The 269014-nt window shown below is 26.2% G+C and overlaps 2 protein-coding genes across 4 annotated transcripts; one reads left to right on the top strand and one right to left on the bottom strand.

Annotated features, from left to right (window-relative positions):
- Positions 1-31317: 31317 nt before the first annotated feature.
- Positions 31318-60535, top strand: LOC112593106. Its single transcript, XM_025337383.1, has 8 exons — positions 31318-31797; positions 43179-43209; positions 44153-44409; positions 45601-45737; positions 51984-52171; positions 54326-54416; positions 57020-57197; positions 58907-60535. Exons 1-8 carry the CDS (start codon positions 31744-31746, stop codon positions 59354-59356), a joined length of 1386 nt encoding a protein of 461 aa, XP_025193168.1. The 5' UTR covers positions 31318-31743; the 3' UTR covers positions 59357-60535.
- A 2340-nt stretch (positions 60536-62875) lies between these two features.
- On the bottom strand, positions 62876-216574 carry LOC112593144 (BAI1-associated protein 3). Of its 3 annotated transcripts, XM_025337460.1 has the most exons (27): positions 216372-216574; positions 191390-191439; positions 134765-135141; positions 114202-114370; positions 111268-111432; positions 108877-108943; positions 103210-103341; positions 88870-89092; positions 74287-74454; positions 74153-74197; positions 73762-73918; positions 73433-73651; positions 73130-73333; positions 72645-72769; positions 72266-72511; positions 72137-72188; positions 71990-72031; positions 71447-71595; positions 71112-71328; positions 70938-71012; positions 70745-70846; positions 69974-70186; positions 68040-68364; positions 67186-67395; positions 66357-66480; positions 65707-65909; positions 62876-63251 (listed from the first exon to the last, which is right to left on the bottom strand). In XM_025337460.1, exons 3-27 carry the CDS (start codon positions 135109-135111, stop codon positions 63157-63159), a joined length of 4074 nt encoding a protein of 1357 aa, XP_025193245.1. In that variant the 5' UTR covers positions 135112-135141; positions 191390-191439; positions 216372-216574; the 3' UTR covers positions 62876-63156. The 3 variants fall into 3 exon arrangements, with proteins under 3 accessions (XP_025193245.1, XP_025193246.1, XP_025193247.1); XM_025337461.1 differs by lacking the exon at positions 71990-72031; XM_025337462.1 differs by lacking the exon at positions 103210-103341.
- Between the last annotated feature and the right edge of the window lie 52440 nt (positions 216575-269014).

Here is a 269014-nt window from a genome sequence, read left to right as displayed (position 1 = left end):
TAGAACAGTTTAGTTTAAAACACTTGTAACTGGCTTAAAAACAGAGTTATCAGCGTTTCAAGTAGAAAAAGCATAAAAAACTTAAAAAATTAATGGTGATTCAGTTTTCTATATTTTTTCTCTTTCTTAAAATTTATTTTTTAGTCATTTTTATAATATGAATATATACTAATATAGTAATATGTAACTAAATTTGTTATCTATTATCAAAACGTCAAGCTATTTTCTTTGAATTTTCAAATTGAAACAAGTCTCTGTTGTTTGCTAACGGTGTCTTATATTATGCTGAGAAAAATTGTTCTACATCATTAGTAGAGCTGGCAGTGTATATTTAAAAAACTAATCAATTTAATTTTAAGTATTTCGGTTAGTTCAACGGTTAGGTAGACTCTCATTTCTATAGGTATTTTTAAAATTGTATTTAATTTTTTATACCCATTATCTTATTGCTAAAATATGGTATACTTTTTGTTGTACTAATCTTATTACTGAACCTAAAGCTTGCATAAATTTCAATTATCCCGAGTACGCATTTTTATTACCCTATTTCCATCAGATAAATGAATACTTCTTGCTTCAAGACAAGTCATCACATTTAGAAAAAATGTAAATTTTTATTTGACATACGTACGAGGTACGTCAAATTTAGAGCGAACATTTTCAAAATGTGTATCTATATACTATAAACAGTGTATTTTATAAACTAATATTGTCTAATGTCAAGTATAGAATATAGATACTTAAATAATGAATATGCATTTATATCCAATAATAACAAAATATGCTCAGGTGTATTGCAATTATTGTAAGCATAACTTCCTTGTATTGTGCAACACATTTAAGTACATCACTTACATTGTTCTGCGATCTTTCCAAAAAAAAAACATGAAAAAACTAGGAATCTTCAGCCCTAGCTTTAACAAGTCGTTATATTGTTTATATTTACGAAGGGACGCATGAAATAAGTTATCGAAACTCGAAAGCAACATTTACGTTATATATTGCTCACAATAATTTCCCTACTTTTACCGTGTTTTTTCTCTTGTCAATAAGCTCCGCGTCGAAGTCAGCTGAGACCATTTTTTTTTTGTGAAGAAAAAAACTAAAATCTCAGTATTGTATTATTGGTTAATTTTATATTATTGTCTTTGTCTGATTAATGATAATGAAGTAATAATATTTGGCTTCAAACATAATATATTTTTAATCTTGTCTTTCAGATAGTAATAATTATAATAGGTAGTAAAGTAGGTACTGAGTATGGAGTATGCAAATATTGACTTTACTCGAGAAAGTAGTAATAGTTAGTGAAGTCAATACTCAATCATTCAATCTTCAACAATCATTAGCGTGCTTATTCCTTAAAAGCTTTAGTGTAGTAAAGATTTAATTTGTTAATTTCTTATACTAGGTACTAGGTTTTTTTTACCATTATTTTTAAGCGAACATCATTAATCATACTACTATACCATGCATTTATGATGATTTGATAAAAAATATAATTAAATATTTTTATTGTTTTATTTTTAGTGATGATAAATCAATATGAGAACATTAAAAATAGAGCAAAAAGTTTGATCGTTGCTGCGCTAATAGGAAAAGCTTTTAAAAACAATAACATACCGTCGTCCGTCAACAGTTTTAAAAGATGATAGAGTAGATATCTGTGGCTGCTTTTAAAAATCTACTTGTAACCATAGTTAGGTAATTATTTCATGATAAAATAATACGCGAAATCTTCTGCTTGACAGAAACATCTGAAGCTATTAGTCTGGATGGTGAAAGAATAAAATAAATTAAATATTACAACTATCATCAGAGACCATTATTAATAATTGTAAGTGAATTTATTTTATAACTTTTTTTATTTTTCAATTTAAAAGTACCTTTTTATAGCACATTAATACACATTGGAGGGGGGGGCAATACCACTGGTACTATTCGTAATATAAACGAATTTATCTATAAACCTATTTATACTTATTCGTCTAAACGGTATTTTTAGGGGAATAACCAGTCTCCCAAATGGATCGCATTTCGGGTCAATCATAAAAAATTGCCTACGACCCTCGTTGAGTGGTTGAAAGTAAACAATTCTTAACGATTTTTAAAATAATTGTAAAAAAAAAACAAAATTGTGGTGAGTGGCTACAGCTTTACTGTAGGTACATTAAGCATTGGGTGTACCTCGTTATAGAGAAGTATATTTCTGCAATGCGTGTGTTAAATTTGAATTTAATGATAAATCATTTTATACGAAAAACAATTCTGCGAGAAGATATGGTCTGTCTGCAGCCTATATATTATAATCATTTCATTATTTTTTTTTTTTTTTTGTTTATGTGTATAAAATAAAAATACAAAATTTGTAATAATGAGAATAATTGTCTCGTGGTTTATATTGTAATATTATTATTATTATTTTAATGGTCTCGCGCGCGCAATGACCGACCGACCGGCGCAGTGCAACTGGTAACGGGTCGCCGCGGCCGAACGCGTTATTCAAACTCATCTTCGCGGTCTCGTTACATTTATTTCGTTGGTATACATAAATTATAATAACATTATTATAATAATTACAAAACGAGAATTCATAATTATTAAGGACTGAGGTTACGATATACATAGGCGTGTACGCGATGAGATAAATTGATATCATCGCATAGGTAGGTGTTTGATTTTTATTCAACAACTATATTTATCTATCGCCATATAGTATTTCTATTTGGATTCAAAAAATTCTCGAGTAGGTACAATAAAAGTCGGTGGGTTATCGATAGATTTCATGACAGAATAAGAAGGAAATAAATAGTATAGTATCTTGAAAAAGAGTTAATATCTTAGCTAGGTTATATGCGTGTTTTATTCCAGATACGCGTAGCATTTAAAACCGTTTTCAAAAGCGATAAACGCACAATCTCATTCAACAAATTAATAAAATCAATAGATGATGTGTTATTTCTAATTATTGTGCTTAATTTCAATTGAGAATTGAAATTTTATCATAAAGATAGGTATAAGATAGGCTACCTATTCGATAATACATTTTATCAAACGATTTAGGTACACTCATTGTTATTTGTATTATGCATTCAGCGACGTACCTTAATAATTAGGATTTGTTTGAAAAAATATAAAGGCATTAAATCATGTACACGAAAGTGGGAAGCTTCGCCCCCTATACCCCCCGTTGAGATTTCCAATATACGTTCCTACTGAATATTATATAGTATACACATCATTCTACATTGCATACCAACTATTAACTAACACAATTATTAATAATTATTTTTTCTTTTTTTTTGGGCGGCCGTTTCGTCTATAATTTCATCAATATTTGTATTTATTGTGCGATGTACTGATAATAAACCTAATCCATTGAAACGTTCCCAAGAACAATAAAAATAATTTTATTCGTGATAAAAAATGTATTAGGTTGTTATAAAACATTATAATATTGAATAGCTATCTAATTAAATGTTTTCACTACAGTGTTTCTAAGCCATTTTTTACTATTGGAAGCTTGAGGCAATTTGAGTTTCCACATTCGGAGTTTGGTCAAAAAGTTATGCTTATCAATAATGGGAGAAAATACATCAACTAACAGTTGAAATTCTATTCTATCTTTAACGGTGAACTCTGAATAAAATAAGCATTCAAAATCTAGGTAATTCAGCAAAATGTTAGCAAATAAAATATTGAAATGAAAATATAACTTTTAACTATTACAAGTCATAACTAATATTTTGGTTTTACTACACGCCTCTTAAAATATTTTTATGATCTGTAAAGTTTAAATTAAACTTAAAATTTAATTCATTGATGACGATATTTCCCTCCTCATCTACTTGATATTTCTATAAGTTTTTTTTTTTATGTTTTAGTACCACTTTTTACTGTAAATCAGTAGTACACATAATTAATATAAAAACAACTTTTTTTTTTTAACTTTCTTCGATTTAACTTGTGTAGCTGAAACACACACGTATATATCGTATGGCTATAAATTATAATGTGGTCGACGACGATCAGACTCGTTGATTAAATACACGTCAAGTTTCGCCGAGATATCATACCAAATTGCGAAAACTACTCCGCTCGTCTACGTACTTCAAAAACTATATTACACACACGTGAAAAGAAGAATACGAAGTTTGTTTGTGAAAATACTGTCACTGTGCCAACTATGCGTCCTAAACAAAGCACCCGTACGAGAGTGTGTAAATAACACGGTTTGTTATTAGGTAAGTGTCGTGTACTTATAATACGTATAATATTGCGCTGTGACTCGAGTGTAAGTTTCGAATAAAAGATATTCAAACGGTAATAAGTAATAACGAATAACAAATCGATTATCCAATGAATGGTAATGTGGTATAATGTAGGTACACTATAGGTAGTTCGCATAATCCGTGAACTGTTTACATATTATATTTTATTAACTATATTATAGACGTGCAAATTCTTAATAATTTAACGCTAAGTGATTTAATATTCAATTATAAATCACCGGCTAACTTTGTGTTACCTGGTATATATAGGTAATAAGGTCTGTGCGGTGTGCGAGTCTGGATGTTATTATTCTTCACACAACTTCTAAAGCCGAAGATTAAACATATTCTAGATCACATTTTTCGATTTATTAGCTTCGCCAAACCTCAAAAAATCATTAGACCAAATGACACGGAGAATAATTAGAATTCTGTTTCAAACTAAGTATAGATCCTTGCCGACTGTATTATACTTATGAAAAAATTATCCAATCGGAACATTAATGGATTAAATATGATACCTTCGATACCTATGCGAATATAAATATATATATATATACCGAGTTAAATTTTAATCAATTATTAGCTAATCGAAAAGAAAATTAAATATCTTTAGATTATAAAGGTACTAGGTAGGTACGTATAATTTTTATCTACTGCAACTAATCATAAAGTATTACAATCGTAATTTTGATTTAAACAGCTGTGTAATTACGCAGATATAGTATAATTTATTCATTTAAACAGTTACCCGCTGTAAACTATATAGAATTGGAAGGTACCTATATATTATCTGTTTGTCGTATATATTATTTTTAACAACGGTTTTGCGATTACATTTTAAAACACGCATATATACTATATACATTTATCACGTAAACCGTGACCAGGTGAAAATAGTGAAAAATACATCTAACATTTTTAACTAATAAAATAATTTATTTTATAGTATAGAATATAACTAAATGTGTATACAGATAGATGACGGTTAATTAATTGCTTGCTTCAGCGTATTAATGTAATATTATAATATATTATCAATTATTTTCATAGTATTAAAGTTATAGTAATTATTATTATCAGTTACAGATAAAAGATCATAAAGACAATTAATTTTTGATCGTAAATAAAAGCATTGTGTAATTATTGAAAATAAGTGTAATGTCTACCTGATGAAAAGTGACATAACTTAATCTACTAAAGCTATCTGGTATAATATTGATTGAGCAAATAATTTAATAATTAATAATGCTCGTATATTCGTTTAGGATTGTGATCGATTCGATTAACATTATTACCTATGCGCTTTTGTTTCTTTCCTATACGCTTATTATATAGTTGACTCAGTTTTTTGTATAAGTATAATAATGTAGTCGTAATTTCGTACAAGTTTATTATTATAATTTATTTATAGTTCAAATTTAACATTAATTCTCGGTTCTCGACTGCACAATACAAATTGCAATTTCGGAGTTCGGACGATACTATATCGTATTAAAATAGGTATTGTATAATATTATACAGTTGTGCTATGCAAGTAGAACGTGTGCTGAATAACAGTAGAGGCTATAGATGTCTGAAACGAGGTATAGTTCAATTATAATCGAAAATACTTTATAATAATTTTTGTCAAGACTTACTATTTAACCAAATTTCTGTTCAGGGAAAAAAAATGAACCGAATGGTTGAGTGGTTGAATGTGCGATAAGTCATCCGTAAACCCACAGACGCGACGTGCATTCAGATGAATAAATTCTTTCGGTTTCATATTATTATAAGATACAACGATTTGCTGATAATCACATCTCTCTATGCGTATGAATTTAATCCAGGTTAAGAATATTGAGACAACATATTTTAACATTATAATCGTATTTTAATGGGGTTATCACCGTAAACGTTTTTTTCTGTCTCTTTTGAAATCGATTCTATATGAATTTATTAAAATATTATAATGTATAATATGTATATTATATGGACGGCAGTACGAGTATCTAAATGGTATTATTTTTAAATTTAAAAGACTTGCTAACAAAGTAACAAATACCAGTTATCTATTTAAACCATGGGTTGTTTTAGAATTTTTAATATATTGGTAGACTGTAAATTTAAGATTTAAACAATTATATAATGACAATACTGAACAAAAACAATGGATCGCGACTAAACCTAAGTGACAGTTACGTATATATATATATTTATAAACTAATTATACGGAAATAAAATATAGAATATTAGTTATATTTTCTACATAACAAAGTGCATTGGTACAAGTGTATACTAAATAATGATATTTATCGTATCCGATTTATTTCAACTATTCATTTTTGTTTTTTATTTAAATATAAAAGTTCCAAGTACTCGAATAGTAATTACCTATTATTTTGTTTACATGATTTATTATTATCACTATTATTCATCTTGACCTTATGATTTTTAATGGGTAAATATTAGAGTTTAAATTTATTTTTGAAGCAGAATATTTTTTTGAAATTATAATCCACAAAATATTTCGATTATGCGAGCAGTTGACTATACTGGCATATTATACTTATATTTATATTATAAGTGTTTGTGTTTTAAGTTTGTCAAAGATAATTTGAGAGTAGTGAATATTTACAGTGCTTACACAAAAACGTTTATTGGAATGAATTTAGACAAATTTATTGATAACAAGGCCAAGGTTATATCCTAGGTGTAATTGATTATTGATATTAAAATCTAAAAATAAAATATCTCTATACCAAGTCAATAAATATTTTTTTTTACCATTTAAATTTAAAAATCATGAATTGCATTCATTGTTATTTAACTTTAAGTGTTCTACCAAATACCAATCACAGTTACTACTCGATAGCATTATACATCAATACAATTTGTTGGAATTCTTTCTAAAAATGTTTAATAATAAAAATATGTACATATATAACATTAATCATTAACAGTAACTGTTTTGTATTAGTATAGAGTTTTTAAATTATTATTACTTTATGAATATAAAGTACTATAATTACTATAAATATATTGTTACACATAACTAAGTTAATTTTAAAAACAACTAAACAATTTTATTTACTTGACTGCCTAAAGAATCTATTGCAATAATATAGCTATTTCCGTTAATTTAAAAATAATCCGTTAAAGTTAAAATCTCGTTTACATAAACAGTTAGTCTTAATTCTCTCTGTGTATTTAATGTTATTAAATACCTACTTAAAAATAAACAAATAAATATTCTTTGATTTAGTAATTTAGTTTGATACAAAGTATATACGAGAAATATAATCTACAATAAAAAATTATAGTACAGAACGCATTTTTAACAACAAATTTAATTATTATTAAATACAATTTAAAGTTGTATAACCACTATATATTATATTACTTAGGTGTTATTAAAAAAAAAAAAAAATTAGCCTATTCTTAATTGACTTGGTTAATATTTTTTTCTATATTAATTTTAAACATTTAGATGAGTCCATCTTATAGTTATTGTTTGTTATTTATTTTACAGCATTGCGTTGTCGCGACGAGTTTGTATTCACTCATACAATGGAGAATCCGTTAATGGCGTTAATACTTTACGCAATGACACTTACGACAGTATGGTAGGATATTGAATAGTAAATCGGATCGGATACCTATCCGATAGAAGAAGAGTGTAGGAAAATGGGAAAATGAACAAACCAACATTTCTTCGATATTAACCTTGTTTCCGGCGAAATCCATTGAGGCGTATCTAACTATACATCAAATGTAATAATTGATCGCAACTTACCCATACGTATATTATAATATTTATTAATGTATTATTTGTAGGTTTATTAATACCTTATTTCAATACATTATAATAACGTATATTTTGCAATCGATTGCTAAATATGACAGCGCGTATAAACGTTGTTCATTATATAGGTATAATAATATGTTTAATTTATATATATTATTAGTTTTGCTTGTATTACCATTGTATGTTCCCGTAGACGATTTCTCCAATTTTGCGGACATAAACGATGGCGACGTGATAACCGCGAGAATTTTTCGCAAACGTCATCGACAGACCTACATATAATGAGAAAAACATCAGATTTAACGCGTAGAACGTGCCGAAAGTATCGACGTCGAGCAAACATATCCTTGATATATATATTAAAATATATACGATTGCTTCTATCGGTTTTAAAAGGAATAATCAAACGAATGCAGCGTTATAAATAATGATAGATTTGCAGAATTGCAGTATAGTTTAGGTACCTACCTGTTATATTATAATATTATATGTTCGGATATTCTTATAATAATGTTTTAACACAATTTTATTAATCTACACAACAAGAAGAAAGTAAGAAATCTAAGCACAGTCAAATCGGCGATTAAACGACTATAACCGTTTGCAAAAAATATCTATACTTTCCTGAGTATACATTATAATGTTTTATACGGCGGAAGTATATCGTCTCGTCGTGCTTGTAATGTGCTAGAGAACTTAATACATCTACGAATATTGTTTGATTATTTTGTCGGTTGTATTGTAGCCCGTCGATTATACTATATGATTGTTATTGTTTGCCATTGAATCGCGATTGATGTGTTCTATATTGTATTGTATACCTATATTATATTAGGTAGTATACTCACCCACCAAATAGGTGACATTGCAGGCTATAGCAATATGTACTAACATTCAACAGACTGCACGTATGCGTGTATGCGTGTGTGTGAGTGTGTAATAAATTATATTGTTATTACCATTATCGGGTGCAATCGAAAAATAACAACGAAACTATTTGACGAGAGGACTAAGTAGGTTGTCGCGCATCGATTGACGATTGTGTACATATCTACCTTAAATAAACACAATAGAATTATTAATATCGTCCGTGCTACTAAAATACGATGCACATTCCCGACTATAAACACATATTATTTAGACGAGCGCCGGAACGCGTATGGTAAAATTTTACTAGCATTTTTGAATTGCACATTTGATACAACTACAGCACAGGTATACTTATTAGTTCGACTAGGCAATGAAATACAGTCAGGTTTGATGTTAAGAAGAGAAAAAACTTTAAAGCTATTAGTTATTGAAAGCGTTTTGGGCCAATAATTCAAATATTTTGAATTAATTATAATAATTTGAATACTTTATAAGATTGCCTTTGGCCTTTCGTATATCCTTATACTTTTGTTTATAGCAGCGTTTCTTAATTTTTTTTATCCACGGAACCTCTAATTTTTTTTTTTAGCTTTTTAGCTTTTTTAGGATTATTTTTAATGGAAATTATAATTATTTCATTTTATAACAATGTATTTGATTCATAAAATATGTTAAAATAAAAATAATAATAATAATTGTATGTAATAATATTTAAATTACTTTAATTAGACTACATTATAATTTTAATGAGATAAGTAAAATTACTTTTTTTTTATTATTACAAGTGTTCTTAATATTGAGTTTTATTGATGAAAGTTGTACAAATAATTTTTTTCTCCACTTGCCGCTACTTATTTTTAGTTAGTTATTTTAAAGCAATTTTTCTAAAAATTTTCAAGAAAATTACTTAAGCTCCGCGGAACACAGTTTAAGAAACGTTGGTATGTAGTATTTATTTAAAATGGAAAAAATGTTGATGTACTTCTTGTGATGACTGATTTAAACACGTTGTTCATCTAAAGTTCAGATGCTTTTTATTAATGCGAAAAAAAGTGACATAACATATCATGCAGTTTTCAGAAAAAATATAACAGTTTTTTTTTTGTATATAAACTAAACCGGAGAGAATATCCTACTATCACGTACTAATACATCAAACTGATAGAAATATTTATTTTTTTTTAATACAAAAAATATAGGTTAAATTTTAGTTAAATGGTTTGTCTTACCGGCCATTTCAAACTTCTAAAAAATTCAAAAAGTCACTCTTCACGATTGCAATACCTCAACAGATGGCACGCGAACGGTTTGACTCAACGCCGAAGACAGTTTTGCGTCATTAAATTTCGACGACGTTGATGCGGTGATGATAAATAATAATATACCCGCGATCGTAGTACCGTTAAATCCACGCTAAGATTGCTATTGTATAATTATCCCGTTCGAAGATCACAGCCCGCAGGTCGTCATCCGTTGCTGCTGAACCATAAACACGATAACCATTCGTAATGTGACGACACGTCTGTCGCAGGTGCAAAACAATAAAAACAACAATAATAATAATAATAATAATAATATAATTGTCGAGAGGAGCCTGCAAAAGCAGCAGCAGCAGCAGCAGCAGCATTGGCTACAAAACCATGCGCTTGCCGGAAAAAGGCGATTTCGCCGACACACCTCGCGGTCCGCCGACGGGTCGTAAAACGCACGCGTAACCATGTAAATCGTAGGTATACGTCTTTTATAAAGTTGCAATCTGACGCGATAATTTTCGAGGTAAAACCGTTTTGAGAAAATACACGTGCGCGCTCCGCGGATCGCGATACGCCTTACAGCAGGATGTCACGATAATCGCACATAATACTTAATATACCGCTGCTATTCTTTTACATAATATATACGTACAATATTTGATGTTTTCATTCAATGTACACACACATAAATGATATTATATTGTCGGTTGTTAATCGGGAATATTTTTGCAAAACGTTGTTATTCCGACGTAGAATCCATTCGTGACGAAGCAGGACACGGCTCGTTGTTCACTATACGCTCGTGAGTCACAGCTGCTGGCGCGCCAACGGACTGCTGGACGACCGCAATAATATTATTACAATACACGATAACATTTTTTTTTGAAGCATACTTATGGCGAGGACTCGACGACCGTAACTTAACGAAACCATACCGTGAGTGCGTAACTTGTCCTGCACAAGCTGATCACCGCATATACGATATACTATACGAGTATGTATGACTAGCAAGTCGTGCGTCTCATCACGATGCAGTCGTTGCTATCCCTAAAGTTAGATTCCATCGTTATGGAAATAAAAATCTTACACGTATTCTGAGGGTCTAGGCGTTGAAAAAAGTCCAAGTTATAGCCCAAAGAGTGTCGAACTTTTGGAAAAATAAGTTTTATGGTGCCGCCTTCACAAATGGAAAAAACCGTTCAAAACAATTTTCCAAACGAAATGTGTGTCTTATCTTATTGTTGTTTATTAATATCATGAACTAGACTTGCAGTTTGTTCCAACAAAATAACAAAAGCACATCACATTTTTAGTAAAGTATTTTGACAACGTTTCAAGTAAACATAGGTTCTTGTATGTTGTATGTGATTTGTTTATGTGTTTAATTTAAAATAATAATATAAAAGGCATTTTTCAAATTAAAACGAAATAAAACAAATTTTTAAAATTTTACTGATCTATGCAGGTAAGTACTATAACATATTATACTCAATTAAATTTTATGTACAGTATATTATTTATTATTTATAAACGAAAAATTAAATTTTAAAAGTTAAAACTAATTTATACACAACAACATACTATGTTACTATGTTAGTATCTATGTATATTATCGTAAAGTATAAATTGTGAGCACAAAAGGGACCGACACGGTGACAGATCATTTAATCACTATTTAACAGTAAATTGTAACAGTATATGATATTACAAATTATATTATAATATCTAATGCTGAGACCAACGTATATAATATAGTAACTGGTGACTAAATTCGATACGATTAATTGTTACATCCAAAAAACGGTTTGGAGTGGAGATTGAGTTATATATGTATTCTAGACTTAGTCAAGGTTTATTTCATAAATGACTATTTGGCTCTTAAACAAACACTTCGAACTTCAAAGTGTCAACATTATGCACGAAATGAACTATAAATTTAGAGAAATTACCCGTTTGGTTGGAGTTGAAAAATTATTTCTGCATTTTGTAGTAGTTGGATTGGTTATAGATTACCTCTATGCGTGTGCCATATCTACACATTTTTGATCTTTTCTCGGCTATTTCCAAAAGATAGAGATGTAAAGAACACACAAATAATAATGCTATAGAGTAACTACGTTCTTAATCAACTTTAGAGACGAAACCATTTCGATCTCGTATGAATATTGCAATTTATAGTGTACAAAATGTTCATTTTCAATTAATAATTATTAATAGGCAATTGTGAACTTGAAGAATAGTTTCTATGAAACTGGTAAACATTTACAAGCCATAATATAAATTTAACCTACGGGATATTTTTTTCCAACTCTTTACTCTTAGACAATAGCGTAGTACAATAATTGTATTACGCTATTATTATATTATGGATACCATAATATTAAAAATATAATATATTTCATAGTTTATTTTTACACTTGGTCGATTTTTATATAACATTGCTGCGATGAATATAATAAAACTAATAACGGATCAATTATTTTTTACACTTTATTAAAACGACTTGAAAACTGTACTATATATAGTTGTAGTATTTAATTATATCGGCATTTTGTTTTCATGTTTTTAAAGTCACACGTTTAGAATTTTTTTTTAATAAATAATTCGTGCGGTGTTTACCTATTATAACTACCTATTCTTGTTCGTAAAACAGTTTGTTATGTTTGAAAAGATAATTGTTTACGGAATTTTGGGTTTTTTTTTTATGCAAGTATAATTGACTATTTTTCAATAATGTCGTTTGAACCGTTATCGTTGGTTAATAAATACTTCTCGTAGACGTCTTATCTATCGTATATCTACTCTGTATTTATTAATATTATATAAGCGTAAAATGCAATAAATATTATTATATATAATACACATATTATAACCCATTATTATATCATTATACAGTCACGAAACGTATTTGTTCTTCAGTAATTATCAAAAATTTATCCGGGTACCGGATGTTGGAAAATACAATATTTCAGAATTAACCAAAAACGTATTATACAAAATATAACATTTAAGCTCTAATAAACTAGTATTATAGGTAACATTATTACCAAACATTTCTTATAACTGTGAAAACTTATGCAGTTAATTCACATGCAATATATGAAATATTTTACATTTTAACGGCATCATCAAGACGATGTATACGATAAATGCGAAGTAAAACTAATTTACAAAATATAAGGTTATTCAGTACAATGAGATTCAAATAGATTTCCTGTTTGTGATTCGAGTTTGGATGACATAAAAAAATGAGAAAAATTAAAAGGTTAGCGTGAAATTATTGTGGCAAGTATATAGAACAATAATAATAAAAATACGACTGTTTTATTTATTTATTAATATTATTATTTAATATAGCAATAACATTTGACATTGACATAAAATCCAAAAACAAAAAAAAAAAAAAAACAAAACAAAAAGAGCTGTTTAAATATCAAATCGGGGACAATTAGAGTACCTAGATAATTTAAGTAGGTAGTGTATTATGATTTTAGGTATAGATATTATTTGAGAGAATTTATAAAACCGAAATCGTTTTCGTTTGGTAAAAATAAAATTCATTAGAAATGCCGGTAACATTTTTAATTATGTTTTCGCAGACACGCTAAAAAAACAATTGTTATAGGTATACTAAGTATTTGAATTGGTGCAAGATTACACGTGACTGATTTCTGCATATTGTAGAATATTAGAATTAATTTTAAAAACCGACACACTTATAATTGTGTAGATTTTTATCGCTTTATATCATAATATAGGTACAACGTATGTATTACGTATTGAATGATTGAGTCATAAGTACCAATATTTTACCATATTTTGGTAACTGCAGTAATTGGGTCAAAAACTAACGAGGGCTCCTGTAGATGATCTAACGGTTAGACTAAACAGTAAACTTATATCCTGTAAAGTAAAGAGTACTAATAACTAAATTTTAAATTTTAGAAAAGAATACACATCTTACATTAACATAATATGTAGTTTACTATAATATAATATTGTACACTCTTTTATAAGCCTAAAAAATGAATGGTTATTAGTGTATTACTGATTTTCATCGAAGCCATCGTATTCATTCTTTTGTGTATTTTGAAAAACCGAAACTCAAACCTTAAATGCATCTATAAGTACTTATATACCAAAACCTAAATAAGTTATTATTTCCTAATATTGTTAATTTTATCGAATAATTTAGAGTAATTACTGATGAAAAATTAAATAAACAAAAAAAAAAAAAATAAAAATAAAATGATACATGAATTACGTTATATTATATGACGCGGTCACGGAGAACGGTGCGAAAAACTCTGTTCCATTATCGTCATCTAACAATTTATTCATAAGTAGATTTTGTTTAAATGACGTTTAAAAAAATAATATTTGCATATACGTGCATACATATAAAATTTGTACAAAAGTAATATTCTTTTCTGACATCCATGAAATAATATATTCTAGTTTTTACTTTATATATATAACACACACGAATTATTATTCGCTCTGTCATTGTCGATAAGAAGAATGGTAATTTTCACGAAGAAAGTACGCGTGCTGTTGTTGTTGTGTGTTACCAATAAAACGTATACCTTCTATGCATATTATTTTACACGGGAGATGTGCCTATAATAAAAATAAATTATGATAAAATGGGAAAAATTTTTTATGAACTAATAGATTTATTTTCTGTATATTAAACGCGTATTCACGAGCATAATATATAAGAAATATGTGATATTAATTTATTTACTATTGTCTATCAACATGCAAGTTGTTATATGCAATCTTTTACTTACACCGTATGTCTGAAATTCTTTGATAAGTACCTACACCTACTTATATAGTATAATAATATATAGACGATCATCAGACGACGAATGAATATTACCATAATATTATGTATAACTATTGACGTGTAAAATTAAAGAGTATCGCAAATTATATGATCATTGATCAGTAATCATAAATCAATTTGTATTAATAATAATTACTGATCAAATATTTAGTTACCTATACATATTAGCTGGTTATAAGTACCTAATATATAAGTACTCGTCGTTGCCGGGTTAAAGTATGTGCTCTACTTATTTAGGGGCTTAAGTGTACCTAGTAATTTATGTACCTCGATGTATATAATATAGAAAAGTCGTACCTGATTAGAAATCACTCTACAATTGGATTGAATACGGCATATTGATGCATGTCAAGTGTTTTTTTTGAATATATAAAAAAGTGTAAAGTCGGAAGCTGTACTTGAGAGTCTATATAGTTATCTTTATTTCCGGCCTATACATCGAACCTAATTGTTGATATGTGTTTTTGTATGTTTCAAAAATGTAAAAACGGCGACCGTGTTTAGTGCGTCTATAGTTATAAAATCCCATAGTTATTTGGTTTTTTATTTTTTATTTTGTGTATATTATTAAGTCGAGCGTATAGATATGTGCATATACTTATGGAATTTTCTCTCCATGTGCTTAGTTTATTATTTAATACGAGTATACCTAGAAGTAAGAATGGCGTACACATGTTTTTTCCGTTTGTATTTGGACGTTTTTGTACACTCAGTGCTTATTTCTCAGGAAATGCACGACAAAAAACCAACGATAACATTTAAAATATATCCATTAAATAAAAGCAGATGTATTCTGTATACAATAGTATCCGAATGTGTTTGCGTAGTTTTTATCAAGTCACATATGAATCTAACGTCGAAGCTAATGTCTTTGAAAAACAGTCGCATCTCGCATCACATCTGCAGACGAGCCAAGTTTTTTTTTTAGAAATCGATCTTTTTTAACACTAGGCTGCACAGATAACGCCCGGATGGATACGTTTGACAACGTCATATTATTAGACATCATTATTATGTGTACATCGGCAACGACACAAGACAGATTTCAATAAAATAACCCTTATCGCGTGTTGATAATATCAACGGTGTGTAGTAATTGACGACTGTGAAGGCGGTCTATTTATTCTACGCGATGCCGCGTGTCTATTATTATATGATGTTATGCACAGTCGCTTTCTTTTGAGGGACAAACTATACCTACACGAACCGAACAACCACACACACTTTGTACGACTGTTGTATGCCTACAACACGTAGGTACGATTATATTCGGAATTATCCTGCGTATACGTATATATATCCAGCCGTGAAATTATTCGCTCGCAAAAACGATTATCTTTACACACGCGCGAGAGTATATATTCGTAAGCGTACTTATCTACGTATACACTATACGAATTATGCGTGTGTGTGTGTGTGCTGTCGGTTTCGTTTCGTCCGCGGCGGCGGATTCGGAACGATTTCAGCGTAAACGCGATATTATAATGAACGCCGTTTGCAGGACATTTAAAAATGCACGCGAAAATAGTCGTGGCGATAAATTAGTCATGTTTTCACTGAAACCGTGTACCACGTACCTACATAATAATACACGCGACGGACGGATATAATAAACAAAAACGAAAATATCCTCTGTATTGAGAACGAAAAAAAATCAAGAGCATCGTAGTCGTCATCCGCAGCGATTTATCTCGTTCGTGAGCGCGGCGATGGCCAGGCGACGTTGACGGTTACGCCGGACGTTCAAGGTTACGTTAGTATAAACTGTTTATAATAACGATTCGTGTACCGTGTACACGTACATTTCGTCAGATTTTTTTCCACATCATTATTATTATTATTATTTTCAGAAGTATAGTAGCATTATTATCTATTACTATTATTGAGATCTTAGCGGACATCTGACGGACCGAAAAAACAACAGGTTGCAATTTTCCGCGCCCGAATGTAGAGTAAACGGCGAAAAATAAGAGTAGCCATACACACGCACACACGAAAATGTGTATAATATGACATTGTGTTGCACACGCATCGCCCGTTTATGATACGCGTGTGTGGTCGGACACGATTTCACTACTGTACAGCATGCGGATTAATTTCCACGTATATCGCCAGCACTCGAGGGCATGGAAAAATATAAGCGTTCTTAAATGTAAATTCTATAACGCTGAAAATAACTTGAGTGGTTTTTTTGTCGGTATCACGAGTAGCGGAAAAATAGCTCAGGAGAAAAGTCTAAGTGAAATGCACATGACAATAAAATGCTCATCAAAATAAATTCAATCTGTATTTTAAAATTTTTTTTTTTTAAGTTTTAGGCGTCAACAGCAATGGTTATTAGCCTTTAATTAGGTTTTTACTGTGGGGGAGATACTGTTTTTGGAACACGTGCAAGTATATGCGGCGAGGATTTGTCACTAAAAACCATGATGATCATCCGATCACCCATCCAAGAGCTAGCGACAACGGCCGATATGCTTGATCTCAGAACACGTTAGCGACTGAGGTCAACCACCGTACCACATCAGGCCACAATTAAATTTATGTAATATATTTAAAGAAAAAACTTACATTGCAGTTGTAATATTTAATTTTAGTTTGTTTAGTTAGTTAAGTTGTTAAAGTTCAAGATAATTTCATAGATTGCAATTTTTTTTTAAATCTATACCTTAAATGTAACTTATAGATAAATGTATAATTATTTATGAATAGGCAATCCAAAAATTTTATTAGGTGAACTTCTTTGTTCAAATGTGTCAATATATCAATATTCGGGTAAGTAATAAAACGCAATTTTTATTAAGCTTTACAAGTATATGTATATTCATATTCATTAAAATAAGTATTTCAGTAATTAAAAAAAAAAAAGAATAAAAACCATTCAATGTATAAAATATGAATATTATAATATTATTGAACAATTCTATGTGACTCGCATATTATGTCTTTTTATTTCCGTGCGCTTTTTTACTGACTCCCATGTATTATCACGCGTATTATACATCGCAGTGACTGTTTTAGACTCTCATTAGATTAGAACGAGATAATTGGGAATAAAATGGAAAGAAGGGCGATCCCTAACCCGTCGAAATACTTTTTTAATCAGCGTGATCACCATGACGGTATAGTTGAATACTCATTTTGTCTACTTTATTTGACACTCTGTGCTATATTAATATTACCTATTATTAATCGCCATACACTTCTATAGGTACATAATATACCGGACACTTAAAATTGTATGAATGTTGTGCTCGGACTTAAGTGATGAAAATTACTAAATAAGGTTGAGCACGTTATAGAATTTCGCGTGTTTGTCAAGTGATATGAAAATATATTTCACTCATTGCTGGAGATTGAAAATTATATGTTATTTTTATTTAAACTAGATCCATTACTGTTGACATCGACAATATCATTGTATGATTTTCACTGTTTTACGGTCATGACACGATTCTTACTGCAAGTACTGTTAAAGACTTGAGTTGCATTACTATGCAGTGAGACCTCTAAATACCGGATATTGTTGGTCACTGAAAACTTTGACCATTATTCGGAGGTGTTCGCTGTTTCAGAAGGCTCAGAGTTTGGTTTTTTCTCCAAAAACACCTACACTATTCTGAAGTGTCCGTTAAGGAAGGTTTTAGTGTACATCGTACAAGTGTACAGTTTTATTTATTTCACATTTTACAGGTATAGTTACTAATCACATAAATGGGATAACGTTCACTAGCTTTATAAGCAATAGCTACCTATAGTCTATATTGTATATCTACACTACTATATAATAATATATATATTGTTGTATTGCCGTAATAACGGTTATGTTCGTTCGACAGCTGTTAAAAAAAATTCAAACGCACTTTTCTTTTTGCCGCAAAAAAAAAAAAAAAATGGTCAAACGATTGGTTTGTACTTTTTTACATCGGTTAATCGTCCGAAACGCGCCGTCACCTGGTGTAAATATTGTAACGGCCAATCCAACGTCATCCAAGTGATTATTTTTAGTCTGACAAAAACTATGTCACTAGAGTTATAATAATGTTTATTTATTTATCGGACGATCGTCCGATAGCGTAAAAAAATGATAACAATAAAAAATAAACCATTAATCGGTTTTCCACGCGTATCCGCGGTATTTACGCGTTGTCGTGAATTACTATGCCGATAGGTACCTATAATAGAATATAATGTAATATTATTCTTAGTAAAAGTCTCACTTCATTTGATGTATTTTAGTCCTCCGTTATACTATATCCGTTTAACGATCGATCGAAATGAGTTTTTTTACAACCAACCCTATTCAATTGCGTAGCGCCACCGGAAATAAAAACTGTTTATTCGTATGCCACAGGCGCCATTATTGGTGTAAAAGTATATAATTATGTTTATAATACATAGACGTACACAAGTAAACAGCGGATAATTATATGCAGTATTACATGCATTTTTACAACTAGTCATTTAATTCAAAATCTTTAAGTTTGAATTATAATATTATTAATAAAGACATTTTTTATCTAATTGAAACTATCCTATTGAATTACGCCCTTTCTCAATTTTGTATTTATTTTTATTTTTTTAGTTATCCTTTGCAAATGTCCACATAATATGTAAATATTGTGAATATTAGGTGTGTATGTTCATAAATTTAAAACGATTTTATGAAAAAAAAAAGATTTAAAAATAATTGGATAGTATATTAAAATGAAATTTTAATGGTTTCACGTTTTTTCATACTCGTGTATATCTATATACTTATAAACGAGTTTTGTCACTCGTATGAGTTATTTGCCACAATTATGTATAAATCTCTGATTCCTGATTTTATTATACGTTCATAGTTGGTTAGTAAAAAATGTAACGGTTAGTAAACGTAAATAATGATAACAATAAATAATACATTATATAATATACTTTTATTACCTATAAAAATAATGTAATGCGCCGAAAAAGATTATAAGTAAGAGTTCAGTTGCAAAATCAATCACAAACTTGCAGAGAAATCTTCTTCGTGAACTAATTTTAATTCACTGTGGTAAATGTGATACTTAGAGAATCAAAAAAAAAAAATAAAAAATCGAGACATTATGTACGAACAAAGTATAAAATTAAATATTTTTGATCTTTTAAGACTTAAAATTGTGCAAATTTTTATGATCTAACCTTTATATTACTTTTATCAATGTATCCTTATTAGTATTTTCTTTATAATGCTACTATTATACTTAACAATAACTTATAAGCCTATAGTCTTTATAGTTGTAAGTTTATGACCTTAAAATTAGTAATATAAAAAAAAAGTTCAATCATGAAATTAATGTTCGAACTAGTACTATTACTACTATTAAACTAAAACGTTAAAACTGTACTCTATCGTATATTTACTACTATTTGTGTTGATATTAATTGTGGGATTTTATTTTCAGCTTTCTAGGAAACAGATTTTTTTCTATAATCAGTAAAAATTCAATAAAAATAAAAAATATCGCACAAGAGAATAAATACACCTACATAGAATAAGTGTACACGCGGTTACACGGAGGTCGAAAAATAACGTTTTCATATTTAATTTATCTGTTCTAAAAACAATACATATTTTTAAAACAAAACAAAATGGAGAACATTTTTTTTATAACTAACATAATGGTTTTTTTCTGTATAACACAAGTTTTATCACACGTTAACCGTAGTTTAGGTTGTATAATAGGTATGTCGGATTAGGTCTTGGAAATCCTATTCATTATTTTAGTCTGTACCCACGGCTATGCCTAATTGTCATTGAAATGTATCAGTATAATAACTAATAACACTAAAATAAAAATGAAAATTACAATATTATCTATCAGTCATTGAGGTTGTTATTAAAATATAATGGGATCGAAAAAATTGAACCACTGTCGTGCAATTGGAAATGCACATTTTTGCCTGTAGCCATTTCTAACATACACTTTCTAACATATACATTTAGAGTTCATATAATATATTAAATACACGATAGAAATAATATTAATATTATTTTAACAATAATACGTTTATAACTAACGCATTATCTACAATAATATTTGTATCACGATAGTATATATGTATACCTACATACAGCCATATAGGGCACACAGAATAGACAAAATATAATGCAGTAGACACGCATACAAATACAAATCTACACATAATGTATATTGCAGTTATTCACACAATATAATAATATAAGGACGTCGATTTACAAGTATAAATACAAAGTACATATAATAATAATTATAAAATTCGCAGTATTATACAGATGACGTTTGTCGTTTTTATTTTTTATATTAGGTTTATTCAAGAAATATATCGCTGTACAATATCATACACGCGTGATAATGATCATGATTTATCAAATTCTACACATGCTTTAATGAACGGTCGAGACATCGAGTGTTGACTCAACGCCGTACTAGAAATTAAAGTCTGTACCAATATAGTACCTAGCTGGTATGTACGTATACTACATAAATAATAATATCAACAATAATAGGGAGTACGTATTATAATATATATATTATATATATTTATGCGCTGTTATGGGAATGGAACTTAATTATTATCACTAGCTATATAGTCGTTATTTATTATTTGCGCGTCGTGAATACACTTTTATATAGTTACTGTCGCCAATATACACACATATTATTATGCGCCGGCTGAGGTCCCTTGATAGCCCATTAGATTCGAACGTTTGATACATCATGTGAAACGACATTGTAATATGATTCTTTCTAATACATATAAAATTATGTACAACCTATTTTCTATGCCAATAAAATATATATAATTACATTGTATCTATATAGGAATGGGTACGAGAAAATTTACGATAAAGAAACGCGTCATCGTTTATCAACATAGATACAAGGTACTTACGTATTGTTTACATAATCGGCTGAAAAAATTGTGATTTATCATATTTTTATATAGATTTAATGTTTGTATTATAGTGTTTGAATAAAGTAGTGCTACGAATGTATTGGATTTACAATGATGTATATGCTGTAGGAATTATTTTATTTTTATGTCTTTAACAATCCACGATCTTCAAGTTTGGATTTTGAGGATGATTATACTTGCTTGCAAATTGGATATGGTTTATGTGATATTTGTCAGATTCTCTGTAGTTGTACTTTTCATCAGCATTTAAGTCCACGTAATTGTATGTTTAATGTCATATAAACCATGTAAATAAGTTCTGATAAATAGTTCTATACGTTCATTACACGGTAGTGTATGAGTAATAAAAAATATTATTATTGTAATATATTGTACATTTGTATCTTATAATGTATTATTCATTATTATAAAATTATGTTATTTGATGAAACTTTGAACTCTGCGCGTTTAATTAATGATATATTCATAAATAAATATAAATATATAAGTATTTATTAGAGTTTGTATAATTTTCAAAATATTATTATTATCGCTTATTTTGATAATTTACAAACTTTTCAATTTTTCAGTTTTTTTTTAAGTCAAAATATAACTATTTTATATTATAATTTATAACATTAAAAATAATTCTTATTGCAAATCAAAAATATCAAAAATGTTGTTAGAAGATCTAATATTTAAAAAATTAAATATTTTAATGAAAAATAACAATTTTAATTATTATAAATAGTAATTTAAGAATTTTAAAACTTTATCATATAATATAATATATATGCAATATGCATTATGCATGTATAATATTTCTAAGAATATTAAGTAAAAATGTTTATAAACAACATATAGATCGTAATGGCGTATTATAGATTCATATATATTTTGAATAGAACATGGTTCACATGGATCGGTGGTATTGTTCTTGTTGTGAATTATAAATTTTATCATAAAATAAAAAATAATTATTTAACAACAAACTTTAAAGAATTGAATGATTTTTATTTTTTTAAATCACATTATATTATTTCTAGATAGTTCAAATTTATATGATATATATATATATGTATATATAAAGGTACACATAACATAGTTTACTTTGTATAAGTAATTTTCCGTTTGCCAAGTAATGCTGGATTGAAATCGCACATTAATTTGACATGTTGAAGCACCGTTGTATTGTTAAAAGCGCAAATGAATAATTACTAGAATCGAATAATTATCATTACGATGTGGATGTTCAAAATGCATTTTATAAAGCAATATCACGAGGAAATTAGAGACGAGAGCAAGAGAAATAACAATGGCGTAAGCCGTTAAAAGTTTGAAATGTTACTCCAAGTGATTTTCTTGGGTGCGATAATCGTGGTGTTAACACGAATCGAACACACGCGTATGGTTTTCCGTTACCCGATTTGCATAACAATAATACATTGTATAACGTGTACTTCATAAAGTATATAATCATATAATAACAATAATAACACGATAATCATATTAACATGCGAATATGAGTTATGGTAAATATAGGTGCATTCATACGTACGTGCAAATAGATAAACACGCGTGTCGTACCCGAGTATACAACAAAAGTATATAACAGGTCCACATGCATCAATATATACGCCACTGCAGCAGCGCAAAACGTTTTTTTATTTCCACAGTTCAATGCCACTACATGATTGGTCCTATTTAACGGATAACGCACGTCGAAACTAAAACCGTAAAGTTAAAGAATATAAACTATAAAAAAGCAATGACCTTTCAAGACATTTAAATTAAACCAAAAAATCTAAGTCGTCGGACGCTATTATTTTATAACGTATGTTTTCAAAACATGGACTACGATTGGGTAAGTATTCGTACCTGCATAAAACATAAAATACCTAAACTAAAATATTCAGAAAAAATAAAGCTTTTGAAGTCAAATGAATACATATTTGGCCAGTACTCTATGAAATCGTACATTGCGGTTATGATCAGTAGGTATATACTATATTGACGTACGCATTTCTCTGCGCGCTCATTCGGTTCGAGTAAAAATGTGACGTTTTTTTTTTCTGTAGAATTCGAACGCCGTGGTATACCTACGGTGTATCGTCTCTTGTCGAGACGTAATATCGATCGATCCCCAGAGCTTCGTGGCAACTCATTCACCTTCAGACCATGCACAGTTACATTGTATAATATATGTACCTATATTATACACCAACGCACGACGGATTCGCGAGAACGCGTTTTATGCGTCGTCGTGGTGTTCGATGTACCGAAAAATAACAATGGCGTATTAATCCTTTATACCTATATGTCATTACTATGGTGAGACGTTATTGTACAGATAGTATTGCAAGTGCGTTTTTGCGGGGGCGCCATACGAGACGCGCCGCAGGTGAAACTGTCGGTGAGCGGGTGTGGGTACACGAGAACTTTGACCCGATCGTGTCCGGTGTTCCGACGAGTGATTCGAGCGTTCAAGTCTCCGATATTTCAGATTTCCACGAGCACCGATACGGCCCGTATATATATATATAAACATGTATAAACAATATATTTTACCCCGTGTTAAGTATAATGTTATTGAAGTGGCGTACACGACACGTTAACAATAATATTATACTCGAAACAATACCCGTTTCGGGCCGATTAACCGTAGGCCCGCGAGAACGGATATCTGCACAATGTGAATCGTGTAAAACGCTGCTATATACGCTGTTATACGCTGCTAAACGCTATACATATATATATATTATTCATGAAGATTTTCCGACTAAGTTAAATATATATATATATATATATACTGTTTTAGAGTGTTTATCTGGGGGTTCTTTTCCGTTTTATCGATGGATATTTATACAGAAATATACGCCTATATATAAAAAATAAAATAGATTTATAGTCGAAAAGTACCGTAAGGCCGTAATTGAGCAGCGCGTTCTTCTCGTCGCAGTGAATTAAAAATATATCATCCGATTAAAAACTGATCGTCGCTGTTGCTACAGCCATATAATATTATTTGTATTTATATATACATAATCAGTTGATTAATGCGGAATCGTTAATCGTAGCCTTTTTTCCCCCACGATTATCGATCACTGCGCAGTCATGTTTTTTTTTCCGCTGCAACTGTTTTTGTTTTTAAGCAAATGGTCACGATGAATTTATTTAGGACACCAGAGGCGGTGAGAAAATTATTTTTTGCAGACACACATGAGTGTTTTCAGCATTGTACAAATAATATGTGGTTAAATCTGTAATATATACGTTATATTAAATCATGTTCTAGACCGAAGGACGATATTTTTCTGTCATCCTAGAATTTTCATACCGAGAAGAACTGATAAATCTGCAACTATGTATCTTGTATCAGACTTGTAGCAGATAAATACATATATATTAAGTATAATATATCATGTATATATTAAGTATAATACAGTAAGGTTACAGTGCTTTATATTATTAATACATGATTCATAATCATTTTACGTCTTTTTTCAGTAGAACATGATAATAATTCTCAAGGTGATTTTATTAATTCTTAGCTCAATTCAACTATTTATATTCTATTTTAGTACTACGTATTAAGGTTTTGATAACTTAAGCCCACAAAGTTTTAGATCAATAAATAGAATTTATAAAATTATACCTTCATATTATTATTTTATTATTATAGTTTATTGTCAGAGAACGTTTTGTCAGTGGTATTCAAATGTTATTAGCTGAAGATTGTTTTTTTTTTCAAATAGAATCATCACTTATATTTTTATTTAAAAAACAAAAGTTTTTACGTCTTAAGTAGTAGGTACAAATAAATATTAACAAATTTAAAATATAAATAAATAAATATTAATAAATATAAATATTATATATAATATATATTTATATTAATATATAAATATTAATAAATATAGTCTTTAAGTTGAAACATTCCTTGAATCAGAATTTAAATAAATAAATAATTTAATGTAAAAAATGGTTTGAACCAAAAATGGTTAATCACATTGAATATGGGGTACGGTACGCGTTAGTAGAGCAATAATGACTTTATTTAAAAGACGTACAACGGATGAAACTTGTTTTGAGCATACTATTTTATTTTTCCATCTTTATATTTATAATTTGCACATAGTTTGTGTGTTTTTAAGATATCGTTTTAATTGATAAATATATTACTTTATTTAATGAATTTATTTTTAGGTAGACCTGAGCTTGAATTTGTAAAATATGTAGTTTCGGTCACCTGATATATGATGTGGGGATTACATAATTGATAATTAAATTGCACGAAGAAGCTTTTCACGCCGTTTATTGTTTTCTGGGGGTCATTACGCTCACTTGCTAACATTTTTGACAATAAATCGGCGTTAAATAATATAATTATTTCAATTATAATCAATGAAGTCTGGGTCTAATATCTATACGAGAAATTGATATGAGTTTTGCAAATGTGTTATGCACATCGTTAGTAGGCATAGTGACATAGTAAGAAGAAACATATGAACTAAATTTCGATTTTCAGATAAAACTGGGTCCCTATTGTTAATTTTTTTTGAGCATTGGAGACTAGAGTTGTACAAAATTTCGGAAACCCGTTGTTTTTATTAAATGTGCGAAAAGTGGATGTAACCGTAAAAAAATCGTTAAGAATTAAAACGTTTGGTTGATGCAATACACGGGCGCGTTCTAAAGCACAAACATGATACTCAAAACGTATTTCAACGAAGACGTTGTAATATATGGGTAAAATTCGCGTTTGTTCTATTAGCACACGGCAAAATGACGAACGACATTTCGCGCGCAAACAAAAAGAATAAGACTCGGACACTATAGTGTTGTGTATACACTGCACAATACCAGTGACATTACATTTGTCGGGTAGCGGTATACATGTTATTTTGTATACACGCCGCGACGTTGCAGTATCACAATTGTTTCACACGTATTTTGCTACCACAGTTCATTTACATATTAAATAAACACCGCTAACACGTTATGGAACTAATCTATTTTAGCACCTCACTCGAGATTTTTTTCCTCCTCATACTCCTCCTTTTTTTTTTTTTTTTTGAAAAAATACAACGGTTTTCGTTGTATAGTGTACGTCATATTGTTTGGTCTCCACAAGTCTGAAAAAGAGTTAAAGAATGTTAAACGAACGGCAATATTATCGATATTAAACGCTGTACGACAAACCTAACTAGAGATATTATAGATATAATAATAAGGTATTAGTACTTTTATGTATACTATTATATTCTTCAATAGCATGAAATATTGTATTCATTTTTATCGAACGTAGTTTAAATGTGTATTAAATCATCCACTCTTTCCGTGAGCATCGGCAACAGCGTTAAATAATTTACTGTTTTAATATCACCAAAAATTAATTTGAGTTCAATAATAATTATCTATAGCATACAATATTACATTAAATACATTTTTTTACTAGTTTATGTTTACATTTTGATAAAAATGAAAATAATATGTAAAAGTGAATAGTGATGTATATAAGTATTTATAGTATGTACATTATAACATCATGATAATTATTTTTTTATAATCCGCGAAAACACATGTTACATTGCAGTAATTTAAATAATTGTACATGAATTTCGTTTATAATGAATGAATGAATAATTGAATAGAAAATAAATAGAAATAATTGCATGTTATCATAGTATTTAAATATTTAATGTTTTATCTACCTACTAAATTCATTTTTAGTTAACAAAAACATTTAAAAGTTTTTAAAGAATTAATTACGGATTAATATTTTAAAAACGTCTGTGAAAAATGAAGGTTTTTTAAGTTAATGATTTAAAAATATGATATGTATTATTTATTATTAATATAGTTTATGAACATATTCAGATGAAGTATTAAATTGTGTAAGATTTCCGTGTAATTTTGACAAATTTGCATATATTTTACAGTTTTACATGTTACTATTAACATTTTTTACTTATTATAAAGTTTGTTAAGCTATAATAGGGTTTGTATAAATTATTAAATATCCTTATAGTTAATGAAAATTAAAAAATCACATTGTTTTTCTTAAACATATTACAATTATTTATAGATATATCAGTTGCGGCTCGTACAAATAATCACACAGGCAAAGGCTTCACCTCATTTACAATAAAAAATGAAATAAAAAATAAATGACTTAAAGACGATTATTTATTAATAACTTTAATAAAATTAGAATGTGATATTATAGTAACCGTATAGTCGGTTTAACTCACTTTTGAGTATTGTCGAAAATAAGTATGAAAATGTTGACAAATGAATATATTATAAGTGTTGAATTAATATTTTTTAATTTTCTTGTAGATATTTCAAATAGGATAAGAATTAAGAACCAGCACACGCGATTTGGATATAATATATTGTATAGGTACCGATGGAAATTGACAATATTTCCCTGAAAAGTATACATTTTCTGCAAATAAATTGTACTAGTTATTTATAACAATTTAGCTAAATTAAAAATAATATTTCATTTATTTGAAGGTACATCGGAAATTATACTCGAATGATGCTCGTAAATACATTTAGTTGTGACACGAAAAACTGAAAACGTAGCAATTTTCCATAATGTATTATGCATTATATTTTAGGTCAATAGGTTTGTCGATTTTTCTAGGGTTAATTTTTACTTATTTTTTAAAATTCCATTGCAATAATATTTTGATATATCGTTTTTTAGTGACTTGTTTATTATATTTTATGGTACCTACTTATGTTGTCAGTTTGGTTGTCTGTTATAAATCATTTTAATAAATCAATTTTATGATAAAGACAATTTTTGAATGACTATGTTTACGGAATATTCAATTTAAAAACAAAAAAACTTAGGAATGTTAGTATAGGAAAACAGATAAGAAGATTCGGGAGATTAAATTCAAAAAAACATTAACTCGTATCCTGTATTCACGAAATTACGTTAAAGTTGAATAAATATATTATTCAATCTGTAAATAAACCATGTCATTAATATTTCCATACCAACAACTGTTAATTGTAAATAACATGACATTGACGTAAACTGAATTTTAGAATTAATTAAAATATGTATGATATTATTATAATAGATCAGATTACCTATTTCTGCAAACAAAATGACATAACCACCGATTATTTATAGAAAAATACATAGCTGTCTAGTTGAAAAAAATGAAGGTTTTGTTGTTTTGGAGGTAATCTAAATAAGTTGAAATTATTTTTACTATACACGATTTCGTTTGAAAATAGTATACATTTAATTAAAAAGTTTTTCCTCAAGATAAAAAAAAAGGACATATAGTATTATCGAGGGCTTATTTAATCGAATAAGATGTAAATTGTAGAGTATATTAAATCGAGTGCAATTTATAATGTGAAAATAGTTATACTTGAGAACAATTACTTGTCAATAATAGTCTAGAAAAAAAAATTCATTTATGACTTATATTAAATGTACACAGCATTTATTGGTGATTAATTGAATGCATTAATCTAATATCTTCATCACATTTAATTCTAATTTAAAATTTTTTTAAATTAATAACTAGGTAATCGTAATCCTATATTTTGTTTCGAACACCCAGTTGTAATGAAGTTTAAAATAACTCTAACAAAATTAAGTAAAATATTTAAAATTTTTATTTTATTCAAAATATTTATAAGTCCGAATGATACTAAATGACAATAGTAATATATTAGCCAGAGAAGTGTTGTTAGTGTTGTTACAAGCTCTGTGATACTGCATCTGACAAATACTCGCTGGTCTAAGTACTTGCTCTCCTAGCAGAGAGTGTTTATGCAGTTATGCCTACTATGACTTACATTAAACGATCATGTTTGGTTTGTAGAAATTTCATACTCTATTTCAAAATCATAGAAACTAACTGATACATGTGTTTCATGTGTCAGATGTCCATTCATGGTCATCCTGCGTGTTTTCAAGTTCTGACAAAAACACTCAGTTCCAACTCACATCAAATTATCAATGATATGTAAAACGATGTTAAAAATATAGTTATCAATTATTATCATTGTACTTATTCTTAAGCTACATATTACATTTATTTAAGCCCATGGTATTTTTAATGTTATTATACATTTATATATATATTTAATTTATGGTTGCTCTATACATATTATATACTTGCAATCATATATATATGTGTGTGTGTATATGCATGTTTAAGTTATCACAGCCTGATAAAATTTCAAATAGTAACTTCTATATTATATTTATTTCATATTTTCAGGCATATTATTTTATTTTGATACATTATGTAATGCAAATATTATAAATATTAATAACTTTTATTGAAATTGGTCAAGCAGTAGTTGGTATTATTGCGTTCAAATATACATCTATGTATAATAAATCTTCAACCTTATACCTACTATTATATCATAGTATATATAAGTAATAAGTATAGAGTATATTATTTAATACAAAAATTGTTTTTAGAAAAAAATAGTTCAACCTATCATAGCAATATATACATTAATAATAAAATATTACCGGAAGTATAGACTATAGGCCAACTGACTAAATTTTTTTAGAATTATTTTTTGTATGAAATAGTTTATCAATCTATCATTTAAATTTAATTTTGACCACTTCATTACATTAGCCTACTCAATAAAAGGTATACAAAAACACAAAATACCTACTTTACTGCAAAGTGACTTGATTTGTTTTTATAGTTATTTTCAATGTGATTTGACAGGTTTCTAAGCGTTGTTTATTTTTTTTATCAATTTCATTAATTTTTATACAATATGATAGTTTTATTATAATACAATTATTTACATTTTTTTTTTTTGCATTGTCAATCAATTTTTTTTTCAGAAAATTTCCGCAGCTGTTAAAAAATTTAAACCTAAATATTCAATCAATTAAATTCATAGTCACTTAGGCATGAACAGCAAATTTTCGAAGGGACACACAAAAAAATTGTCAGATAGAACTTTACAGTGAAATAAATTATATAGGTATAGGTATATACCTACAGCGGACTGTCGATACAATTTTTCCTTTATCATAAACGTGCAGTGATTACCACTACCACGTTTAACGATCACGGTAACTATATTATAGACTCTCAGCCAACATTTTACCGTACAAATTGGTCATAGGGATATCCTATGCGTGCATGCGTATTATTGTTATCCTACGGTTTAACGACAACAACGACCGCTACTGTCAGCGGCGCGCAAACAAGAAGACAGGCAACAGGAATAGTAATAGTAAACGTTATAGTTATAGTAATAACGAACAAGGAACGCTCGTTGATTCGCTGGCCCGTGACAGCGGAGATAGTGCGACGGCTGCGACCACTCCACACCACGCGCGCATTTCCGAGTCGCGGCGAAACTATCGCACAAGGCACCGTTGGTCGGGTCTTCCGCACGCCACAACGTCCGTCGCGCCCAAACCGCAAACACCGTCGTTGTCGGTTATTCGTCGCCGTCGTGTCGTCTCTCCGCGGATTTCGCGTTCGATCGTGTGATAAACACTAAGGCAGAAATATTGAAAACCGATAAACATTTTCTCGAATCGCGTCCGTTTTCAAACAGAACGAATATCTCACACGATCGGCCGGCACGATCGTCACCGTAACATAAATACCTAACAGTGCCTAATAAGTATTTTATTATTACGTCGTCGAGTGTAGACACGTCGTCGTTTCCACTCGCACATAGTAAATCCTTCGCGGGATTCTTTTCGTTCTCTCGTCGTCCCCGAAACCACTGGCGCTCGAGTATTTTTCAGCTACTACCGCCGCTCACCCGAAAATGGATGGCACCGCTTTTCGCGCCGTCGTCCTGTTGATGGTAGCGGTATTCAAGGTGAGTGGACAATTAAAAATTTTTGTTTTCCTCGATTTTTAATGTTTTTGCGTGCACCGATCGACCGCGAATATGCGTTGGTCTTACGCCAATAAATAACGCCTCGTGGGTTGTTCGTTGACGTCGTAATAGATGTAAAGATTTAATATGCCGAATGATCCTGCGGCCCGGTTACGATCGGTTACCGTCGATCGAGCAAATTCGCACTTATTACTACTGTACAGGTACATCGACCAAAATATATAATCATATAATATACGCGCCACTGTTGTAATCGTTGTTGTTTTTGTGAGTGATGGATGCAGCAAAGATTAATCAGTAACGATCGATTACCGGTGAACGAGCGAAATCATTTCATTCGTGGGTAAAGTCAAAAAAAAATTTTCGTCTATTCGTTTTAAGCCAATTATTGATCTCTCAAAACGCATGTCCAATTAATTGAAAATATTATAACTGTGCCTATTTCGATGTTCTTAATGATAATGATATATATATATATATATATATATATATATATATTGTATATATTTCGATTGATCTAGAAACCAGTTATTGATGGTTTTTATTTTTATTTAGGTAGCGAATAAGAATTACTAGAGTATCCATTAATTCAAACACCAAAAGTAATATTACGTCAATGATTATTAAATTTAAAGATTCATATATTCTCAACACAATATAATTTTTTTTTAAATTGTGATTAGAGCGTCATTCTGTTATTATCGTTTGGGCGATTCAATTATCGGGGTTCCCACGTTTGATTTTTAAATTTTCATTGTAATATAACACTAAAATACGATATATATAACACGAATCTGAAAATTAAGTACAATTTTATCTATGGAATTCGAGAAATTAGTTCAAATTATATTTTAATGAGTTTTGTTCGTCTTAAATAATTTCGTGAAATTATTTAAACTAATTCCTATAGTTTTTATTTTTATTTATAAAAACATTTTAAACGTGATTATATAAAATAATATTCAATTTAATCACTTGGCTAAGAAATTAAGAAAAATAACTTGGCTGTATGTGTGTTCTAAGTTTATAGGAATACTACTATAACATTTATATTTTTATAGTGGTTTATCATCATTGCGTCTAACCAATCAATATTCAATAATGATTTATATATATATATATATTTATTTTACAAGATTAAAAGTTCAATAAAATCGTAATATTTGAAGCGTACAAATCAAAATTGCTGTTCTGGTTGAAAAACTAGGTTAAACTACTAGTGATTATTCTTTAGGTATATTTGTTTTTCTGAGAAGTTATAGTATGATATTTCGACCAAAATATGAACGATTACGTTATAAATTTGTAATTCATCTAAGAAAATACTAAAAATATATAGTCGTAAGCATCTTATTGGTAACGATTCAGTATTGTTATATCCACGTTACCGATGTGTGTACGATAATATATTACATGAACTATACACGCATGCATGTTATGTACGTTTTCATGGTTCGTTAAAGTCTCTTCGATCGGTATAAGTGCGCTAAACGGTTTGCAAGACCCACATTGCTCGTCTTGGTATATATTGTTGTTATCATTATCATATTATACATTTGGTATTTTATGTAATCCAATACGATTCATATTACAATAAAAATATTCGTTGTGATACCGATCTATTAAAACGATTGAACTAACTTTAAAACAATGGTGGATTTCTTGAGCCATACAATTAATTGAATTGAACATTTAAATGTATTATTGTATAAAATATTATCATTATATAAACATCGGTATAATTCATGTCGACTACTACAATATATGTATGTATACATATAAAATTGTCTTATATTATACAATGATATAAATAACATAATATATAATGCGTCTAATGTCCGAAAACAACGTTAAATGTATATCGTAGTCTATTTCCAATAAGGCTGGTTGCAGTGATCCAATTTCAAATAGTACGGTTAAAGAACAATTGTTATTAAGATTTTGAAAAATGATTAAGTTAATGTAACACAGACAACGTCGTCTCCGTGATTTCCGGTTGGTTTTTAGGTTCCGTTTCCATATATTACTTTAAAATTATATTAGATTATTCAGTCTTATCTCTTATTATAATAAATTAGATATATTTTTAAATCTTTTTAAAAAGTAGGTCTAAAATTGTCTAGCAGTTGCAAAAATCATTAGTGGTGGAATCTCCGAATAGTTATGAGAACGAGAATAGTTTCTAACTATTTTTAGTTTATGATTACCACGAAAAATTTCACAAAGTATTTGTAATTAACTAAAATCTAATAATTTAGATGACATATTTTACTTATTAAAACAAATGATGGGTTAAATATATATTTCTTTTTTGTACCAATATAAATAATATCTCTATAACAAGTTCAAGATAAATACATTCTACACAAAACCTATAAAATTAACATATGTATAAAGGTAGAGCACCTATAAAATATAATTTATACAATAACAACTAATTTCTTATAATTTTAACGACGAAAACCAAATATGGATAATATGTACAATCAAATATTTATTCCACATATATATTATAAAAGTAATCACACACTCATATTATATATTCTAGGAAAATGGTGTATTGGATTTTTTGTTTTGAAACGTTGCACTTGTATATATAATATTATAATATTATATAAATGTATCACAGATAAAAAAATACGGTTATTATCGATATAATACAGGTCGTATTATGTTGTTAACTGGAGTTTTGAATACCTAAACCAAAGTATTGAATATATATTCTAATATAATGACCGTCAAAATCAATAATGCTTTGAATCAACGTTTTTTTTTCTTTACCAGAATTACTATATTATATTACTATTACATAGCTATAGACGTCCTTAACACTTATATATACAGTTTATGACGTATAAGTATATAACATTATTATGTACAGTAAGTTAAATATTGTTAAACCGAGTCATCGGAAAAACATCCGATCATAGCTACAGGACTGTATATTTTGTAATTTTCGGCCGTGATATAAACGAGTGTACATGATATCATATATTATTATATATTTTATATAAATCACGTGTTATAATATCAGTCGATTGACGCAAGTGATTCGGGTGCGAGAAGAGCACATGAGACTTATAAAAGTATGGATCATATACTATATATATACAGTTACCTAACCTAATTAGAGCGTAATATAAATTTGCGCAAGGCGGTGCTGAAGCATAATAATATATAATGTGCCTATATCTGGTATTATTATCATTATTGCATTATTACTACCTATATGTTAATGTTTTACGAGCGGCAAGTCTCGTATGTTATACAAACACATCATAATATCTAAAATGTAATAAACTTATGAGAGCCACGCGTTTGGTGGCAAATGGGCCGGATCCACGACTGGATTAATTACCGTAGGTACGGATAATTTCAAAAACTCCGGTCCCGTAATAAATTATATATGCAGTGCAATGGAACATTTATTAATAAATCATAAAACTGCAAAGTCTGTAGTAATAGTATTATAATTTTTAAGTAACGAACACGATGCAGCGGCCGTATACGAATAAAATTGGTCACGGGAGACCGGATCCGTTGGAAAAGGATTAATTGTAGCTGCTGTGTGTCGTTTAAGAAAAAAAGCAGTAATGTATGCGCGCGAAGGTTGCACCGAGACTTGTACATTATATTATTATTCGTTTTAAGCTCTGTTATTATACGAGCGCCCGCTTACACACAGCGTTTTTGACTAATTTCGAATTCATCAAAATAATAGTGGTTTACGTTTGATAATTATAACTATAGTAATACAACTCGATTGAGGCGTTTTACTCACGTACGTTACTACACGTAACGTATTATTTAGTGTATGCATTTTCCTTTATCGAAATCCTATTTTCGTAAGTCTAGACATCGTCAAATATTATTTTTATGTGATAAACAAATAACGATTTCGGTAGTATTATGGTAGATAAACTGTAGAAATACAGACACGAGCGTGACAATCATCAGGTCGATAGTGGATATCTACCCTACAAGTGGATTTCTATTGTGTTTTTGTACTTTTTCAACTTTTTATATTTTATAGGTGCCTACATTAGATTCATGTCGTGTTATATTAAATTAGTATATGATTTAATCAACACGATTTCATTAGTATTACGCGAAAAATATTTTAAGGTCGCGGTATGTATTGGGCTATAGCGCATACCTATTGCCATTTTTTGGAGAACAGTTTAATAAACACGAGTGTACTATATACAATAGATAATGATATTATTGTATTGACATGGTTGCACGGCAATTTTCTCGTCAGACGTTTTCCGGTCAGATTAGCGCTGCCACGGGTGCGATGGAATAGTGTACAAACATTTCGATCAACTGAATTCGTGGGAACAACACCACGTCATAATAATATTTCATTACAATAAATATACGATATTGTAATATTATATATTATAATATATTGTAATGTGTATATAATATAATATGCAGCATATTAACCGTATTATAATATCAAAAATCATGGCTATATGTACTATTATCTGCAGACCGTAATGTTTTCGTGATTACCGATGACTCGTACAAGATTTTACATTCTTACTTAATGATATTAATTATTTAGGCTGTATACGAATTTCGTGTTGAAATTAAAATTCGAGTCGAATTGTGTGCGAGATAATTTTGCTGCGGGTGTAACCGAATTATTGAGGCAAATTAATTGTACTTCCGGTTTTCAAAGATGAACTAAATTATATGCATGATTTTTACATTATCAAATACAATCGTAAAATTGAATTTCCTTCTTTTTTAGAATCAGGAATCAGGATTGATTAGCTGACTAAGTTTAAGTAGTGTAATTAAATATCGTACACATAACTATTATACTCGTATTATGTATAATAAATTAATACTATACAAAATTTTAATAATTAGTATGTAAAAATATTATTTTAGGATTATAATAATAATAGGATTTTTAAAAATCAAACTTTATAAATTTTATTTTAGGTAAAATTTTTTATCTATTTACCTATCTATTTGTCAACGAATTCAAGCCATTGTAGTCATGTTTTGTTATTTTTCATATTTATCCGTTACATAGTCTATTATGTCGTTTTCTTAGTATATCGCTTCTATTCATTTTTTTAAAATATATGTTTGATATTTATAGTCAATAATTTCATTTTAAAAGATACACGATAAAGTAAATAAGACAAAAACCCATAATATTATGTTTTATTAGTTGATCATTAAAGTCATACGCTCGAATGAACTAAGTATAAATCTTAGATCCGATTCGGTTGTTTTTATTTTAATTTTTTACTGCGAACACATTTCGAATGCAACGAATTTTTACTATCAAAAGTCAATACTACAGATTATTATGAAATGTATCCGGTATACGAGTCATCGATCGATGTTCGATGAAAATATGTATTATCAACACGATTTTATGATAGTTTACTATGCATATATAATTTTGAATTGCATTTTTGATAAATCATGAAAATAAGTTAATTGTCACTGATTAATTTTTATATTACGTATTTAGATATACCTGCGTAATACATTTTTGGTATTTTTTTTCCTGATTTATTATGTTTGTATAGTGTGAATAATATTTTTTTAATTACAATAAAATAACTAGAATTGTAAGTTATTATTTAAGTAAATATATATATATGTATATGTATAAAAACATTCGAATAATAAATTCTAAATAAACACAAAACAGAAAATCTTAAGATGAAAAAAATCGTGCATACTTATGTAGTTTGGATATTTATAAGTTGACTTAAGAATAATTTATCGGGAATGTTTTATTATATTTTCAAGAATTAACTATTAAAATTGAAAATGTTATAAATTGTTAACTATAAAATAATTTAAAAATGATTATAATTCTAAAACGGTTTATCTATATTATATACGCTAGGTAGAAGTATTTTATTAGAGTTTTTTATATTTAATATTCAGTAGTATATATGTAATAGTTGATGTGTTATTTATAATATGTTAAGTCGTCATCAATGTCTACACGCGATCCTGTATAATTCCTATCGTCACAATTTAATTTACGATATGTCGATATACTGTTGAAAACAACAAATACGAAGAAAATCATAATAATATGTTGATAATATAATGAACGGTGTGTGACGGTGATCATAAATAACAATCAAAATTATTGTATATTGGATTTCGGCGACCACGCATCGCGGTCAGATGGACCAAGAATTGAGTATGATAACATGTATCGCGAAAGTGAAGCGAACGAGGGGCTTGGGGCTTTTGGATTTTGCCTGTCCGCGGAACCTATTGCCGATTGTCGTACTTAGTAAGTACTATTTCATAATAGATTGGTCAGTTTGGTTTGTCCTCGACCAGCACGATATAATATTGTGTGTATAGCAGTTATAGATGTAGACACGTTGACGTACAAATACTTAAATGGTTAGATATATTATTATTTACGAAGTACCTAATACATTTAATCAGATACGCTGAATGCTCATTATCCAAGTCAATTTATAAGAAAAACTTAACCAATAATTTTTCATCGCAACAAGTAAGATATTTTTATGATAATTTTTACTATAATTACTATAATATTATTAACATTTAAGTTTGGTTGAAATGACTGATAAGTGCAGTGATAAGCTTTACGCTATCAATTTCTTTAATCTAATCTTAAACTGTTTGTTAATCAACCCTATTATTTCAATATTAAAACGTATTCAGTATTATGGCAACGACAATTAAATTCACATACAGTTTATTATATACTATTAATAATAATATTACACTGCCATATCGAAAGTCCGATATCGAGAGTAGATTTGTTCTGCGGAGACGCTCGTCACGAATGATAATCGAAATTTGTCCCAAATTCAACGGTTTCATTAGTTTTAAACATCTAATGAAACAAAACATATAATACTTTATTAATTACTTGAAAATAAATTATTTACATCTAGTTGGTATTAATGTTTACGTGTCATCGTTCCGAATTAGTAATTTATTGTTTCCGACGAGCGCTATAAATTGGGAAATAGTATATTATATTATATATATCGATTCCGTTAAAATTAATGAAAATGTTGTACTCCGCTGAATTTCCAGTGACTATATAAACCACTCATATGGAATAAAAACGTCAGATTTTGATTTTCAAACTATCGACATCACGTACGACGTTGGTACGTATATATCAGAGTCGCATACTTCTCATTTTGTATTTGTAAAAATTGCAATCACGGTAATTAAACTGTAAGCAAAACGTGAAGTTTACTTTTACGAAAAAAGAAAGTAAAGTAGTATTGAGTTTTTATTTATTTTTTTTTTTTTGTTTATAAAGACGATCGGTGTAAATAGAAGAAAAAAATCGTTCATGGGAACGTCGAGTTCCTGGGACTACGTACATAGGAGTATAGTAATGTAATTGATAATGGTAAAATATAATAATAATATTATATTGTTTAGAATATACTATAAATTACACGCGACACAGTGATTGAAAAATAAAAACGTTTCACGTTGAAATGTTGATTATATTCATGTGCGATCGAATCGACAGTTAAATGTTTTTTTTTCACTTTAGTACGTGCTTGCAGCACTTCGAAGTACAACAATCAATGATGAACAACAATAAAACGTCGACGTGATGGTTTCATTATTTTTCATCTTCTTGAGAAAAACTCAGTCAAATTAAAAATAAACATTAGAATGTTATTATGTTGCTGGTTTAAGAATACAAAATTGTATTCACGCGGTACAACTAAATAATATAATATAATGTGCACGATGTACGTTATTATTATTGTTTTCTAAGCGAAATGGTCGATTATTGCTTTATTATTTATGTACGTATTACTATAATATAACAAGCTAAACATTGTTAAGATAATATACGTATTAAACGTGTCATCGTCGATGTATCAATAAAATAAATGGATTCGGACTGCGGACGTGACAGTGATAGTTTATAACTCTCGGTTCTATATGTATATATAATGAAAAAAAAATGTTTATAGCGTAAACCAAGCAAATCAGTACGAACATCTAAAATAACCTACCAACAAAAAATGTTTTTCCTTTCCAGAAATAAAGTACAAAGTGCTTCATTTGAGTATGAAATAAAATAATAATATTACTTATCTGTTGTATACATGTATGACAGGGATCGCAAACGTTTTGATATTATCACTGATATAACTTTTATTATTATGTCATTTCTTAGGCGATGGACTTAATATTTAGAGTTGGTTTTTTAGTTTTTATTTTATAGAGGGAGAGGGCAGATTTTACTTTCTGAAAATGATTTCCGTTTTCCGGACTGATTTGTCTGGTTTACGTTATATATTTTTTCAATTATAGGCTACAGCTGTGTGTAAGAGAGTTATTAACCAAGTTATCGCACCATCATGTCCGCTCGCTAATCACGTACCTACCTGTATATACTTATACTTTGTCATATATATTTTTTTCATTTTTACGAAACGATCCTCACGAAAAATAAACGCGACAAAAAAAACGAAAAACAATTGCCGCTCACACATTTAGTACCGTCCTGAAGTAATATTGTATAGTCGCAGGACGACTGACGAGGCATACGACTATTAAGTACTATATTGTTGTACACCGAGGCACCATCCATCGGACATGTCGAATGGTGTACCATATACGCGGTATGTTATTATGGTTGTCTGCGTCGCGCCCTGAATACGTCTCGTAAGAACCGTATTTTTGATCCAGCGGACCAAAGAATTTAGTCGAACGAATACGCCGTCGCCGCCCGCCCACCCAACCGGTCGGAAATTATCCGTCTTGTACGCGTCTCGTCGGGTGTAACGTGCGTATAATATACTACACGCGCAGACGTTACTCGACAGTTTACGAAAAACGTAAAAAAAAAAAGAAAAAAAAGCCATAACGAGAACGTCGTCCTCCACGTTCCGCGACCTATCAAGGCACAAAAATCGAAAAAAAAAAAAAAACGACAAAGATATCGAACGTAAACAAACGGGAAAAGACGTGGCTCGTATAGTATAGAAATAATAATATATAGTTCTGGGTATCATTTATGTGTTGCTCAATGTACTCTCACGAAACGCGCGTATTGCCCGCGGAAGTATACATTTGTATACACACACACACACATTTATATATTTATATAATGTTATAACGTTATAACGATGATCGCGACGATTTTACATTTCGTTATAACATTATCATATCATATTGTTTAGGGATGATCGAGCCGTTTTTCGTAGCAACAGTTATGCGTGTACCGGCGTGTGTAATATAAACATCGTCCATAATATAATAATAATATTATAATATAGAACGCCGAGAAAAACAGAAAAACACAAAAATATCACTAATCACGATTCGGACGGACAATCGATGCGGTCACACATACCTACGTATAACATAACTGTCATAATTTTATCTCCACAACGTTAAATTATATATATATATATTAAATGTGCCTAAGCTTGGACCCATTACCGTGTTATAACGATTTCCTATGTAAACCGGTCGGCTGTAGCAATGTGTAATGTCGCTATCGTTATCACACGTCCATGTTTACACGAGTAGGTACCTTTAGTGCGCAATACATAATATTATTATTACGTATATGCGCGCTGTGCCCGGAAAAACCGTTTGCTCCTCCGGAACTCTGACGACGGATTCTGTTCGTCGTGCAGCTGAACCTCGTACGCACGCGGGCGAACGGGTTATTTTTTTCCGCCGTAAAGCATATTATACGATATTATCATTATCGTTAAACATTATGCACCGCACGGTGATTCGCCCGTCGGATGTCGCGTCCCGTTACGTTATATTTACGCCGTCGAGTATAAATCGTCATCAATGGTTATAATACCCATTTCCGTTTACGAGTGCGCGTTTCGCGTGGGCTGCAGCTCGCGAGCAGACACAGAAACACGCACACGCGGACCATAATGTACGCGCGAGTGTGAGTTCAGTGCGATACGTATCGCGCCGCCCGACGACGTTTTCCGACCGATCGACAGAGAGATACGCGTGTATAATATAGTATAGTGTTGTTACTGTCGTCATTGTTACTCGGTAAGTATACCGCCGACCGGGGCATAAAGGCGGAAGAGTTTCCTTTTGATTTCGTCGGTACGCCGCCGCCTCCGCCGTTCGCAAACAGGACACGATTTTATTATTTTAATTTTTGTCGTTTTTTTTTTTTTTTCCCCCTCCCGTAATAACAACGATTTTTATTAGTCCGCACTCGGAGACCGACGTTCTCTATGGGAAATGTCTTGTGACATTTCCAGCTATCATCGTCCGCTCCGCGGCACGAACGTGTTCCAAATCGTAGATTTTCGTAAACCGTCGGCGCGATGCTTCTGTATGTATCACAATTCACAGTGACCCGTAATCGAAAGCGTTTTCTTCTGCGTCAAACGAAATTTAATAGTATAAAACAATAACTATCAATGCGCGAGATAAATACACAGAATTCCGTGACATTATTTTGTGTCCGATGAATCCCGGTCAAATGTTGTACAATAAATATATAATATTGTACAGACCGAATAAGGTACGCGTACGTTTAAATTTTAAATTATTGTCGAGCGTGCGTGGTTTTGATTGTTCTGTGGTAGGTATTATGATCAATAACGTTTATTCAATTAAAACTACAATTGCGATTTTCTTGCCCCCGAAGAGTACACATAATAATACTTTCTTCGTTTATGAAATGTAATGAACCACATCGTAAAAACCTAAATCGATTTAATATTATTTAGTTATATTATTTTTTCCATTTAATGGACGGTTTATTTATCAAAGAGTACACATCGTTTAAATCTCTAGCTTAAAAAATAAATAAATCTTTCGTCTTTCACGCCATCGACACCAAACCGACTATAATAGATATAATTTGCATGCCGTCATCGGAGTATTGTTGTAATGCACATAAGTATATATAGGTACTCTCGATTTTTCTGTTTTTCGGGATTTCATTAACTCGTATTTAGACGGTATAGAAATATAATTAAAGAGCGAATTTGGTCGGAGAAATTTTCACGTTAATCAATCAGGTGTGATGCCTGAAGACTACGACATTACGGTCAAGTTTAACGGTGTGATATGGTTATTACATACGTACTATTGTATATTATGTATATACGTATTTCTGTGCTCGCAGTAAAAGTGGATCAATCATCTACTATGAATGATTTGTGTTAAGATTCGCGCTTAATACACAACAATATAATATTGTTTTATAACATGAAGGTATAAAATGGCTTACGAGGTTTCCAATAAACATGATATTCGTCGATTTTCTATATTAATACATTATACATTATTATTGGTAATTCGATTAATATTACAGTATTTAATTATTTTTTTTTTAATTGATTTTTCAGACACACGAAGTTTCTACTCAAGATTACGATGGTAAGTGAATATAATTTATATAATTGATAACAATCACGTTTCGTTCGTTTAATTGTGTTAATGGCATGTATAGAATATTATTATTTATTTCGTTTTCTGTTAAATCGTCATTAGAATTTTACCAAATTACCTACAAAATATCTATAGCGCACTTGTGCTCAATACCATCCGCTAAATTACAAAATCAAAATTATGTTGTGGAACTGAAAATAGTTTCGCGTAGTAGTTTGATCCAACGTCCTAATTTCTTTTTCATTTAATAAAGTATAATATGTATATAATATATATATATATATATATATGTATTATATTATTGTATGACATATATTTATTTTTTACGACGTGTTCAACGTATTATCATCGTCGGCCCAGCGAAAACGTTTCACACTAAATACACTTTTAATCTGGACATTTGAATCAGACGAGTGTGGAAAACGCTGAGGCGTCGACGTCGATCTAGATTTAACGGCACCCAATTATTGGCGGTAGAAGTGTTAAAGCATTTAATTTGTCTCGTTAAAGATCTTTCTCTATGACAATACTGTGCATATTGTGTATTGTTTGCGCGTATATGTTTCAATAAGCCAACACGCAAAATAATAATATTTTTTTTATCGCATGACGGAATGAAATAAAGTAATTATTTGACGTCGGTCGAGTGATGTGATAAATCGTTTAATACTCGTATTATATTGAGTATTTATTAAATGTTAGGTACGTAAATACACGTTCAGCACGTTAGAGATAAACGTAAACCAATGTCGATTTGTTTACCAGATGACGAATACACCTGAAACGTATAATTAATAATCTCATAGAGATATTTCTCAAATCAAAGTAGTTTTTTCGAGATATTTTCGAACTTTCTGGAAGAATACCAGCTGTAGATCTCGTTATTAATAAAATATAATATTAAATTGTTTTGATTTTGTCGTTTATTCAGTGTCTGAGATACAGTGTTCGTTTTCGACGGACTCGCTGAGGGTGGGCAAAGCACTTTTGGGAGTCAAAGACGTGATATCCGCCCGGCTAAAGAAACCCGAAGGGTTCAAGGGGCACCCGCTGTTTGCCGATGATCGGTCTGTCGATCCATTGATCGATCCAGTTTGTCAGATACGACCCGATTTATCGGACGTGTCACTGCTGACCTACAACCTGTTAGTCACTGATTTCACGCGGTGTGGCGTGCTCAGGCGAAATGTAAGTTACAAATTTTTGTTTATTTTTAAATTATTATATAAACATTAAATATAATTATAAATAATATTATTTTACCTCCGTCCACCGTCATCAATAGCGTACAAGCTTTATCGTCACGTTTTCCTGTTTTTCTATAAGGTTTAAACAACAGAAGCTCATATCGTGTATATTATGATTTTTCGTCTGTGATAAATGAAGTTTTTGGGGATTCCTTATAATTATTTTAATATTATATTATGATCTCTACTGGATGTGTGAATCTAATTTGTCAGATGGAAATAATATTATCATTAAGGCGCCTAGCTGAAGAATTTTAGTGTTAAAAACTACAAAAAATAAACACACTTACTCGAAAAATTATTATCAATTATTTATAAATTATTGAACAATTAAAGTTAGGATAAAAATATGGAAAATTTGTTCAATTATATAAAATATAAGGTTGTACATTTTGATGGTATAAGAAATTTAACATAATAAATAAAATTAAGAAATGTAATGTATACTCTTGTAAAAGAAAATTGGGTGATTCTTTTGTCAAATCACTAAATATTTCAAAAGTTGTTTAAATTTATTAATTTTACATAATTAACATAAATATACTTAAATATTATTTATAAATTACATTTTTTAGAGTACTTTAGTTTTTAATGCATAAAATTCAAGTTATAATTTGTAAGTACGTTATGTTTTGATGAGTGGAATAGAATTTCACAAGGATAATTCAAAATATCTTGGTTTACAAAATACTTATCAGCTAATCTAAATTTTAACTAATTATAGCTAATTAACTACTTGTTCGAGTTGTAATTTATTGATTTAAAAATCCAAATAATATTTTAATAAAAAATTAAAAAGAATAAAACAATTGTAAAACTATAAATTTATTTTAAAACAGTTAATTTGTAACGATTTAAAATTATTTAAGAATAATATTTCCAAAATAGTTTATAGTTTTTGAAATAATGAATGTCTTACGACGGATAAATTATCAGGTAGTATATAATAATATACTATGTATTTATAAAATATATCTAAGTAGTTATTTTATTTTCATCACATTTGTGAAATATTCAGCCCTTTTAGAATAATAAATGCACTAATTAATATTATCTGGAACTCGAACTCGATTGTATTTTTTTCGCAAATGACGTCTTTTTAATATTTTGATTATCATACGCATGTTTTTAGGGTTTCGTGCACGTTCGAGTGTGGTTTCCGCAGTTCCCCGGCGTCGTTATGATGTCTGACCAAGAGCTGATCATTATGTGCAAACCACCAGAACCGACTGTGATCGAAAACAAAGCTGCAGGTTTCGCCGGAAGTTTGTAAGTCTACACAATGCTATATATAATATTAAATTATTATAATTTATACGTAAGTCTTGTTCGCGCGTGCGGCAAGAGACCGTTTCGCTGCGATGCGATTAATCGCAGAAAATGACAGCATCCTCATAATAGTGATATGTGGTTTCGCAAATTTTTTTCTAATAAATATCTCACACGCGTCAATCCATCACATTTTATGAAATTATAATATATTATTATTTTCACGAGGTGTGTTTGACGACTTTATCTAATTGTTTGGATGTAAAAAAAAAAGTAAACGAATTTCGTTACAATATACGGTCTAAATAGGCGTGTAAAACGCGTTTGCGTATATTATAATATGGGAGAAAAAACGATAATCGAAAACTTAATTTTGAAACAGACTGTCGTAGAATATTGGACGAGCGTACCAAAAATAAATTAAACAGATTCGGTTGTACAGGTATGCCATTAGTGCTTTTACGCCGCTACTGGTCTATATATATATTATATATGTATATGTATACCAATACGATCATATTCGATCTAAATTGTAATATTATAAAATCTTTTATAACGCCGTGTGTGCACGTACACGTCAATATAATGAAGATGCTTGCACTAGGCGTGGAATTTCAGTATTTTAATTATTGATGCCAAAGTGTTAAAAGGTAATTTTAAAATCATTATACTGGAACACAGTATAATTAACTTAAAAGTTATAACCATCTAGTTTTAGTCGATATATAGTTATTATTTATAGTACATGTTATAATATATCTGTACTCTGTAGAGTCTGTAGAGTATAGAATAGAAATACAATTTGTAACTAAGAATACTTTTATTTTTATTTTTTATACATATTTATGAAAACACAAATTGTTTTCATCACATTTTTATCACTGTGATTTAATGGTCACGAACTTTATTTCGTGATCTTTAGTTATATTATTACAACAAATTAAAATTTATATTGTCCTCTATACATTTATAATATAACACCTGTATTATCCAACGTTACCTGGGGATAGATAAAACTGAGATGGTCAATCCATCTGCGGTGGGTAGTAGTAAATAATAGATAGTAGATTATAGATAATAGATAGTAATAAGTAAAGGTTTGGACTTTTAGAAGTTAGTATATTTTTCAATAATCATTTAAAACATGTCTAAATATTATAGAAATGTGTTTCATAGTACTAGAAGACAGAAGTTTAAAGCAATCATTTTTATTTTGATTATTTTGCATGTTCAGCTTTTTTTTCCTGTAAGTACATATTGTTTTATATTTGAATTTTAAATACAAACTTCACAAATTTTATTAAAAAAAAAAAAAACTTAAAACAATATGTAACATAAATAATTATAACTTTATATACTACCTACACGATGATTTGTTTTTTATACCTATAGGTGATAACTTTTATTCATGGATTTTGTTCTAATAATTTTTTGACTGGTTTATGATCGGTGGTATCCCAATTAATTTGCTTATATAATTTGAGGACGATTAGCTAGCAACTGTGGGGTATGTGCATCAATTTGATTTAAGTATTTGACTACTAATATTTGTGATAGTCAATTATATATTATATTTTTATCATTTTCGTTTAGCTTCAAATTCAATTTTCGTGAGTAAAAAAAAATTCATATGTGAACCATCAAATATAACCTGAAAAACGGAGTTATAGGCCATTTTTGAATATTAAAGAAAATGGTCTAGTAGTTTATAGTGAACAGAGTAAAAAACATTAATTTTTTTATGTACATATAAACTGACTTCTATTATCAATTTTTTCTTGGTAATGAGTTAATGGTTGGATTCACAAGAGAAAAAAAATATTTGAAAAGTAAAAAAAACAAATACATACTGTAAAGTTCGAAGTAATTATTTAAAATTAGATTTAAATCACATATTGGAAGCCTCAATTTTATTTTTGGTGTTTAAAGAAGGGTTTTTATAAAAAAAAAAAAAGTAAATATGTTGAAATACATTTAACACATCTTCTCAAATAATACGTTATTGTGCATGCTGCAGATATTAATCTTTTCATAAAATATATTACTGATCGCGACCATACCAAAAAATTAAGTTTTGGTTTTGTTTTATCGAATTAAGGAAATCTGCAGTACTTAGTATAGTTATTTGTAACATAATTAGAAAATCTGATGTTTTCATAGATTTTAGCTTAAAATAGATACTTGCGTATAATAACATACAAGGTGATTCACCAACTCACCCCAATTTTTTTCCTTTAATTCTAAATTTATTTTAATTCATTTTTTTTTTTTTTTTAATTTTCAAGTATATTTGACCATATTTTTAGTAATTTATTTATTTATTTATTTTTATACAATTTGAGAAGTGTTATGTAGCGATACAAAGTTCTTTTTCTTGATAGATCAATAATGCTAGTTTTTAATTATTACTACTTTCTAATCACTGAAGACCCCATATATTTCAAACCTATTACTATAGACGTATCATTTTAAAGTTGAAGTTCGATTTATGTACATGAAAGTTTTCAAAAAAAAAAAAAAAACATCTGCATAAAAATTCATAGGAAAAAAGAGAATTCGGTATCATCACAGGACATTTCTTAAATGATAAATAAAATCTAAATAATTGAAAATGCGGTTATTATTAGTAATGAATGAACTTGTAGATTTCATAAATCAATAATCGAATATAAATTTATTACCAAAAAAAAAAAAAAAAAAAACAAGGGGGGGCCGGGGAATCAACGACGTTTAAGAATCTCCCCGTGGCCTATAGATACAGATATTTTCACCTATGACAACATAATGTCATATCACTTTAATAGAGATGTAACATAAAAGAGGAGCGACGGAAATAGGTAGTCGTTCGAAACGAAAAATATGGAAAAAAAAAGTGTAGTTACGGCTTTCCGTAACGGTATTGTCGAACGGTCGGTCTCGTTGCAGTGTGTAAAACGGGCGCTGTGTCTATATTGTTATACACGATGCGATACGTGTATTATACTTATGAGTTTTCCGTATAGGAATATATGTATCTGTGCGCTGACCGATATCAATAGTTCGGTTATTGTGTCTCGGTTGTTACGTTTTTCTTTTGTTATTATTATTGTTATTATTTAATAATAATAATAATAATAATAATAATATTAGTACTGTTACCCGTGCCGTATGTAGAGTAAGTCTGTCGGTATGTTCTATACTTTATGGTCGGTACACACCGTCACGGTGATAGTATGTGTATATTTGTTTGTAAATATATAAATATAAATTTATATATATGTGTGTGTGTGTGTGTGTGTGTACAACAACTACCTATAACGATATACCTACTCACGACGATGACGGCAATGATAATAATAATAATAACGATATACTTACAATGATGACGACAATGATAATAATAATAACGACGACAAGATTGTGCCGATGACTGTAAGTATATTAAATGTCTATATAACAACATGTATACGACGACCGTCGCTATAACCATTAATCAAATTAAATTTCGATGCTCGGTGACCATAGCTGCTATTTCGAGTTGTGGATCAAGATTGATGTGTCGGTAGCGTAGATTTATTATTTTACAGACCAGATTATCTCGACTATATGATGATAATGTGATATTGTACAAAATAAGTTTAGACGCGACAACGGTGATGACTTAAGCCGTTATAATTTGTCGGCCGATTTGATGTTTACGTACCATCGAAATGGTATGGCATATAATTATAATTTTTTTGATGTTGGACATTAGGTAAAATGGTATTTTAATCGATGACGTGTGATAAATGAACGCACAGTCTTCGAAGCCAATCGAGATATTCGATCGTATTCGCGATAACCGTTCATTCGTAATCGATATTTAGATATCGTGCAGTGTTCGTAGTTTTTTTTCATGTGGTTTAAACTATAATTATTCTATTCTATTTATTTGAAATTCATGCATTCAATACGAATGTACTATTTTAAAATGTTTTGAAAAAATTCTCAATGCATTAAAAAAGTAAACTATTGGATATTGCAACATTAATTATAATCGCTATTCAGTTTAAGTATTCAATACGACTCTTTTATCTGTAATCTATGATACTTGCGATAATAGTCACGTAAGTTTGACATAAAATAAAAATTGAGTTTACGTTAAAATCCATTAATCTTGTTTAGCTTTTATTGTTTTAACACTTGCATAACATCTAAGAGCTGAACTTCCAAAGACGCAACTATAAAATCTGTAGTTAAAAAGAATTTCTTATCCTTCAATATACTCTATGTCCCGCAAAAATAATCGCTTTTTTCTTTAAAAAACTATCATACATGATAGATGTAAATGTAATAAATTCATTCTTGTGTAAATGAAAAAAAAAATGATTCCATACCCATATTGAAGGAAATGCACAGTCATACGTGTAATCTCAAAAACTTACGCGTTTGCATTAAAAGTTCACCACCCAATATTTTTTTCAGAAACCTTCACAAAAAATGCGATGTTTAGTAAAATGTTTGTTTTCGTACAATGGGGCATAATTATGAAAATTGCACATTGCGTGAAATATAAACCTGTATAATATAATATACACTCAAATAATATCATGTTTTTTTTTTTTTTTTTAATTGAACTTAAGTCCGACAACTAGGCCCATTAGCTGTTTGTAGGGGTTATGAACTATGGTAAGGGGTAAGGTTGGTACGGTAGGTTGTATTTTATGATTGTTACGGTTGATAGCAAACGCGTGTATGTGTGGCAAGGTTTTTAACCACTATGATCCCGAGTGGTCACCCATCCGGGAGCTAGTAGCTGTGGTCGTTACTTACTCTCAGTCGCATTCCGCGACTGGTAGCAGCCAACGCACTACGCCAAGCCACAATATTATGTTTTATTCGAAAAGAAGAATAAATGTCGATTCATAAATAGTAGAATACTCGTTGCGCAAACCACAATTATTATTGACGTTTTCCTAGCATTATTATTAGAGTCGACTTTATAGAATCGGTGACATTTTTTTTTAATTGTATTTATCCACGTAATGCAGTGTATTTTATAGTACGTCTATTATATTTATAATGTATATATATATACATTGAATACAACAATAAATTATATTATTAAATTCAATTAATTTATATGTGGGTGCATACAACCCCACCTATTGATATTACAATACAGACCGAGAATTGTTTTATGTTTTTCTGCGATAGATCTACATAGACATAGAACAAGACGTGGAAAGTAAACGATCATTATTTGTATTATTATCATTATTATTCACATGTCCTATATAATATGCGATACACGTGTGTTGTACACGCGTGTGCGTATTTAAAGAAGAAGATATTTAAATAAACAATATAGCCGAGACGAACGTGATCGCGAAAAAAAACCTAAATTCACATTTTCACGGTACTGCGTTCACTTCCTCCTCCGTGGACATCTCTTTTGCGCCCGCTCGTTTCGCCTACTGACCCAATTGCCACACACCTATGAAAGATGACATACTAAACGCGACGATACGAAATATTATGTACACTACGATGTGTGTGTGTGTGTGAAGTTTTTTCTATTATTTGATTGCCGATTGGCTTCACTGGTGTTATAAACGTTTTGACGTACACAACATCCCATGCGGTACCATCAAATACCTACGTGACAACGTCAATTTGATATGATTTATCAAAGATATAATATTATATCGTTGAGAGCTATAACAAACCTAAATAGATAATAACGAATATTTTAGAGTGCACGAATCATTGTGTTAGCAGAAATAAAACAAATCACTTTAATAATTATGATAGGTATAAGGTATGTAAATTTCATTAGCGTTGTAGGTTAAAAATGGTGTTAAGTAGGTATTTGTTGAAATTTAATCATTTTAGTAATTATTCACATATTATATATTGTTTACCGTATTTCAATAATCGAAAAAAAATTATATGCAAACCATTTTTTTAAAGCAATTTTAGTTGAATACATAATATTATAATGGGCATTAAACAAATTAAAAAAAAAAAAAAAAAAACAATAGGTTCTCAAATAGTGTAGAGGAAGAAGATTAACTTAAAAATATTTCAAAGCATTAAACTCGTATAATAGTATTGGTGGTGAAAAATAGTATCAAGTGTATGTGGCTATGATGGTTATAATAGTAAATTGTCAGTCATTAACGTGAACAAATAAAACGCGGCCAATTATTTCCAACTGAACCAACCATGTATATAAAATAAATGTTAAAATTGCAAGATTTAACGGCTCGTTTGGTTTTCCTACAGCCCACATGGTGCACGAGTGTCTGGAGTTGTTGAAGAGACGCCTGGAAGACTCGAATACGAAGTGGCGTTATACAAGGAAGCGCCAGCACGATTGACGAACTTGAGCCACAACAGCGAACTTCCAGTCGACCAGGCCGTGCCCATTGGTACCAAACTTCAACTCCGGGCCAGAATCAACCCGCATTCAGGTATATATAATATATATATGTATGTGTGTATGTGTGTGTGTATAATATCAATATGTATACATTGTATAGAGTGATTGACAATAAATGCTCGGAAAATTTAAAGCGGATATAATTCTAATATTCTGCGATAATTTAAATAATATTAGACGATATAGTTTTGTGTAAATTTGATTATTGTCAATGAACGTATAGGTATAAAGTGATTTTTAAATTTAATTTTTTCTCTCGATGTTTATACTTTCAGCTTTAATTAAAAATACATACATGACCTAGTAATATGCGACCACAGTGTTAAATCTTTCGGTTTATGCCGGAAAAGTCTTAATCTCACAAGACGATATGCCTGTGCCTTTAAGACGTGTACAACGCGTGTTCAGTTTATAGATGACTTAGTATGATATTGTTTTATGAGTTATTAAGTAATTAGTTAAGAAAAAAAATGATTCCCATGCGTATTGTCGATAACTGAGATCTTCTAGAAGGTTAAAGACCAAATTATTATTATTATTATTTTATAATTCGATAGAGCTACCTCAGCTACCTAATATGATCATTAATTACATATAATTTATAAAAATCATTAAGTGTGAAATCGATCGCTTTACGTCTTATGTACCTATAATGCATCTATATAGTGACTTAGTTTACATGCCATATGAGATTTTAGAAGTATTTCAGTATTTCAGACAAGTATCTGAAATACACTGTAGAATTTGTTTTCTGATATAGCAATCAACTAAATCCGTATTAGTGGCTAAATTGTCTGTCGTGTTGATCAAAAATTGAGATTGGCTCAACTATGGAAATCTACTGGTAGGTTAGTAAATTAAATCATGATTATAACAGTCACTCAGAGTGCATAGTATAGACACGTGAAACAGCAAACGGTGTAGCTGTGTATTAGATTTTTGTGCATCTTACTTACTGTTGCTACCATAATAATATAATATACGTACATAATGCATACATATACATCTATTAAAAGTATTATAATTTAAACCTTATGTTCATCACGTTAATTCTGTCTATTATTTCCTCACCGCGTAATATTAATAATGCTATTCGTCGTGTTGAAAAATCGTTAATATAACAGCCGTGATGTATTACTTACCAAGCACACCTAAATTTCGTGAATTAACCTGAAAAACAATAGTCGTTACCAATTTATCTACCATCAACAATTTTTGTACGACGTTTTGACGATGAAATCGTATCAAATGACGACCTAACAGCTAGTTCAAAGATTTAAATTAATATGTTACCATCACGGTCGTGAATGCTTCAAGAAATTACACATAAAAAAAAATAAAAGAAAAAGAAAACGTTGAACGATTATCCGTCAAATTAGCATATTAATATTATTAATTAGATGATACGGCGGATATAAACGCCGATCGAGAGTAACTTTTCCCGGTCAAATTCATTATATTATTGTGTAGAAAGTAAACGCGTTGTGTACTTAATTTGGTTAAAAACTACTTCCAATGAGTAAAATAATAATAGTAACAATACAATTACTTTAATTTTTTATCTCTTGACAACTTATTAGAAAAAATAGCATGTAGGTATTTACCTACACGACTTAAGAAGGAGATCACTCTCATTCTTATATGCTCTTTTATACATCATAGTTCCTAATATTATACAACACATATATACATACTGAATACTTAATTATTTTAATGATAAAAAATGTTTTATTTCTTAAAAGTTTTAATTTTTATTTTCATTATTCAAAATAACATTATTGTCCATACATTTTTCATCAAATATCTTCTCAAATATTTTTTATCGGAAAAATGTGTTGGACTAAACTACAATAAATTGTAATTAAAATTACTTATTTATAGTATTTTACATTTTTCTACTAAAATGTTTAGAAAAGAACTTCTTTTTAAAATTCATTAATGAGTATTGAAGCAAAAACAATGAGACTGGTATAAATATTTTATAAAATTGTATTTTATTATCAAACATTTCATAAAAATAAAAATAAATATTCATTATAAGTCAACGCATTTAGATATAATAATAATTGTTTATAAAAAAAATTTAATCTGTTTCATAATACATGAAAGGTCACCTGCAGTTATTATTGCACTGCAATTCAATTCTTTATTGTGTTATTTTAATAATAATTTGTTTGCCATTTAGCTTGGAAATTCGTCAAGTTGATGGAAGTGTCCGTGTCTCCTGATCCGGACAACGCACACGTATCTGGTAGTGTTGCTTTGGTAAAAGATGGGTAAGTGCAAATTACAAGATTTTATATCTAATCTATACGTATATGTAAAAAACACATAATATATCATACAAAAAAAATTTCATGTATCCACAAACAGTCAATTGACTGATAAGTGTTTACTAAAATGTCGGTGATTATTAATTAGTGAACACTGAAAATAAGATAATTTTATGAATCGATGAATTTATAAAATATGTACAATAAAATAATATTAATTATTATTATTACATATATAAGTGACAAAAAAAAAAAAAACTAAAAATAATTGCAGATGAATGGTTGATTAGATGAAAAACACAGTATTGTAGAACAAACTAAAAAATAAATGAAAACAAATAATGTGAAATACTTGATGAATGATAGCCGAGTAATAATAATTAATAAATAATATGATATTTTTACACGATAAAAAATGAAAATGAAATAACTGTATATGAGCGTGAAGGACTATAAACTAATTTTAATTATTATTCCAGAAAATTTTAATACATAAAAATGTATAAAAATATATGAAGCTTCGTATAATGAATACACATTGAAAAATCAATTGCTAGCTTATTTTGATGTATTTTTTTGGTAATTCATAGAAATATGAAAATATTATTTTATCTGTTAATCAAACATAATAATACATAATGATATTAATTATAAAATTCAATTTTATTTTATAAATTAAAAATAAATAATCCCTTGCTAACCTTAACTTTCAATACATTAGATACTGTCATTTATTTCATTTTTAATTAACATTGTTTTTTTTTTTTTTTTTTTTTATAATTTTTATTTTATATTTTCATATAAATTATATTTACTGAAATGTAAAAAAATTAATATTTTTCATGTATAATAGAGAGATATAACATAAAAAAATCAAATTGATAAAAAAAAGTATACATTTTCACGTCAATTCAACATCGATGTGGGTTTATTGTTAGGTATTTTTGAATTCGCATATTTATCATTTTTGTAATATAAAACCATAACATATTATTTATAATACATTAATTTTTTTTGTATATTTACATATTACATATTGTGTGGAACATGTGAAATGCCTCGTTCTTTTTTAATTTATTGAATACATTTAACAGTAGAATTACGATTTTTACAGTAAATTTAAATTCAAAATTACTGTTTATTTAAGTATCTACGTATTTTACACATATTATCAAAGTCAAATAAATATTTTATTATAAATATATTTTTTAATTTAAAGAATATTTTATTGATTCTATAACTAATAAGTATACGTTTATTTGAATAGAATGCACATTTATTATTTATTATACTTAGTTATGCCTTTAATTTTCCGTATCACGTCGGCATCAATGCAACTTTAAGCCTCTTCTTCATCACTGATCACAATCTTCATCGAAAGTATATTATTTGATTTTAATTCATAATAATGTCATAGTATAATACGTTTCACGCATACCAGCAGCGGTATACATTTTAAACTCGTGAAATAACAATGAAGGTAATTTACGAGATTTTTACTAAAATTTTAATAACTAGAACACGCTGTGTATTGCATATAATAATATTAATATTGAGATTATATTCTATGGGTTAAACTGTCTACCGAACACAGATTATTAATTCGGTGCGGTGGACAATCGTTGTCAGTGGTTTTTAACATCAATGAAAAAAAAAAAAAATGAATTAAGGTGAAATAATTATAACAAAACATATAAATACATTTCGGAGGAAGTTTTATAAATTACGACTTACAATTCTAGACCGATGGCGCCACTTTTTCATCGGGGTTAAGGCTCGCCGTAATACAATTAATATACAATAACAGAGTTGCCGCTATCTATGATGGGAGGGTGCGTAGAGAGGAGGCAAGATAAACGAATAGAAAGATAAATTACTATACACAGTTATATATTATAAAATATATTATAAACGAAATACATGGTATTTTCTATAAAATAAAAGGCGTTTCTTGTATAGTGATAGAAACTTATTTTTTTTTTGTTTTAATAAGATTTATCATTTTTTAAAGTTCATATTAAAGCAAATAATTTGTGTATTTATTTAATTTTCAATATTTTAAAATTTACCTATAAAAAATTAATTAATTTCCATAAAAAAAAATATATATATATATATATATATACAATCTAAACTACTTCTCAAAATCTAAATATTATAAAGTATTTAAGTATTTAAAATTATAGTCCATAGGAAAACTTAAAAAATCAGAGCTTGAATAAAATGCATTATTAAATAAAAAAAAAAAAAAAAAAGAAGCGAGGTGATTGAGACTACTTAAAGTGAGAGGTTCATAGTATACAATTATTGATTTTCAAACGAAGTTTCCAATGTTACGTCGATAAACCACTCACAATGAATCGGGACGAAATATTATAATACTTTTATGACGTGTACACATTATTAGACGCACTTATAACAACATAAAATTGTCCGTGACCCAGTGATAGATGCATCAGTGCGGAACCTATGTACCTATAAACCTACCTATACCTATAAGACCGATGGCAAATATGGTGTACGATGTTGATGTGATGACATTATTGTTTATTATAACCGTGAATAATTCTGGTGTTTATGTTTTATTATTTTTCCTACGTTTATAGATGCCGGAATCGAGATTTCGCGACAATCATCCCACACCAACCAGCTAAGTATCGGGAAAGGCACAACGAAGTTTTTTTGGACTTTGAAGCGTTCCTGTTGAGCACCATGAAAGAGCGATCGACATTATGGATACACTCGCAAATTAAAGCGTGTATGGATGCTAACGACTGTCAGCCGGTGAGACATCTAACCCGATCCGACTTGTCCCAAACTATCCTCGATTGACTATAGGGTTTAAATTTTTAGATTTAAATTGGTCCCCAATACCCGAAAATGTACATCATAATATTGCAGATTTCCGATATTTTATGTGACAGGGTTGAAATTTGTTTCTTATATTTTATGTTTAAAAATATTCAAATAGAGTCACACTAACCCAGTTATATGATATTTTTAGCTGTTTATGGTCTGAAAACACGAGTGAAAATCGCCAAGATTAGATTTTATATCAAAAAAAAAAAAAATAATATTTTTTCAAAATTTCTATTAATTTTATAATGGTTTTATATTTTCTTGATTTTTAATTAAATAACATTATACCTACATATAATATATGTAATTAATAATTTTTTTGTTTACACGTGAAAAATACAAATAATTATAATAATTATTATTTTGCGTTAGCTCTGCTAATAATATAATATTATCGTATTTCGAGTGTAATGCTTGTACATAATATTATTTAATGTTATACCATAAAACGAATTTAAACAGTATGTTGAATATAATTTACAGTCTTATTGGTTATTTATATAATGCAAGATTTAAAAGAAGCAAATTGCAAGACGATATACGTCGGGTAATAATTTATATTTTAAATGTATCGGTTAAAAGACATCAAAACACGATTCGCGATTCTATTGTTGATGTTAACAGGAATATTTTTTCACGTTACAGAAATACAATTATTATCAATTCATCGGAGTTATATGAGTTCTGCTATAATTCTCAAAGTTCGTTTGTATTTATATTAAACGCAGTGGTTCGTTATTGAATGTTTTTGTTAAAATTTTACTTTTTATGTTTTAAATTATTGTTGAATTACAATATTGTTTGGATGAAAATCTTAAATTTGAGTAAAACGAATCCATATCAATAATATTATGCTATATGGTTCGTTATGATAATAATTGCTATTGAGTGTTACCTTAAATATTTTTCCTTGTAGTTATATTTTTTGTGGATTTTATTCTATTGATTTTTATTTATATTTCCATGTTTTTTTATTTATTAATTATAATGTTTCTATAGAATAATGCAGAATAATATAAAATCAAAAAAGATTACTTCGTCTAAACCAGATTATAAACTGTTGTCATTAGCATGCATAAAAATAGTTAATTATTCAAATGAATTTTTTTAAATATTGATTAATTTTAATATTTTACACAGTATTGTTGATGAAACTATTTTCAACATCATATTTAAACGATTTGAGTTTTATTTAGTAAGTACGGTTTTCTATTTTTGTGTAAATTATCCACAGCATATATTTATACAATGTGATATAAATATGTAATATGATAATATTAACGTATTTTTTAACGACAGTTCTTTAAATAAGTTATACTAACATCACAGAGTATTATAGTGTCATATACTATCAAAGCCCCACAACTTTAAATGCTAATAAGATTTTATTTTTTCATGGATTTTAGAGGCTCAATTTTTTTTATGCAAAAAGCATAGGGCGTCTGAAAAAAGGTATACTCACAGCAACTATATAATAATTATATTATACCGTATATAATATTAAAGAATACGCATTATTATGTATTTTTTTTTCTGTTAGTCTAGCTGGATTTAAAATCTTTTGTGTTTCCGGGACTATGGTCACCACGAGATATAACACATTTATACCTATTAACTATAGTTGTGGTTTTCAGGAATATTGTCTGGACTTGTTCGAGCCTTCTGGACACGGACGCAGGCGCAGGAGGCACGTGCCGGGCGCTGGAAATGGGACTGCATTGCAGCAGCAGCAGACGTCAGCTGCCGATGACCGGAACATGACCAACTTCGCTAAGTTCAAGGAAAACATCGAGTATACAGTAATCATGCCCGAAGACATATACCATGGTGCAGCAACCGCGTCTGAAAACAGTTGTGGGACGTTCCTTGCCCTGTCCGGGGTCTTGGGTTGTCTCCTGTTTGTAGCCGCTATGATACTGTGTTACCTAACGTCCCGACTGCAGGCAGCCATCGGATCCAAGTATAGGACAGCACAACAGGACGCGTTCGGTAGTGGTCGGCTCCATACCGGAACCGGTCAACCATCAAAATTTCCAGTGTCCTACGCATCTGGCTCGTCGGTGTACTCAGGTCGGCTGCACTGATTTTTGCCGTCCGATCAGATTCGTTTATTATTTTAAATTTTTGTATATAATTTGTTTTTCCTCTCTATTACAACAGAACTTCTTATACATATTATAGACGCTTGATTCATAATTCAATTCATACACGATCGTTTTTAAATTTTAAATTTTAGATTTTTTTTTTAACTTCTACGTACAAAACATTTTTTATACTGGTAATTAAGTGATAACACGATATTACTGCAGAACGATTTTAACAGTGAATATTCGCATATTGTGCCAGTAAATACTTTTCTGAAAATAACGAATTAAAATTTTTTTATGACAGTGGTTTTTCATTCTTTTTTTTCTTATTTAAAATGTATAATTTAAAGTTTTTTTATGAAAATATCGAAAAATAGTTATATTTTACTAACAAAAGTTTAGAGGAGAGATGAGTGATGGACAGTGAGTTCGAATTTTATTTTCAAACATTGATTGAGGTAATGAGTGTTTGTTGTTGAAATTATTACTTTGTTTATAAATTATGTTTAATTTGCATATGTTTAAGCCATGGTTGAAACTCCATAAAATCATCGGTTGAGGGGTGCAGAAATGTACAGATACACGATCGGCTTTGCCAAAGGTTTTTTGACTGTTTGATATTCTAAATAAACCGTCTTTTCACCACTATGCTTTTGCAAAAATTCAAATACTATAATGAAATCAAATCGATAGAAGATATGAAAAAATGTTCTATATTATTATGTCGGTCCTTATAGGTTTGACAACATTTTTTTCAACTTTATTTCTCGACACCTTGGCATTATGTCAACCGTTGGTTTTATACTCTATACCTTCGTTAGATGTGTCATAACTGTACCTAACCTCATAAAAGTAACCACGACGAGTTGAATTGAATCATGATTTAAACGATACTATTGCGTTCATTTTGGTCAATTGACGCATAGTATGATAATATTATTATAATATGATATAGTACAGTGATGTTATTGCGGTCACTGTTTGGCATAATGTTAAGTTCTGGTCAACTAAGCTCGATATTATATAAAATATAATATAATTTAATTATTAAAAGAATTTTATTGTCCGATGATATATTATTAAATTATTTATGTTATCGTCTGGACGCATATCACCGCTCTTTTACTTATTATTTCATTTAAGTGCATTTTAACAATTATTTTTAAGGTATCTTATACAGACTAGTAAAATGTAATATTATTATTGATACGTGTTCATTTTAAAAATATGTATTTTTTTTCTAATATTATATACTTGGACGCGCAATATCAATAAATATTGTGTTATAAACTCTGTAGGCAATTTCATGAGCATTATTTTTCATATTATTAAGATGATAATATTATTATAATTCGATATATAAGTAGTATTATATAGCGTATATTTAAAACATTAATTTTGTATACATGTGTATTTAAAATATCACTATTAGAATAAATGAATATATTTAATTTTGATTTTCTGTGTTTTTGGAACGATTTGTACTGCACAAAACTATAAAATAATTTTTTAATTAAGTATTATTGTTTATGTGTGACGTACGTTACGCAGTTTGTATTCATACATTCACGTTTCATGATTTTACAGGCTTTTTCAGGGATTATTTTTTTGTCTTTATTTATTTCACGGTCTGATTCATTAATAATTTATTTCGTCCAACCATTGGTATACTGAATCCGACATCGCCAATTCATTGTGTTTAATATTAATATTTTATAATAAGAGCCCGACAACCGAATAGTCATGCGATTACGCGATCATCATATTAATATAGAACCGTTTGTTTGTAGATCGGTACACAGAAAAATTGACAAAACGATGTCCCAAACAAATAGTATATTATTATTTGAAATTTTGAGTCTTTTAAAATTGTTTCTTATAACTATGGCGTAAAAAATAATAAAAATAATTAAAAATATCGATTATAATTAAATATGTATTAAATTAGAGTAGGTGGGTATTAACTAATTACATTTGTCAGTTATTTTTGTTAAAATTCGTATATATTATCACGATGGGTTCATATTATAGTTATTTTTCTAAATTTATTTACGTAAAAATATTTTTACGTTCGGCCGATCTGGACGTTTAATATATTTTTTACCTACAAGTGAATGAAAATATGATTTAATGGCTCATGGTTGGTTTATTAAATTAATCAAAGTTTTGTGCAACCCAGCTTTAGTAGTAGTATGAAATATAAAAAACGTTTTCAATACTCTTTTTTGTTTAAAAATTTAAAAGTCCATTTAGATTATTTCAAAAATAAAATAATATCTGAACTGCTTTGAAGATAAATTCGAAATAATTTATCAATTTCTTGATGAAAAAGAAAGGATAGTAAAATATGACGTGTATAAAAACTAATAAATAAAACCGTGTAGATCTAATATCGTAATTTATTGTTAAATCATATATTATAATCATGTAATATAAACATATATAATATTAGGCGTGTGTTAAAAAATCAATATACAGCTCTTAACCAAAAACTTTATATTATTTTACTTGATTTTGTAGATTTTTTGAAAAGAATTTTACATTGGAATAAATGTATTAATAAAAATAAATAATAATTAGAACGTTTGGGTAAGTATTTTTTGGTAGTTAAATTATTATATTATATCGTATTTATGTATATATTAATAAAATAAAACAAATAACATAACATTTTTATATTATAGCTCCGCAATTATAATATTAAAATTGGTCGTCATACATTTTAGATTGATAAAAATTTACAGCATGTTTTATAATTATCAAAATACAACTTACAGTAGTATTGTATTTTTGTATATAATATTATTATTATTATTGTTAAATATATCGATAATATCATATTATTATGAAAATCAAAATATATGCGTATTATAATTTGTAATATAATAATAATAATAATAACATAATGAGAGAAAACAAATTTAACATTAATATTTTTGCAAGTATAGCCGATAGATAGTTATTTATTATATTATAAGATTATGATAAATAGTATATTAAAAATAATATTATGATGGTCTTGAAATCATCGTGTACAAGGCATGATAAAAAACCATTATAGATTGTCTTTTAATGCTAGTTAAAAAGTTAAATGTGTATAAACTAAAATATAATAATATTGTTACTATTCATTTATAATATTATGTATGTGGATTATTCGGATCGTGTAAAAACGTTTGAATTAGTCAATAGGTATAATTGTATGATTATTATAGTACACGTGTTAATTACAGTACCATCTCCATTAACTTGATTTGAATAATTGTCCCGAATAATTGTTGTTTCCAAAATTTATCGAAATCCCGAGTTTTGGAGGTTCTAAACTGTGGGTGTATATCATAATAGTAACATAGTTTAGTAGGTAAATAAATAAATGTTCGAAGATCAGCGATTGCAAGAGACGGCTTCGCGATCAACGTCGAAACTCGTGTGTAAATTGTAATATTATCAAGTAGTTTTATCCGCACAATATTATTTCTGTACAACAATAAAATCGTAATGTAAAATAATATGATATTATTATGACGAGGGTCGTGAACGAAATTTACAATAAATTCGTGAAATTTTTCGATTTTTTTTTTTTTTTTACCGTCGCGTTCGTTATAGGTACTAGCCGTAAATTATATTATTTTATAATATTTTAAAAATAATGTTATGTTTTCGTCGGACTTCGACAACAGCGCAACAGAAGACGTGGTACGTGTCGATGTTGACGTTGGCGTTCAAGACTCGGACGATCCGCCGAGGCTCGAAACGCAACACCCTGCAAGCGCCGTCACAGTTATACACTGTGGGCTTCATGAGTTAGTGGTGCGGACTCTTTGCTTTTTTACAAAGTCCTGTGCCACTTTATCTTCGTGCCTGGCTTCCAGGGTATGAAGAATTGGATGACCTAAATTATGGGAAAAAAGTTAATCAGTAAATTCTACTGAGCAGTATTATTAATTGTTATGGTTTCATGTGTTGTTTGGTCTTTGGTATACATAATCTTTGGTGTACAAAATAATATTAGATTATCGTTTAAATTGAATGCAGGATTATATTATACAAAGTGATTTACCAAACATGATACCTCTTTTTTTTTTGCTTATGCAGTTATTAAAAATATTTATTTTTTTTTAGAATTTTGAAAAATACCTAGTATAATTTATAAATACTTTGTATTTGAATAGGTACTGTGGTTATTGTTAAAATTTAAGGAACTGTAATGTTATATAACTTTGGTTTTAAATGATAAAGACAATTTTTATTAAACATAATTCAGAAGATTTATATATATTTTAATTTTGTTGTATCGAATTCAGTTTTCTAAAAATAGGTCTAAAGTATATTTAAAAATGTTAACAATACATTTTAAATAACTACATTATTAAAGAAGAAAGGAGTCAGGATGCTTCTGGTTGGGGTGTATTACTCTTTGTTCATCATTTATATTTGTAGATATTAGAAAAATAACTTCATTTAGCATTATATTTAAAGCTATTAAGTTACGAACTAGTTTTTATTTTTATTTTTTGTACATAAAATATATTAGGTATTTAAATAATTTTTAAATAGATATAATATTTAAACTAAGTTCTTTTTATCATTTTTATTATGTACAATATATATTTATATACATTTTAATATGTAGTATTAAAACATTAAAGTGTTTAAGTTAAAAAAAAAAATTATAAAAAACTGTTTAGCTGACAACTTACATGAACCACTGATCAAAGCAGTGTAGTATATAATTTCTTTTTTAGTTCAAAACAATTATATCTCTGATGATGAGGGCATTCAATGGGAATTAAACATTTTAGTTTTTATTTTATTTTTTACAAGTTAGTGTTCTGGTGTTTTAGTGCTTAAACAAATTAAATTAAATAAAAATAATCAAAGGTGGAAAATCCACTGGGCTTAAATATTTCATAGCATCGTGGACAGTAGTGCGTGACTTACACGATTTCATATCACAGGAGTGAACAGAATCTGTACTCGATAGGTCGATCTAAGCTTTTCGTTCATATTTCAAACAGTAAAATGTGAAAATTAATAGAATCTGGGATTAACGAGTTATCTCCAGTCATTATTAGTGTGGCCAGATAACTGATATTAGGAAATGGGGGAGAGGTAGATTATCTTGATTTTAAAATGTGTAGTTCTCTTTTTAAATAAATTCACATTTTTATTTTGTTTTGGATTTACAAACATTCTAAATAAACTTATTACTTTTTTTAAAATTAAAATTTGATTTTTAATCATCTTTGGTCCGTGATTTTTTGTAAAACTACACATAAATAAGAGATTTACATCATTCAATAACGAATAAATTATAATTATATTGTAAATACAAATTAATATATATATTGTATTATATTTATAAAAATATATGTTCAATTGTTAACTTACCATAATAAAGATAATATATAAATATGTCATAAAAGTAAAATTAATAGGTGTATCATTAAGAGAACGCACACCTTAATGTGTTCTATCCGTCTTGCAAATGTACAAAATATCAAATTTTTGTTCAGTAAAACCAATTTTGAGTGTTTAGTTTAAATATTATTAGAAAAAAATGACCTATAGCCAAACTTTAAGGTATGAACATTATCTGAGCTCTATCGTCAATTTTTATAATTTAATTTTTAATTGAATCATAATCATTTTTTAAAATTAATATTTTTAATACTCATAAGTTAGGTTAGGTTATAATTCACTTAAATCGAACAAACCGACGGAAATATACAGTTAACGTTCTTATTTTTTAACTTGATATGTTATTTTACTCTATTATTTAAACACACAAAATTGGTTTTACTGAATGAAAATTTTATATGTTGTACATTTTTAAGACTTAGACAATATCATCGTGTGTGGCGTCCTCTTAAGTTGTTCGGGATTTTTGTTATTTAATAAGTATCTATCGATTATTCTCAAACATTTTTCAAAGTACCTCCATTAATATTGAATGTTAGAAATATGCTCATAACAGGCCTTTTATTGACTATGACGGCGAGTTATAATAATTATAGTAGAAGCCTCTTATTAGGACCTTTTTTTTTTTGGACCAAGATGATGAAATGTGTCAATTAACTAATATTTTATAATAATCGATTGGTTTTATTTATTATGAAAAAAAAAATGTATGGGTAATTAAAGAAAAAAAATATCTGCTATAAAAAAAATAAATTATTTATACATTATGTAAAATATGTATCTATTGATTTCTGTTTTTTTTCTCGAGTAATTTAATGACTATGCTTTCATAAAAATAATATTGCTCAAAGTTTTTTTCATTTGCTCTATCTATAACTTTTCTTTTCCAGCATATCGTTACAGTTACTTTATTTTTATTTTTTTACCTTTGTTTTGTTGGTGCATGAGTATCAGATCGACTTTGTCAATGGCGTTGATGTCGTGCGGTAACGGAGCAAGGACACCTGGTATGGAGTTGAGCGACATAAATGCCTCTCCAGCGAAATCGTTGGACGTTATCACGTCGTGATCCATGACTGTGAATAAGATCATGGCGGACTCGTAACGGCATTGATCCATCGATACGGCACTGCAACACCGCGAAAATTATCATTGTTCATAGTTATGCCAAGATAGCCATAAGTTTTTGACGATATAATATTACTGTCGTGCAGATGTTACAATATATTACTATAGTATCGAAACCACTGATATTGGAACAATTATGTAGTTTTCAGTTTCATATCAATTTCTCTTCTACTTTTTGAGAATAAGAGAAAAGAAAGATGTCTTTCAAAAATTCAAGTATTGAATTTTAAAATTTACAAAATTCGTAAGTGACTACTTATATTTAAAATTTATTTAGAGCAATACGACATTTGAATAAAAAATTCTTTTAAATATTTAAAATTATACTCATTTCTCGAGTTGTGGGAATCGATAATAAAAATTAAATAACCGTATTCTCTTTGCGGTTTGTTTTTTGTCCTATAACAGGCTATATTATTATGTACGCGACGACACGCGGTGTACTCACAATTCAAAACATTCGTCAAATAATGGATTCAGCGTTTTTTTCTTCACGTCGGTGTACTGTTCCGCACTATTTGGAAACATGGATTTGGGTAAAAGCTCGACGATGACGAACGGGTCGCTGAAACCTGTCAAAAATACATTGACGAGGAGGGGATTAGTTCCGTATAAAAATATATATGTATGAACCGTTATACTATGTAGAATAGTATTTGAGTACTTCAATGAATAAAAATCAAACTTTGAATGAGCGGCTTATAACTTAAACGTATTTAAAGTTTAGATAGGGTACCCGCAAAAATCCTGAGCAACCACTCTGTTCGTTTGAATAACTTTTAATAAACTACTTGTCAGAAATTTGATTTTTATACATAAAAATACTTGGAATTAGAAACAAAAAATGTATGTTTTTATTCAAAAGAGTGAGAACTTGAAAAATTATGCTGATAAGAAATACAAAAACTATTAAAAATAAAAATAATAATGTTTTCTAAATAATGTGAGACTTATGTACATTAAATAGATCACACCGTACTTTGAGATTATATTTTACTGCAACATGAAAATAGTTGATCTCCTACAGGTGATTAAATTTTGATGTAGATAATTAACCATTAAAAATAATTCACAGAAAAATTTATTTGTAAAGCAACTTTTAAATAACGTTAAAAATGTAAATGTTTGAAAATACTCCGCTTGAGTTGAAAAAAAAAAATAAAAAATTTGAATTAACGTTCAATTTTAACATAAATTAAAGACTAGACTACTGTAAGTGGTATGCTAAAATAAAAAATAAAATGTCTTAAACTCAAATTGGCGACCAAGATTATTACCGTTCGGGTCTAATGGTATGACATCACGGGCTTTCAACACCTCTACACATAGAGAATCGTGATGGTAGTACGCTCGCACTGACAGCACGCCGTAGTTTGCTTCCTTCACTCGCTGTTGTTCTTTTAAACGGTCTTCGTAGTACAGTTCGATTAACGTGTCGGTGTCGGTTTTGTGTAGTTTTAGCCTCTGTTTCACCGCCCTGTAAACGCCTGTTAAAAATGTTCAGTGTGCTCTAAGTTATTTATTTGGTTACCATAAAATTTAATCGTCAGACGATTTTTGCGTATCTCCGTCTATTAAGCTACTTCGTTATTTGTTATCTATTTTACATTTTTATAGTATATTAAAATATTAGTATTGTTTATTGTGTTAATGATTAGAATATTTTAAACATATGCATTTACACTAACCTATTGATAATGTTTAAAAAAAAATCAACATGCTCTAAATAATTTATAATAAGTAGGTAATACGTAAAACACGTTATATTATAAACTAAATAATCAGCGATATTTCATAACTTTAAACTGTAAATAAATATTGAATAATAGAATAAATGCAATCCAAGACGTGTAATACACTATTATAATACCATAGTGTCATGTTGATTAGGTTATCTATAAATCTTGTAAAGACAAGACTGTCATAATAAGATATTTGACTAAATCTATAATACGTGATCACATAAGTAATAATAATAAATTACTATTACTGCATAGAATTATCTTACTAAGTTATTATTTACAGGAATATGTGGTCGATGATAAAGTTTTAATCTCGAATGAGGGTATTATATTAAAATGATTTTCTAGTGATAAAGATATGACTTGTTTTAACTGCGGCCATCACTTACTTCCAGTCAAAATTTCCGGCGGAAGCCCATTGCCTTCGGCGTGAAAGAACTCAACGAGCAATTCCAGGGCCTCGTACAGTCGTTCATAGAATCCGGACATTTTCGTGTCACCACTGCCGCCATCCATCTGGTGGCCTAGCTCATAGACAGTCACTTCCCACACACCATTCAACACCTTGTGGAAGTTTTTCGGTATGAGGTTCATGTTGAGCGAGATAAGATGGCTATCCAGATACTCCTGGAGTGGGATGATGGCATCGGTCGTTGGCAGGGTGTCAGGTGACCACGCCAAGTGGAAAATACACTTCTTTAGAGGTGCTTGCATCTATAGGATGTGATAAATGTTATCAGTATTGATTCGGCCGTACAACACATAAGAAAATCGAAAAGTTGTATTATGCAATATTCATGTCTAGAACAGATATCCGTTTCCGACCCTTTTCAAACGCCTATGAATTGGGTTCTCAATTATCGAATTAGTTTTCGTGTAGTCATTTTGATAGGAGTTTCTCGAGTGCGTTCCGAAATGACCTTTTTTAATGTTTCGAGTGCGTTCCAAGAAAAAATGTTATATTTTTAACATAATCCTAGTGTGTCTCAGTTCATTTAAAGTTACTCGGAGTGTAGGTACCAAAAGAAGGTAAACTGAATTACACTTCAAAAATATTTTTTGTTTTTTATTTATGATGATATATTTTATTTTAGCTTATACTCTTGAATTTGGGTGAGTACTATTTTAAATGGGTTTTTTTATTTAAGAAAAATTTTATTAATTTTTTTTTTTTAGTTTATTTATATAGATTGGTGTTTAAATGCCATTATTTTGACAAAATCTATTCTTGATATTTTAATATTTTTTAATCGATTTATTTTGATTTCGATGTATGGAATGTTCTTGCATGTGGACTAAGAACGCACTCAGGCTATTCAATATAATTTCAAATTTGTTAATAAGATCGCGGACGCACTCAGGCTTTGAAAAAGGTAAAAATTAAAAACCGTACGCACTTGAGATATTCTCATTTTGGTAACACAACTATTATTAAATTAACGTATTTAAATATAGTTAAAAGATAATTGTATACTCAACCGAAAACAGTTTTTTTAATATTTTATACGTACTTAGGAGTATTTTAGAATGTGTTTAGAGTACTTTAATAATGTTAAGATTTTTATGTAACCAATAAGTAAGTATAAACAATAAGCATGATACGAATTAATATTAATAATAATAATAATAAAATATATTTATTATAAGATTGATTACTATTGTTAATAAAGATCTTCTATTTTTAATTTAATTTTAATGTTTCATGTTTAATGTTATGCATGTTATCTATTATCATTTTAAAATATATATTATGTAAATACTAAATATAATATATGAAGAGGAAATATTTCTCTTTGTTTTTTTTTTTTATTATTTTCCCTTATATATTGTTAAAATAAAAACACATTTACAACATACAGATTTTATAAATTGTAAACTTGAAATTTCGCAGTCAAAAGAGTTTTATTTTTGTTTGTTAACCAACTAACTTTTATGTGTCAGCTATTTTTATTTACTATCTAAGTGTGCTTCTTTGTTTAAACTTTCAAATAGGTTTTATTTGAACCTTTTATTGATTTGATGAAAAGTACAGAATACAATTCTGAATTAAGTTTTTCATCAATCGATCCACAACCATGCGTGGCTTGTTCTGAAGTAAATGGAAATTCGGATTACGTTTGTAGTGGAAAACAGTCATCAGATTTTAATAATATTACATATTTTTATGTGTGGGAATTAATTCATATAGTTGTAAGGTAAGTAATTGCTTATCGAAAACCAATTAGTATTTTTTTTGTGTTTACGATTTCGTATTTATCCATGTAACGCATGTGGTTGAAAACAAATTAAATGAATATATATATATAATTCTAGCTTCACTTACTCTGACCGCGATCCGGCCGACTATCATCATTGAGTACGTATCGTACTGGCTGAACACTGGATCGAGAAGTGAAGTGACGTCAGCCCTACACTGATCTGCAGTGGCTTCGCCTGTTGCCTCCACCGCGGATACGACGGTTTCTAAGTGCAGATCGTTTGGCATCGAAGCGACGGTCCGCCACACGTATTCCAAATCATTTAGCGCGGCGCACACCTACGTGCAAACGTTTATAAAATGCGATGAGAATTACAACTAATGAAAATAATATGTAAATATGTCAAGTTGACTAGGTTTTTATTATCTAACAATTTGATTAAGTTATTATAGACTAGTGTAAGTTAGGTTTGAAGTTCAAAGTTACTGTAATTTTAAAAGTAACAATAATATAATAATATTTAATATTTCTGATTATTTATTTTTAATTAAACCTTTTTTTTTTTTTTATAAAACACGTATATTGAAATCTCTATAAAGTTTTATTAAAAAAAAAAAAAAAAAATGAACTCGACGTGACAATAATACTAATTAACTCAAAAAGGTAGATTAGTTCAGATATGCGAATATGTAAATATTTACTAATTATAAATTATAGTTGAAAACAATTTAGTTCGGTACCTATACGTTAAAAGTAACTTTTAAATGTAACTCGTTATGTAAATTAGTTAATAATAATTTCAAATACATTTTTTTTTTTAACTCGTTAATGCCCAGCATTTAATTAACATTTATAATAATATAATAAAATGTGCGTTTGGTATGTGATTTACATACTTCGTCGGACGTTTTGAACGCAGAAACGTCATCGTAAAAGCCGGAATCTTTTAGCCTTTGGTGAACCAATTGGGCATAAAACAAGACCGCTTCGCACATGGCCTGAAAAAAAAGAAATATTATTATTTTTATTTTTTAAATTTGCAATGTCTTGCGCAGATTATATTATAATTAAAAGAATAAGCAAAATTACGTCTAGTAATTTCAATACGAAATTATACGATTGGATCAGGTCTGGCCAGGCGAGGTGTTTCCAGAATTCCTTCATCTGTGTAAACACGATATAAGATAAATTAAACGTCAAAAATGTCTAGCACACGATGTTACAAGGAGACACTATTGTATTGTGTTGTTCTATTTTACTCACGTGGCAAAGCGCTGTAACCACGTCGTTACTGGACGTCGAGTGTTTTACGATCATTTCTCCTTGACAGATCGTACTTAACTCTAGTGCTTTTTTCGAACGTTGGACGATTTTCAATTTGGCCAGGTCCAGCCATTTTTCTAAAGCTGGTTCGAACCAATGGTAATAGCATTGTGATGACAGGCCTTGGTAATCGGACGCATTGAGATGCTCGCGGTACCTAATTATGATATTGATTACAAATCATATATTTTACATTACAATAACTATTGAGTATACACCATGTATTAATTTGATTTTAATTCGATATTCGGTAGGTAATTTAATTTTGTAATCACCTGATAAACTCTTGAACGGCTAGATACAGCTCGAACAGTGATTCTCCAGTTTCGGAGTTTGTCGGAGATAGTGGAGTGTCCATACCAAAATCGGCTCCTTTCACTTTTTTGCAAATTGGAGCTATTTCTTGGCTTAGATCGTTGGACAACTGTAATTATAGAATCATATAGTTAAAAAAAAAAATAATGCTAAAATAATACTAAGAATGAAAAAAAAACATTTATAACATTCTCAACTAAACATCACTCTATACATACATATAAATTCACAAACATCTATATGCATCATATATTCATATGATATCAAAACTAAAATCTATGAACAATTTTTAAAAAAATCTCTCTATAATTATATCGATTGGCACAACAATATGTTCATATCGGATAAAGCGTTAAAACACTTCTAACAAACATTTAATAATATTTTTGGCCCCTAATAGCAAAACACATAATAATGATTTTATTGGCAACGGAATTGCAGCATGGAGAATACTACTGCGAGGATACTAATATTCATTTACGGGATCTTGTTATATTTTGTACCTCTATGATTATGTCCAAATGATTTGAAAATCCCTTTGCCAACTGAGAAAATACAATACCATTTGTTACTACTAACTGAATCATCGATCGGCTTATTAGAAATTATTAGAACTTCAATAATAACGTTTACTGTCCGTAAGTACTTACTAATTTTTCGTGTTGCTTGTAGATCGCCGCGTAATAAAACACACCGTTTATACTGTGAAAAAAATAAAATAAATTGTTAACAAACCAAAAATATTTTTAGATTAAAACACTAATGAAAAATTGTGTTACTTTTCAAATAAAACGTTGTAGTGTTCTACGCCTTTTTGTAGGTCAATCAACACGGAAGTGACCAGTCTCACAAATCCTTTGAGCTGGGTTTCCGGATCGTGCTGTCCGGTTGCCATGAATTTTCTATTTTCTTCATACCACTCATTCGTACCAATTCTGAGTGCGTTGCCAATTTCACCACGGATATCCTTATTAAAAGGACAACATTTACCATAAGCTTTTGACAGTGACAATCGACTCAAACATCTACAATATAAAACACCACCAGAAATTCATGTTAGTTTATAACAAGTAATTGATTTTCAAAATATCAGCCGAATCTGAATAGTTAATATTTATTGAAAACAAATTTATAAATATTTTTTCAATAATTGTTAACCTGAGAATGTACTCCAAGCGATTCATCGACGTGTGATGGTACGGCGGAAAAAGCTTGCGATATTTTCGGATAAGTTGCATGGAATAGTCTAAGAAAACGTTGAAAGAGTCAGCTAACCAATCCTCCTAGAAAAAATTACTCTGTTGGTACAAAATTCTTCTTATGTCATTATATTTTGAATTATGAAAAAAAAAATTATTAAGTTTTTATACACAACTTAACTAACAATATTGGATTTACTAACCACGTATTCATACCCACGATATCGAGTTATGTATTTTACAACGAGTGGCATTAATTTAAATCAAAATAAACAAAGAAATATAATATCAGACTTTTTTTACGAATTAAAAATAATTAAAAAATGTATTGAATTTAAATATAAAGACATGGACACGTGAATTTAATAAAAATGTATGCATTATAAAGGCAAATTTTTGTGCTAAGATGTGTTTACACAACATTTTGTATCAACAACCACTGACCTCTTCGACGGTTAATGTCTGTTCTCCCCAAGCAGCTTCTAATTGAGATAATTGCTTCAAAAGAAACTGTGGGTCTATAGATGGTATATGGCTGAAAGCTAACCATCTTATCACGGCCAGTTGAAGTTCGGAGACTCCGCTCTGTACGGCGTGCTGATGAAGTATGCTTGTCGCCTCGTGACAGAGTTCACCGTTCCACAAGCTCTAAAATAATAATAATTATAATAATAGCAATGTAAATTCAGTAGAATAAAATTACAACGCCAAAATTGACGAATTTCTATGGCTTTAAATTGCACTTACGGATTTTGTCAGTGACATTTCGTAATCGGCAAATATGGTCAACAGTCTTTCATTACGTCGCACGTCGGTCCAGTTGTCGAAATGATTTTGCGTGCTAGCTTGGCCGTGATCTTCACGAGTGGACAACCAAAGTTTCAGCCGTATATTACCTTGGATATTAGATCGCTGCGACCGGGCTTCTAGCTGATACCATTTATCTAGGCCCGTCGAAGGTACGTCCTGTTCAGTAAAATTTTGGTGACAATATTTTGTTAGATAAATGTACATACGTTGACGTAGTTCATGGTTTTAAACCTAAATATATATATATATAAATGTATGTGTGTTACTTGAATTGGTATATTAATGCATCCCAAAAAATCGTCTTGGCTACCAGATCTAGCACTCTGAGCGATCTGTTTGAAAAACCTCCCCAAGCCCTTGACGCCTCTCACTTCGTTCAATTTGCTAACAGCATCTAACACCGAAGACTCATCGTCGTGGTCCCTGCATACCACATGTTAATGAATAAAATATTTTACACGTTCGGTTATTTAATAATTTTTTAATATTTTTATAATATGTATTATAAAATATATTACAATAGTATGATGTTTATAATACATATATACATATATAAACTTATATATAAATGGAAATATACAAATTACATGAAATTTTTTTGGAAATTCTATTCGTATTGTAATTTATATGAAAAAAAAAAATCATCGTTAATCATACCATATGTCCAAGTGTAAGATATCACTGGTCACGTCATCGATGTCACTAAAAAAAATAAATAAATTTAAAGTATAAATTATTGATATCCAATATTAAAATAAATATATTATGGACAGGATTTTTGTGATACTTACAACATAAAATTTTCACCCCATTTTGGATTAAGCGTCTCTCTGCGTACGCTGGTTGCTTGGATGAACCGTGCGGGAACAGCCGATATGCTGTCCCGATGTTCTCGACAACCATAAACACTACCTCCGGAACAACCACCCCTTTCTTTTCTTTTGAAACTCAATCTAAAACTGAAACACACACACAAAAAAAAAAAAAAATAATAAACAAACGCACGTCGGCCTAAAAGATAATTTTCTTAACGCTTTGGTTGATATAAAAAAAACGACGTTAACGATAAAGCCCATAAAATATACCAGGCCTTATTCGATACTTATTTAAACTATCTGTATATTACGTAAAACATGTATTATGATAATAATATGTTATTATCGAGTTGAATTTATTACCATTATTACAATTTATAAGTTATTAACGTATCATTATGTACTTGATGGATCTATATCATAATATATGTACATTTTTAAAAACTTAATATGCATTTGGTGAACCAAGTTTATTTTTTAGTGCATTAATCTAAATATCGTTTTTCAAATACGAAATTTCGTGACACTTTACCTTTGCAGTATTTGAATTTCCATGTTCAAAATTATTCTTTACTAACTTATCCACTTATTCAAAAGACATAATAATTAAATAATAATTTTAATTCTATAATGATGTTAATTTAAAAATAAGATAATTTTATTATTCTTACGCTTTGAAATTTGTATTTAATTTTACATTGATGTTTAAAAATAAGTTTAGTAATTTCAAAGTACGTTAAACACAAGAAAATTTGCACTTTACGGTATATAAGTTAATATGACATTATAAATTAGTTAGACGAAAATAAAAAATGAAAGGTTATTTTTGTGTTTATATTTTTAAAATATAATATTATAATTATTATTATATTAAGCAAACATATTTCGTTAGCCTTAAAATGTTTTCTTAAAATCCCGTAAGCACGCAATACTCAAAAACTAACAAACAAAAAACTATAATTCATTTACGTGCTGAGATTTTTTGTTTTTGTTATAGTTATTTTTTGTTTGTTGCTATTATGTAGGTGGAATAGGTACTGTGTAGTTTATCATTGAACAAATCGCAGAGTTTTAAAACATTTTTCACGAAAATCATGTAAAATAAAATCGCGTGTTTCTTACCGCACACGACACGCGGTGTTTTTCAACGGCGATAAAAACACGCAATTAGCACGGTGACATAATAAAGTCAGTTTTTTTCCCATTATCAAGTTCTTAACGATGCAACTGAGTTTCGTGAAAATTCGGTTTAATCACGTTAATGTATTTTTTGAGTTTGGTTGATACTTATCCGAAAATATAATATTATTATAGCATATTTTATTAGATTTTGGTTAATAAACACCCAACCCATTATTCTGTAATGTGACACCAAACGAGCGGATGATAGTTTGACGTTTACCGCATTTACTTTTAACATAATATTATATTGTGGTGGGTATTGGGGTTAGTATTCGTGGACGGTTTAAACTTTGTGCCACTATGTAAACTATAAATCGGAACATTTTTCTATTCAGATTGTGCTAAAAGCCCTTTTCTTTGGAAAATTGAACAATCATTATTATCAACAGGTACAGATAAGATAATCTATACTTTGATTTCGTCGATCGGGATGATTATGTAAGGTATATATATAATATATATATATATATTGGAAGACTTGCAGTAATTTTAAAACGCAATAAATTTCAAGCATACGTAGAAGTTATAGCACTGAAAAAAGTATTTATATTTTATACATGCTACAATTAACAGTAACTGTTTTAAATTAAAAATATAAAAGAAAAAAAAATACAATTAAATTCAATGGTATAATTATTTGTAAATGAAAACTTAAATAAAATTATTTGTGTTCCTGTTTGTTGAAGCAGTAAAGAATCACAGTAATAATTAAAATTCTAATCAATGACTTTTAAAAAACCACTTGAAAGTTTATATCATATACTTGAATTATATGCTATTATTATTATTATTATTATTATTATTATTATTCGATCTTGTTTAAACTCGATCGTCAAAATTGCCACGCGTGTTTGACCTCATAAAACTTTTTTCTCACTTAAAATATCTTTGAGCAGTTGTTGATCTACACTACAGACAGCATGCTCACGGAATGAAGAGGACATTTACTTCTACTTCCATTAGCTTGTTTTCGTTTATCGATTTTTAATCAATACAAAAAAAAAAACAACTGTCTAGTTTACTTTTGAAATTTCAATTGATCATGTTTTCAATATGTATTAATATTTTATAAAGTTTAAATTATTAATAGTTTTTTTTTTTTTTTCATTGAAACAGAGTCGTTTTTGAATAATACAAAGTCATGATATTTTTTCTTTCAAAAATACTGTTACATAGATGCAAATGTACATACTTTATTATGACATAATTTGTGAAAAATTCGTAAGAATGCGTACATACTACTTACAAGAACAAACGGTCAACCTGTAAATTTATAGATAATAAAAAAATTGCATTTAGGTGGTAAATGGCGATCAATCGAGACGAATTATTAATCACACTACTATAATATTACATGATTATCGTGGAACGTGATCATGCTGTGATAACTGACTTTTGCTTCTTGAAATATATTAGGTGACAAAGATATTTACTCCTTTTCGTTCCTTAATTATATCGATATGTATCTAGATTATACATTATGATATATTTTAGGTAATTAAGTCACCGAAATTATTTGGTATGGCTTTTCGGACAAGTGCTGGGACGTCGAGTACACGATCTTTTAATATGCAGGCACATTTACGGGATTAACTATTACGATATCATTTTCGGTCACGTAAGAATAAATCGAATGCTATAACTAAATACGTGTTAGCGTAGTGTACCAATAAGGCAATAAAGCGTTTTATCTTTTTTTTTCTCTCTGAACCACGAGTTTAAAATATGACTATACGTATTCGTGTATGTTACACACTCTGTGATATATTATAAGATTACATTTTATTATTCACGGTGTATAATGTATTTTACGCGTGTATTACGGAGCCCATCAACTGGCCGAATAAAATGACTTGTACTTACAATATATTAGGTATATATATATATAAAAAAACTTACAATAATAATATCATAACGCGTCTAATGAAATATGACACTCTGAAGATAGTGTCGTCTTTTAATCAGAAAATCGTGTGGTGATGATATAGAATATTTTCGTCGTTATAATACATAAATATATATATACATATATTTCATATTAAATTTATTTTGTAATAATATTTCTAAGTATTGCATGGGGTGAAAAAAGTTGTTTTTTTATGTAAATATACTATATTTTATACAAAGTTGTAACGTGTCTCGATTACGTTAAAAATCAACATCAGTAATTATTATTAGATATATGATAATATAACAAGTACCAATGTGCATGACAATAATAATTTTATAAAGATATATTATTAAGTTTTTCACGTAAATCATATGTCAACGGTTTAACGTGTATACTCCAATAATAATAATAATAATAATAATAATGATATGCTCTATATAGATATTATATTACATATTATATTATGTACTCTGTATTATTTGACGGTGCATATTTGCTGACTATATTTTCATCAGAATATTTTATGTCGTATAATTGTATAATTTCTTACGAAAAGCATAACTTGATATAACGTTTTTTTTTTTTTTTTTTTACAAAAAGAATTCTTTAAATTTTCTAAAAAAAAAAGTAATTGATTTTTTTACGTACAAATAATGAATATATTATAACGTGCATAAAATATGAAACATCAGTACACACATTAATATTTTAAAGTTTAAAGTCACTTTGCAGTATTACTCTTTATAATTTTAAAATAGTGTTCTGATTTTGTTCTAAAACCAATTATACATATCAATGAATAGTTAAATATTAATAACGTACTTAAGTCTGAAATTCTTATTGATGAAATTAGTTTATTCTGAATTTTATAATCGTATAAAATTAATTAAAATATTATAAATTAAAAAATTAAATTTTAATTATTATTTACTATAGTTAAATTATTTATAATCTTAATAAATGCAAATCTGATAGATCTATCAAAATTAAATTGTATTGAAAGACAACATGATATTATTTTGAAACAAAGTAAAGAATGATAACTTATGATGTTTACTTCGCATCAATTGAAATGGTTGTTTACCATGGATTTTTAATAATTAATAAAACAAAGTACATATTTTTAGTTATTATTAAATTTATGTTTACGGAATTTTGTATTTTATTTATTTTTAAATAAAGTGTAAAAGAAATTATTGTTTGATACTTACATATTTAGTTACTTAATTTATTTTGTTATTAAATGAATCAACAATTTCGTGATTGTTATAGTTTATACTGTTTCTTTAAGTTAATAATATATAACTATATCATTAAAGAAAAGGTGTAACACGGCGTAAAGTATAGGCTATAGTACTAGCTGTGGTGCATATTAGAAATATGATTTTATTTATGATATACATTTTAAAATAAAAAAAAAAAAAAATTATCAGTCAATACAATTTTAAATTTCGTTTAATACTGTTATAGTGATCTAAAAGTTTATTGTTTTAAAAAGCCTTATCAATAAACTTTAGAAATCGTTAAGCATAACATTTTATTATTTATTGTGTGTGATAATAATATTATATAAGATACAATTATTTACAAAAAAAAAAAAAAGAATTTATAATTTGTAAAGAAAAAAATGTACTTTAATAAAGTAATTTTTAAGGATTCTGTTTCGAAAAAAATAAAAATATAATCAGAGATTATTCATGGCTTTAAAAATAATATATTAAATTATGAAACAAAAATAGCAACTAGCTCACAGAAGTCGTTTAGTCGTACATACATTTTTCAGCAAAGCAGTTTAGTTAATAGTGTTACAGGTGACTTTGGTAGGTACTTTAACTTATTGTTCCTATAAACTTGGCAGACCATTCTGTATTTTATTTTTACACGCTAGGAAATAAAGAACATGAAATACTCGTATTATTTATGGAACAATACGTGTAAAAGGAAGGTACGTGTGTATTGTAAACAATTATTTCTCACAAACGTCAAAAAATAAAAATAAATGGATAAATAAATAAAAAAAAAATAAACAAAAAAATATTTAATTATTTAAAATTTAGAATTAAAAAAAAAAAAAAATTCTAAACTCATGGGTTTAAAAAATTAACTCGCTTAGTAGAAAAATATCATTAATTATGTTAATGCTATTCAATTTTAATAGTTAAAACGTTTATAAACAAGGTCTATAAAACATTATGACTTAATAATACCATTACGACTTAAAATTTAACGTTTAAATTCTATGGAAAATATTATGTTTGTATAGGTTTACAAGTTAATGGATTCGGTTAAATAATGCGTAATTAGAAATTACTGTCAAGTAATTACATTAAATAAAAACTTTTAATTTTAAACATAAAATATATTAGGTTTTACTCAACCTATCCCTTTAAATTAGTTATTACTGCGGTGGGTGCTAATACGGTAGTTATACCTATCATTATAACGTAGTATTGACAAACATTTTAAATTTATTGTTACAAACTTAAAACATAATACCTATCTATTTATTGAACTTGATCATTTATGTTTCAATATTTTGCTGAAATTTTACAACATAATAAGTACAAATATTATCATAATATTATAATGTCAATGCGGTTTAAAGTTCGCGATCGTTAAAGAATATTGATGAGTTCGTGTTGTCTATGATATAACTGTACGTATCATTATAAGTTATAACCATTCATGTATACATGAAAATATGTGATTTCAAGATTTGTGTTATCAAAAAATAGGTTTAATTTTGTATAAAAAGCATAATTGTTTAATAAGTACCTAGTCAATTTAAATCTTTTAAATTCAAATAAAATGATTATTTTATATTTGGAGTGGATAATAATAAAATATTATTTCTAAACAATATATATATATATATATCATAATATATTATAAATTATAGTACTAGTTCTACATGTATTTATTTAATACTAGAAGTAATCAAAACTAACATAAATATCAATTGTAATGATAATAATAACGTTGTTGTGTAATATGTCTACTCTATTATGATTGATAGTGTATTGTAATTGATAACAACAGAATAGTATTGATTTATAACTAGAGTCTTATTTATGTTGTTTTCAGATGGTTGATAGTGTCGTATATATTATTTACAACAAAGCCTACACTTCTATAATATCTTCTATAGATAGTTCATGTGTTCAATACGATGATTACAAATCGTAAAAACATCAAATAAATTTCTGAGTAAGTATTAAACATAGCGGTGTATTATTGAAATAAGTTAAAGAAAAATTAAATTAAATTAGTTATAGTCTAGTGTAACCAGTGAAGTTTGTAATAAAGTTATTAATACTTGAAGTGTGAAAATTATGATTTAATATAATAATAATAATAATAATGATATATAATATAATAATATTGAATCAGGTTTTTGTGCCAGAATAAAATATCTGGCTTTCGGGTTTCTGATGTTGTATGCATTTAGGTTATTCAATAAAATAATTAAATAAATGTTTGAACTCTTATAATCGTTATTACTCAGGTGTGAGTCAATACGAGCATTAATAAGGAAAAACGTAAAAACTGCGTAATTATATTTTTAGGTTAGGTACAATGTATTAGTTATTAATTATTATATTTATTATTATTATCATTATTTTCATAAAATATTGCTTGTATATTATAATACTAGTAGAATAGATTGATATGAAGCTAAGCTTAATACATAAATATCAAACAATTAATATTATGTTGATCACGATAAATATTTAATAATTTTATTAATACCAACTGATAGCAAAATTATTCTTGTTAATAATTTTTACTAAACAAAATACCCAACTATTCATAAAAATAAATAAGAATTTATTTATTATTTCATTACATTTGTAAAATAAAAATATTCGGATTATAATGTTATAAAATATAATAATTTGGGCTGTATGAGTTTTGGGTGTTGGATTTTTGAAGAGCTTTCAGGAGTGTTGCTGATTCTAGTTAATTTTGATGCAAGGCCCTACTATAAATTATAACAACATAATAAAAGTGGAAAATAAATTGCAAAATGTGCAGCATTATACTAACGTGTATTAAAAATTTCAGGACAAGTAGTTAAATGTATACATAAACAGTGTATTATTGAGAGTTACCCACCCGGCCACCCAACACTTGCTCAGTCCTTAAATTGTTACTGCGTATAAGTATTCTAATCGTTACAATATCGTGTGCTAAACAAATGAAGTGTTAAAGTATTCAAAAAATGTTGTTGGTATATTATTACAGTTAAATCTTATACTTGCTAAATTTATTAATGATGAGTCGATATGAACAATACGGAAATAATAATACGTGTGAAAAACATCTTATTTTTAGTTATTTGTTTTTGCTTATTTGTATTTTCCCGAACGTTAGCGAGTGTATTAGATAAAAAAAAATAATAGCTGACGAAAATAATATTCATATGACATACAACATAGCAGTTTGCATACAATATAACATAAGATAAGCATTTATTGTTTAATTATAATTTATTGCGTAAAGAATAAAGATTCACTTGAAAATATCATTCCAAAAAGAAAAAAAAAGAAAACAATGTAACTCACCTCTTTACCTTCTTCATCCAATCATTAAGTTTAAACTTCCTCTCAAAAACAAAATTTCCATCTAAAAAAATCTATCATTGTTCCTACTTGGGGTTATACAGCATTTACATCTAAGTTTAAGCAAAACCGTCTAATACTCATTTCAGACAATTAGTTTGTAATTAGTTTATTGGTTGCCCATAGTGTTTCCAACCTACATTTACACAATAGCACATATTATCTTCAAATTCAAAAATCTAGCCCACCAGTGTTATAATAGATTTTGCAACATACTGACCATTCATAAAAATTATATTACTTTCCAAATATCTTTTTTTCAACTACTCCAGAAAATACCGCTAGAAAGCTAAAAGGAAAATGGCTAAGAGAGGCCTTAACAATAAAAATAATACAATTACAAGTACTTTAAAAAAAAAAAAAAATTAATATATCCGAGAGGTAATACTAATGGGTTTTCCCTTTTAATTATCTTATGTTAATATATTTTTTTCTTCAGTGCCATTTAATTTACTTGTTGTGTTATTAATAGTATAGATATTAGATTGTTAATATTATTTTAAAATAAAATAAAAACGGTGCTGAACTCTGAACACTGAACAAAATTCTTTTAAACGTGATATAGGTGTATCTCTGACATGGACGTGGTATACTTTACTGTAGATGATAATATATCAGCCAAACATTACAAATGTGTATCAGACGTGACTGTGAGTTGGGTGATAAATTTTTCGGTTTTTGGTAAGTATTTGAAGAGGAAAACGTACAAATAGTATAAAACTTCTTTCTGTTTTAACTGGAAATTTTTGCTATATCTCAACGACGAATAATATTTTTATTATTCAGCTTGAATAAATTTTTTTCTATCAATGTGGTGGATTGGGAAAAACACATTAGTACAGTTATATGTTTTATTTATTTTTAATAAATGAATAGGGGTTGAGTGAGTTTTAATAAGAAAAATGCAACTACACAGAAAAAAAAAATATTTACGATTTGTAAAAGAAAAATATATTTTAATTTAGTAAAAAAACAAGTATTGACATTATTGCGTTGAGGGAAAAGGCTAATGTAAAAAATGTTTACATGGAATACGATCATAAAATTTGCAATGTAAATATAAAAAAAAAAAAAAAACAAGCACAGTAAGTTAAAAATGAATGACTGATGAGTTTAAATGTAATATTCTTCAGTGTCTATAAAATTATTACTGTAAATAAACTATTTCATACATTTCCAGAAGATATCTTTAAGGGTTGAAAAAAGTAAAAAATTAAAACAAGCAGATACGAATTTGACTGAAAAACGTAGTGTCTATTTAAAGTTTGATTATAAATTACGTGAACATCGGTTATCTAAACGCATACTGCAGGTATGTATTTTACCTTACTATATTATAATAAAAAGAACAATTATGAAACAAATACCTATAAAAAAAATAAAATATAAAAGGGTCTGACTTTTATACGATAAAATATGATTTGTCGATAAAACGATTCGAAATATTATACGTTTTGAGTTCAGGACGTTATAATATATTATATTGGACGGCGTCTTTTTGTATTATAAATGAGATCTTTATACGAACGATACATTACTTCAACGACGGCATTGGCAGACGGCTGTAGCATGAGTGTGTGTGTATGAGCCTCATGCGGGTGCAATTTTTTGTGGGTACAATGAGGGTAGCAGCGGCGGTATAGTTGTTGGGTAAGCCGCTAAGGGTACGGCAGTGGTGGAATTTTGGGAGGGGTGTCGGGAGCGGGAAGTGCATTATTTCTTTTCGATTTCTAACGTTTAGGCTACACACTGTCTGTTATTATTATTTACTTGGATTTTCCCGTTCGCGAAAACTGCTGGTGTTTGATTCTGTTTTTTGTTGTAAGGTTGTTTGCACGGTCTAGCGATCTTTGGACTGTGTAGTGCGTCGTAAACGATTCTCGGCAATCATTGCAAAACCAATAGTCGACCGTATATGTGTAATATGTGATGGCGTTTTGGGAGAATCGTAGGGGGTTGTGTACATTAACTAACGTGCATTATTATTCACGTGCTATAATCTTAGTACACGTATCTTATACTTACGGGTTCTGAGTTTTCAAACAACATATTTCCTGAGAACTTTTGTATATTCTATGATACAGTTATTTTTATTTTTATATAAATATATAAATTTAAATCACCTATGTACGAAGTTATCAAGAATCAAGTTTAAGTACTGTATACCTCCATGCAATCCCAAACAATTTCACGATAAAAAACTTTGATTATCTTGTATACATAAATACATATAATATTTTAGTAATAATCTACTTATTTATAATACCAGCTGAATATTTTTCACATATTTTATTAGTGAAAATACGTGAGGTTATATACCGAATAAAACGAAACTAAATGTCAGTAAATATCGGATACTTTGTATATATATATTTTATATATTAATCATGCGTGCTAAACAGTAAATCTACGAATTGTGGTTATTGAATTTCTGAAATTAATTATGTTTAATACGAAATGGTTGATATTGGTTTCACACGGGCAACGGAAAATTTTCGAACGTCGGTGAAAAACATGAGTACTCCTACAAGTCCAATTTAAATGGGATAATACAGGTACCTAGTCAATCTCCACGAACCTTTTTTTAGAGAGTCCATTATAATAGAGGCATTAACGTCAATACATATGTAGAAATCGTTTTCGAAACGGATCCGGTTAGAATGGAAAATTGGCTATTATTTAATGGAGAACATTTGTAGGCTTTTTTTACTCGTATGCATGCATTTTTTAGTACAGCTCAATTTTTGGAAACTGTTATAGTGAATTTATGATTATAAAACGGCAGGCCATTTTAAATCCCCTATATCCTATATAGTATTACACGACTTACAACGATAATTTACGGTGGTGTTATTATAATGTGCATAGATTTTATTGATTATTTGTTGTGTTTTAGTAACAGTTTACACAGTGGTTATACAGATGAGCGTAATTCGTTTTAAACAGCTCATTTGTTAATTTTTAATCAATACGTATATTATTAATTGTTATACGGTTTCAGTATAACAATAATTTATTATTAGTTGACGTAATCAGAATTCAAAAAAATATGTACATAATATAAGTCTAGTTTTATAGACCAGATTCAACTGTAAAATATTTAGTTACGTAAGAATATACTGCTGCGATTTACCCACAGTTTACCAATATATTTACTTATACCGTTAGAAACACTTGATGATTACTAAAATGTATAATTTGTGAAGGTGTACAATGATTACATATGAATTTTACACTAGCTTTATTGTTAATTATTTTATCGGTCTATAAAACAATTGATTTATGTCAACGCTAGACAGATGGTGTATTTTTAAGACTTGTCTTGGCTCATCCCTAATGATATATCGACATAATGGTTTAAAGATTTATCTCAATGATAAACGTTAATGAACAATGGTGTTGATGACTATAATTATGTTTCAATAATATTTTATAAGTATAATAAAATTATATAGAGATAATAATAGTCTATACAATAATGTTTTGTATAATAAACAATATCATAATAAATCAAATGATAATTTAAACTATCTGCACAAATTACATTCCATCGTAAGACACTGTACCATTTTTCACACAAATGGAAAACATATTATATTATAGCGAATTAAATTGAATTTAATTTAAGAATAAACCCTAATAAACAATAGACAATTGGTATAATTATTGCGTATATATATATATGTTGTGGATAACAGATTAAATACAAAAAGAAAATAAACCTTGATGAATTTATAGTTTAATGAAAAATATACCTTGTATTATTACACGCGAACCGATGGGAGAGAGAGATTGGGGATATAGCCGCAATCACCGCAGAGAACAACCACGTTGAGATTAAGAGAATAAAATGAAAAAATAAAAAAAGGGAAAGCTCATTACAAAACCTTGGATGTATGATGTTCGCGTGTAACGGTAAAGAAAAGATTGTTAAGAAAAACACGATGAGGTCACTTTATTATCGATTATATTCAAGCTGAAATTGATATAGGTTAGATATTACACAGTTCAGATAAATGGAGAGCTCGTAAACCTAAATAAATCTTTGAGGCTACGAGTAATAACTCGTAGCCTCAAAGATTTCGTATGTGCTTGATAATTCTTATATATTTTGGTTAATCATCGAAAAAACTTGGATAGATCGGTACCACAGTGGAAATATTAAAATTATCCAAACAGTAGGTATGTGCAATTGCTAAAAATAAATAAAATCGCACGAAACTAATAATTAATATGAAATTTGGTTATTTTTATCACGACAATGTATGAATATAAACGAAGGTGATAAATTTCTATATTGAAAATTACTATATAATAATATTATTATGAAACAATTTATCATGAATTTTTAAATTGTTATGGAATGTGATACAATTTCTATAAAATAACCACAACTGTAAATCATGTATATACGCTTTAGGACTGCAGTTTCGACGTTATTATACTTATCTTGAAACGTTGGTTCATCATTGTACATAATAACTTAGGCATAAAATGCATAGACTATAATAAAATTTCAATCTAGGTGTGGTTTTGGGTGTACGCTTAAAAATAATTGACGAACAAAAGAAACAAACCCAGTATAATAATGCGGTTATGACGGAAAATCCAATTAAAATTTAGTCAACCGATGAGATGAAAGGGGTGCTGTTAAAACTTGAGTTCCCTCTGTGTATCCTATAATGTATATTACCAAAACATATAAAATAATAGTAGTAATATTAACAATAATGACGTCCTACAAATCAATTAATAATTAAATATTTGAGATAATTTAAGATAAAAAAAAATATTCATATATTTCACATTTTAATCAAACAAAATTAAAATTTTATTTTATTCAATTTCTTATAAAATACACTGTTTGCACATTCTAGTAAATAAGTTACCAAAATCTTGAAGTCTTAAAGCCATAATGTGTTGGATATAATTCAGTTAATTATTAATTACACGTAGTAATAAACAACCAACTTTGAAACGAAAATAAAGAAGCTGAAAATTTATACCGCATATATCTTGTAAACAAAAAATGTTCTACATTTTAATAGTATAAATATTATTATTAAACTAATTTCAATGTTACTTAATAATATGATAAAACAATTTGAATCCATAGACATAGCACGTTACAAACAAGGTGGATCTATATCTGTATTATATTTAGATAGATACATTTTGATTATCAATTTTAAAATGTTGTCTTTGTAATATTATGTTAATAATAATTAATAACTTATTGCGTTATTTTCGTTGAAAAATTAATCGTCATTCATTTATATTATAATATAATGGATCAGGATATCGTTAATTGGAGTACCAAAATTGCCTATACATCACATCAGTCAACGGGTGTAAGTCATTTTACGCCTGATATAAAAATGAAAAAGGCAACGACCAATTATATGTTCAGAACTCTATCTGCTTTATAGTCGTAAGATCAAATGGTAAGAAGTCATTGATGATATAAAGGTTATTTTAATGAGTTTAATTCATTGATAAATAATATTGTCATGTAAAAACGGTTCTAAGCGTTAGAAGCAAATGAATCAGCTTTTTATTTACAAGGATTTAGGATAGTTGTTTAATATTAATTTTCATGTTATTATTATTAATACTGTCTTAATATAGAAAGTTGAATTAATCTTTGCAAAAAATATGACATTTAACTTAAAAGTCAATATCAATTGACGTACTCTTTAATAGGGTGAATAATGAATATGTCTGTGATATATATCTCTTAAAACTGCTTAAATAGTTTGTTAATATTATTGCTTATTGAAGATGACAGTATGTCAGTATACCTACGAAACAGAAAAAATGTTTTAAGTTTCTACGGCATAATTTTTGAATTACACTAATAGCTGAACTCTCCATCCTTACCATCCCTGGAGACCCCAGCAAGCGCCTTAAAAGAACGTGGTGCCGAGACCTATTGGCTGATTATTATCAAATCTCATCTCGAATTCCCAACACTGGTTGGCTTCTTTGATAACGACAACTATCTCGTTAAATACTTATTTGTAAATATTGTAAAAAATATTTCACAAATTGAACAAAAAAAAAAAAAAAAATAAATCGAAAAAATAAATTTTTTAATAAATTTTTTTATTAAAATTCTGACGAAATTTTATATATATATATATAATTAACTTAAAGAAGAATTTTTTAAAATTTAAAAAAATATAAAAAAAAAAAAAAAATTTATTAAAAAATTTATTTTTTCGATTTAATTTTATTTTTTTTTTATTTTTTTAATTTTTTTTAAAAAATTTTTCTTTAAGTTAATTATATATATATATATAAAATTTCGTCAGAATTTTAATTTAATATTGTGTACCTATACACAAATAAATTATGCACAATATATTATATTACTTCTTGTGCCATTTTAAAATCAATGCATTTATAGCTCTACTCAGAATTTATAAATTAAATATATATATTTATTTGCGGAGTGAAGTTTGAGCGCTTTGTGTTAAGAGTTTGGTATATTAAATAAAATTAATTTGTAGAGCGCGTGGCACCAAAAGGTCGCACATCGGTCAAAATGTTAACAGTGTTGAAAAATATTATTATTTCTTTATTTAACTCTGCACAGCGCCATCGTTTCATATCAAGACAGACATCGCTGTAGACGCTAATGCTGATTGTGTTTCATCAAAACATTTATGAAGACTAAAAAAGTACATAACTCTACTATTAGACAATTTTAGCGACTCTCTCCCAATCTATAGATATTATCCACAAATCTAATATTACCGGTATTTGATATTTTTGCTTGTTTCTAACCGACTACGAAATTCCGACACACGATCTGAAAAAGGTTCACTACCCATGTCGTATAAGCACACGTGCACGAAATACCTGTGGTGTTTGCGGAGCTTGTCGTGATGATCGTGCCGGCCGTCTGGCAACTCGATCCCGCCCTCGGACAGCGTGCGGGCGGTGGCGTGAGCAGGACGCGGCGATAGCGGCGGCTGGTACGGCGATGGGCTGTTGTTGGCCGGCGACGGCGGCAGGCCCGATCCGGGTTGCGGGGACACCATGCCCGGCTGGATACCGAGCATGCAGTACGGGTCGCTGAATCCTGTTGACGTGACACGGAAACAATTAACGACGGTTCGTTGTAATAAAAATCACGTAATAATAATAATAATATTATGCACTTATATTGTAGGTATATACCTGTTTAAAAATACCTATACCGCGAACGCCACGCCAGATAGGCATTACAATAGGCACGGCGCGCGTGTTATTGTGATTTATGTTACACAAGAGATAGAATCTCGTAGGAGTAGGTACCTACGCGTAATTAGCGAATTTGTTAAACTGTCATTTTTCCATAAACTCACTGTATTTATTTTTTTTATTTTTTTTTTTTTTTTGTAGCTAATCTGATGAAGAGATTTCTACGTTAATGTTGTACGGTACCTACCGCAAACTTTCACCAAAATTGTATACAGGTACTCCGGTACTCGTGGTGCAAAAGATCTTACCGAAAATGGACATTAACCGCGACGTGCACAGAAATCGAACAATATCAGACCTGATATACCGACATTGGTAAGACTACGTGTAATTATTATATATTTTTTTTAAAGAGATATTTTATAAATATTAAATATTTTCTAGGAGCGGCCAGTGTAAATAATAATAATTGTGCTCCGAACTTTTTTCAACTCGGGATAAACGCAAACGGTGTGTACATGATTATACTTTAGTGGTTCTAGATAATTCAGCGGAATTGACGAACACTTCCAAAGTGCCCGTGGTTAGGCTTCCGGATATTATACAGCGTTGCACACTCTGTATGATACAAACTCATTAATGTAATGTACGGATGTATTGGCGGTGATGAGATTTTACAATAATTGCGAGCTGCGGGTTGTTCCGAGTGGATAAATAATAGGTTTCAAAAAGCGCATATTATTATAATATTATTAAAAGCCATCGACCTAAAGTCCCATCAATGAGATGGGCTCTTCAACAAGTCTCTCCATCATACTTCACTTACTTTTATTGTAAACTTAATACAGATTGTGTAATTTAATAAAAAATGTAAAAGAATAAAAATAAAAGTCGACGTGCATCGCTTTAAGTGAAAGTTCTGGTAATTTGCGTGAGTACGATGACGACTATGTGTGTGCGTGTGCGCGCGCGCTCTCGTGAGTGTGTGTATTTTATAGCATAAGTGAAGTTTTAAAGTATTTCAGGAATGTATAGGTATAATATATACGTTTAGAGGAAACCGAAAATTCAACGATCGCGTGTATTCTTTGATGATCATATACTCGTAAACTGTCTTGGCTGATGTGTTGTGAACTTGAATTGAGAGAGTTGTAAAATTATTTAAAGTGTATAACAATCATACATAAATTATTTTTAAAATTATAAAAAAAAAAACGATTTCATGAAAAATATAACTTGTATGCTTAATGCATTAATTAATTAATTTTTTTACAAAATATTATAATAAATGTATATTATGTTTTGTTGTACCTAGTTAATTAAAAAAAAAAAAAAAAATTCAAAATATAAAATAAATAAACGATATACTGCTACAGGATGCCTCCAGATTTTAAGAAAATAATTTAGGATATCGTGAATTAAAAAAAGTTTGGGAACTTCTAGTTTAAAACTGTAATGCACATGGATTATTGTCCGAACACGAACGTATATAGTATAGCGTATTATAAATAATCCTACTTATTGCTTTAATGTTTCAGTGTCCGGCACTAATGGTCAAATAAACTATTTACCATATTAGATACCATATTGTGCGTCGTGCACGAATCGTACATTTTTGGTATATTTTGTGCGAGCTCTGCGGGATTAATGACTTAATAATTAATATTTTAACGGCCACCACGTATTACTGACGAGCTTAATCGGCGCTAATTATTCGTGACTGTAGAAAAAACAAGAAAGCAAACAATGCTACAGTGTCAATAATTTGTATTGGTTTCTTGTAAACATTCGATTTTTTTTTCCTGGTAAATATTGAATACATGATTTAATAGTTATAAATGAATACTACGAAAATATTTCAAGTTGCATTAAATTATTCGGAAGCTAAATAAACGACTTGTTCATACATACACTATAAATTATATTATGATGTTTTAATTATAATATTATTATAAGCATTTTACGTTAGATGTAATTTTATTACTGTTATTTTTAAAACGTTTATGAATTTACTAATCAGTATAATATTAAAATCCTAAGGTTTTCTAGGAAACGAAGCTTTTTTCAAGGGATTTTCTTGGATTTTAATTAATGTATGCTTTTAATAATAATAAAAAAAAAAACTTCAAACAATATAATTTCATTCTTTTACTATTAAATATTTAATAAATAAAAAAAACTTCTGATTTATATTAGTATATACTTTGTTGCAACGAATAAAGTATGGCATAATAAATTAGACTGTAAATCTTTAAAACGTTTAGTAATAAAATATTTTTATTAAAAATTTACCTAGTTTTTGGATTCATTAAAATCTATTTTATTTGTTTTGTTATTAGCTACAAAGTTTTTATGCGCACAGCCGTAATTTATCACTACCATTCGTTAAAACTATGTTATTCTATGTTAAAAATACGAACTAAAGTGGCTGTAGATTATTTAAAATTGTTTATATAAGCAAATGTCTGACATATTAAAATTAACTTGGAGTAGTTTCATCAAGAATTAATGAATAATATATTTGGATGATATTTGAAACGAAAAAGAAAAAAAAAATTGTACGGAATTAATTAAAAGACAGTCTTGTGGTTATTACTTTAAGATTTAAGTCTTTGGGACATGCAGACGTATTACTATAGAAGTCCGTGTAAATATATTGAAATAAACAACTTATCTATTACGGTTAGGGAGTATCTCCTAATGCTGGAAAAATGCATTTATCTCGGATCTATCCGTCGTGTTGATGAACTTGTTTTTTGAAATAATGTATTGTGTATACTTCAATGCTAGTATTAGTTCCAGTTGGTGAGTTCAGCTTGAGTAAATGTGTATGTGAGAGTGCGTGTTTATTATTCGTTTAACAGTGCGAAATATCTTGTTTCATGCTCAAATAATCTGCTCGATACCCACAATAGCTGTATATGATAAACATGGTAATTCACCCTCGTTTTAGCTTTTATGAAGAATTTATTGAATTTTTGAGTATGATTCTATTCAATTTAAGTGAATATGGTCTAAGGACTAGAGCATAAATATTTAAAAAAAAAAAGTCGTCTTCTTAATACTTTTAAATAAAAAATGTGGTTCCTGTTTAAAAAAATAGTATTAGTATATAGGAACTTAATAAATCATATGAAAAATGTAAGTATTTTAAAATTTGGTCTTTTAATTAAAGAATAGAATATAAGACCTTATATATTTTATATGCAAAATAAGAACCTTGAAAGTGGTTAAAAAACAAAAACATATTATTATTGCACTGCAACGCGTTTTATTAATTATACACTAACCGCTATTAAGGAGATTAGTACTTATACTTTTGTACAACTGGAAAAAAATTACAGATAAATATTTAAACAAACGATAATTCGTCTATACTCGTATATTATGTATAGTTATTTTACTGTGGTGTAAAATATTTTCGGCTAATGGCACCTGAATTTCTATGATATGTATAAATATTTTAAATATTAGCTATCTAATCGCGGAGTTGCTTCCGTCAAAGTTCACTAATGTTTACACGATAATAATTTTATTACGGTATAATATTATTATTATTATGGGACTCTTAGTACAATATATTATAATACGTGTACGAATTAAATCATTTGAACGTGATTTTTAAACTACGCTCGTTTCACCGTTTTAAAACTTAAGTTATTGATATCAAGCTGATCCACGGAGTATGCTGAATCTTTCGCTTATTCATTACATAGCGGGTATTTTTTATACAGAATAAATGTCCCTTTATTGTTTATTTATGTTATTTTTAGAATACCCAACCTCGTAAACGAATAACAAATAAATTGTGTTCGATTTTACGCGTAAAATATTAGAAAAATATTCATATTCGGTATTCGGGTAATGTATGGGCAATTAGATCGGTGACAAAGGCGGCGTTGGTGGCGGACGCATGGGTCGGTGCGGAGAGGTAGCAACAACGAACTCGGTATATTATAGCGATACAATATTGCGTACAAAAGCATCGATCAAGCTCTGAAAAAATTCTCATTTCAGTTTGTAATTCGTCCCCGAATGGAGAAGGTAAACATTTATCAACAATCGTCATCAATACTGTTTCGCTGTTTTCGTAATCACATGACATGTAATTATATAGTGTTGTAATGTGAAGTTCCCCGGGGTCTACAGAAACGATAACAACAATGCGCTGTAGTTGAATGGTTATATTTACTACGGCTATGTTAATATAAACGAACACGACGAGGAGTGATGTATGATGACAAATTATTAGTCGTTTGATTTATTTCTTTACAAGCGATATCAATCGACAGTGCATATTAAAATGTAATGACTAATGAATAAAAATTCAATTTAATGCTCATTTGAATGTGAACATTTTATGAGTAATGTTTTTTTTTTTCAAATGTTTATGTCGTAATAAAACATCAGCTGCTATATTAATTGGCAGATTAAATGGTCATGAAGACGTTTTAAACGTTTTTTGGCGCCATATTTTCGAAACGTTATTGTTTGTAAATACATATTATTATGTTTAATAATTTATTGCCAATATAATGTAAGTTAATTTTACTTCTTCTTAGTAAATTACTAACATTTCTACTACTATCTTTTTTTATGTATTTAGTTATTTTGATATAGGTACTTAAAGTGTACAATGTTAATAATTATGATTGAAATTTATAGCAGTTTTAGCATATTTAAAGTTTATTAAATATAAAATATTTATTGATAAGTAATACATTTCATAGAAACTATAAAATTGATCGAATGAGTAAAATATTCGTTAAAAAAAAAAAAAAAAAATTGGTCAATAATAGTATTGTAGCATTAAATAGATCAAATACTTCAATTACAAATATTGAAATGATTATTATATATATATACGACGGTAATGATTATGTATACAAAACATAAATGTAATACATTTTATTTTAAACTATCATACTTTATTTATTGTTAGCAGTTAATATTAGATAACTCGATTTGATAGTATAACTTAGGATTGTATAAATGTATTGAAAAAAATATGATATTTTTACTGGTTCCATTTTACAGGGTATATATTACTGTGTAGATTACAAGTTGGACACATAATGTTACACAATATGTATTTTATTTGTCTAGTACATACAAAAAACACATGTCTCCTTAAAAATATGATTTTTAGGATGTTAAATTTTAAATTAGAAAATTAAATTGAATTATGGAATAGCGTAAATATAATTTATGTTTTTACAATGAATAGAATATCATGTTATACTACGTAAGAAAGTTTCAATAGCATATCATTACTATATTTTGTTTTGAGGCTTTAATTACGTAGTTGGTTGCTAGTGCATTATAATCGTTTGTATTCGAAGTTTGTTGATAGTTTAATAATCTTAACCATTATTTGAACGCATGGTATGTTTACACATACGCGCGCGTGCGCGCACACACACACACACACACACATACACACACATTGAAAAGTATGTGTATTGTACAACGATGGGAGTGGTGAAACTTTTTTAAAACGTCGAGAGTCGTTGCGACTTTTCAAAACAATAACCCACCAACGTTACCGAGATACGAATTGTTCGGTGCAGCATTATTCGCATTAAGAAATTCGCGAAACTCTGACGTAAATTTATCAGGGCCTGTTTATCGCGTATATCATATTCTATAAAACACTCGATTATTATTAAAATTTTTATTCTTTTCCGTTTAAAACGTAATCCGACGAGAGCCGGAACGCAACATCCCGATCACTTTTCCGACAGCAGCTGTTCTCGAGTTGCATTTTCACCGAGTCATGGCAAACCGAAAAAAAGGCATTGGAAACCGACCGCGAATGATGTCCGCCGCCTTTCTGTTAAATCAAATCCGAGCACTCAAAAGATTAACACGCGCTTTGTCCGCGACATAACGATCGACAATAAACTGTATTATATAATAATATATACATGTTTCTTTTTTTTCATCAATTTTTTTTTTATCATTGTGTCAACGTTTTTACGAATTTTTTTCTAAAATGTGACAGGTTGTGATCAAATGTCGCATTTTAGCACATTTTAATAATTTCATATCACGTCTACCATTTTTACGAATTTTTTTTCTAAAATGTGACAATGTGACAGATTGTCGATCAAATGTCGTATTTTTGCACATTTTAATAATTTCATTTGAAATTTGAAAGATGGTTTGTGAACAAAAAAAATATAAACGTAATATTTTAAACAATATAAAAAAAAATAATTAATATATTATTATTTTTTTTTTTTTTACTATAGCAAAAAATGAATTATTTATTTAATAACAAAACAGATAACGCAAAAGTCTGAAAAAAATTATTAAAAAAAAACTGTTGTTAATTAGTTTGTTTACAAGATTTATAGGATTTATAATATATACTTTGTTAGGTATAAATATAGCAATAATAAATAAAACTAAATTGTGGTTAGGTTGAAATTAACATAATAATTATATTTTGTACACAAACCTCTATACAATTTTAGATAAAAATGTGCCCAAATTGTTGATGATTATTTTTTTTCTTTTATTAGCGAAATATTATGCGAGACAGTAATGGAAACAAAATAATTATAACTTATAATATAGCTGCAGCATAATTATATACCAAAAACTGATAAAACTGTACCGGAAAATATGAAAACGTTTTACGTGAATTGTTTGAATTATGAAAAATTTTCACAATCTACGTACCTACCTACTATTATTAAATTCGCAATACTCGTACACGTCAAAAAAAAAAAAAAAAAAAAAAAATGCAAGCAATTATTGGGTGTGGTCTGTGCAATGTAAAATATATGTGAACAATAATATATTAACCCCTATTGAGTCTGGTATCTGTGGTACAAAAATCCCAAACATCTGATTGGAATTTATTGTTGGTTAACATCGTTCATAAATTAATATTTTGGCATAATCGCGTAATCAACAATGGCCGAAAAAGTATTTATTAGTTGTATAGAGTATATGGTTCTTATTATTTTTATTATATTTGAAATTGTCAAATGAAAATCCCGCAGCTCAGCCAAGAATGTAACATTTTTCGTTCTATCCCGTCTCATTACGGAAATATTTTATTGATGTGTATCATTACGAATGAAGACGGAAGTGATGGTCAATGGTAGAACCGATTAAAAGAAATAACAAACTTAAGAAATATAGAAATTATGGTTAGATTAGTCGGCGAAAATAAGTTACTATATTGCGTTTTCATATTAAAACACCAATGAATTAGTTATTTGACTAGGGGCGTGACGTCAGCCGTTGAGGTTTGTGATACGGTTTTCTGATGTAATTTTTAATTCTTTGGCCATGTCCGGTTACAATTAGAGTTAATCGCATTACTTTCTAATATTGGTTTTATTTGTTTACTAATTATAGACAAACAGTGATGGACAGTCGGTATTAACAATTTAGTAATTCATTTTTAATGTAATAAACTGGTCTACAGTTTGTAATTTAACTGGGCTATGGAAAATGGTACAATTTAAATAGTGAACACATTCCCAAATATCATTGTTGATATAAATATTTACAAAACAAAATAAATAATACTTTTTTATGTCATGCTTGGATACATAATATATTAAAATATCATGTATCAAATTACCAATATTTAATATTTTAAAACATTCAAAAACTTAAAAATATATAAACGCTAACTAATTATAAATCAATATAAAAAATAAAAAAATAAAGATAAGTACGCTGAAAAATACATAATAAGTTGAAGGTTACAGAAGTTTTTGTGTCTAAAGAAATAGAAAAATTTTTTTTTGACAATATGTCTGAAAAAGTGCTAAAAGTAAATCGAATATTTTATTTGGTTGGATACTGTTTATTGAATACAAGTGTAGGTGCTCTAAAGTCTATCAGAAATCTGTCATATTATTTAAGGCTAACCAGGCTTATCGTATATTTACCACTAAAACCCTTATCCGTCCTCCCACATATAATATGGACATTTTGTCATCAACGATTGCAACCTCTTGTAAATATTATATTTTCTATGTCATGTAAAGCCATAAAATTGATGATATTTTCATAGATATATTACTTAAATAGAAATAATAATGATAATAATAATACAGTGAAGGCAACTGGGTGCCAGAAATAATGATTTAAAAAATAAATAATAAAATGAATAAGAAATATGATTGTTTCTATAATGATGAGAGGATATGAAAAATAGAAATAGCGGAAGAAGACAATATTGTGTTATTCAACAATGTTCATCTAAAGCTAATAATTAGTGGGAGTATGTAGCACAATGGTTATTTTATAAATAATTATTCATCACTTTTAAAAGTATTAATTTTTTTTCGAAACTCGTTCTGTCTAGAAAATGTAAGATATATAAATGTTAATATTATTTTATATTTCCCTTATTTTACCTTTATGATTGTTAATTTATTTTAACTTATGCATTTAAAGAACATACGTATAGATTAGTACACTACAATATATTTCACAGAGTATTTTTTTTAATTTCATTCTTCCTTAAATGTTAAATGCTCATTAATTAAGAACTACACGCTTAATACTCGATATTTTCAGAAATTTTTGTGGACACTATATACTACTATTATAGCAATAGAATATAAATTTTGTGAAAAATTCACGTAGCTGTTAAAGCAGTATTATTTGTAATGGTTTTATATGAAAAAAGATAATTTAATGTTCTCTCACAACACTTAAAAACATGTAGCATATTTAATTTTTTTATATATTTTAGTGTGTTTTAAAGCATTTAGGTATTTACAAGTATTTTGTATCCTCTGTAAGACATCGAGCTATTAAGAATGTCAAATATTCTACTACAAATTCTTAGATTTAAAATTAACTAGGATATACATGAGGATGATAAAATAGGGAAACATAAAATATTAGATAAAAGAAGTCAATATTTAGTTAAATAACGAGTTTAATTTACTATTAAAAAAAAAAATCATCTTACATACTATAATAGACATTTTTAAAGAAAACTATATTATGAAAGATTCGAAATTAATATCCAACAAAATCATATACGATAAGTATTATTATGACGATTTTACTAACTAATAAAAATAATGTAAACAAAATTTATATTATAGTAATTTTAAATTATGTGTTTATGATTTTTATATTGCGTTATTATTATTAACTAATAATAAAAGAAAAAATATAGCTTAAAAAATATATTACAAATTGATAAAAGTTGTAAATAAAAATAATATGATTATTTATTAAACTATCATCAGAAATCAAATTTTGAATATCCCTTACAATATTTTTGTTTAAAAAAAAAAAAAATAAATAAATAAATAAAAATAAATCAATTTACGAATAAAAACACAATTTTTATTTTTAGAATATTATAAACAAATATTATTTAAAAAGAAATTAATATCCAAGCAGATTGCATTGAATTTGTACTAATTAGGATACTGACTTTAAGTAAATTTCTCCTATACTATCTGTGATGTCATGTACTTTCAATTTTTTTGAAATTAATCACCATCAAAAAATAAAAATAAAACTCATTTATCATCAAAAAAACCAAGTTAATAACCAGTCAGGTTTTTGAGCGCTTGACGTTTAAATTGATGACGGCAGGGAGTATTTAGTGGAAAAAATTACGGTAAAAATCCCTGTCCACACGCACGTCAAAACAAAGTATTAAACTCCTGTTCATCTATATACATATATATATATAAATTTTAAGGTATTTTTTTAAGAGCCAGTGCTATAAAGCGAGGTTTTTATATGTTAATGATCATAATAGAAATATAGAAAGAGACGCAAAAATATAATAATACATATATAGCATATACGTATAGCCTCTACGCATGATACAAAAAGAAGAATAAAATATATAAACAAATGTTCGTCAAGTAAAATCAATAAGAGGTAGAAACGTAGCAATAAAATAAAATAGAATAGTATAGAAAAAATCACAAAAATAAGTGTAAAGAAGTAAATCTGAAGAAAAAAGTTTTGACTTTAATTATTGTTGAATAGGTATACATATACAGTAGAAAGTGCTATAAAAGTAGTGAAACAAATAACAACAACAATGACGATTAAGAAGAAATGATACAATGACAAATAACAATATGTGTAAAAAAAAAGAGAAAGAAAGAAATAGAAAATATAAAATTATAGGTAGAGAAGTTGCAACAGTCCACAACATTACACCACGGGATGCATTTTTTATTTTGCTTACCTCCGTCCGAAACCGCTCTTCTTCCTTACAAAAAACTATATTGTTACAGGTGGTAATGATATAATAAAATATACTTTATTTGCATACAATGAACGCCTTGTAGGCTAGTCGTTGTAATGCATTACATTTTATGAAATTTCAATATTGTTTATAACAATGTTATGCATATCGTGTTAAAAAAAAAAAAAATAAAAAATAATAAAAAATTTACTAGGACGCTTGGTTACGATATCGCAATGATAGCAATCGGGAAAAATTTCCGAATAATATTTCAATCTTTATTGACGAATGACAATGATAACCAATAATTTGTTAGCCCACACGCGACGGAGACTCTTTCGGGCAATTTAATTCGACTATAACATCGGACGTATTTCGGTATTGCATTATATTATGTGGGCCAAAGAAGGTTGATGTTGTTTTGCAGTATATTTTTTTTTTCAGTCCTTACTCTTGTCCACGTTAAATTGTGGGTCTTGTGAATCAATACTTTGGGAGAACCAATGTGTCCGTGAACATGTTATAAGCTCGGCCGTATACACACGAATACGACAATCCTGTGAAAACTCTACGGTGGCGAGAAAATAACACGGACGTTTGATAGTTTTCCGAACAATGTCTGGACATTTCCGGAAAGTTTACATTCAATTTGGTTTGCACAACAGACGTGAATCCTATAAGTGAACGAAAGGAGTCGAAGAAGACCGTCAATGCGCAATGTACATACACGAAGAAATCATCGTAATACATTCACTAGCGAGTGTATGTTCTACGAAAGTTTTCTAACTTCTGATTCTGTATGTAAACAATTTTTTTTTTTTTTCACAACAAATGATCGTAAAGTACGATAAGTATACAACTCACAACTCGTGGCCTGGATCGAAACCAAGAATAATATAATGGTGTACAAGAGCATATGCGTAACTCGCGAGTCGTGACTACGCTCAATATTGTCTTCGTTTGTAAAAAATAATATATTATTGTAATCTACTGTGTAGGCGAAGCATTTTTTTTTGACAACAAGAAAACAAAATAAAATATTTACCATAATATTATACGAAAAGAAAAAAAAATCATACCTAACAGTGGACATGTCTGAATTGCGAAAAGCTAGGAGGAGCGGTTAAGACGATTTAATATATAATATCTTTATATAGAACCCCCCCCCCCCCAAGATTTGCATTAAATAATAATTCACTTTTTGAGTTATTTTTTAATAAAAATATTAGTTTTTCGTTTTACTGGATTATAATTTGATACCTAATAGATTTTAATATTATTTATAGAATTCTATTAAATTATAAAAACTAACACTCAACATCAAAATGTATGGGAAATAAATCATCCAAAAACATTGGAAATATTTAATATGAAAAATATGGCTAAAAATCGAATAAACAAACAAAACTCAACTATACCGGATTTGCGATTATAAAATAATATAAATAATAATATTATTTAACAGCAATGAGTGAAAGCATATGTATGTGTTTTAATAAATTAGTTGCATTATTATGACTCTAAAACAAAATCATAAATTATTTAACATAATATACATACTATTATAATAAAGTATTAATGTGCAATATGCATATCGGGAATCGGTTATAATACTCGGTTTGTGTATGGGTTGTGTTAAATAATAATAAAAAAAAAAAAAAAAAAAAAATACTGTTTTGTTTCATTTTTGTAATCAATTAATTGTATTATTATTATTACTATTATTATTTTTATTTTTATTATTTTTGCTTGCTTGGCGATAAATAACCGAAATTTGACAGTTACGACAATAATATTATTCAACTATCATCCGTTCAACCCCGTGTAGATGTATGGAACATTTATATTCTACGATTGTTTTTATTATTACTATTTTTTTTTCCCCTGTCCGCCGTAAATTTAATCAGTCGAAATTCGTTTCGAAGCCAGCGGTGTCGGAGTGCTCGTTAACGACACAATTCTATTGAAAACCCATTAACACCGATGTATAATCTACAACCGCCCGAAATCGTTCATTAAGCACCGATGGCAGTGCCTCCGCTGATTTGTGGCGAATCGTAAATAATTGCTCGGTCTATCTCTTCCGGTCTCTAGGCTCTCATCTCAATCCCCCATTTTCTCAACGCTGTAAAAATTAAATTTAAAGATTTGTTGGTTCTACTCCTGTATAATATTATTGTCTCATTATTTTATCACTGTCTTACTACAAATTATTCACTTCAATACTAGAACAAAAGTATCATACTTTTATATTATTTTATAATTTGAACTTTCCAATTTCTTACTGATCCGTGAATAAATCTCGAAACCCCTAACCGAATGAGTTTTATTTTATTGTTATTTATTAGTGTTGTTTTAATATATTTTTGTATATGAGATTTATATAGAACACCGCATTGCTGTATTGCTGCAGGAATCGTTTGAAAGTTTAATAGAAATGTACCTTCAATATTGTATTTACATTATATTTTATTCCCATTCAATAAAAATTTGAATTTATATCGATTTATATTAGTGTTATAAGACTGAGTGAATTAAAATATAATCAATTTAATAATAACGAATAAAGGTATATTTGAAATGCTTTATTGAAGTTTATATTGTATTTATAATATAATGATTTTAATTGAAATATGTTAGATTTGTTTAATAATTTAAACTGTGGAGTTATATGGATATACAATAATTTAATATTAATTTTCACATAATTGTATGATAATCAAATTTTTTAGTTGTCTAAACTTGTGGTTACATGATAACTTTGAAATACTGATATTCGAGATAACATCATTCACTCTGAAACTAGTTAATAATTAAAATCCCCCGAGAATAAAATCTAATCGATATATGATGTCAACTGAAATTATACGTCCAAAAAAAAAAAAAAAAACCAAACTAAATTATAATTATTAATACAAGTCAATAGAAAAATAAAAAAATAAACACATTTTCAACTTTATTTTTTGGTTAACATTTTTTTCAAGAAAGTTTAATTAAGTTAATGTTTCTATATTAGATATACTCTTATTTATCACTATTTGTTGAGCATTATTCTTATTTAGAAAAATCTAAAATATATTTTATTAAAAGGTTTTTGTATATTTCTGTAAATTAATAAAATCGATTGGCGGGGGGTCCATGCATAAATAGATCCCTTGGGATGATCCACCTGTTCAGAACTTAAAAAAATATTACTCGTTTTATGTAGCTACATTTGGTTTTGTACTCCCAATGCGCACACAAACGTTTTTATCCATAATTGAACTGTTCTTTCGTTTATTTTAAAGTTCATTATTCCCATTTTGACGTATAATTTGTATACCTACTACAAGCAATACTGGAGTCTTTAAACATAGACATCAGGATACTCAAGAAAATGTTTACAAATTTAAATTGTCAATAAATTCTCACAATATTCCAGACCTAAACCAACAAGTACGCATTTTCCTATAAATCGTTTAAAAACATTATTCGAGTGTACGGTTTATTTTTTACGTACAAATAAAACCGAAAAAACCAAGTAACAAAAATAATGTGACAGCGACGGATGCTCAAAACTATCAAACAAAGCGCCAATGTATGAAAAACGACGCTAAACCCATGTTCAGTGCACATTGGTTCATTCTTGTAAATTGTGGCGGGAGAGGGTTGATGGACGATGGTTATGTATTGAACTTAAAATTACACAGGTGGGATGGGCAGGTGACGATAAGTAAAAGACCTAAACTAAAGGGTCATTTTCGAGATTTTGAGTTATACGACATAAGAACGGTGGCGGACGGTGGTGCGCGAAACGTTGAATAATCGTACGTCACCGATAATGCCAGCCATGAGAGCGACCGGCGATAGTACGGTGGAACATTCTTCAGCCGACCCCTCGGCCAGCCGGGTGGCGTTTTCGTCTGTTCTCCTCACCAGTCCCAGTAGACAATACGGATCGCTATAACCTGACGACAACAACCAACGGGTCAACCAAACTATCCCAAATCATATTATAATATTATCGTACAAAATACAGGTAGCACAATATGTAATTTGGTCGTGTACGCATATTATATTACAGGTGATATTATTATAAGAGGCGTTATCTCTCACCGCCCATAAGGAGTTAAATATACAGAATTCCACAACAATAATAGTGTAATACATACAATGCATGGACAATAAAACACATATTAATGGTATATTTCTGATGTGCATAACTGCATTTAAAATGTGATGATTTATATAACAACATACTCGTAAGAAATATATTTTTTTATCTTCTTTCTCACTTTTTATTCTTTTACCTCTCTCTGCTTGTATTTATTTATCTCTTTTTTTCTTCTATTACCGACCGACGACCGAATAATGGAAAATCAAATAATTTTTTTTGCATTGGACCGGAACGGATGTCTCATGGAATGTTTAAAATATACAATCCAAATGCGACTAAAATATATGTATTATATATCTTTATATATATAATGTGCAATATCGATCGAATAACCGACCAACCAACCAATAACAGAATTTTTGGTTAAAAAAATGGTCTCGTTTGATTTGTTCGAATGTTGGTATGTCAAGTATTTACTCAACAAATATCTGTATTCAACCATTTCAGAAATAATATAACATAAAAAAATATTTGTAAATTTATGATTTATTTTTTTTTTAGTTTAATTACTTCATTATTATTACATTATTTTTCTAAAGATAATAATTGAAGTTTGTTATAATAAATTAACATTAAGAGTTCACACTGTAACATGAATTAATATAATAAAAATTACCATATTAAAGCGTAACAATTAACTGTATCAATTCACATTTCATAATGTATTAAAGTGGTTTAAGAAGAAAGACAAATATTTTAATAAAGGAAATATGATTAAATATAAAGGAATGAGAAATATATAAATAATATAATTCATATTTTTAAGTTCTCGACATAGCAAGATTTTTTTTTTAATAAATGTTAGATAATAATATGTATTGTATATAATATATAATATTGTATCTTATTGATTTTATATTTTAATATGTATTATATACCTTAATATAGCTATGTTTCTCACTTATTTACTGTTTTATAAATATGTATTTTTATCAATGTTTCTAAATTAAAAATAAGTTTAAAGGAATTTATTTCTTGCTTATGTACAGCGTGTAATTTTCAACGATATAAGAAGTATTTCATTAAACCTAAAGATTATTTAAAATATTTTATTAACAATGTATATATATTCTTATCACAGGAATAAATATAGTTTAAAACTATTAAATACTAGGTAGCCATCCAGATTCGTGAAAGATATGGATAAAAATGATAAAATATCTATAAACAATAAAGTGAAATGACGCTGAACAATATTTCAATAAATAATTGGATTTTTGACAGTTATCGTTTTGTCGATAAATTCATTGGACTTTACAAATTGAGGTATATAATATCAATTGTTTATATTTGTGTTTTTTATATATTTTTTTTTTTTTCGTAAAATACGTTATGATCGGTGAATTTTATTTATTTACATGCTGTCATTTCGGAAAACAAACATTTTATTTTTATTTTATTTATTAGATGAACAAATTCAGCTGAGTCCTAATGACGAGATATGTATTAATAAAATAATTTTTAAAATAGGTAACTTATTTTAAACAAGTAATATGCGAATTTATTAAAATATTTATATTCACAAGAAAATATCTGTTTAAAATAAGTGTTTATTAAGAACCAAGTGATTGCATAAGCATTATAGTTAAATGATTTTAAACCGTTGATAAAAAATTTAATGATTTGTTTGTTCAATGAAATATAATATATCAATTGTTGAAGGATCTGTTGAGAAGAAGTAATCAATTATAATAGTATAATATGATTGAAATTATAATAACATGTTATTTTAATGAAACAGGAATTTCCAGATCGGTGTATACATTCTTGAAATAGTTATTGAACATAGTTCAAATAATGCCAATAATAATTGATTATGAGCAGTTTTCACCGTCATCGTAAACCGTAAACGTCAACACAAACTTGACGGCGAAACGCGTTTAGCGTGTTCTATCAACCTATGCGTAAGTCCTTCCACGCCACTGCTGTGACAGTGGGGTCAATCAATCACGCTTGAGTGGAACAGTTAAGTACGCTACATCGTAAATATTAAAGTAGCTGAAAACTGTATAAATGAAATTCCTGGCAAATGAGATCATCAGTCTATTGGAGAGGTGAGCGGGGAATGATGATATCTTTTGACGTGTTTTACACAAGATTGTAAAAGAACACGCGGTGAAAAAAATAACAGTTTATTGGAATATCAATCAATTTTTAATTCAGGAACACCTTTACCTGTGTTTACATGTATATTATAAAATACACGTCACACAATAAAATAGTATTTTTGTAGGTGAATTTATATCAATCAATATGATATTTTCTAGTTTTATTGTTGGCTTATAACTTTTTTTGTTGAACAATTTTATTTTTAACAATGTTTGCTTCATTAAAAGCTTTTAAGATTTATATTTCTCGAATTAAAAATAGTTTTGAGTAGAATTCATTATGTGATCGATAATATAATTAATGATGATTTTAAGTATCAAAGTAATTAAGATTTTCATGGATAAAACTTAAACAGCTAAAATAATTGTCTGTGCAACGAACTTACAAAGATATTTTTTTGTAGAATTGTAATACACAAAAGACTACCCGTATAGATTTAACCCATTAATATTTAAGACAAAACATTATTGTAATTGGATAAATTTAATCAGGTAAGAACTCGATCTGGAATTGTGTAACTATTGAGATTATATTGGAAATAGGATAGTGTCCATTAATCACACGCCTCGAAAAATACAGGAAATTACATTTTTTTTCTCCTTTTTACAATGTAATATACTTGTACACGACATTAAATTGCATGACTTTTATTTAAATATCTTTTATAAATGTTAGTTTTTGATCGAACTCTTTTATCACTATTTGTAACTACTCTTTTTTACTGTGTTAATTTTTCTAATTATATATTTTTTTTATTCTTTTACTTTTTTAACACATTTACTTCAGAGAAACTTTTTGTAACTTTCATTTGTACCAAGTGTAGACCGTGAAATTTTAATCAAAAAATCGAAAACATTGATTTCCGAGTTGTTTTTTTTTTTTTTTTTGATGACCTGTCGTTTTAAAAGTGAATATTTCATAATATAATTTATAAGAAAAATATGTAAAATAATAACTTTTAAAATGTTGTGATTTCTTCAAAGCAAAAATAAAATGATAAAAATATAAGATCAGTATTAGAGACACAAAATAATAACCTTATTCATAAATTCTATAGTTAAGTTTATTATAAATAAAATATATACGGATACAAGTTCAAAAATAATAACAAGATTCTGAGCAAAGATTAAATGTTAGTCTCTATTTTTAAGGATATTTTATAATTTATATATATTATTTACTATAAAAAATTTAGTATTTATTATTATTTTTTTAGTAATGCGATATTTTGAATTAGTATTTGTCAAAAATAATTCGTGGTTTATTATTATTAATGCCTATACTGTAAAATCAATATCAAAGTTCAGTGTGTAACTGTGAAATTTGGTTCATGGTAGAATTTGTTTAAAATAAAAATAATTAATTGTAAAATAGTAGTATGACTATAACGTGTATACAATGATAATATAAATAATAGAAACAGTTTCTAAGTTCTCGTGGCTAATATTTTTTTTTAATAACAAGAAATTAAATTAAATTAATTTTGGAAATAACAAGAAGGGGTCATTCATGAATATGCAACTTTAAATTTCTATTGAAATGAGGATGCTTGCGTTATATTTTCAATCTTTTTAACCAAAATGAATAAATAAATTAATACAATTTACAAATTGTAATATATTATGAGGTTTTTATCTTTGATTTTGTATAAATTGTCCATTCTTTTGTAATTTTTTTTTTATTTTTCCGATCGTGTTTAAAAGCACTTAGAATTTTTTACTTGCTAATAATTTAATTTAATTTTTTAAATTTTAATACTAAAAACTACTCTATAAGTTAAAAATTAAAGCGTTTTTGCTACTCAAAAACGTGATGACAGAAAAAAAAACACTATTCAGATTATTATAAAACTAATATATACATCGCTCTGCTCAGAATCTAAAAACTTGACAGAATATAGATAACTGATAGGTATTGATTACTACTTCTCTTTGCTCACCTCTGCATAGGATATTATGTAGTAATAGTTACTATACGTTTGAAAAAACATTGATTAAGTATAGTAATCAATAAAACAATTATTAAAATCGATGTAATTCCTTTTGAAATAGTTTTTAGAATTAATATTTTTCGTAAAATAATTAATCATTAACACTAAACAAAACACTACAAATATTATTATATCATGATGCGAAAAAATGTGATTAAAATATATAAGAATTAACTTCTTTTGTAATACTTTTATTTTGAATGAAAATTTAACTTAACTAAGCTAAATTATAGTATCCTAGAAAACTTTTCCTTGGAAAGTTTGATAACAAGTTAAGTCCATAATGAGATTAGATTGAAAACATTAAAATATGTAGTATCGTTAAAAACATGACTTAATTTTAATCTTTATTTTCGTGTTTTATAGAGTGTATTTAATTTTTAAACACAAACGAGAATGATTTATTTAATTTATTCTTTTATATATTTCATAATATTTTTATAAATAATATAATGTAAAAGACAAATTTGGAGTTAAGATATGCAAACATATATTATAATAACAGCAACAAATTCTGTATAAACTTGTATAATATAAGCTTAAGAGGAATTTTAAAGTGGATTAAACATTATTTAAGAAAAATTCCGATATGAATTTTTAATATCTAAGCTAGTAGATGTGTTTCTACATTATTTTTTATAAAAAAAAAAAAAAAAATAGAAAATATTTTTATTTCAGGTGAAAAATTGATACATAAATTAATTTAATATTGAGTAGATATTTTATCTTTGAGAGTAGATGATCAAAAACAAGCATATTCAAAATGGTATATCTATTTTTATTGTTTAACTTTTTTAATAAAAACTTTTATTATTGAACATTTATCATTGTAAAATTATGTTTAAAAACCATTAAAATTTACATTCGATTTGATTGAGAGAATAGTATTTTCTACTATATTTGAGAAAAAAACATTATGATGTACCGATTTTGTCTAACCAAGCGTCGTTTTTAAATATGATAATATTATGAAAAAAAAAAAAAAAAAAAAAAAAAAAGTTGAAAATTAATTTGAAAAAAATAGTTAAAATGTATTTTTAATATTATCTATCTATTTATTGTTGTTTGTAATTGCGTTCTACAATACTGACATATTTTAATTATCATAAAATTCATCAAACGCATATGCATTATAGGTGTATACTTATGTCACAAACACGCTTCCGGAATTTGGTCGTGAAAGGTGAATACTGTCTTACGATAAAAGGTTTTAATTTCCTAACTTACCATTAGCATCTTTTGCCTCCAGGCCTTCAGCTTCAACCACCGTCACATGAAGCACAACTATGGGAGGCTAAAAAACAAACAAAAATAATAATAATAATATTATTAAAGGAAAAAAAACGAATGTTGTCATTACAATATACAATATTTTTTGTACATTTTCTACGTAATAATGACAAAAAAAGTGTTTATGATGGCTTGGTAGTAACAAATAATAAGTCGATAACGAGATGTGTTGGGTTTTATTATACTACACATAACATATTATTGTATAATAGGGAATCCTGGGACAATTGAAGATTCGTGTCTAAGAGTTCAGATTCCCTCATTAAACTTGTACAAAATATACTGGGCTTTTACAATAAAATGCTAGAGACTACGTACCGACAGTTTTATGTTTGGATAATGCGAAAAACCGTAAAATACATCTAAACTAAATCAAAGTAATATAATATCGACATATATTATAAGCATAATATTTTCGATAAAAAAAATACAAGAATACAAAATTATAACATTTTATTTTCCTTTTTTTTTTTTGATTCAATAATATAATTTATAAGTATTATATAATTACGTTAAATAATAAATTAAAATTGTATTAAAATAAAATATATACAACATGCCTATTAAATTATATGTATTAAAAGAATAAAAAAATTATTACCATGTTATATAATATTTTATCTTAGACAGAAATATTTATGTATTATTTTATTTTTAGCTTTGAGATGCTTAAATTCAAAAATATAATTTTCGGGGTATTGAGGCATAAATTTAAACATAAAACGTGAGGGTCAACTTAGGTGATATTATATTCTGACATTTTTATTATTCCCTGAATGGTCTAACTAGTTTGTTAAATAATCTTATACGAGAACAGTCGTCTAATAGAAAACAACTTGCTATAAATTTGATCATATTATGATAAAAATACAAGCATGAAATAATAATAATCTTCAAAATTATTTATTTACTTTAAGCTAATGTTTGATGAATAAAAATAAACTACAATATTTGAAATAAAGATATGTTTTTAGATAATTTGTAATATTCTATTGACAGAAACTAATATAACTAAACTAACAAATTTTTACACAACGTCAAAAACATTATAAATTCATAATGTAAAACATGTTGGTAGTAAATTATTTTACACATAATTTTCATTTTAGTATTTTTGGTTTATACAACATAATATATAGATTATGTGTTACCCGGTGCATAAGGTAACGTGTATTTAAAGTAAGTGCATTAAAAAAAAAACCTTTGGTATGAGTTGAAAATATTAAGTTTAACAGATGTAAGTGATCTATAGCCATTATGATACGTCCACTGATCATTATATTGTCCTTCCTTTATGCATTGATGATACAGTGTATGATTAAGCCTTTAGATAGTTGAAGTACATCAAAATTATTTATGATGTTTTAAAAGATGCATAGTAATTGAATAACAATTAATGTCTAGATGTTAGAACTCAAATTCGTTATATTCTAGAATTGGATTTCTCATATAATCCTTTAGAAAATCGGTTTGGAGTAAAAACGTGAGCAAATCCTACAAAAATTTAGCACAATATGGTAGTAAGTACATATATAATATATAGAGATGGCTGGAAAATGATCAAATAATATTTCAGGTAGTTTCAGTTTAAAAGCAATTTAGTCCAGTGGGGTACAAGAATAAAGAATTTTCATAATTACAAATTCGTAAAACGTGTTCTATTAGACGGTTTGTGTCATGGTCCTTTAGTTAAACATAAAACCTAGAATATGTTATGGATTTTTACACTTATTAAAGCAAAAACAAAAAGTTTAGAATACTGTATTTAAAAAATGTAATTTACGTGATAATGTCAAATTTTGTATTGATTTTAAAGTGGAATAATATAAATTTTATACTACAGTTTTAGCGTTGTGAAAAAAATAACGTATTAATTATTTAATTTTTAATTAATGTGAAGTTGTTATGAAATTAATCAAAATAATTGTTTAATTTGAGAATAAAATCAATTATTTTACATAAAAATATAGATAATAATGAATTTGTAAATGCAATAAAAAAACTAACGTTATATATTACTTATAAACGTCTCAAACTTTATCATAAAATAAAATAAAAGCCTTTAAGTATTTTAAGCTTAGTTTGGAAAATTTAGAATCCATTCAAAGCACGTACATTTAGGAATTTAGTACCTATTTTACACTCCAATTAAAAATGACTCGTTTTCAGAGGGCTTTTTTGTCGAAGATTTTGTCAATGATAATAAGGTTTAGGGTGCAGAGTAATTTCTTCAAATGGAAATTAATGTTTTCAACGCGAAAATGATCGTAAAATTTCACTATTCAAATATAATATTAAAATAATGTAAAAAAAAAAAACAAAAATTACTTTTTCCTCGTGCACGATGGCCATGTAACGTCTGTGCTGCTCGGGTGTGACATCGAATGCTTTTTGTGCGTAAACGTATAGTTGATCTCGATGTGCACTCAGTTCTGTATCAGCGCCAACTTTGTACTTTATCGTGTATAGAACATCCATGTATAAGTTTTCCATCTAGAATTTAATACCATATAAAAGTTAGTTAGTTTAATTGCAATCGTATTTATGTATTATATTTTGGCAATCAAAAGTAGTATATCATAGTATAATATAATATTGTATGTTTACACAATGATGGTAGAAATTTATTTTTTTATACATTACATTACAATGATTATAAAAATAATTTTTATGTAATTTAACAAATAAATTTTAACCTGTACTAAAATTAAGAGTTTTTTTTTTTTTTTTTTAATAAATAGTTGGTATAATTTTACTTTGAATCGTACATTTTACCAAGAAAAAAATATTTTTAAATATAGTATAAACATAATAAAATAGTACAATGTCATGATGGTTACTTAATTTCTAATTTAGATATTAACCATTAGATAATTAAAATTATATGATAGTTTTTTTTTTTTTTTTTAGTCATTTTATTCACATTTAAATTGATCTTAGTTGATTAGGGTTCTGTTTATTTTTTAATAAGTTATAATCTTAAATTAGGTATTATTTTGAGGTATTAATAAATATAAACTATTTTCAATCATACCATTAAACTAACTAATTTTACATAAAATGTAAATTTTACATTATTTTGAAGCTACAGAACAAAATAAAAACCAACTCAAATATTATATTGAACTAAAACTTTTGATTATTTATTTTCTGTTAAATGTCAGTCTTTGGGTTCATCTAAACGTGTAACTTTTATCGTTTTTAATTATTATTTATTGTGGCATCTTAAAGTTTAAAAAGTTTAACGTTTATTGTTTTGTATATTTTGTTTTTCAATCAGTTAAATTTTAGATCTAAAAAAATAAAATTAATCTTAGTTTTTTACATAAAGATTGTACGAGTTTAAAACATTAATATATATTTTCAGATGAATAAGTTTTGAATCGTATGAAGTAAGTACTATTCAATATTTCGAAATAATAAATAAGTCAAAAACATAATTAAAACAATTCTACGTCTGACATATATTTATTAAAACTCAACACAAAATAGCTGAATTTTATTAGAAGATTCGTAATTTATCAAGTGTTTAATATATCATAAAAAAAATAATCTAGGCTTAGATAAGTTAAAATATTATATTTTCTATAGATGTTTAGTTGAATTGTAATAGCCAATAGGCTATAAATTGTGCTTTATATGTATTTGTCGGGGTTGTTATCATTTTTAGTTGATCGTATTAAGTGTGTAATGCTACATACTGTGTATAGTATATACAAAAAAATATTATGTTATAAAAATAGCTTATATCCACAGCCTTGAACTAAATATTACAGACTATTTAAAATAATTTAATATTTTATAAATGTTTTACAGTTGATAATTATTTAAATTTTATTCTAATATTTAAGTACTAAACTGTAATCATAAAAAGTAATTCTTTAATCTTGTTAAGATCTTATTAAGATGAAAAAGTGATTTTTCTAATTTACAGCACATCGTTTTTTTTTTTAATTCGCTTCTATATACCTACCTTTCGACACGTCAAACTAGAACCTACTTAAGTGCTTTTCCTTGTGAAATCTAGATGAAACACTTCTGATTTGTCTAGAAATACAATTGTTTAACTACTCTAGTAGATCTTTTAAAATACTTATCTATCAAATTATTTAAAGGAAAAAATATTTTTATACTAATAAACAAAAACATAAAATTAACTTTTCAGACTGTATTTATTTATCCAAAACAAGATACTTTGATAGAATATTATATAAACTTAATTATTTTTAATATGATGAAATATCTACTCATTGTTATTGACTAAATAGTAGGTATTATATAATATTCTCGATAAAAATAAATTAGATCTGTATGAATTATAAGGTTATTACGTTTGTGTATAGCATAAGTATAAAATTATAATATTTAATTAATTACTTAATTTTATATTAAAATGTAGACATTTTTTTTTCATTTTCAATTAACAAAAAATATTATATGCGTTTAAAATTACTTAAAAATATTATATAATACCTATATTAATATGAGTATAGTAATTACAGAAGTTCTTTGAAATTAATAATATAAAATAAATATTTTAAAGATTATTAAAACAATTAATGCATGAATACTCGAGTAAAATTAAAATAATAGCACTTTTTATACAAACGTTTATTATTGTGGTTATTTTTATTAATATTTGTACTTAGTAGACATTAACATTATTTTAATTTGGTCGCGTAAGACTAAAATTTATTTTAAAATGTACACTATCATTTTACTTTTAGCGGCTTGAAACAGTAATTTGCTAATAAATTATTTGGAAAAACAATTAAAACAAAAATTAATGTCTATTGAATTAGTTATACCACAAGACATACAATTTTAACGTTTTACACTATAAGTCAACTCACGTTTTGTATAGAGAATTTCATCACGTTTTTAACCACATTTTTTTTTTTTTTGCAGCGCCACTACAAGCTTTGAATGCGTTCAAGACGTGCTATCTATATTGGTATCGAATATCAATGTACATTGCAATTTTCAGCCAATTTTAAATCAGCTCTCTCAAAAACACGTCATAGCTGTGTTATTTGGAAAAATATTGACCCACGTGCACCGTTATTATTATAACGTATTTTTATGAATAACATTATGTCGAGTTTTTTACTGTCATTTTTTCTTACTGGGATATTTATTATACATCCCTATGAAGGGTTCACAAACATGACGCTTATACTCCTGACTATAATAACTCTAATATTTCAATTGTAGGCATTTAATTCAAATGAAAGTATAATAATTATCAAGTAATCAAATTACCTCTTTAGGTTGTATGCTGGATACGGGTGGTGGTATCACTCCAACGCTGTGTTCAGGTGGAGGGCATTCATCTTGCCGATTGTCTTTGATCATTTGTAATCGTCTCTGATCCAATTTCCATTGTAAGCTACTATATTTTTCAAAAAACGAACCATCCGTGTCATGTACACTGTTGAAAAATACATAGATTGTTTAATAAATGGTAAACAAAGTAGACTATTATTTTAAAATATAAACATTTAATTTTTTTGATAGAGAATTTTGTTTACAATAATTATATTAAAGTAAAATAAATATGATTTATTGGAGTACTATTACATTATGCATATAGTAAATAAATATAAATAAATATTTGGTTGTAACATATAGTTATCTTATTGTTTGTATTTCAATATAAACACATATAATATGACAGGGGTGTTATTAATATTGTCATAGACGGCTGGGCAGACATAGTGTTAACTTTTGTTAGCTCGATTTCAAATAGGTATTATACACATAATATGACGAGTTTGTTTTTGAAAATGATAACTATTTTTGTAAATTTGAGACATATTTTACAGTTTATTTTTACATGAAAACAAATCAATGTTAATATCTGAAATAATTCTAGATCATTATTTTGCAAGTTGAAAAATGAATACTTACAAGACATTGTATACTTATTCTTCATCAAATTCTACATTATTGCATACAATATAAATATTGTGATTTTGTTTTATTTCAAAAAAGATTTTGTGTAAGTCCATTTACATTTAATAATATCGGCGATCGGCCTGAGATACATATAACTTCTCTATAATAATTACCTATTTACTTGTTTTATTTACTCAACTAAATTCCTCTCGCGATAAATGTTTGACAAAAATAACTTCTACTCCACGTTCTTATTTTTATTTTTGGTGTTTTCACTTGAATACATTACGAATGGATTGCATTGCAGGCAGAATGTTATCCAAAGTACTGCCACGTGCCAAGCCGGTTATACGTAAATGTATAGGTGGCGTATTAAATATACATAATATATCGATTTTCGTTAAAAAAAAATTGCGTTGGTATTCAGGAGAATTAAAATGCATAGACGTTGTCGTGGGGAGGATTTTGAGGCGTTTGGAAATATTTGGCCAGAGTATTAATATTTTGTCTTTATCCATCAGCTTTGTGGGCAAATTACATCATCACCTTGCTCCGGTAGCTTTGTAGTACACACGCGTCTGCGGTTTGTGGGCGAGGCGTTTGCACTACACATACATACACACTTTGTCAAGATATAATGTATATACTATGTACGTACGTGTGAGTTATATATCCTTGTTCTACGCTTGTATCATTTCATGGTATATATTATATATATATTATGTATTTCATTGTTAGCGACGCTGTTGCAAACACGTGTGCCAAACAATTATTATTTCTGTAAAGCCGGTTTAGGTAATTACAAATTCAGTTTGTCTACCGTAGTTAAGTTTATCATAACTGTCAACTGCTGAATAGGCAATACAAACGAATTTTCTACTGAACCAAATCTCTGACAAAGAAGTATATGAAATGACGCAGACATTAGATAGGTAAGTACTACATATTGCTTAGGATCACCAATAGGCAAAGGTGTGCAAGTCCATTAAAGTAATCATTTTTAGTTAAGTCAAGTTAAGGGAGTAGTTGATAAATAATAAATTTAACTTGCTAAGTTTAAAGTTGGAGAAAATACTAATTTATTCAGTTTTAAATAAAAGTTTATTTTTTTTTTTTAACTAGTACTTAGATCATGTAAGGAATATTTTTGCACCTATCTATATATTATAATATTATATTATTGAGAAATATGAAATAAATAAGTATTATTAATTATTACTTCATTATTAAAGTATTAAATTATTTTCAATTTAACACTGTGTATGAGTATATAGTAACTAAACACTTCAAAAAAATAATTTAATTTTAACTTTATGAGTTATCGTTAAATAAACTGAAAAAAACCTAAATTATTTGATCAATCAATTCAACTAGTTAATTTTTAAATTAATCATAAACTTAATCAACTAATTATATTTAAATGTTAAAACAAAATTAATTTTAAATGTTTAATTAGTTTATGGCCACCTTTACCTATAAGTATTTACTCACTGTTTGTGGATAAATAGGTGCACTATTTTTCATGTTTTTTTAACCATGCTATTATTTTTCGTATCAAAACACAATTTCTTGTCAGTAAGAAATAATGTCGTACTAGAAATATTTATTTATTTTGCGTACTCATATCGTTATATTACTGAGATCATACTATATTATTGCAATCGACATATTATTATAAGAGAGAGAGATAAAGATTTATTTATTGGCCAAAACAAATAGGTAAATACATAATTAATTACATTTCAAATTGTTCAATATCAAGTAAATTCATGCAAAAAGTGATATATAGTTATATATTGTTTGGTTGGCCCAATTCACCACTGAGGTAGTACCTTGTATTGGTGATATTGGAGTTTCATAATCATTTATATATACATAAAATTTAAATTTAAATAATGTTAGCTTAGTGGTTAGAGTATAGTTTAAAACATTTACAATTTTAGAATAAACAAATTTTATAAACAATTATATATTTAAAAGATCAACAAGTTATGTATAATAGTATTTATTATTTTATTTTTAATTTATTTTTTTATTGTGCTTTAGTTGTTATTAAAATATTGTGGTTAGATTTAACAATATGGTCCTATCTTTTAATTTAATTATTATGATAGAAAAATAATTTCATTAATAGAGTTTTTGATTTTACCACTATGTATGATATTTGTTCTAAGATATCTGATAATTAATAGAAATATAATACATATATTATTAATAACAATACATAATTCTCAAAAAGTATGTTCACAAAATCGCAACTATGACATATACATACAAAATACATCTAACAAATTGGTAACTTGTTAGACATCATTCGATAACTTTTAGTATTTAATGGACTTTGTTTTCACCGGAAAAGTTTTTATAATTTTTGTGCTGTTTACTATACTTCTTATACAACTCTATGTTAACATCATTTTACACGAATAAAAAATGCAGACCTCAACCATTGGATATAGTTAAACCACTTCGAGATTATATTGAACTTTATTTTGGTTTTTTTTAAATTTGTATTGCCAACAGCTCAATCTTATGTAAGTAAAATTTTACTCAGATAAAAAAAAGTTAAACAAAATCTCAGAGTGGTTTAACAACGTTCAACAAATTGAGGTCAACATTTTATATTCGCATAAAATTTTACTTATATCTATAGGATAATATAAGTTCTATATTTATCCAGTTGAGATTAATCAATGAATATTTTATTAATTCACTTCACTTAGTGTTTATTTAATTTTTATACTTTCATAAATTATAGTTATCTTACTATGACATTTTAAGTTACTTCTATACTATAGGCTATACATAGTATACATAAACTATAAATAAATAATAAAATTTAAAAAAATATGACTGTTATGAAACTGTTGTTATAAAAAATATTAAAAGGTTAGAAACATTAGTTTTAAATTTTATTTTATATGTAGACTTAATAATAAGTAAAAAAGTGAAATTTTAATTGCATATAAAATAATCAATTAACGACAATAATTATTAGTGTTGTTGTAAATGTTATCTGCATTGAGTGATGATTTTGATTACGATTGAAAAAAGTGAATAATAAGAATAGCTAAACGATGCAATCATTTAATGGTATATATAATATACGTACATATACTAGTTGTCCTGTATACTCGTTGTCCGTACAAAATACATCCATGTTGCTTATTTCAGAGAAATACAACATCTTACCAATGATCCAATGATGCCGTTCAAAATGGTAGCTCAAGAACATAGTCTATGATTATTTTTATGATACTTTTCGTAGCATAGTTTAGGCGCATTTAAGTTCAGAAGTAAAATGCTATTGGTTTTTTTAATCGCAAATTATGTGGTGGCATTCCCGGTAAATCTAATTAATTCAAAAATTTAACAGAATAGTTGACTGCTTTGTCAGGATCGACTACGGTGTTGATCAATTTTAACGAAGTGTCATTATCGTGCAACGGCTGCTATATTTTGGAATGAATAGCGTCAACATCGAACATCTCGTTAACGTAGCCACGCTTTCAACAATCAAAGTATTCTTTGTGGCTAACATACTACAAAAAGTGTCTGGAAATTTGATGTATTGTTTACTTCCACGAAACAGAATTTTTACATTGCCAATGTTAAGCAATTTTTCGGAGAACGACTATGCTAATGAATTATTCTGCAGTTTAACACGCATAATTATTATTTTAAGGCATAATGAATTGATATTTCGCTAAAGGATTGTTTCAATACCTAACGCATTAATTTTTCCCACATATATTTCACATTGAATGATTAAAATGTCTAAAACTACTAGATAAAATCAATAGAATGCCACTAAGAAGTCTGGTATTATTGTTGTGAGGTTTGGCGGTGGTTCTATCAAACATTTTGAGTGAATGATTGTGGGTTCACGGTGAATTTATCCCAAATAATAATTCTGCGTAAATAATTGCAATACCGGAATGCAAATATGTTGCATATTGCGACTGAGTTTGTATGAATGTTCAATTCAACTTGAGTGCTGAATGTGCAGTTAATTGATGGCTGATGTCCATCAGCCATCAAGCAAAAATGTCGGTCGCGTAATTCGAAAAATTTAACTTGTGGCTATTTGGACTTTAAATGATCGTCGTAGGATAGTGTCTTTTGTAAAATAAACACACTGTCCATTTTCATGATTTACGCTTAAATGTATAACAGCAGGGCTTTTTTCATGTAATGGTTAACTCGAAATCTGCCAAACTGCTTCATTACTGCTAATGTAACGACCCATTTATTGTTATTTATTGTGTTATTTCTTCGTTATCATTAATACATTTTGAACCGAAAAAATGTATCAACGACCATATCGCAACTATTATGAACGTATTTTAAATGTATTTTATAGTCTTTACTGAACCAGACAACTCTACGTTTATGTGTGCTTGATAGGTTATACAAAGCAATGCGAGTTCAGAACCAGCAATTGCCAATGTCAACCTTTAACACGCGTTATTGATATGACTGTAGCCATCATTTTTTATCTTTTTCCGACCATACAATGGATAACTGTTGATATTAGCGATACTATTATTTATACACTTTTTTTGGAACACGTTTCGTACATACATAACGGCGCCATCATGTTTAGTGCACCGCGTGGGTTAGCGATAATACAATATCGAGCAATTCTTGTTCGACATTCCTACCTGAAATTTCTGCTGAAATAATTTCATAATTTTTTTTCTGGCCGTACTTTATTGATCAACGAAATCAAAATATATTTATGCGGCGTTTTTTCATTCAACAGTGTACAGCAAAAAACGTGTTTCGCCGAATGCAGAGTAATATGTACGTAATAAAATTCATCATCGATCTTAATTTTTGTTCGAAGACACGTACACTGATGACCTGGCATTAACGAAATTTTAATTTCATCTCAGTTTGGATTGCACCCAATGTACAAAATTGGTCTGCCGTATGCGCTCGCGAATTTCATGGTATCTTGAATGTATTCTTGCATATGACTCAAACTACCAATATTTGATAATGGAAGAATATATGCGATGGTGCCATTGATATTAGTCGTTCCGTTTAACGTTACCGACAATAGCATCGCGAAATGAATATAATTCTTGGAACGTAGCTTTACTTGATTAAACTTGATATCGTACCGTAGTCGTATGTTTTCAATTTTCCCATATATATATCGACAATATTTTCGTTCGATATTCCATTAACGAAACAGCATGCGGTATCGGAAAAGTTAATCGAGCTCGCTTTCTTGTTGGTTTCTCTATACCTACAAAGTAAAAATATAAAAAAGACAAAAAGAAATCAATCATACAGAAAAAGAAAAAAGTAAATAATGTATAGATTGTACTTGTCGCTAGATTTCTTTATTAGATGTAAAAATGATATCCATCTTCTTCTTTCCAAAATATCGATGTATATTGCAAAACGTTGCGAGAACGATGACTGGTTTTCAATTGTCTGCATCGTGTTATTTCTGCGTTGCATCCGTATATCTCTACGTTTATCTCTATGTACATCAGTGTATCATCCATTAAAATAATTGTAATTTCAATAACGGTTGGTGTATTGTATCTGTCCGCGTGCTCTCTAGACGGTACTTTGTCTCCTTTAATGATAATCTTGTAATTGTTGTTTTGCAGTCTGTTTGAAACGATATTGAACAACTAAAACAATTGGTTGTGCTTTCGTCAAAATGGTTCCTAAGTCGCTTAGATTTTTCGATCGAATTACAACGTTTGTTTATTTGTTGCTATCATTGTCTATAAAGTATATTTGCAAGTATTTCGGATTGACACAGACATTGCAATTAATAAATCAATTTTATGATACACTTGAAACCGAAACTTAAGTATTGATTCAAAGTTGTGACCATTCTCATTCTGAACGATTTTTGTTTCTCTGAATGACGTAACTTGGAAGCAAGAATTGAACTTAAAGATTTTAAATTGTATGCAAAAACTATTTTGATTAAGGTGTGTAGCTTCAGTCAATAGTGGTTTTAATGGTTTTGACAGAAAATTTAGTATTGGTAGTATAATTTTTCCAGACACGCAGCAAAAACCGGTCGATTCACCTATATTTGAATGCATGTCAGTATTGGCATTCTTCGTCCATAACGTCAATGACAATTTGTAAATGTGACGAATAGTCCATGTTCAACTCATATTCAAACTTAATGTGAAGAAGTAATGTACATGTCAATGTGCAACGAACTTGCAGGAAATTACGTTCGAATATTCCATGTGCGTCGGTGGTTTGTTGATGCGCCTGTTTTTGTTTCAATGCATAAGCTCGAAGGTGTTCGTCGTGTTGCTTTCGACATCCAATAGCATGTGTGTTTGTTAACTAGTCTTTTAAGTTTTAGTTGACCATCGATTGATTTTTTAATGTTTTTTTTTTTTTTTTAAGTAACGGGTGAACTATTTGTAAAACCCGTGTACGGCGACCAATATTTTTTCTTTGTCCACAAATGCGTGTCATTGTTCTTTTACATTTTAACACTATGTAATTATCGTTGTAACAAAAAACTATGGTTATTATTATTTTCTACCATAAGGTATAATTTTCTAGAACACACGACTTCAACGCCACCTACCGGGTTCAATTGTGAGAACCTAAACCATTCAACGACCTACTCAAACATACACAAAACATTTCATCAACAATAGTCTAGCCGTTTAGGAGGAGTTGAGTGACACACACTAAATAAGTGTATATAACTGCATGTCGGTGCATATACACGTCTTGTAAACATCGTTATTTCAACACGTTGGCGTAAATGGTTTCCGCAACAGTGAGAGCACTATAATAATATTGCATTATTTGCATTATATATTATACGTGTCCCCGCGAGAGATGTGGTAAGATAGGTGGAGATGTGCGAATTCCTTTCCACAAACTACGGAACCACCTCGTCCTAATCCCCGAGAAAACTTTATAGTCCCGAACGAAGTATCGTTTCTATCGCACGTGTTTATGGATACGATGTATTGTTATAGTTCCAAGATGGCTACAATAATAACGATAATAATAATATGTTTATTGCGATCGCGGACGTCTAAAACTTTGCTCCGCGTAATAAAGCAACATGCGTATATTTTATAGTATCGTGTGGTTCCACTGGTGGCTGGTCAGATGCCAAGACTTGAACCCCCGTTGTACTATATACATGGAAATGTATCGCAGTGTTTGATGGAAAAACGATTTATTATGACACGAAATATGACGGTACATTAATTTTTATAAACGTCTCACAGAACGGCAGTATAACAAACCGTATGGCGGTACCTAGGTTACGGTATACTCCGTCGTAATCATACACACATTTCGATCGTGTAAAACTTTTGTTAATCGTGCTGTAGTATTTATATACATAAAATTTATTTTATAACGCGTTTTAACGTTGAAAAGCTGTTGAGTTTTTTTTTTTTACGATATCCATAAAAATATAATTGTAATTGTACATAATTTAAATTACCTTTTATTACTATGTTGGTTTTATGAATAGTTTATAGTTTATGAAGAGTAAAAAAATTATTTTATTGCATTGAATATTGTATGGTTTTTTTTTTTATTTATTTATTTATTTTTTTTTTTTTTGTTACTATTAGTAGGTGCTATCGATTTTTTTCACTATAACTTAATGACGTGATAACTTTAGAAAAAAAAAAAACTATTAACGTTAACGATAATGATAAATGTAATAACTGTTATTATTAATATTTTATAATAGTTTATAGAAATTATAAAAAGTGCATAGTCGTTCGTATAATTAAAAAGATAATATACCTCGAGTATTATTGATTCTAAATAATAGACACGTGTATAAACACTTAAAACGTAAATCAGAATATTAATAATAATAAGACCAGTTCCTGTGTCAAACTGCAGAATTAGATATTATTTAATATGAAAATATTTTTGATTGTAAATTGACTTTTTTTTGTTTGGTATTTAGTCTATTTTCTGTTTATCACTATTTTTTTTATTTGATTAGTTTTCAAACAGTTTCAATAGTGTTGACTACGGTATTTACGTCCTATGGATTCTTTTTAATTTTAATTGCCATTAATTTTAATGAAACATCAAACAATTTTTATGTAACAAAATTTAATAAAAAGTAAAATATAAAGATCGAATTTACTTAACATAAAAATTTCTAGTTAAGGTACATTGGTCTTAAAATATAATTTATGATATTGTAATAATGTCGACTTAAATTTAGTTGGTTACTTGAAATTATCAACAAATAGAATATTATAATATAGTGTTTGCGGTGTTCATAATTCAATGTTATTTTTTTTTTTTTGCCTAGTACAATATTATTTTTATTTATTATAATATAGTTATGTGTAGTACCATGCATATAATATACGCCAGATGTAAGTTTACACAATTAATAATATTAATGTTCTGATTTCACTAATTAATATACGTATGTACACGTTAGTATAAATAGCTGGTATCTATATAATTTATTGTATTCTGTTTATATATATATAAAGTAACGTAGAGGCTGTTGTGGTAACTGAGATTTTTATTTTTTTAAAGTATAATCTAAGAAGTGTCTCATAGTAAAACTTTTTTTAAATATAATATAATACGATATATTTTTTTTATTAAGAACTTGCACCCTCTTTTCACGCTTAATTTATAGTATTATAAATGTATTAAATCATATTTTCTTATTATAAAACCATTAAAAACCGACAGACACCACAAAACGTTACTATTTCATTGTCTTTATATATATATATATATATATATATATATATATTTAATATTTATATAATATACATTTCTGAAAAACTTTGGCATGTAATCTTAGATAAACTGGTAAAAAATTTTGTTAAATTTGAAATGAAGGTCAGAGGTATTGTTACATCAGAATATTTAGTTGCTATCTTCTATACTTTGATTAATACGCATAAATACGATTTAAAAAACGCGAAATGTGAAAATCGTTTAATCAAGAATCAAGAAAAATTGCGAATCGTATTTTCTTGACCAACGACCAAAAGTATAGTGAATACCTTTTAACGATTAAGTTGATATACAATTTATACTATTGATACAGTGGAAAACATTTAATTACAGTTGATCCGTCCATCATTCACTTGTCTCTGTTAAACACTCTAGAACTATCAACCGCAACATCTACCGTTAGTTTGTCAATAAAAAGTAGTTGATGATCGTTTCTCTGCGTTAAATTCAACTACGCTATGCAATTCTCGATCAAACATTTTTTTTATCTTTGTTTTCGAGGAAATAATGTAACGTACAGTACAATAATATTCCATTAAAACGAGTCTTGTTTACCTCTATTTACAGGCCTCGTTATATTTTCAACGAGAAGCATATCAACAGTTTTCGGAGAATTTCTAGTTAAAAATGCCGCATAATTACTAATTAATAGTTATGTATGTTAAATATCATTCAAAAGTTATTTGTATTATGATACCTCTACTAAAATTATTTAGAACTTATTGCTGTCGAACAATTCAAGTAAAACCGTGATAAAATCGTCACGCAATATTTAAAAGTACTCAAATTCCACGAAAAAAGTTATTTCTGAGCTTTAAATATAAAGTATACTTAATATTTAAAAATTCAATACTTAAATAACTGTATACCTTAAACATAAAAATAGTTTTAATATACTTAAAAAAATCACCCTGTATATGTTCAATACATGAAGATCAGATAAGTATTTGATGAAGGTACGGAATATATTTATTCGAAAGAGTTTATACAATTGTAAATATTGAGTTCCTTTTTTGAATGTATGTAATATTTTTATTTTATTTACAAACGCAACTTACGATCATGTATATGTATATAATAATTTGAAAATGTGAGTGAAATGAAGGCGGTAGATTGGTTTTTACAATGATGTGCACTTGTTATTATTATTATTTTTATTTATTTTTTTTTTGCCGAGAAAAGTTTTGAACATTATTATTAATAATGATAATAGTAATAATAATAACAATAATATGCTATGATTTTACATTGAACTTTATACTCTATGGAGTGGAAATTGCACGTTTCAGAAACACTATTCGTGTTAAAATATTGAATTTTAGTTAAGAATGAAACACAATTTATTAAGTAAAATTAAAAATAAATTGTGATATGATACAATTTGAGCGGAAAAATTAAAAATTTTATTTGCATCTATATGTTTCAGAATAATAAAGAATAATGTACCTAACACAATATTTTTAAGTTAAAATGCGTGAAATATTGTTTTGCCTGCAACTTATCGATTTTAAATTTTAATATATTTCAAATTTGTGTTAAATAATTTAATGTACTATATTGTAAGATAAAATAAAATTGTATGTTAAACAGAGTAATGATAATATAATAAGTAGTAATATAGTTTTTTTGAAAACAAATATTATGAAATACATTTCATATTTTAAACAATAAAATAAATATAATTGGCCATTTTCATTAAAAATATTTCTTAAACAATAATGTAGAAAGTTATTACTTTAAAAATAGAGTAAAATTAAATGTATTTCTTTAAAGGAACCCTAAACCATGGTAAAATTATTCGCCTGATAATGATTTTGTTTTATATTTTAAATATTACCTGTTATAAACAAAGTAATTTAACGTAAATCTATATATGTATGTTTTTGAGATAATCGTATTATTTTAGCAGCAAGAACAAGTATATAATTATTTATATTTAAAATAAAAATCGAAGTTTAGTATTAATTTTTATAGAATGGTACAACAATTTAATTTAATTTATAAATAGTTTAAAACCTATGCAGATAATAAATATATACGTTATGCCATAAATTCCCAATCTCTTTAATTATCTATACTTACATATTATCAAAATTAATATTAATTACTTTTATATTTATAAAATAATAATTCTATTTCATCTTTAAACTATTAATAATAATGATAATTTATTTCATTGATGTTATTGACTTTAAATTGGTTGATTATTTATTTATTTTACGTCTGATAAGTACTGAAAATACATTTTTAGTAAACGTATTTTGGCCTAAAAATCTAAATTGAAGAAAAATTTCTTTAAGTATTACGCTATATATATATAGTGAATCGCATTTTGTTATTAGATCAATTCTGACAGAACATTAAATATGTAATACTTCAGATCGATAATACTAAAAAGTGATGTAGATTTTATTGCTCCAGAATAACGAAAATCGCAATGATATTTAGTGTAACTGAGGGAGCGAATGATGTCTTAAATTCAAAAGAACTCGAAACTTTTAATAGTTTGTTTTAAGAGATTAAGGAAGGAATTATTGCACAATGGGTAAAAGTTGTTTGAGCTAGTGATTTTCGTCAAACTTTACCGGTAACTTGAAGAGGAACACCAAAATCACCCTGCAGAAACAATCATATATATTAAAAGATGTCAAATAAATATTATTAAAAAAAATATATACAGAAATACATTTATCAAGGGTTTTTTTATGAAAAAAAAAAAAATCAGAACAATTCTTTATAAAATAAATTTTATTTTACAAAATGTTTACTTGTAAGAGCATAATTTAAACTTACTAGTTGGTAAATAAAAGAACTACCTATCATACTAAAAATATCATTGTAAAAATTTGAAATAATTTGATACTCCGAGCACTTAAAATAATATTGTTTATTAAAAAAAAAAAATAAAAAAGAGCATTAGAAACAATGTCAACAAAAATGGTAATAGACAAAAAAAAAAACAGAATTATTATGAATGCAATAAAAACAATATATAGGTATATATATATATATATATAAATGCTATTATAAAACTCTGAAATAATAAATTTGAAATAATTAAAATATGATTTATTGAGAATATCGTGTTACAGTTTTGAGACGTAGATAATCACTTAATAAACTAAAAATGTATTATAAACATAAGAATATTTTAATGAATAATAATAATAATAGTAAAGTTTTATTTAAAGATCATATCATAAAATTAATGTTTCATTAAATAAAGAACATTTTTAAATACTAAAATTTAATAATCTAATATCAAGTTCAAAAAAAAAAAAAAAAAATGAATATACTTTTATTAAATACATTTTCTGTATTGATGTTATTTAATTTTTTTTTTTAAATTAATTTAAGAGAAAATAACTATTCGTTGAGTCATATATAGAACTAATACATTTCAATTGAATATAAACATATTTTAAATATCTATATGATTGCATGATAAAAGAACAGTTTGGTGTTAAGATTATGTAATAATGTAGATAACAGAAATGTGCAAGTGCAAATATTGCTGAAGTGCCATTTCGAATATTTTGAAGTTCATTTGTTCTCTAGACATTCACATCACAAAAAATTCTGAATGAATCAGTTTTAAAATGTTTAAGTACTAAGTGCTCGAAGAAATTAAGCCACAGGAAGTAATACTAGAATTACAACACTGAACTATGAATTACTATCGTTATTATCGATTTCGTAATTTTATGTGGATATTAAAACTAATGATTACACTATTTTCAATATTTTTTTTTCAACCATACAAAATTATATTTTTAGAAAACAACTATTTAAATTTAAATTAAATTTGAGCAAAGGTCTATTGTAATCCAGATATCAAAAGTTCTTTAGCTGAACCTCTGGTTATTATTATTATTATTATTACTTTTTTTTTATGTTTAAAATGTATGCTTTTTCTAAGGTATAAAAGATTTTGCTAATTTTTTTTCATTATTTCACCTTTTTTTTTACCATAGTCAAAGTCCTTCATAAAATCCTAACCTTTTTATTAATATATATATATATATATAAATATGTTCAATAAAGTAAATAAAATTATAAATCCATCCGAGTTGACTTGTTAAGTTACACAAAACTAATTTCATCTTAAAACAATATATCATGTTTTTAAAAATATCATCAAAAAATTATTACTTTTTTTTTTTTATTCCTAATGTATAATTTTTATAACAAACAATTGAAAATATTGTTTTATATTTTTAAAATAGATTTAATAATAATCATAAATAGTTATTCATATGTTTACTGTCTAAGATTAATTATTCCCTTCAAGTGTAGGTATAATATTGATTTTAAACATTACTTTTTCACTTTTCAATCGTATTGAAATAAAAATGTGAATACCATTGGATTAAAGTATATGAAATTGGCGATTATAAATCATGCAGTGTGATTCATTAAGTATGTTCACACTTTTTTATCCTTTAGTCATGTAGATATTCAAATTCAAATTTTTAAAATATTTAAATTCTACGAGTTTTTAAAAATAAATCTCAACTGTTTTATTTATAATATTATGAATAAATTGAATATGCGCACAGATTCAAAATTCAAAAGAATTTAATCGTTTTTTTTTTTTTAAATAGATTACAAACAACAAGAACATAAACTATTCATAGGCAATTTTAATTACAATACATGGATGATAATGACAAATTTAAATTCAGCTTACATTATTTATCATATGTATAAATTATATATATATATATATATATATATATATATATATATTATTGAGTAGAATACGCAAATAAATAAACACAAATGTTGAAAACAATAATAGAAATAAGTTATATGCATTTTTTTTTTAATTTTAATTGTATTTGTTTAATTTTTTTAATATATTTTATATAATGATTGATGATATTAATTATTCCTTAAAGGCATTAACAATATAACTTTTGATTTAAACTTCACACTTAGGTACCTTAACTTTAAATGTTTACAAAAATAATTTGCTTATTTTCAGCTAGTAGCATTAGTGTATATTACTTTAAAATATATAGACTAGAATTTTAGATAACTAAAAGATGGTTTATTTGTACATTCGTTTATTTTTGATATAAACGTTATACTCATGAAAGTTAATACTGGTCAGGTGGAAATTCATAAGAATGAAAAATACGTGAACCTCCCTTTGATAAATTATTCATGATCCTATTTTAGAAATGTTTTGGCTTCTCCGATCTCAACAGTGTAAATCCCTAGGATTTTTCTTGATAAATATAAGGTCAAATGCCTTGTCTATTTCACATAAAATATTTTTACTCTTATAATCTATAGTTATTACCTACCGGCTAAAATAGTTACTATACTTAAGAGTAGGTAACTGTTTTAATATTTGATTGAACGTGCTTAGATTTTTTAATGGAATTAAGAACACGATTCAAGATGAGTATCTCTCATTAATATGACAAAAAAAAAAAAAAAATAGGCAAATCTGGTTTGATACATAGTTAGCTTAAAATGTACCTCATAATTGAATAGAGAATTATAGTGGATCTGTTAAATTTGAATTTAATAATAAACTCTTTCCTTAGAAAAATAACTTTCATCTTCTATTTCTAGGATATTGATATTACTAATTGATTGTTTTATAAATAGCATATTCTGTTGAATCAAGCATTGCCAAAAATAATCACATATATTATGTACAACTAATTATTGTTATTTATATGATATTATGATACATTATTGTTATTATTTATAGTACTTACACCATAATATCATAAGATGTACATAGTACGGTGTAAATTAGTTCATAGCACAAATATAATTTATTAAGTCCGTTATTCTTAAAATCATGTAGTGCATAAAAACAAAAAGAAATAATGTATATAAATTAAAGTATTACGAATAATATTTTTTTAAATATAGTATAAAAATTAAAATATTTAGAGAAAATTGTTAAGCATTTTCGTTTGAATAATTAATTTTATTTAAATTAGAACTTCAAATGTCTGTAAATACAATTTTAGATACATTTTGATAATAAAATTGTAGAATTTGCAAGAAGAAATGTTATGAAAAAATGTGTTATAGTGTTTTTAGTTTTTTAACTCAAAAATAAATATTTTATAACACATCAATCAAATAAAACCTTTAAAAAGTTAAACATTTTAAATGTCATGTTATAGTACAAAAAAAAAACTAAAATATTTTGAAAAATATATTGTGTGTAGAAAATAATGAAATAAAATATAATTAGTTGAAATTTTAAGCCTGTATTAAATTATTTTTAAATCATAAAACAGAAAAAAACGATTTTGTCAAAGACTGTATTTACGTTAACTTGGAATTAATTACTATTTAATTATCCAAATCACTAACTAGAAATAATTGTCTACAAGAACCCAACCTCAAAATTGAAGATTCACTGTCCTAAAAGGTAAAATCATGTAAACAATAAATTACATTAAAGTTTAAAATTGTAATAATTTTTGTTTTATTTTCTATTACAGGTAATTAGTTTATACCAAAAAAGTAATAAGTCACTACCCAAAATATAGTTTTATTAGATATTAAATAGAACGAGAACTTTTTCAGGGGTTTTTACACCAATTTCAAAATTTTTAACTCTGATACATGTCATTTATATAATTTTTATCACATTCAAATCGAGTTATCAAAAATATGATATAATAAGTATACAGTAGAACCTCGATTATCCGGGGTAATGATGGGGAGAGGGTCACGCGGATAAATGAAAATCACGGTTAATCGAGACTTCTTATAATAATGAAATTTTTTGTTTAATTATAATTAGAAATACATAGGTACAATTTTATAATAATGAAATTTTAAACATTTTGATTCAATTGTAATTAGAAATATACATAAGAAGACGTATACATACAATAATGTTATACATACATCCAGTATTATGTTTAAAAATTTTTGGAAGAGTGGGCACGGTTAATCGCAAATACGGATAATCGAGGTTCTACTGTATATATATTTCCATTTATATAATATGATTTCACAAAATGATGTTTAAAGTTATAGCATCATATTAAAACGTCATGTCGACAAGCTATTCAAATTCTCTATATTCAAATAAATTATTGTTTATTTTTTTTAAATTTTCAGACTATAAACATTTATCAAAATCATTATTGTAATAAATTTGAAATCACCTCGTAGATGTTCCAGGGCGTTATAATGAAGATTAAGTATTGTCAAACTAGAATGAAGAAAATTTGAGTCATGTTGATTATTATAGTCTCAGGTATGATGTTTATGATGATATTTTGAACCGTATATCATTTTTCATTTTGTTATTACTATAAAATATTCTAGTAGCATTCTACTAAATGACAGTAATCAATATCATAAATTAAACACGAATTATGTGCATAATATATTTATTTATAAGTTCGTATACCCCGTATTTTTGCTTAATTGAATTGAATTGTTCAACATTTTAATTTTTTCATTAAATTTTAGTTTAGTTTAGTATATAATATATCAGTAGTTACACACTGAATTATACTAACTGTTTGACTGGAATTTTAAATTCACATAAGGTTAAGTCAAAAATGGGAAAAACAATAATTTTCATACATTTTTATCAAAGAATTATGATAGTTTCTATCATTTATTTAGTATAATAATCTGCTTATTTATCTAAATTGATGGAACTACAAATCCGTCGCTGTCTAAAAGCTCTAAACAATTATCAAATCATTGAATTAAATTATTATCAAATATCTAAGATTAATATGTTTTCTATTTTCAATATCAAACTATACTATTAAAAAGGCTTGTTTTAAAAAACACTGGTATAAATATTATAAATCAATTGAAGTAGTTAAATTAATTTCAGTAAGCATTTGAGTTAATTAAATTTTATACTGTGCGATTTTTACAAATATAAATGTGTATAATTTATTTTAATATATAATTAGGCAGGTAGTTAAATAAATAAATATAAATTTTTGAATAAAAAAAAATAAGTTACATAAACATTATAACTAAATAGTCGTTTCACAATATACATATAAGAAAAAAACAAGAGAAACGAATAGTAATATTTACCAAAGTTAATAATATAATAAAATACCCTCGACTTTTCTACAATGTAAGGATACATTCTTTAGATTAGTGTTGGCTTATTACATTCGGAAAATTTCTTAGACAGTAATGCATTCTAAGAATGTTGACAAAGCTTATAAATCTAGGCTTTTGATGAAATCTCTTAAAGAGATATTCCCCTAAAAGTATTTGATAAAATTAATAATAGTTAATCGTTATTAAAACTAAATTAAAATGGTTTGATATTCATCAATTTAATCATTTGTTTTGAAAAAAATATAGAGTATTGTAATTTTAAGTATAGTGAATAATAAATAAAATACTATGCAAATTCGATAAAAAAAATCACATTTATACATACACAAGCTAATAGTCTGTCATTGATTAAATTTAATCAGAAGTGTGTTCGTTCACGTCACGTTTATTGCATTTATCGTATAATATGCTAGATATTCCAATTTAGATTTATACGTTTGATAGTCGCGGCGACACAAATGCATTAGTATTAGGCACCGCAATGAGTTTACATCAAACGCCGTTTTTTTTTTTTTTAGAGAGAGTGACGGTTAATCAAATTTCTACTGTTATTTGGCGAGGAGAACATTGTCCTAAGTTAAATACCTACCGTAATTTAAACTCCACTCTACCTGACATTAAATGTAGCATATCGTGTTAAAAATAATATTCAATGAGTTATTATTATTTTGTTCGTGCTTGTAAATGTCTTGCTCTTGTCGTATATTGTAATAACATTTGGAAAATATTTATTCAAACTAAAGGCATTAACGAAAATTAAATTTCTCCATGCAGAATGTCATGTATTACGACTAACGTCTATCTATGACATTAAATAGAATATCACGTATAAACTGATAATTCAAACACATCCGACAGGTTAACTGACTTGTGAATGATAAGTCACAGATGGCAAGGTAGAATTTCTTCACCCTAGATACGTTGTAAGTGATCAAGACAGATGATGATTTTGAAAATGGTTATGTTTCTTGGTATTTTGAATAATGACTAATAACTATAGACATAATAATTTATCTGTAACATCGAGTATGGTTATTTTATAGACAGCACGACGTAATATAATATATACATATTATATGACTGTATTTTAGTTTATATAGTGTCATACTATAGGTATTCGTAAAAAGAAAAATGTTTGAGAATATTTCTAAAAGCTCCTTGATTCATAAGAAATAGAAAAATTCATATAATGATACAGGAATTCTTCTCCAATAAGACTGGATTAATACTCAATTTAAAAACTTCCACACTGACCTAAAAATATCTGACAGAGCACGTTTTTACAACTTGAGAATCAAAACCAAAAAATCAGAAATTAAAACTACATCTACCACAAAATCTACTATTATCAGACCTAATATTTAACTAATAACATAAATATAATAGCAAATATTAACTTATAAATACTATATTAATATTATAAGACTCTATATCATGTATACATTGTAATATTTGTAATATATAATTAGTATTTGTAAATTTGTAATAGCGTGCAATACCTATGCTATATATTTAGTTTCAAATAAATAAAAAGAAGCAAACACTAATCGGTTGCACATTGATTACACCATTAAAACAAAATTTGCAGTGTACACTATTATTTTATTGACAGATATCTGTATTATCATCGTTTAAATATTGACCATTTTTATTGTACACAATATTCACAATACACAGTTGAACCATCTATACGTTCAAAATATCGAGTAAAATGTTTAATAATTATTGATAAAAGCACGGTCTATAACTATATTAATTTTAAAAAAAATAATCAAGGTTTAATAAATTGAATGATAATTGTTTTCTCAAATTCAACACACATTACAGATCATTGATCTCACTATTCATTTAAATTGTGTCAGAGAACAGCGATTTTAATTTCAGTGATATTATTATCAAAACTAGTGATGTCAAAAATTCAGATTTATGGATATCCGAATCCAAAAATTAATAACTGAATAATCCGAATTATTGAAATTTTCACTTATCTCATGATTATAAAGGAATGTATTAAAAATATGTTGACGGTTGATGCAGTAGGAAATAGTTAATAATATTATATTTTATATCATAGAATATAGATCACGTTTTTTTAATAGGTAAGCAACAATTTAAAATATCCGGATTATTTGGATTTTATCCATCATATTATTTGGATTCGGATATCTGGATTATCCGAAAGTATTGGAATCCAAATATTAGAATTACTACTAATCAAAATAATTAGTAGTGTGCGAAAGTATCATTAACTCAAAGACTGTTTATTAATTTCAGTTACTTATACGTTATTAGACCATTAATATTATAATCACTAAGTAGTTATAGATATCATTATAATTATTTTATCCATTTAAATCAAATGGTAATAAAATAGAAACATCGATGGACATGATATAACATAAACTGACGTAATAATATCTCTGCCATGAAAACATTTAAATGCTCAATAAAATTAAATAAATAAAAAAAAAAAACTATTAAATTCAACACTTTACATTAAAAATGCATTAAAATTGGCCCAATTTAAACGTTTATCTTTGTATGCGTGTTATAATATATTGCATGCGAAAAACGTAGTATACACAAACAATAACGGTGAACGAAATACATAATTCAGTAAAGTCGACTAACAAGACTCAACGCAAATCCACTTGCTTTACATTTTCTTAGCTAATCAATAACCTTAATTGTTAAACAAATTTCTGTACCAACTAAATCTTATTTTGCACAATATTATTTAATGCACACGTCATATTGTGTAAGTTCTTTATGTTATATTGTAATATAAACACTTAATTTTAGTATAAAATAAAGGGGCAAACTAGGTACCTATTACCGTATTCTTGATTCTTATATTAAAATAAACTACAATATCTTGATAAATTTGAAATTTATAAAGAACAATTGATATTAAACTTCAAAAACAACCCAAAATATATTAATATTATATGTATTTCTTAGTTTTTTTTTTAATTTAATTTGAATATTGTTTAATCAACATTATAACTTGAAATTTTATATATTATATGTTTTCATATAATTCATATTATTATATAGTCGGTATTTTGTATTTTTTATTACTCACCCCGACGTTGCGGTTTGGTCAATTTCAGGCCACGAGTTTCTACGCCTGCAGAAAGCCATCGGATTCCTGGGCTGAGAAATTTGTCTAAACGACCCAGTCCTTCTGGGTCCCGATGATCTAGCACAACTACCGCCATTACCTTGGGGTGTTACTATTCGAGGTATACCACTGACGCTGCCTGTACTCGCTGAACGACTAGATGTGGCTGTAGATGCAGCTGCCACAGCTGCGGTCGCATCATCTCCATCTGGTCCCGATTCTTTGGATAACGAAAACCGTTTTGGACTCAAGTTCAAGTTTGCCACACTACTGGTGACTATTTGATGAAGGGACGAAAAGAAGCTCATTTTGTTTGTTATTGTATATATCACATCATTCTGAAAAAAAAAATGTATCATTGATGAAGGTTAATTCGTTCATATATATTTGACAATTATTTTTGTTAGTATATTTTGTACTCGATGCATATATAACTATTAACCAAATATAAAAGTTAAGCTTATTTATAGATAAGTTATTTGGTAATAAATATAGTTAACAAAAAAAAAAAAAAAAAAAATGTTTATATTTATACAAAATATATATATAATATAAACCAAAATTTTATTTAAAATTATTCTAAAACACATTTATTAACAAGTAAAACAACAAAAAATGAACAAATTTATTTTGGATTTGAACCTGCTTTGTATATGAAATAGAACATACTATATCATATTTCTAGTCGCTTTTATATGCGTAATAAAAAACTATTAATAACTGTTTTAAAAATGAACAGTAAATTTAAAAATCATTGTTAGAATACGATGTTTTATTAGAACTTCATATTTAATATCAAAATGTATTCAAACATAATACACTTGAAATAGTCTTATTATATCAGCATTAAAAAAAATAAGCAATGTAAAAATAAAATACATCTATTTTTAAAAACCTTAATAATTTTTCTAGTTTATTTGCTCAACAAACATCATGGTGGAACAAAAAAAAAAAAAAAAGAAAAAAAAAAAAAAAATACATATTTAAATGAAATATTATTCAAATACATTTAGAATTTGATAGGAATTATAGTACTTAAATTTATTTAGATACATTTAAGCTACTTATATTATTAAATATTTCTCATAGGTGTTTTTATGGAAAAAATATTAAAATATACATCCGACTATAAGTATATTGTTAATTATTTAACTGTTAGGTATATTTATTTTTATTTTATGTACTGAAATATAAAAAATTTATTTATCCGAATTAATATTTATGTTTTATAGCATATTCATATTTTTTATTATTTTTATTTTTTATGAAAAGTTAATAATCTATAACAATGTATTAATTACACAGTACAAACAATTTACACGTCTTTCATTAGTTGAATGTAAACCTATATTAAAAACATTTATTTGGAATACTTACCTAAACAACTGTTATGTTAAAACATATTTTATTGACGAACACACTTTATTTTATTTTTTCTTTGATATACATCACACTAAGTACATATAAAATATTTATAAACATCTTTTCCTCATAGCTTCAAATACAAAATATATATGGCTGTATAAATTACTATTGGAATGAATAAATGTGCATAAAACATTTATGCTAAATTTTAAAAGTTTTACTGTAGCCTAGTTTATTCATTTTCAGAAAATTATGGCTGGAATGAATCACTCATATGTAATTATAACTGTATTCACAAAATATTTTAATTATATCGTATGTAATTTTGAAATAATTTACGGTGTAAAAGTTTTTGCTAAATCTCTATAATTAATTAAATCCACAAATAATAAAATAAGTTTACAATTTCAAAAATAAACCTTTGTATTTAAAATTAGGTACCTACTTGATTATAAGTTACACTTTTTTTTTTTTTAATTTACATTTTATTTAAACAAATTTAACATATTACATAGGTAAATGTAATCTAAAATTATGTCAATTAAGATAATTTAATTAGTTTTTAATTTATCAAAATAAAATATTGTGGTTCATTTTTAATTAATATGTACCATTTCTATTCCAGTATTATTATGTTTTATTTTAATAAATAAAAAAAAGTATGTCATTGAAAGCACAACAAATAAAATATAAAATATATCATACATAGGTAAATATAATATTACCTGTATGTTAAGTATTTACATATTATTATACTATGATACTAGAAAAACAAACAACATAGATTATCATACGGATCAGATTTAGGGCAACCGTCCTGTTTTGTTTACTATAGCTCAGGAAAGTGATATATTGTTGTTTAATAATATATAATATATATTTGAATTAGATGATACATTTTCCTTCTTTGAAAATTACGATTCTGAGTGGAGATTCATTTCAAAACCATTTAAACATTTTAAATTACTAATCACAATAATACAATAATGATTAATAAGTTTGAACATTTCATAAAAGTTAATTTTGAATATATGAGAAATCTTTTATTTGAGTATTTAATCTTAAATTTAGTACAATGAATTATTATATAATCTTGTGGTATTTATAGTATTTTTACTTTTACTAGTATATAATTTTTAACAGAATTAAAATTTACTTTGTTAAAAATGTGCAATTCATATGTAGTTTATTCTCGAAGGTCTTTGATGTTCAAATAATCACCTAATCAAACTTTTTTTTTTCATTTCAGATTAAGGTAAAATTGTATTACAATTAAAAAGAAAATGGAAGATTTAAAATTTATTAAGATATCTAATTAAAATCTCTTGATCTTTTTAAGCCGTTTCACTTAGGAATATTAAATTAAGTGTTTATAAACAAAATTTTAAATTAGTGAGTATTTTAGTTAAAATAGTTTTTTTTGGTATAAATACTAATTTACAGTAAAAAGAATGATATGCATTTTATTGTAATCAATAGTTTAATATATGCATCAATTAAACTTGATAAAATTAATGATTATGACATTTAAAACATTCAAGTACTGCAAAATATGTAGAATCAATAATTAATATGCTTTACTCTCTAAACGTATATCTAAGTAGTAATCAATTTCTAATTATTTTATTATAATACTATTTTTTTATATTATAAAGAATATAAAAATATAAATTTGTATAAAGCTTATAAGTTATAACTAATTATTTGTTGTAAGGTATTTTTTCTCATATAAAATAATTTAAAATGTTTCATTAATTTTTTTCGATGATAAAATAAATTAAGTTGTCCATAAAATACCAAGCACACAATAGTTGATAAACTGAGCTATATCTTGTGACTAGAGTGTGACGATCATGAAATATAAAAACACCAACACATGCACATTTTTTTATTATTTGATTTTTAAAATAATTAACTGTAACATACATAACAAAACAATTTTATAGAAAGTTTGTTTTTTCTTAAGTTAAATTGCATGCATTTATTTCAATGAATTTAATATAATACTAATACATAATATAGTCTCTTAATGCTCAGAAAGAATTTACATGTTTTTATTTAGTAAAGGAGTAGTTCACTATTCTCGTGAAAAAGTTATAGGTACAATGCAACACATGAAAGAAAAACTTTTCTACAACAATTTGCAACATTCTGACGTAATATTAAGACACTGCATGAAGAATTTGTGTTATATATCACTTTGTATTGGAATATATCCATACCAATCAAATATAAAAAGAATAAAAGGACCACGTTTTGAAAAAATATGTAGATTGTTTAGGAAAAAAATATTTAATACAAAGTATAGTACTATAGTAATAGCATCATAATTATTTAAAAACGCTATTTACAGATTTTATATTTTAATTTTTTAATAGATTCAAGATTTCAAATGTATACTTAAGATTACGTAATATCTTCATTGATGATAGCTGATAAGTTAAATGTTTTTATTTTTATTTTTTGCACGTATTTTTTCAAAAATAAAGTTGATACAATAAACAAAAAGCTTTTATAAGTAACGAAACTTTATTTAATGTTCCGATTTTTCTGAAAAATTCATACTGATTTGTAATTCTGATAATACGATATGTAAGGTAACTGATAAGCCATAGATACGTATGTATACAAGCTGAAAAAATATGCTATATAACATATTTCTATGTTTATTATTACGTATTAGATATTAAGTTTAACAAACCTATCTAACGTTATTTTTTTGATAGTGTGAGTCAGAAAATTATTAGACATAGTAAATTGACCATGGGATACAAAAAATTATATAATATTATAAATTATAACATTATTATGTTGCTTATAAAATTATATCATATTTTTATGGTATCCGGTATCGATTTTCTAAACTTTTCGTGAGTTTATGAAAATTTAAAATTTTTAATATTTATTTGTTAATTTCATTATAATACTTTTATTAAATTACAGCCTGATTTTTATTTATGTTAGTACAATGTATTTTAATACAAAATTATCTTACGAGCAAAACTCATAGGCTTAGTAAAATTGTCAAATTTTTATACCTAATTGTTTTTTTTTTCTAAGAAAAGAACATTTTTTTATAAATATCAGATTTTTTATAATACTTGCAGTTAAAAATAGTTTAAAATTTTCTTTTTTTTTTTTGAGACATATTATGAAGTTTGAGATTTAAATATTAAAAAACGGAGTTCAACAAGAGATTTAAAATAGTTTACTCTATAAGTTAAAGAAAAAAATTCAAATCAGATTTATATTGTATGACAATATTATTTTTCCTATGAAATATATTTTTGAAGATAACATTACATTAGCATCATTCACCAACATATCCGTCAACGATGTATATGTATGAAATCTAAAACAGCGTTTTTCGACCTTTTTGACACTATGGACCTCTTAAGTGGTTATATCTTTTACTTGTAAACAAGGGATGTTTTATTCATAGATTTTAGAACAAAATAAAACGATAATAATTCTAAAAACGACGTTTACTAACTTATTTTATATTTGACCTTAACCTAACCTTAACAAGTTTTGGAACTTTAGAATGGATACTGTAGCTAAACGTCATTACAGAACGTTTATCGCTACTTGAATATTGTTTTTTCACTACCTACGTTGAAATTTTTTCAGTGAAAAAAAAAAGTGAAAATGGATAAATGTAGTGCTATGGAATAATGGCTTCGAAACGCTGACCTGAAGTAGGTATATATACATGCTGATTATTTAGTATGACGAGGAATTTGCTCGTTGCTACCACCACGTACACAAAACTTTATCGTCGTAATCCGCTCACTCCCCGATCGCCCACCTTTACTGCATTATATCCAATGGTTCAGCTCGATCCGGTGCAAACAAAATTATTATTACCGTCCGTATTATGCGCAACCCGGTGGCGTCTATTTTGCATAATTACCTACACACTCTGCACACTGAAAACGGTTATCGTAGTGTTATTATTAAACAGCCTTAGGCGCAGTGAGACACGCGACACAACACTAGAATGAATGAAAACCACTAGTCTTCACTTTGGATTTTATCTTCTTGAAAACCTCAACCTCACTGCATAATATCATAAGACAGTGTACGCCGAGTCATTTTTACACGTACAAATCATCTACGCCTTTTGATGACTGGTCTGTATAATATAGTCTCCAGACGTGCCTTCACTATCATTTGTACTATACCATGGTATAATATAGTATTCTACCGTGATTCAATGGAATGCGTATAATACTAGTTCTTAAGACACACTGAAACAAGGTTCATGTAAAAAAAAAAAAAAAGTCTGAAAAAAATCGCGACACAACTGCAGTGAATAGCGTTACAGCTGATCCGACCGTTCTAAATTGTATATCAGTGTACATTGTTATGCGTTTGTTATAATTTATTAAATTTAGGTACAAAAATATAGTATGATAAGCATAATATGACTAAGTCATGAAAAAAAATTTTCGTCGCCGCGTCGTCAGCACAACCATTTACTGTGAATAATAATATTATACATATTATACTATTTTTAATATATTACATTATAATGTAGTATACTAAATAATATACGAATTGGTTATTTTTACATGAATAAGTAAATTTTATTTATAAATAATGTATTATAAATATTGTACTTTTAAAATGGCTTATTTCAGTGAACCGCTTATAACGTGGGTACCAATATTCGTCATATGTATATAATATATTATACACTATGATCACGTGCAATGTGCACTCAATTGAATAGTGTACGTCATATATTATATGATATATATATATATTCGATTGTCACGTAAAAGATGGCTACTAGTCGGTGAAAAATTGTAACCGGCTAAACACCTATATTATATATTAAAGTTTGCTTTTCCACAGGGATTTCGAAGAGAACCGAAAAACATTTAAAAGTGAAAGGAAATTGCGAATGGTTTTAATCGAATTTGGCAGAGCATCAAAACCACGGTTACCGTAATAATAATACCATACGTTTATATAATATGAATAATACAAAACATAATTTCATCCGCACATCGTGTGACACACGTCTTTTTCATCGTATTTATTGATAATAAAGAATAGCTGATAAACTATACCAATACAACATAATAGACCTGTGTAATAAATGTTTAGTTTTCGGTTATTCGCAATATGAACGGTTTAAGCGATTTCTTACAGCATATGATATGATAAAATAACGTGAAAACAATTAACATGTAAAAAAATTTCCAAACTAATAAGATAGAAAAATAAATTCGAGCCCGTGCACCGTGCACGCGTATTTTTATGGTCTATCCATTTATTATTATTTACGGTCGTAATCGATGTCGACTCAAAATCGTTTTTGCTATTAATTTAAAACGTACAATTTCGGAAGTGTGGGCGATAATTATATTTTGGATCCTTAAATAATAAAAAATATTTTTCAAACCTTTATTTGGCCTCAAAAAGCCGTGCTCAAAAAATTGTTTATAATTCGAGAATAATTTTTCATATAAAATAATATAATCCCGTGTATAAGAGAATACGATAATTTTTTAAGCGATGGTATTGGCATTCGCTGTCTAAATTACTTTAAAAGTCATGACTGATTGTACAACGTACTTGGAATTTCGGTTGAAGTATAATGATAATAAACGGGTGTATAAATAGATCTTGTCGGAGGATTTATTTTTTATTTTATTCAAACGACAGTCTTTATTGGCAAAATGTATTCACTTACAAAGGTCGACGACGCAGTATTGACGGGCTGTAATTATAGTTCTATAGAACTCGGGACAATACAAAACTAATGTATTTTCACTCGTTCATAAGCTCGCCGAGTTAACGTTTTCGACTAACCTGTGGTACTGCAAAAACAGCGGCTGGGTAGACATTAAAAGTGAAATGTAATTATAAAAAATGAATAACTTTTTTTTTCTTTTATGTTGTTCGTTTCTTTCATTCCGTTTATAGTACTTATTAGATTTTATTTATTTATTTTATAAATGTAATTCTTAGTGTGACTTTCACATCGAGGATTTTTAATGTTTAACTCTACTTGGAAGTTGTTATAATAATAATGAACAATTGTACATCAAATATAAAAAAAAAAACGTAAATTACAAATGGCGAATGTAATTCTGTAAATAAAATACAATAAATCATAAAAAAATTATTTGGATATTCATTATGTGAATGGAGATTTTAAGTTATTGTAGCTTGTTAGTTATTATAATATTAATGTTACTAAATCAATATTTTTCATCGCAAAAACCCGTTAGGTACGAGGTCTTGAAAAATTATATATATATATATATATATATATATATATATATCGTCAGTGTTGACTGCATGTATTTACGAATGAACTATCTGGTAATTAATCAATACATTTCTTTAACGATTTTCGTTTAAAACTCTTATACATTGATAAAAATCTATTGTTATTTTTGCTAAGACCAGCATATTATTTACTCATAAGACAAAACAAAGTTCTATAAAGTTACCATGTTTTTGAGCTTCGAGTTTTTAAAAATTTTACTGGAATTTTCGCAAGATAATAACATGTTTTTATAACAATATTAGCCATAGCAAATTATTAACAACTTTGTTGGTTTCGCAGAATCCCAACAATCGAGCAACACATACATGGTTTGTAATTACGTACAAAATGTATCGATAAGGTTGCATTTAATAATGGGAAATACAACTTGTACATTTTCCAACATCATAAAGTTGTAAAAAAATACCTCGAATTTGAACGTAATCGAGATCCATATAATCACGTATTTTATGTTCATGTGTATTTAAACATAAAAATCCATGAATTTAATTCACGTGTAATTAATTAGTTAATCACAGATATTTATTTTATGTGTATTTAAAACATAATATTTAATAGATGTTTTAAAGTAGGTTTAATAGAATATTTAAAATAAATACGTTTATAACTTCCATAAAAAAAAAAAAAAAACTAAAAATGTCTATACCTTCTTTTTTTAAATAAATGTTTCATAAATAGTATTATCGTAAAAAGTTATGACAAGCGGAGCGATGGATGTACTACGCACAAAATAGCCATGTAAACATTTCTATGAACCGTACGGACCGATTAGTCCATCAGCTATGGTTTAATTAATTGATTTATGTATTATTTATTTATGAAATTGTGTTTTCATTATTCAATTTGAATATTTTTTGAATTGTTTTTAAATGTATGTATAAAATGTAAATAAATTCCATGACGGGAAACTTTCAGAAAAAGCGCATTATAAACTATTCGTTTTCTGTGAAGATTCTGGTTCACAATAAATAATTACTGTTTACCTATACGTAGAAATTAGGAAATCGTTGAAAAACATTAATTGAAAATGAAATTCCACGTAATAAACACGTGATTTAATAACAAAATTCACGGATTTGTGTGAAATAAATTTTAATATCGCGTGTATCCGTGAATTTAACTACACATAAAATAGATATATCTAATTTTTAAATAATGAAACATATTCAAATTTGGCATCAATAAATATAGGTGTATTTCTATACATACTAAATTTACGGAAAACTATAATATATTAATATTAAAACCGATTTAGTATGTACGAGTTTCGAATAATGAATATATGTGCGTATAAGTGAATATTATACCTTTAAATTATTTCTGTAATACTTGAACATATTCTTTTTGTAATATTTAAAATTAACACAAATATTAAGTTGTTGAAGTTAACGCTGGTTGGTTTATTCATGGTTAAGACTTACAACATTGTTTAATATTGAAAAACACGCAAATAATGTATGCCTGACAGTTCGTTCGGTAAAGCTTCAATCACTACACCGATGGTCGACTTTAAAAATATATATTTTAAACGTAAATATAATGTTTAATGGTATAATTGGGAATTGCAAAAGAAATCAGTAAGTAAAATATCGAATGATGAACAAAATTAAAAGTTTGATCCTTTTGAAGAAGGACATCGGAATCATTTGTATTATACACGAATTATTGACTATATATTATACATTTATATCATTTCTTAGCGGAGGGTTTTGTAATTCAAAAACAAAAAAAAAACTTTAGGGACTTGTTGGGATTTTACTTGAATGTTTTTATCTATTTTTGAATTTAATAATTCATGGAAAATACAAGGGTCTTCACAGATTTTTTTCATTAAAAATGTTTGAATTTCAGATTTTGACAAAATATACAAGTATTATGTACATTTACAAACTATTTTGTTGTCAAAAACTAATTAAGTTTTTATTATTATACCTAAGGCTTGAAAATGTAATAAAAAGTTCTTTCAAGTTTTCCTTGCAATAATTTAAAAAAAAAAAATATTAGCCACATACATTTTTAATGGTGGTAGAATTCTTAACTTTGACAAAGTTCATAAAAATTGCGAATTATTTTGTTGACATAATTATTGAAAAAATATCAACGCTTAAAAAGTTTTTTTACCGTATACTATGAATAATTATTGAAATCAAATTTAAAAAATCCATTGCAGTGACCTACTCAATTGAATGGTACATTTGATACCTAATATACATCACAGTGACATTTCTAATTTTTTATTTGATAACTTAAAATAACTAATGTGTAGGTAATACTAGGTACTTCTATTATATTATTATGTTCATAAACTAAAATAATAAAAAAGTTATTTTAACTCTGAACTTTTTTATGTACCTATAAAATACTTAGACTTATGTGATTGAAACATCAAAAGCAAATAACGTCATACAAACACACAACATTTATTTAAATATTATGTTTTATAACCAATAATAATCATGATATTATTATAAACAACAACGCCAAAATAATTTACAAATACTCATGAATAATATAAAATGAACGATGCTGTCAATCAAAAAATAAAATATGTTTTAAAAGTAATATATTCAAATAAAATGAATAAATGTAATAAAAATAATAAATTGAAAATATTGGTTTTACACAAACCGTTATAATAGCTGAGAGAAGTGACTGATCTACTGTTACTGTTTGTTGGATCAAATTTAAAACACATTCATGTAACAAAATTAAAAATCAGATTCATACAAACAAAGTAAAAATATGATATATTTACGATAGTTATCATAACTATTTGTATTATAACTATATATTACATAACTAAGTTATGTATGAAAAACAATACGCTCTGAACGTAATTTATCATTTATGTAAGAGATTCTGTACAAAAATCATAATAATTTTAAGATAATGTTATTTAATACACAATTATTCTATTAAATTAATTCGTTATATTTAATATATAATTAGAACTTATTCTATATTTTTATTTATAAACATATTACGTATAGTGTAATTTTAGGTTATATAATAACTGTACAAGATATATATTGTACTATGCAAACTAATACATTTTCAAAAAGTACGAACGGCCGTTACTCATTACATCTATTAATAATCGTTCATAATTGTATTGAATATTAATAAACAATAGTAAGAAAGTACATAATATGAACTTATTGAATTGTTTTCCATTAAATATTACGTTAGGAGTAAGCTAAGACTTCATAATACTTGATGTTAAAAAGTTTTATAACTCAAACAAGTCACCGACATGGTTAAAATAATTAAAAATTATTGAAAAGTAAAGTTTGTGAATATTGTATTTACTTTTGGTATTTTCAGTTAAAATAAAATTAATATAATATTTTCGATACTATAAAAATGCGAATCAAGAGATACATAAGAGCGACTATCAACAAACATGTATGTTATAAAGCCATACAAGTGAAGCATAAAATATAATCAAGCTGAATATACTGAAAATTAGATATATGACATTAATAGTTTATTATAATAGTTATAATAGTGATGAATTTGTTGTTCTATTTTGTTCTATTTTTTTTTTTTTTTTTTTAATTGAGTTTAAGTGTAGATTAATTGTTGAAATAAATATTTCTAGTATTTCTGATATTTCAAGAAGTGAAATGTACGTACGTTTGTTTTAAAAAATGTAGAATCAATGTACATATGGAAATGATGAAGTTTAAATTCATATTATGTATACAATATAGTGTCCTATTGAGCAAGTTATATTTGGAATCGGTGATTTATTTTTATTAAGAAAGTCAATCCATTAGAGCGTGAAGAAATCTTAAAAGAAACCCGAATCGTTACTTTTTTTTCTGGTAACATTGCTAAGGTTTTTTTAACAAACATTGAATCGAAAAAAAAACAGAAGCAGAATTATTATCAAGCCAGTAGTCCATTAAAGCAACAAGAAATATAGCTTTGGGCTATAAGTACTTTCACATAGACGTATATTATTGTCCTCACTGTAGCAAAGATGACAGCGAAGACAACGAAAAACGTAAGTGTAAGAAAGGAATTTTACATATAAAAACAATTCTACAGTAAGATTTCTACTTTATCCATTGTTATTTCTTGTCAATTTCATAAATCCACAGGTTTGAAAATATACACTACTATTAAAGTGAAGTATTACATTATTTGTCTAATAATATCAAAGTTTATTGTAAAACCATGTAAACCCTTCGAACTTAATAAACTTGGCCAATTAGGGTTAAAATTGTAATATTATTTTACCACTAACACATTTCACTAATTTGAGGTAAAAAAAAAAAAAAAAAAAAAAAATGGAACCCTTTAAAGAAAGTGTATCTAGCCAACATTATAATAAAAATTTTCATTACCGTGTAAATTAATTAATTTTATTATATTTAAATTAACTCCATTATATCTATGATTTCCTTAGTATTAAAATTAATTCCTATTTCTTGTAATATAATAGTTAGGTATTATATTATGTAAATGAAAAAAAACTAATTTTTGCAAAAATTTAACTTGATAATTTTTATATTTTTAAAAATATAATCGAAAATTTTTACGTTAATATAATTGATTGTATTGACATGCCTACTTTTGCAATGAAATTCTATTAATTATGTATATTTCAAAACTTTATTCATGCACCACTTGCAAATTAGTAGTAGCAGAATTTATTCTAAGCTTATTTCCGGACTTCACTTATTCAATGCTACTTTTATCACTTTTTAAAATGTGTTTATAATGAAAATAAAAATTATTTTTTGACAACTGGCTATTATTAAATTTCTATGAACGCATTTTCTTATGATAAGTACATATTGTGCATAAAATAATTATTGGAAAAAAAATGTTTCATTTCAAATAAATTTCCAAGTAATTATTAACTAGGTATATTAGATTTTTTTTTTAAAACGAAGTTTTAATTTAGTTCGATTTTTAATCCGTACCAAACAATATCATTTTATACGTAATGGATTTAAAAAAAATAAATGTATTATTTACCACCAAAATAAACGCATTGTTGATCATGATTCATGAGTATATTCATAAAAAAATAAACAAAAATTTAACTAACGTATAAGATATTAGTAAATACGTATATATTTGTGCTATATATTAACATAATATCGCTGTATCAACTTGTATAGAAAAACAAAACAGCAACAATTATAGTAATTTAAAGCAATGAACAAATAAACATCTTAATATCACTGGCACGAATAATTATTATGAAAACGCTGAAACACAAAATCGAAAGCATGGTATAAGTAAATTGTGTTTACAAGCAGTTGAATTACTCTGAGTAAATATAACTTGAAGATCGAACTTTAAGTTTGAAATAATTGCTCACGTTGATTTTAACAGTGTACGAACAAGCAGGTTAGGTTGAACTCTCTATGAGTAAGTATATTATTCTAAATTAATTTCATCAGGTTGATAAAATCAAAATCTATGCATTATAATAACACTAATATTGTATGTGTTTGGTAGACCAACGTGTATTTGTAATGTGTTTGAAAAGACGTGTTGACAATCAATAATGATGTTGTCACGATAAAATATAAAAACCGACTGTCGTCACAAAGTAAACCGATTTATTCACATCGTGTACGTATACTATTAACATAACAATATGATAATATACAAATATACATACCTTTCACTAACTTATTGGAAGTTTAATTAAATTGATCGAAATTGTATCTATAGTGTATTATAATACTAAATTAGTTTTTACGTGCGTTTTTACAATATAATTATTTTCAAATATTGTTAAACATTTTAACCACATTTAATATTTAAAATTCAAAACCAAACAATAAATCTTATGAAATAAAAACGACAATATTGATGCAATATCATATTAATCACACTCATTGAATCTTCAATTCGAATACCTAAAATAATATATCATAAATACTACAGTTATGTGGAATATATGCAACTCTATAGTTAGAAAGAATATTGTATTATGTACGTGCAATGAAAAGTCTACACATCGTATCTACCACATACTTTTTACAAAAGTCACAGTGTTTACAGTGATTTATAATAATTCAACGCGCATTGCCAATATCATAATAACATACACGTGGAACTGAATACCATGCGATGACTTGGGGGTATAAAAAAATATAATACGACATCATTAAAGTAATATAATATTCGGATCGGGCTTAATCTGTTGACATCCAATTAGTATATGAAAGGATTTTCATATTTTTACCCCGTTTCGTGAATTGGTTTACGGTTACAATGGAAAAAGTCCCAATTCACTGATGAATGATAGTTCTTAAAATATACAAAAATAATTTTTGTGTGGAAATCTAGAATATTATTATTTACAACCAAAATGTTAATAAAACTACATTTATGACGTTATTCTTATTTACCGCTTAGTTAGTTAACATTGCATCAATAGCGTATCGAGTACTTTATTTAAAACATTGTGGTTTAAAATAATATGAAATATGTGGAACCATTATATTACCTTTATAGTACCTACCAATGGATCAAAAACTAAAAATAATTTGAGGGATGACAATATGTATTAACAATGTAAAATTAAACTAATGAGTGTGGCATTATGGCTTTACGCTAAACTTTTTTTTTTAATTCCATTAATACTAACTTATTATAATATGAGGAATCTGATAATATATTTTCAAATTTTAAATATAAATAATCTACATTTTATGATTATACATTTTTAACTACGTATAGATCAATTTTCAAGTTTTTGAAATTTTGACAAATTTCATCAAAAATACTCATTAAAATATAATAACTCATACAGTTAATTCCAAACAGTATAATGTGTCTTAAAAAATCGATTTGTTATTAATATTACGTATTATTTTATGATAATATTTGTTTAAATTGTCGGTCAGCGATCCGATCATGTTTTATTTTTGAACAATACTCAATACGAGAGACATTCCGTCTTTCACGCTATGTCATGTAATTTTGCTCTCAAACGATAAAAAAAAAAACCAAAGATTCCTGCTGCTAGAGTGTTTTTTCGTTGCAAGTTTCTATTATATTCTCCAATGATTTAATCCCCGAGAGTAAGATTAACTCCGGAAACCATTACCACCCCAAAGGATTTTACTAGGCGTACGTTTATCGTGGATTATTTTCATGCTCGGGAAGAGGTAAGAATGCCTGGAGTAAAAATCGATAGTTATGTCGGTTTTTGTACAATATACACAGTTATTTCAATAACAAATATTTATAATTTTCTGCTCGCGAGTCATTACACATACCGAACCCGTACGTCAGAAATTTTCACGTGAAATTGTTTACCCGTTGCGTAATTGTTTTATACCTACAATACTCGCGTGGCATTCATTGTGGTGCAATGATGCAGACCGAAAACGACCTCGAACAAAACATTATTTCCAGCTCACATCTTAATGGAAACCGCTTTTACGACGTACAACCCACGCGAGTGCCCACAAATCCGGAAGTTTGCGTCCGCATCGCAGCCGGAAGTCTGACGCGAATACCCGTCACTGGACTTCCTGATCGACGCAATTTATATAAAATATATGTGTGTATAAGGTAGATTTATAGTCATATTGTATTGGAAACGTTAACACGTGTACACAAATAATAATAATATTATGTATGGGTAGGTACAGTAAGTCATCGTTTAACGCCGCTTCTTTAAGCGATGTTCCATTATTGCGTCGGAGAAGTTTAAGTCCCTATGTTCTGTCACACTATCATAACACACTTTGTATGAGTATCTGTTATACAATGAACACACTATATGATTAATCAATACAAAATATACACACTAAAAACTTTTTGATATGTCCAAATTATTACTTAATTTATTAAAACGACACGCGGAGTCAGCTCGACATTAACTATCATTCATCAACACGAGCGAGCTCAGCAATACACTTATTAATAGCCATCTTCCAAAACAGTTAAGTATTAAATTAAATTAATAATTATTATAGATTTATAAACCAAACGTGTCTTATTATTGATAAAAACCTCGAGCACAATGATAAACAATCCCCAACCACGGAAAACTCATCAATAAGGATAAGGAATAGAAAATCTACTCCGGATAACTTTACTAATATCGTAACAAGGTTCCCCGACCACATTACAGTTTTTTTAACACTGAAACAATTTCAGTATAATTTAGTTTTTAATACACGTGTTAATCAAATTTTTGCTATATAGCGAAGCCGAGGTGGAGATATACCAGATGTGATATTCCACACCTGAATCGGAGAATATATACTACAGGTTGATATAATTTTTTTGTTCAAAATAATTTTTTTTAATAAAGTTATAATAAGATTAAACCTGGCGTTCTTAACGATTCACTATATACTCGTATATATATATATATATATATATTGTATAAGTCGTTACAATAAAAAATTGAATTTCGTTGACCTTTTTCATATAATACTGTTATAGTTATCCTACGAAGGTAATATTTTAATTTATTTTACGTAAAATGTACTCCGTAATCGTAATATTGTAAATACATATGCAAATATGATTTTAAGTTTTCATTAATTTTTTAGTATAATATGCAATTTTATATAATTTAATACAAAACAATAAAATCGTGAAATTATAATAAATATGTACATTTTTATTTAATGGCAGCCAGGAACCGATTTCAATAAAGTATATGTAAAAAGTGTATCGATTAACGTTTTTTTTTTCAGTTAACATCGTGTTTTCTAGGAATCCTACCCCGAAGTTAAATGAGAACTTACTGAATATTGTATATTTATACCATGCGCGTACTGCCCACTTTGACCTAGCAATTTTTAGATACGCGAGCATCAGTTATTTGATTATTTAATTATTTAATGCATAGCCATCATGGCGTAATTCAATTTCCTTTTTATTCAACAAAATGTTGGTTTTCAAAAATATATTTTAAATTCATTTTTTGCATAATATGTTGATATTGTCTCCATTGTATTAGAAGTCTTAAAAAGTATGAAGTATTTCTTATCCGTGAAAATGTTGATTGATTTGATGACCTTTATCGAAATAATAACCAATTAAGTAGACAAAAATTTAAAACTTAAAAAAATTAGTCACACTCAATTAACTTAACCGAGTACAGCTGACACTAAATTTTTCATGCCAGCAAACTTAAAATTCTGCTCTCGCAACTAACTGTCGGAGTTACACTACACGCTGCAGGTCCATAATAATATTATATTATTATTCGAGTTTAGGTGCTCCATAATTATCTATCCATTTCATAGAATTGTAATTCACTAATTTTTAAATAATAAAGTAAGGTAGAAAAACCTCTTCAATTTGTTTGAATCCAAATAGTAATATTATTATTTATTAGTAATGTTTTGACAGTAATCTAGTAAAAGTACTCGTTCGAAGAATTTCAATGGTTTAAAAACAATCTTATTTTCACTTGGTTATGCAAACTTAAAATGATAAATTCTCCTGTAGTGCAATACATTTTTCGGTGTGTGCAGAGCGTGATAAAGATGATGCGAATTTTCTGTAACATATATTTCATAAACACCTTCAAGTTATCTCCATACGTCATGCAAGTAAATAAATGGTATACAAAATACGCGCCAGTGTATCGTTGGGATTTGATTTTTCCTCAACACAATAAAATTCAGTGTTTTTGTAACCTCGGAATACCGTTTAGTGCACGCGTGAAATCCATACAGACTACGGCCAATCCAATATTGTTTCGTTTGCTAATCTCGATCCACTTTTAAAGTCGTTATATTATTAATTTAGTAACTCGGTACTATATTACCGGCTCCGCTACGGCCACTCGCGTCTCACACTGAGATAATAATTACACGACCATCACTGCTCCCGTTCTATTGTCCTGCGTAATGCCCTGACTTAACGCACTAACGTTTGAAATATTACGTTATATTCGTATTCTGGTTCAAATATTATTCAAGTATCATATTACCAATGATTAATCCTCAATGGATATTCCGGCTCGATCACACGTGAAAAGCTTCGAATTTATACTGTAAGCTTTCCTTTGTCATAGTATTTAACGATATTGTTATTATTAATTATGTACGAGCATTGTGATAACTCATAAACCTTCTGAACGAAAATATTTAATTCAAGCACCGAAAATAACGTATAAAATGTAAAAACATATTATTTTAGCCATTTTAATTATACGTCGTTTACATTACTTTCAATCGTGATGATATTTTAATTATATTATAATTTTCATGTATAATTAAAATCATTAATAATTGTTCTAAATCGAATAAAATAAAATTTATTTTTATCGTATTCATTATGTATACGTTAAACAACAAAGATAAGATGAAATTATCATGTTTAAATATTTTATTTTCATGTTTTTGCAAAGAAAACCAACTATTAAATACAAGTTTTGTATTTCAATTTATAAAAAGCTCTGAACTATAAATATCTTACGTAGAGTTATAAATATTTTATTCATGTCATTTTATTAATGGAAATACTATTAATCCCTAAAGTAACACATAAAAGAAAATCAAGAGAATTTCTTTTCATTACAAAACTTCTTATTTAATTTGAAACGAACTTAAGTAGGTTTATCATATATAATATTATAAATAAAATAAATAAAATTACTAGCTTATAAAATAAATATGTAGTTTAAACATTTATATAAGAATTTAACATTTTCGAGCAATTATTATTTATGATTCATTACTTACAAATGTTTTAGAGAATAAGGTTGTGTATGATACTCACAAAATTGTATTTATATAAAAATAAAACATAAATTTAATATATTTAAATCCTAGTTACAACTTATAATATTAATTTTAAACATTTTAATTAAATTATTCAAATGGATAAAAATATTAGTAAAGGTTTTTTTTTTGGTCTCTAGGGGGTTTTTTAAGGAGTTGGTGCTATAACTTACTATAATTTTACAAAAAGTATAGTAATATTATATTTATATACAACATAAAGATTCATATTGCGTTTTCTCATAGTTAAAATTACCCAACTCGTTTTACGATTCCCCAAAGATTTTTGGTCGTCATCGTCTTTCTACTATTTTTAAGAATTTTATTTATCATTTTTTTTTACCATAACTTGATACAACATGATGTTACGAGTTTAATGTAAACTTGTTACGTTAAAAATAATGTAATAATCAATGGAACGTATCGTACTTAGATTAAGTCACACATATAACTAGGACATAATATATTACTATTAGTGATGGGGTAGATCCTTTAAAAATTCGCATTGATCGTTAGCGAAGGAGCGTCGATAATAATATATAATAATGTATACTACTGAATCATATCGTTGCAATAGTGACTAAAAAACTAAAAAGCCGTAGAATAGCTATTGTGATAATATTATAAATGTATTCGGGTACATTTATGTGCAACTAAGTCTCGGAAAATCTTTTCTTTTTTTGGCAAACACACCACAGTTAACGGATTATTTATTGCGAGATGAGTCACGTCCTCAGTACAGTTGTCCTCCTTAAGCACGTCTTGGAAATCCGCAAGACTGTTTTATCTATAGACATGTTTAGATAATATACAGAAAGTCCGCAATGTGTGTGTGCGTGTGTGTAGGTGCTTATGTAATACAGTCGACACCCGTGTAGTTTGTCGTTGTAAGTATAATACACATATTATACGACTGCGTTAAGTTATACGAGACCAAGAAATACATGCTCGCGGTAGAGGTCAACGAGACTTTTATTCACTGTTAGAATTATATATGTTTAATAAATAGCGATAATAAAAAAAAAAAAAAAATGTAAGTTAATATATATAATATAGTGTATAGTTTTTATTATTGTTATAGGAGTATATACAATATAATAGGCATAGTTTGTCGTATGCAGTAGGGTGATACTAAAAATTAAAGTAAAATGCCACATACAAGATAAACTATAAAAAAAAGGTCTTTGATACTTAAATAGACGCGTACTATCCATACACGCTGTGACGTAAACTTAAAGCATTTTACGACTGCTAGTCCCTGGTATGTGCACGGGGCAAGTATGTCGGAACTCGGAAACAATATCCCCCGTGTAGCTCGTCAATGTGGCGGCGGCGACAATATTTCCACTCACATATAATATTATATAAAATATAATTTTTCCGGAAGTGAAAAAATTAAGCCCGGAACACCCTGCGCGCGCACTATTCGACGACTATCAAGGCAGGGGTCCAATTATGCGGCTGAAGTGTGCCACTTGGCGAGAGTGGTGATTTTCCGACCGACAAAAAGGCACTTAGATCAATTTAATATTTCAGCGAGTTGTAAATACGGGATATCGTACTAATAAATATTTTGAATTTTCACCGTTTAACCATCAAGTCGTTATTTGGGTGAAATAACATAAAACATTTCGAGAAAATATATAATTTACGCTTTGTTATGCGTTCAATAACAGAAAATTAACATAAATATTCATTTTCATTATTTATAAGTTGAATATTTCTTTTAAATCTTCCATGACCTCAACGAATTCTGATAAGAATATCTACGGTTTTAAAATGGGATAATATTAATATTCATCACCCGCTGAATGCAGATCAGTGTAGTACTCTAATCTGCTTTTTTTTCCATTTATAATTTTATCGACGTAGTTTGTGTTAACGCCACCCAACCCAAGCGAAGTCAACAATTAATATCGACGATACGTTAAAAAACGACAATTTGCCACAGAGTGTCACGCCAACACGACATTTAAATAGTTGTGCGCAATTGAAAATCATTTTCATTTGGGCGTTTAAAACAATATATAATTACATTCTATCACCAGTGTAGTCGAACGTTTATGGTGGCAATGGCGACAGCCAAGGCAAATGCGATGATGATATTAAAAGCTTAACAATCGACTCTTAATTTTTCACGACAAAGTTTCGTGGGGAAAGTTTTTGTGGCAAGACGAAAACGAAAACGAAATTATTTAAATGTAACAAAAACATAAATACGAGGACGAGCCGAGGGAAAACTCTATTATAATTTTATTGGGATGAATTTAGTGATGATTTTCGTTGTAGTCATTTCCTATGCGTTTATATTATCTATACACATCGTATACGCCAAACAATAAACAAAATTTGGCGAGTAAAAAAATACAGCACGTTGCGCGTATAGACGTATAGATATTCATCATTTATTATTGTGTTATCCTGACACTAGAAACTATTAGCATAATATTAAACTACTTTGGCTGACACCGCGTTATAATAAAGTAAGCAGATGTCTGTTGTGTATGTAAAGTGGATACCTATATCCGATGTAAACTAATAACAGTAATAACCTATCCCTGCACTGGACGTAAACCGTAATATTGACTTTTTGTTTGTTTTTTAATAACTATATTATACGAATACGATATTTTTACAATTCGCAGTTTTTTGTTTTAGTCGTTACGGGACGAAGGGAATTAGCCACTAGTGCCATTCCCTTTCTGCCTGAGTCATATTACAATACGAAAACAGTTCATGTATAGGTAGTTAAAACACAGAATGGCTCAAAAACACCAATAATTGGCCATTCGGTTATACTCGATGTATGCGTTGCAGTCCCCGTTGTCCTGCGATAATCAGTATTCATTATTTAATTCCGTGAACTCTGTTCATACATACGTTCTCAGGGGATTAGGATAGTTGGAGATTAGTGCTCGCATAATATTTATATGTCATGTTACGTTTGTCCTACTTTTCTTCCATTTTATTTATATTGTAGGCGTTATATGGTGGTATTAAATCAATTGATGCAGCCTGTAATCGCACTTTTTACATTATATTGTAGTTATTAGAATTTTAATGCACACATGTTTTAATTATCATGTCAATATAATATAATATGAGATACTCGTGATGGCAATCCACTGCCTGTAATAAATAGATGTATTCATTATTTTTAATTTTATAATAGTATTAGGGATATATTATTATTCCAAAAATCTTCAAATAATCAATTGGTACGGATATTTTAATATTATAAAATGTTGCCAGAGTTCACTTAAGTTTCGAAACAATATGATCACAAGCTCAATAACTCAGAAATCACTCATTTAAATTACGAGTTTGATCCATAACGTTTTCAAATAAAAAATCATTTACTTAATAGTTTACACTATACGTGTGCAATTAGGTATATTTTTCATTGCCACATAATACTCTTTAAATTATGTAAAATAAATTTATTTTAAATTGTGGTCTATAAGTAAGTTTAAAAAATAATCAAAATCTGATAAAATTCACGATCACAAAAAGCGAAAAAAATGAGTACGATCATGTCTGGTAAAAGTCCCCGCGTATATGGATTTATACATAATTATTTATTTAGCTTTGAAACGTTTTATTATGAATAATAATTGTATTCTCTCTGAATTCGTGATTAGGTTAGGTTATATTATTAAATGGTACTACGATGATTATTATTTCACGTATTTATCTGACACACAAATTTCAATAAATATTATTCTTTCTTATTGTTGTGTTTGTAATTCGTGCGAGAGTAGGTGACTTAAATAACATAATATTTTGTTTACCGTGATGCAATTGTGTTGTATAGATCTCGATAGAAATTAACCACTGATAAATATATTATATTGAATTTTAGGTTACTACGCGTATGCCAAGTACAATGTTTGTTTGCACTTGTATAATATGTTTTTCATTCAGTACTACAGTTAATGAACATAAGTTAAAATAACCAACATATTTCAACGGTAATTGTGTTGTGCGATTCAATTGTCATCACTGTATTATACCTAATAAAAAAACAACTACAAGTATGGACTCAGTCAGTGCGTGCTTAGGGTCGACAGAGACTCATACATTAAATCCGGAATTATTTTTGGACAAGTCTAAACGTGAGCAGAGAATTTTAATATTATTTTAGTGAAAGTCCAGGCCATAATTTTATCTTAATAAACCAGGTCAAGCTTTTTAAAATCTGAATTATAGGATTTAAAATGCTAGGTTTTTAACTTTTTTTTTTTTATCAAATTGCTATTATTAACATAATCCTAAGTTTAAGACTAAATAACTGATTCATTATCAACTCACTTGATTTAAAATTATATATATTCAATTATTTTAATTTATTTTTTATTAAGTTTAGTGTTCATAACTTTGTATTATTCAAAATGGTTATTACAAAACTGTTTAGACGACTCATCACTCATAGTATCTACCCAACGAATTTTCAGATTTTTTTGTAATTAAATATTTCTAACAAAGTTACTGACAATATTACAATTACTTACAAAACAATTATTATTAGTTGCCATTTTTTTTAAATTGTGAGTATAAATACATGCATAGATATTTGTGGTGTTTTTTTTTTTTTTTTTTTGTGTAAATGAAGAACCATAAGGTCTTAAGAATGTAATCATTTTAATGTCACCGAGCTATATTAGAAATCGTTGACTCACTCCCACTTTTCAATATTTCAAAGACATTCATACATTTTCTTACCTATGCGATATACAATAGAACGCTTTTTATGCGTGGAACTTTGAAGATTACTCATATAAAATGATATTGTATACTACAGGTATTGAATAATTAATTATTACAATTACTATTATATTATCATCTTCTACAGGGATGATACCGTGTTATTACCAGTGTCACAGCTGCTCTTGATGTTTTCTCATAAAATTATCGTCGAATCGGAAATGCCGTTTTGAAATTCTCGATTAGTGGTATAATAATATTCTCGTTATACATATATATATATATATATGTGTGTGTGTGTGTGTGTGTGTGTGTGTGTGTGTGTAGTTTCAGACGGAAGGGTGTGGGATCCTAGGTTTATGTACAACATGTGTAAATTTTACCTACGATTAAATTGCACATTACATCACCTATTTGGTACGTGCGGACAACAGTATATTATAATAATACCGTTGGGAACACATAATTTGAATACCTCGTAGGAAATCGATGTATATATATAGTTTACTACGATAATATTAACTGGAAACGGATCCAGTCTGTTACTATCAATTACACATTTATTTAATATGTCATTTTTCTTTCTAGGTATGTTGATAAAAAAATCGTTTAATTTCTAAATTTCAATTGAAATTTTTTGGATTATTGTTGAATTTAACGACACTATTAAAAGTATAGACACTATTCTCATACGAAAATACTCGTAACGATACTCACCTGAGTACAAAATCACGTAAATATCAAGAAATTTTTTTAAAGAATATTCTATTATTATTTTACATAATATTTTGTTACATTTAATTCGGAGATGTTTAAATAAAATATTATATCACATGTGTTGAGTTATATGGTAATAAAACGAATACACTTTCGATGCTTTTTTGTGTACTCATGTAATTTATTGTTTTTACATTTTTTCTACTAGCTTGTATTAAATAAACAATGTTTCCAAGAAGGTAAGGTCGTATATGACGACGATGACTATACTATTATGAATCCCAAGAAGAGATGTCTGTTTAAATCATTCCATTTTGAACAAAAAGCTTTTAATAAGAATTTCCGTGGAATTTTATGAAAATTATAATGATATGAAATAGAATAATATATTATTACTATTAAATTGTTCAAGAGTTAAAAATATAAACAAGTTGGAAAATCTCCTCTTATAAGTCTTATTATATATAAATATAATATATAAATTACTTATCTTACAATTTATTTATACTAGATAAATGATCCATTTATAGAACGATATTTTTTTTTTTTAAACAATAATTATTTGTGTAAATTATAAAGTATAATAATATAAGTTAAATCAATATAGTGTTATTGTAATTATATGTAATTTCAGAATGTTTTGAATAATTATAGTTATTATAAATTGTATAGCTATTTAAAATTGTTATGATAAATAAATTAAATTAACAAATATATAACAGAGTAAAAATTAAAACAAATAATAAAATACATTATTTTAATGCAATGAGTTAATAGGAAATATAAAATTAAAAACTTAACCTAATTAATTTTATTCTTCTTATGGGGACTATATATTTTGCCTTAAAACTAAAAATAAGTAGACTAAAATAAGAATTCTGTAATTTTTTAAGTTATCGGGTACTATACTAATTTCAATCTTAGTCATTTAAAACTAAATACCATATAAATCAAGTAATTTAATTAGATTTATATTGTTTGAATGTATTTTAAACAAAATATTTTTAAGTGTTAAATAAAATTGTGTTTGTATGCATATTAGATAAATAAATAAAAAAAATTATATTATTTAATGAACAATAAGTAAAAACAAAACTTTTTGGTCATAAAAATACGTGACCTAAAAAATTTATAATTTAATGCTTAAGCGATTTTAAAAAATAACATTTTAAACTTCTTTATAATTATTAGTTTGATATGATTTACGAAAGGTAAAAATAATTTTTTCATAAGCTGAAAAACAATTTCAAAACGAATTTTATCGTTACAAAAATAACAATAAAGAATATATTATTATGATAAAAAAAAAAACACGTAATAAATAAAAATTTTAAAATGGAAGCATAATATAGTAGTTATAGGGTAAAAGGTTTTAAAGTAAAAAAAAAAAAAAAAACAATAGTTTTGTCGCGCGCTTACGCGAAAAAGAATATTAAAATGCATGAATAAGTATAAATGTTGACAATAAAAATACATAAATAAAATTTTGTGATACAATGCACTTGAACGATTCTGTATGAATTATATTAGCATGACTAACGATCCGAGTGAGTTGATCCTCCTTGATACATTTATTTTTTGAAGGATTAATTACCTAGTGTTACCGATCTTAGTAGTATGACAAGTCTTTTACGAAATGGGTACAATTGATTTCGCAAAAGGTGTTAAATTGTTTGATTGTGAGATTTTAACTTTCTATAACCATTCTGCTCGTTTCCATTCCATGACACCGCAGAAACGATAGAGTTTCGTCTAATACCTATCTTGTAAAAACGCCAATGTCAACGCATATTAAAACACGTAACATACAGAATGAAAAACAAAATTAATTATATAGAAATGTACCTATGTTTAAGTCTATGGAGGCAATTGTCACAAAATGTTGTATTGAATTATTTTAATCGGTTTCGTACCTACTAATTGTTTTAGACCACTTTTTACTGATGCTTTTAATGCCTACAAGAATAATGAAATTTGCTGCATTTGATACATTAAAATACCCAATACGGTATAATGCGTTTACTACACAAATGTGAAAATAGAAAAGGCATGATAAATATCATTAATTTAAACTGATATAATTTTTATATAATTTATTATATTTTTATATAATTTTTTAATGCATTTTATTTTTTTATTATTCTTGTTTATTAAGAATTAATTTTAAAGATAAATAGAAAATGTTATGATTCATTTTCAATTTGAATACATAGCAAAATGACTTATGTGTAAGTATAATAATGAACAATAATGATAGTAATAAATATTAATGATGTATTTTATTTAAAAAATACTAGGTAATCTAAAAAGCAGGAAATGCCTATCGATATAAGTGTTGAATATACATAGTATAATATAGTTAACAACAAATATTTTCATTTCTAAGGTATAAAAATGTTCTACAACATTAATTTAAACTTTGAATCACGTCAAGGTTGTGTTACTATCATCATGAATTATGACTATATTGTTATAATACATATTTTTATGCCCTTTTGGAAAATGTACAACTTTAAGCTTGATTTAAAATAACACAAGGTAACTGTAATTTTTATGAATATATATATTTTTTTAATTAAAAAAAAAGATAATCAATCCATAACTGCAGCCGTCCTAAATCATTTTTTCGATTTTTTATAGTATTACATAACTATTTTTCTCTTCAAGATATGATAATTGTTTTCAATACCATAACTGTTAAGATTTATACTTAATTTGTAAGTTAATAAGTATATTATATAATCATAGCATAATCAAGGTTCTCCAATTAAAATTAAAAAAAAAACATCATTATTTTAATCAATTTTATATTTTTACACACCATTTTCTAGAATTCTAAAACTATGAGAGATAGTTTAAATTACATTTATTAATAAAAATTGCTTGAAATCAATCAAAACATAATGAAATAATTAGATATCAGACAACAATCTCTGTAGTAAATGTATAAATGAACACATAAAACAGAAAATAATAATGTTATATTATAAAAAAAACTGACCAATTGTTAAGCTATAATATCTTATTAAGCATAATAATAATAATATAAAGTATTTATGTTCAAGACTTAAAAAAACGAATTTTCAATAATATATTTGAGTTTTGTAATCTTGATAAACTTATGTTTCAATACGAAATGCTACCTTTGGAAAATTTTAGGTTTTATTTTGAGATGGCTTAGCTTGTTTATAATCGTACAAATTTTCATAATTTATACCTTTTGGGAATTTTTATATTACTTATTACTATATTGAAATTATAATATAATAGAAAATGATTATTTCTTATAATTATTCATACTATATAATATTTGTTGAACAATCGATCGTTTAAGATCTTATTAAATTTATGTTGATTAAATTCTGATAATTATTATCATGACTCAATTTTTATTTCATGTTATGTTAATAATCATCATCGTTATATTAAATAATTAAATTGTTAATTGTTATCATAATATTATTAACTACTCAACAAAAATGAAAACTAATTGAATTTGAATTAATAATTTATATTTAAATTAAATATTCTGTTAAAATAATGAACTTAATATATCATGATATATACATATATACATTATAATTTTATAAATTGAATAATTACACAACTGATATTCTGTTTTTTTTTTCAAGTACATTACGTTAGTAATGTGAAACTTTGAATTATTCATTCTGTATTCTGTTAAAAAATAAATATAATTTTATTCAGAATTTATTCAATTAGAGTAAATCAATAAAATTGTTTTATTTTTTTCTGAAAATATAATAAAGGCCATATCTGCATAATTATTGATTAAAGATCAATTAAAATGTTAGATTATTAATCTAAAATATTTAATACATTTTTTTAAAATCATTTTAAATTTTAAACCTATAATTATTCAAACTGATATAAAGCTATTATGATTCAAATTTTAATCCATTATGAAAAGTAAAAAACATAATTCAATTTTTCGTGGATAAAAAAATTTTGAGTTTGTATTTATAAAAATTACCTCAATATAAATGCGTGCGTCTATTTAAATTATACTTAAAACATTTTATGTACCTACATATGCAACACCATTTGACCCGATTTAACGTTAAAACGAAGTAAGTATAGGATTAAAATACTCTCAACTGTCTTACGCTCACCTTATAATTTATTACTGTTATTCTTATCAAGATTTATTTCTTCTTTTGTAGCTAATAATTCAAGAATATTTAAATTACAGTTTTAAGTATGTCAAAAGTAAGCATGTATCTAAGACTGTTATATAATAAGTCAGTGTGTGTGTGTGTGAGTGTGTAAAATGATACGAGTAGTGGTGCAAGTAGATACATTACCATTTACCATTGTGAATAATATGTTTATGTTTAATGATATTATCTAATCAAATATTAATGGCTATTAATAAATACAGGTACATACTGTTATTAAACAAATTCAGTTCATAGGAATTAAATCTATTCTCGTGACTTAAGTACTATGTACACAAAATTACAATGAATTCACGAAACGTATATTAATCAATAATTGTTTACGTTTAGTGAGATTAATAACGCCTAAGTTTCTTTCTGTTTTTTTTTTGCTTACAAATCGTTAAACACGTGTATATTATAATCCTCAATAACAGTTTCGATTTAATTAGTAAAACTAAGTCTGCAATTAACAATGCTAAATAAAAACATTAAGTAAACGTCATGTTAATTTAATTTTATGTGGTAAACAGTAAAACATCCATCAAAAATTATGAACTTGGAACATTAATAAAATATATTACTGTATCGAACTTATTTATTACAGTAACTGTTAAATTTATCTACATGAACATTATGAACCACATATTAAAAACTGTTTTTAAGAAAAAAAATGCTATCGAATTAAAATTTAAAGAACAAACTGTAATCAGTATAATTGTAATCATATTTTTACTTTTTATTACAAAAAGTAAGCCATAGTGTTTGAAAATGACTATATTTAAATAACAAAAGAATACAAGTAGTGGATTAAAAAAAAAATAAAAAAATACAATCAAATAATATAAAATAATGTATTAGAATACATAAAAATTCATATTTTAATTAAGTTGACATGCCTATGAACATACGGATTATGTATGATTGTGAATTGGAAGCATAGCGTTAAGTTTTTTAAAATTTATTATCTACAGTAATATGAAACGACAATATAGTTTTAAAATTGAATAATACGTCTGGCAATTAAACACATGTTATTACTGGTAAAAAATTTGTGAAAAAAATCCTTTGTGTTATGCAAAACTGAAAAATACAAAATGTCTACATTCCCATAAATGACATACCTACCGTTAAATACACGTGATATTATTGATATGTAATATGCATCTATATATTATTATTATTATTATTTATCTCTATAACCCACATAGTTATAGAAATTTTTTCAAATTTTATGCGAATTAAGAAAAAATAGTATTTCAGGAGACCTAAAAAATATCCTAAAATATACAATAAAATAATTTTGTTTGTTTTGTTTACATTTATAGGTATGCGGGAATGTCAATACTTAAAATATATGAAGCATTCTCTTCTTATTTAGGATTAATATCCTTCCAGATCATCAGTATGCATAAAACATAATATGTATTTATACACCAACCTATGGAACATGCGTACATTTTAAGCCCGTAAAAAAATAAACTTAAGAGGACGCCACACTCTCGTGTGTTTATTTAATCTTAAAAAATTACAAAACAGCAAATTTTACGTTTAAAACTAACTCTGTTTTATTTTTCGAAATAAGAATGAATCGACTTAATATAAAATTAAAAGGTACGATTATTATCCAAAATATCTTGAAGGTTATTATTAATATTTTAATTTTAAATTAAGATCGTTTTAAAACGTACGAAAAAAATACAATTTTAAAATACTCATAATTTTCATTGTAATTAAAATATTAATGGAAGACTCCAAGAAACTATGGTTAATAATCTTTCCTTTGAATTTTATAACAAGTCAATTTAATCTGATTTTAAAAATTAACAAAGTATAATTAAAAGATTATTGTGAACATAAATTAATATACTATGTTGTACGTTTGTATGACGGTGAAAACATATTATACGGATGTAGAGTCCTAACTCCTTGTAAATCAGATTCTAGATTTCTAGAAAATAATTAATTTTTTGTTGACATAATCTTATAAATAAACAAATTATATCTAGATTAATAAAATTGTTACCAAATTTTTGAATTAAAAAATTCAAACTTAATTTATTATTATTTCACCATAAATAATGTTCATAGGATCCGACTTATATTTATCTAACATAAATTAAATATAATACCTAATAGAAAATGTTATAACATTAATATTATTAATTACTATGATCAGTTTTAATTACACTGCTGTAAATTATTGCATAGTGGATATTGCTCTATTAGTCTACTGACTATATTTAACTTTTAAACGAAAACAATAATTTACGTAAATTATAAATAGTATTTCTTGTCAATAAATTGTAATTATTTATTAAAAATTATATTTTAAAATTTTACACTTGATTATTTCACTCGAAATTATGTGTGTACTGTGTATACACATATTTTATTTTAAATTAAAGAAATTTAATTGGTAATATTCATTCAATTGGAGCTGTTCTGAATAATGTAAATTACATTGTTTTAAGTAATAAAAGCAATTTTAACTTAAGAGGACTCAATAATGATTTAATTTAATAATAAACGCTATACTAAAGAAGAATAATTATTAATTATCTAAATATATTACTTTAAACTATAGTAAAAAATAAATAGCATATATATATTATATCTACCTACGATTAAAATATACGTGAAAGTATGAATATTATCATACCAAACAAATTTGTTATGGTCGTATTTATATAATAATAATATTAATTATTATATATATTATTATTATTGCATATTAATTTTGTATATTATATTGTTTTTACAATATATGTATATGATACAAATAAAATTGTTGCCTTGATTTTATTTTTGTATACAAACTAGACACAATTTTTTTTTCTTCATAGAATTACAAAATAATATAATTTATTGCAACATGAAAATCATCATATACATATTAAATAAAATATTGATCGTCTTATTTTTAATAATATACCTGAAGCATAGTATAATATAAGTGTTAAACGTGTTAAAATTTGATTTGGGCATTTCAAGCCGGATAACGTCAATTATATATATATATATTTATATATAATATATAATATATATATATTATATATATATATATATATATATATATATATATGTGTGTGTGTGTGTTAAGGTTATTGAAATATGACTTCATACGTGTTACTACTGCGGATAACGATGAATTCAACTAGATCATTGCAATTACTATACCTACTATAATAAATTTTAAGTTAACACATAGCCATATCGATTTAAATAATAATTATTAGATTTTACACTTTACACATATTAGAAAGCACAAGAATTTATAACTACAGTTCTGATTTTGAGTTTAATTATTTATTTAGGTTCTATTTTAACAAGACAATAGTAGGTAGCGTTAATAAGCTATTGTGAATGTAATGGATATCAATTAGCTATTTTATATTTATATGTACATTAGTAACGATGATATAATATAAAAATGTATAGTAATTACTAATTAGTGAGTAGTGACCTACAGCAACTTAAATTATAAAACTCATTTAGCACTGAATCAGTGTAAATCTAAATCGAAGTTTAAAGCAATCTGTCGATCTTTTTTAACGATTTATAGATTACTAATCAATAAGAACGAAAGATGTGTGTTATATTATAAATAATAGAACTAATATTAACAAATATTTTAGTTCATAGTAATTCATCTTTTATCATCTGCCATAATTTCGATATGCAAATATAAAATTGTGTATGCTACATTACACAGTAACATGGAACAATTTTATCACTAACCTCCGATTTTGGATGAAAAATGTGTATATATTTACTAACGACAAATAAAATATGGACTCACATTTAGGGGCTTGTAATAGTTGTGTCTGAATAAAAAATAGAGGGGATGTTCAGACTCGATTGACACTTATCATTTAACATGCTATTGTCTATATATGCATAGTTTAATACGTAGGTATTGGGTATAGTTAAATATGAACATTTCTGAACAAATGGTATAGAATTATAGATTTAAAAATAAACAACATTTGTTTGTACTACGCACTTTTTAAGATTTTGGAAATAGACATTTTTCAATCATATTTTTTCGTATATAAAAAAATTGATTTAAAATTTACTGGCTAGGAGAAGATTAAATATTTGTTGGTAATTATTATTGTGTTAATACTTATTAAATATTAATACCAATAATAATCACGTATTAGCACTTAGCAGGATTTTATGTAAACGCCTATTAAAATTTCAATATATAGAGGTACGTTTTGTCTGGTTGTCTGGTAATAATTATTGAACAACCATTGAACACGATGCACTTAGCTATAATGTAAAATGTAGTAGCGTTATAGGTACCTAATAATTTAGTTTTTCTTTTTTGTATAAAATGCTTTTCCGCGTACGACCGATATTTTGCCATCCCGTGTCACTGTGAAATGTGAATCTTTTACTTATGCAAATTTTTATGAATTTTATTTATGTATTATATTATACATTTGTGATTTGTTTACATTTAAATACACATAGATATAGGTATATATTATTTTTACACGGCGACGACTAACGATTTACCATGGCGCGGATATCTGATAGTTCATTATATGAGCGAATGTGGTGAATTACGAAAAATAAAGATACAACGATATTGTATTATTGCGTCATTATCACGATAGTGACCGTTAGTGAAACGAAAGAAAACATTCGTAAGATACACTGCGAGTCATAAATAAGGTATGATTTCAGTGCACGACAGAAATGCCCTCAGGAAAATCATCGAATGTCAATCGAATGTTATACGCTGTCGGATGCAGTTAAAGTACACAATAAGTATAGAGTACCCAGGAAAATATAGACATTGTCGATATTTTTATTTTATTTTTTCGGAAAACTAATGTTGTTGTAATACTATAGCTGTAATTTGTAACTATAAACATCATTATTACAAACTTGTATATAATTAACGACCATAAGTTATATATTTTGAGATCAAAACCAAAAGGTGTAACATAAAAATCCTTAAATTGTTCACGACAACATTTTAAGCTTCAAACTATGATTTAAAAAAATGATTTTCATGGTTCTTAAATTTAAAAATTAACGTAGTCATTCTGCATTATATCTAGTTATTTGGATTTTTTCTATAAAAAATATATTTAACATATAAGCATAAAAATGTGCTTTTAAACAATATAAATTTAGCGATTTTTGATTTTGAGTACACAGTATATCGCTGATTTATCTAATTCTAAAAACCTGTTACAGAACAAAGACAAATGCTGCATGTAACACTATAATACTATTATTATTGTCGTTATTTATTATTTTAAGACTATTATTACGAGCAACCTGTTGAATATGCTTATCTCGTAACTTGGTAAGGGGTTCGTTGGTTTATTTAAATTCATAATTCAATTCATAAAGTTTTTCCGTTGTCACTGTTATTGCGGTTATTAAACTAATGAGAATATCAACGATGATGTTAATAACCTCATAATATACTCGTAATATATATTTTATTCAATTTTTCCTTCGTATACGATTTTCAAGTACTGCCGTAACAAGTTATTATTATACAACACACTATATCACACGTAAGGAGTACCCTAGAAATAATAAAATTTCATTTAAAATTTAAGACTGATTTATAAAATTATCAATACCTGTTGTGTTTATAGTGTTGTTTTACAATCGATCGGGCCGAATCGAATCTCTAACGTTTACAGGCCCACATAATTAAAAGGTAAATATATTTTTATTTTTTTTTTTTTTTGTGTAGGGTTTGTTTTGTAAGGTCGGAACACGTGTGCGTATGAGTGCACGCCTGCCATAGATTTATCACTAAGAATCCGGATGGTCGCCCATCCGAGAGCTAGTGATGCTGGCCGATACTTGACATCAGAAATCATTAGAGACAATGGCCAACCATCGCGCCACACCAGGACACATGTAAATAATTTACTCCAAGTGTGTTTCTACCTATTCGATTCCGAATTAAAATCTAATCGTATCATGATTGTTGAAATCTCCGGTACTTGTCATAGTTTGGTAAAAGCCAGTTCACTTGTATTGTTATTAAACGTTCGAGAAAAATGATAAACCATCATGGCGTGTGAAATACAGTTCAGGGCGAAGCTCTGTTTTTTGGAGTGTTTGATGTGCAACGTTTTTACATTTTATACACACTTCAAAATTATGTGATTTACAATGATCGGGATTAAAAAAAAAAAAAATTAAAAATTAACAAAAATGTCATAGTAATAATCTTGTATTAAAATGTGAAATATTAAACCAATAATGTCATATTTTGTCATAATAAATATTATGAAAACAGTTTCATAAAAATAGTATATTTAATGATTCATTTAACATAACACTTATCATTATTAAAAAATCTATCAATATTTTTTTATATTTGTATCGTTATCACTTGTTTAATGTTTTAATTTTTAGTGACCACATTTATTTATAGTTCTTTATTCGAAATCAGAATATTTTAACGATATATAGGTAATAGGTATCCATAATATGACATGTATTTGATATCCAATTTATATTGAACTGGAGCTCAATATTATCATAAAACATTTGATTAGGTTAGGCAATAAAGGTTATTAAGTACTCACATCCTTACATCAAATCATTTTTTTTTACGAGTAAATCGAAAATCTTCGACATCATTGTAAAACCAATTCAGAGCTCACTCTGCTCCAAATTTAAAATATATTACTCGTATTTGCAGTCTGTTATTCCAATAAACTTCATAATTTGATATGATTTTCTTCGAATATTGTGTCATACATCCGTTTCGTTCCGTCGATTTAATCTTGCGGCTTATACGTTTCCGTGTATTCCAGCCTGGCTATTCCCATATAACAAAAAATCTTTATTTTTGAAAACATAAGCCAGATCCGAACATTGTTTAACTAAAAATACGACCAGTTTTTGATTGACCATTTAAATTATTAGCTAGATTCTTCTATATATCCAAGTAAGTTTGACATACGTTTAATTTTGGTTTTCTTGTGTCAATAAAAACTAATTTTTGTTAATATTGTTATCACTAGGGCTCGGATTTAAATGCCCTAAAAATATCAAAAAAATGCCCTTTCAAAAATGCATTTATGACATAAAAACTTTAAAAAATGCCCTAAAAATATCAAAAAATGCCTTTTTAAAAAATGCATTATTTATTAAATAAATTCAAATTATTATAAAAAAATGAGTAAAAATGAAATTTCATTTATACTACACAACAAAAAAAAAATAAAAAAATATTAAAATCAAAAATTAATTAAAAATTAAATTACATATTTGAATTGCACTGTACAATTAGTATTTCTTTTAAGTTAATAATAGTAATAATACGAGAAATAGGTAAAAAATGTCCTTAAATTTAAAAAAATGCATTTAAAACGTCAAAAAATGCTCTTTAAAGTATAAAATCCGCTAAAAATGCAAAAAAATACAAAAAATATCCCGAAAAATGTTTGTGGTTAGAACACGGAGTACCTGAAACATATTTGTAACTTGAAAAGCATCGAGTAAGATATCCCAAAAAAAAGATGCAAATTCATTGAAATCCGAGCCCTAGTTATCACATATCTGGACTAAGCAAATTATTTATTACAGATATTTTAAGCTACGTCATGGATAATACTTTAAATATGTTTTCAAATACAAACCTATTATTTAATATTACATATTATACTAATAATACACACATAACATTACTCATTTCACTTTAGTTTTTTTTTAATAATATTACAATTTTTAGCGTATTCTAAATATACGTAAATTTAAATTGTAAATTTAATATGGAAAATATAATAATTAACGTTACAAAGTATAAAATTAAATATTATTACAAATAAAAATAAAAAGTTTAATATAGAAAATTATGGTCTGAAACTAAAGGAAACCATTTTATAAAGTTTTTCGGGAAATATTATGTAGTGCAAAGCACTTATATAAATTGTATAAGTTGTAATTATACGATAAAATTCCATTGAATCCGCTATGTGTGCAATTTTTTTTGAACATTTAAAGTTAACATTCCTGTAAATTGGACTAATATGTATTAAGTCTTACGACGTTATCTTAACTTTTGAAACCAATTAGCAGTTTAACGTCAAGTAATATAATTAAAACTTTGGTATCTACACTTAAGTTTTTCCTGTTTATCTATTCAGATCTGTATTAAACTATGTACGTTACAATTATTTAACGATACTTAATCGCACTGACTATGTTTAAGACAAATATTTCAACCAACTTTGTAAATAAAATATCTACGATATTATTACATATTTTGTGCATAAGTTTCCTTTAAATCATTTGTTATTGACACGTCGGTTAAGTACCCATGACTTACTATGTATATTTTATGTAAATACAGTCTTATTTAAATATCTAAGCTTAAGAGAAATCGAAATTTTATTCAGCTGAATTGTTTAAATATGTATAGCATAAAAAAAAAAATTGGTTTTTAAAATATATTAGCTTGGATTTAAAATACTTTGCTGACTTTCCACACATTATTTTATTTCCTCCCCATTGAGTCATAATTTAAAATTTGAATGACCTTTCACGTTTGGCATAGATAAATAGTTTTAATTTTTGAACGAGAAAGTCACAGAACTTTATTTATAAAAACATCAATAAGCAAACAAACTTAAGAAATAGCGTATGAACCATTCAAAATTATGGTTTAAAAAAAAAAGTTCAAAGTAAACAGTATCAATTAGATATGAACTCATAAATCTCAACAGCGGAAAATACTAATCTGTTTAAAATAATACATTTCCAATAGCAGATCAAACAATACAATGCCTTTCTTGTGTATGCAAAATAGACGAGTACAATTTAAATGAAATTATATTGACATTAATAATATAAGAATACTTCAAATGTAATGCATTTTTATGTATTTTAAATCCTCAATATGCAACTATTCGTATAATAATATACTTATAACGTCATTATTATACTATAAGAAAAATTATATCAGATATTACGAGCACAGCTATAGACAAACAAAAATATAAACATAAAAAAAGATGCTAAGTCTAATTATAAGATTTAACAGGAAAGCTGAATAAAATTAACATCAGATTTTTTAAAGGTTAAAGAGATTTTTAACTATTAAATTACAACGTCAATGGGTAGACTGGAGAGGTTTGAAATGGGATCATTGTTGAACGTTGCAGCTCATAATAATTTTTTATACATTTTTCATTTATTTTCAAGGATAATAATATAATCGCAGTAATTAAATAGGTTTTTAATTTTTAAATATAATTAAGTGTGTATTCGTTTAAAATGTACTAAAGTGATTTGGCTATTCTTTTGGTCATAATCATATAAAGGAAAATCACCTTAACGTTTAGATTCTAAAAATCAATTATTAAAGGTAAATTACGTTTTCATTCAGATTTAAATAAAAGTTAGATTGAAGAAATATTTCATTAGAGCGTGGTAACCGATATCAAGATAGGAACAATTATGTGCATTATATAATGTGGTAATAATAATAGGTCAATAATGGTCGCTGTTATTGTTTTAGTGTAATACTATGTACAGTAGAAACTTGATTATCCGAACCTCTGTTTACGGACCCTCTATTATCCGAATTATAATTAGCGTATCCGAACATTCTGTTATCCAAATTTTAAAACTCATTGAAGCACTTGTATCAATAATTTTTTTGTCAAAAATTATAATTAATATAATATGTTCCCATGTATGTAATGTATTTCTAATAATATAATTTATGTAATAAAATATTAACAATAATTACAATAAATATTTAATATAATATATTTAACTGCGTTTTAAAAATTTATTAATTGAGTTTTTTTTTTAAATTCCCAACATCCGGAACTTTTGCGTATCCGAAATAGGTGCGGTCCCAATTAGTTCAGATAATCGAGGTTCTACTGTAGTTTCAGTGTTTTTAGGTATGTATGATACAGTACATTATTTTAATAATTATAAGTTATTTAACATAATATAGTTTCACGACTGTCATATTCTAAGTTGTAAAATACATTCTAATTTATATATAATGAACATTTGTTGAATATAATGGTTCAATAATTGTGAATGAATAATTTATTTGTATAATATTGAAATTCAAATACGTTAAAATCTTAACTTCAGCAACGTATAACTCAACAAACAATTTATATTGAAGAGTTCTAGAATTTTAAATCAGATTATTAATAAATCGACGATTCTATAAGTACCATGCTGAAATATTTGAATAAATGCATAAGATAAATTAAGTGTTGTAGAAAATTACCGTGATTCTTCATCCCTTTCAAATTCACCTGACCTAGCCTCATATGAATTTTTATATTATTTCGACTATACTTAAAAGATCCAAGTTCCAAAATGTAAATTAAATAAAAAAAAAAAATAAAAATAAAAATACACAAGGGAACGACTCAAATTGATAACTTTAAACAATCACATAGGTGCTTCAAAAAAATTTAACAAACCGTTGGAACCTGTGTATAGCTTAAGGATGAAAATAATTCAAAGGGGATTCATTAAAATATCCTGCTAATTAATATTTATATCTAAAGGAAAACAATGAAGTAGTCTCGACAATGAACAAACCTTGAAAAAATATCCAAAACCTACAACGAGTAATTACATACTGTTATGTTTTAATTGTAAATTAACCTTTTAACTAAATATTTATAAACGATAAATTATTAACACAAATTAATTAAAATAATTTCGCCAAACTAAAGTAAGTACTAAAAAATAGAATATCAACAGCGAAAGATTAAACGTTAAACGAATATAATATAATACAATTATACATCGCGTCGTGCTGTATCATAAGAATACATAAGTAAATATATAGGTATAAAATAAAACGAACATAGCCCACTCTCAGCCACATACACACAATGTAACACTGTGTGACTTCGCGCCATCTGCAAATAGTCTGTCCGTGAGTAGTTAAGTAGTCTATAGCCATCGGGGATTGCGTACCGTGATATTATTATTATTTCGGTATATTATGTCTTATTGCAGGTACTTAAGCGATCACTGCCAGTGGAACTTGATTCCAGTGTGTGAAAATCTGGATTCACTATATAAGATTATTGTTTCGTATCCTTCAGTGCAAGATAGTGGATTGAGAGGGATAAACAGTGATAACGAGAACGTTGATATATACTTATAGCACGGCGCTAATGGTTGTGGCTCGGAAACGACAGCGATTTACGTTTTAAAAGAAACGTTATTTTAATTTAAAAATAAATTAAAGTATATCGTCGTGACAGGTAAGGTCGGGAGAGAAGAGTATGAGACCGGGAGAGAAAGGATAAGAAAAAAGATATGAAACGATTTTACTCAACGACAGACTATTAACGACTTCTTGACCTTTTGATACATAGAATAACGGACTACCGACGGAGACGGCACATCAATTCGGCCGAATGACATCCGTTTCCGGCAGCATCACCACAGATGCCGTCCGGACTCATCCTCCACTCTGCCACTATACCTTTACGTCGTTCGTATAACGCACATTATTGAACCGCTGACTTCTATGATATAACACCGCAAGTTTTATGTCCAAATCAAGCGTATTTTAGATACCTGTTTAACTGATGAAATTATTATTTTGACCTTTATATTATTTATGATTTACTTGCTTCACTTATTCCATTTCGCATTGTTTCTCGCCATCAGTATAATAATATGATCGTATAAAAATAATAATAATAATAATATTTTTTTCGCGATTTATTGTCGTATACAATGCACGCAATACAATTCGACGACTTGAATAAAGGTACGTATAAGCGGCCAAGGCGACGAAAATATTATTATAAAACATCACCAGAGTGAGTATATTGAATAATATAATGGTATCGTTATTACTCACAGACAAAAAATAATATTTATACTTTTTTTTTTTTATTATTATTATTAAAGCCTTAGGTAGTATAAAAAAAAAAAAAAAAACGTATCTCAGATGAATATAATATAAAAAACTTATAAATGTATACCAGTGTACCAATAACTACCGTTGTGATTCATTAATTAGCTGGATTAAAACGGTAATTTGCCTTAAGTGTTATTGATTTTGTTCGGATTCAATGTAGAACATCTTTAATGATCGTTATAAAATGCGGGGATTAAATAAACTCACAGAAAACCACAAAAAAAATAAAAAAATAAAATAATAATAATAATAATAAAATTAAATAAAAAAACGATCGCGAGAAATACCCTTCAGGATAAATGGAAATTTGTGTAAAACTGACCAAAAACATTTTTACAAACAAAGGACTTAAATTGTTTTCTTGTTTTTTCGACTGTAAATAAAATATTATTTTCTATCTTTTAGTCCTCGAGTATGTATGTCACCAGTAAAAAAGTAATAAAATTGATCACGTTGACGACATGGGAGGTCAATTGCTGTAGCTTAAGAATCAAACCCTTAACAATTCCTTAGGGTACTATTCAGGAAATGGAAAGTTGGTTGACTATCCTTCGCATTTCAATCAGTGAGTAATATTATATCCTATAAGGTATCTCCGAAAAAAATATAAAAACGTTCTTAGTATTAATATACATACAATCTTTATTTATCAAACTGTATAATTTTAAGACAAAAATTGTATTTATTGTTTTTTTTGTTTAATATAAATAAGAAAATATAAAAAAAAAGTTTTGCTTTCTCATTGGAAATATTATTCTGAACACAGTAATAATATTGATGATCGTTAAATTATATTTTCAATAACTTTCTGCTGAGTATATGATGTTTATAGCTTTCCATTATCGTACATAAAAACTTTCGTGTTCTATTGGTATTACAGTTTATTTAATCTTTTCTTGGTTGAAGTAAAACGTCACGTAACGTACTTAAAGAAGTAATTATCATGACGCAATAGCGGTCTCTAACTTTTAGTAACAATCATAAATAACACATTTAAAAAACTTTAAACCAAAATTTAAATTTCATACCTTAAGTACTATATTATTAAAAAAATATATTATAAAACTTGGGTATTGTTAAACTCTTTTAATTTTACGATCATACTCGTATTTTTGTCCGAAATGAAAAACTTCATGTATACCTACGCTAAATGCTAATATTTTATTATATCAGTGTAGTTTCAATTGAAAAAAAAGTTTTAGAAAGAATCCGACCAGATGTGGCTTACAAATTGGGAACTGTATTTGAATATTATATAGGTATCTCACAATATGTATGATATATCAAAGTATGCATTTTGCGTTGTGGTATATCCTTATTATGTACGTAAATACGTTCTGAAGTTCTGAACGCAAATACCACCTATATACGATGTTACATTAACCAATATGATATTTTTTGTGGAGCGATTTTATTTTTCTCATTTTATTGTTTTAACTTCTATTAACACTTTATAACTTTATATTGTTTTTATAGTTAGTTAAGTGTTTACCTAATACGTGTTGTTATTATTATAAGTCATATTTAAAAACAAACAGTTTTATTTTAACTGTATTTTCTATTTTTAATTTAAAATAATAATAACTGAATAATAATTTATATTGCTAATGAATTTTTAATTGTTTTACGAATATATTAAATTAAAAAAAAAAAAAAAAACATGAAATCGTGGAATTTAAAAAGATTCTCTAGGCAATATCAAGTATCATTTAATTTTACGAAGTGTAAAAATAAACTCAATATTAATAATAATAATAAAAAAAAAAAAAATCGATAATTGAGAAATTATAATGCATGGTATTGTTAAGAAATAAACACAAGTATAATATGAGTCTGTTGCATAATAAAAATTCATTAATGATAATTAATTGATTTTAATTAGGTTTTGAATAATATATAGCGTAGTGTAATAAATATGATGCCATAGAGTGTTCACATCATATTAAAAGAAGCGTGTATTGGCCGATAAACAGTTTGTAATTAAATTGTAGGTGAGTATAGATACTGATGAAGGAGAGAACACTAACATATATCGCTGCGGAAATGTTGTATTTGATCATTAAAGTAAATATGTTATTTAATAAACGCTTATCTATACGTTACTGTATATTGTGTATGTTAAAACGTGATTATATAATAATTGATTTTAATCAAACGTATCTAATTTATGCTTAAAAACATGTTTGAAATCACTTAGAGATGATATCTTAGCGAACCGACCTAATTTTAAGTAGGTTTATTAACACAATTTTTTCAGTGGTTTTACAAATTATTAATTATGTATTTTTAAACTAAATAACTTTTATTAAAACAATTAAACATAAATATTAAATAATACTGACTACAACATAAATTATATAATAACAACATATAAAAAAAGCTTTTAAAAATTATTAAATTATTAATATTAAAATGTATGCTATAACTCAAATATCAGTGTTTGGACTTATGTAGGTAGTAAAGTTTGAGCAGTTTTGTAAATTAATCTAAAACTTAAACTTAAATTATATGTTATAAGTTATTATTACTTTTATAAGTCTTATGAAAATATCCAGAAATATAATGTCACTTTAACTATTTTAATATAATATTTATTCTTTATGATAACAATTTATTAAATGAACCTTTTTCCAATACACATTTCAAATTCATTCAAAAAAAATTATAGTGTAATCACGTAATAATACACTTTAATACTAATATTTAGTAAGTAGTTACAATTAGTCTAGAAAATTGTCAAAAATATATTTTCACTAGTCAATTAATAATCATAAATATAGTAACATGCGCAGATAAATTAATCGAATGCGACTCAGTGATGGGAATAGGGTTTATAATTGAGAAGTTTTCAGAACCGCAAAAAATAAATTAAAGTTTTACTTCTGATAATATATAACGGAATAGCTCTATTAAACTTATAACTCTACTATATTTAAGCGACATTTATCACTCGTTGGAGTGTTTTAATTCATGGTCTTACGTTAAGTTATTCTTATTAGGAGTCGTTATCAAAGTTCCGATCATAGCTTAAAATAAATTTATTAAATGACTCTACGCGTTATGCAAAACACTTAACAATCTCTACCACGACTAGTTAGAAAACCGTTTATTTAAAAAATACATGTTTAATAAGTAGTGATTTGTTTAGTAAAAACATTAGTATTAAACATCTAATGGTTTATTTTTTATCATGAATAAACAATATTATAAACGATTATAATGACAAAATTATAAGTAATTAAAATAAATACTAACTAAAATGAAAATATATTTAATGTTTAAAATGTTAATGAATATTAAACTACGCCTCTAAACTGTATTATCAGAGTAAATATAGCAGAAGAATATTTAATGCACCGTAGTCCATCGTTTTGAGTATTAAATTTTAACGACACATGTCTAGGAAGTCTGACAACATTTCAAAAACAACAACTTTGCGAAAAAGTTAGTTTTATAAAAATTAAAATCATTATAACCTCGTCAAAATTATTTCCTATAGAATATTATTTATTTATTCACTTTAATGTATTATAGTATACTATTCACAAAATTGTCATTCTTTCTTTTAGATTGAGGAGACCTTGCACTATAAATTATATCGACAAATTAAAAAAAAAAAAAAAAACACATAATTAAATATTAATTACAAATAAATTCCATTATATTATGACATATTTTGCATTATCGAATTGCTATAGTTTTGTAACTCAAGTAACGCTTTTTAATATACACTTAAGTCGAGGTAAGATACCGGTACAAATGAAAATAAATTCTAGCTGGATTTATCTTTGTACTTATCTTTTCGAACAATTTTATTTTATATATATATACATACCTATGTCCTATATATGTGTATGGCCATAGTATCTGCTTTACAATCAATACTTCTACAACTACACAATCGAATGATACATTTAATGTATTTCTATACACACATTATAAATTATAATACGTGTGTGTTTTTCAATTAAGTTGACAATCTACAACATGTTTATTTGTACTTGTCAATGACCCGAGGCTTAGATAGCTATTCTAGCTAGGAATGCCTTAATTAAATAAATAAATAAAAAAAAAAAATGTCAATGACCTATATTTCAGTGTTACGTATACATTATACAATTATACATAATAGTTTTATTATGTTTCAAACCAACATTGTGTATTCGATAAGGGTTAGGACGTATGAATGGAATGAAAAAAAAAAAAATTACAAAAACACTCTATTTCAAGATAAACCTATAAAATCAATATACACTCTCTGGGCATTCTACAGGTATCTTGAAAATGTTTTACCTCAAATGAATAGCATTTTTTTTTTTTTTTTTTCATAATGTTTTTCAACATTCTTTGATAAAAATGCATCGATCACATACCAACGTAACTCTCTAATACTAAGTGTGACACGTCTAATTGATGTAATCGATAAATACAATATAAAAACTAAAATAAATCGCTAATTGGTTTTTATGACATCATATTGTATTCATATTTTATTTCAAAAATTATTTATAAACATATAAATAATTTCATAGAATGTTTTTGAAAATTTATCATAAACAAGGTTTGACTGTCATGAAATATTTTAAAAACTCAATATATATATATATATATATATATATATATCACTTTATAGTTTTTGGTACATTATATTTACATTTTTATAACTAAATTATTGCATTATTTGTAAATTTACGTTTGCCAAAAATAGCTTATTTACACTAATCATATTATTTTGCATTAATTTATTAAATAAAAACGAAAAACTGAATTTAACTAGGTATATATTTTAAATATAATCAATTATTTATTGTAAGTGTCGCAGTTTAGCTTTTGATAAATCATTATATAAAAATCCATCTTGATTCGTTTTTAATTAAGTATTTATAATTGTTTAAACATTGTTATACTACTATTATTATTATTATTATTATTATTATTATTATTATTATTATAATTTAGTTTTTCTCCAGTAAAACGAATATAATAGTTTATAACAGTACAAGATATAAAATATAGTATATAATAAATAGCGTATAATGATTTATTAAAAAAAAAAAATACAATTAATTAAATACATTTTTAGTAAAAATAAAAAATAGATATTGGATGATGTCTGTATTATCTGTCAGAGACATGACAAACTTTTTTCCTGGGGAAAAAATGCTAATTTTTAGAAAAATACAATATACATGCATGAACACAAGTTTTAAATAAATATCTTACTTATCTAGAGTTTATAAAATGGTTATGAATTAATTAATTTTTAGTTTGGATTTATTTGTGTAAAGAATAAAATAAAGTCTACTTTTATCTAATCGTTTTGATAAATCAAATGTATAAGAGGTACCAAATAATGAAAATTGATCTTTTTATCTACTTACCAATGTTTAAATGAATTATTAAATAAATTTCATATTTTAAATAATATTTCATATAGGATACATAGTAAAAATAAAAATAAAAATATTAAACATAAATTTAATATTATTATACTGAATTATATCAAAATAAAATGTTTAATGTATATACAAGCTATTCTCATTAATTTAATTATTATACTGACAATCTATATTCTATATGATATGTTTAAAATATTAAAGTTAACTTTAATTAATAATTAAAATATATAAAACAATATTTTATTACTCTATAAAAAAATCTTTGATAGGTGAGGAATTTTTATTTCAATAATATTATTATAGAAACAATTGAGAATAAATTAAGAAACCTATGGCCTTGATTACAAAGAGAATTTATTAAAGAGTGAATTAAAAATGAATATATAATACATTGTATTACATAATGCCAAAATGGATATTTTATATAGTTCTTGGTTGTAATACAATTACACATTCTTTATTAAAATTTGTATTATGTATAAATGAACATAGGTACAGCCGTTGTAATAACTTAATAATAAGTTATTATTTAATAATTGCGGATTCTAAATAAATTATTACATTTGATATTTTATTGGTTTCCTAATTAATAACTGAATTTTACCAACATATTTCTGATAAATTAAAATAATTTTAGATAACTATTTATAACATTTGGCATTATTTTGATATTAATTTAATTTATATTTAATTTATATAAAACTAATAATTTTAGTGATATATTATATTTAAATATGTTTCTAGTCACGTAAAATAATTTTGTTTTCCAAAATAATTGGATAGAATTATAATTTCCCACATAAGTATATTTCTATTAATTATTTATTTAAATTAAGTGCAACTTATATGTACATTATGTTGTTAGTTAAATTTTATAATTTAAAATAACTATCTTTTTTATAGAAAAGTACTTCACATGTAATTCAAATTTCTTACTTACTATATTTACCATTACACTGCAATATTTCTTCATAATTTACTATCCATTATAAACTAAAATGATTACAAATTTAAGTTGCTAATTACGTATTGATAAATGTATTATATTTACCACAAGTCAGGCTTTAAATTATTATATAACATAATATGTTTATTAAACATTACTCATTAGCTATACAACTATAATATTAATTTAGGTACTTATAAATCATTCGATTGTTTTAAATCAATGAAAATTGTATAAAATGTAACGTTTTTTTTATAATCTCAAAATAAAAATCTTATAAACTTATATATAATATAAAAAAAAATTCATCAACGCAAGTTTAAATGAATGATTATATCACTATAGTAATTATAATATTACAGTAAGTATATGCTAATTTAAAAAAAGTTTTTAATAAACAAACACGGTAATTCTGCAGGATAAGTTAAAAATAATTTTAGAACACATACAGTGGGCAAAAAAAAATGTTACTCTCACGTGTTTGTTCTAAATTAGGAACTATTCAATTTATCAACCAACCTAAATTAGGCACCTTATTATTATGGACATTAATAATCCTTATTCATACAATAAATTTCAGAATATAATGACATTATAGATCTCGTAATTATTTTCTTTACCTATTTGGTTAATAGTATGGTGCTTAACTATTACTTTTTAGTTATTAGCTATATATTATTGAGTGACGCGAGAAAGTAGGGTGAAATATCCCTCTTTGTTTTGTTATTTATGATATAGTAACAATATTAGAATATACACTAATACACATGGTCATTTATAAATATCATTATTTGAGAATTTTTATTATTAATAAAAAAAAGAAATGAGTATAAATATTATACGTATATTACGTACATTATTATGCTTAATGGTCAATAGTTCGTAAGTGTAAAAAACAGAATTTGAGACACAAAGCAATCTAATTACATTAAAATTATATTATGAAATTGTACTCTTATAGTAATACACTTAAACAGCTTTATTATTAGTTTGGAAAAACACATTCGCATTTTTAGATGATTTGTCTAAAACACGTTTAAAAGATTGAATTAGCTATAGATAGTTTATATTTGTTTTTTGGTATGTAAAATTAAAATTATAATATATTACAGTATCCAATTAGCAGTAAGCTAAAATTCCGTTGCAAAGTACCTACTTAAATTAATGATTATTCGATTTATTCGGTACTCGATGTTGTCTATAATCAATACAGTTTTTTGCCCTAAATAGGGCATTGAAATGAATGATGTTATGTGTATATGATTTGTTGGTTTATCATCTCTCTCAAACGATTCCTAATTAATATGTAGCCGTATAACTTAGCATAAGCATTAGTTAAAAAATAATGCAGCGTATTTTGGTGTAAAATATTAATTGTGGAAATGTTCTAATTAATTAAAATTGAATTATTTGTTAGTAATATACTAGAACTAATTTTAAAACTATGATATAAACAATAAGACAAAATATACTGCTTACACCAAACAACTATTAAATATAGGGCCACGGCATCCATATATTTTTGAAAAAAACCGATTTTTTACTATTTTTTTATCGTAATATTTGTTTATGGATTTCACTTATTTTTAAATAGCAGACATTTATTTTATTAGTTAATTACATACCAAAGTAGAATATTTCTTTGAAGATATTTATACATTAATATCGATTTTTGAACAATTAGTGTAGTATTTATGAACATTTAAGGTTTTAAGTTTTTAAGAATGAAATAGTACAACATAAATTTATGGTAGTGTTGTTATGCCACTACGTATTTATAGATAACAATGAGTTAATAGTTTAGCGTTTTTATATTTAAATTTTCAGAAACCAACCATTATTCCTTTTTAGTAAATTTAAAGTTTAAAACAAAAAAAAGTTTAATATTATAAGATAAAAATATAATGTAATAATTGTATTATTTGCACATCATAATTATTCTAAAAACTAACCGTTTAACACTACCATTTATAACAATACTTGTTTTTTATAATACTATAAATTAGTTATCATTTAAAACGTTCAAATTGTATTTTTTTTTATATATGTCAACATATAAATATACTTAAACCTTTAGACTTTTAGAATAATTGAACTTATTTTGTTAAATGCCGCCTTTTTTTTTCTTTTTTTTATTATCCTTGAATAAAAAAGCGAATCTTGATATAGATAAAATGTACGTGATTTGTGTCCATATGACATATTATGACATACATTTTTTTAATATAAATTTAAAATTTGGAAGTATAACACTCTAATAATTCATGCATGTACAATTTATTTTTTTTCTTAGTAGCAAAGACCTAACCTAACCATCCAAGTGGTATTTGTTTCTCAGTGTTTTCAAATATTTAATTGAATGAATTTACTGTTACTACGACGCTGTATCTAACCTGTTTGAAGTTAATTAATTAATTAATTAATTAAATCAAAGTTGCTAAGCAAAATCAAGTTCATCAGTATCCAATTTGTCTCTGTGTTATTTTTTAAAACAAAAATCAGATATCTGATTAAATTAACTTTAAGAACTTTATAGTAGTTTTAGAGTGTTTAATATAGGAATACGTTTTATCCATACATAAAATCAATGTATTTTTAGTATTTTTAACTTTTTTTAATATACATACAGTAAAATTTTGATCACATATTTTTACAATATACACACACACACACATAAATATATATATATGTATAATTTATATTTTTATTTCATTCATTGTTTGAAACGAATAAGGATTTTAAACTGTTTTATCTCATTATTTATTTTTAATCAATAAAAAAAATTAAATTATTATTATTATTACTCAAACGAATTCACTGTAACGTTTATAAATTTATATTGTTTTTAAAACAAGAAATACATTGAATTATGATATTTTTAGTACTTTTATATATTTATTATTTCATATGAACATATTTTGGCTTGGAGCTTTATACGGTATTTAATTTAAATCATTCCAAAGAAAAAGTAAAGTGGGGAAAATCTATTGATCTTTTAGGCAATTTCAACAGCAGGGCACCAAAATAGTTATCCGGAAATCATGAAATAGGTATTTCCTGGATCAAAGTTTTGTATATACTGGCGCACCATATTGTTTGAACGCTACTTTTTTCTTCAAATAATTAATCATGTTTGGTTATCGTTGTTTTGAAATAGTTGATCATATGTTTGTTGTCAATGGCCTAATATATTTATAAACAATAAATTTAACTTTTTTGCAAAAAAAAACATTATGCATAATATTATTTATTACAAAATATATTCATATACTCTGAAAATGCAGGGTAATATTAACACTAAAATATAGTTATAAAATCAAGGTAATCTGTAAGAATCAGCCATCTGGGTTTTTTTTTAATTTTGCGTGACAACAATTATGGAGATTTAGCAGCAACATTATCGAAGTAGGGAAATAAACTAGTATCATATCAATCATTAGGACTTTCAATAAAATATTAAAAAATACTAGATAACTAATAAAATGTATAATAAATATTATGTTATAAAATAAATTATAAAAAGTAATATAATACTGGATTTTGATCAGAATATTCATGATGAAATGTAAAATATAAAATTGTGATTTCGATAAAGGTGAAGTTATGTTTGGTAATCAATATAGTATACAGTTCCAATGTTATATAAATTTGTTTTTACTTTCTAAAAACCAAGTTGAAGTAAAATATAAAGTTAAATTTAAAAAATATATACGATATATCGTATATATTAAACTCCCGGAAGTGAAAATAAATTAAGTTTTAATATAGGTTCAAATTATATACAATTAGTATTTTTGAATTTCATAACAATATAATTTTAGAATTATAATTTTTTTGATTATTATTATTATTATTGATATTCGACTATATTAAAAAAAAATATATCAATAATTTATTAACGGTACTGAATTTCATTCTTGTCAATAATCACACTACATTTTAAATTATAATGTGGGTATATTTGATGCAGAAGGTATAATTTTGTTCTACCTTTTTCTTTTTATTCGGTAGTTGTAGGAATATTGTAATACATATATTTTAAATTAAAATGTGTTTTTTTTAATAAATTAATTACGTGCAAACAAATCACAAAAAAATTATAAGTGGTATATGTATATATTGTAATCCATGTATTAATTTTAATCGTTATCTAGACGCCTTGTTTCCATCTGCTATCGCCATTTCGGTTTTAAGTATTTCTCACGTTATATATCTCTATCACTGGCCTATGATGACAAATGGCATTGCTAAATGTCCGGTCGTTCATAATTGATTACAATTGTCAGACTTGTCAACATAATACTATTATGATAATCCACCACGAATAAAATCTCCTGATTAAGTCCCGCTGACTACGTTTCTATTGTATATTAAGACTTTTGACATTATTAATAATATAATAAAATATATTATGTTAACAACAATATTATTATGATTAATTATCTTACACATTATTATCTAAGCTTGGGTAACCAGATGCGTTATATAAAAAAAAAGGACAATTTTACAAATAATTTTAAAGATACACTAAAATTATTGCGAATGTACTAAACATTTGTGCATTTTACACATTTACATTTTTCGTGCAAATTTCTCATAAATCTTGTCTTAATATCGCATCATCACTTATAATCAGAATTTTATTACCTACTCCATATATTATCACCACTTCTATAAATTATTTTTTAAGAAAAATGAAATCATAATTTTTATTTTTTATATAAATTCCTAATAATTTATTTAATAAAATATCTAATGCTCCAACCAGTTTTGATGTTATAAAATTTATTTTTCCCCAGCATTTCTTCTTTTTAGTTGGAGGTTCTATACTATAAACTCTAAAGAAATGCTGGTCTCTAATCCCGATGCATCGCTACTTTCTAGACTATCAGTTTCTAAAGTTTCCTCAGATGGATTATGGAGTAATGTCTAAGTTAAAGCACAATTTATATTATATTTTTGTTTTCTTTCCGATTCATTCAACTTTCGTTAAATATGAATATTTTCTTGTATTGCTCTTTTAATATCTATTCCTCCGAGACCACCAAAACACTCAGGTAAACGCTGGTTTATTAGAAAATGTTTATTAACTTAAATTTTAATTTATTTCAGTGCATCAAAATGAGCTATATCAAATAACAAATCTATTTTTTTTTTTTTTAAATCATTTTCTTTTAACCAATAATATTCAACTAACTTTTGAGCATTTTTTTAAGATTACGCCATTCGTCATACAACTAAATTTAGTTATGCAATGTTGAACAGATCGAATAGGAATCCAGGCTTTTTCCCAAAAAATACAACATTCTCGTACAGCTAACGTCGCACTTTCTCTAGTAGTAAGATTAATGGTTCTCATATTGTAGAAAAACACAAAAAGTACTTGCTCATTAAATAGAAGTTTTGAACCATGAATTTGTGTTATCTGAGATCCAATTAAAAATATTTGAAAATCACTTCTTAGTTTTATTGACATTTTTATTATTTAAATTATTATGGATTATTAATGAAAAACGCAATAACAATCTTTAACACATAAGTACATAAGATATTGACACGATTAGAATAAATGAGTATCCCGATTCACGAAAAAATTGATAGGTTAGGTTACCTATAATATTTTATAAAGCAAGATTAGTACCATCCAAAACTTAATGCGATAAGTTGTAGACGAATAATACGTATTTCAACATATAGTGGTTAATCTTATTTCACAATCGTATTGTTTATTATTTATATAATACGAAAAAATAAAGAATAAATTACAAAAATAAGTAGATACGAAGTATATAATATGACTGTGAACATTTTATTATTTTACTCAATGTTGTAAGTTATGATTACGGTAAAATAATAAAATGTAAATAATACATGTAAATGTGAATAAATTTTATATTTTAAGATTAAAGTTCATACGTTTTATAAATAAATAGATTTATCAAACAATTTTAAATTATAAAATATATTGGAAATTTAATTTACTTGAAAAAAAATTTCATAAAAAATTACATTTTTTTTTAACGGTTTACAAAATATTTACGGAAATACCAAAAATGTCTAGAATTATGTATTTAAAAATGTATTAAGCTCAAACTTTAGCTTCAATTCAGCACAGTTTAACTTTATTTGATTGACCAAAAATGTTTTCCAGTTAATTTTTATATGTTGTACACACCGATTTGGGAAGAGGGTATGAGACCAACAATATATCAATATTTTTTTTCTCATATGATAGTACCTATAATATAGAAAACAAACTAAATACTTGTGAAAAGAGGATATTTTGTTTTTTTTTCAAAAAGAGCCCAAAAAAACTAGAGTATTAATAAATAGAGGACAAATTTCCATAAAACAGGACGTATTGTTACCCTAAACTAAACCTACTTCGATGTTCTATGACACATATTACTAATAGATATACTACATACTGCATTCAATTTACGAGTAGGTACCAAGGAATAAATGGAAATATATTTAATTTTATTTTAATCTACCATGTAGAATAATTTATACCTTCCCTTATAATTTTAATACTACTTATACAGATTACTTGAAAACACAAATTTATCCGCACAATTCCTGAACATAAATTATACGATATCATGAAATATTAATGAGATATTCAATTACATTTTGTAGTCTATACGACAGATTAAAAAATAATAAATACCCAGTTTGTAATTATAATACGATATTATCGGTTTCGATAAAAATTATAATGATGTTCACACCTTTGGTTCTAAATTAATTTATCATTAATAAAATTTAAACATTCTTCAAATCGAGTTAAATATAACTGGTATTTATTAGTTTGAACACAAATCACAATAAGATTATGTTGTTTTTTTTTACAAACAAAACAATATAATATCATTATTATTATCATTATTATTATTATTATTAGATCTAATTAAAAAAAAATTAAATAAAATCAATTATTTATGACACACACACGAGCTTACTGTGAATTAAAATTACTATTTTGATTAACTAATTGGTTAATATTTTATGGAATTGGTAGTTAGAGTGAGACAATTTACTCTTATTCTTTGTAGACAAGATAGTTACGGTAATATAGATATGATATTTGTATCGTTCTCCGACTATACTATACATAACAGTCCGTTATTATATAATATATGCGCTATAGCATCCAAATATTCTACTCAGACCAAACAAATTATTACCCATACCCATAAAATCAATGTATGCAACTAAATTTTATTTTATTTGCTAAAATATTTTGTACAAGCAGAGTAATTTTATTTTTAAATATTATCGACAACTATTATTATATCACGACTGATGATCTCAAAAAATAATAACATTATCTCATCACCGTTAGTGGTATACAAACATTACATCTTTAATTTGTCACCATCATAATACCGTTGTTCAAAGTTATCAAAATCCTAAACGATTTCAGCCAGTATCCATAACATCTAACCCAGACCCTAACGTTAGGAATTTTTAGGTTTTCTTTAGATGTTTAGCGAATGATTTTATTCGTTAGTGTTTTAGAGAGTCGAAATGAAAACGTATTTCGTGTCTTAGTTCAGACCATAGACGCGACGAATAATCTGTGTGACATGAAAAATGAGGGTATTGTGTATCTTAGAGAAACCTATTATTTATTAAAATAAAAATTTAAAACTTACCACTCACCAGTAAAGTAACCACTCCGAGTCCAATTCAATTAATCTTAAATTCGATATACATAGATTGTCAAATCTCAAATACAGACTTGAGAAAATTAAATATAAAAAATGAATTATTTTTAAAGTTTGAACAGCATACCCGTACATCCGGAAATACTGTGCATGTCAGTACAGTGACTATAATATATATCATACACATATAGTAGTGTGGTGGTATACGTAATAGTTAAGCAGCCGCGACCAGAGGATAAACAGATACGAACTGGGATGTAAGTATAATATATATATATATAAATATACATGGAGTGACAGAGACATTTATAAGAAAACGTCATTTCCTTCGCGGTATCAGACCGAACGAGGTAAGACATCATAAATTTCGGCTGACAGATACTGACGCGAACGCATTAAAGGTTCCAGGTCAAAAGATGGCGGAGATTAATTCAGTTTTTTTTCACGCATACGCACACCCTCGCTACCTGTACATGTGCGAATATAAATATATATTATTATTATTACTATTATTATAGTGATAGTGTCACTGTGGATGGTATACGTGTATACTGAACAAAACGGAAAAAATCACAATGCTACATCGTGTAACAAATTGTTTTTAAATATTCACCAAACACAATAAAATCACCCAAACATGTTATTACTAAAACGGACGTTGCACGAACGTTTACATAAAAAAAAAAATAAACAAGAAATAAGAAAATTCATCGAATAACGTCATGTTGCACGCGTGGGACTGCATTTTAATATTATATTATATTATTATAGTACTCGAATGGCGAACAAAATAATCTAAAAGAGAAAAAAATGTATGTAATAAATGAAGGCTGCATTCGAATATATTGTAATAACAGCATAACATAATTTTTAACAACTCGTGCTATACTGTAATATAACGTTTGTGGTTTAATTATATGTGCATATATATAAATATATATACAACCTGCAAATATTTATAATTTGATATGAAAAAGTACATAAAATAAACCACATAATACGACTTGACGTTACAATATTACGTTAATTATTCGCATTCAAACATTCTATGATAAAAAAAAAAAAATTAAATCATTCACTAAAATTCTTAAGGTTTGGCCAACTTTATTAATTTAAAATGTAAATGTAATCTCAAAAGTAGTAATTCAAATGTCATACTTTAATTGAATTAGCTTCAGTAGAATATGGCATTTAATTAATAGATAACATTTAAATTGAGTAATGAAAATTAAAAAGATTCATTACTAAAAATACCTACTCGCATACACGCCGAGATAACTTATTCGAAATTTTCTATTTATATGGGCTGTGAGGAGATAAAATGTAATTTTTTAAATTTAAATTTTTGATCTTCGGTAAATTATATGGTAATTTTAACACAAAAAGTAATACATAAATTATATGTATTATAATAATATACAAATGTTCCATATTATATAAATACTTTGATAAATAATATGATTGAAAAATTAATTATCATTGTTTTTTTAGAAATTATGGATATTTATTTTTATTTAAATTTATACTTTCATTGCATTGAGGAGAATTTTGTATTAGTCTTACAACACTGTATATTAGGTGTATTTTATTTTTATATGCGTCATATTTAACGTTCAATTTACTTTGATCTTTTACATACAGGATGTTTTTGAGGTTAAAGGGAAAGCAGAAAACTATTGTATTGTTAATATTGCATAATATGATTTTCAATTTTATTAACCAATGTTTGAAAATTTAACACAGGTCCCTTCTCATAACTAATTCAATTATCGAAAATACATAATCATAGTTTAATTTTGTAGATGTATGAAATTGAAGTTTAAGTTCAAGTATAATGCAATTGGATATTTAGATAAAATGTAAAAATAAAGATTTCGTATTCAAATAACATTATACGTAGAGATTTTAAACTTGTTTTTATTACGTACATATTTAACTACACAATGATATTTCAAAATGTTTAAAAAAAATATTAAACAATTTAAATATCAAATAAATTCACAACTTTTAACAGTACATTAGTCTTGATTCACTAATTAAATTTGATAATTTTAGTAAAAAGAAATGTCAACTACTGAAGTAAAGAAATAATAGATTATTATTTTAATAAAACTTATATAATTTATAAAAGTTATAAATAATATATAGTCGACTTAATGACTTATAGGTTAACAATAACCGTTATGACTGCTATATTCTAATAAATTAATATAATATAGTAAATACTAATAGTTATATACTAAGAAAATTATACTAAATGATGAACCTCCGTTTCCTTCACATAAAATCGGTTTATTCTATACAAATATTTATCGTCGAATTAAAATAAATTAAAATATCCATTCCAGTAATCAATTAAAAACATTTAAAGAGTTCTTTAATTATTTATTTTGACTTTAAATATTACAGAAAAAAATATACGATTCACTATCGATTGTAACTAAATTGGTGAATTTAATGATTATTATTTTAATATTATCTTTAATTTTAAGATACGTAAGCTGAAATCTACATTAAAATAATTCCTAAATATTGAATAAAATCAGGAAAAAAATATTTTCTTCGTGATTTAAATCATATTTTTTTTATTTTTTACCAAAACAATAGTTTTAATTACAAGTTTATTTTTTTATTTTGATTTTTTACTTACTTAATGAAGTATAAACTTGATAAATCTGCCAAGTACAATATTTTGAAAACCTGAAACATAATAAGGTATTAGGTAAAAATGATATACGTTTCATGATGTTTTAATATGCTTAATGTATTTTATCAAAAAAATGTTGTATTATTATTTTTTTTAATGTGAAATAAACATTACAATCATAACACAACGGAAGTGTAATAAGACTTTCTCAGTTGACTAATTGAAAGTTTTATTTTTACACGCTTCAGTAATAGAATTGCTTGAAAAATTTTGTGAACATACGTTTTTTTCATTTATAATAAATAATATTTTTTCTTAACTAATTTCGTACAAAATCCGTAGTCTACTTATGAGAAATAATTTAATAATTAGAACATAGATAAAATATGTTTTTCATTACGGTATGGTCTTATAAGAAGTATATTTTAAGGTCAGTAATGGGTTGAACACGTTTGAATCCGATGGTTACGTTTAGCCACAGTGATGAATATATTATACAATGAAATCCCTAATCCCTTATATTATTTGTGTTTAATATTATAGTATGCATTGACGTAGTTTTGCGTAGAACAACGAAGTTTAATGCTATTTATCATTAATGGATTAGTGTTTAATAATTATAAATACCTCATCATTATTATTAAATATTATAATTTGCACTGTTGAATATTAAAAGGAAAGCAGGTAGAGATAAAAATATTTAATAAATATTCAGCTTTTTTTTTCAAATTGTAACTATACACGAGAAAGATTTATTGTATTCAGCAAATCCTTTTTTTTTTTATTTGCGAACCCACGTGCCTGTACATACTTATAGTATAATATATTATGGTTAGGTACGTCCAAAACATAATGTATGTATATAAATTATTATTGTTAAATTTACATATTTTCAATATTTAAGTGGTGTCTTATGAAGTGTATAACGTACCTACTTCATAAGTGTTTCAAAATTTCAATTGTTGAAAAAATAATTCTAAATTATTCAATTATATTTTTATTTTTTTTTTTGTGGCACTTTTAGAATATACAATGATATATTTAATAACACAGCAGAGTGTTGGAGTTAAAATATTATTCTAGCGAAATGCAATGCGTTAGTGGTTAGGTTACTGGTTGATATCGTACGCGAGGCAAAGAAAACTTTCGTGTTCCGAATTTTATTCTCATTCAACAAATATATCTACACCATGTTTTAAATAGTCGATTTATACCCTCTTCAGTATTATACTTAAATGGTGAATTATGGTAATGTAAACATACAAAATAATAGCTTCCGTGGTTTTTATATCTATTATTATACTGCACTACATCATGAATGGTTAATGTTGCGGATAAGGTTTTAAATCATCCTTGTTTTTACATATTATTATTATTATTATTATTATCATTATATATAATTAACATTATACTGTTTTTTTTTTAATGTTGTAATGAGATCGAATCACACGTTTGAATATTCCATCAGTATTAGTTGCGTACAGCTATTGTTTAACGTATACTTTTTTCAAAAATACCAAAAGGTTTTAGAATAAATCTAGATGTTTCAGTGGTCAAATTGAATTTGAAAAGATTTTAGTCCTTTGATTTATAAAACATCGTAATACCTTTATGTCTATGTCGTTATGTATTGCTTCGTTCAATAAATTTAAAACTTTATAATATTTCCATTAACCATTGCTTATACAAGAATGATGAAAAAAAGTTTAAATTTTCGCAAAAGTCGTTCAGTTTAATAAAAACAAAAAAAAATTAATTTAAAAAAAATTAATAATAATGATACATTTTATCAATTTCAAGAGAAAAATGCAATATGTATAAACTATTTTTTGATTTTCTAAGTTAACATTTTATAATATATAATAGTCAATTAATAGATGCCTGTAAGTATCATTAGCACGTTTAAATTTCATCAAAAATTAAATTATTAGAAATGACCAATTTGTACTTATATAACTCAAACCATTACTGACAAACACTAACATTTTAATTGATCTAAAATTTATGTCCAAAGCACTTCCTCCGCATAGGTTTTGTTTGACGTGTGTACGAATAAAAAATTACCTATATAAATGTAAATATTCAAACAAATATTTTATAATTCAATTTATCAAAATTCACCATAAATAACGAGCGTAAAATGTAACACAGTAATAATAAATGTAGGTAGGTATAATTTTTATAGTAAGTATTTAAATTAATTTTTTGCTTACAATTAATATCTATGTGAAAATGTACTGTGTTCAGAATTATAAATCAAAAGCAAACATTTTATTTGATTTTAATTTTTTTTTTTTTTTTAATTGACAAACTGAATATTACCAATTTTATTATTTAAATTATTGTATAATTTGAAATGATTTCATTAAAATATAATAATAATTATTTATTCGGCTGTTTCATATAGATTGTATATTAATGAATAAAATTATAACTATCCTAATAAAATAAATAAAATAAAAAACTAAACTATCGATTTTACTAAACGTGATATTGTAATGATCATTGACACTAGAAAATGTCAGATTATTTACATATTTCATTTTGAAACTATTTATTTTGTAATTTTAAATATTTTGATGTGAGCCTGTAAAAATGTATTCAAAGAATTTTGTTAGAACATACATATCGTTTAATTATCTTACGTGTTACTCTACAGTTTTCTTACTGATAAATTATTTATGTACAATATTCATATACAATGTTTAAATTCTTTTTTTTTTAAATTCAAATATAAACTTAATATATTATATATTAACTTAATTTTGATAAAAATAAAATATGCAAACCGTAAAAAATCATGAAAAATAAATTATTACACATTTTGAAATTTAGCGTTAAAAATTATACAGTAAGATAATATTGCAGTACCTATACGTTAAGTGGTAATTTTTTGATAATGAATTTAAATAAAAAATGGTGTGTTTTTTGCATGCCTTAATTTATTTAAAGAAATAGTATTTGAGTTATAAACTGTTTTAAGAGAAAAATTATCCTTTTAAATTTGAATGTCTTGAATACAGTTAACATAAATTAAACATTTTAGAAATTAAAATAATTTTTGCTTAATGTATTTATGGTTTATAGAAAGTTTACTCCATATAATTATAAAGACGCTGTGGAGAAATTGAGCCATTTTATCTTATCAAACGTTTTAAATTTGCATCAAATTATTAAAATACGTTAACATTTTTACAATATATTGTAAAATTACTGCTATATATATATATATATATATATATATATTAAAATTAATATAAATACTAAATTTAATGTTTGAATAAATACTTCAAATAGAATTTGACCAATAAAAATAATAATTGTCAATATTATATTGCATTTAGTGTTCTTCCTTCTTTCAATAATAGTATTAATAAAGAACGATTAAGTTATTAAACGAATGATTTATTTACTCATATTTTCAAGCATAACATAATATATAATAGATGATAGTAATAATAAACATAAAAAGAGCGTTAGACCGGCAAAAGACACGCATCGTAACGGAAAAAAAAACGACAGAGATAACTGTATAATAATACAGTAAGACAGTTTTGCCCCAATTTTTCCCATATACTGTACAATAGTACATTATGTTTACAATCGTTTCATAACCAGTGCTTGCAAACGTTATACTTACGTTAAAGATACTATAATATTTGACAAAAAACGATTGAAATTTGTAATCATAACTATAACGGAAAACGATAAACATAATTAATTAATCAACACAAAACAAAACATAACGATTAACAAAATATATATGTCATCAAACAAAACATAACGCAAAACGTTTTATATGGTATACCTATCACTAAAAGAAATAATTAATTTAAAATTACTTTAATAGTTATAAATTATGAAATATGTTAAACATTTTAATTCTGAATAACGATAAACTCAAAATTTGTATAACGTTTTAATTGTAAAATAATTTTTCAAATAAAAGGCTTGTTAATAAATAATTGTTAATTGAGAAATATCTTAGGTATCAAAAATTGATTAATAATACAATTAACGTGCTTATAACGATGAATCAAAATATACGGAATATCTTAATAGATAATTATGATAATATGATTGGTATAATTTTATAGTCTTTCGCGAGATACGTATTTTCCCGAAGTTAAAAATGGCCATATGAGTAAAATGCCTCAGGAAAATTTGTTCATATTAATTATAAAATTGTAATAACATAAAATAAATTACTTTAATAATTGTATTAAAAAATTGCTATGCTAAAAACAAAATTCACCGACGACTCAACTTGTGCATGCTTTTAACTACCTATCGGAAAATAGCTTATCATAATAAATTATGGCTGAGATTTTATTGCACTTGGCATATTTTTTTTTCATACTTGCGGTTTTTTATACAGTGTTCTTTTTTATTATTAAATTGTTTCGTGTTTTTTTAATGAGTGTGTTAAATGACAATGTTATTTTTAATTCTTGTGACTTTATTGTTTATTTTTTTTTTTTTTAATATTACATTTTCTTAGTTTTTTTGGAGGCATCGAATTTCTAGCCCTTATCATAATAATATTAAATTATAACGCTCGAGGTTGTATTGTTGCACTGAAACGAGCGGGTGTATTATGACGAATGTGGTTCCGAGTCTGAAAACTTTGTATATACTGTTACAATATTAAATAATACGAACATCGCTTTGACAGGATATTATGTCTGATGCCAATGGCAGTTATGCGCATGAGTGTACACTATTTTATTATAGAGGTATAATAAACGGAAAACAAAACGGAATATATTTTTCGAGAGTTTGGTTATCCGTTTTGTATTATTCACTTGCATGTTGACAGAATTCCAAATGGGGTTTTGAAATAAAATATAGTGAAAAAATTCCGCGTAACGTTCGCAGCGACTCCTTACTCCGTATCGAAAATACGTACTTGCATAGCCAAACAAGCGTATGGAAAACCGAATACCAAAAACAATACTAATTCAATTCGTTTGTATTTATGACCATCTGTTAGCGTGGATATTCACCACGGTCGAGATTCAGTGCTGTTTTCCCGCAAACTATCTACCGTTAGTCATATCATTTAACGAAAAGATGAAAAAACACGTGATGTATAGGTAATATTGGAACCTTGACGACATAATATCTTAATAGATACGTGAAAAATCTTCTGTTTAAACAAAAACTTAATAAACAACCATAAGATAAAGTTTCAAAGTGATATAAAAAAGAAAAATTAAACCAGATAAATGATATTATTATGTTTAAGATGGACCATGGCTAAGTTACAATTAACTTCACGGTATTACATTTAGCGTTGAACTACAAAAATGGAAATTTATTATTTTTTTTTTTAATTTAAATGTTTATTTCATAAGAATTAAATATTATTTCGCTTTTATTTGTATAATGCAGTTTGTTTTGATAACCATAATTGAAAATTAATAAACTATTAATCGATACATTTGGAAAAATTGTATTTTTTTAATCGCAGCTCATAATATTATACTTAACGTATAATTTTATTTATTGTACAGCATTATTAAATTGTAATAAAAAAAAAAAAAAAAAAAAAAAAAAAATGATGTTTGAGATTTTTTTCAATTTACATTTTACATTTTACAAAGTAAATTAAAATATATATATATATAGAAAGAGAGAGAGATATCTTTGCAATAACATTATTTATTATATTTAAATGAATATTATTTAATAACTAGTTTAAGGTATTATAAAACTCTTTGATATTCCAACATACCTCCGATTTCGAATAATTGGCAAGTATCTACAAATTTTTTCAGAGATGAAAACTTTGTTGACTTTTTTTTCATTTATTCCTGAAGAAAGATATCGTTTGCTTTATAAGACAAATGCGCGTGTAATAAAAAAATAAATATTAATATCTTATAATAATATAGGTATATCATTAATATCGTGAACGAATATGAAATATATATTTTTATTTCTAAAAATATTCAAGGATATTTTTTACTTTATAAAATTTTAAATAATAAATAATTATTTTGATTAAAAAATTCAATTAAAGATCAACAATATTATATATTTAATAAAATAAATGAATGTTCAAATAAAAATATATGTTAATCACTGACGTTAAAGACCAAGTTTTTTGATGATTTAAATTTTAACTGTTCGCAATGATTAAAAATAGTTTTATTGGTAAAAACAAATTTATGAAAATATTATATTTAATGTTAAAAATTAAAATTATGATTACATAAATTGTAAACATTATAAAATATATTTCTTGTTTATAACATCTATTCGTTTTATATTATCTTAATACTTTTTTAATGTAAGTACTTATTCTATCAGAATGTCTTAAAACACTATTAGTTTTTAGCACAGCATAATAGTTTTTTGAATATCCCATTCCTTAAAACGTTTAAACGTAAGATAATTTAGCCGGGTTAATCTTAAATCACGACCTAAAGTAAAGCAAAATTGTGTGATTTACATGGTTCTATTCGAGTTTCTAAAACAATTAGCTTGATCTAAGTGTTGTAAATTATAATCAATGTATATGATTTTAATTGAATGATTTATGGTTGATCAATACCATTTAAACAAACTGCTGTATTGGAGTGGATGGCTTGGTAAGTTTTTTCTTTCAAATTATAACATCCTTTACTAAAATATGCTATGAATTAAATCCAATTTTTGATCGAATTTAATATAAATTTACCATAAAATCACAAAAAAGTATTATATTCATATTATAATTATTATGGTATTGAACTAAATAATATAATAATATTATCTTTGACTATCACAACTGTTCTAACGAATCAGTGAAAATATACATTTATTAAATTTGTAAAATAATATCGTTGTCACTATAATATATTACACGATATTATTATGATGTTTATGATTAAACAGTAGGGATACAAATTCAACATTTTGATAAAACATCACGTAGAAAGATATTAAAACAATATAGCTGCTTATCGCACAAACATTTAACAGCGAGATTATGAATGTCAGACAAGCGGTCTGCCATAAAAACGCGTATTCTCGAAACCATTGTCTCGCGAGTTGTCTGGAGCCGATAGTTGTTGATTAATAGTTATCACACCTTGAGTATTTTATTTCAAAGCCCGATAAAACGCTGACGATTGTGCTAAGCAGTGACTGTCAAATACGATTTAATTACAACGGCTAGTACAGCTATACTGTGAAACCACTGAAGACACGTTAAATCGCAGTTAAACTTAAGAAAACGATCCCATGTACAAAGTTGAGCGCTTTTTGAAAAAAGTAAGATCGTTTATTTTCCAACACACTAAAACAAAAAACTATATTTAAAACTAATTACTATAATACGTCATTCAAAAGATTGTCATGGAAATATTATATACCTACTTCTAATTAGAGAGAGATATAATCTCTCTATCGATCATATAAATGTATCCATATTTGTTTTTAATTGTTTTTCATTTAATGCATAGGTATTTAAGAAAAAATGTTAAAAGGTACATGCAGTGAAATGTATTTTGTGTATTTTGACTGTTAAACATTTTATAATTTTATTGTTCGGATTGAATAGTTGAAAATGTTTTATTCTTACTTTTATCATCATTATTCTTATTGTTATTAAATGTTTTAAAATTTGAAAAATAAAATAAAACGCAGGAATATGTAAATTCGAATAAATACGACCGGAAATTTCATGTTTATAATAATTGTACGTTTGTCTATATTATGTTGTATACATTTAAATTTTCGTATAAATTATATTTTCTAGTCGTTATTTTAGTAATTTGAATACGAATAGTTAAAATTATTAGATCACAATATTTTTTAACACGGTATATAATAATAAGACATCGAGTATAAAAAAAATAAAGCAATATTTTGTTGTAAAATTATTATAATTAAGGAATAAATTTCTAATTGAATAGAAAATACTAAACTCTTTTAAATTTTAGTTAGTTTTCAATATCTATACCCCATATAAATTAATTTTTTAAGAATAAAACAATTAATATGCTAAGGCCCAGGAATTTAGGAATTATACACCATATATTTTTATAAGCCAAGTAAGTAACTATGTCGTACAGTAGACTTGGATTAAGTCACTTTTAAGTAAACTTTGTCAATGAGTAGATAAATTGAATCGTATAATATAAAAAAAAAAAAAAAAAAAAACTGGAATTTGTATTTTTATTCCTAAAGATATTGTTTAAATTATCTGCACCAAACTTTTTCTTTTTTTTTTTTTTCAATGCAGGAAAAACGAGATAGAAAAGATTTTATACACCACAAAAACGATTTAATGTCTTGAAAATACTTTAATAAATATTTGGTGAACATTTATATTATCAAGGACCTATTATTTGTATTTGAATTACAAAAAAAAAAAAAAATCATTTGTTAAAATTAGTGTTGCAAAAACTTTATTTATTTTTAATAATATATTTAATACTGTAAAACAAATACATTCGTTCAAAATTACAAATAACAATTTATTTGGACACTCAAATAATATAATGATATACTTATTCAATATAATGTATTGCAACATGTTTGCAAATTATGATTTATTTAAAAATCTTCAATTTCACTTTACTATTAACTGTCAATTAATAATTTGAAAAATTTGCTCTTTTCATTACTTTTGCTGTTGAAATTCTTAAAAATATCTCCCCTTCAACGCATATATATACAATTTATAAATTTTAATCTATTTGACTATAGTGACTAGAGTGCTCGATTGTTGGATGACGGTTGAGGGGTGATTGTCGATTGGATTTTTTCTGGTCGAATCCATTGAAAGATTGATGCTCTATGATTTTAGAGCGAATTTCTTTTCAAGCTTCGAGAAAATAGTGCAAATACCCTGTTTCAGGATTTATTTCTATCGTTTACCCATCTGGCAAAATATTTCCCAACTCGATCAGAGAAATAAAAATAATTAAAGGAAATACTGATAGAAAGTATCATTCCACCTATCTAAAATTGAGAAATTTCACGTTTCTATATCATATAATTAATTCACTATTTTATTTAATACTATAAATGTTTCATCTATATCAATGACTAATTAGCAGTGAACGTATATTTTGGGTGTAACTAAAACTTATTTATCAAGATAATTGCACCAGAAATGATTCATTTACAAAATTTTTTACCGTAGACATATCATATTATGACAGGTTCATACGCAATATTTAAAATAGTAAAATATAACTACACACACACACACATAATTTATTTTTAAATATCATTAACACGAAGCTTACAAAATAAACCCAATTCATTAAATGTGATTTTACAAAACAATTTTTTTTAGCACTACCCAAACTTATTAATTAACAGTTAAAAAAATATTATATCGTTTACCATATATTTTTATCTATATTGATGAACAAGCAAAATAAAATAAAAAAACATCATAAAATATTAAAAAACAATTACTTGAACATATAAAAGTTGATATACTAAAAGTGACCTATTTTAAATCTAAACAAAATTAAAATAAATTAAATACTAAAAAAGCCTTTTTGAATAGTCATTTATCCAAAAAAAGTATACAACGATTACATTCTGAATAAAAATATAAATTCAATGATAAATCATTTAATCCTACGAAAAAAAAAAAAGTTTAAAAGATATGGTATTTATTATTTTAGAGACATCTAAATATTTTATACAAAATATTTACCGTTTGTATTGCTTAAGTAATTTATTTTCTCACAGTTAATTTTGTATATAGATGATTGTTTTCAAACAAAATTGCATACGTATTTTAATAATAATTATGTATGTATAATATTATTAGATGTTATTAGTTATCCTTTATAAGTTGTAAATCAATACTGACTTACTGTAAAGCGGTATGAATATGTTCGTTAAACCAATCATTTAAAATTATTCTAAGTATTCTGAAAACGCCATCCTTTATAGTTTTTATAATTTATATAATTGCATAAAATCTCTCATAATAATATATTTTAAATTACGATAAATCATATAAAATTATGATTTTTAGTTAAAATATATAATTTTACCAACATTTTAAATTAAAATCTAAACTTAAAATATCTCAAAAAGAAAAAAAAATATGTTGTATTTTTGATATATTTTAATAATGTTTAAAAATAATGTAATATGAGAAACATTCTATTAATTTTAAAACATTTTTATTAAAATTAAAAATTTTATTTATATTCTAAGTGATAATTAATTTTCACTTCGATAAAGTTAGGTAATTCACACATGATTTTGGAAAATTTCGTTAGCGCAATTGTAATTAAAATTTAAATTTAAAACTGTGTTTATTATATACGTTTTGCTGTTAGTATTACTTATGGGAAACCTCATAAATATTATTATTATTATTAATGAAATAATTACAATCTAAACACATAAAGTACAATAACTTACGAGAAACCTAGAAATAAATACTCAAATGTTTTATTTACAAACAAACATTTTGTAAAAATAATGCTTGTTTTCATAATTTTTAAGCGCAAATTATAACATATTATACATTAAATAATAATATATATATATATATATATATAACATTTAGAGTGTAAAATTTAATAAATAAATAAAATAAAATACAATGCAATTCAATTGGTATAAATTAAATTATATTTTTAATATTATGCAATTGGTTTAAATGTAAACAACAAATTAGTTCGTGTGCAGGAACATAATTTAAAGTACCATTTAAAACAAACATTTTAGATGATTAATGACAGTATAGTCATATTTTACACACCGTTGACTTTCTCTTCAAAACGTAACGTATAATTTTTATGTTATTAAGTTTCAAACATTTATAATTACGGATGAATAACATTTTTTATTTGACTTAAAATTCAAAAATTAAATTAAAAAAAGGTAAAATCGAGTTATCCGTACTAAAGCCATTTGATCAAGAGTTATTCGTATTGAATATATTGATATTGTTAACTGTAGACAACGAAATATCATCTACTTCTTATAGTATTTATAAGTTTGATTTCAAATAATCGTTTTTATCTTTCGTGGATACCAAATGTAATTTAATTGATTTGCCATACTTAATGAATATTATGTATTTAAAATAAATTAAGCTTATTTTCTAAAATTATCTTAATCAAATTGTACGTCACTAAAACCTTAAATTAAAAATTTTAATTGCTTAATATAACTTTGTTATTTTATATTGCCTTTATAAGTAAAATATTTTTTTTTTTATAATTTACAATTTGTGAAATATTATGCAATATGAAAATATTACTTCGTTAATTACAAAGATTTTTAATTTAATGAGATATATTATTATTTAGGAATAAAAATTAATTTAACTTACTTCAACAGATACGCTGGAATAATTGCATACAAATATTACTAATTTGGAATGATAGAATGGTGTACTTAATTTATGTGGGATGATAAGTAATTACAGGATAACATAAGTATACAAGGTAGAAAATTATATATTTTTGCTACAGAATCAAGGAAACTATGAAGTTTTAACTAACAGCAGAAGTGGGCACAAACGCTCAGTTCAATGATAACAGTGCATTGTAATATTAGCACATTTTTTATATTTATACATTATCATATTAACGATTAATGCAGGAATAGCATTTAATTGAAAATAAAGAGCTATATGACTGTAATGATATTATAAAATCATAGTAGTTATTCGTGTTTTACTTTATGAGTCGAGGGTGAAATTTAATGGCTTTTCGATGTAATACAAGTTTTATTTTATTTTTTAATTATACATTTCAATGGTGGTAATTTATTTTTGAATATGTTCACGCCTTGTATAATTAATAAAATGCTTGAGTTATATGTACCTAAACTATTTTGAACATATTTTAAACGTCAGACATAACGCTTAGACTTTAATACAACTTATGGTTATGCAACATACCTACCTGTTTATTCGAACCAAGTGATTTTCGATATTTATATCTAATTCTATCCAGTTAAGAAGTTATTGGTTAGCTATATTGACTACACGAACTGATCTTGAGAACCGGGTAGTTGAATCGATACAAATAAAGTTTTCTAAGTTAAATTTAAGAGGTCCTAGAAACTAATGACTAACATAGACTAACACAATAGAAACGATAAAGCAACGTATAAAAGGCTTATTATATGATTAAATAGTTATATTATACAGTACACTATCATCTGGATAACTCTCTGTTCTCAAGTAAAGTATATTGAAGATCACAGTTGTAGTGGAGTACGAGTTGAAGAAATTTAAATACTAGGATTTATCTGTAAGGTAGGTTTTTATACCTATATTAAATTGAATTGATAAATGTTACTTAAAAATATAGAGATGACTGTTGTATCTATTTAACAGTTTGAACTCGACTGATTGGCTAAATTTATTTTATCGTACTCTACGTTCCTGTATTCTTTTTTACCTAAACAAATCCGCAGAGTGCAGCATAAATGACGCGTCAGTAATCTGTAAATCATCACAGTTATTAAACGACGAATTGACTTTGTACATCACTATTATAATTATTAAGAATTTTCAATAAAAATTACAGTGCGATTGTTTATTAAAATCCGTGAAACGATTAAATATAACCATTAGAAATGTAATACAATACGACAACGTTCTTCTCCAATGGCCTGCAATACATTTAGTAACGTAAGACTCGACCCGTTAGAAAGATTATTGATCTTTTGGTGAATCGTAAAAATCGAAAAAATATTATAATAATACACGGTTGAATGTATAAATAATTTACAATAGTTTATGTTGTGTAACGCCTTTCCATGACGAAATAATAACTGCTTTGAAACGACTCTTGGTCGTGTCCACCGACGCGGCTGATTTTAAGGTGTTGATAACCGAGGAGACCCTCATTATTACAGCGTAAAAACGATTTTCAATAAGTTTTGAATATATTGCGTCACTCGATGAGGGAGGTGAATTATTAACGACTCAACTTCATTTCTACAAAATATTAAATGTACAATGACGATAACTCATTTTTCGTTTTATTTGCAAACGCGTCAAGTAAATTAAAATCATGATAACACTGAAGAATCTTAAAGTGTATATATTATATATATATATATATATATATATATATATATATCGGTAAATAAATAACTTAATTCATATAATATATATAATATATGCAAATGATAGTAGTCAAACTTCAATAATTTGATAACTGTTTGTACACAAATCAATAATTATAAGGTATGAATCTACTAAGCGCTGTAAAATAAACGTAATACTATATTGTATAAACGAAAACGTTTAGTGCATAATATTTTTTAAAACAAGAAGATGAAAGTATATAAAATAATCTCTCAGATTGTATAACAGTTCAAACACTCGAGTTCACGATCCGGTCGCTACCGGCAAAATTGCATACCTATAAATCATGTACTATACTCTTTGACCGAATATTTTTCAATAAGTCAAGAATTCCTTATTAGATAGTATGTAATATTGTATGATGTATAATTTTATTGAACTATCAAGAAATTACGAAAATCCAATAAATTCCTTTAAGACTCGTTTTATTCGATTTCGTGATTAAAATAAATTTGAATATTTTTATTTAGTTTTAGTTTTATTTTCAAGATCATGTAAACGTTATCAATGGCAATTATTTGGTCTAAACGTATCGGCACATTCAAAGCACATTCGAAACGACCATGACTAAAACTATTAGCTGAATATTTACTGCTTAAAGCTTAAGCTAATTTACGATAAGTCGCGGCAAGTATAAGCTGTTTGAATACCATTTAGAAAGAATGGTTCGCTGCGAAAACCAATGACGTGATAAAAATTTACTCTACAATTTTCTATCAAAAAATGTTGGACACAATTTTGACGATAAAAAATATTTCTGATGTTTATTGTGCAGTATGAACAAATTATCAAAAAAATCAGGGTTATCGTTATCACGTAGAATATCTTATAACTGAAAACCGTATCAGCTATTCCCTCGTAGTTTAAATATTTAAACACGGAAATAATAAATACGTGTAATTTATCATAGTACCAACTATTAATTCGGACGTTTCACGGTTAAAAATGTTGTCCGAATAAGTAATATATCTACTAAAATATATTATATTTAAAAACAAAACATTATTAGTTTATGTCAATTCTTTGGATTTATTGGGATAAAGATTATTTTTAAAATTACAAAACTTTGTGCCGCATTAATTTAAAGTGCAGAAAAGGGCAAAGATAACGTGATTACAATTATTAATTTACTTCAATTTGTCTAAAACAAAACTATTGTAGGTATTCAAATTTTAAATGGTTTTTATTATATATTATATATTATTAATATTCATTAAACTTATCGTATTTTTAGATATGTTAATATTCCTTGTGGTTAATAACATATATTACATAATATATTTTTGTATACTGTGTTTTAATCATATCAATAATTTAAATTATCAAGGTTAAAAAGCTAATTTCTACACAATTGTTGAACATATAATTATATTAATATGACATTCATCTCTAATTTTTAAACCAAAAAAAAATGTTTGTAAAACACTAAAATATAATATTAAAATTCGTTAACTCTTAATACTGTTGTGTTAACAAGCTAATGTACTCAAAAGAATATTTATTTTTTTATTTTTTTATTTTTTGCTTAGGAAATCTTTAACATCATTATTTTATGTACCTAAATAGATTTCGCATAAATATAAGATAAGTTCCAAACTAAAATAATTTGATGATAAGTATGAAAATCTTCATTGATATAGTTTGAAAGAAAAACTAAAATAAGAGCAGTACCTGCTATTGTAACTGTCACCACAAAAGCGATCAATCGGAACGTCATTTTTGCTCTTTGTAGAGATATTGTTGTGGTTCGAGATTTGTCACCACAATCTGAAGAACCGTCTTAACAATACGAGTACATATACCTACCTTTTCTAGAACAAAATCTTATAACTTCAATTTTCAGACATCTGAAAAAAGGTACTTGGAATTTTTGAAGCACAATGTGTATTAAAAAATATTAGATGGAAAATTAAATAATAAAAAACATCATTGTAAAACATTAATTCATTCTGAACTACTCACAAATCTAAAATGTTTACGTTCTCATATTTCTGATTATTTTATTGTTACTTTATAAAAAAGACAATTTCTGAAAAACATTTTTTTTTTTTTTTGAAATATACACAAATCGTTTTTTTTCTTTTGAATAAACATTTTATAAAATGTCTTAAAAAATTAAAATATACATGTAAAGTTAAATTACACCATTTTTTTGCGATTTTGTGTACCTATTATTATAAGTATATGCAATTAAATATTTTATTATTTAAATTATAAATACTTTGTAAACTTATATAACTTCAAATGTATTAACAATTTTATTTTCATGTAAGAAAATATGATTTTTCTATAAAATTTTATTTATAATGAATCTTGTAATAAATGTGTAAAATCAATGTTTATATTTTATTTGTTTTTGCAACTTGAAAAAATTATATAAAAAATATAAATTCCTATATTTTGATAGAAGATTAATTTTAAATCAAAGATCTTCTATTGCCTCATTTTTGAACGTTTTTTTCCTTTTTATGTATTTACTTTTTTCATCAATATTCGTATATTTGTACAAAATCAAATATGGTCATGTGGAACAAAAAAAATGTTCATAAAAAATCATTCATAATAGGTAAACTCGTACAGTAAAATGTTGTTTCGTTAAAAACAAGTTGACAAATGTATCCACAAACAAAAAATGTATAATATGTACAACCAATTTATTATGATTGCAGGCAGTAACAATTTATTTTAATAAAAACCCAACACGCACAAGTTAAAATTCCAATTAATGATGGCCATTACAGTTAGTGAGGGCCTTAGCTATAATAACCGATAAAATGATAGTGTCATATAAAAATATCGTTGATTTCGGTATGTTTATCATAACATGTTTTATCAAAGATAAGAAAGTTTAAGTATTATTTGACCCCTTTTGTCCGCTTTGGCTACGTGAGTAATTAGTTGGTGTATATTTCCGAAACGAGGCCAAAGAGAATTGCATGTTCGCAATCGTTTCCCTGAAACGAAAAACAGACCCATATATGTGTGTGTGTGACCTTCCATCAGTTTGAGCATAGCAATAATTAACCTTATCCTGAAGGAAAATCCTCGCACTACAGTATTAAAATCACAATTTTCCAGCGGAGGGTCTTCCGTCAGCCAGGACATGTAAACCGACGAATTAATTGGTTCTCTTCCGGTCTCCAGAGCAAAAGGGACACAACACTAAACCGGAGTTTAATTAAATTTAGATTTGTTATTTAGAATTTTTATTCTATTTCTAAACGCGAGTATTATAAACCTAATGCAAGCACGAAATACACCTGCTCATATTTGACACGGATTTTTAGTGTTTAGTATTGAACATTTGAACAACAATTCGAATTGTTTTTGACATTGTGCAGTCCAAATTCTCTTAATTAAATGGGCTCGGAGAAATTTCGCTGTAATTTCATTAGATCTCTTTACACGTGCTTAAATTTTTCATTAAAAGTTTCAAATCGTTAAAAACGTAACTCAAATTCCAAAATAATTCCAATTAAGAGTTTTAGAGACTGCCAAGCCAAAGTTATTTATCTCTGAAACAGAAGTTTGAGTAAATATTTATGGTGAATTGAAATCATAACTTATTCACTTTTGTTTATAATTTGTTATCATTAATGGAATGATAAATGCACTGTTATGATAATAGATGTTTTAAGAACTGTTTACCAAATACTTTCAAAGTAAGTTAAAAAACTTAACTTTTTGCAATAGTCACCACTTTTGCTGTATTAACTTAATTTCTTATATAATGATTTTCGTATTAAAAATATTTTTATATTTCTAAATTATTTAATCTGTCATTGATAACTTAATTTAAAATATAAATAAAACTGTATCGTTATATTATATTATATGAACTATCCTTTAATGAATTATTGTATCGTAATTCATAATAATTAAAACCTAGATAAAAAGTAACTAGTAATTTTTGAAATTAAAAATGCATTTAAAAAAAAAAAAATTATAAAGTATGTATTATATACCATAACTACGTAATAGTTCATTTTTTTAAATCTTAAATTCCATCGTAGCGCCTAATTTATTCAAAAATAGTTTAAGTTATCTGCACTTATGTTATGTATCAATTAAATCATATTATATTATGAATTAAACAGTATATATTAAATTATATGCATAACCAAATACTATGAACTTCACGGCACTTGACGAATACAAATTATTTTTTATTTTTTTTTTCAAAGAACTATCTTTTGAAAATGTGTCGAATTCTGCCATCCCAATTATCTATATAGACAGAACATAGTTGTATTCGATTAAAAAAAATTTCAGTACTATTTGTACATAAAGATTTGTATATAATATAATATAACAAATCTGAATATCGAACATCAGTTAGTCTCCGGTGATTTTGAAAAATGAATGGGAATGATGTGTATTTTGTATTCATACAATGTAATTGACGGTCTCCATTTGAATGATTGACAGTCACTATTTGCTTTTAACACAAAACCGACATTTTACTATTATTATTTTATTTAGAAAAGTATCTTGGGACAACGAACCGTTATTGAAACCGAAACCGGCCAGTGTACTGGGTGACGTGACCGATATCGCATAATATACCTGCCTACCTATCTATTGAATATCACATCGTTTACCTTCCAAAACCCATTGCTCAGGGTGGTCTCATTAAGCAGAGTGCCATTCTTAATAGAGTTTTTTTTTTATCCCGAAATATTGTCAGGTATTAATTTACACGTTAGGAGTAATATTTTTCGGAGGTGTCGATGCGTTACGTATTTGAGAAACCAGAATACGTTCGCACGGCAGACACTTTAAACTACATCCTGTACGGTATGATGACGATTAACTGCACTCTACTAATACACGATACCTACAAACGGAAACACTGAGAAATGTAAATATTATTAAATAAAATCAGTGATAAATGTATCGAACTAAAAATCATGATGTTTTGGTGTGGCGGAATAACAACATTATACTCGGACTGTTGATTTCACAGAACTATCAAAATTTAATAATTGGCCATGTGGATGTAGTTGCAAATCCAGACGTTTAAGAATCGGAATTTTAATTTTAACAAGCTATATCGATAATAAAATACACGGTTCTAGTTCTCACTATGTCAAACATTAAAAATGCGAAATGTCAACATCATATTAATTTGGTCGTGTAAAAATGAATAATGCAGAACGTGGACATTTTATGGTAGTATAATATGCATTAAACACACATGATAGGTATGAAGTATAAAGTGTATAACAGAACATAAACAAATCTAAAATAATTATGAACTACGTTAAAAATTGTAAGGAGTTTTATACAAATTCAACTAAATTAAAAAACTCGTAAAAGATGGTTTTGACTATAATATTATAATAGACCATACTATATTATTTATCATGACTTATTTATTTAAATAATATACTTTATAGGTATCCTATATTGGTTATAAGTATAATATACACTGTATATATTATAATAACGGTAAGGAGTGACTGCGTTCTACAATGTAAATTTTTACTAGACCGCACAAAGTGACGGCATTATGTATTTTAAACATCGAACCTTTTAAAGTGACTGTTTACCAGGTACACGTCTAAACATGTAAATAATATTTAAGACCCTGAATGTATTACTTATGATATGTTTATTAGCATTTTGAGTGTCTAAAGTATTGATTTATATAAACAATATGCCAATGATATATTAATTTCACGAGTAGGTATACAACTTTATTTAGTCAACATATTTGTGGAAAACTGTGAAGTTCCGTTTGACTTAAATTTAATAATTATTTGGAGTTTTGCACATGACGTGTCAGCTTTGAAAGCCAAGACATACTATGCAACTTATGATAAATTAATAACAACCTTACTATAGAAACGAATCCTTAAATATTAACTGCCGCGTGTTTTTATATTTTATAATAGAATACGAAAACAATGTTTTAACAATGACATTCAAGATGGCACTTTAAACGGGAGTAGATTCAATAGACTTGTTGATCTGTAGTATATTTAAAAGTGTAATTTAATTTGTAAAAGTACGAAACAATTTAAGTATATAATAAATAATAATACCATGTCACTTACTCACTACCCGCATAATATAAACTTACCTTAGACCATGTATATGTGTAAAACTTAAACAATTTAAAATATATTTTTGTTTTGTATATTTAAATTAAATATTTTTGAAAATAATAAAAATAAAAATAGAAGTAAAACAATCATGACGAAGAAGAAAAGATTAAATTAAAATTGTATGAAATAAATAAATATAAATTAACCTTAAGTTGTATTTATTTTGTCTTTTAAGTGCTATATAATACACGCATATACTTTGTAATTTACCTATTGCGCAATAAATCAGGTCGACATTAAGAAAAATTAAATTTATTTTTAGTATTATTCCAATCGATAATTAATAAATTTAAACAGTCTTTTCTTTCTAGAAAGGTATTTCAAGTGACACGTGTCTATATACGTGCTGCTGAAGTGTATCGCATTTCAATAATATATACTATTTAAAAGTATTATTTTATTTTACTCTGACAACTAAATTTGTAGAAAAATATATAAAATATGACAAGAAGAACCTATATTTAGAATTATGTTCATTTTTCTTTTTAATTCCTATAGAAAATAAGACTACTTATTTCTATTGTAAAATATTTATTTATTTATTTATTTTTTTTTTTTTTTTTTTGAACAGCATTGCATAACAGTCATATTACGAATTGTTTTAGGTAATACAGTTTTAAAATGAATAAAACTTGTAATTTTAAATGAAAATATTTTTATTTTTTAAGATTGATATATAATGAAAAAAATATCTAATAATTTCTTCGTTGTTTTTAACACCATTATATTTTTAAATCATATACTCAGTACCAAAAAAAGTTCATCCAGAAGTTTACGAAAATAGTATTATTAGGTAGATATGTAGTATTTGAAATTGTGGAATATATAATTTTGTAATAAAATCGCATACTTATAGTTATGATTATTGGATTCTAAACTTAATAATTGCATACTATAACACTTTCAGTATAACGCATATTTTTAGTTTTACATTAAAAGTTTTGTAAATTACTACAAAATCACAAAGTTTATGAAATCTAATTAATTAAATCGTTCTATGTAATATTTTGTAAATTGCACATGAATACGAAGTGTTTTATTGATACAATGACACAATGACACACATACACAATTAGGTATAAAATTACAGTATAATTTAATCTAACTTTTAATGTTTTTTATTTATTTTTCATATAAATAAAATTTTCGTCAAACCAGAATAATAATTGTCTACTATTTTGTATATTTTAAACTTCTAACTTATTAACTTACAACTTTACTGTGCTATTTTTATACCATGCAATCGTTATAATATATTAAAATTTATGGTTATTATGTTAGTTTATAAGTAAGGTGTATTGTCTTCTTTTAATTCAAATTAGAATATTACATATCGATTTCATTAATCAAATTAACAGTAACTTCTGGATTAAGAAAATGTACACAAGCAGCTGAATATGAGTTAATATTTTTGGAAGAAACTTAGTATGTATAGCTAATATGATAAATGTTTTAATAATAAATGTATGTATAATATGTGAACCTATATATTACAGAATAGAAAAAACATTTGAGTAATTTAAACTTTTGATAAATCACTACTCTACCAGATGCATTTAATCCGACACAACAACACTTAATAACTTGATGCACATTGAAGACTGTTTGTAAATGTGGTACTTGGTACCTATATTTTTAATAACAATAGATGTACATTTAAGTATGTATAATTAGAATATAAATGAAAACATTTATCATAGGTATTTTATTTCTTCCCATGTTTTATAGTTGTAACATACTGTTGTCATAAATTAAAAGTCTAAAAATAACTTCTGCCGGTTTAATAAATTAATAAATACTCGTATATCTTGCATAAATAACGTTAACATATTATTTCAAATTCCATATTTAAAAACTTACACATTGTATCGTAGTATTTTTATATTAAAATGTACTTAATTAATATACACGTATAATTTTATACTATACTACGCGAATGGAGATTCGTGTTTTCCACATCATCGCATATCAGAACTCGAAAGATAGTTAATTACGAAATAAATCTGAGGAAAAATACATATACTCTTACATATACATCTGCACTAATTAGGTTTTTTTAATGAATGAAAAATATGGAGCAACTGTCATATTATGTAATAGTATTACCCAAAACAGTATTTTGCATAAGCAAAATTATAAAACAGCATTAATCTATGAATTCGAGCATCGTTAAATCAAATAGATCCAAGTATCTAATGTAAAATCCAATTTATTGATATAATAATCAAGAAATTCATATCTAGCCTAGTTTATTTTGTTTAACCAATAAATTAAATTAAATTAATTTTAATCAAATAAAATGAATGTGAAAGAATATGTAACACAAACAAAAATAATTATTATACCATCTATTTCTTTTATTCCTTTATTCGAGTACTAAAAAATATGTGTATCATTATTAAACTGTAACGTTTTACGATAATTTTATACTTCTTGAATATTATTATGGAACGGTATTACGCATTTTTTTTTTTTTTTAGTGTCAAGTTTTAATCATAATCCGTTTTTTACTCGTTTCTAAAACGAATATTTTTTTAAATATAACAGTAATACATAATTAAATTATAAATGCATTTTTACTGTTCTAACCATAAATTGTCTTATTTAAAATTGAAATATATTTTTTTTTAACTTGATGCATAATAAAATAAATAATAAATTATTACAATGCATATATTTAATCATTATTTAAGCATTAGCACATTAAAAGCCACAAATCAGGCGAATAATGGTACCTATCTACTTTAATTCCATACGGAACATAATAAAATAATTAATACCTAAACGCAATTTTGAATTTTTGTATGAAAGATTATTCAGTTTAAAATATTAATTTAAATTTAAACCGTATTCAATTTATTGAGAATTGACAATTAAAATGCGTAAAGATAACGCAGTTTATAATCTATAAGTGAATTAACATTTTTGTTCGATTAGTAAATAAATGGTTGAGATGAATTAAATGAATTCATGTTTTCAGTGATAGTTGGGCTTAGGTCTAAAATATTCTACACTTACGTATGTATAAATTATTAAAGTGTAACAGCAAATAGTGTTTCATTTAATTTTGTTTATAAAAAAATATTTTGGTAATTTTATACTCAAAATTATAAAAATACATTCATTAAAATGTTATATTTTTACTAATTAAATTATCTATCATAATAAAATTATTATTCAATTAATATATTGTCCAAACACAATTTACAATAATATGAAAACCATATGGAATATTTATAATACAATATCAAAAAAATCAGTAACTGCTGTTATTTAATTTATTAACAGCATATAAATCAGAATATAAATATTAAGCATAAGAAATAATGATCATTTATCATGCACATGGACCGACAAGGTATGGATAGATAGTTTAAAAAAATGTATGTCTGACTAAATTATTACTATGACGTTATTTTGACGTAAAAATGTTGTACCTTTTTGAAAAGTTAATATTTTGTGAAATATTTATAGATATTAAAATATAATATAAATGTAAATATATACAATATTATAAAGAACTTTAGTTGTTCTACCTATCTACACACTACGCAAAAGTAATAGTGTTGAGTGTATCGTGGGAACAACAATATAGGTAATCAAAAAAAAAAAAAAAAATTGATATCGCATATCGGTAGATTTTTTTTAAAAATTAAATATTTAAATTAAAAAAAAAAAAAAAAAAAATCAATTCCTTAACTCATATACATATATGATAACACCACTTTTTTTTTTCGACTGCATTTACGAATTAAGATTATAATTTAACTCAAAACTGATGTTTCTCTTTTTTATTTTTTGTCTTGTTAATTATCTTAAATTATAATTTATGTGGAGCATATACCAATCTATAGCGTTAATTTACCGGCAACAACAAATTGGTATAATTTTAGTGAACGAGTTTATTTTAGTTTATTTTAATAAAATGTTGTTTAAATAATTACAATCATAAACTATTAAATCCATAAGTATAAAAACCCTGCGTGTTTAAATATAGTTTTTTGATTAAACATAATGATATAATATTATTAATTACTATTTAATGGTGATTGACGAAACTCAATTTGCAAGATCGTTTGAGCACGGTGGTATGTCCAAAATTGTATTATTCAAATAACTATTTTTAATTTTGTTTTTATAATTATTATTATATTATATGGACCGTTTCATTTTTTCACGATAACTATAGCAGTGAATAGCAACATTAACTTTTATTACATGTTCAGTAAATTGTAACAATAATATGGGTTTTATGTAAATCGGAAAGTTAGCAATACAAAAGAAAAGTTAGGTTTATCCAGTTCAAGTTATTGGTAATTATTAAAGTATTTTTTAATATAATTTTAATTATCGAAAATATAAAATCATGTACAAATACGTAATAATCGTGAATAAATATAATGATTAAAAATAAATACTACTTGAGACAATAATATCAAGAAAAAAAAAATGTGTAATCTATTCTCTATAAAATAATAATAATAACAATTCAAGATGCGATATGAATATAATATAAAACTAAAGAATATTTCCTTTAGATTAAGCAATTACTCACTTTCTTCGTGCAAAAACGTAATGCATTAAGAACTTTGTACTTTGTACAAAAAATATGTGAAGTTTAAGGAATCATCTTGTCCACAAATTTATTCATAATACATTACAATATAAATATTATATTTTCATAACAATATTAAATAGCTATAATATTTTTTTCGGTTATTATTATTTTCTTTAGTTGTTGTTATTATTTTCAATTGCACGTCGAGCGGAAAAAAATGGCGTACAATCAAATTAATTTTTAATTATTTCACCTAAATTACACAATTTCTATTTGACAGTTAGTTTGTTGTTAAAAATACATAAGCTGTGTCAATATCAATTTTATATGACACACATTGCATATCAACGAAAATTATTTGCATCAATGAACAACTGTATTCAAATATAGTTACTATTGACCTAACTAGCGACTTTTAAATGTATATAATAAGTTTATTATACAAAAAATGTTCATTAAATCTTTATTTAAGCCATAATATGTATACTATAAAACATAACATGTTTCATTCGGTATTTAAAATAATTAGTTTAATTTTTCGGTAAATTTTTCATAAATACAATTATTGACTGTACTCATGATAACAAATCCTTTATTTATATATTATATATATATAACAATGCACATAATATGGCAATATATTGTAAAACAGATTGATATATCTTAGGACATTTCTAAAATAATTGATCGATTTAATGATATAAAAAAAAAAAAAAAAACTTCAGAATTAATACGATTAGTCAAATATTTCAAAACGAATGTATACAAATCGAACGGTTAGTTCGAGTCTACGTAACTAATATAATCTTATCATAAAAATAGATTTCAAGTGCAAGACAAGTGAAACGGGTTGACGCGCGAAATTAATCAACGTTTCTGCAGGCTATTCTTTCGAAACGTTTTTGTTTAAACAATACACCGTCCGTTTTGTACACTACACAACGATGCTGTGTCAATATCAACCGATATAAGTAACGCGGCGACTGTTCAATTTTCAATCTCTCTCTCTTTATCATCTCGAAAAAAAAAATTAAAAAAAAAAAACCAAATCGTAAACAACTAGGTACTATCAAAAAAAAAAAAAAAAAAAAAAAAGTATAACATCAAAGAAACGTTTATACCCCAAAAATATATAAGTACATCATAAAAAAAAAAAAAAAAAAAAAAAAACAAAAAAAAAAACAAATAATAAAATAATAAGATAATAATAATAATAATAATAACCCTTGTGCTTACCTCTTGGAAATCGTGACGGCGGCACTGGTCGGCAGGGTGTTACGGACGCGAACTTCGGACTCGATAGCGGTGTGCACGGCGTTTGCTTGTGCGCGCCGCTAACGATATAGACGACGACACCTGTACGTGTGTGCGCGTGTGCGCTCGCAAGCGTCGGTAGCGGTGGCTTGAGTACGCGTGCGAATCACCACCACTTGCCAGGAACCGCGGCTCTGGAGTGTGGCACCAGTGGTAGCGGCGGCAGCACCAGCGGCAGCAGCACCAGCACCAGCAGCGGCCTTGCGTGTCGCCGAGGGTTGTCAACAGGTGCCGCGAGAGCGCGAGGTAGTTGCAGGGGTAGTGTGTACGCCCGCCCGCCCGCCGGCCCCGGTGGTCGTGCGGGGGAGGGTTGCGGGCAACTTCGAGAGGGTCCGCCGCCGCCGTGGGTCGTGCCGACTGCGCGTAGACCCGTACACTCGGCTGCCGTCACACCCGCCGGTCTTGGGCACAGTTTCCCAAACTGCCAACCCCTTCCCTCCATTGAGCTTCAACTTTATTCCGAGTCCCGGAAAACCCCCCTCGAAAATTCGTACGTACGTACTCACGCGCGACGCACCCCCCTCCCCTCCTCCCGGTCACTCCTCGCCGCCGACACAACATTTCGTAATAGACCGAGCAACGTCTTATCTCTGTTTCATATCTTTATTGCGTTCGGTAGTGATAACGCGAAATTATATTATGTTGAAATAATATAATATATTATTATCAGCACGTTCTAATAACGGTTTTGATGTTTAAACATATTATACCGATTAGACCGCCAACGCGATCAACTTTGGCGAATCTATTCGACTGGCCTTTGGGGCTGTTAAATCGGATGCATTCAGACAGAAGCATTTCGCAACGTTATGGAATCTTTATTAGATTATTTCCTTTTAAATCTTAACCGTAGTTTCGCATAAAGTTTAGTAAGAATATCCAACTATATTGTGAAGAACGATTTCGCAATATCCTTTTAAGAGTTATGAAAAACATGGTCACATACACATGATGAAGGCCAGGCCAGATACGTCCCTGTCAACGCGGTATATTATATTATAATATTATGATTATACATTATTTCAGCTGTTATTATTGATTTGTCTTCATATGTTTTCAATTTTGAAATTAATTCATTATGGTATTCATAACCAAGACAAACCTATAAATATAAAATGTTGTACTTGAATTGAACATAATAAAAGTGATGATAACAAAATGTCTGTACTATTGTTTAGTCGTTATTTTTTAAAATCTATTTCCGTTATCGTTTAATCGTGTCCAAGATATATGACGTGATACACAGCAATGTTTGAAGTTGCAACAGATAACGGCTTTTACGGACGGACTCACACAGGTCGTTAAACATTTTATTATTAAATTTGTATCGACTAGAAAATGATAAGAATTTATATCAAACGATACCGAAGGATATTAATTATATAATATTGTAGAGTTGTTGAAAAACTAAAATACGATTTCCTCTAGATGATACTGTTTTATAATTTGTATTTACTTGCAATAATTTAACATGTATATAATAAATAAATTTCGTCCAAGTTTCTCAACTAGGATTCAATACTCAATCAAATTTTAATACTATCGATACTGATAAAAAAATTTTCAAAGCGATTTCCAATGTACGTCGTAAATTTAGTAGACATTGGATGGTCGAATCGCATAACTACTTTCGGTTGAAATTTTCATCCATAAAGTTCTAAGCTCAATACCCGACGGTGCTTGTTATGACCTCTTATAAGATAAAAGTTGATATAAACTAATTTTATCGCTAGATATTATATGGCCGAGAAACATATTTTTTTGTTTCCATATTTTCATATTTGTTCACGCGTGTTTTTATCACCCTCATCTATTCGTTTCAATAAATTTCACAAATGTAAATACAATTAATATACTATATACATTTTGAAAGAATTGCTATTTCACCACTCATCTAGTAATGAAGAATTTGTATTCAATATTTGTTTTAAAATTAAAAATGGCCGCTATTATTATTTTTCATTTAAAAATCGTGTTTAAAATATATTTTACGATACTTCATTTGTCATAGATGTTCGGAGACTAAAATAATCCATCAATTCCATTCAGTGTTAATTTAAATATTGATATAATTTCCGCCTGTATTAAACCATGTACATATTATTCTAACCAATAATTGGATTTATTCGTGTTTTTTTTTCCACGCTTAATATCAAAAAATAAACCCAATAAACTTTATAAGAACTTGGCGTTCAGTAGTAATTTTAAAAATTATATTCGAATCAAAAATAAAATCTTTAATTACGAAAGAATATTATAAACAATATGAAAAAAATATGAAAAAAAATATTATCAAATAATTATAATTTAAATTATAATATTATTATCAAAAAATTATTCACAAGTATAAAATACGTTTTTTGTTATTATTATCGATATGAATACTAAAACAAAATATTTTAATGAATATTAAAACAATAATTATTTATAAATATTTGTCTTATTTCATATAATTTATTTATGTATTCAAATCGATTATTCAAGTGTGATCACCGCCGAAATGTTTTCTTTAATAATGAATTTATTCCAATTACTATATTTGAAGTTTTCAGTTATACTTAATAATTACATTTTAAATTACTGAAATGTTTTAACCATTTAAATAATGTCATTATATGATGATTTAAATGCACTGTTAATATCTATTTGCTTATAACAACAATAAAAGTGTATACTACCACAGGAGAGTTCTTAGTAAGTTAGTAAGTATTATCAATTAGATATTTATAAATATTAATGTGGTTCTTAAGTAATTATACATTATATATATATATATATAAAGCACTTTTTAGGCTAGAACAGAATGACCATATTTAAAAAAATAAAAAATAGGACAAAAATAATAATCATAATATTTTTAAATTAATATTTATCATATTTTTTTGTTGATTTTTTACTGTGAAAAAATATAATTTTTAAATTATTAAAAATTAAAATATAGGCACATAAAAACATAAAATAACATGGTTAAATATTAAATTAATACTTTTTAAAACTTCTTTTAATCACGTATTTTAGTATTTTACTTAAAAAAAATATGTAAATTTTAGAAACGTATCGAATCATTGAACTCATTATTTACATGTTATTAATTAATTGTCAACTGTAGATTTGAAATGGTATTTCGGCGGGTGGTATGTCATGTACATAATTGAATTTCATTATCGGATATTATATTTTAGATAACGAGAGAGTGGTATAATTAAAAATCTTATAGTCACTACTTGTGAACCGTTATAGTCGATGATTATTGCAAATGCCAATCGAAAGTCTCGTATAGGCAACACGGCCGCCTAGAATATCGGTTATACTTATAAATAAATGTCGTATATTATTATTTTATTTTTAATATACGTAACTGGCTAATAACAATACAAAATCTAATAACCACACTTGGTTACGTTTAATGTGAAACAAATATTTAAAAACATAATTCATTTTTCGAAATTGTGTTTTGTTTCAAGTATAATGAATTCTTGTATAATCGACGTAAGTATATAATATTATAATGTTTTTCTAGTAATTTATAACTGAAAATAATATTATAACGTATTATTTTTTTTAGATCGAAGAAAATTATACCGTAGATATAAAAACAAAAAAAATTAAAATGAAAAATATCATATTAGTTTTATTGTTATGTTTAAGTTTAGCTGGTAATACATATTCAATTGTGCAATCAGTAAGTACTAAGTTTAGAATCTATAAAAATTATTATAATTTTTAATTTTTTTTTTTTTTTTTTAACGAACCCAAGAATAAAATGACTATGGAAAAAAACAATAGAATATTAAAAGAAATTGACGGGCTTAAGAAAAAAATGAATGAAGTAGAAAAACAAGAATTGCCAATTATAGAGACCATGAATAAAAATTATGCCAACATTTTATTGACCCTTACCGAAGACTCCCAAATTTCCAAATTATACCATGCCATGATAGGACACAATATTCCAAAATGCAAAGAAGAGTCTCATTTTGTAAAAAATGTTAATGGATCAAGTAATAATGTTGTTAATAACATATATAATTATGGAAATAATAACAACTACACGATCCATCTCAATAAAACAAGTCCGTAATAACCGTTATTAAGTTTTGAAATAAATATTTACATTGTTTTTACTTCACCATTAAATGGATTTTAAGTTATAATTTGGTCATGTAATATTAAGCAATATGCCCAAGTGGAGGCTGAAACGCTACTTCAGTCTCATCTCAATCCTTAGATCAACAGTTGACGTTTTTACATAATAGTTTTGTCTGTTCATACAGTCATATCCACAACTATGATCGGTGATAGTTTTTTAAAATCTAATGGAGTCAATAGAGTAGTAACATTATCACTACCATAGTAGGATTTCTGGAACTCGGTATATGCGCGATATAATGTAGTTATCTTGTTCTTATTATATTCACTTTGAAAATCTTCGTAGGGTAATACTTCAGAATTTAAATAAACCTTTTTAATAAACCAAGTTTTTGGTTTTACAATGATCAAAACATGACATTGCTTTACTCGTACTGTTTTTCCTATCTGTCTGAAATCCGATTATAGCATACCGAGATTTTTCTAGTTTCAAAATATGTGTGACAACACTTGTGCTCAACATGGAGCTATTATAATTGGGATATACTTAGAATAATAAAATATTTATTTATAAATAATAAAAGAATAAACATTTTATAAGAAATAAGTTGCGACCGGTCACGCTAGTCGGTAAATATAATACTATTATACGTAGGGTACGGTTTACGTCGCCGACAACAATATGATTCAGCAATAGTTATGGAAAAAAACAAGAATCCAAAAATACTATTGGAAAGTATAGATTCTCATATTATTCTATTTAATAATGTTATACAAAAATACCGTAAAAACCGACATTTTTCTGAAGTAAATTTCAAAAGTTATAAATTATAACAGTAAGGTAAAAAACGGGTTTAATACGGGACAGACTTGAAAATACAGGGAAAAAACGTCCTGAAAGAAGATTGTCAGGACAACAGGACATAAAGTTGAAATAAAAGACAATCCTGTATAAAACAGGACATATGATTACCCCGTGATAGAAACAACTGTTTCTGTATATTGAAAAAATAGTGATTAAAATTTCAATTTTTCCAAGAATTTATGTGATAATTCCGATAATTGATAAAAAAAATGAAATTAATTAATTAACCTTTAACTTTGGAAAGTGCGCACTTATACATAAAAATGTACCATTCAATTATTCGAAATATTAAAAATTATAATTTTAAACCATCGAATATACAACGACTGTATAATTAATTTTAAAATCAAAAACAAAAATATGTATATTATATTATAGTGTTATCGATTTTCATTTAATTAACACTTAGATTATAGTATAACTAAAATGGCTTATTAACGAGCCTTGTTTACTCTTTAAGTTCAACAGCATAAGCTTATACTACTATTATGCTAATTCAGTTAACATCCATTACATTTTGGCACACAAATACAAAAGAACACATACAAACCAACTCAAATGCAAACTTAAACACAGTAACTTCAGATAATTGTACGATTATGTCGATAACAATTACTATAGATATTTATTCACCCGAAAATTATTACCAAAATCCTGTATTAATTTTTGATTTTTGTTTTGTTTACAATTACATATAAAACAATAAAAATAAAATGTGTTCGAATTGTTGCTTTTATAATCTAAAATTTGTATTATTGTGAATAATATAGCATTAAAACGGTTAAATTATATGACGACTGACTAATATTACCAGTATTATAACAAATGATTGTATGAAAGTTTCTTTTTTACTCCGTATTGTATTCTGTTTTAATCGGAATTTATTATTATTAACAATATTTTTGTTAATAAAATATTATCGTTCATTTTTTAATGAAGTGTTGTACATTAATATCCACGGAGTTATTATTTTGTTTTAAAAACAATCAATGAATTTGTTGAATTTGTTTTAAACTTGTTCATTTGATTGATCTAAAAAAAAATTTCATTTTTTTTTTAACAGACCTTACGTTAGTTTTTTATTATGAATTCGTTAAATTAATAATTAACATTGAGATTAAGTTTTCACTATAGTAATTACCAGTGGTATGTTACTCGAAAGTAGATAAATAAGTAATTACTAAAATGTATTTTATTTTATTGTACATGATCTTAAATTTTATTCATGTTTAAAATAATTAATTAATTAAATAAAAAAAACTTATTTAAAAAAAGAAAATTCTTTTAGTTGAAACATTTTTCTTCAAGTCAAAATTTTAAATAAATTAATTCTTTCAAACAAATTTGATTTAACCATCATAAAAAAACATTTATTAAGAGTGAGTTAAAATTTCGATTTACATATCATGTCATATTTATCGTATTTTTTAACAGCATATCTATGGTTTTATGAAATTCCGTATGATTTTGTACTTAAAATACGACAGCTAAATTATAAACAAGATCATGTAATATCGTAAAGAATTTAGTACAATTCAGACGAACTGTTGAAAAATACGACCAATACAAAATAAGTATATAATATATCGAAATTTAAACACACCTAGCTACTTCATAAGATATATAAGTCAAATCTATTTGAAATAATTAATTAAATTCAAATTTAAAATAAATGGTACAACTTAAAAAAATAAATAGTTTTTGGCCATGCATGCTTGGAAAAAAATTTAAAATTAAAATTATTCAAAAATAATTGTATTAGTAAGTCTTTTATGTGGTTAAAACTCGAATTAAATTTAGGGTTATGCGGTTTAAATATTGTGTGTTCTTTTGTTGTTGGACAAACTATAATATAGTGATAAAATTATGTTGTACGTTCTTGATCTGCAACACAATAGTTTCAATAATTTAATTGTGATAGTGATGATGGTTTTGGTGGGGGTTGTGGCATTAGCACCGATAGTTTTCATAAAATCCTGGTCAGGTTTTGGAGATAATACAAGAAGTACTTATATATAATAATATTATGTCCAAAATTAACCTAGTTACTGTAGACATTAGACGTTGAAAGCTAATGAAGAATACAGGGGTAAATTTCTGGACAGGTAAGTAAGCTCTTATATATTATTCGTATTGTACGTCCCAAAATAGATTAATTCCGATAGTTTTGTTATAATAATTATATAACAATACCACAGAAATCAACAGCAAATAAGATGTCAACGGCAAGTCAGACAAACGGTGTTCGATTGTGTCACAATCACGGATAGACCTTAAATTATATGCCATATTATTATAATATATTTAACTTACTACATTAGCATAAGGCCCGCATTGTTGATACGACAAAGGTCATGGTCATTTTTTAACAAAAGCTCTCTATACCCATTGTGCCCTGGACAATAATATATTATTACGCAAACATATTATATTCTCATATCAAATAACGTAGCATGAAGTTGGTATTAATGTATACAATATAATATAATATTAAAGGTATGTAAAATAATAATAATTATTATACTAACGTTTATATTGTATTATAAGAATGCGTGCACTTAGCCACAAGTCAACTATGATTTTTACTGTTAAATATTAAACACACTTAAAAACATGATTTCTTTATTTATTTTAATAAATACGAGTAATAATATTAAGTTTGACACTCTCTCACTCGGTCAGCCATTTCTGCGATACGAGTATAAAAAATATTATTAAACTGCATACTATGGATAAAAATCCATACTTCTTGATAAAAGATAAACAACACAATTTTATAAATTAATTTTTTATATTATTTTTCTACTTTATTATTGTTTTAGACAATAAAAGACGTAAAAATGGACAATCATAAATATATAAAAATTTACGTTGCACTTTTTGTGAATACGAAATGAAAAAGATATTCAAATGTTATCTTAATCGTTAAATCCGTTAAAAATAATTATTGAAAAAAGTCACTGCTCTATCCATACAAAAAAAATAGATTTTGAAACCGAAATGTTTTAAAAATATAATATCTGAAATCCTTAGTTAAACAATTTAAAATCCGAAACCTGTATTTTTATAGCGCCTAAGGTATTTCAATATATTAATATCTTTGTATATTTTGATTTGATATTATTTTCGAGTCGTGCACGTAAATCGATAATGGTGAAAATTCAGTAATACCTACTAAAATTTTTGTTTTTTCTAAGCACCATACCGAATACGTAACTTAAATGTTTTGTTTTTCTTCCTATAACTGGAGCAGAAAAATCATTCATCAAGGAGGTTTATAGTTCTACTAACGGGTTTCAATTACTGATGGGTAGTTGTTAGCATGTCAGAAAAAATGACTTTAATACAACGTATGATTGACGTTATCGGGTTACCAGTACTCGCTATTCAGTTTGAGTTCTTTATCATCTTACCTATCACCATATGTTATGTAATGCGTCACAATATAGTGAACATTATTGACTTACGACGAAAATTTTTCAGCAATAGTGATTACTATTTTCACTAAATTTAAACGAATTTGGAAAAAAAAAAAGTTTGATTTAATTTACAACGGTTCATGGTTTTTAAATTTTTTTTCTGTTTAATCGTATACTGGACATCGTTGTTATAAACTGATGGGCTTAATTAAAGATAATTGAGTTATTTAATTTAGCATAGATTCATAAGTAAGTCTTTATTCATAAACTTTTCAATAAAAATAAAAAATAATGATACTAAAAAAAAATACCTTTAAAATTCTTACTTAAAAGATACCTTTTGAGATATTCATTCTTTGTAACTATGTGTTCATTTTAAAAATGATAAAAGATAGATTTTTGTTTCAATATTAAAATACATTTTTTTTTATATATATATCTGTTTTAATATTTCTATTTCATAAATATTTATCTTATTCTATTTTTAATTATCAAATTATCAAAATTTTGAAAACTATTTTACAATGAAATATTGTCATTTTAATATGTTATTTTCATTATATAAAATTTAATGGTTGTTTTGCTGAATTCTAACTAAATAAATAAGTATAATGAAACGATTGACTAATAAAAACTTTCGTTTGTTTATGGCTATCAATATTTAATTATATTAATTGATCCCTTTAATACGTCGTCTTGCTCAGTTTTTTATTTCCAATTTTTGTCACAGTTTTTGCTACATAGTATATCTATGGTTATATAAACTACGACGATGTAGTCTTCTATACAGACATTCAATCATAATAATAATTGATTGGTTTATGGTTGAATATTTACTTATGATACGAAAATGAACAATATCTATAACTATACATATATATATATTATAGTATAGATAATTCTTATGGATATTCAATTATTTTATTTCAAAAAACTCAATGAAAAATGATTTGGTAATTTTTTTTTTCAATAAACGAACGTGCAAAATGAGAAAAATATCCAAAAATAAAAGTCTAGATATTAATTCTCGTATTATTATTTTAATTGTGAGACAACAATTTAAAATTCTAAGTGAAAAGATTCTGCAATATTTTATTATATGAGCACAAGAAAAACAAATTGTTCTTTAATGAAAAAATCTATTCAGCTAAAATTTAAATTTAACACAAGATAATACCTACTTAAAATGTAAAAATGTAAAAAATATTTATATTATTTCGATTTATAAAAATATAGTTTTTAAAATAATTCCAAATAATACAGTCGACCTTTGATAATTCGAGATGGCGGGAATTTTGAAGAATTTCGAATTACCAAGAGTTCGAATCGCTGAGTAGTTCGAAATATCGAGAGAGCAAAAAAATAAGTTCAAATTATTGAGAGTTGAGAAAAAAATTAATTTTTTATTGTTATACTATATAGGTACATAATTAAAATATATTTCGGAAAATTAGGCGGTATTACACTTATATATTGTTTTTAAAATGTATATTAAAATTTGTATATAGTATATGTAAATTAAATTATTATTATTATTATTAGCAGTCAATTAAAAAATAAAATGCTTACGACAATAATTATATAGTTATCAAAAATAATAACCTAAATTTCTACAGGATTGTATAGTAAGTTATCAACGAAAATATTATAAAAAATAAATTTGGTGAATAAACTTCGAATAACCAAACATTGAACGGATGAGACTTCGAATTGTCACGTTTTAGTGGCCATTTTTCTCGAAATTAAATTTCGTATTACCGAATGTACTTAAATGAATGGTTTTTATTTGAATTACCGCAAGATTTTCATGAGAACTAGCATTCACTTAGAATTATTAAAAGTTTTTTTAATTATCAAAGGTTTGAATTATTGAAAGTCGACTGTACTTAGTTTTAGTTGAATTAAAATTAACATTAATTTAACTAATTATATTTAAATAATTAATGAAGAAACATAATGATAATATACTTAAAAATAAATCAATTCACATCATATATTAATATATACTAACGTGACGTCGTACCATACACCCGAAATTATATATTGTTAACACGACGTTTAGGCAAATCTATTGTTTACCGAACATAATAATTTTTTTTTTTTTTTTTTTTTAGTGGTCTTCAAATTTATACAACTTTTGCTTCAACAACTTGGTCATTAGCATATGTTGTAGGGGTTATAAACTGTGGGTAGGGGTAAGGTTAGTACGGTAGGTTGTTTTTACGACTGTTATGGTTGTTACGGTTGGTTGATAGCAAACGCGTGTATGTGTAGCAAATTTTTCACAATATGAACCTAGGTGGTTACCCATCCGGGAACTAGTAGCTGTGGCCGTTACTTACTCCCAGTCGCATTCCGCTACTAATAGCCAACGCGCCACGCCATGTCACACATAATAATTAGAAGGGAAATTTTTCTCTACTATTTTTTGTCACGGTTGAAGCACTTAAATACATAATTGTATTTAAGAAAAAATTAATCCCGTCTCTCGATAATTTTTATAAATAAAATTTTACACTATTTTATGATTCTCTAAATAAAATCACTGAATAAATAATAATAATACATTTTTTTATCATAAAATATTTGTTATCACATCGTCAGACCAATGATGATATTTATTTATTTTATTTTATTGAAAAATTAAATCGTACAGTGTAGATTTATACAAATATTTAAACTATAGAAATATAGCATTGCGATGGTACATAAATAATTATCTTTGAAAGCTAGGTTTTTGTTGTTCAAGAGTTATTATAATATTTACTAAGTCTAAACGATAAATATTTAAACCATAAAAAATATTTATACTTAATTAGTGTAAATATTTCTCTGTAAATATTTTTCAGTGATTATAAATTTATCAGGCAATTAAGTTATTTTTAAATATTTTATAATTACAGAATGAAAGTTCAATTCAATTGAAGTATAACTATATAATTAAAGCTTAAAACCAAAATTTTTTCATTCGTCACTTTTTCATAAAATTAAAGATGTTTAACAAACTAAAATCTATTATAAATAGCAATTTTTACCTCAATTCCAGCACTAGTATGATTTATTTTTCCAACATTTGATCTACACATAATATAATGTTATAATATTGATAAACCAAAACTAATCTTAGATCAAAAATAGGACAAACCCGTTTAACAGGTTTAACATTACTTAATATTTATCACATTTTCATAATTTATGTCGATGATTGAGTCAACAAATTTTCAAGAATAAAAAAAGAGAATTATAGATTTATTTTTGTTTTGTAAAAACTGCTGTGTTTTGTTTTAAAGAGTAGAATTTACCTCCATTGGCATCTCTTCATTCGCAATGAACTATTAAATATTTATCTCTTCTAATGTGTAACTTATAGTTTATATACAGAGTTATCGTAATATACTCGTTACTCGAATTTTTGATAAACTAGCATATAAATTATTCCGTTATTGTTTACAGTACCGTGAATCGTAATATCATTTAATTTTAATGGCCAGAACCTATTGCGTAAACAATTATCGTTATAAGTTACTGTTGCGTGCATTATTATTATTAAAATATATTATTGGCAAAATAAACGTCGCAAACACCAGAAAACCTGCTGTGGGCGTACACACTGATCATGATAATATGACCCAATTAATATTTTAATCAAAGTTTCAAACATTATTATAATAATATACAAAAGTATATAAATAAATATAAATTATATATTATGAATGTGCGTACGTCAAATCGTTCGTTGTTATTTTTGTTTTAATTTTGGGCTGGCGTGGGTGTTTTGTGAAAACGTAACTGCATACCGCCAATGTTGTAAAAAGGTTATTATTGGATAAATCATACAAAATATGTAACAAATCATCAAAATTACTAAGTAATTAGATAAAAAGCGTATAATTTTTGTTCCATACATAAATAAAATATAATTAAAATAATATCGTCATTTATTTATTTATATATATATTACGTAATTACCTACATAATAATTATAGATGAAATAAAAAAAAAATAATAAAAAATAATAACCATAATACATACATGTGTATGGATTTATAAGTAATAAACCATATAGATATTTATAGTTGGTGCTACACTACTTACTTGTCTTGTAAACTATTTTATGACTGTGGTTTGGATATTTGGCACACAAATGACATTTTGTTATTTTAATATTTAATGAAGGTCAATTTGATTTCGATGAATCATTTAATATTTTTATAAGAAACTTATATATATATATAGTTATACTTTATATTTTATAAAGTTCATATTTTCTTTTTCTTATCGAAAATACCATATTCTCCTAATAATGTAGGTACTACCTTCCTACCTACTCCAACAGCATAAGACACACGTAATTAAGTGATTTATATTCTACACACAAATGCCCCTATATTGCCTATTCTTAGCGCCGCGCAAAATGTGTACGTTATTTCTTTTAATAATATAATAATTACAATGTTATCATATATACCGGTAAACGTTAAACCTAATTTTTATAAACAAATTATCACGAAAAAATCTACATTTTGAAAAATTCTTTGATTTGGAATGTTTTTTTTATAAGTTTCAATGTAGTTTTGACAGCTACCAAAGAAAAATAATAATTACAAACACGCTGTAAATAGATTCAAATAATTTGAATAAAATGATTTTAAAAATGGTATTTGTGTCATGAATAATTATAATCATTTAATTATTTATTTTATTCCGTATAAATTAATTTAATCACTATTATAATGAGTATTTATATTTTTTTTTTTTTAATTTTCGTATCAATAAGAATATCAACGTCGATTTTCACAGTGTCATATTATTATGAATATTATTTCTGAATTTTTTTTTTTTTTTAGATATCTAATTTTAATAGAATGAAAATTAGCCAATATAAGCATTACATTTAAGATATTTTCTCAAATATTAAAATATGATGCAATTCAAAAGGATTTAATTATGGATGTGTTTTTATGTTAATTATTGTATTTAAATACAGACATTTCAATATGTATTATATTCAATCGAAGTTAATGTGAAAAATGGAAGGAAAATGATCCTATTTTGTTTCTGTTTATTTTTATTTCTCAATTAATAGAATATTTAAGAAATAAAACCATTTGACTTAATGTTTATATAAGTTATGTTATTAAGAAAAATATTTTAATACGGAATGTGATAATATAGGTAGTATATTCTTTTGATACCATACCGTAAAACCATTAAGAACTATATATATTTAGTGAAATAAAAAAAAAATAAAAATATATCTATATAAATTCACACATCAATACATCATTAACTATACATCCAGAATAAGATAATAACCATCTAACGTTAATTAATTTGACTCGACTATATGTTGTACACTTTTTTACGTCTCTCTTTTCTTCTCTCTGTCTTTTGTGATTAACTTCTTATAATACACACACACACACACACACACACACATATATATATATATATAAATTATATGTTTAAACCCTACAGTTTTAAATTATTAAATCTTTGCTGAGATTTCGTGCATGGTATATTATGCCAAACATAATGAAACGTTTTGTTGAAATTAATCAGAATGCGCGAAGTCCATTGAGATCGTCTTAATCGTACATGCACGTCCCTTGTGACTAACTGTCTTTCTCGCTAAGTGTATAAACATTATAATATATATAAATGTACTATATTATTCTAGCACGCGAATTACATACCGAATTTGGTGTCTTTGGTAATAAATATTAATGTAGGGCATGTAATCTGTACGCGTGGACACGCACAGCCATCACCAGCCAGTTACTTTGGAAGTTTGATAAAATTCGACGGTCGATCGATAACATACTTTTTATACCAATAATACTTATAAAGTATATTTATACTTATGGCATTAATTTTCAAAATTGTTCTAAATTAACGTTTGTTTATAAATATAAAAATATCCCCATAATTTAACTGTCAAGTGGTTCCTTGTTTAATATTTGATTCAAAAATTATCTATAAATGGTGAAATTAAAATATAAACACATTTATTTTTATATTAATCAATGCTAAATATTGACATTTTCAAGAGCTTCAAACTTTAATTACAATAGTAGCGTTAAAATACGACATGGGTCTACGTAGCCTGTTAAGTATCTAGGTAATTTTTTTTCGCCTGTCTTAAACTTGACTGATTCACAATATTAACAGATAAAACAAATTCTTTAGTTTTATTAGTCTTAACATATCCTAATTTTACTTATAAACTTATTTTAAAGTTTAAATGCCTTATTTAGCTCTTCAGTTATTTTAATATATCTTAATATGTTTCATAAATAAGATTTTGATTACAATTAATTATTCAATGAAAATTAGAAAAAATGTACCAACAATTCTTACACTTCATTTAATTTCTTTTAAATCTAGGGAACCACATTCTCCGTTCTCTGCTAATTTAACTTTTATTAATCTCAGAATACTGGAACATAACTTCGTTTGAAATTTAATATATCCTTTTTATCAAAAATATTTGTTATTCTGAAACATTTTTTTTTTTTCATATACATATAAATATACTATTTATATAAAAATATACTTTACCTTAACATAGAGAAAAAATTTATCACACAAGTAATATAATATACTGCATTAGAATGATGAAAACCATATACGATTTAAAACTTACCTTATTCATACCTTATAACTTTTATTTATATAATACAATTTATAGAAACTTCATATTTTTTAATTTTTAGCTATAAACGTACTGTTAGTATTGTATTATTCATCATATTACTATTAATAACAAACTATTATTTTTATTGTCTTATTTTACTGGTGTAATTTAAAGCAGCCCGTTAAAAATGTGTATAAATAAATATAAAATAACAGGAAATAAAAAATTTGACACTCAACAGCATAACTATGAACATGATACCTTGCCATAAGATTGTTATAATGATATTAGGGGAGAGGCTTCACCCCTGCTCGCTAAAGTCACTAACACTCCAGTTTTCTTGAAGATGTTTTTATATTTTAATTCTCTTAAATGTGTTTATTTTGTTACTATGGTTTTATTTTTTTCTTTTTAAATTATAAAACACATAATAATATATTAAAAACTTTAAATACATTATATATTAAAAACTTTTAATACATTATACAAATACATGATATATTATATTATACATACGTGTGTTTATTCAGACAATTACTTGCAACTGTTTTACATTAAACTAGGCTTAATTATATCATTTGTATCATTACACTTTTAATTTTTATTAATAATGAAACATTTTTCCAGTCATTTAAATATCCATAAACGTCGACCACGATAAATGTTGTATTTAAACTCTTGATATACAAATATATTCTCCATGTGTGGCTGTGTAAAATTTAACTCTGAAGTAAATTTTCTAACTATCATACTATAATTTATGAATGTATCGTAAGAAGAACCATGCACAATTTTACTAGTTTTTATTCAGAGTAATAATTGACTAAATGGTTGCAAGTATTTAAGCATACGTGTTACACAACTTATATACAAATAAATGTACAGGGTGATTTTTTTTATCGAAGAATATTTGTTTGTTTTTTTTTTTTTTTTTGATATTAATTTATTACAACAAAATAACATATTTTATTTTCTTTTTGTCCTTAATATCTTTTAAATTATTAAGATTTTATAAATAATAATATATTTTATTAATTTATTATTCCAAAGCAAAATGTTTTTTAGAGTACTTCGGTGTGACAAATATTGAATAATAGTATAATTTGTTAGTTATAACTTATAAGTATTTACAATTTGGACGAGTTTAGTTAAGTAGCATACAGATAGTTATCCCACATAAATTTATTAGTCTATTTTTAAACGACCATCTTAAATTAATATAGGTACTTATAAATCATAACTAATTAACTATTATTCCAAAATTTGATTTATTTGTATCGAAAATCTCCTAAACAGATATACAATTTAGAAGTATGAAACTAAAAATGTTTAATGTCATATATACAAAATAAAAACTTTAAAAAAAAATAAGAACGATAAAAATAGTAAAAATTATCATTATTTTTTCCATTAATGTAGTTTTATTACGACTCAAATTATCTAAAAAAAATATTTTTACAAACAATAGTATTTATTAAAACAAAAAGTAATTTTTGATAAAACCATCACTTTGTATTTTAAATAAACAGAAATTTGAGTATATTAAAAAATATTTTAAACACAGAATTATCATTATTTATGAAAAATTGAAATATTAATATCATTATTTTTTTTTTTTTTATGTATAGTTGATTTTTAATGCTTACACTTTTTAATATTTTTTAAATCCGACTGTTTTTTATTGAAGCTATTTTCATTGTTTAATTTATAATTATAACAAAATATATTAAATGAAAAGACCCTCTATTCATTATAGTCATACTTAAATAGCTTTAAATACTTGAATAATTAATTACTTTAATCTTGTAATATATAGAAAGTAAACACGAAAACAATGTTCCTGAACTATAAAACTTTTCGATTCATTGGTGAAAGAAAAGATCTAATCAGAAACGGATTTTGGAGTAGTTGTGGATGTTTTTATAACGGTTGTGAAGCAATGGTTTATGGTAGATCCGAGTACAAGTTCTTAAAATAGCGCTATAAAGATGCGTACAAAATACGTTTATGGTATTTTACACATGTTATAAATTTGGAGGGTTCGAATTTTAGTCTTGTGAGTATTTTAAGCTCTCAAATGCATACGTTTGAACAATGTTGAAAGATATTCGTATATTGATAATTATAAATTAGTTTTGGACAGTTTGTTTATTAGCGGTTTATGGGTAAAAAGAGCGCTTCACATCAGCATTTCAACTCCCTCCATCCACTTTGTGTAGTATTAAATAATGAAAGCACCAGCTATATTAATACTAAAAAATCAATGTTTTCGAATTTAAAATTTAACATTTAAGTCACGAAACTACTAGAATGCGTACAAATTTAAACAAAATATAATATTGAATTATCCCGTATTATTAATCATAGTATACAGTAATATCTTAAAACACAACATTTTTTAAAACTGTAATGGTTTTTCGCCATCATACTATAAACAAAATACATCGACTGCAAGACGTTTCAATTCTAGTAACTATCGATTTTCGGTTTTTATAAACGATTCAGTAAATAAATAAACACATATCAGTATATACACTTCTTACGTATATACATTTTATTTTGGTTACCGTTGGTTGTTTTAAATTTTAGATCATGTCCAAATGTAATAGAATGATTATAACAAAAATAACGCTATAACTTTTATACCAATATACTAATGTACATTTAATACTTATTTTTTTTTTTTTTAATTTTGAGCGAAGCGTTTTGTCATTTCATAAATCACGTACAATCTTGTACTCCATTCAACTTTTTTACCAACACCATTGGATTGTAATATATCTTACTAACACTATGAAGTTAGCAATTTTTTAACTCGCGTTTAATATTTAGTCTATTAATAAAATAAAATAGCGAGAATCGTATCACGCTAGATAGCTCCCGCAGTTCCGCCTCAGGTAAAAGGCGATAAAATCAAAACTAAATATTATACTTAGTGTGTCATATTTATACCCATCAATCCCCCCGAAGCACAGTAATTGTAAACACTCCCCTTCAAAAAAAAAAAAAAATAAAATAAAATATATAATTTATGTACATAAATTATGTTTCATAAAATTCAAAATTCAAAAAAAAAAACCCTTTAAATATTGTATGACGCGATGGTTGGAAATGAATTAAGACCTTGCGTACCATGCAACAAAATAATTTCAATACACAAAACTAGTGGTGGCAGTCATACACGCAGTGGCGGCCGTTTACGCACGTCGCGATCGAAGCGGAAAAACGCACTAGGCCGATTGATCGATTCCCCTCGCGTCTCTCGTCGTCGGCGGCGGCGGCGGCGTTTGATCATCGCTCGAGTACGGTAAACGTAGTTTTGCACGCGTGCGCGAACCCGTCCCCTCACCACTTCTCTTCCACGTCGTCGTCATCATCTCCACAAGGCTATACACGTCTCGCGGACTGACGGTCGGTCCTGACGGTTAGGGACATTGACTATTTTCCATTCGCAAATTATGTACACGGTGGTACATCGAATCCACCACACCCCTCGCCTAAAATCATCTCGACGATCAGTTGTTTTCCGTTTTTTTTTTTTTTTTTTTTTTTTTTCAAATATTGTCTGTGTCCGTCTGGTGAGTAATTTATGTGCACACGCACACTTGTCAAAGATAGCGAGAGAAACGAACAAAACAATAATTGTCACGAGTGTGATACATATAATGAACAAAAATAAAACAAAAATAAATAATTCATTAAACGCGTTGAAAACGCATCGTCGAAAGTCTTATCAGATCGCTGTCGAGTATACAACGCCTATACCTCTGCGTGCGGTGATAAGTTTCCGTCATCGCCGATCCCGCTCTGCAAACGACCGCCGGCATCGCTGGGTTAGGTCAGCACCACTGGGGCACACGTTAGCCGGAAGTTCCCTCGCGATTAGACATAATACATTTATAGCAGGTAGGTTAGGTACCTGACAACGTGCGCGTGTACGCGAAGGGATGAAGACGCACGACTGTCCGACGATTTATTATCCAATGAGAGCCGACGACAATCTGTCGGTGCCACAGCGGAGTAAACCCAGGTAGTAGATATACGTTTGGAGGTAACAATGCGATGATTGGGCGGCCCCGATATTAATGCGTTTCAATTAAATTCTTCGAGTTGAAACGGCAATAATACAACAAAAACTCGTACAAAACAGAAACTATTCGAGTTTAAACTTCCGGAAAAAAAAAAAAAAAAAAAAAATCCAAAACCGCGTTTGTTTCTTTTAAGACTCGTTGTGTTTTCCACGCGTGTTTCTCGTTTGTGTTCTACTTAATCGTACACTGGTATTGATGCATGCCATTACGACTACCGTGAGAAACGTTTTCGATTGAGCACTTGTTGCCAATTATATATAATATATATATATATATTTTTATTTTATTTTTTTTTTTTTTATCGAATTTATTGTTCAGACATAATAATAATACGCCATGTTTCTCAAGACGTATTTAATAATAGTAATATCATTCGTATAACCGAAAGAGGTATATTATCTCATACACCGTTTGTTTTAATGTAGGTATATTGCGTATAAAGTTCATGGTTGTAAAATTTCCGAATGTGTATTTGAAAATTAATAATCGTCCATTTTAAAAATTGGTCTGTAAAAAAAAAAAATAATACGTTTACTGGATTTTTACTAAATATTATGAAGTTTATTAATGCTACACTTTATATTTTAACTAAAGATTATATTATAATATTATAAAATATGTTGATATAAAACGAATAACGGAGAAAAGTTAACTTAAAATTTAGTTTTCATAAAATATATACCTACCATAATCTTAGTCTATATTTTGATTCTTCGCGATTATTAAATTAATTGAAATTCTCCACATGTAAATTTTACTTTATTTAATACGATATTATTATAATTTATAAACACTCTAAACTAATATTGAATAAACTTGGGTAAATATAACTGGTAGGATGGAAAGGATAAAATACAACGGTTTTGTATTCAAAAACTAATCTATAACAACAAACAACATGTACAAGTTCACATACAAATATGAAAAACTAGGTAGGTAGTAAATCCAATTTCCAATTAACTGTTTGAACAACTTTGAAAACATAAGATGTGTCAAACACCTAATGCCATATGACTTATAATACGTCGTAAGCATTTGAAGACGTTTTTCTATGAGTTTAACTTCATTGTGAACGTGTTTTTCATATATCTAATATAAACAAAAATATGAGAATCATATTACAAAAGTTCATTGTTGGTCTTCTTTATAATAAAATAAAACTATATTTGATTATTTTTTTTTTTTTCAGAGTTTTAGATGAAATAATTACAAGATACAATAACCATTACGGTGCTACAGATATTTAAGACTTAACTAATAGTACAGGAAATAGAAATTCTCAAGTTCAAGAAATGTATTAAATATATAACTAATGAAATATTACCCAGTTTGTACATATATAGTTTTAGTTGGTTGAAAAAAAAAATCAAGTGAATTTAAATTTTTAGATAATTTAAATATTTTATTATTTTAGTTTGAGATAATTATTATTTATAGTAATTTGATAAAACTAGCAGATAAATTTAAAAAAATAATACCAAAAGGAAGTATTTTATATTGGTAGAATGCATATAAATTTAATTAATTGTATTGAACAAAAAAATAGTTTTTTAATCTAAATGTATGTATAGTCTCTTTCAGCCAATTTTCTTCAGTAAATAATTATTTAACAAACATATACTCGTTGAATGTAAACAAACGAAGCTGCAAAAACTAAACACAATATCCTAGAATTTCTATATTTTTTATATCAATCACTAGGTTCAATCGTATAAGCCATCAAACAGACACTAAAATTCATAAAAGATATTGAAATTGAAAAATTATTGTAAACAAACAATATTATATAATAATATGTAAAACAAAACTATGTAAAAATAATGTAAAAACTATTATTATGTAAAAAACAAAGTAAACAATGTCAGCCAATGGCCAACGCTTCCAAAGCTTATTTCTAATAAAAAAAAAAAAACAATTGTTGTTATTATTTGAATAAAGGGCTTCACTATAGAAGTCTTCCAAGCTATAACTTAAATGAAGTTGACTATAAATCTGGTTTACGAAATTGTAATGTTGAAATAATTATCGTTATGTGTGTATATATTTAAATTATATTTTATATTGAACTTTCAGTTTGAATTTTTTAGTTTTACGTTTTATGTTAACCATAAATATTATTATAAAACAGATGTAACACTTATGTAAATTTAGCGTACTTATTGGTTTTTTTTCAGTGAAATTTACTTCAATATTTTTTTTAATGGTCACAACGCTATGTTATTCACTATTAAAGTGTCATAACATTGTTTAAATTCATTTGTATTTTAAAAGATTGATTTAATGAAACCTAGATTTTACCAAGACAATACTTTTTTGAAATGTTATTTTGAATACATATAAATCATTAAAAAAAAAAAAAAAAAATACTGAAATTTATTCTTGACGATTTGACGATATTTATTCATATTCCATGCATTATTGAATAGTAATAATACTAATAATATCAGTCGTCACATTTCCAGATAAATTTCAGAACAAACCAAATAAACATAAAGCAAATACAATGATTATCGATCATAACAATATCAAGATTAGGTACGCACTAAAGCCTAAAGCAGATAGACATTTAACTGTTATAATAAGTAATACGCTTAAAACAAGACTTAGTACATGAATATAATTATCGCGTAGTTCAAGAATTTAACATGATTATAATCTGTGAAAAAAATGTATAATTTTTTCATGATGTGAAAACTATGAATATTACCTAATAATATACAATTGTATTAAATTAATTACACTATGATGCGTAAGTATGATGTTATGTTAATAATGTATATTACAATGTCAGATTAGGAGTAAACCTATATCTAAGTATAAGTTATCGGTAGTGCATTGATTTCAAGTTATTATTATACATCATTCTAGTTTTTCGTGGTATATAAAAAGCAACGTACACTATTTTCATTAGTACTAACATAATATAGCTAACACCATAGATTCTGCACATATAAGACCTAAAGAAAATAAAGAAAATCACGACACTATTAACATTGTTTTTCAAAAATTTCTTTAATAAGATTAGAAAACCTGTTCGTTTTTACAAAATATAGTAATACCTACAGAATGACAATTAGCTTTTATAGTGTTGACATAATATCATGTCATTGTAGCTGTACATTCGGTTACATTATCTTGGTCTTTCAAATATTATTTCTCAGTTCTAACGTGATAGTAATGTTTTTATTATGTAAATTATTATTATTATTATCGAGTGTTATATTATTAATCATATTATTTATTATTTATTTATTTTTTTTTATTCAATTATGTTGTTCAGTCTTTAAAACAGTTATCTATTCTCTATTACAACTTTATCTTTAACTTAGCTGATAAACATGTAGCAAATTTCGTCAAATAATAACACATAAGTAAATGCTTGTATACTAGGGAGTGTTAAGAAATACTCACTGAATATTTATTTGTGTATTTATTTATAATACAACAAAATATTTAATTTTTTAATTTGATATATAGGTATCCAACTGAATGCTTTTATTAAGGTTACCTCTTACTTTTGTAACATTTTTACTAATCATTTATTGATAATTCGATAATTTTGTGGTCCACCTTGTATAATTATCAAAACATATAAGTACATACTATTTCACACTATATACTTTTGTAACCACATATATTAAAATAATGATATGTTTCATTATTGTTTTTGTGTTATCTTATAGTCAGACTATAGGTAATAAAATTTAAAAAAAAATTATCAAGTATACTATTTTATATTAATCAATTATTACTACAGGTATTTTTGGTTATTTGATCGAAATAACAAAGTGTTAGATATGTGCAATGAAAATAAAAGTATAATATCCTTTACTATGCAAGTAAATTTTTTTTTATTTATAACGTAATATCGTTTACTTAAACATAATAATTAATAATGCACTTTATAAATGCGAGAAAATAGTTTCTAAAACAAACTTTCTACTCCAAAATTATATAATTTAATTAAGTATAATATATACTATTATTAACCTTGATAACTTGTATTATAATTTATAATTGATTAAATTAGTTATTATTTTTAACGTTATTACTTTCCATATTAAAATAATATTATAATAAAAATATTATTCGTGGTATTATAGTTAAAATTATGATGAGAAATATTTTCAGTCAGTCAAAATACCTAAGTAAGTATTTATTCAGGTTTAAATATCTCGTCAAAAGTAAAAAAAAAAAATAAATAAATTATAAAATTATCTTAAATACAATCATCGACTAAAATGTATATTAAAAAATATTTATAAATGTATGATGTGTATCATATAATTGATAATCTACATTAGATGCAATTAAAAAATATTTCAGACTAAAACTTTATTTTTTATTTATAAAGTAAAAAATGTATTGCAATTATTAATACAAATTATGAAACCTAAAGCACTACGAAATGCATTATTAGTTTATATTTTCACAAGTATTGTAATGGGTTCCAGTCAATTTTTTCAAAACCTGTGTTATTTTATTCTTATTCGCTCTACAGTCAATCATAATTAACACCATACACAGTAATACAATATCATAACATGAATTTACTTTGTAACATACACATTTATCGTTATACCTGAAAATTATATGAACATTGTATATGCTATACTTTACTTGCACATAATCTATACCCACATTGAATATACTATAAAACGTCATTCAGTTAATATCATATGAATTGACATCCTTTTGATATTTGTTGACTGTGATCCATAATGTTGAAGGTATATTATATTATAGTATACTTTTAATATCAAATATCAAAAGGGAGAAGTTTATATTAATTAACGTAGAATATGCAATAGTCAATAACATAGTAACATGTTTATAGATATTATAGCTATATTATCTTGAAGTATTATTTTAATCAAATATTTCAATTATAATTTAATTTTGTAACACTGCTTTCTATCTAATATTATATATATAATTTATAACGAAAATGTAGTATGCAATTAATTATTTAAAACTAAAATTAATATCTATAACAATAGTATCAATATTTTATTAATAATTAAATACAAATATAGTTTTTAGTATTTAAATATTTAAATTTGATACCAATCGTATACAGTTACATTTATTAACAAAAATTAATATACTCTTTATTAATAAACAAAAAAAAAAAAAAATATTTTAAATAATTAATTTTGTTGGACTATTTAAATAATAAATTATAATAATAAAAAAAATTGTTTAATATTTTAATACAATTCTTTGTTGGCATACTACACGAATTCTGGTATTTTGTCTTCATTAACGTAATTTTTAATGATAAAATTTGTTTTAGGTATTAAATAATATTGTAGATGGATACAATTAATTTTAAATGATACCTTTAATAATGAAGATATCATCTCAACTTTCTTTTCAGCATTACTATTTGTTAATAAGCTTCTCTTATTCCTTTCTTACGGATTTATTAAAAAAGAAAAAATGAAAAAAAATAGTTATTATTATTATTATTTGTATCTCTATCTTCGACTTTTAATTTGTAATAAAATGACTTATGAATATACTACTATTTTACTTCTTATTTGATAATACAAATTATAATATTAATGACTTCAATAATAATTAGGTAATTAATTAGGTACGTTATAGAATATTTCATTAATATGTGACTTATTTCATTATTTTTTCAAGTATTTTCATGTCAAGATTTTTATTCAATCATCATAAATAATTTGAATAATTATTGAATTAGCTTGTAATTAATTTTAGTATTTATTTTCATAAAAATAATATTTCACAAAATACATATAAGTATATACTTGATACCTTTACAAGAAGCGTAGTATGTTTTTATATATTTATAGCAGACAGATTCAATTATTAAGATTATACTATTATATATTAAACTTATAATTGGTAATACAATTAGCACAATTTTATATTACCTATTTATTGCTTATTACTTTTTTATTTATAAAATAATAATGATAATATATAAAGAAATTATTGAATAGTTTGAAAGGTTTCAAATATAATATATCCACTATTTAGGTTCAATACTCTTAAATCCCATATAAATTAATGTATATAATCTGTGAGTTTTTTATAATAATAATTATAACCTAAAATTGTATAAGTGATTAAACAGAATAGGTATATAATATAATTTTATAACATAACACAATTTAATATAGATTCAGTACCTATGTAATATACATAGATACGTATTGCATTTTAAACAAATTCTAATTAATTAAATAGAACAATGGTATCATAATATTATTTTACATGATGATACATTTAATTTTATTAAAATCTAAAAAGTTTTTCACTTACCAATTATTATTTTTGAATAATTTATCTTCAAACGAAGATTATATCAAAAAAATGTTTAATATTTAACGAGTTAACAGTGCTTTATCCACTGGCCGATTTATATGTTAAAGTTTGTTATAAGTTTCATTTTAAAATGTCTATTATAGCTATTGAATAAGGAAAGTTAAAAATTATAAACTAATACTAACATAAAAAAACCGAGGAAGTTGATCTGACTTACTGGCTTCTGGAATATACGAGTATTGTCATGAGTAGGTCAATAAAATTGATGTGCACTATTGACAATAAATATTTCCTATGAAAAATGATTCAGCGAGAAAGTATTTTCAGCCCATATTTTTAAAGATAATTTAATGTTTATTTATATAGGTAGCTAAAGTCTATAAGTGATTGATAGGATAAATAAAGTTTTCCAAACCTTAATATAATATATTAGAGTAAATTAAATTAAAAAATTATATTACGTATTACATTATAAATTTGCTATTATTTAAATTATAAGTTAATACTATTTACTATTATTTCGCTGTGAAGAGATTTTCATAAGAGATTCATAGTAAATTATTTAAAATTTATCTAAATATATTTTTGAATAAGATATAAAAAATAATCATATTCATGGTGACAAAAAGTCCCAAGTCCCTATGATTAATAATTTTTAATTAGAATAATATATAATAACTATAACTATTAACTTTAATTTAATTGGCAAATTCAATAAAAATTTTAAGTTCAAAATTCTAACCAAAAAATTGTACATACATATTTTCATTATATTTAAACTATTAATAAACATATTATAAATTTATAAGAAACCTTTTATCATATTTTTTAATATTTAAACTGAGAAAAATTTTACTAACACAACTAGATTAATCTGAAATTAACTAAAAAATGTATTACATTGAACCATATTATGAATTTAAAATCATCTTGGCAGTTTGTGCTATGTTGAAGTCTGAATAATTAGAAGCGAGAAATATTATTAAATAACAATAATATTATTATAACAAACATTCAACAAAAGTCTGTTTTTCGGCGAATCACAGATATAATATTATTTAGCTTACAATTTAAAATTTCAGAAAATTTGTTGACAATTTTATAAGTTTTCGTATAATTAAAAAATATACATAATATTAAATACTAATAATATTTTTTTTAAATATTTTTATTTTAATACTCATTTATTTATTAGTTTTTCTATGTGTGCAGAAGTATCAATATGATGATATATATTTTTTATTTATACAACGGACTTCCGTATAGAAGATAATTAATTATATAATAATATATCATTAATGATTTGATATTAAATATTAATATACAATATTATGATATATTTTAAACATAATTTACTAATGTCCAAATGTATTATCTAAAATTAATTACTTTACTTTTCAAAAATTATGCAACATGTGGCTTTTGAACAAGAATTATGATCTATACCTATCAGTGGTTCATGTAAGCAGTGAGTGCATATTAATATTTTTTTTTTCTTAAGGTCATGAGTTTTAAAAAAAAAATGACTACGAATTTATATTCTTCATATTCTTTGTTTATTTTAAATTCTTGCAGTAATCAAAAACAGACTGTTATTTTTATCTTTTTATAAGAATCTAAAGTTTAAATTTTGACGAAATCCATTACTATAAAAATTGATTACAATCCTTAAAATTTAATGTTCCTCAATATAATTCTCGATTATATCCTTTATTTTAAATATATTTTGTTGTTCAATCGTACCTTTTATGACCATAATAATCACTTAGATCGTATTTTCAAAGAATTTAATAAATTAAAAAACTTTGATTTATTTTATACATGAAATTTACATTTGATGAGCTAAGTTTCCTTAGTAACTCATCGACATTTACTTAACTAAATCGATATTTCTATCCTAAATAATCGTTATTATTGTGTCTATCATTAAATTTTTATTATTTAAAAAAATCATAAAATTTATCATATTATTGTTTTATTAATTTACCATTTTCTGTATAGTTTTAAGTATTTTGCTGGAAATTTATCGTGTATACTATACTTAAGCCTTCACAAGCATCTATAATAATAAATAAATAAATTATATTTAGTTTCAAAATTAATACAGTTTTTCTTCATTTTAAGTATTTTGAGTATTGATATTTTATAAAGACACTTTACTATTGACAACACGTATAATTGATATTGTTTAGTTTGTCAAAAAATATTAACGGTTTTGAAAAAAAATTGTCGACAATCTCACAGTTATAACCTAAAATAAATATTGATGCTTAGCAAAGTTTCAGAAATTTGTCTTGATTCGTATGCGAACATTTTTTGAATTTATTAACCCATTCGTGTCATATTGTCGGGACCTAAAGACTAGCAACCATACACAGTCGTCTTTTTCACGAACTGTAATACATTTCATTTGGGACCGTTCTTTAGTTGTCTCAGTTTAAGTATCACACGCATACACCCACATAATTACGAACGTATAGTTGATCAGTTATCAAACATGTAAGCTGAAAGCTATTAATATTATAATTCGTGAGTTCACATTTCACACAACATACATATACAAACAGTGTTTGTAATGTAGTTTATATACATACTATTGCTGTACTCGTCAGTTTCATGTGTTACTTAATGATTCGTTTCGCACAATTAGCTATGTTTGGTGTCAACTTTTTACAGTTTTATGTATTTTTGAATCATACAATAAGCACGTAGAATGTATAATGCATGTCAATGTTCATTACTATATTATGTAAACAAGTATTCTGTTAAAATAATATAATAATATACATTTTAACGATTTTATTAGTCACTAATTCCTAAAACAAGTGATTTTTATTCTCAACAATATGAAATTTAAAAATTAAATGAAAAGAAATTTCATTTTGCAACACGGCTTAAAATGTTAAAAATTTTTACGGTACTTTGACCGTAAGTCTCGGAGTCATCTTTGATTATGTATGCTGGCGTTTATTTGTTATTAAAGTTTTCGCGTTGTTACGTTTTTCGAGGTTAGTGTACGTTTGAACTGGCATTCTCCAAAGCGCGACGAGACATAATAATATAGACTAAAATGCCAATCAGAAAGTTCACGAAAGCTTTGTTTTGTTATAAATCACAAATACTGCAACATTTAACGTGATACAATTGCAATGTTTGCCGAATGTTATACACTCAAAACGTGCTGAGCGAATGGAGTCTATAAAACGATCTTTAAGCAAACAGGATTGACTAAAAAATATAGTTACATAATTTTAGGTACAACATCGCCTCGAAGGGTTTAAACCTGACAATAGCGGCCAGTCGGCCGTTCGTCCAACTAACGGTTTTCATACTTGTTAAGACATTTTGTCTATGTAACACTAATACCGAAGTCATGATTCTCTCTAAATTTCAATCAGTGAACGGGCAATATGGATGTTATTTTACCACGATTATAAATACTATAATAAAAACCACTACACGCTTCTAGCCAGGAAAATCCCTACTCGGTGAATTGTGAAGATGAATGTTCCTGGACCCAACAAGTGTTTCAAATTTTAAATTAATAATAAACTGTAGGTAACACTTTTAGGCGTAGTTCAGGTTATTGTTTAGTTTTATGTATAAAGGTCATTTTTGACGTTTGAAATTGATTTTTACTCTCATAAAATGTTCCAAATATAGTACTTTTCTATGTTACTGTGGAAAATACATGATGTTTCGTCATAATATTTACATGATTTTATTAAAGTTGTATAATAAATCGTTATTTAAGTCATATAATATGGTAAAATGCATTTCAAATCCAATATTTTTATCTTTTTGCTTAGTATTTTAAATGTGTCTTTACAATTTAACAGTTATTATTAAAAAATATAATGAGTGCATTGAAAATATTTTTACTGTTAATGTTCAACATTTCAGAAAATTAAATTTACTTATTTAAATTTAACAGTATAACTGTATAAATGGTCTAATTTCTAGTAGTAGGTACAGGTTGTCCGGTTATACTAGTTCTGACATTGCACGTCTGTGTGTGTGCAAACTAATATACTTTCGCCTATTTGATTAGTTTTAGAGTGGTTATATCGTTGATTATCTCGTTTCTTGCGTTTTGATAGTGTTTAAGTTTCGTTGTGTTAAACGTATACATAATAATTACTATAACAAGACTGAAATTAATTGAGTTACTGCAGATACGGTGTATTTTCAGTTAATAACAGAATTTAGGCCTTGTGATTATATTTGATATATTGTCACACGTAGGTAAATAAGTCGGTATTGTTTTAATACCATCATATACAGCCCCATCTACTAGTATCGCAGCAGTCAGTATAATATATCGTATTAGGTATTATGTTATTATAGTTAATGAGAGAGCGGGACAGCAAAGTTTGTATTAGAAATTGTGAGGTAGGTGAATGCATACACTGTAGTGGATATAGTGATCCATTATATGTGTGGTGGATAGTGTATACTTGCTATTGTTTAAAATTATTAATGATTCGTCGCATATAAATTGTTCAATTAATGTCCATTATTCTGTCAAAGTTTTAGTCCAACCTTATTCGTGGCTGTTGGAGTTAACTAGTAAAATTAAGAGCTGAACGACCTATTTCGTCATAGAAGTAAGGTATTGTATAAAAGCTTGGACGTTGCTACAAAAAAATTACATTTTAAATACACAGCCATAATTATTTTATTTTTATTTTAAATACATTTATGTCAAATCCTGTATTGTGCGAGTCTTTTTAGGTAATATATTCCATATTTTGAAACATTTAATTTTCTAAAAACCACTAGATAGTTATTAATACATATTTCCATGTTGTCTACATAATATTATAATATACTGCAATATGGTAATCAATATGACTCAATTTTCATTTTTTTACTCCTTGAAAACATATTGTCTAATAAGCATTTGAATTTTATAAAATACGATTAATATATTCATAATTGTTGAAAATAACTATTTATGATAAGTTATTGACTATAATTTTGACAGACACGGAAAATATTAATTTCAATTTTTATATTTTGCATTTAAAATTTTAAAATGTACAATAGGTACTATATTAATACAATATTAGCATTAGAATATCATGATAGTTGTTGCACACTAATTAAAATAATTTTAAAAAATCACACAAAATGTATATGTATAAAATTAAAATAAAATAGTTATTGGTTTAAATACTTTAAATAAGCAATTAGTAATACCTACGTATAATATTGTTAAACAATATAAAAAAAAAATGCTCATTGGTACAGTAAAGTAATAATATATAAATTTTGACCCATCGATCTACTATTAAATATGTGATTTATAACTTACTGCGTATGGTTATGATGCAAAGTGACGCCGGGGTATTTATAGTTTTATAATTTATAAATACAAAAATACAGATTTGACACAGGACGCGCTCTAAAACTCCACCAATTGTATCGACCGATCAACAAAAAATCACACGAATAAATACGCATATAACTGGCAAGATTCATTTTAAGTACAGAAATGAAAACTGTGGTTATTCACACTAGTTGCAAATTCAACTTAAACTATCCTAAAAGCGGGGAAAACAAATAAGAACAATGTGTTGACAAAAACCTCGAATAATACAAGGCACCTGAAAACCAATTCACAATAACAAAATTTTTAACGAAACTGCAGTAAATAAAAACAGACAATACAAATATACCCCAAAAACCACAAACATAATAAATGCGGATCGTTGCTCAACACTACGTGAACGTAAAAATAAAGTAGCCCGAGACCGTTAGTCAAACGTTTTTAAACGAGCTGCTTGGACACGCTTATGATCTACGAAACGAAACCTCAGTATCACCTACATAGACCAATAAAAATTTAGATAAACTGCAATAATATCAGTGACGCTGAGAATAATTACTTAAAAAACAATGAAAATTCACGAAAACATAACCACGCTACTGTGAAAATCATGCATTCAATGTGGAAACAACGTACCTACACTATCATAGCATGCACACATCGAGCGGTCAGCAACACAACAGTTGATACTGCTGACAATGTACGATACAAATCTTTACAAAATTCAACTGGTGCGTTATAGCGGAAAAACTTAGATATTCAAATTTATTTATAGAATGGATAATAGTAAATAGTAAGATACGGTGCGTTTTTTTGTTCACGGCCAGTTTATTTTACGATAAAATTATAATCGTAAAAATATATTAACACCTTAACACCTTATACGTGAGAAATTGTCTAAAACACGTTTATAAATAATATAATGTGTAGGTAACGCTATTTTTCTAACAACAATTGTATAATAACAATTAAAAACTTTAAGACCTAAATTTACTTGCCAACTATGATATGAAAATGTTTCATGTATTTTTTGAATGGTTATAGCAATAAGTACATACGGCTGTTAAAATAACATAAAAAAAAACTTAAAAATATACAATATCTCTTGTTTTTTCATATCTAATGATAGACCTTAATGGGAAAAATAATAGAGTTATATCATAATATGATTATAACTATTTTAGAGTTTTTACATTTTTCCAAATTAGAAAGTTATGATGAATATTTTTATAAATTGTGTTGTTTTTTTCTTTTTTAAATTTGTATTTAGATTTTCCATAGATAATTAATTAATAATAATGATCGATTATAATCTTTATTAAGTATACTAATTTATATTATAGAACTTCAAAAAATATCTACATTTATTACCATACACATAGTACCCGTTTAAGTATAACTAATTTAAAAACTGTTTTGTCTTTGTATGAATATAATTAAATACATCACTTATATTATATATTTATATACATTTTATTTATTTGAATTAAAATTGAATAATTATAAATTATTTACAGAAACTATAATGAAAGTTGAGTCAAACTCCTAGATTTAATATACCTCGAACTATTTTAAACAGTTTATATAAAATTAAACAATTCTTATTACAATATAGGTATTAGGTACCTATATTGTTACAAAAACTTTCTCTTGAGAAATAACGTATGTTTTTTTTTTTTTTTTTTAAGTATTTTAAAGACTACAAAAAAAAAAAAATCCTAAAATAGTTTCTAGAGAATTTAACTTTTTGATATCAATATTATTGTACTTATTTAAATTATATATATGTAATTAAAAATGATTGAATAATTGAATTTTATTTGAAATTTCCTATCTATTATAAACAATATAAGATCTTATATGTATAATATGTATATGCTTGTGGACAAAAGAGTATACTTGTAAAAAATTGAACACAAAAAATATTTTTAAATTTTCTTGTTATTACTAAGAAAACATTTTCAATGAATAATTATACCATGTATAAACTTTATTTTTATCTTCAATTAATTGTGTTGATTGTATCTCGATTCACATTTTTATTTAAATCATTATTTTTTTAATATTTCTATAATTTATCAACATAAAATCTATGATATGGAACCATTTTTTTAGTTTTTTTTTTTTTAATTCATTATTTTAAAATATATTAGTGCATTAACTCTAGATCTAAAATGTTCAATAAAATAAGTAATTAGTAAACTGGGACAATATTTTTATTATTATCTATCCAAAGTGTATCCCATTAATTTGAAAATATTTTTGAAATTACATATTAATAAACTACATTTTTTGTAAGCTATATCTTTAAATAAATATAATGTAACAATATGAATGTTTTATTTATTCGTTTTTTTTAATTTATAGAATGGTTCTAAACATTATATATGTCTATGTGTACATATTTTTAATGGTTTTTTTTATTTTTTTATACAACTGTAAATAAAATATTTTTAAGTAAGCAATGAAATTATGGGTGGAAAATTCGTTGTGAGAGTCATTAATTTTATACTTACTCAATTTAAACATAATACTTTACACGAGTCATTGAATATGCTCATTAAAAATAATTAATTATTAAACTTAAAATTAATTCTAAAGAAATACAAGTTAATTATTATGGTATTATTTGTATGTAGGTAAGAAAAAACTGACATTTATTATATTTATTTAACCACTGATAGTTTTAAGTTAATTATTTAGTAGGTTAGTAGGTAGACTATTTTAAATCCACCATATAAATTAATAAAATCGACACAAAATGTATGATTAGTTTTGCTTATGAAGATGTGATTATTAATTAAGTACTATACATAAATTTCAATTTATTATAACTTAGATATATTTTAATCAACAGATTTAATAGCTAAATAAAATTATTTCAACATTATTTATGAAAACACAATATACTTTAACTAAAATATTATTCATGACAACAAAATATAATTTTTGTTATTTTAATACAATAAAATAATATTTTATTAATAAAATAAATGATAACTTGATGATTTCAAAAGTATGCTAAATTTATTCTAAAGAATTGTATTTGCATCTGAATTTATTTTGTATGTGTTTTGTAAAATGTATATTGTATTGCAATAAAATAAGTTATTTTTCATTAAAAAAAAATTATAAATTAGAATAATGAATAATGATAATACCGTGATTTTAGTTTAACTTATTAAAATACTTTAATTTGATTATTAATGTCATACAACAATAATTATTTAATAACAATAAATACAATATTAGATAGAAACAGAACCTAACAGAATACGTATAATATATTCAATGTTCAAACAATGTGTTAATTTCGTGATTTTTAAATTTTTACTTTTTCTTATTAAGATTGAGTCATATAAATAGTACGAGTATGTATCATGTATAGCGTAAACTGTAACTAAATTTCAATGAAGAGGCATATAGAAGTACATTATTTTTTTTTAATTAATTGGATTTTTTTAAATTCAGATTTTAATCACATTAATTTAACGTAAACAATTAATTTGCATCGTTTTGTGATACAATTGTACGATTTAACGATTCCAATAGCTACATACGTATGGCCATTTTAAATAATGGAGACGCATATTAATAAATAATTAACAGTAGTTTGTGGAAAACTAAATGCCTTAAGTTTTCTCGGAAATACGTAGTTCCATTAATTAAACTGCAAATGCTTGTGGATAGATATTATACGCTTGTGGTCAAAACTATATTAGCAGACTATGTGAAAAACGCGATAGGCACCAATTAGTGAATAACGCAATGGTAAATATTAATTTATCATGATTGCGTAGTGCGGTTCAATTACGTTCCAATTTCAACCAAATAATTTAGCTTTATTTGATATCGGTATTTTATTATTCCGTCCGAATTTCATTCCCAATCTATGTTTGTAACGCTGTTATTATGACAACCATTTAGAACTATGGTACAAAACCATTATTAGGATTATTTTCAAATTAATAAACGAAAATAATATCATGTAAATGCGTATATTTTGGTATCTTCCAAAAATTAATCCATTGAAAATAATAATGACCGACTGATACATCGGTTATTGGGCGCCAGTCTCGATAACCTAACATATTAATAAGAAAATAACAATATTTTAACAGTTACAATGATAATACAATAGCTTAATAACTATTGACAAGTGTACTTGATACATACACTATAATGACAAAATAACTCATTTAAAAAATGATAATGATACGTCCAGTTAAAGCCTTATATCGATAGTTTATAATTGTATTATTGAATAAATTAACTATTTTTATAGAGGATTATTTAAATTTAAATACTTAGTATCTGCAATCTCTGTGCATAAAACATTTATTTTTATTTTTTAGTTAATACTTCTGACATTTTTATTACATAATACTGGTTTTACAAATAGATAAAAATCTAATATAGTATTTAACACATTGGCCCATCCTTTAAATAGCTTAACATATGTTTTACCCTAAATGTAATTCAAATGTTTTAATATTAAACATTGTAGAGTAATCTACATTTTTATTTTCACGCTCATATTTTTAAAATTATGTCATACATATTATTTTATTAAAATGTGCATTAATCTATTAAAACTAAAAGTTAGAGTTATTTTCCAACATAATATTATATAATTTTTTATGGATATAATATGAACATCTACACACGCAAACATCATCAACATGACGGTGAACTTTTACAATTCACCTGTTATGATACAGTGGTACATGGACATGAGGAGTACCTACTATGAATCTGAGTTGCCCACGACATGAATTTCTTGAGCTCCATTTTAGTGGTTGTCTTACGACTTTATGCAAGTTCTGTGACCAGACTTCATGGGATAGGTCCAAGATGGGTCCATCCCACTATAATCATAATAATATGTGCAATATCGTTGTCTGTTTTGGACAAGGTTTTATAAAACCGGCAGCACTAGGTTAGCTGCATTTCCAATGTCTAGCTTCATAGACCATCATATACGAATATGGTCGTCCTTAGGCAGCATACACTGATCGAAAATTAGTTTAATACACACCTTTTTTAAGTTGGTTGGATATAGCGCGTTTGCCAACACCACAGTGCCGAACGGTAATGTGATTTAAATGACCAAGGTTACCATGGACAAGCCGACCACGGTACTTTTACCACAATTTTATTGACGTCTGTTGGAACCACGATTATTCTGACTACATTGACAACTGTGTCTGCCTCAGTTCTAGCTCCTGTGTTATCAATACATCATTCCACAACGAGAACTTTTGTATGCCTTTCGGGCTATATTGGCCGTAATGTAAATATTATTGTCATCGTAAAGAACTAATTATTATTATTTTTTTTTATTTTTTACATGAAGTAAATTTATTGAAGTGTAATTAATGAGTTTTCACACCATTTTGTTAAGCTCCTATGAAATATATTTAATTCATTTTTAACGACAATTTTTTTTATTTATAAGTTTATATTTAAAAATGTATTGTATGTTTTTTCAATCTTTCTAATCGATATTACTTGACACCATCTGATGGCTTATATAAATCAAGAAATGCAATAATTATTTCAAAAAATGCATTATTTGATAAAATCTAATTTTAATTTTTTTTTTTATCTAACAGTTTATCAGTATTTAAAATATTTAATATTATAAATAATAAAAATATATTCTTTTTATTCCAAAGTAAAGAATGCAAGATGATGATCTAACCTTACATCTTTATTCTGTTAAAGTTCACATTTTCATTTTAATATTTAGAATACTCTTATTATAATCTTTAAATTAAAAATAACTAAATAAAAGTTAACTACATTAACAATTAATTTTCTCTCATAATATCTTCTTCCTACTTATAAATAATATAATAAAATATTTTTAAATAATTTAAATTAAGGAGGAAAACTCATTGTATAAAAACAAATAACTTTAACTGAAAATAAACTTACATCAAAATAATGTAAATGCAACGGAATAAATTTAAAAAAATATAAACGTATTGTAGTTTTATTTAAGGAATTTTCATGATTATAAAAAACATACAAAGCTAAAGAAATTATAGTGAAAGTAATAAACTAACTCGAATACAATGATTAAATCTTTAAAATATAAAAGAAACATTTTATATTAAACGTATTAATGCAAAGCTTTTTAAAACCTCTAATAGCTCACATTATTTTTAACTATTTTGTATTATACTCGAAGTAATAATATAACTTTTGATAACTTTTTTTTAAATAACTTTCTTCTATCAAAATGTTGAAACTTGTTCAGATTATTTTTATAATATCTAGATACTCAGGATGGAATAAAAAATGAAGTGAATCATATAATCTGCAATCGGAAATTATGTTCCACCGATCGAACATTCAGCGTAATACGCATTTTCATTAAAACCTTTGAATTATTATCAATATTATTATTATTATTATTATTATTATTATTAATACAGTATAAATTTCTATATAAAAACAAATTTATTATAACTAAAAAAAAAAAAAAAATTATTCACCATAATTATCACGTATGTTTGGAAATCATAGTCATCGCTATAATCTAAAATCTCTCTATAGGTATAACCATAATCTGATTTATTTCTATAGTCTTTCATTTAAATGTGTAATAAATTATTATTCATTCATAAGTTATGATTAACTTAAACTTAAACAAAAACAAGTTGGAACAAAATTAATTAAATGTTGATAGAATATAATAGTTCAAAAATATTAGTCATGTAACACTATAATAATGATTATAATAAAAATAAAAATAAAGTAAAGAGTTAACTTACACGTTTGAATTTTTTGGATAATTTATGCATAGAACGAAATCATATATTTTGTATTGAAAAGTACCAATAAATAATTGCAATGACGTTTTAGTGTCACAAGAATTAACTTAACTGTTTAACCATTTCGGCATGTGCATAATCATTAAAATGTATCGGTAATAAGTCAAAGCTCGGTGATGTGTATGATAAAATTTTTACTATAATATTTCGAACGTGTGAATTCTTTATTATGGATGTATAACTACATATAACAACAACAACAAAAAATAATAAAAAATATTTTTATACCAATGTGATCGTTATAATAATATAATTTTATTATGATTGTTTACCAATACTTTTTTAAGTTACATATAAGTTATACATAGTTACATAGTCTTGGAAATTACTGTCGTGGAACTATTGAATTTGAATAAAAATATGATGTACATTGTGATCACTCAACGATTATAATAGTGACTTACGATTGCTTAATAAAAAGCGTTTGTGAAATAGTTATTTCAGGCACATAAGTAATTTAAATGGTGTTAGTTAATAACTACTTTTAGAGTATCGTATATACAGATTTTTACAGTCGGTAAGAAATTTAATGAAATCTTTTATTAAATTAATTTTACAATGGTATATTTCCCGTTCTTAATATCAAAAATTTAAAAATAGTGTTACACGCGTAGTATATTAATTATTACAGTAAGAATTTATAAGCTTTAGGTTAGGTTGTAACTTGATTTCAATAATTTGATACATCAAAATATTTATAATTTATAAGTGTATATTTTTTTTAATAAATAATATTTTGAATATTTGCTTATTAATAGCCACTAGAAGTATTTATTTTAATACGCAAAAAAATAAAATAACAACTCTAGCAATCAGTATAACAATTATACCGTTATACCCATCTAAAATACGCATGAATTAATTATGATAATAAATTCATTGTTGAATAGAATAGACAATTTCTCTCAGAACCTATCAATATTTCTTGTGTAAACTGTTTTTTAAATTTAATACGACTAATAGGCACAATAAAAACGTTTGTAAGAAAAAATTACGAACATGGTAAGTACGTGATAGTTTAATATGGTTGACATTTACAATTTAAAACGTACGAATTAGCTTAAGTTTTTCGCAAACACGTGCAAACCTGCTGTACTTAATAAATAATTATATTAAAAAAACGTCAATTTTAAATAAGTAATGTAATTATCTTTATAAAAAAGAAATTGTAATAAAAACTAATTAATTTGACGTAGAATTAAATCTAATAATTTCGTAAGCATAATTCTATTTTAAGTTTAATATTATTAAATACCGGTTAACCATAAAAATTATTTCTGAACATCTATTGAACCACACTTTGTGCAGTGTATGTTTGTACCTTTATAATTGATACGCTTCAAAGCTTTTAATAAAAAAAAAAAGTTGAAATAAAACATGAAATAAGATTAATTTTGATGGCTGAAACAAACCATCTAAAAAATATACATATAACTAGGTATGTATGAGCAAACGACCGTTGATATCTGATTAACCGTTTGTAAAATCTTTAGAACGGTATTTTATTCAGTGTGTGTATGTATAAAATAAAAAAGGGATATTCTACATTTTATAGAATATATATTTATGCATACATAAAAATAGTTAAAATAATATTTGAATTGAAACTCTGAGTAATAAAAAAATTAATTATTTATTTAAAAAAAAAATCTCTTAGAAACTCAAAATAAATTTGCAATAAAAAATTCTAACCCTAATTATCATTATTTAAAAGCAAATCTATTTTTAACGTTAATTAACAAAAATCTAATTTTATTATTTAAAAATGTACTATTTTTACAATTTATTACAACCAAAATATGATAAAATTAAACAAAAAGGATATAAATCCTATTTTAAGTATATATAGATACTTGAAAAAATTTATTAATTAATAAAATAAGATTTATTGTTTACATTGATTTCAAAAGTTTGTTTTAAGGTTTTAACAGATTATTCTAATATACATTAAAACTTATGAATATATCTTGTGATATATATTATTTATTCTCGCCATCAGCTAAACAGACGGCCACGAAACACTTACAAAAACAGTTTTACCATGCATTAACATTATTTACCCACAACTTTCAAATAGCAAAATCTGTATGATAATGTTGAATGTTTATCCACAATATTCTGTTTCTAGCCTTCATGTTACTTGTAGCATTTGAGTTTTCGATACACACTACGGTTTACTACCAACAAAAAAAAAAAAACATCATATATTATATCTACACAAAATTATCGTACTTCTGTGTTATGCAGTCTAGTTTTGGTCACGGTAAATAATTTGGTTAAATAAATCAATAAGGTCTCATTTTCTACTATGTTTAAAAGTATCATTTGTTTCATCTCACATACATCGTTTAATTTTGTATGAATATTTTAATTTAGTTATAACATACGAATTTTTAAATACTGAATACAAGTTTTATCACTCAGAATTATTTACCTATATAGTTCATCTAAATTACTCATTTTGAACAATTATAATTTAACCTAACCTATACACATTACACACGTTTGTCAAGTGCCAAATACAATATGAAATACATACTCGTATAACATAAAGGTTAATATCTATCATATACAACCATAGCATATTTTTTGAAGTAATAAAATAATGTTTAAAATTGTAAAAATACTTTGTACATGGATAGCATACGACATCGTGAACTACAGTATACTAAATTTTCAAAAATTATTAGAAAGTTAAAAAAAAAAAAAATAATGCAAGATTAAACTATTTTATTCAGCAATGAAACAAAGTTTCATAATTATAACAATTATTTGATATAAAAATAATAATAAAATAGTATTATAACGACAACAATTGCACGTAACTATTTAAATTAAAATATATCAATAAAATACGGTCATTGTGAATTTTTTGTATTAATAATATACAAATAAATAATGATAATTTTCAAATGACTAATTTTTTAAAATACTGAAATTATTAAATATTTTCTATTAGCAATATAGTATAGTAAAGGTAAGTAAGCAAGTATCTAAATTATTGTAATATTATATCTTTTAATTTACATTAATTTGTTGAATTTAAGTGTAAGTTGATAAAAGTCTAATAACTGTGATACTGTAATTTTATTTATTTATTAAAACATTAGAAGTTCAATGATAACATTTTAAATTGACATAAAAACATTTTACATTGATACAACTTATCAGTGTTGTAGTTTTTAAAAATTAATATAATAATATGCATTTAAGTAGGTAATCATCATATTCAGAAAAAAAACATAAAAGTATATAATATACTGTAAGCGTTTCAATTAGTCAACAACCGTGATTGGCATAGCAAATACAATAGTTGTTTGTTCAAAGCTTTTACAAAAAAAATGTATAAATATATGGTTGATTGATTACCCACCATGTATTGTCATCTAATATATATATATTTTTTTTTTATCATACTGTTATTCAGAGTATGGTTTTTAGAATTTTTATATAATATACTTTAATACCGTACTTTCGAATACATTATATAAGTCGTACTGTTATGGAGTGTCCTGTAATTACAAAAATGTTTGTTTTTCAAATAATAACCAGTCTTTTCACTTTATACTAATTCAGTAGATAACTTTTTTTCTAGAATTGTTATACATATAAATCGAAATTTGAATGATTAAGTTTCCGAATTATTAAATAATATATTATATGAAGGATGATATGTTCATAATAATAGACTTAAAAAGATATGAGAGCTATAACAGTTTCAAAATAATAAAAATTAACATGTATGATCATTATTATTATTATAGTTTGAAAAAATTTACAAGTATAATAAATATTAGATTCAATATGACATATTTATTTTATTTTTGTAAGACCATTTTTAAGGGCTATTATTCTAAGCAAATAAATTTAAATAAATCACAAACTACTGGTTTGAATTTTGATTTAGTTACACGATCAGCATTGAAAAAAAAATTCTATTGAATTATTTAAATTTGATAAGAAGGAAAATCTCGTTTAAAAATAAAGTTCCAAGTGTGTGATGCTCTAGGACTCTCCTTGGCAGTACAACAAATATAAACCATTAAAAAATATGATAATAAGAATATTATTTGAAAACTTAAAAATCATATTTTATGTACAGCTGCGTCATTAAAAATAAAAGAGAGATGGGTATGCTTTGTTAATCACTCTAAATATCGTATTATTTAACGTCATAATAATATTATGTTATTGGTGCAAATTGTAGAATCGAAATAATCAGAAATTGTTTGACAAAAAAAAAAAAATAAATAAATAAATAAATAAATACTTAAGGCAACCTCACTCATACAAACGTCATGATATGAATTTTAAAAAAAACAACAATCTGACATCGTACGTAATAAGTCGATTTTTTTTACGAGACGAACCTTGGTTTGGATTTGGAAGGTTACTGGTCGCCGACCCTAAATCGTGTTATTCGTGTTTGAAATGAAACTGGGTAATGAATAATTGTCGATAATTGTGTGTTTGGAGCGCAAAAGCATAGTAGTGCGTCGGATAGGAAAAATAGAGGTACCGGCGTCCACGGGATACGAAAATTCACCAAAACCAAATTATTAAGACTGTCTTTGACTCGAGGTACAATTTAATCAAAATGCACTCATCTGCGACGCGATTACGCTGCTCAACTAAGGATAATAATGATATTTTACTTGTCTGTCCGGTTCGATATTTCATCAAAGGTTATAACGATAATAACAACAATAATGATAATAATAATAACATGCATTATGTTAATTTACTTACATACTCTGTAAAAAGATATGTCTTACTCGATTTTATGTTTGTCCCATCATTTGTTCATAATTCAAAATATCGAATTTCGTCTGAATACCTACAACAACAGCATTTCATAGTATCTATTTAGCCTTGTCGTTATCCTACTTTAAGATTGGCCGACACAAATTCATCACATTAAGTCTCATAAAATGATTTACTATTTTAATCATTATTTTTGATATTAAAACATTTTAATTTATTATTGCGATTATTTTCGTATAATATAATATGATATTTCCATTTTTGAGCTTTACAGTTGATTAAAACTGACACTCTCGTTGACTGTGCAAATGACATGATTTTAATTATAACGGAACGCAAATGTAGATTTTTTTTTCTTTTTTTTTGATAAGTACGTACCTACTTACTGAAGAGAAAAAAAATGTTTAATTGAAAAAAATGAAATAAATGTCATGATTCAATACAATATTTACAATATCAATGATTTTTGGTTTGATTGACGTTATTGAATAAACATGAATAAGTAGTAACACTATTAAAAGTCAAAATAAATTACAGTCTCAAAAAATAATCTAATACCATATTTTTATCGTCATTCTCACACTGCGTTAAGAATGTTCTCGACGCCTTAATTTAAATTAAATGGCTCAACGAACAGGGTAACTATTTTATTAGATATAGTTGTTCATTACTTACAATAATCTTAGGATTTACGAATCGTACTTGATAAGTAAATAAAATATAAACGATTATAAGAACAAAGTTCAATAGATAATTCAATTCGTGATTTAAAAAATGAAAAATAAAAACATAATGTTATTCAAAAAATTAAATGTTACAATATATATTTTAAAAAATATGTTCGTTTTTTTTTTTTTTTTTTTTTTTGAGGACTATAGATTATAAGAATTTAAAATTAAAGAAATCATATCGTCTAAAATATTTAGTGATTATAAAAATGCATGAGTAACAATTATATGTACAAAAACTGTAGGTACTCGTAAAAATCCGTGATCGTTAATTATTTTATTATGATTAATTTCTGTTATTTATTATTATTATTATTATTATTAATAAGTTGTCATTAAATCTAAAAATTAAATATGGCCAGCTTAGCAAGCCTTTTCTATAATTTTATTTACCAGACGCAACAATAGTCTAATATAATATCTAATATTATTTTATGTACAGTGTTTTTTTTTTTTTTTTAAATCGCTATTTTGAAAAGTATTTATTTTTTCATAAAATACTTTTATTATATTTAATTTTAAAATTATTCAATAACATTTTAAAACATTTTTTTTTTTTTTTTTTTTTAATAATTTTTTACACAAAAACAATATATATTGTTTAAAAATAAAAATGCACGAAAATCTAATCTCGAAACTATTATTGAATTAATTATAATATGTATTTTAAACTGTTTATGAGCGGGGTGGTATGGCTCAGGGATACCACTCTTATATAGTTTACTACTCTGCTCATAAAAACCTAAAATAACTATATAATTAATTAACTACAATAGTTTGGAATTTTATATTTATGTATTAAATTTCCAGAAAATGTTTTATTTTATTGATTCTATCTCAGAATATGAAATCAGTAGTGTATGCTGTGATACAAAAAGTAATAAAAAAAAAAAAAAAAATTAATAAACAATGATTACGTTAATTAAAAGTTGTTTCATAGTAATTTCTAACCAAGAAAAAATATATTTCATAAAACTTAGATACTTTTAGAAATAATAGGTACTATCTATAGTCGTCGTCTCTTGACTTTAAATTAATTTTCCTTTATTGCTTACCTATATCTTACTGTAGAAAAGTAGAAAACACACCTAGGCCCGGGTTCGATTAAACTAATATTAGACGTTAATAATTGCTGGAAATAATATTCAATATAAGTTTAATACATTTGAATTTCAAGGTATAATTTTATTTTTCTTGCTCGCACATACCTAGTGAGACCTTATCGGTTCTGAAACTAAAGTTATGCATATTAACATAATATCTTTTCTTTTTTTTTTTTTTTTTTTTTTAATACAAAAGTACAAAAGTTTCACTTAATTCTATATTAATGCTTTCAAATATATAATGAGGTATTCCCAAAGAGAATATTTTATAATTATTATCGGGGTTGTGAGTTTAATGTATTTGCATATTGTTTTTATTTAATTAAAAAACTCGTACGTTTTTGTCGAAATTCATTCCATAGTGATATTTTTGACGTAAGTACGTTGTTTTGTTTTGCATTGTTTTGCATTATTTAAAACATTAACACATAATTTTGCATATATATTACATACGTAATATTTATATAAAGTAGGTGATTTTGTAAAGTAAACGATGCTTTAAATGTTTGTAAAATATTCAAATTAAAGTTGTTTCTTTGATTTTTCATCAGCTCAGCTTGTTTTGATCCAATAAATTAGTTCTAGTTTTTTAGCTTTTAATACTTCATATAATTTTCGCTTACTATTAAATTAGTTTTATAAAATTAAATATAATATTGTCGTGTCCATCATATTATGTTTAATCATCAACAAATTTCAAAATTTAAAGGTGAAATAATAAATAAAATGAACTATTTTCTGTAGATTTGTATTTAATTTAACTGTTTAACCTAAGTTTTTACTTAATATTTTGTCTGTCTTATTGGTTATTTTCATAAATTTTATAATTAAATGAAATTATGTTTATTTATTAAGCTCCGGCATTTATTAAAGTATACAATGTGATCAAGCATTTGTTTTAATGGAAGTAAGCAGCTTTTATTTTATTTTATGACAGCCGAAATCTTTATTTTTATTTAGCAATATATAAGTACTTATAGTGAATAACAACAAATACATTTTCAGGAAAATAGATTATAAAAATAATTTATTACATAACTAAAATATTGGATGTATTTATTTTTCATTTACTATCAATACGAACAATATCATAAACAACTAGTAATATACCAACAATAATTATTATTATATATGAGACATATTCTGTCACTTAGATTATCAAATAACTAAATTACATATCATCGAAAATAATAGATGCTTATTATGATCTATAGATTAAAAAATTATATTTTATTCAACCCATCAAAAATAATAATTATACAGTAAACTTTAAAATCATGACATGTTAATTATTATCAGTAAAATAACAACTAACTTTTTGAAACGAAGTATTATGCAACTGAGTTCCTTCAAAAACGATATAAAAGTTCAATAAATGACTTTTATTTTAAAACTGGATAGTAATTGAACTTTGGTATTTATCAAGGTAAATAAAGTTACCCGGTAATATTTCGATTGAAAGAGAAGTAGCTACATTGATTTCCGTTTAAGTTTTATGACAATAAAGACTTTTATTTTTATTTTAATAGTTTTTTCAGCAATATAAATATTAAAAAAAAAAAACTTAGCTATGGAATTACATATTAAAGGTAATGGAAAGTATTTTCCTTTAATACCTTATGAAATGTATAAAAGTTTCAAGTAAGATAAATTTGAAATAGTTACTTTAAATTGTGTCCGTTATAGAAAGAAGAAAATAATATGATGTGCTAAGTGTGTAAATGTTATAAAAATAGAGTTCTGCTCATTTTTTTATTATATATTTATATATATATATAATGTTTTAAAAAAATTTGTTAAAATCATAATAATTTAAAAATAACAAATATTTTGTAGTAACAAAATATACAAAATCATCAATTTTTATACTTAAGGTTGATAATTTTATACAATGTTCCTCTTAAGTTATTTATAATGAAAATAAAAATTTAAAAAATGTACAATCACAATGTCACTTTAATAAATGCATGAAGCTTGAATTTGGATAAAATTACAAATTATAATGATAAATAATGATATTAATTATTTTATTGTAGTTAAAAAAGATTATTCATTTGGACTTGATATTTTCCTTCAAAATAATATGAAATCAATTTAATGCAATGGCTTTATTAAAATATCTAGATTAATTTTAAATGATTATGTATTTGTCATACGAACTTATTTACACTGTTTTATAATTGTATAAAAAAAAAAAAAAATCATGAAATACTATCTTCACTCAGGATTATTTTTCGTGTATAATAATTCAAATTTAAGACATCAATTTAAGTGACCTACTTGATACAAAATCTAATCAGAACGGTATACACTTGTCTACCTTTTTTTATTCGTTTTCGGATTGCTGATCATCATAAATATTACTATTGTGTTGATAACAGAACACCAAAATTACGAATTTAGTTAAGAGTCTCTAAAATAGTCTTTGTTTTTATTGCCATCGATTTTTAATGGGTGATTATTTTTTAATTAAGATTATGTAATACATCATTATGCACTATTTCATATGTCATTTAAATATTTCCATAAAATTAGAAGAATTCGATAATCGATGTAATACTTAACTCTTTACTACTATTGTACTTTTTATTTTTTCATAAATTACAAGTCTCTCTTGGTTAGTCCTTATTATATAGCTCTCATGTTATAAATTGAAACATCTACATTAAATAAAAAAAAGCCAATATAGCCAATATAAATAAATATTTTAATAACCCCAATGTTATGTACATTAAATATGAATGAGATGTTATTTTTTTTATTAATTTTGCTGTTAACCATACTTTATTCTGTTATGTAATGAATGAGTTAGTTTATATATACGTACCTACATCATTCTACATTGTTATTATTATAAAAATGTGACATTTTGGCAATTCCAAGGGAGTTATTCCTAAGACCTATAGGTAATTCATTAAGCTATCATTGACTGTATTTCTACTTTTATTATAATATTTACTTAATTGTTTTTATTGCACTTCATTAGTTTGATTTAATACTAGATTAACTTTACAAATTGATCTTACAGTAATAGTTGCATTTTTTTCTTATTTTTTAAAGTAAAAAGTTCAATAACCCTTGAATAAATTTCTTTAATAGCAGTATTAAGTATTGAGCATAACTATAATCGTAATGTATTTTGAATTATAACTTATATTTATTGCTGCTTCGCAATTATCAGGTTAAACTTTTGGGTTTTTGAATAATTTAAACTCACACACTTTGATAATAGAATTCTGTTGTATAAATTAAAATTATGGACAAATTATAAATGTTTTGGTTATTTCATAACTTTATATAGTCGTGTTTCCATAAAAGTAGTTAACTCTTCGATTTTTAATTATTATTACTGCGTGTTTAAAATAAGATTTCATACTCAAACTTTTAATTTAAAATTTAAATCGATCTTTACGTAGGAAATATAATATATGTAATATTAATTGAACTTCAGTAATAAAAAGTATTGTTATAAATAATACTATTTAATTTTTATTTAAATTGAGGTTATTTCCATTAATTCATGTATTTTTCCAAGTCGAGTACTCATAAGTAGATTCAAATTTAATTTAATTATATTTAATTGTCTTTCTAGTTCTTTAGAATCTAGAGTTTACCAAGTTTTGATTCTATACTTTTGTTTATGCAGATATTATTACCTCGTATACTGTAGCTGTTTTATATTATAATTGCGTCAGTAGTGCAAATGTGCAAAAAAAATATAATATGTATATGATTCATAATTTATTATTATAATCTCCATAACATTTATATAATTTTTCAATTTATTAAATTGTTTATTATATCATTATTTCTGTCTTTTACCCAAAACTTATAATTAATTTATATGATATGCCAAATTTCCTATTCCCGAATTTACTGCTTTAACTATAATAGTTTGATTTTTTACTAAAATGTAATATAGTACTTTTCTCTATATTTTTCCACTAATTCTGCAGTTTTCGACGTCCATTCTTCATCAAATGCTCTTAAAAATTTTTTGTATTCATATATATTATATTATATAGCAGGAGAGTGTGGGGCCCAAATATGTTTAATGAGACCTATATCAGTAGTCAGATTTAGTGATTACCCTGGGTTTTTCAAAAATGCTAAATCGATTTAATTACATTTTATAGAAATATTAAAAACTTAAAAGCAATTAGTGCGGGTAGCACAAGCTCGTTCACAAGGTTGCTTACGCTTGACACGACATTGGCTTCGAGAGCGTGGCCTTAGTAGTCATCTAAGAGGACTATATTTAAAAGTTTAATAAACGACTAGAACAAATAACGATCTACTGTCGTTGTTATAAATGTATTTACACCGAAATCTTTCTAACGTCATCAACCTCTGTGATTCCTGGCGATTCCTCAGTTGAGTTCCAGGTTGATGATTGACTCACAGTAAAGCTCGCAGTTAGGCTATATAATTTCTTATTTTGTATTTTACCGAATTAATACAATTTACTTTTATCATTAAAACCTGCTATAGCCTAATTAAAATTATTATCAAAATAATGAATTCACAAAAATCTAAATAAATCCATCGTTTTTTTTTTTTATAATTATTTAAAAAATGAATAAACGGCGTGTGTAAAATCACTCATCAAATCAATTTACTCACTCAGTTGTCAATAATTATCAATAATGGATCACTACTACAAAGCCAAAACACATACATTAAACAAGCTTATTCACCTCAATTTCAATAAATAATAATATAATTAAAACATTGGTTTCATAAAATAATATTTCACCATCCAGTTAAAAGGACTGTATAATTGAACCAAGAATCAATATATGACGAACCTCACTCCACCTCAAACCTCAACTAAATATTTTAATATTATAATATTATAAATTACTACAAATCTATCGCTGTAATATTAAACTAACAAAAAAAAAAATCATTTTTATGCAAAAATTCCACAAATTGCATCAAATTATTTATAACATTACACATTCATACTGCTTAGTAATAAATTCCAACTATGGAAATAATCAAAGAATTCTCAGCCTTTAGATAAATGTATTTTAATATTACTATAATGATCTCCAGCACAATAATAAAAACCATTTTCGCTCTTATTTATTGATTCGAAAACTAGTAGCAATAATAAATACTGTTTAATATCGACCATATTCAGTAAACAAAAATAAAAATTGAAGTTTTTTCCATAAAAAAAGTATTGTAATAGTTACTCACCTAAGTATACGAATATTCACTTTGGAAATTCTTGTACTTCAGATTTCTAACAAAAATCTGATACATCTTCAACTTTGCGCTTAGAAATATAAACTATGCAGCCAATTACAAAGGTTGCCCTGCTTTCAAAAAAATCTGTTTTCTTTTTTCTGTAAAAGATAAACTAAAATCACAATAACTTTAATCATATAGCAATAAACATAATATATACTTATGTACCAACTATACCAACATAAAAGCATGAAAGCAAACAAAAAATGATTTTCCACGTCATGTTGACCTCTTTACCATAATATCCTCCTTAATCCCTGTCATCCTATCCTCGTCAAATGACTTTTTTTTTAACAATTTCCAAACAACTATTAATCTTTTGATCTCTATATTACGAACAAAATGTGTGTGAAACACGACAATACTTCAAATACATACATTTAATTACTTTTTTGTTATCGACAAAAACATAAGATAGTGTTCTTTTGTTCCACAAGTTTATTGGGGGAACCGATGGTTGCCAATATATTAATGCTTATGATTTTTAATTCCTCTAAAGTGGGACAATTTTTTTCTCATCATCAAAACTATTTTTTTTCATATATTTTTTATTTTTTATTTTTTATTTTTTTTTTTGATGAGTTTTACGCTCGTCTTGGCTATAATTTACTTGTTTAAATTTAATATATATATTATAATACTCAAATTTCTATATTATATATACTCAATTTTCTATATTATTATACTTCTAGTGAAATAGGTTTATTTTTATTATGAGACATTCTACGTAGAATTATGGCCTATATGTGAGTTTAAGATATCACATCCCTACAAACTACTTTCAAAGAAAAACTTATGCTCACTAATAATGATGAAAATACCAAGTAATATTATCCACATAAAATCATTTTTTCCATGAAATTCAAAATAACTTTTAAAAATAAATTATATTTAAGCTGATTACATTTATCATAACTGGAAGTTGTCTTGATATATGTTTTCTTCAATCATATTGTCGCATCTAAATAAAATTTCATATTAAGTAAAAAAGAATTTATATTTATAATTTATAATAAATTAATAATAATTTAAACTCATTTAATTCAACCAAAATACAATCACTAAACTTGTATTGTAAAATGAAAAATGTAAATAATAATAATAATAATATATATATATATGTTACATACAAAGTCCGGAATTGTACATTTCGCGATTTGTACAGTGATTTTTATACACGTTGCAAAGTGTACAATGTTGCTGTACAAAGTAATTAGATTGTACAAGTTGCGTTATACAATTCGCGATGTTTACAATAATCACCGTACAAATTCCGAAGTGTACAATTGTTGTACAAATCACAAAATTTAAAAACATATTCTAAAAATTACAATATAATAACTGTTATGTTTTAAAAGTATTTTTTTTTAATATTACATATTATTACTTATTAGTATACCATATAAAAATAGATACACCAGGTCTTTACATATTAATATACTACAATCATTGAACAAATCACAAAAATAAGTAATAATATGTAATATTTATTAAGAAAATGCTTTTAAAACATAATAGTTATTAATTATTATATTGCAATTTTTAGAATATGTTTTTACATTTTGTGATTTGTACAAAAATTGTACATTTCGGAATTTGTACTGTGATTGTTGTACACATTGCGAATTTTATAACGCAACTTTTACAATCTAGTTACTTTGTACAGCAACATTGTGCACTTCGCAATGTGTACAAAAAGCACTGTACAAATTGCGAAATGTACAATTCCGGACTTTGTATGTAACATATATATATATATATATATATATATATATTGTATAAAAATAATAATGTATTGTAACAATCTAAACTAAACATATTTAAATACAATTATTATTTATCATAATAAATTCTGTATTATGTTAAATTATAAATTATGCACCAAATAATCAATGAATTATTATTTATTTATCCTTTTGATTTAAAATTACAATTATAATTAATACGTATAAAATGTATATAGGCGTATACTATTGTATAAAAGTACCATGTTATCAAATATTTTAATTTTAACTATTTATATTATCGTGTAATTGCTTAATTATTCTCCTGATTTATTAAATTATAGCACACTATATATTTATAATATTTATTAACATCTAAAATATCACTGTACTTAATTATAAATAGTTTATGTCTTAAGGACATAAACCTTAATTTGGCATGAATAATGGACTCCAACATTTTACCATGTAAAATAAATGAATCGTAATAAGCAAATATAACAATGTGAGTAAAATTAACACGATGTGTGAAGCTACAATAACCATATTGTTATAATTTTAATTAAAATGCAGCGATGCGAACATTATTGTAATCACGGGCCATTATGATATTGACAAAAAAAACTTCAGGCGTCAGCTGGACGGGCGTACATAAGTACGTTGTTCCCAAAAGTCAGGTTGAATATGTTATACTATAAAGTCCCTAGTGAATCTCCTAAAGTTAGTTATTTAGTATTGAAGTTAGAGTACCTTCACACCAGTCGTTGCAATAATGTATTACTCATCATTTAGAATAATTTCGATCTGAATAAAAGAGATTTAAATAGTTGTATTTTTCTAAAACTTATTAGCTGATAATTTAAATATTCCTGATAAAAATATGAATAAAATATATTTGCAACAATCAAATGAAGTATTATCAATTCAAATGATACTATCAATTAAATATAGTAAGTCTTAGAATTGTTTTAACCACATATTTTCTTGCATATTACTGTCAAATATTTAGCCTTTAATTTTAATGTCAAATAATAAAGAATTTGTTTATATTAATTATTAATACAGTCTTTTAATTTTATTCACTATTACTACTAAGTCGAGTACCAGATAACTCGCAAAAATGTATATCCTTTTTATTTTTACACTAAATACACTACTGCTCACTAATAACTTAACTATTGTAAATAGTAAATTGTATATTTGTATAAATTATATTATAATATAAATTTGTTTTAGTGAATTAATACTATTATTATATACTATACTAATTATACATTATATTTTAATATTTTAAAGATAAAAATTTAATATATATTGATTTTAATGTCCTGAGTTAAAATAGAGCTTCCATTGTATTTGAATTAAATTGTTTTACATACATTTTTATAAAACAGTGTAGACCTTGCAAAATTCAA

This window comes from Melanaphis sacchari, unplaced genomic scaffold (genome assembly GCF_002803265.2).
Source record: "Melanaphis sacchari strain LSU unplaced genomic scaffold, SCAv2.0 Contig1_pilon_pilon, whole genome shotgun sequence".
NCBI classification, from domain to species: Eukaryota; Metazoa; Arthropoda; class Insecta; order Hemiptera; family Aphididae; genus Melanaphis; species Melanaphis sacchari.
The sequence above is the reverse complement of the archived record's forward strand: the minus strand, read 5'-3'. Positions and strand labels throughout refer to the sequence as shown.

Coding starts and splice junctions, on each gene's coding strand:
- LOC112593106 (XM_025337383.1), top strand. CDS start 31,744: ATGGATGGCACCGCTTTTCGCGCCGTCGTCCTGTTGATGGTAGCGGTA. Junction 43,210..44,152: donor TTCTACTCAAGATTACGATG/GTAAGTGAATAT, acceptor TCGTTTATTCAG/TGTCTGAGATACAGTGTTCG. Junction 54,417..57,019: donor GTTGCTTTGGTAAAAGATGG/GTAAGTGCAAAT, acceptor CTACGTTTATAG/ATGCCGGAATCGAGATTTCG.
- LOC112593144 (XM_025337460.1), bottom strand. CDS start 135,111: ATGAGCTTCTTTTCGTCCCTTCATCAAATAGTCACCAGTAGTGTGGCA. Junction 89,093..103,209: donor TCTCATGGCTGGCATTATCG/GTGACGTACGAT, acceptor TCACGTCAACAG/GATTCAGCGACCCGTACTGC. Junction 65,910..66,356: donor TTTGACGAATGTTTTGAATT/GTGAGTACACCG, acceptor GCGGTGTTGCAG/TGCCGTATCGATGGATCAAT.